The sequence below is a fragment of the Anas acuta genome, chromosome 18 (genome assembly GCF_963932015.1).
Source record: "Anas acuta chromosome 18, bAnaAcu1.1, whole genome shotgun sequence".
NCBI lineage: Eukaryota > Metazoa > Chordata > Aves > Anseriformes > Anatidae > Anas > Anas acuta.
In genome coordinates this window covers 633,983-861,131 of record NC_088996.1, presented here as the reverse complement: position 1 = coordinate 861,131, position 227,149 = coordinate 633,983, and the positions used below count along the sequence as shown (strand labels likewise).

Here is a 227,149-nt window from a genome sequence, read left to right as displayed (position 1 = left end):
GTGGAGAAGCAGGCCCTGATCACTCCCTTCAAGACATTTCTACATCTATAAATTTCTAAAGTGTTTCTCCTCAGGCCAAAAACTCCTGTTTGGCATACTACTATTTTGTCACCTCCCCATTTGCCTTCTTTTACACATTGTGAAGATGTTGAAAAATACAGACCTAGCACAAATATTTGTAGGATTCTATTACTGAACTGCTTCTTCTACTGGAATTTTTACCCATATGAAATATTCATTGCAACAACAACGCCTTCTGCTGCACCTCACTTTGCTGTTCTCACTGACCTAGATGATGCTACTCTTGTATCAATGCCATACTGCTGTATTGATGCCTTCCTTACTTTTTTTTTCACTCCAGAGTAGGACCGGTCATATTCCTACCAACAACATGGGTCTCAATGTATGATAGACCTCCTCCTCAGACTCTGGGATCTCTATCAGTTCATTACAGAAACCAGCGCTGACAGGCCAGGTCCATTGCATCAACTCATGATGGCAGCTCAGACATGAGTTTGTAAGCCCACTGACAGCAGCAGATATGGGACAGATACCACCTCAACACCATGGTGTGGTCCAAGCAGTGTGCAATGCTGTGGCATTTACACCAAACTTCCTCTGACCTGCCACAGGTCATATGTACACTTAACTCTGCCTAACAGACTTCCTAAAAGTAGGCACACCATAAAATTAAACACTGGGTAAAAAGTTCTCCCTCCCTTCATTTGCCTGCCCCACCTTGAAAACACCCTGAAAGTGTTGAGACTCTACACCCACATCAGCCAGTTACTGCCTTCTGTGTAACAGAGGTAATCTGATAGATAGTCTAATGTCCTCTGAAGAGACCATTTCAGTGTTATGATGCCATGCCTATTACAAAGCCACGGCATTGCTGCAGCCAAGACTTACAATGGCAGTAAGGAAAAACACCTCTGGTCTGGTCAAACATTTCCAGCAACAAGTATAATATACAAACAGTAAATACATGTAGCTTGTATTCCAGCTAAAACCATTCACTTAAAGCCATCATACCTCAGCTGAGTCTGAAGGAAAAGTATTAGTTCCTACACACACTTCTGCAGATAGAAGAAAATAAGGCATCGATCTCTTTCAGCCATGATACTGTCTCTGCCTTGCTGACATCTGCTGAACATCTTCAAATGTGAGGCTACAGCTATTTTTCTTCCCCATCTGGCACCATGGGCTTCACAGACTGGAATCAAAGGAAGATCTGATCCCATTCCTGGTATAGGTAACACCAAAAACATCTTGGAGCAGGACAATCAGGAATTAAAACAAAAACATCCTGAAAGGTGTGTGTGTGTGCTTCTTAAGACCTCCCTTCTACCTTCTATTTCAGATACCAACTTATTCCCCCAGAGAAAGCTGAACTAGCATGTAAACAACATGAGTGGCCTGTGTTAGGTTATGTGATAATACCTTGTCTGCACACCCACAAAGGAGTACAGAGAGACAATGGCAGAATGTGGAAAATAAATGGCCCTGTCCAGCCACTCGCAGGCCCATCAGCCCATCAAAGGCACTCCTTCACCAGCTCAGAGGAACACAGGTGGTAGATGGGAACCTGAGTCAAGGACCCTGAGGGTTGAATACTTACCCTGGGTCCTTCCAGGGCCATTCCAGAATAGGCTCAGCCCTAGTGTCTAGACATGAAATCTACTGCCACAAGTTACCAGGAGCAGCTTTCCAGAACATCTTTTGGATTGTCTAGGGTGTGGGACATGTGCAATGCAGAGCAAGAGCAGTTTGGGGGCAGACAGGATTTAGGGGATGAGGAGAGGACTCAGAAGTGGGGAAAAGGAGGGTTTTGAGCATGAAAAATGTAGGAAAATATATAAGTAAAAAAGGGCCAAATAAGTATAAATAGTGTATAAATAAATATGTAAAAGTGTATACAGTAAACTGTCAGTATGCTCATCTGTCTATGCCCTGTGACTGGTCAGCACAGACTGTCCTGTCTTCCAGCATCTGGGTACAAGAGTGCCTGCCTATCCAGGGCAGCTACAGAGCAGACTGAGTGTGCCTAGGTGCTGCAGGAAACCACCTTGTACATACATATCCTGAGCTGCATCAAAAGCAGAGTGGCCAGAAAATCGAGGGAGGTGATTCTCTGCTCTACTCTGCTCTCACGAGACCCCACCTTGAGTACTGTGTTCAGTTCTAGGGCTCCCAATGTAAGAAGGGAAGAAACTGATCCTTTTGCAAATGTGTCTTATCTGCTAGAAATATTTACCAAACTTTTGGAATGTTGAGAGGGAAACTCCTCGGCTAACTAGGGTGATGAATTGAGAACACAATAGTATGTATGAGAAGACTGGTATGTGAATTGACTTTTGTGAATACAGTTGGTTTCTCTTGAAAAAAATGGCAGCCCACCACAAATTGAGACCTAACTATTGACCATGAAGCAGGTAGAGACTGGAAAACTAAGGCCAGGTTTTCTGCAAACTGCCTGTTGGAAGTTGAGTTTCAAAGAGGTATTACCAACTGCAGAAGGATGTCCTCAATTTACAGTTTCTAACTTTACCAAATCTGGTACCAGGGCCCCAGTAAAGGAACACTATAGCCCTTTGGAAGGGATAAAAGGCATGAATGTCAGCCTTGCCTTCCTTCCTTTCTTTTAAGTATTTTGTGCTTTTTACCCATTCCCTACCTCCCTTTAAATTCTTTCTCTGAAATGGAATTTGTTGCAGTAAGTACTGTAAACTTGGGTAAGTACATGTGTAAATATTGCCAATAATGCGCACAGTCATGTTCAGTGTGAACTATCATGGCTAGGAACAATGCAGTTAAGTGCAATTTGTTACAGCAACAGGTACACAGGTTCTTTGCAGTGACGGTGATAAATTCACTGTCTGCAAAAAAAAAGTTAGCATGCATGAAATACACATGTGCCGCCTGGCTATTAATGTGTTAAAAGGCACAAAGGCTCTAGAGATTTCTCAGTTTCCATGGAGATACCTGGTATAACCACGTGTTCAAATCTTACCCCATGGCATCCCAATGGGGGGGGGGGAGGGAGGAGGAGGGAGAAGACAGGGAATTTATTGCCATCAATCTGTTATAAATGAAGTCTCAACTCAAACTGAATTTTGTAATATTTATAAAAGGTATAAAAGGCAAGTAAACAGTGCTGGGTATGCAGGGAGTCTACGGTTCACCAACACGCACACACAAACATCAAACTTTCCCAACATACAGAACATTGCTTTTACATACTAAACCCAAGTACACCTATACATATGTATAATCAGGAAAGGCAACAAACAATCCTTTAAGTTCCATGACTTACTAAATTCGAGTACACCTATACATATTGTGAGAAACACTCTGTAGCCAATGACTTAGGCTCAGGCAAGGATCTCAGTGAAGTAGTAATTTATTCACGATTGCAATGGCAGGCGCCCCACAAGCAGGAGAGCGCCTCTACTAGTTCCAAAACACAGTTTATATACTTTTTGATGACAGGACCCTCCCCTGTTTCCCCACTGAGTGGGTAATCCAGGTTCACAATCTATCTGATGCTTCACAAACAATGCATGGCCTTCAGTAGCCAGCCTGTTAAATTTCAATTTCCTTTTGCCATTTTTACTGTTTGAAGTGGTAATGTTTCTTCACTTATCTGACTTATCACACCACGATTTTCACCTAATTGTCCTAAGGAGTCTGGTTGTCTGCATTTTACAAGGTCACCTGCTTAAGCTTTCTTATCACTGTAAGCATATCTCAATACCACATTCCTTCCTTCTAAACATAACTCTGCAAAAACAACATTTCTATTCCTACAATATGTGCAATCAGAAAAGGCAACAAAGAATCCTTTAAGTTCCATGACTTAACAGTCTCCATTTTCCATTCCTTTCTTGATTACTAACAAGTCTCCATTTTCCATCCCTTTTGAACAAAATGTCTTGCTTTAAGCTGTCAAGCAACTTGGTCTTCGGGCCTTATGCATCCTAATCTTCCCAGATCAAAGAAAAGCATATCCATCTCCTTTTCAAGGCCAATACAGCCTGGGTAAAAAGGCACGTCCAGGTCACCAGGGGGCGGAACAGCAAAGGGCTGCCATGGCTGTAGCAGCAGAGGGGCCCATGGCGTAGTAGTCAGATCAGTGAACGAGCCCTCAGCTTCCTCACTATCTGGCAAACCACATGCTTCTGACTGTGGTCCCACATGGCTCTTTAAGGCCTCAGAGACTGCTCACCAGGTGCCGAGCAATCCTACTGCAACCTTGCCATTTTTAGCAGCAGAGTCCCACACCTTGACCTCAGTTTGGTCCCATATTTCAGGCTCATAAACTGTCTGATTGTTAATAAGGAGAATAAGCAGTAAGGTTACCAGGACAGTCTTTGTTCCTAAGGATGTATGATTCCCCATAATGCGCAACTGCTTACCAGCGAGAGGCAGCTGTGTGCACAGGTCCACTTCTCTCAGCTTGAGCTTCTTTCCAGCTCCGGTGCACCTATTTCCAGCAACTTTCAGTACGAGCTTCTTTGGGCGGTTTGCTGAGTTTAGCCAAACGTATCTTCATGAGTTTGTTATAAATGAGGTCTCAACTCAATCTGAATTTTGTAATATTTATAAAACAAATATTTCTATTAGGTATAAAAGGTATAAAAGGCAAGTAAACAGCGCTGGGTGTGCGGGGAGTCTACGCTCCACCAACACGCACACACAAACATCAAACATTTTAAATATACAGAACATTGCTTTACATAATATACCCAAGTATTCCTATACATACGTACAATCAGGAAAGGTAACAAACAATCCTTTAAGTTCCATGACTTACTAAATTTGAGTACACCTATACATAAAAGGTAGCAAACAATCCGTTAAGTTCCATGACTTAACAGTCTCCATTTTCCATTCCTTTTCTTGATTACTAACAAGTCTCCATTTTCCATCCCTTTTGAACAAAATGTCTCACTTTAAGTTGTCAAGCAACTCGGTCTTCAGGCCTTATGTATCCCATTCTTCCCAGATCGAAGAAAAACATATCCATCTCCTTTTCAAGGCCAATACAGCCTGGGTAAAAAGGCACGTCCAGGTCACCAGGGGGCGGAACAGCAAAGGGCTGCCATGGCTGTAGCAGCAGAGGGGCCCATGGCGTAGTAGTCAGATCAGTAAAGGAGCCCGCAGGTTCCTCACTATCTGGCAAACCACATGCTTCTGACTGTGGTCCCACATAGCTCTTTAAGGCCTCAGAGACTGCTCACCAGGTGCCGAGCAATCCTACTGCAACCTTGCCATTTTTAGTAGCAGAGTCCCACACCTTGACCTCAGTTTGGTCCCATATTTCAGGCTCATAAACTGTCTGATTGTTAATGAGGAGAATAAGCTGTAAGGTTTCCAGGACAGTCTTTGTTCCTAAGGATGTATGATTCCCCATAATGCGCAACTGCTTACCTGCGAGAGGCAGTTGTGTGCACAGGTCCGCTTCTCTCAGCTCGAGCTTCTCTCCAGCTCCTGTGCACCTATTTCCAGCAACTTTCTGTACAAGCTTCTCTGAGCAGTTTGCTAGGTCTGACCGAACTGATCTTCATGAGGCAATCAAAATGCCTGTTCCCGTCCTGGTCTCCATTCTGGCAGCCTGTTTCTCTTCACTTCTTTTTCCTGCTTCTTTATTAATGTAACTTCATCGTATTGCCTTTTTTTATCTTGAGGGCAGGCTCCCCTCTTATACCCTTCTTTCCACAGCAGTTCTTTTCAAAACAACTTTTCATTGGTCAAACAACTTTGAATGTAACAACAACAGCAAACACCCAGAAACATCCATGCCTTAAGGGCTGGAGAACAAGAAAACCATCTGGAGAACAAGAAACTGGAGACTGCATGGAGTCTCCTAAATCACCTTTCTTTGTTCCCTCTAAACTCTTTTATATTCCTGATGGCCTCGTTGTTAAGAGTCTGATGTTATCTCAGTCATGGGGCTTTCCAACCCCCATGGCCACATTCCCAAATCTCCCCCTTCTTTATTAATATTAACCATTTTCTCGACACGAATTACCGCTCCATATATAACAAATCCAAAGAGCCTGTGTACCTGTTGCTGTAACAAATTGAACTTAACTGCTTTGTTCCTGGCCATTATAGTTCTCACTGAACGCAATTAGAGTAGGGGCATGCTATGTTATCGGTGAATCTGTTACCGTGATAGTCCAGTACCCTGAATCTGACTGGACTCATTTCAGTTAATGCGTTATTGGTAAATCTGTGACTGTGATAGTTCAGTACCCCGAATACAACCAGACCCATATTTTTCGGGGTCCAACAGAATGGCAAAGATAAGGTCAGAGTGTTCATTAGAGAGCCATTGAATTGTTAATACTCACCAAGCAGAGTGGCTCACTGCCCTCTGCTGGGATAGGAGTTTTTTTGCCAAGCTTCTGACTCGTCAGTTAGGCTCATGATTTAAAGATCGAAGCTGAAATTTCCTCAAGTGGTTTATTCTTTATTGCAGCACTTGATGCACGGGGAATCTTTCCACCATGTTTGAAGTGACAAACTATCTCATATTTATACAGAGAAACAATGAATATTCTATTAATGCCTATACATATTCATTACCTAACCCCGCCTGCTCTCGCTTCGTATGCTAATTAGCTTATCAGTCCTTGTGCTTGCACAAAGCCTTCCAAGAATTGTGGGCCGGGGTCTTCAAGATGTGGGCAGTGGTCTTTGGGAGGTCTTCCTTGTGATGCACTTTTCATCTTTTGCTTAATCAGTTGTTTTCCAAGCTGTAAAAATGCTGAGTTGGCTTTCGGCCTAACTGAGGGTCGTCAGATAACAGGATGTCTCAGTTAACAAGACATAACAGACGGTTGACTCAAGTTATCTCAAGTCTCAGCCTAACTGAGGGTTGATAGATAACGGGATGTTTTCAAATAACAAGATGCTTCAACATAACAGAAGGTCAACAGATAACAAGATGTCATTTACTTTGTTCTCATTAATTTTTTAACCACGAGATTTATTCTATTTTAAAGCGAGTCTATACAATATCACTCAGTGCAGAAGGTGTAGTTTCCTTATAGGTTGGGAGTTTTTCAGTTACGCAATTCTCTCCAGCTGGAATAATTTTCTTACCCAGAGACTGGCTTAATGTATGGAGGTCCTTCATAGAGGCACTACACAAGATTGGTAAGGGTGCGCCCAAAGCTAGGGCCTTAAGCCACAACTCACCCTGTTCCTTATTAGGTTTGAACCTCTCTTTGAGTTTGGGGTATCTGGATTTTTGAGTATGTGTTTGGCAAACTCGCCAGGACTGGACGAGTCTGGGGACTTAGTACTGGATGAACTAATCCAGCCCATTCAGTATCCATACTTATCTATGTCTTGTTCAAAATCACTCCAGGTGGGAATGGGGGAGTACAGATTTTGTCTACGACCACAGTCACCGTCTCTATGAGCAGCTTGTATGCAATCCTGGGTATTTGCTACAAATATCTTAAGACTGTCAATGAGTCCACAGATGAGTAGGGTTAATCAAGCTGGGTCAATAGGAGCTAACACTGAGGATTTCCTGAATTCATCTCTTTCATATATAGCCTGAATGCAGGCTTCTTTCTCTACTGCTACAGCCAGGTCAGAATAGCTTGTGGCTCTAATTTCCAGTCATTCTTCTCTCTCCTGGGGATCTATGCCACCTGCCCAGCATGCAGCTTGTGCAGTTATAGAGTAATTATGGTCTCCTGGTGTGGTGGTTAAAAATACTTATGGTTCCCAGAAGCCTTTTGCTTCTTCCTCACTCAGCATAATTCAATCTCCTCCTTCAAGAGAAATTCAACACACTCAATTTCCAATTTTCCTGACCACCTTGAGAATTTCTCCTGCATTTTAACCAGCTCTGCTGATGACCATAGAATCGTTCACACAGTAGTACGGATCTCATCTTCATCATCAACAGTAGTTTCAGTTTTAACCTAAGTTCTCAAGGAAATCAATTAATGTTCAGAATCAGCAATCTCTTTGACCAAATCATCACTGTCAAACCAAATATCACCATACCAGCTTTCAGGGTCTGCACTATACTTTAGGCAATTGCTTCACAATCTTTCCTGTCAAATATGGAATAAAAGGCCCATAAAGAGCTTTGTCCTTTTTAATAACTAGAGGAATACAGTTTATTTGACAAATGCCACTATTTCCTATACCCATCCTCCAAGATATTTTCATAGGAAGGAGAGTAGCTTGACAGGGCTGGATGTCTGGCCAGGTAGTTCTGAACGACCACCAGAAGAGCAGAGCCCTGGGATTTGCCCAGTGACCTGTGCACCTCTTCAGCTGAATACTGTCAAGGTCAGAGGAGAAAAGTGAGGCATGTATGGGCAATACAAAGACAACAGAGAAAAGCAGTCTTGTGTTTGTGGGCTGTCAGAATGTCACTTCTCCGATATGTCTTTACTGCTTACTTTGAATAGAAAACATCTCAAGGAAAGCACAGCGTTAATGTCCCAGACATAAAAGATTTTTACAAAAGCAGTGGAGTCAGCACTAGGCAAGATACTTCTGACACTCTTCTATCACTTCTGAGTCACTTGGACATTTACAAATAATATCATGAGCTGCAAGGAACCCACAAGGATCACTGAGTCTAATTCCTGGCTCCACATAGGACCATCCAAAAAAATCAACTCCTCTGTCTGAAAGCATTGTTCAAATCCTTCTTCAACTCTGGCAGGCTCAAAGTACTGTGACCACTGCCCTGGAGAGCCTGTTACAGTGACTGGCCACCCTCTTGGTGAAGAACCTTTTCTTAACACCATGCATGACCCTCCTCTGATAGAGTTTCATGCTGTTCCATCGGGTCTTATCACTGCTTACCAGAAAGAGGAGATCAGCGCCTGCCCCTCTGCAGTGCATTAATGTCTTAAAATAATGATAGCTGTTTCATAATCTAGCAGGCTCTGCAGGAAATGATAGCAAGGGTATATGGGACATAACTTAGGAGTGGTGTGAAGTTATATAAGGAGTGTGAAGCCACAAGGCCTGTTGAGATAGTATGGGAGGATTGTTCTGGGCTGTAATGCAGCCTTATCCATACAGCCTATAAATAGAGCTGCTACAGTGATCTTTCCCCCAAGCTGTTCCTGGGATTTCCTTCAGATCAAGCCACTTTGGACACTCAGAGACCATGCTCAGGGACTATCATGTATCTTCAGCGATGATTACCTAGCTATCCTCTTCCAGGGTCACTTCTCAGAACGATCTTATATAACAACACACACACATTTACCTCCATTAAGAAAAAATATATACTATCTCACACAGCTTTTAACTATTCATTAAGAAAATACCAGCTGCTTCTCCCCCATACATGTATTTTTAATTCTCCGCTACATTGGTGGGATATGACTTTCCATCACAAAAGCCTTTTTTCTTGGTATGTATTTCTGGAACAGGTCATCTTGAATGCAATCACACAATGTGTGCGGGACAGCCAGGGGATCAGGCCCAGTCAGCATGGGTTCATGAATGGCAAGTCCTGCCTGACCAATCTCATCCCCTTCTATGACCGGGTGACCTGCCTGGTGGATGAGGGAAACATTGTTGATGTAGTCTACATAGACTTCAGCAAGACTTTTGACACAGTCTCCCACAGTATTCTCCTGGAGAATCTGGCAGCCCAGGGATTAGACAGGTATGCTCTTTGCTGGGTTAAAAAATGGCTTGATGGCCAGGCCCAGAGAGTGGTGGTGAACAGAGTGAAATCCAGATGGACATTGGTCACCAGTGCTGTTCCCCAGGGAGCGTTGGGGCTCATCCTCTTAATATCTTTATTGATGATTTGGATGAGGGAACTGACTGCATCCTCAGTAAGATTGCAGATGACACCAAGTTGGGGGGAAGTGTCGATTTGCTGGAGGGTAGGAAGGCCCTGCAGAGAGACATGGACAAGATGGGTAGAGGCCAGTGGGATGAGGTTCAGCATGGCTAAATGCCAGGTCCTGCACTTTGGCCACAACAATCCCATGCAATGCTACAGGCTTGGGGAGAGAGTAGCTGGAAAGCTATGTGGAGGAAAAGGATGTTGGGGGTGCTGATTGATGCTTGCCTGAACATGAGCCAGCAGTGTGCCCAGGTGGCCAAGAAGGCCAATGACATCCTGGCTTGTATCAGGAATAGTGTAGCCAGCAGGACCAGGGAGGTGGTTGTTCCCCTATACTCTGCTCTGGTGAGGCAACACCTTGAATACTGTGTACAGTTTGGGGCCCCGTACCACAAGAAGGAAATCAAGACCCTGAAACACATTCAGAGAAAAGCTACAAAGCTGGTGAAGGGCCTGGAACACAAGTCCTACGAGGAGCGGCTGAGGGAACTGAGGTTGTTTGGTCTGGAGAAGAGGAGGCTCAGGGGAGACCTCATTGCCCTCTACAGCTCCCTGAAAGGAAGTTGTTGGGAACTGGGGATCAGTCTCTTCTTGTAGGTAACTAGTGATAGGACTACAGAGAATGACCTCAGGTTGTGCCAGGGGAGTTTCAGGTTGGAAATTAGGAGACATTTCTTTTCCAAAAGACTATTCAGGCATTGGGACAGGCTGCCAGGGAAGTGGTGGCATTGCCATCCCTGGGGGTGTTCAAGGAAAGGTTGGACCTGGTGTTTAGGGACATGGTTTAGTGGCCAACATTTGTAGTAGGGTGATGGTTGAATAATCTTGAAGGTCTTTTTCAATCTTAATTATTCAATGATTTCTATGATTTCCAAGTATGTCCTCAAATTATATTCATTATTAGCTCCTACTGTTTTCCCAGTGCAACCACCAGGTTTACTGAACCAACTTTCCTTGAAATGCTTTTTTAAAACTGTCATTCTACTAGAAAATTTCTATACTTCCAATAACAATGTAGATTTAGTAAAAGCTCACACATCACAGTCAACAGATCAGCTGTTTCATCCCATCTGGTCTTGGTCACTTGTTACTATTCATTTCGTCTATTTGGCAACATGCAGAATGTACAATCACCATCATTTTATTAGCTTAACAATTCTGGCACGGAAACCAAGCCAGTTCTTCCCAACACCATTTTGATTCTCTGCTGCTACTAGATAACATTCCAAGTTAGCAATATGAACTGGTCTTGTACACAGAGACAGTAGAAATATGAGGACAGTTGTAACTGGGAGCAAGCCAAGTGTGTTGTTCAAATTTCTTCTGCCTTTGCTTCTGCTTTTGTTGCCAGAAAGAAGGAAGAAGGTAGTTTGTTGCCCTCAAAATGCCAAGGTATAAACGATAGTCTAGTAATGAAGTGCTTTCTAATTATGCTGCCTCAGGAAAGGCAGAAGGTGAAATAAGGTATTCAAGGTGTAATAGCCCCATAGTCCAACAGGTGATAAGCAATTCCTGTCAGTAATTTACACAAAATATGGATTGCTGCCAACCTCACAACTGTTGAAAAAATCTGAAGGTATGTATTACTGCTTTATGATGGAAAAAGTGATAAATTTAGGATAGAGATCACCTTTCACCCCAAATAATATATATCATTGACTATTTTGCAGTGCTCCACTGTTAGTTGAAAGACATCCGCAGTGCCTATCCTCTGTTATTAAAACAGAATCATTAAAGTATCATACAGTTTTCACAAGTTTAGATTAATATTCTTTTCTCTTTACGTAAATTAACTTTCAACATTTATTTAAAAACTGTCATTTAAAGTCATGCCGACTCATTTCCAAACCTCAATACATGCGTTTCTCTTAAGTGCAGAAACACTTGCTGAGTTCAGAAACATATAAGATGCATCTTTGCATGAATATGCATGTATTCTGTCACCATTTTTCATTTGAGCCTAAAAATAAATGCCCAATATGTAAAAAATCTGAGAAAAGCTATGGAGGAATCTTCACTCTTTTGCCCATGGAATAGGAGACAATTGGCTAAAAGGCTTCAATGAACAGGACATTATGAAATGAAACTGGTGGGTTACCGTGGCTTTAAATTACAGTAAGAATCACAGCCAGGTTTTGCTCGTGCTGGGCTTTAGCCTTTCTGATTTTCTCCCTGCATATGCTAGCAACTTCCTTGAGCTCTCACTGAGTTGCCTGTCCCTTCTTCCACTGGACATAAACTCTTCTCCTGGAGACTCACCAAAACTTCCCTGTTCAGCCATGCCTGTCTTCTTCCCCAACAACTCAACTTACGGCAGACTGGGACAGCCTGCTCCTCCACCTTGAAGGCTTCCTTCCTGAGCAGCATCCAGCCTTCCTGGACCCCTCTGCCCTTGAGGACTGACTCACAAGGGACCCTCCCAACCAGTGTCCTGAACAGTTCAATGTCTGCCCTCAGGAAGTCCAAGGTCTCAGTTTTATTGAGCCCCCTCCTGACTTCACCAAAAATAGAGAACTCTACCATTTTGTGGAACACAAGTCCTATGAGGAGCAGCTGAGGGAACTGAGGTTGTTTAGTCTGGAGAAGAGGAAAGGGGAAACCTCATTGCTCTCTACAACTCCCTGAACGGAAGGTGTGGGAAGCTGGGGGCCAGCCTCTTCTCACAGTTAACTAGTGATAGGTCTAGAAGGAATTGCCTCAAGTGGCACCAGGGGAGTTTCAAGTTGGAAATTAGGAGACATTTCTTCTCAGAAAGAGTGGTTAGGCACTCCTAGGGTTGCCCAGGGAATTGATAGAGTCACCGTCCCTGGGAGTGTTTAAAGAAAGGTTGGATGTACTTAGGAACATGGTTTAGTGGGTAATATTGGTGGTTGGGGGATGATTGGACTAGATGATCTTGAAGGTCTTTCCCAACCTTAATGATTTTATGATTCTATTCTGTGGAAGCTACTCTTGCTTTTCTCCAGCACCAGTCCCACATAACTTTGCAACATGATTTACAGCACAGGGAACAGGGTTTATCCCCTAATGAACAACTACGGGATAAACTCTCTTCCCCCTTCATTCTTCCAGGTGTACTGCAATAACATTGACAGAATAATAACCTGTTAAGATGCAGTGATAAAAAGTCAGAAAGGTAGATGATAACATTGCATGATGAACAAATATGTATCTGCAGATATAGCAAACTAACTTTCAACTAACTGTGGAGCACTGAGAATAGCTACACTGGATGAGACCAAAAATGTCCATCCAACCAATTGGTGTCAGTTACAGATATACCAGGTTATCAACTGTTTGGGGGACTTAGCATGGGCAGGTTTACTTCACAGGACAACTTGTTCTAGGAAAAGTATCTTTTAATGAAAATCTGGTGGAAAAGATACTGGGTAAGTGTAATATGATCAAATGTATTTAGTTCTGTGAACAGGTGTGTTGCAACTTGAACTAACTGCAGTTAACTGAGGAGTCTTGCTGGGAGCACATGAATAGAGAACACTCCTATCCATAAAGAGCAAAAAAAATCTAAGATAACAAAATGCACAAGTTGTACAGGTTGTGGTTTGCATATCTAACCTTTCAACTACCAAGACAGGCCTGCAGTTACAGTTTACATATTGCTTAACAAAGCCAGAATTATGAGAACTCATGAAAATGCTGTTTCCTTGATGGATTTATCAACCACTTGTAAACAGAAGAATTTTACAGAAACCATTCAGATGAATCAACATGTGTTCAAGAACTGGCACAATAAATGTGTAACATTTTTCTTGACAGATAAATTGCTGTAAAAGACTCCAGCCATACTTATCCTTTGGATAAATTCATATCTGTATATAACACGTGAAAATAAGTAATATGAACCACAACCCATCAAGCAAGATGGACAATAGATTAATCACATCAATATCACACCTATACCTGCATAGATATATGAAGTGTTTATAGAATGTACCTGGTATTTTTACCTGAATTGTCTTAAAATGTTATTTCAACTAATCTTCCTGGTACGTTATTCTTTTCAAGTCTCTACATACAATGGTTTGTCTAACTGGTTTTTGAACCTAAGTAAGCTTTGAAGGTTCAGCATATCTGATTAAAGATGGAATTTTTTGCTTAGCCACAAAAATGTCTTCTATATCTCATTAGTTTAATGGAAACATTATTCCCCTACTCATACAATAGGAAGCAAGGTAGACATCTATACTCCTGAATTATTTAGCTCCTTGGTGCCTTACTGGGATGCCTCAAAAAGTCGTCATGCTCAAAGCACAGACATGCAACCTTTCCATGTCTTCATATACTCTTGTTCCTTCAGTGTAATGGCTCCACAGTTGCCTGTTTGACAGTTATCGACAGGGGACACTCTCTTTTGTAAATAACACTGGTATCAGCATATAACCAGGAGATGGAGAACCCTCTTAAAGAACAACTTTGTGCTCTGTAAAACAAAAAGAAGAAGCAGTTATGGCATATGCACCATGCTGTTCCTTTGCTGAATAAATGGTGTACAGGGGTATACAGGGCTGTCATATATTCACACTCTGTGAAGAAAAGTAAATGAATGAATGTTAAAACCCAAGAGGTTCTAGTTAAAAGGTCCTTTTATCTACTGGCAGCAAGCACAAATCTAGGACTGCCATCACCTATAAAGCTAGTTCCTTTTGGCTGTATTACATATGCACAGCCCAGGACATGGTTTGCTAGTCTTTCTGAAGCTCATCATCTACATGTCTTGCATACCCTTGTTTTTCATGAACCCAGACTAATAACTTACGAATTCCTAGCCATGGTGGAGGATGATCTTTATCACTTCTCTTTCATTCTAGATGTGTGCTTTTGAGGTAATCATTGCTATTGACTCTTGGAGTAAGCTACCCTGCACAGGTGGCATCCACTATGACCTGTGGCAATTAATTAATCACATCTCTTTTGTTTTTAATTATCATTCTGCTACATTCTTGTGTTGGTTTATAGTTATTGCATTAAAAAGACATTGAATGTTATGACACTCAGGGTTTTTCAGACCTCTTTTTTACCTTCTGCAATTAATCATTTTTGAACTGGAGAATCCAAGTCTACTTAGACATTCCTCAAGTGGAGGTTTTTCCATAACAGCTGTTCTCTTCTTTCTTTCTACACACTTCTAAAAAAGTAACTTGTTCTGACAATCTGACAAGAAGGTATTTTATTTCAAATGCATCATTAATAATCATTGAGATACTAGGGAACATCCAGAGGGCAGCTAGTAGCTTAAAATTAAATCAATATTATAAACGTTTGTAAACACCTATTGTAAATAGCAGTCTAATCAAACTGATATAGATTTGAGGCAAACTTTGAAATACTTGATATGCTAAACTTGATACACTTACTGTCATTTGTACTATCTTTTTCAGATAGCCTTAACTGTGTTGAAGTTTATAAGGCTATACACTTTCTTGTTAAAAGTAACGATTCTAAGAGTACACAGATTTTTTACTGGCTTTCATTTCTTTGTAGTGTTTTGATAAGCTAGAACACCATAAAATCATCACAGCATACACTATGCATATTGAAAATTGCTTGACTGACAGGTCTTAAAATGGTTCCATATGTGTAGAGTCACCAATAGATGGGCGTACCTTCAGAAAGGATTGGTTCTTCACCATATAACATCACTTAGTCCCTTTTAATTAAAAAGTATATTATGTATATATATGTAAGAATAAAGATATACATGTATAAAGTGCCTATCACCATATTGATAAAGACCCTTTGGAACCACTCTGATGGCAGGGGTAAGAACAGGAGTTGGCCTGCTAGTATCTCAGCACTTCTGTTTCCAAACAACTTTAAATTTTAAAAAAAAAAAAAAAAAAAAAAAAAGCCACAAGACTTTACTTAGTTAAAAAGTGACCAAGGAGAAAATGATTTAAAAAATAAATAGTCTCTGACAGAGAACAATCTTCAATCTATTATCCCTATATCCATATCCCTATATCCAAGGCAGGGCACACAGGGAAGACACTGAAGCTTGTCCAGCTTGACTAGGGAGCAGTGGTATCCACCCAGCAGATGGCCATGGCCTCACAGAGCTCAGCCCCCACCACAACAAATGCAGCCTCCCAGACAGACCTCTAGAGAGAACATGCTGCCACCCAGGTGTGTCAGGCTGCCAGGTGTGCACTAGTCTTAGGCCAACACAGGATGGCAGGAGTGAGCACAGCTGTGGGAGGTGTGCCCACATTGAAGAACTGCTTCACCTGGTGACAGGGCTTCAGGAGGAGATGGGCAGGCTGAGGAGTATCAGGGAGTCAGAGAAGGAGATCTGGTGTGGTAGAGCTCAGCCATCCATGAGACAGGCTCCTCAGCCAGCTAGTACACATGAAATAAAGGTTCCCCTACCCCCTCACCACCAGGCAGAGGGAGGGGACCTAAGAGACAGGGTGAAGTGGAAGCAGGTTCCCGTTCAGTGCAGCAGGTGAACCTCCCCACTGTCTACCTCACCTTTCCAGGTGCTGCTACAAAACAGGTATGAGGTTCTGAAACTTGATGGGCAAGCAGAAGACAATGTGGACAAAGGTCCATCCCCATTGGGGGCATTGCTGGAGGCAAGTCAGCCTACCCCCCACAACACAACAACCTCCAACAAGAAGAAGGGTTGTTGTCATCGGGGACTCCCTTCTGAAGGGAACAGAGGGGGGGATATTGATCCCTCCACTTTTCCAGTAGCAGGGATCAATACTGAAAGGAACAGGCAGACCCAGCAGATCAATACATGGCTCTGAGGCTAGCAATGTAATTTTGTGTTTCTTGATTGTGATAAGGTCTACATGACACAAGGCATACTGGCTCCCCATGGAGAGCATCTTTCTCATAAGGGGGAAAAGGATTTTTGCCCAGGAGTTAGCAGGGCTGATCGATAAGGCTTTAAACTAGATTTGAAGGGGAAAAGAGACAAAACAAACAGCCAATGAGAACCATGTAAATACACCAAAGATGTTCCCTAGCCAACCTGAAACAATGAAAACAATGCATCTGAAAATACGTCTCTTTCAGAATAGGAATCTGAGCAAATACTGTGAAAACATAACAATACTTCATGGTCTCTTAAGTTAAAATCCTTTTCTGACTTTTTTTTTCTTGCTTTTAAAATAAAGAGGAGATGAAGTAATGATAACACTTTTTCACCCCTCATCTCCAGTACAAAATAATCTAAAGGTAAGAGAATTTACCCAAGCTATGAGAGACATCAAATCAACAAATCAACTTCTACTGCCACTTCAGAAATTCAGATCCCAAGTTCTCATTTCCATAGGTATATACATGTAGCTTTCAGTAAGCTCTCAGTGTGTGCATGTACCTATGTGGGAATGGAACTTTCCTTCCAAAGTTCTATTCTTGCTGGTGGGTGGGGTGGTGACCAGTAGGAATGATTGGGACACTTCAGATCCCAAGTTCTCATTTCCATAGGTATATATATGTAGCTTTCAGTAAGCTCCCAGTGTGTGCATGTACCTATGTGGGAATGGAACTTTCCTTACAAAGTTCTATTCTCGCTGGTGGGTGGGGTGGGGTGGTGACCAGTAGGAATGATTGGGACACAGAGAGAAAAGTAGGGATTTCTACCTAACCTGATGCTTAAGAAATTCATCTGTGGAGGAAATGTCTACATGCTAAACTTTATTGTAGGTCTCTTTGTATATACTGCCAGCTAGGAATCACAGAATTTGATGAAATCCTTCTCACTGGTTATCCTACAGAGTTGTGGTTAACTGTCTCTCCCTTGTTTGTTCTAATTTAGGATTTTTTTCTTTATAGTAGAAGAGTCTGAAGAGAAAAGCTGGCAAATTTCATTCTTTGCTTTCCTCACTGCAACTATATTGTAACTGAGTGATAAAGGTGCAGATGAAATTAATGTTGATAACAATATATAATAATCAACATCCATGGAAAAAAAATAATCCCACGTTTACAAACAAAAAACAGGTTCTTTAACAATAAGATGAATGTCACCACTAAAAAGAGGTCACTGAGATTTTGCTATTTCTCTGAATACATCAGCTTCTGTGATTCGTAATGGTTCAGAAAGGGATTTATTTATTGGGATGCAGGGGAGAGAGATGTTATTAGGATATGAATAGAGCACAAAGAGAAACTATTACATGATTGTATAAACACATGATGCACCCACAACTTCCAGTTCTAACTACGTGTAACCCAAAAAGAAGTGAATGAATGGAAAAAGACTCAGAGAAGGACAACAACAGTGATCAAAGCAGTAACCATTTCTGAGTTAGGAATTGTTGTATAAAAACATATGGGTAGAAAAAGAGAGTAAAAAGGAAATAATGCTTCACTGCAGATGATGCAAATTCATTTTTCAGATGAATGACTCAGAACAAATGAAAGGGGTTGCCTTGCAAGCATGCAATTAATTTATTGACACAGGATGTTGTAAATGCTAAATGCTTACAAGAGTACAAAAATGACAGAATAAACACATTGAAGAAATCCATCAAAAACTATTTAATACAAAGGCATATTATCAGGATCAGGGATTCCTTGAACCTTTAGCTTTTGCAGGCTGGGAGAGCACTCTGAGTAAGCAACACTAAATTATATTTATTCCTGTATGTCTGTCTTGGCCATAGCGGGGGCCAGAAAAATTGGCTTGATGGACACAATATGGCTGTTCTGCTGTTTTCGTGTGAAGGTTTTATTCATTGAAGTGTCCCATGTAAGAGGAAGGAATTATATTTATGTTCGCTACTGGAGGAGGTGAGAAGAAGGAAGCAATTGATTTTAGAAGTTTTCAGTCACACCTGGTTAAGTTAATTTTGCGCTCATATAAGGAGACAAAGGAATATGAAAACAGAAAATATGGGATGCAATTTATCTAAATTGCTCATTGAGAGGGTTTTAAACTGGGTAAGAGGGGGGACAGGGCTGAAACAAGTCTTATTGGAGACGTGCCAGGGGAACAATGGCTAGGCCAGAGGAGAAGGCAATGGCCCAACTGAAGTGCATCTACACTAATGTATGCAGCATGGGTAACAAACAGGAAGAGCTGGAAGCCATTGTGCAGCAGGCAAGCTTGGTTGCCATCATGGAAATGTGGTGGGGCCACTCTCATGACTGGAGTGCTGCAATGTCTTGCTATAGGCTCTTCAGAATGGACAGGCAGCATGGAAGAGGTGGTGGTGTGCCTTTCTATATCAGAGAGTGTTTTGATGTCATGGAACTTGAGGCTGGGAATGACAAGGCTGAGTCCCTTTGGGATAGGATCGGCAGGTAGGCCAAGGCAAGCATCCTTGTGGGGGTCTGTTATAGACCGCCAAGACGGATGAGGAATTCTAAAGGCAGCTGACAGAAGTTGCAAAATCGTCAGCACTTGTTCTCGTGGGGGACTTCAACTTCCCTGACGTATCCTGGAAGCACAACACAGCCTAGAGAAAGCAGTCTAGGAGGTTTCTGGAGAGCGTGGAAGATAACTTCCTGACGCAGCTTATTAGTGAGCCTACCCAGGGAGGTGCCCTGCTAGACATGCTCTTCACAAACAGAGAAGGACTGGTGGGAGATGTGGTGGTCAGGAGCTGTCTTGGGCAGAGTGACCACAAGATGGTAGAGTTCTCTATTCTTGGCAAAGTCAGGAGGGGGATCAGTAAAACCACAGTCTTCGACTTCTGGAGGGCATGCTTGGAGCTGTTCAGGACACTGGTTAGCAGAGTCCCTTGGGAGGTGGTTCTGAAGGGCAGAGGAGTCCAGGAAGGCTGGGCACTCTTCAAGAAGGAAATCTTAATGGCTCAGGAGTGGTCTGTCCCCACATGCCTAAAGATGAGCTGGCGCGGAAGAAGACTGGCCTGACTGAACAGAGAGTTGTGGCTTGAGCTTACGAGAAAAAACAGGGTTTATAATCTTTGGAAAAAAGGGCGGGCCACTGAGGAGGACTATAAGGATGTTGCAAGGCTGTGCAGGGACAAAATTAGAAAGGCCAAAGCTCATCTGGAGCTCAAACTGACTACTTCCGTTAAAGATAACAAAAATGTTTTTATAAATACATCAACACAACTAAGGAGAATCTCCAGCCTTTACTGGATGCGGGGGGAAACTTTGTTACAAAAGATGAGGAAAAGGCGGAGGTGCTTAATGACTTCTTTGCCTCAGTCTTTAGCAGCAAGAGCAGTTGTTCTCTGGATACCCAGCACCCTGAGCTGGCGGAAGGGGATGGGGAGCAGAATGTAGCCCTCACTATCCACGAAGAAATGGTTGGCGACCTGCTACGGCACTTGGATGTGCGCAAGTCGATGGGGCCAGATGGGATCCACCCGAGGGTATTGAGAGAACTGGCGGAGGAGCTGGCCAAGCTGCTTTCCATCATTTATCAGCAGTCCTGGCTATCAGGGGATGTCCCAGTTGACTGGCGGTTAGCAAACGTGACGCCCATCTACAAGAAGGGCCAGAGGGTAGACCCAGGGAACTATAGGCCGGTCGATTTGACCTCAGTGCCAGGGAAGCTCATGGAGCAGATTATCTTGAGAGTCATCACATGGCATTTGCAGGGCAACCAGGCATGGATTTATGAAAGGCAGGTCCTGCTTGACGAACCTGATCTCCTTCTATGATAAAGTAACGCACTGGGTAGATGAGGAAAAACTTCTTTACCGAAAGGGTTGTGAAGCATTGGAATGGGCTGCCCAGGGAAGTGGTTGAGTCGCCATCCCTGGAAGTCTTCAAAAGACGTTTAGATGGGGTGCTTAGTGATATGGTTTAGTGGAGGACAAGTTAGTGTTAGGTCAGAGGTTGAACTAGGGGATCTTGAAGGTCTCTTCCAACCAAGACGACGATTCTGTGATTCTTGCTCTGTATCAGCTGGAAAACGCTCCAAGAGTATGTACTGACACTTTTTTTAGTGAAGAATTTTTTTCTCATACCCACACATTTTTTCTTGCACATAGCGTTCTCATTTGAAGATAACTCTTTAAATAAAAAGACATGGGAAATATGCCAGTAGTTACCCATGGAAATCTGTATTCATTCTTTGTCAAGGATTTCGGGACGAAGGAAAGTGCAAGTTTTACTCTAAAAACATTTACCCATGGAAATATCATTTCTAAGCAAAAGAGTAAAGTTCAGGCTTATTCACTTCTCATCCACTCATGGCCACTCTGCAGAGAATCTTAACAATGGAATCAGTTTGTACAGGCTTGAATGAGCTTTCAGGAAGCTGTTCTTCATATTCTACTTCCTCTCATAGGTACAAGGTGCTTAATGCCAGTGCTATCCCAGAGGGACAATTCATTGATAGCAAGAAGGCTTCTGAGAAGCTCCTCGGATCTATTGATGTGGATCACACCCAATACAAATTTGGTCACACCAAGGTATAAATACTTATTGACTTAAATAGTGTGTATCTGTACTTTGCAGTACCTGACAATTATGTGCTGCGACCATTTCCTTTCTCAAGGTGTTCTTCAAAGCTGGGCTGCTGGGACTGCTGGAGGAGATGAGGGATGAGAAGCTGGCACAGCTCATCACTCGCACACAGGCTAGGTGCAGAGGCTTCCTGATGAGAGTGGAGTTCCAGAAAATGATGGAGAGGAGGTAGATACATACAGTTATTTGGCTTGCTGGGCCAATCCTCCTAACATACCAATGGTGTGAACAGAACTGAAAATGAGCTCCTTCTCAATGAAACTCATTTATTTGTTATTAGTTCATTTTACCACTATGAATGGAGACAAAAAAAAAAAAAAAAAAAAAAAAAAAGGAAAAAAAAAAAAGAAAGAAGAAGAAGAAGAAAAGACCTTCTTTAAATTATGTCACTCTTTGTAGTAATTTTTGCTATTTTCTATAAGTGGCTAAATTCTGTAGATGTCCAGAATTCAGATATATAGGCCATGTAAGCTGGTCATGTCCAAAATCTGGACTTCAAAACTGTCCATATAGGTTGGCCATCACTACATCACAATAGGATATTTGCTTCCTATATACATAAAATATAATATATATATATGCCTGTATGTACGTAATTCATTATATAGAGGATTGTCACTATAAAGTATTACATATAGAACAGTCACTACATATTATACATATTTGTATATATAAGTTAATTCTGTAATATACATTCAAAAGTATAAAACATACTTTCTTTACCTTTCAGGGACTCTATATTCTGTATCCAGTACAATGTACGTGCATTCATGAATGTCAAACACTGGCCCTGGATGAAGCTGTTCTTCAAGATCAAGCCCTTGCTGAAGAGTGCAGAATCTGAGAAGGAGATGGCAAACATGAAGGAAGAGTTTGAGAAAACCAAGGAAGAGCTTGCAAAGTCTGAGGCAAAGAGAAAGGAGCTGGAGGAGAAAATGGTTTCCCTGCTTCAGGAGAAAAATGATCTACAGCTCCAAGTGCAGGCAGTGAGTGTTGCTAATGCTTTTGGCTCATAATGCCCCATGTAAAATAATCCCTATATCTTGGTAAGAGACACATTATTCCAAACCAGTATTATTTTGAACAACATATAAAGAATAAAATAGGAAGGAAAAACATAGAAAAGCTAAGCTGGAATAAATAAACATTAAGAAATTTTCAAGTCGTTATTGCAGCTTGTTCCATGCACTTTTAAATCAAGAGAGAGCTAATCCATTTCCAGTTAGTAAACCTTACTGCTTATAGTATATTGTTTTAAATCATATATGACAACTTAGAGCAGCAATTATTATGTCTTTATGTAACCTTATTTACTATATAATTTTGATATGTTATCATCTGATGAATGAAGTTAGTCTGGATGTCCAACTGATACCCTGATTTGGGGAATTACAAATGGATTCTATTGGAGTAAGTAAGAGGAGCTGGAGCGGAAGGTATTTCTACAGCATTTCTCACTCCTGCCTCTTCACCAAAAACAGTGATGAAAGTGGGGAAAGCTAATACTTTCTCCATGGAAAGGCAGGGAGAAGAAAGTAGTGAAAATCAACTGCATCTTGATTTTCTCAATTACAGGAAGTTACATGTCAGATAAATAAATCTAGGTGAGATAAAACCCAGACTAGCCATCTTGCTGAGCCATAGGAAGCCTTCTGCCTGGATGGCATCTCTGCTCTTTGTTAGAACCATAAGGAAAAGAACATGGAGTACAAAGAAAATAAAGGTTACTTCTCCAAGGACTTCAAAGTTTCCATGTTAGAATGCCGGCAAATTAGGGCAATTTGTACTGGCTAAACACCAGTCTCCTTTCCAAACTGTTCTTCCTGACCACAACGGCTACACATATGTCTGATGCAGTTGATGCCTTTGGAACAGTGATCTTAACACAAAATTTTCCCCAAACTAAAAAATTTGTATTAAAGATGAATTTATGCTAAGTAAATTATTTTGTGAGATTTATAATAAGCATTTCTCAGCAGAATGCTGGAGTGCTTAGCATTTGAGTTTTAAATGCCGGATGATGAGAAATCTGCCTACATGATACTCTAATGATTTCAGAACTCTATTCCATTCATAGATCCAGTGCAATGTAACACTAATAAAATTTATATATATACATATATATATATCCTTAGCACCTATTACTATACTATACTATTCATATTTCATCTTTTATTTTTATATACTATTCATCTTTTATTACTATACTATTACATAGCACCTGTCTTCAGGGCTGGAGGCATTCCAAAATAAATGGTATAAAAAATAATAAATCAAAAAATAAAATAATTAAACTCTTATGATAAGGAGTTCTAACTTGAAACATCATTATGAAACCGCTTTGAAAATAAAAATACCTTCCTTTAAAAAAAAAAAGAGAAAAAATAATGGCTGACATACAAACAGAATTTTGAAAAATATTATACACATTTATATATATAATTCTGTAATATACATTCAAAAGTATAAAACATACTTTCTTTAACTTTCAGGGACTATATATTCTGTATCCAGTACAATGTACAAATCATCTTCATAGCCCTCCTCTGAGCTCATTCTGATACTTCTATGTCCCTCTGGTACTGGGTAGCTCTGAACTGGGCACAGTACTCCACGTCTGGCCTCACCAGGGCTGAGCAGAGGGGGAAGATCACCTCCCTTAACCTGCTGGCAACACTCTTCCAAATGCACCCCAGGATACCATTGGCCTTCTTGGCCACAAGGGCACATTGCTGACTCGTGGTCAGCCTGCTGGTCCCTCTCTGCAGAGCTGCTCTCCAGCAGGTCATTCCCAGTCGGTACTGGTGCTTGGGGTTATTGATCCCTAGGTGCAGGACCCTGTACTTGCTCTTGTTGAACTTCATGAGGTTCCTCTAGGCCCAACTCTCCAGATCGCTCTGAATGGTGCACAGCCCCCTGGGGTATCAGCCTCTCCTCTGGGCTTTGGGTTGTCAGCAAACTTGCTGAGGGTGCACTCTGTTCCATTGTCCATGTTGTTGATGAATAAGTTGGCACTGGACATTGAACACTGGACACAGTACTGACCCTTGGGGGACACTGCTAGCTACAGACCTCCAACTAGACTTTGCACTACTTAGCACAACCCTCTGAATGGTCATACAGGCCAGGACTTCAAATCCTTCTTGTGATCTATAAACAGACAGTTGCCTTATCCAAGCTTTATGTTAACCTTAGACTTGTCAGCACCCTGTAGAATGATATAAGCAAACATAATGAGGGAAAAATTCAGTCTCACTAGGTCTTTCTCCTTCTCTATCAGTATGTGCAGATAGACAGATGGGATCCATTAAAAACATGGGTTGTAAAGAAATAATTGGGCACAATTAGGAAAAAAAAAAGTCTTTTTAAAGCTCCTGAAATCAAGAGCCAAGGGTTGCCTTATTTGGCATTATTAGAGTTGTCTTTGGGTCCCTCAATCTTCTATCGTGGCACAGCAGAGCATGAAAGAAAAAAAAAAAAAAAGGTCAGTGCAGCTGACTCCATACAACCTTGAATCAATCCTGTCTCTAAGTAATTAGGAGACAGATCACAGCTTCAACACATTTGCAACTAACGAGCAAATTATTATTGACCAAAAATAGAGCACTTGAATGCTGTGTGGGCAGAAGGTTACTTATAAAGAGCTACAGCTGAAAGCAATCTTATTCTTTGTTACTTCAGCATCTCACGGTAAGTCCAATTTGCTTGATTCAACATCTAGGGGCATGTTCTTCTCAATCCACACTTCTAACATTCTTGTTCGTGTTTTGCACGCGATGCTAAGGTTAAATGACCCAATCCAGTTCAGTGTAGTAGCAGAAGTAGTAGAGCCATACTGTAGGGCCCTCTACAAATTTTGCTCCCTTCAAGCCCTATGAAAGGCACAGAGAACTAACTCTGAAAGCAACTGAAATTTATTGGGTTAATAATGTAGCACATCCTTTCCTGGATGACATATATTTTTTTTCCAGCAGATCACAGCAATGTGGGGAGGAACACAAGATTTTCTGTGGGATTTGACTCTAGTTTAAGAGTTGTAAGGCTCTGTGTACAGTTCATCTACTAGGAAAGACTACTCAAAGAATGTGTGCATGTTTAATAGAGCATATGCTCAAGGCATATGTAGTGAGAGCTAACCAAGGCAATGAATTCTTCTTGATTTAACTCTCTCTGTCCTTTCTTTAACCGTTCCCCACAGATACTGAAAGCAGATTTCCTCCTGGGCTCTCTGAAGGTAAGGGTTTAACAAATAAGGTTGTTCTGTTGTTTGATCCTGAGCCGTAAGTGTAGCTCACCTAGACAATGGTAGGGGGAGGTGGCAAAGGATTATGTTGTAGAACTCGGTTAACTGCAAAGGATATGTTTTAATCAGTAGGAGCACATCCATAGATCTTGGTAGGAAATACTCCAGTTATGGGGAAAGAAAAGTTACTGATACTCAAGCTTAGCCAAGAAGGCACGAATCACAGAGATGGTAATGTCTTTTTTGTCATGTAAACCGGTATTCTGGGACTTGTAGACAATTACAATTCATCCCCTACCATCTGTACAACTGCTGGAAATCTGAAACTGAGGGCTGTGCTCAGAGAGGATGCTCACAGTACGATTTAGGAAGGGTTCGACTTTATCCTGCCTTTAGTTTCCTCTGGGGTAAGGTCTCAAGCATTGTATGCTGGCTTATCCATGAGGTCCTGAATACAGAACAAAGTTCAATATGGTCTTGTCTCCTATCTGATAGACAGAACTGTTCATGAATAAAGAGACACCTTTATAAAGAACTTATATATGAATGATTCTCTTCTAAGTTTTCTAGGGAAGGTTAGTGACTGGAAGAGCTCACAAGAGTAACAAAAGGAGCCATCCACACCTGTGGATACCTAATACCACAAAAGGTTCACTGATAGTGTTGAGGTGCTGAAATGGGTAGAAATGCAAACTGTCCATTCAGAGAATGCCTTTCTGTCTTTTCATGAAGGCATAAATCAAAGATGATTCAGTAGTATAACAGACCGTGCCTCTCAAGAAAGTTTTGAACAACCTATCAGCATTTTCTGATGCTCTACTTAGCCTTTTCATGGCTACAGTGAGATAGTTTCTCTCTTTCTTTCATGTTGCTTCACTTGAGCCATTCAGAGGAAGGATCGTATAGGTTTAAAAAAAAAAAAAAAAAAGTTGGGCTCTATATACACAGAATAATAATTTCAAAGTATGTTAATGGTTCTAGATTTTGTGCTTTGAAGTTCATGGCTGTTAAAGTCTCTTGAGAGATGCAGCCTCTCAAAGTCCTGCGAGGTACAGATTCTATTGCAGATAGGTTTTGTTGAGAGTTCAGCACTTCTACATCAATGCGTCCAAAATCAAAACATTGCAAATGCATTCTAATTGTTTTCATTTACTTCTTGGCACCACATAAAAACACTCTGTGTTGATTACTTCAGTACCTTACTTTAATGCTAGCTTGCAGAACTTTCTGTTTGTTAGTTGCTGCCTACATTATTTCTACCTGTGTTGTTTCCAGATAGTCTTGAATTATCCACATCAGTCCTTTCAACTGTAGCAACCAATAACATCTATCTGTATTAAAGAATTTTTACTAGATGTTGCTGAAAATGTAAAATAAAACTGAACACAAAAACCTTTCTATGAAATTTTTCTACTAGAAGAATCCCTAACTGAATGTCTGGTATGTATTGGTACTTACAAACCGTCTTTTAATGATTTGTAACTGATGTCACCCTACATAATATAATCAAGCTAAAAGGTACTTCGACACTGATGTTTTTTGAAAGGTAATATCAAGTACTTACATATCTGGGTAACACTATGCTTTGAATTATTTCCTTTACTACATGTTATATTCCTTTATTGCTAATTTTGTCAGTGGTATGTAAATACATTTTATATTTCATAGGTAGGATAAATGGGTTTAGCTATAGATGGATGATGATTGTTGCTTACAATTAGTTTCTGTGCTTGATACAGAAAGAAACTATTTGAACTTGCCCTGTTTGTCATTAAAACATAGAAAACAGAAATGCATGAAGAATGCCTCCACTTACAAATTATGTATGAGAACAAATCTTAACTCACTAATCTGTGAGAGTCTTGAAGACTCCTGTCTACAAGAAACTTTCTTTATTAAAATTTCTTCAGTGAATACATAAAATTGACATGGAGGACAGGTGCCTGAGGTTGATTAGTCCTCTTCTTCATTTTAGTCATTGAGTATGATCAATGGATATGATCTGGATAAATATAAATAACAAATGCACAAGATATCTGAAACTCTTCTAAATTCCCCCAGAATAACTCCAGTCATGACATCAGATGCAGAGATGGCAATCTTTGGAGAAGCTGCTCCCTATTTACGGAAATCTGAGAAGGAGCGAATTGAAGACCAGAATCGCCCATTTGATGCTAAGACAGCCTGTTTTGTAGTGGATGAAAAGCAAATGTATGTGAAAGGTACCATACAGAGTAGAGAAGGTGGTAAAGTCACAGTTAAAACATGTGATGATATAGTAAGTGCCATTAACCGTTACTCGTCATACATAACTCATCCAGTTCTAAAAGTTCCCTGGCTAATATTTCTTCTCCTTTTGTTTCTCTCTGGTTTTGTCAGACTGTAACAGTAAAGGATGATGAAGTCTTTCCCATGAACCCTCCCAAATTTGATAAAATTGAGGACATGGCTATGATGACCCACCTCCACGAACCTGCAGTGCTGTATAACCTCAAAGAGCGTTATGCAGTCTGGATGATCTATGTAAGTACAAGCAGAAGGAGATTTGTGCTTTTGAGGGGTTGAAGACACTTTTCAATCTCTGAAGATATTCCTGACTTTTCACCTCCTTTCCTCATTTCTGTTTTTTTTCTCTCTTGCATGTGTTCTCCGTTTGTACTCTATGTATCGTTGCTCTTCTTCCTTCTTTCCTTGTCATATGGTAAATTTCATCCATTCTGTGATAGGTCATTCCTCCAATTTCATTTCTTCCACTGCCCTGGTCTTTGCAGAGTTTTGTTGACCTCTGCCTTCTGAGTTCTCCGCAGCAGTCTTCCTCGGGGTAGCTGGAAGGCCTGCTGTTCAAGGCTGAGCAGAAGCCAACATTCCTGTTTTCTTCCTTGCAGACCTACTCGGGTCTCTTCTGTGTCACTGTCAACCCCTACAAGTGGCTGCCCGTGTACAGCCCCAAGGTGGTGTCTGGCTACCGAGGCAAAAAGCGCCAGGAGGCCCCTCCGCACATCTTCTCTATCTCTGATAATGCCTATCAGTTCATGCTGACTGGTGAGTCATTTGGCAAGAACATAAGCTGGCTGCTTGGTCAAGGAACACTTAACAGTTCAGGCATCTTGCATCCTTTTGTACTCAGGGCATGATGGAAATAGCTCCCATAGTCCTTTGGCAAAATTCAAGTTAAACTGACTATGGCATCTTAAAGAACCCTGTAGCATTGGATAATGAAAGAAAGGCAGTAGCTAGCTCTTTGGCATTGTGCCAAAGTAAGGAATTTGAAGAAACAATATAGAATGATCATAGCAGAGAATCTGACTCCAAATAAACAATACTCAATCCAAGATCTGTACGTAACCAAAAGCAATTAATAAGTGGGGAAGCCTTATAAACAACCACTGCTTAACATTATAGTTTGGACAGCTCCATATAGCTGGGAGTGCAAAAATCCACTTACAGACTAATGCAGAATTCACCTTACCTGGTTACAAAGTGGTGCAGTTTCAATATTCTTTCCCTTGAAGTCAGTTAGCTACCTCTGAGGAATAAAAGCCCTCCACATCTCATTTGAAGAGCTCTTTCTGTGGCTTTGTTTTCAGATCATGATAATCAGTCGATCCTTATCACGTGAGTATATTTTGATATGTGTGACAACACTGACCAAAGTAAAAACGTGTCCTATTTCCTATAACAGTATTTTCATTCTAACAGTGGAGAATCTGGTGCAGGGAAGACTGTGAACACAAAGCGTGTCATCCAGTACTTTGCAACAATTGCAGTTACTGGTGAGAAGAAGAAAGACCATCAACCTGGTAAAATGCAGGTATGTGATAGGCACACTCTTTCAGTGTTTTGCTGAGAAAGTTTCTGCTCTGCAGACAAAATCAATACATATTTCTGCATTGCAATACCATTAAAAGAAAGTGTAATGTCTCTGAGATGACAAGCAGGATACACAGTCTGAGCACACCTATGCTCTGCTACCCCTACTAACCAACTCCCATCCCTCTTATAAATACTGAAAGTCCACCTAAAAAAGTCAGAATCATAGCATGGCTTGGGTTGGAAGGGACACTGAAGATCATCTAGTTCCAACACTCTTGCCATGGGCAGGGACACCAGGTTACTCAAAGCCCCACCAAATCTGGCCTTAAACACTTCCAGGGATGGGGCATCCGCAACTTCTCTGGGCAACCTGTTCTACTGCCTCATCACTCTCATAATAATTTCTTCCTAATATCTAATCTAAATGTACCCCCTTTTAGTTTAAAAACATTGCTCCTTGCCCTATTATTACACTCCCTAACAAAGAGTCCTTCTCCAGCTTTCCTATAGTCCCCCTTTAGGCCACTATCAGGTCTCCCTGGAGCTCTCTTTTCTCCAGGCTGAACAACCCCAGCTCTCTCAGCCTGTCTTCACAGGAGAGGTTCTCCAGCCCCTCGATCATCTTTGTGGACTCATTCTGCTATGTCCATATCCTTCTTGTGCTGGGGACCCCAGAGCTGGGTGTAGTGCTCCAGGTGGGGTCTCACAAGAGCAGAATAGAGGAAAAGAATCACCTCCCTCAGCCTGCTGGCCACACTTCTTTTAATGCAGCTCAGGATACAATTGGTTTTCTGGGCTGCAATTGCACACATTGATGGCTCTTATACAGTTTTTCATCCACCTGTATCCCAAAGTCCATTTCCATAAGGCCGTTCTTTATCCACTCATCACCAAGCCTATATTCATATTTGGGGTTGCCCCAGCCCATATGCAGGACCTTGCATTTGATCTTGTTGAACTGCATGAGGTTTGCACAGACCCACGTCTCAAGTCTGTCACTCCAGCGTGCTAACTGCACCACACAGCTTGGTGTCAACCTCAAACTTTCTGAGGGTGCATTCAATCCTACTGTCCATATCACCAACAATGATGTTAAATAATGCCAGTCCCAACACAAACCCCTGAGCGACATCACTTGTTACTGGTCTCTTCCTGAAAATCCAGCTGCTGACCATGCCTCTGAGTGAGACCATCCAGCTAATTCCACATCCACCAAGTGGTCCACATGTCAAAGCCATGTCTCTCCAATTTGAAGACAAGAATGTTGTGTGAGACAGTATCAAAAGCTTTGCACAAGTCCAGGTAGATGACATCTGTTGCTTTTCCTTTATCCACCAACACTGTAGCCCCATCATAGAAGGCCACCAAATTGGCCAGGCATGATTTGTCCTTAATGAAGTGGTGTTGGCTTCCCAGTCACCTCTCTATTTTCTATGTGCATAGTTTCCAGGAGGATCTGCTCCATGATTGTGATCTCTTTGCCAGGCACAGATGTGAGACTGGCTGGCCTGCAGTTCCTCAGGTCTCCCTCTCTTTCCCTTTTTAAAATCAGGGTTATGTTTCCCCTTTTCTGGTCACTGGGAACTTTACCTCACTGCCATGGCTTCTCAAATACGATGGATGATGGCTTAGAAACTTCATCTGCTACTTGCTTCAGGACCCTTGGATGCAGCTCATCAGGTCCCATGGACTTGTGCACATTCAAGTTCCTTAGATGGTCTCTACCCTGATCTTTTCTTGCGGTGGATGGTACCTCATTCTCCTAGTCTTTGCCTTTGGATTCTGTGAGTTGGGAGGTGTGGCTAGAGCACTTATTGGGGAAGACAAAAGAGGCAAAAAAGTCATTGAGTGTCTCAGTTTTCTCCATATCCCAGGTAACCAGGTCTCCCATTTCCTTCAGCAGTGGGCCACAGTCTTCACCACTCTTTCTTTTATCACTGGTGTCCCTGTAGAAGCTCTTGATGTCCCTGGTGAGATTCAATTGTCTCAGCCTTAGCTTTCCTATCCTGATCCCTAGATGTTTGGACAATGTCTCTGTATCCCTCCAACATTACCTGTCTTTGCATCCATCCTCAGGAGGCTTCCTTTTTGTGTTTGAGTTTGGCCAGGAACTCCTTGTTCATTTATGCAGGCCTCCTGGCATTTTTGCTTGACTTCTGTTTGTTAGGATGCATTGATACCGAGCATGGAGGAGGTGATCCTTGAATATTAAACAACATTCCTGGACCCACTTTCCCCTCCAGGGCTTTATCCCATGGTACTCTACCAAGTAGATCCTTGAAGACGACATCTTTTTAATGTAGGAAAGCCCCAAGTTTCAGTTCCTCTCCAGTCCAGTGTAAATGATTACACAAGGGAAGGTTTGACCAGAGGAAAATAATATAAGACAGCAGAAGTTCTCTCTGTGATGGATGCCTACGTGTCTGTGTACCTGAGATCTGCTATCTCCACCCAGGTGCCTGAAAGAGACCAGTTGGTTCCCACTGGCATGTGATTGTGTTACAACTCCCTGTTTCATTCCTATTGACAAGGGAATTACAGTAACTTTGGACTCCAGAGAGGCTGCACTGAAGCTAAAGTTCTTCTGTGTGATGCAATTGAAATAACAAGCCAGTAGAAATTACTGCCTGTGGTCTATGTAACAGCCCTGAGGGACAGTGTGAAAAAAGTGTCAGACCTGGGACAGCTGGGACCACTTGCCAGACGATTAGAAAGTAACCTCAGAACAGATCCTTCCAGGGAGGAAAGTACAAGCACAGCTGCTGCAATCTGAGCCCACTAGTGCATTTGCAAGGCATGGGCTAGCACAGAGCAAGCAACAGACATCCTTGTGGCACAAGTGTGTCATCACAGTATGTGAGAAGGTATGTGCATCAAAGAGGGTGATGCCTGTCAGTGCGTTATTTGAGTACCCAAGGGCACAGAAGAATCTAAGGAGATTCCAAGGCTGAATATTCTTTTCTCGCTCAGAGGCAGGTGTCTGTGATTGATGGGTTGTTATGGCAAAGACAAGTTCATTACAAGCTCTCTTTCCATTAGCACCATTTCTGTGTATCTTGGGCTCAACTTTCACCAGCTGCTCACTATGCTGGGACTGATCTCACAAAAACATTGAGACAGCTGAGATGTACTGGCTGTGTTTGATATAAGAAAACTCACCAGGTTCTCAGATGGGCAACAAGCTGTTCTGGTCTCTTCTTGAGTTTATTCACAGAATACTCTATTTCTTTGGTGTTCACAATCTCTAAGAAGTATCTTTCTATTCATAAGACCACAAAATAAAACACCATTAAATTATGTCTCTCCCAGCATCCCATCTAAGACACAGACTGAAATCAGATGCCAGCTAAGCGCATAAAATAAGGGAAGTATGTAACATTTCCCAAGACTGCTTTCTCAGCTCAAGCAATTTGTAACCCAGACTGTACTCCAGATTGAATTTGTGTAAAGAATTGCCAGATATTCTATGCTGTTCTCCATTCACCGTGCACTCTTGTCTGTTCATGGCTCACAGCTGTGCAATAGAGTTTTTTTGTTTGTGTTTTTTGTTGTTTTGTTTTGTGGTGAAGTCAGCAGCACTGACACAAATGTCTTTAAAAGGAGGAAGTTTATTTAGGAAGCTGTATGTGAGAGGACATTAGTCTATATATTCGAGATTTTTTTTATTAAAAATATGTGAGTATATTTAGAGAGAGAGTTATGCTACTGCGTTGCCTTAGTTCTGCAAGGTGTAGCTTCGTGTTCAAACTAACTTAAATCCTTTGCGCCACCTTCAGACCGTATTGGGGATGGCGCTGCCTCTCCACTGCAAGATCTTGAAGGCTGCACGCACCATTGTACACCAAGTAGTATGCAGCAACTTGAGCTCTGCCACTGATCTTTCATGTGAATAAAACCATCCCTGCAAACAATTATTTCCTAACTACTTAAGGATCAATCATGAGTTCGGTAGGAGCCTTGAGAAAAGCTTTGCCCTGTGATTCCGAAACAGCACTCCGTGACACTGCCTTGCACAGAAGAGACATAATGCCATGGAAGCTTCTTTCCTCCCATTTTTATTTTTTTTTTCAGTTAGCAGGAGTGATACAATGCAGAATTGAAACTGTATGTTTGCTTGATGATCTTCTTTTCTACTGTAGCCATGTACAAAAAGAAAAGAAAAAATGGGAGGGGGGGGGAACAACCATCACAGCATCCAAGAGGTACTTTGTTTTTGTTTTTTGCTTTGTATTGTTTTACATTTGGCATTTGAGTATCACTTTTCACCCATGTCCTACTTGTCTTTTCAAAGCATCTATGGAGATTTTTTTCTGCATTCTGAAAGGTTACTGGTTGTTTGAACATAACTACAAAACTTTACATTATCCCTTTTTAGGTGCTTCCTACCTTCAGCTTTGAGGCTGTACCACTCCCTCTGTCTTGTGCTTGAGTAAACTCAAGAAAAGAATCCCAGATTTTTCACGTTTTCTTTAGCTGTTATAGCCTTTGTGAGCAGTGAATGGGAATGCAGAAGTGCCTCTCTCATACAGATTTCAAACATTCTGAGCTCCACCGAAATTACCCTGTATATTCTATACGATATATGATAGCATGGACAAAAAGAAAATGAAGTACAAATCAGTTTTTCAGCACTCTTCCCTGTGAAACCAATTCATTAGTGATGGCTGATGAGTGCTTAAAACATTTGCTAACTAAAAGTTAAAATCATGTGTGAGATGTAATAATGACCTGTTTGTGATGTATCCTTTTCCGTATTTGTTATTAAATAGCAGTGAGTTTTGCTAAGAACCTTTTTTTCCATGTAACTAGGGAACCCTGGAGGATCAGATCATCCAGGCCAACCCACTGCTGGAGGCCTTTGGAAATGCTAAGACTGTCAGGAATGATAATTCCTCACGTTTTGTGAGTTTACTTCTTTTTTGTTGGAATGCAGATTTCTGCTATATATGTCTCATTCACTGATCACTCTAACCAACTGTTTGATCTCTACTACTCAACAGGGAAAATTCATCCGTATTCACTTTGGAACAAATGGCAAGCTGGCCTCTGCAGATATCGAAACCTGTGAGTTGGAGCTAGTCAGCACATGCAGAATTTGTGCATTTGTGATCTCAAGTTTCCCAGGAGACCAGTGGCATCTCTCTTTTTCTTAGATCTTTTGGAGAAATCCAGAGTGACTTTCCAGCTACCCAGTGAAAGGAGCTATCATATTTTTTACCAGATAATGTCCAATAAGAAGCCAGAGCTCATTGGTGAGTGTCAGCATTTCTGGGTTTGGTTCAGTGCGTACTCTTTGCACTTTTTCCCCATACCGTCAAAGGTGTACTGTATGCCTGCAGATCTCCTCCTTATCTCAACCAATCCCTACGACTTTGCCTATGTGAGCCAAGGAGAAATCACTGTTGCCAGCATTGATGACAGTGAGGAGCTGCTGGCAACGGATGTGAGTATGGCAATGGATATGAGTATAGCAATGGCACTCCTTGTCAGAGCCAGGCTCTGCTCTGGGTGCAGAGGTGGCCTCTATCATTCTGCAGCAGCCACAGCCACTCCCAGCCGCTGTTGCATGCACTTGGCGCTGGGCAGGCATGCAGGCAGAAGCAGAAGCCCCTACTTGTGTTTTTCTGACCTTTTGCAACTTGTCTATTCCCTCTGGAGAGTGCCGTGGACATCCTGGGCTTCAGCCCTGATGAGAAGGTGGGGATATACAAGCTGACAGGGGCTGTTATGCACTATGGGAACATGAAGTTCAAGCAGAAGCAGCGGGAGGAGCAGGCAGAGCCAGACAGCACAGAAGGTAGGGGTTGACTGCAGACTTCATTTGTGAATTGCACTAGGAGGCAAGAGAGGAACCTCATCCAATAAAGTACCCATCAGTTCAAGACTGTTTCTGCCCTTCTAGAAAGTAAATTTTACAAACTTGTGCAAGTGCCACAAAGTCACTGATTTAATTTATGCACCACGTGGAAACTGATTCATAGATGAAGCGCTGCTACAGCTCCCCAGGCATGAAACAGGAGCGTGGTGCAGCTGAGACAAGCTTCCCTTGACAACAGGCACATCTGAGTATCTGAGTAGTGTCTGAAGTAGGCTCCTTGTAACAGAAATATTCTAGAGGACTATGACATCTTTGTCTATGTTGAACTCCTTTGCTGTATCTCTTCCTAGTTGCTGACAAAGCTGGCTACCTGATGGGTCTGAATTCTGCTGATTTGCTCAAGGCTTTATGCTATCCCAGGGTGAAAGTTGGGAATGAATACGTGACTAAAGGACAAAATGTCCAACAGGTATCTAGAGAGCTGGTTGGTTTTCATTTTGTTCAGACAATTATTTCAACTAATGCTAATCTAACTTTCTTTACTGCTGTGGCTGTTTCTTACAGGTATACAATTCAGTGGGGGCTCTGGCTAAATCAGTCTATGAGAAGATGTTTTTATGGATGGTTACTCGAATCAACCAGCAACTCGATACAAAGCAGCCCAGACAACATTTCATTGGTGTCCTGGACATTGCTGGCTTTGAGATTTTTGATGTGAGTTACAGTTAGTATGTTTGCCAATTGATTATTTTTCCAAACTAACCGGCGTTATTATATTTGAATTTGCAGTTCAACAGCCTGGAGCAGCTGTGCATCAATTTCACCAATGAGAAACTACAGCAGTTCTTCAACCACCACATGTTTGTGCTGGAGCAGGAGGAGTACAAAAAGGAAGGAATTGACTGGGAGTTCATTGACTTCGGAATGGACCTGGCTGCCTGCATTGAACTCATTGAAAAGGTAGAGGAAATCTAATTTTAGAAAAGCACATTTATTTTCTGATAATTTTAGTCCTTATGTTCTTTATAAATTGAATAATTACTGTTGAATGATTCTCCCATCAGAAGAAGCAGTTTATAAAATCAAACATTTTGACATTTTGGAGAGGTACACTGCCTCTCCGCAAAAAAAAAAAAAAAAAAAAAAAAAAAAAAAAAAAAAAAAAAAAAAATCTGGACAACGTGGCTGCGATGGAAGGGAGAGAAGCACAATGTTAATTTTGCTTTCAACAGTAGACAGTAAGGTGAAACTTCAAGTCTTAGTCCTTGTAGTAGTTGACAGAATTCAGAGTTCCTGGTTGTAGCAATCTTCTTCTTTCTGGCTCCTTTGTCACTGCCCACTGCCACTGCGCTGGTAGTCTTAATGTGAATTAACCCCCAACTACAGCATTAGGAGTAAGTGTCCAGTGGTTACTTGTGCACAGCACTTAAATATTATGTGCAAATCCACTGTACACACACCCAAATATCTTCCTTCATATATTCATACTTCTCCCAGCCCATGGGCATCTTCTCCATCCTGGAAGAGGAGTGCATGTTCCCCAAGGCAACTGACACCTCTTTCAAGAACAAGCTCTATGACCAGCATCTGGGCAAGTCCAACAACTTCCAGAAGCCCAAGCCTGCCAAAGGCAAGGCTGAGGCCCATTTTTCACTTGTGCACTATGCTGGCACAGTGGACTACAACATCTCTGGCTGGCTTGAGAAGAACAAGGATCCCCTGAATGAAACTGTTGTTGGGCTGTACCAGAAATCATCTTTGAAGCTCCTGTCCTTCCTTTACTCTAACTATGCTGGTGCAGAAACAAGTAAGTGCGTTTTTTAGTGATGATTGATAAGGCAAGAAAAAAAAGTTAAGTCTGTCTCCTCCTTGTTGTATTCTCTAGCCTCTCATCATCCCTAATCTCATCCTATTCACATGCACAGATATGCCAAACTAAGATACCATCATGAATAACTGCAGAAAGCACCATGTTTATGTGGTGTGGTGCACAGAAGCAATGCTCAGCAAGTTCAAAACAAAATGATAGGAGTTGGATGTTTCCTGGCTTACTGAGCTGTGAATCATATGCATGGTCAGCCATCATCCAGACAGGTGCCAAATATACATGTATGTGCAAAGTGTAAGCACTTTATAGTCTTAGGAGACAGAGTTTTATTTCTTTAGGTGAACAGGAAGAGCTAAAAGTAATGGAGAGGTTCACAGCTTTACATCTTCAAGGAGATCACAGAACTATTTCATATCCAGCTGAGCAGCCCTGGTGCAACAGGGGAAAAAAAAAAAAGAGAGACAAATTAATTTAGAAGTTCTTTAAGGGCATCAGAGAGCAGTTCAACCTCTTGCCTTTTTTTTGTGACTTAAGGCTGTCAAGTAGGACAGTCAATGGGTCTGTTTTACCAAAAATAACCATACGATTGCTACAAAAAAAAAAAAAAGGAAACTCGGATGCTAGGCATAAAGTGTTAGTATAGAGTAACATGTCAACACGCATGTGGGCAGCTGGGTTTGAGGCTCAAGAGGGTACCACACACTCCTAGAAAACAGTAGGGATGAAGCAGTTGTGGTCCTTACTAGTATCATCAATACAAGGAAGGTGAGAAGAGAAGACTCCATTTAGTTCTCCATTTAAATGACTTCAACAATACAGCAATTCTGAAAAGCTACTGAGCTTTTTGGGTTTGTATTCCTGAGGCTATATTTCATTTATTGCCTTGGGGATGCTGTAACTCAGAATAGGTCCCTATTCTTCAACTGCAACATTAGAACAAATTTTTCCTAAAGGCTTCACTGCACTCATGAACAAATGTCCACCGCTGAACCATTCATGTGGCCTTTCACCACATTACAACAAAATAAAAATAATTTGAGAGTATATCTTTAAGTAAAACCAATTTCCAGTGGTACACAGTAAACTGCTATGGAGCTTATGTCAGACCGTAGTGTTACATACTACCACAGCCACATCACATTATGACGCAACTTAAGTTGTGCATCTGAGACCAAAATATACCAAACACTGATTAATATATAACCAGCTGACAGCAGTTCACATAAAACTCCCATGCAGCGCTGAATCACTTTCACATCAAAATATAATGTTTATATTAGTCCATAACACACTGCCTACTCTAACCATTCAACTCTTATGTATCTCAACTCTTCCAAGGTGATAGTAGTGGTGGCAAGAAAGGTGCTAAGAAGAAGGGGGGCTCTTTCCAGACAGTGTCTGCTGTGTTCAGGGTATGTGAATTTCCTCTTAAAACTGAGCCACAGCTCTTCGACATCTGAATAAAAATGCAAAAGCTTTGTAGCTCAGAGCTCAAACCCCATGTTTTGTTCTATTCACAGGAAAATCTAAACAAGCTGATGACTAACCTGAGAAGCACCCATCCTCACTTTGTGCGTTGCTTGATTCCTAATGAGACCAAGACACCTGGTAAGTGTTATTATACACTAGACTGACCAGAATTGTGCTGCTAAGCTTCCACACCAACTTCTTCCAGAACAGCTCCCCATGCATGTAAAATTCCTGTGGGGGGTGGCCTATGGAACAGTGCTCAAGTAAGCCTTCTTGTATTTTTTCATGACTGTAAAATTTTGAGCCTTATATGGTCCACCACACTTAGTCATCTTTGCTTAATGTATGCACAGAGCTGATGATAAAGATGGCATGTATTAGAGCTGATGAAATTGCATGTCACAAGTAACAACAGTAGCAAATTTCTAATAAATGCATATTTTTAAGGACCACTATGTCATTCAATACTGTTGAGTTCAGTTCAAGACAATTTAACAACTCAAAATATTTCATGTTAGAAACTGATTCACTGAGTTGGAGGACTGACAAAAGAATCATGCATCCTTTGTAGAATTCCCTGTATAGGCTGCTGGGTACTCTTTGCACCTGAAGGGCATTTTGATATAAAATTATTTTTGTTCATTTATTGAATTAAATATTTAACTCACGCAGAGTTTAGTCTCAAAGAACAGTCAAGTTTGGGGGGTATTTCATGTGGCCGTTAAGTACCTGGGGAGAGTTGCTTGTGTGGGTTTTAGGAGTCTAATCTATAGGAGGTGTGATACAGGTGGAATAAGAAGGTGTAATGGATGTAATAAGAATACAAGGAAACAGGAGTTCAGCACCTATTTAATCTGCTCCAGAATTTCAAAGCATTTACCTTACTTGTTCATGTCTCTTTGTATAACCCTGAAGACCACAAGCGTGGTTTCAGCAGCACACATATGTATGACACTCAGATTTCAGCTATTCACCTAAATTTATATATTCAATGGAGAGAAGCTGGCATTTTAAGGTATGACTCATTTGGCTGCTTTTATATGTCTTAGGATGAGATGAATCACATCCTAGAAAAAAATGCTTCTGCTTCACTCCACTGACTATAAATGAAGCCCATATGGAATGTCCCACACTTCATATCCGTAAAGTGAAGAGAAAGGAATCCCACTGGGATCTTGACAGGAATAGAAGATGTAAGGGAATTAAGGAAATCTACTGAAATATACATGAATGAATGATTTTGCCAAATATGACTGTCATTTTAATATTCAGAGATGACTCAGAGGAAATTAGACTTTTGCCTTCTAAGAAAAAGAAAAGTAGTAATGTGTGAACAAAATTAAGGATTGTAAAGTGAAGAGAAACTGGTCGTTTTCTGATTTTAGTTGTTTTTAGGCTGCTTATGCTTGATTTTTCTAACCACTTCTTTGGGTACACCTTTATTGATTACACTGAAAAGGTAAGGGTTAGCAATATGTACCATTCTGCATTAATTAATGCCTCTAGGAGCTGAGAAATTTCTTCATGACGAAGTGATTCCAAGAATATTTTATTCAATTGTACTTTGTTTGCAATACTTTGAATAAGATTAAGAAATATAGTTGATTGTTATACCTGATAGATGTTATAGAAGAAGGATAATTATTCCAATTTATTATTCCAGCTGTCCTTTACAGGCAGTTAAAGGGACTGATAAAAACTTTAAGCATCTTCCTTATCCTCTACTGTGTAGGAATCTATCTATCAAATCTAATCAAGGTTAAGTATAGTCAATACTTCTACAGAAAATCCAAGGTAAAATCTTACATAACATGAAGAGCTGATTATCCAGATTGTATTACATTCTACATGCCACTTCTACCTGCATCCAGTGAGTGATGATATTTTTCACTTCTATGAATTGAAAACATGTTCTGTCTTCATTTCCTCCATCCTTAACCAAGAACGGGTTGAATTTTAGCAAAAGGAGAAGTTGCACTGTCATGCTAGTAAATATGGAGACTCCTGGGGGGGGCGGGGGGGGGAAGAGGGGGAAGGAAATAAAAAATAGAAACAGTCATGATATATGTATCTTGTTTAAGGTGAAATGGACCATTACTTGGTGATGCATCAGCTGCGGTGCAATGGGGTTCTAGAAGGCATCCGAATTTGCAGGAAGGGGTTTCCAAGCAGAATCCTTTATGCAGACTTTAAGCAACGGTAGGTCTTCAGTTATTAGTTTGTTAATTTAAGGATTCAGTAAACCCAAAACTCAGGTGCCAAATCTGGTGATATCATGGAGACACATCCTCTGAAACAGACTACTTCAGTGGAATTTGAGGGAATGTCATCATAAATACTCTCTTAGGTCTCTCCAGTCTTCTCCCTCTTTGATCAGAGATTTGTTGATTCATCAGAACCCATATTGTTTCTGAACTGTAGTCATTGCCTGGTGATTCAAAAAGATGCAAAATGTTTTTAGGGCAATGAATTAAATGGCATAATAGATTGCTCTTTGTAAGTCTCCTATAGGCTTACAAAACACTACAAGAATAATAAATGTCAGCACAGTCTCCTTAGAGTGTGGTACCTAAGCATTCCAAACTCCAAGGCTTTGTTGGTGCTCAGTCAGTTGCCTGCATCCTGTGTCTTGCTTTCTCTTCTTTAAAATTGAGATAATGAAACTGGCTCAAGTGAGTTCAATTGCTATAAAGTGCTGAATCTGAATTGGTTGTTATTATTAATAAATGTATCAGTAGCATCTTACATGCTGACCTGGTGTAAAAAGCTCTTCCCCTCAAGAGGACATAGCTTGTCTGTTTCTCCCCACTGTTCCCCTTCTTTCCCCTTCCCTTCCTTCCCCTTTCCCAAGAAATCAATATTATTTTTTAATCTTTTTGCGACAAGAGTATTCAGACTTTGAGGAAAAGCAGTCTAGGATTCAGGACCTCTCTGAATATGTGCTGCAACCCGCTGTTTAATTCACTATGGCATTAGCTGGTCTCAACTGTCAAATCATAATTTGAAGTGACAAGGTGAAGGGATCTCTCCATAATGGCCATGGTCCAGAACCAAAAAGTGCTATACAGTACAAAAGAAACATGCTGAAGTTTAGGAAGAACTACAACAGAAGATTAAAATACAGAATAAAGTTCTTGTGCCACTTTCACTATCTTGATTTTATATATTTTCTTTCAAGATAAACTTGAGAAGAAGAAGTGAGCCAGAGTGCAGTCACCTGTCCTCATTCCTGTATATGAGGAAAACACTTTAGAAGAGTGAGGTGATCCTGTCCATGACACAGGATTACCTTAATCATTAAGCTACCTTACAAAACACTAAGACTTCTGTTAGCTAAAAAATAATATTGTGCCATTTTTAGCCCAAACTCAAGGCTTCGTTGTTAGATTTTATACAGACAGTGACTTCTGCAAGATCTGTATTCCTTTTGGAATATAGATTTTTTTTTTGTCAGCAGTTTTAATTTACCTTCTACTTTAATTTAAATAGCCTTTTTCTGGTCAATGAAACAAGATGGGAAGAGAAGGTTGACATGTTCTCACTATGTTCTTCCTAATTCCTGGACCTGCAAACACTGTTAAGTATGCACATTAATTTTGTATGTAACAGCATACTATGTTGTTACACAGCCAGCAGATTCCTTTGAAAAGCAGACATATTCTCTTGTCATCATGTTCTGTTCAGCCAAGACTGGTCTAAATTTCAGATAGCATATTCAGCTGCTTTCAGACAGCTCAGTTTCCAATCACATTATCTTATGATGTATGATGACTCCTATTCTCCTCACAGTTTGCAACCAGTGCCTTGCAACTTGTCTTACCACAGGTACAAGATTCTTAATGCCTCAGCCATTCCAGAAGGCCAATTCATTGACAGCAAAAGTGCTTCGGAAAAGCTTCTTTCTTCTATTGATGTGGACCACAACCAATACAGATTTGGCCATACCAAGGTAAAGTCCTTGTGGAAGAGTGGGTACAATCAGTGGCAAAAAAAAAAATATACCATTTGTTTAAAGAATTTCTTCCAGATCAAATCAGCCTTCATGATGACTAGGAAACAAAGTACAGTACAAGCAAGAAGGAGCACACAAAACTTGTCTGGTTCTTGGGGTATGTGTTAGGATAGGCCTGTCAGTCCAGGCAACACCATGCTACCAGAATGACCCTGCATGGCTGTAACTAGAACTAGTGCTGCCCCTTTCTCCTGCCAGATGAACTCCCTGACATCAGTGCACATTAGGCAAGCTAAGATAAGTTTAGGAAGACAGACTTTTCAGGGGATTTAGGCACACACATGTCTCTCTTCCATATCCAAAGCAGCGTTAGGTGGTACACTGATTCTCTGACCAACACAATCAAAGCAGTACTATCTCTGGACACAAACCCAACTGTATATACTATTATATGGACATCATCGTGTATGGCTCTCAAGCCATCTGTATGTCAGTTTACAGAGCCTGACCACTAAGATACAGAAGGATACAGTGAAGCGACAGGATAAGATATCATACTAAGTTGCAAGTTAACTCTGTTTTAATAACTATTGATGAGCTAAATCTTCCACAACCTACTCTAGAGTGTGCCTCAAATAACATTGCAATAGTGTGATTAGTTCACATATAACGTGACTTGTCATCAATCACAGAAACACTGAGGATATGAACCCCAAATTTCTCTAGCTGTTCAATGTCTACTCTGCAGGTGTTCTTCCAAAACTTCTTTAAACTATACTGCATCAGCTTCCAATGGTTGTGTATCTGCCTAGCCCTCAAACTATTCAAACCTCTTTTATATTTTAGGTGTTCTTCAAAGCGGGTCTCTTAGGACTCCTAGAAGAGATGAGAGATGAGAAGCTTGTGAGCCTCATCACTCATACACAAGCTATGTGCAGAGGGTACCTCATGAGAACTGAATTTAAAAAGATGAATGAAAGAAGGTAATACAAGGACACACTAAGTAACTTATTGTGACAGACCAAAAGTCTGGCAATGCACTACCCTCTCTCAGGAAAAAATCTGTCCCCGGTGAAGACCCTTAGAAAGACCAGGGGAAACAGAAAAAGCAGAAACTAATACTTTCCTTGTTATAGCCTTCCAAATCCTTGCAATGGCTGTTTAGCAATTGGACTGTGCATCTGGACCATGATATTTAATATTTAACAGTGAACCTTTCCTCCAGGAATGCACTAACTTTTAGAACCATTTTCAACCTCTCCCTGTGATGGAGACAGACAAACCTTTCCATTTGTTCAGTAGGCTGTTTGGCTTGTGCTGTCTGATAATTTTATTGAATCTCATTAGTCCAGTTTTGTAAGGAAAGGAACAAAATCACATTCTGCTCTCCTTCTCTTCAATTTTCTTTCATGACTTCATCATCTAAGATAAAGAATTCTAGCTTGTACAGAGAATACTTTTCTCTATACTGTATATAATACTCTATACTTTTGACCTTCCCACATACCCTTCCAAATTATATTCTGTCCCTTTAAGGTGGAATGAGTCATGCAACATTTAGAATGTAGGGATGGCAGCAGCCAAGCAAACTGTCTCAAATATTGTTGACAAGTGAAAGCTTTAGGGAAAGCTAGGATCACTAGGAAGCTCTTTGCTAACCAGTTGCTTTTATCTATAATATTCTACAGCATATATTTAGTTCAGTGACTTCCTGACCCAGGCACAGTTTCTAAGAATTCAATAACTCTTATTGGATTTCTCTACAATGAACTGTTGAAGGTCCCCTTGAACTATGGGCATAGACAAAAATCCTTTGGCATTCAGTACCATAAAAAAGATTTAATTTCTGTTTTTATGTTCTGTCTTAATAATTTCTATAGTTGCTATTTTTTGTGATCCAAAAGCATCAAGATACTGATTCCATGATTTACAGTAACTCCCATATTTATAATCTCAACAGCAATAGTTCATGGAAATCAGTTTTCATTCTGGTCTTTACCAGAGCACTTGCACTTTCTTTGAGATTTGGGAAAGTCTCAGAGATTTCCAGGCAACATTCCAGAGAAGTTTGTCTGTTTTTAAGTATTTCTTTCCATGTCCATACATAGCTATTGTTCATGCTACTGAACTAGTCATGCAGCAATCCAGGGCCTAGAAATGACTTTTAATAGAAAGAAGCAAGGTGAGATAAAAAGTTTCACACAAAACTGCCCTGAGCAGAATGCTGATGCTGTGTGACCAATAACCAGAGTCTGTTTCTAACACAAGTCTCACTAGTCTGATAATCTGTATCATTTTCATGTGTTTTCAGAGAATCCATTTACATCATTCAATACAATGTTAGAGCATTCATGAATGTTAAACACTGGCCCTGGATGAAGCTGTTCTTCAAGATCAAGCCCTTGCTGAAGAGTGCAGAATCTGAGAAGGAGATGGCAAATATGAAGGAAGAGTTTGAGAAAATCAAGGAAGAGCTTGCAAAGTCTGAGGCAAAGAGGAAGGAGCTGGAGGAGAAAATGGTGTACCTGTTGCAAGAGAAAAATGACCTGCAGCTGCAGGTTCAGTCTGTGAGTAGCCTCCATTTTCAGATTCACCCTACCGCCTCTTCAATTCTCTTTTCTGTTGTCCTACATAAACAGACAGGTAACAGGGCCAGATTTTTCAGTGCTTTAGATGTTACACTGTATACACAATGTGCACTACCTGTGGTCTCCAAATCTGGATTAAATACAGACTATTTCCTCATTTACTGACCACTAAAATGTGGAGCCAGGGATGGGGCTGTTTTTCTGTCAGAGACAGGACTGAAACTGTGGAACAAAGACATGCTTTTCAGCTACAACAGTGCTGAGCAGAGACTGAAATTGCACAAGGCAAGAAGGTATTGAAATATAATAAAGATTCTCTGTGGCCAAGGGCAGTCTGGTGCAAGTGGACCTGTCACTTGATTCTATGTGCTCCCAAACCAGCCGTCTTTGGACAGTCCTGTATTGTTTTAGGCCCCAAGGATGTAACCATGCATGTTGAAAACAAGATTCCTTACCGGAATCCTCCTTCAGCACTTCAGTTTAACATATTTTTCTGATTTTTTTTGTACCCTTTTTGGTACTTAATGCCCTGTCCTCCAGAGCCAACCTAGTCTATAAGCATTTCAGGCTTCACTTCATGTATGGTAATCCAAAAAAGGCAAGAAGACCATATTTAGCTAACTAACTTCAACGTTAGGATACCATTTGAAGCATTCAATAGTTCCAAATGTATGGGCATAAAAGAAGTCCTAAGGTATGATCATTGCCCTCAGAGTGTTGTCTGGTTCTTTCTTGAATCACAGTTTCTTACTGTTTCAGCACTAGAACAGCCCTTCCTGTCTGCTCTTTAAGTCCCATTGCTGTGTGAATTTCAATCAACTCTGCTTGAAGGGTTCTTCAAGAGCCATCTTGTCCATGTTTGTTATCAGAAAATGCACACTTGATAACCATGATTTTCAGTGCCCCATGAGTTTCAGTAGGAATCTGAGAGAGAATTATACACAACATACTACATTACTGCAGTGATGTCTTTTGGCCACAACTCTTATGGGAAGCAACATATACCTTTTCTGGTATTCTGCCTAGAATACCTCACAGTAGCATTAATTTGGGTAACATTTTATCTGTCAGTCATGTTGCTCAAAATGACAGATAAGTTGCAGGCTAAAATTTAGGTTGAGCAATCCTGTTTAGCCATGAGCCTGAGCCTGTCTTGGCTGAGAGAGAGTTTAGAGAATGATGGGAGGAAGGAAGTATCATGTGAATTAAGTGACAGAAGTTGGGGGAGAGACTATCAGACTTGTGTCATTAATTGGAAGAGCTTATTACAGACAGAATCATCCCCAACACTCTGAAAGATGACTATGAAATACTGTGTTTTATAAATCCACATCTAAGCTCACGCTTCCATGACATCCAGTTTGCTGACCCACCTATTTATATTGCTGATACCATAGGCTCCTTGTTATGACACAAACCGATCAGTTTTTATGGCGTGTTATTACAGTCAAAATATCTGACCAGATGAAAGGAAGCATCTATGATTCTATGATCTCTGTTGTGGGATTATGCTTCACTTTCCTAAGCCATGACAAAGCAGTTCAATCTCCCCATGATTAGATCTTGTGCATTACTGTGGTTTGCATGTGAACTTTTGCCCTGACTTATACAATTCATTTCCTGGAGGTGGTGTTTGAGCAACATGTTACCTTTCATAATTTTTATGAAAATATAACATGCCTTCAATATGTTCTAACAGGATAGTGAAAATCTAGCTGATGCTGAAGAGAGATGTGAAGGTCTCATCAAAAGTAAAATTCAGCTGGAAGCTAAAATTAAAGAACTTAGTGAAAGAATGGAGGATGAAGAGGAAACGAACGCTGAACTGACAGCAAAGAAGAGGAAACTGGAGGATGAGTGCTCTGAGCTGAAGAAAGATATTGATGACCTTGAACAGACTCTGGCCAGAATGGAAAAGGAGAAGCATGCAACAGAGAATAAGGTGACAGGGATCATGAAATTATTCTTCCCCAGAATGTTTTCAGTTCTGTGGCAAGTTACAGAATTTCCTAAGTGGTTTGAATGGAAGTGATATGTTCCCAAAGTATAGGAAAGGTAACACCTAAGTGCCTGTGGCATAAAAGGTTTTGCTAAAATTATAACTTCCTCTTAGGAAAAAAAATATTATTATTTTCCTATTGCAGTTCAAATGAGTTAACTTTTTTTAGGTGTTAAGGTGTTTGATGGAGAACTTCTATCTTCCACTGTTTTTACATATAAGGAGCCAGTATATTTGTGTCTCTTGTGGATGGAGAACTAGTATGCTTGTGGGTGGCTCAGTACAAAATGGCTGTTTTGAGCCTTTCCCATGTGCATCAAAGCGAACTGATCTTGCAGATGCCAAACGTTTTCTTATATTTCTCTTCGTTGTGGTTTAACCTGGCCGGCAGCTAAACACCACACAGCTGTTCACTCACTTACTGTGTTCCGTAATAACTTAATAAACCTCATTTTCTGAGAAATTACATCTGTGTGCCTAGCAAATGTATTGTATTTAGGAAATGCATTTTTTGTGCAGGAACAACCCAGAGTCCTTTAGTAAATCCCAATAAAGTAAAGCTTGCAGAGGCTGTGAAAATCTAGCACACATTCCACTACTAAAACTAGCAGGATAGAACTGGTAGTCAAGACCAACTCAAGCAGGAATTCTTACCATTGCAGGGTCAGACAGGTGTGCCAGCCATGATGCTGGTTACTCCCATCATTAATAGTATATACCTTAGTGGAGAGCACTTTGACGTAACCCATACAATATTTTGCAAGGCTACACTCACTGCTCTTTCTTAGTCTGTCATTTCCCATGGCACCCCCTCATAGTATGGATGCTTGCTGCCTAACAGGTAAAGAATCTAACTGAAGAGATGACAGCTCTGGATGAAAATATTTCCAAACTCACCAAGGAGAAAAAGGCCTTACAGGAGGTACACCAGCAGACACTGGATGACCTGCAAGCTGAGGAAGACAAAGTCAGCACACTCACCAAAACAAAGACCAAACTGGAGCAGCAAGTAGATGTTGTAAGAAAAATAATAATAATAATAATAATAATAATAATAATAATAATAATAATAATAATAATAATAATAATAATAATAATAATAAATGGAGTTTTGTAGGTGGATGCTCTGACAGATTAGGAGAGGGTAGAAATCTGCAGCTAGGTGTGTAAACAATATCTAAAGCAGCCAAGCCAGCTCTAGTAATTTCACTTAATAACTCATGGGCAGTTGAGAGGGTATTGTGGAAACCAGTGTTTCTTCCATATTTCCTTGCCTGCTTAATCTATGTTTATAAGTGGATATTCCAGTATTGTAGGCCTTTGTGCCCCATTTTAACCAATTAGCTACAGCAGTGTATCTGTGACATTCTGAAGCTTGCTGTGAACTTATAAAATTTATGTATATACACCATGACACTGCGGACACTGGGAATTTGTCAATGTTTTGCAGTCTGCATGCTAAGAACTGCACTAACTGAAAAAAAATAATTTGGGTATTTTTCAAAAACTTTCATTTCAACTGTGAATGGCCAAGTTGTGGCCAGCTTAATATCTGAAGATAAACCCTGACTCTGTAGTGAGCGTATCAAAAGTAGAGATGAGAAGCATTTACAGTATGATTGTTTTCTCTAGTTTTCAATATTCAATTTAAGTAAAGATTTTTAAATCAGGAATATTTACCATTGAGGTATGTTTTATGTGTTTCAAACTATGTCTTATGTATTTTAGCTTGAAGGGTCTCTGGAACAAGAGAAGAAATTGAAAATGGACCTTGAGAGAGCAAAGAGAAAACTGGAAGGGGATCTGAAAATGTCTCAGGTTTCCATCATGGATCTGGAAAATGATAAGAAACAGATGGATGACAGGCTAAAAAAGTATTGCACTGACATTTGAATTCTAGAATTCATATTTTATCTTAACCATATTGAATTTGCATTTTTGTTCTTTAACAGAAAAGACTTTGAAATTAACCAGCTCCAAAGTAAAATTGAGGATGAGCAGGCTCAAAGTTCTCAGCTGCAAAAGAAAATCAAGGAGCTTCAGGTAAAGTCTAAGGGATATTGATATATTTATTAGCTGAGTACAGCTTTGTATTTGGTTTATATGGCAAGGTTTTGGTAGCGGGGGGCTGCAGGGGTGGCCTGAGAAGAGTTCAGAAGCTGCCCCATATTAGATAAAGGCCAGCTTCAGCTGGCTCCAAAAGGGACCTGCCACTGCCCAGAACTGAGTAGTGGGAAATGGGAAATTACACAGAATCACACAGAATTTCTAGGTTGGAAGAGACCTCAAGATCATCGAGTCCAATCTCTAACCTAACACAGTCCCCACTAAACCATATCCCTAAGCTCTACATCTAAACGTCTTTTAAAGACTTCCAGGGATGGTGACTCCACCACTTCCCTGGGTAGCCTGTTCCAGTGTCTAACAACCCTTTCAGTAAAGAAGTTCTTCCTAACATCTAACCTAAAACTCCCTTGGCGCAACTTTAGCCCATTCCCCTTCGTCCTGTCACCAGGCACATGGGAGAACAGGCCAACCCCCACCTCACTACAGCCTCCTTTAAGGTATCTGTAGAGAGCGATAAGGTCGCCCTTGAGCCTCCTTTTCTCCAGGCTGAACAAGCCCAGCTCCCTCAGCTGCTCCTCGTAGGACTTGTTCTCCAGGCCCCTCACCAGCTTCGTCACCCTTCTCTGGACCCACTCAAGCACCTCGATGTCCTTCCTGTAGCGAGGGGCCCAAAACTGAACACAGTACTCGAGGTGTGGCCTCACCAGAGCCAAGTACAGGGGGACAATCACCTCCCTAGCCCTGCTGGTCACACTGGTTCTGATACAAGCCAGGATGCCGTTGGCCTTCTTGGCCACCTGAGCACACTGCTGGCTCATATTCAGCCAACTATCCACCATCACTCCCAGGTCCTTCTCTGCCTGGCAGCTTTCCAACCACTCATCTCCCAGCCTGTAGCTCTGCTTGGGGTTATTGCACCCCAGGTGCAGGACCCGGCAATTGGCCTTGTTGAAATTCACGCAGTTGACCTCAGCCCATCGGTGCAGCCTATCCAGATCCTCCTGCAGAGCCTTCCTACCCTCAAGCAGATCGACACACGCACCTAGCTTGGTGTCATCTGCAAACTTACTGAGGGTGAAGTTTGCAGATGACACCAAGCTAGGTGCGTGTGTCGAGCGATTAAGCAATATCGGTTGTGCCTCTGGGAGAACATATTTAAGAAAGGGAAAATAAGATATCCACACTGCAGCCCATAGTGGAGCAGGTGGATCTGCCCTGAAGGAGTCTGTAGCCTATAGAGAGCCCCTGCAGGAGCAGGCCCCGAGCCAGAGCTGCCACCTGTGGAGAGGAGCCCATGCAGGAGCAGCGGGCCTGAGTGGAGCTACTGCCCTTGGGGGACCCATGCTGGAGCAGTTTGCTCCTGGGGTATGTACCCCATGGTACTGAGTCATATGGTCCGTATGGGAGCAGTTCTTGAAGAGCTGCAGCCTGTGGGCAGCCCCACAGGATCAGTTTGTGAAGGAGGGCATCCCGTGGGAGGGACCCTACATGGAGCAGAGGCAGAGTGACTGAGGAGTGGTGGAGATGAAGCATTAGGGACTGAGCACAACACCCATTTCACTGTGCCTCTTGGAAGGAAGGAGGTGGAAGAGGATGGATGGGGGAAAGGTGTTTGTAGTTTGTTTTTAGTTTCTCACTGCTCTAGCTTGTTAGTAAAAGGTAATAAATTTCATTAATCTCGCTATGTTGAGTCTGTTTTGCCTGTGACAATTACTGTTGAGTGATCTCCCTGTCCTTATTTCAACCCTGAGCCTTTCTCATCATATTTTTTCCCCTTTCCCTTTGAGGAGGGACAGTGAGAGAGCAGTTGTGGTGGAAATTGGCTGCCCAGCAAACTAAAACCACCACAAGGTTCATTAGAATTAATATTTGATAATCAATTAAGAATTTATGTTTTCTTAGACTGTTCTACAAAAATATTTATCTACACATGAATAAAACAATGAACATGGGTGCTATTCCAATCTCAGGGCACTTTTACAGAGGCTCTGGTCTATACTCATAGCTGACTATATAAGAAATCACTTAAGCGAACCTTGTGGCAGACTTCAAAAATGGATCCAATGCTGACTTGTAATAGTAGTGAAGCTACTGAGAATTACCTTTCAGAGAAAACAAAGACTGATATTTTCTCATCATCAGGGCAGAAATCACCTTCCAAATGGAGACACAGGAAGACAACTCCTTTAAGTGACATTATCCCATGGTTGCTCATCCCAAGGTTCCTTCTATCTTGTTTGCTGCTGGAGATGGCCTGCCTGACCTTCTGCAAATTTATAAGAAATTCATATTATTTTATATTTGTCGGTGGCACATCCCTCATGCCTTTAAAAAAGTACAGTACTAGGTCTGTCATTACATAATGAATCCATTCTAAAATACAACATAAAATGAAGTATCAGATTTTACATTCACTGCTGCTCCAAAACTGAGTATTTTAAGTCCTAGGACACAGTTCAGTGAAATTTCTAGTGGTGTTTCACTATCTATGCTGATATAAATGGAAGTGAATGTACGTTCTTTGTTCCTTAAAGGTAATTTCATGTACTTCTATTCAGAAATCTTCATTTAACCAATTAATTTTCATAGGCTCGAATCGAGGAATTGGAGGAGGAAGTTGAAGCTGAACGTGCAGTCTATGCAAAGACTGAAAAGCAGCGAGCTGAACTTTCCAGGGAGCTGGAAGAAATCAGCGAGCACCTGGAAGAAGCAGGAGGAGCTACAGCAGCTCAGATTGAGATGAACAAGAAGCGTGAGGCAGAATTTCAGAAGATGCGCCGTGACCTCGAAGAGGCCACGCTGCAGCACGAAGCCACAGCTGCTGCCCTGCGGAAGAAGCACGCAGACAGCACAGCTGAGCTTGGGGAGCAGATCGACAACCTGCAACGAGTCAAGCAGAAGCTGGAGAAGGAGAAGAGTGAGCTGAAGATGGAGATAGATGACTTGACCAGTAACATGGAGTCCGTCTCTAAAGCCAAGGTTGCTGCATAGGAAAAAACATTTCTCATTGCTATTATTGTTCTTCTAAACAATGGGATGAGCTGACAGATGTGCTTTCTATTTCTTAACAGAGCAATTTGGAAAAGATGTGCAGAGCTCTTGAAGACCAGTTTAGTGAAGTCAGAACCAAAGATGATGAACATATGTGGCTAATTAATGACCTGAACACACAGAAAACATGTCTACAGACTAAGAATGGTGTGTCCCTAGACAAAATATAATTGTCCTGTGCCAAGCACTTAAATATGTTGCCTGAATGCCTGTGTATTTTCTTATATGTTCATCACTGAGTGATCTGAGCAAAACTCAGACTAGAATTTCCTCCTTGTGGCCGTCATGGATACTCCACCCAAAGAAACAAAGATAACCCAAAAGAACCAAAACCAGTGTGTGTTTTTTGCAGTCAGCTCATCCCCTTTCTTTTGATGCTTAGCATAGCGTTCATCTTTGATAGCTTTTTTCTACCTGGTGGAAATTAAATTGTTACTCTCCCTTCTTTTTACCACATTGTATCTTGTAATCTCTTTCCATATAATCTCTTTCCTCATTCATGTGAATTTTATATGTCTGTCTGTTCATATTCTTCCATCTAAAAAAAAAGTGTTTTCTCATTAGATGAACTAACGCAGCAACTACAGGAGAAGGAGTCATTGATTTCTCAGTTGACTAGAAGCAAACAGTCTTTCACGCAGCAGACAGAAGAGCTAAAGAGGCAACTAGAGGAAGAAAATAAGGTGAGTTGTTTTAATTTGGCCCAGAAAACTGTAAAATAAAGGCAGAGACATGAGAACAGTTAAACTTTTGAGCTTTGCCTTGGAATATAATACACAGAAGTGACATAGAAATTAAATAAGACAGTTTAAGCCCTTCTTGCCATGCTTTCTGAAGTTCAAAAACATGAAAGAAGTGAATAAAAATAGCTCTGTGTACATACCTTACTCCTACAGGAAATCATTCAGGCAAAGGGTACAGCAGCAGTGAAAAAAAGACAGTAGTGGAGTACCCAGGTAGTACCGGGAGTACCCAGGACTAGAAATGGCAATACAGTTTAAAGTCTCTTCCACCTTCAGATAAACACTAAATTTTACCTAAAAAGCTTACAGGGAAACATCTTCTGGAGCAATTATTCACACATTTCCTGTTGCTGAATTTATTGCATCTTTGCCTGAAGCACTTCGTGCTGATGTGCTTAAGAGGCGGTATCCCAGACAAATTGGGCAAAAAGAACTGATCCTGGTTAACAATGTCGAGTCTGAAATACAGAGTTCCAAATGCTATTCACTTTTCTCCTCCAGTTACTCTAGCAACTGCTGTACGTAGGCTGTGAGATGTGGATTTTTTTTTTATTTTTTTTTTTTTTTTTTATCAAAATGTAGTAAAAATGTCCAGTCACAAATGGTTAGTGTTCTGACAATTTGTATCATTCTAACTACACAGGCCAAGAATGCCCTAGCCCATGCCTTGCAGTCTGCTTGCCATGACTGTGACTTGCTCCGGGAACAATACGAACAGGAGCAGGAAGCCAAGGGAGAGCTGCAGCGTGCCCTGTCCAAAGCCAACAGCAAAGTGGCCCAGTGGAGAACCAAATATGAGACACATGCTATTCAGCGCATGGAAGAGCTGGAAGAAGCAAAGTATGTGGAGGGATGATCTTGAACAAGTAGAAGGATATTTATGTAAAAATGTGAGAAGGAACTGGAGGAAACCAGAATATGTTTGTAGTGGGAATATGCAGAGCAATATACTTTGTAATGTGTTGGGACTGAAAACGGGAGGGAGTAAAGGTTTAAAGGAGGAGAGGTGGAGGTTTGTTAAAGTTTCTACAGAATGGACAATTCCTGTGTATTAACTATAGAGTTAAACATAGTAGTTGAAAAATTGCACTCTTGACACTGATGATACTGAAAGTGTGTTTCTGGTTCCTCTCCACATTGGTGTAGGCTACCCCTTGGATACTCTTGTTTCTTCACTGGTTCCATCTCATATTTCACCTCTCTCCCAGATTTCTAGGGAGTCCCCCTTCCAAGTTATGATCACACACATGTCCATATCTCCTCTGTGTATTCTCCCAGCCTACACACCACTCCAAGCATTCTTTGTTATCCTAGGCTCCTATTGATGTTATCTGATCACACTATCACAGCTTTGTATGTTGCTCTCTCTTCTTCTTTCTCCTATGCCACACTTCTTTCCTGTCCATTTTCTCAGAACGTCAGAATTTTCCTTCTCTCAGTACTGATTGTCTTGTCCTGCAGAAAGAAGCTTGCTCAGCGGCTGCAGGATTCAGAGGAGCAGACTGAGGCTGTCAATTCAAAGTGTGCTTCACTGGAGAAGACAAAGCAGAGGCTGCAGGGGGAAGTGGATGACCTCATGATTGACATGGAGAGGTTGAACGCAGCCTGTGCAGCATTTGATAAAAAGCAGAAGAATTTTGACAAGGTTCATTCAGAAAGCCTACCAGATACGAATATCATAAAAATCTGATAGGCCAGGCCAAATTCTGAAAGCATGAAAGTTCTGCACTCACAATAAAATAAATTATATTTTATCCAAAGCAAAACTGGGGGTAAGGAGCACCAAACAGGACATGTAGTAATAATAATGTCACAGTGTGAATAATCTAAGGTAACCACATCATATAATAACATAGATTTCTGATAGTTTTAAAAAGCATGAAGCTTTCACAAGGGAGAATGGGAAGATCTGTATCAAATCTTTGATCAAGTAGACTGAAAGTTTTCATATAAATTCTAACAAGCCCCTACTTTTGGCTGGTGCTAGTCTTCCGGCCTTTTATTTAGATTAGGCATAGCTTCAACCTCCTTAATCAGTTCCAACCTTCACTGCCTTTAATAACATTACTAAAAGGCTCAACACTGTTTGCCCAAGTGATGTTGCATAGCCCTGTGTATGTGGTTGAAATGGGTAGATGAGCTAAAGAACATGGCCTGCAGGGCTGTGCAGAAGACAATAGGAGAAAATAGCACGATCTTTGTTGGTGAGCTGAGTGCAAGAGCACTGGGTCCTGAAATAATAAACAGGCTCACACAGCCTCATTCAGACTAACCACGTTGTGTCCAAGTTGCTGTGAAACCAAACACCTACCTGTGAGCTTGGGGGCATACACTCCTATTGTCTGAAGAGGATAACATAAGTAGCTGCCCTTGTAACAGACAAAGTATGTATCCCAGTGAATTGATTGTCACAGGCAGTGAATGTGCAACAAAGAAGATTTTGTGACCCGATGCCATGCCTCTGAGGCTCTTGTTACATATACGTACAGGGACAGGAGTGTTGAAGAACGGGCCATTCTTATGCTCTGATGGTTTCTGTCACTCCAGGTTGTGGCTGAGTGGAAGCAGAAGTACCAGGAGAGTCAGGCTGACCTGGAAGCTGCCCAGAAGGAGTCTTGCTCCCTTAGCACTGAGATATTCCGGATGAAGAATGCCTATGAAGAAATTCTTGACCAGGCAGAGACTGTCAGACGGGAGAATAAGAACCTCCAGCGTAAGTTCTCAGATCTCTGTCAGCTGGGACCCATCATGCTAAGATGCTTCCGTGTTTCTGGGGTACATGAACTCTGCCTCTTCCCAAGCTTTTGTTTCTTATGGTTTTCCCACAAAACTCAGGTTAGGTGACTTTCCTTCCTGTTCAGCTCATCACAAGGTCACCTATAAGCACATGAGTACAGCTTATGATAATATCCTACTTCCTCATGGTTTCTAACACCATCATTATATTTCTCCTCCTTCACACCATCATAATCCCCTTGATGGAAAGGGAACACATTAACCGAACAGACAGAAATGTTGATGAAAACAGATACTAATGTTTTTCAGACAGCTTCAGTCATTACCATTAGAAAAGACCTGGTGGGCTGTTGTCTGCCTTCTGGTTGGAGCACCATGCAGATGTGGCACAACAGATTGTCATTTAATCAGCCAACTAATTGTGTAAAGGAATTCAATTCTCTTTTGTGAAGTTTAGTGATCCCTGGGGAGGGAGAATTTGGGAATGAATTTGGGATTTTGGGAATCAAACAGAACTGTCTCTGGAGATACGATATCACTATCCAGAGGTAGCTGATACTACTCTCTGAGCTCCCTCCAGTTGGTCCCCCTCATTTTTAAACTTGCACATTGAACTGGAAATAGCAGGTAATCCAAAATAAATATTGCACGTGAGACAGGATCTGTTATTTTCTCTCACTGCCATTTCATAATACACCATTATCTCTTCTGTCACTCCCACTGCCAAACAGCAATTGCAGGTGCCATTGGCAACAAGATGAGCTAAATGTGTATTTTCTGTGTTACAGAGGAAATTTCTGATCTTACTGAACAGATTGCTGAAGCTGGAAAAACTAATCATGGACTGGAGAAAGCAAAGAAGCAAACTGAACAAGAAAAATGTGACATTCAGGCAGCATTAGAAGAAGCAGAGGCAAGTGTCCTCAATAAGGGGTCTTGTTTTGGGAGAGACCATAAATGGAGAAAGCAGAACAAATAACATAGAGACTGCCCCTCACCTAATGTAGCATAGCTTGTTGTGCCACCTTGCACACACACACACACACACACACAAAAAAAAAAAAAAAAAATCAGTCCCAGGCTAAAACTAAGCTCATTTTGCACCACCAGTTTGATTTTGCTCCTCTGAAAGGCTACAGAAAGGTCATTTGTTTCAAAACTCTGACGGTTTTTGTTCCCTAGTCAAAATACATTACGTTACGCAGAGCCTATTCTAATTGTTTTTGTAATTTTCAAGGATGGAGATTTCATAGTATTGCTGGACAACCTTTACCCTTGCTGCTTCGTTCTTGTGGGGGAATATTTTTATGCTTAGTTCAGTCAGGATTTCCATAGTATCAACTTTTTTCTGTTGCCTTTTGCGATGTCCACTTCCATGAAGAGCTTCATTTCATTTTCACCATAACTCTCCTTAGATAGAATAAAATGGAATAAAAACAATTGACATATCTGATCTTGAGATCACACTAGATGGGACAGCAGTAGGAACAAGAATTATAGTGGCCATGATAATCCATCTGGTCCAATTTCTGTATCTAAATGTCAGAAGTCTAATCCTGAATTAGTCACCACAGGCTCTTTGTAGAACCAAGAAGGAGAACTAGGTATCTCTGGAGGGTCTGTTCTAAAAAGGAATGCCAGGGCTACATCAAATGCTTAATCCTCTGGATGTGCTTATTTCTGTCCACTTGTTCTGAAGACCCAGCCTCAAACTCTAATTTCTAAACATTGTAAGCTAGATGATATGAATATCACAGGGAAAAGGCTGTATGGAAGGGGGGAATGCTCACACAGTTGTTGGGGCTTCGCACCTTGGGAGGGACTATGTGCAGAGTCTCTAAACAGAATTCAGCATTGAGACACAAATGACAGCAAGCTTCTTCTCAGTATGAGGCTTGGCTTTCCTGTAAATTTAATGTTTTCATGTGTTTTGTTATCTCTGCAGTGTCAACATAGCTCTCAGTGCCCAGAATTTGTGATATTGGAGTCACTGTTCTAAGAAATCTTATTATTAAATTATTGATTACTATCCCACTAAGGTATAATAATTCCTGTGTATGGGAAAAGCAGTCTGCATTTGCAGAGTTAGGCCTTTTCTAAAGGTCCACAGTAATGCAAATACATCTGTGTTACTGACTGTGAAGTGTCAAAATTCTGCATGGGCATTTCCTAGAATAGACACTACATGGACAAATAATATTGTTTCAACACTTTTAGGGCTCTTTAGAACACAAAGAAGTAAAAATCTTGCATGTTCAGCTGGAGCTGAACCAAGTGAAGTCAGATGTTGATAGAAGGAATGCAGAGAAAGATGAGGAAATCCAACAGCTGAAGAGGAATCACCAGATGGCATTAGATTCTATGCAAACTGCGTTGGATGCTGAGATTAGAAGCAGAAACAATGCTTTGAGGCTGAAAAAGAAGATGGAGGGAGATCTATATGACATGGAGATACAGCTGAGCCATGCCAACTGTCAGGTGGCAGAGACACAGAAGCACATCAAAGGCATGCAAGGGCAACTCCAGGTAGAGATCAGAAGGGCAGCTGTCCTATAAAGACTTTGACACTCTGCTTGCCTCTGAATCTCATGGTGCTTTCAATTTCAAAGGATTCCCAGCTCCATTTGGATGATGCTTTGAGAGAGAATAATAACCTGAAGGAGCAGCTTGCTATGGTAGAGCGTAGGAACAACCTGATGACAACAGAACTTGAGGAGATGAGAGCTGCCCTGGAGCAGACAGAGCGAGTCCGGAAAGTTTCTGAGCAGGAGCTGATAGATGCCAGTGAGCGAGTGCAGATTCTCCACTCTCAGGTATTTGGTATCTCCTTTGTAACAGGCATGTTAGTCTGGCATGAAATGGTATGGAAATGAGCTGTCTTTGGACTGTCCCAACAGAACACAAGCCTCCTCAACACCAAGAAGAGACTGGAAGCAGACATTACTTATTTACAGAATGAAGTTGAACAGATCATTCAGGAAGCCAGAAATGCAGAGGAGAAAGCAAAAAAAGCAATCATAGATGTGAGTTCTCCTGCTTGCCTCTCTTCCATTTTATACTACTCCAGTCACATTTATACTTTAGAAAGATAGCCATTAGGTGGGGGAGAATTGATTATTCAACTTAGGAACAGAAAATATCAGTGACGCACAATCCCTCCTACTTGGGCCTTGCACAGCCTCTGCTCTACTGCTTGTCATGGAAGAACCATTCAGTCTAGGTCATCTACTCATGTTCTGTTACCAGTCTGTTTTGACAAAGAACCCTGTCTCCTCTTTTTAATACCTACTTTGTGGGTACTCACTTTGACTTCCAGGGTAGATAGAAAGCAAAAAACAAATGATGGCAAAATTGAAATGGGAAGAATAGCCCAAACCCAGTCCTATTTAGATACAGCAGAAAACAGGAACTGAGACTAAAATCATATGTCTCTATGCAAGAGATACAGAAAATAAAAAGGGAAAATAGAAATGTTTTATTTAAACAAGGAAATTGTTCGACAGTATCAGAAGAAACAAATGTTAGAACTATCCAGAAAGGGTGTATGAAGATGAAACAGAAAATTGTTACACTACTGCAACACATCACGACTCACTTGGGTCTGAAGTACTGTGTTTAGTTCTGGTTCCCCCTCAGCAGCCATGCTGCAGGTTCCCCTATGGCTTCTCTGTCCTTTTTATGAAACCGTGGTGATAGCTATTCAGGATTCTGAAGAGTTCAACGGGCACAAGCTTTTCATTGTTATTAGGAGACATTCAGGGTCATTTAATTGGTAAACACTGCTAAGGAGTCTGACTCTGAAACTTAAGCACCAAACAACCAGATATTTAAAATCATTTAGTTTAGCAGAGATGCTTTTAAACTTTGGATCCTGAGTCATTTGGATGTTGTTCTTGTTGTCATCAACCCTGCCCATACTCCAAGGCAGAGTACCTGTAGAAATACCAACAAATGGTGATCATTCTTATATGACAGACCCTTAGCACAGCCATAGGCACCGACTGAGAATGTAGAGATCCAAACACCAATATGAAGCTGGTCATTGTTCATTGCTCCCAACAGGAGCACGGAACTGCTAGTGATGTGAAGATATAACTCTGTACTATAACCAGGCAGCCATGATGGCAGAAGAGCTGAAGAAGGAGCAGGACACCAGCGCCCACCTGGAGAGGATGAAGAAGAATCTGGAACAAATGGTGAAGGACCTGCAGCACCATCTGGATGAGGCTGAGCAGCTGGCACTGAAGAGTGGAAAGAAGCAACTTCAGAAACTAGAGGCAAAGGTATGGGAGAAACTGGGGTACACTAAGGTCAGGGTCCTGAGTTGATCTTTGGCTGCTGGAATCTCTTGGGAAGGTTACAGTAGGGATTTCCAGCAGGTTTGATGAGGTACATTGAATAGTCAAATGCTGCACTGCATGTAAGGAACTTGAGAACAACCTCATAAAACCTGAATAAGTGGGCAAAGATGGTGGCAGATGAACACCGGTGTAGGCATACTCCTAGGGAAAAATAATTTAAAACATACTTACATGGGGACAAGTTTGGAACTGGCAGTTACAGTAAGAAGAGATTTCAATCCATGACAGGTCTCAGAAACTGCTCAATGTGCAGTAGAAGCAAAAAGCCAAAAAAAAAAAAAATAGTTAGCCTTTATTAGGAAGGGCACTGAGACCAGAGAGAGAGAGAGAGAGAGAGCATTACTTGCCACTATATTATATGTACTACATGTAGTTTGGTCTCTGCATCTCAAGAAGAACCCACCAGTTAGAGAACCTTCCAGGAAATGGCAGATGAGGGGGTGAAGCTTTATGATGAGGGACAAACAAGGCTAGGACTCTTCAGTTTGGAGCAGAGATGGATGAGAAGGATGTGATCAAAGTTTACAGAATCATGAAAGTAGTAAACTAGATGCATTCATGATGGTTAGTCATCAAAATGCACAATATTAGAAGGACAGATCATACAGAGAAGATCTTTGCCTGGAGGTCACTTTAAAGCAGATACAAGAAAGTACTATACAGACTGGGCAGTGAAATTCTGGAAACTGCTGTCACAGAAAACTGTAGAGGCAGTGGTAGAAGGTTCAAAAAGGGATTAGGAATCAGCTGTTTGTAAACAGACACTTAAGGGAACAGGCACAGATATGTCAACTGAAACTCCTAATCTAATGACAGTGGAAGCTAAACAAGTGTGAGGGAAGTAGACAGTGGCCAGGTTTCCATGCCATCCCTAAATAGCATCTGCTATTGCCACTCCCAGAGACAGAGCACTAGGCTAGATGGAACATTTGCCTGATTCACTTACTGCACTCAATCTATTCCTGTTCCAAGATATAGCACAATTGACTGGGAGTTAGGTGCTTTTGGTCATGGAAGGAAATACCCACCGAAAAAAGAAAACAATTGGTGTCCAAATTTGACTTGCATATACTGCAGAACAACCCTCCCTTCACTGTTTCAGTTTCTTCCTCCCTGACAGATTTAAGCCTGATTTTTGTTAAAGTTGCCCCAGCTACACACAGCAAAGTTCTTTGTTTAAGTAACTGTGGAGTCACACACCATGTCACTACTAATGTAGCATGGTGAATGGGTTTTAGCTAGTCCAAGAAGGAGCTGCAGGAAGCTGCTCTGCAGCCCTTAGTCTGCAAAACCCTGGATCCTACAATGATGTCAGCAGCCCTTCTTGGCAGCTTGCTGTCTTTATCATGATACTCTGTTTCAGATTCATGAGCTAGAAAATGAGCTTGACATTGAGCAGAAACGAGGAATAGAGTCAGTGAAAGTTGCTTGCAAGTATGAACGAAGACTGAAGGAGCTCACTTACCAGGTATTTCAAATCCTCTGCTCTATTCTGTATCTTTCTTGTATTCTAAGTGCATCACATTGGTCCATCTTTCCAGGATGACTTTATTTTCACTTCTCACAGTCTGAAGAGGATAAGAAAAATATTTCTCAGCTTCAGGAACTGGTGGACAAGCTGCAGTTAAAAGTGAAAGTATACAAGAAACAGGCTGAGGAAGCTGTGAGTGCAGGACTCTTTAAATCTTTGTGGGTCCTGGGTGGATATTTCTGAAAAGTCTGGTCTCCCAGGTTCATTAAAATAAGTGAATACTCAGTTTGATGGGACAGTGGTGGCCATTATCTTTGAATATTCCCTATATTTTAAAGAGTTTTGGCTTACAACAGAGCAGGCACAGTTGTAATTATCGTGGAGTTGTTACACTTTTGGAGTCACACCAGCCAGTTTTCCCAGTACTCATGTTCCTGTAAGTAGTACAAATGCACTGAGTTCTGGCACTGCAAGGATAGAGCTGTGAGGCTAACTGTACTAGGTTACATTACTATGGAGCAGGTGCAGGGTGTTAAGTGGAACAGGGTGATGACAGATTGTGTGCATGTCACTGATGGCACCATGATTTCAGGAAGCACAGGCAAACACTAATCTCTGTCGATGCCGCAAGACCCAGCACAAGTTGGAAGAGGCTGAAGAACGAGCTGATATTGCTGAAATTCTAGTTAACAAACTGCGAGCCAAAAGCCGTGATATTGGAAGACAGGTGAGTTCAAGGGCTGCAGAGAAGGACCCTTCTTATTCAACAAGTGCCACAAAGATCTCTGCTCAAAGACCTGGCAGCAGTCTTTTCCCACTTTTGCACTGGATTGTCATCATGAAGGAAGGACAGAGTTGGCACTTATTCAAAATCAGTGTTTTTTGAAAATCCTGTTGGTGCCTCCCAAGATACATGTATATACCACATATAATCTACTGTAAGAATCCAGGTCTTTCAGCAGAATTGGAAGATAATACTTCTTTGCCAGTAATATGGCATAACATGTGCAATAGCCACAGACCTGTAACAACCCCACATATAATTCAATTACCCCTGATAACCTGCATATTTATTTATTTATTTAACATTTAGAAATCAGAAGAATGAGGTCCATGACCAGAGCTGCTGCAGGCTCCCTGACACTAGAGACTTCTATGCATACAACAAATATTCATTACCTGCTTCTAATCAGTAGGTATGCATGTAACCGCTGTTTGGCCTCTACATTCTTAGTCAACCCTAAGTAGATGTGAGAAATAAAAACAAACCTGCATGGCACACTGGTGACTGTAAGGGCTATCTCATTTGTAATGAGATTGAGTGTAAATGCTTACAGCAAGTAGGGCAGCAGTTACCCAAGTATGGATTACATCCAATGCAGGGAAAAGAATTCCCAAGGTAATGGGCACAGACATGTCATTTGTCCTCCATGTTTTCAACTTACATGTTTAGATAACAATTAAACAGGAGAACAGAAGAAAAAAGAACGGGGGGGGGGGGGGGGGGGGGGGGAGGGAGGAGGGAGGGAAGTCAGCAAACATCTCTCCATAAGCTTGGAAAAATATCAGCATGTTATCAATCTGAATTTAGTAATATTTAAAGGGCAAGTAAACAGAATCACAGAATTTCTAGGTTGGAAGAGACCTCAAGATCCAAGATCATCGAGTCCAATCTCTAACCTAACACAAACAGTCCCCACTAAACCATATCCCTAAGCTCTACATCTAAACGTCTTTTAAAGACTTCCAGGGATGGTGACTCCACCACCTCCCTGGGCAGCCTGTTCCAATGCCTAACAACCCTTTCAGTAAAGAAGTTCTTCCTAACATCTAACCTAAAACTCCCCTGGCGCAACTTTAGCCCATTCCCCCTTGTCCTGTCACCAGGCACGTGGGAGAACAGGCCAACCCCCACATCACTACAGCCTCCTTTAAGGTATCTGTAAAGAGCAATAAGGTCGCCCCTGAGCCTCCTCTTCTCCAGGCTGAACAAGCCCAGCTCCCTCAGCCGCTCCTCGTAGGACTTGTTCTAGTAGTGAGTGGCTCAAAAACTGAACACAGTACTCGAGGTGCGGCCTCACCAGAGCCAAGTACAGGGGGACGATCACCTCCCTAGCCCTGCAGGTGTGAGAAACACTCCGTAGCCAATAACTTAGGCTCAGACGAGGATCTCAGTGAAGTAGTAATTTATTCGCAATTGCAATGGCAGGTGCCCCACAAGCAGGAGAGAGCGCATCTACTAGTTCCAAAACACAGTTTATATACCTTTTGATGGCAGGACCCTCCCCTGTTTCCCCACTGAGTGGGTAATCCAGGTTCACAATCTATTTGATGCTTCACAAACAATGCATGGCCTTCAGTTGCCGGCCTGCTAAATTTCAAATTTCTTTTGACATTTTTACTGCTTGAAGTGGTAATGTTTCTTCACTTATCTGACTTGACTTGACACCGTGATTTTCACCTAATTGTCCTAAGGAGTCTGGTTGTCTGCATTTTACTAGGTCGCCTGCTAAACTTTCTTATCACTGTAAGCATATCTCAGTACCACATTCCCTCCTTCTAAACAATGTAACTGCAAAAACAACATTTCTATTCCCACAATTCCCCCCTTTTCTTTTTTTTTATAAACAGTTGATTTTTGCAAAACCTTTCTCTAAGGTGTAATTTGATAGACTTCTTCTTCTTTGCTTTCTTTGCTTTCCATCTCCTCATTATCTCCTTATCTGAGTAAGGTGGTAGCTCCATGGTCATTTGTTTCAATAGTGCGGTTTCAGTTAACCACTGTACTAGTCCTCTTACACAGAGGATAATGCAGCAACCAATGGCTGTCAAAACTCCTACAACTACGATCAATGTTGCAAATATGCCTATTTTTTTTTTATTTTTTTCTGCCAATTCACTGGCAAGGGTGGTAAGCCCTTGCAATGCTGTTGTTACTGAGCCATCTGGGACACTATTGTTGGGTATAAGAGTGCAACAATGGTTGCTCAGTATTACACACACAAACACACCTCCTTCCTCTGCGAGCATCATATCTAATGCTATCCTGTTTTCCCAAGCCATTTTGCTGATGGCATCTAGTTGTTCAGCGATTCCTCTCATCGCATCCTTGGTATAATTGATGAATCTCTGCTGATTATAATAGAAATAATTAATCCAATCCGCATTTTTATTGATTGTTACCCACCAGAACAGTGACTCAAACCCTGCAGGAATTTGATTTCTGGCTTTATGTTCATCTGCAACTCCTCTAGGTACCCCCATAGAATCTATGTATACTCTATCATCAAATGATATTCCTAAGCCTCTTTTACTTCCTCTGGGTATTTGTGATGTTTCTCTTTCAAATGCCAGGGTGAAGGGTATAGCTAATTGAACAAGTGCACAAGTGCCTTCCCAATTAGATGGTAGGGTGGACCGTAAGATCTTCCCTCCACCGTACCACCAGAGATCTGCCCTGGGGATCTCTAGTCTTGAGCAGTTTCCCATCAAGTCCTTGGTAGCACAAGGCAAATTCTCCCAGATGCCAGGTAGCACTCACACCCTGCCGTGACAGGCAAGCTGTATGGCTATCTATAGCTGTAGAGAATGCAGGGGGAACCGTGATACTGTTATCATGCAAGAAACAGCAAAGAGAGACTTACAGGCCTCATTTCCCCAGGCAGTCTTTTCTTGGTACAATGCAATCATACATCGCATCCCTTGGGAGTCTTTGGTCCACCACCATGGGAAGGGCACTATCTGGGCAATCGGTCATCCCGAGGCACAAGCATTGCAGTAGCTACGGTTGAGACTCTGGACGGTATATTTGACCCATTCTATCCAGGCATTCACATCCCCATACCTTGTTTGAACTGACACATTTCAGAGGGCTTCCTGTTTTCTCTCCTGTTTTCTCCTTGAGTTTCTCCCTTTCTCTGATGGCAATAGAGGATTGTTTCCATACAGCTATTCTCAATCTGGCTGTTGGGTCTCTCCCAGTTATTTGTTCTCTCTGCTCAATTGTCGTTGGGCATTTAAATCTCCACAAGCTAACACCTCACAAACATCAAACGTGACAGATTGTGGTACATAAACCTCTGTCACAGTCACCCATATTTTGATGGGGTATCCCGTTTTTGCTATTATCTGGTCATGCCTTTTCCAAGTTGCCAATTGACCAAGGCCTTCTCTGAGGCCTAGAATCACTAAAAACAAAATCAGTAATCAATTTTTCCCTGTCATTATTTTTAAACCTTAGGTTTCCAAATAATTATCGATGCAAAAAAATAAGATGTACACTACTACTATAACAACCCCCCCTTGGGAGCACTGCAATTCGCTATAGGTCTGTTCTTTCTCTCAATCACAAGTCACAGTCGTTATTTACCTGTGAAAATAAAAGGTTAGTTTACAATTGTAAGCTCTTATCCTGCTCAGAGTCCACTATGAGATTTTTCTCTTCAATTTCAACTTCCAACAAGTCTTCTGTAGGAACAGCTTCCCAGGTACTAGCGTCGACGGATGCCTTCACTCGAGTATAGTGAGTCCAACTTTTTTCCACAGTTCTTACGGCTGTTTCAGTGGTTAGTAATTGTCTTTCCCATTCAGGCCGGAGTTGACTCTTTCCAGGTCCAAATCAGGACCCGATTTCCTGGGTGATGGTGGTGAATGGGGAATTCCAAAGGTGGGGTTTGAGCCAACAACCCACAGGTCCTGAGAAATGACAAAGAAGAGGACAACCCCAGAATACAGTTCTTAAGAAAACTCTCTTGTTTTGAATTCTGGTATCTCATTCCTTCTGCCCAGATAGGGCAATCTAAACAGCATCTCATATGGTAAAATTCCTATATCATTTTTTTGGTGCTGTTTAAACCTGTAGGAGTAAGCATTTTACCCAAGGAAGTTGGGTTTCTAACACTAGTTTAGTTAATTGCTTCTTTAATGTCTGATTCATTCGCTCCACCTTCCCAGAAGAGGAGGGGTGCCAGGGGCTGTGAAAATCCCACTCAATCTCTAAGGCCTGCTTTAACCCTTGCAGTAAAGCTTACACCCATCTAGTCACATGGTCAATTAGGACAAACAAGTAACTCAGTAAAGTCTACCTGTATACTTTGGAAAGGTCAAATCCCTGGCTCCCGTCCTTCTCTAGATGGGTTACAGAAGAACTTTTATTTACCTTTTGACATATGGTACATCCTCTGCATATGTGCTTCCCTTAAAGTGTATATTCCTACACAGACATACTTTCTTATCACATATTGCTTGCACCTCCCAATGACTCTTATGATGTAAAACAGTTAATATTTGCCTCATTATCACTTTATTCAGCATTTCTCTCCCATCAGGGAGAATCCATTTTCCTTCAGACTTCATGGCTCCTGATTCCTTAAAAAAAATCTTTCTTTTAAATCTTTTTAGTTCTTTCTTAATTTTCAACAATTCCCTGAATCCTCTCTGCATTTATTCTGTTTTCCTTCAGACATTAGATGCCTTAAATACCTGATTTCTCTTTCTCCATATTGTACTTTATTATTATTATTATTTTTTTTTAATACTCCCAAGCCCTGCTTTCCCAGAAAGTTGAATAGCTTGTTAGTAGCTTTCTTCACAACTCTTTTCTCCTGTCCTGACAATAGAAAATGATCCACATATTTGTTAACATTAATACCTCCTTGGGAGGTTATAATTGCTCCAATATATATATATATATATATATATATATATATATATATATTATTTTTTTTTTAGAACTTACCCAAATAGATAGGTGGCCCTGTAAACCCCTGAGGTAAAATTGTCCACCTATATTGTTGCTTCCGCCCCCATTTCAGGGTCTTTCCAGTAAGAGGTGCATATACATGTATGTTTGCTCTCAGGGCCTGCGAGCACTCCATTAATAACGCTGTTATTCCAGTCTAACAATTTACTATTTGAATGCCCAATTTAATCATCAAATCCCTTCCCAACAAGTTAGTCCCTGCCTTGGGTACATACAATAATTACCCAGTGATCATTTTATCCCCTGGTCTCAGCTTGGTATCCCCCAAAAGTGGCACTGTTATCCCAGCCCCTTCTGCCCCCATCACTTTTTAGGGTTTCATTAGTTAATTTAATCCCTGATACTTTACAAGTCAGTAATGACCTAGCTGTTCCCCAGTGTATTGGGTTTGATGGCAAGGTTCGGGGGGTGTGAGAGGTGTGGGGGTGGGAAACTGCAGTGGCAGCCCCCGTGAGAAAAACCCAGAAGCCTCCCCGTGGCAGGTAAGGGACAATTTCGTCCGGCCCCAAAGGGACCCACTGCTGCCCAGAGCCAAGCCATGAGCAATACAGTCCGTGCCTCTGTGAGAGCACAGCCACGAAAACAAACAAACAAAGAAACAAACAAAAACCTGCTGCTCAACAGCAGTTGGGAGAGCGAGAAACCCCCCCGCAGACACCAAAGTCAGTGCAGAAGGAGGGGGAGGAGGCGCTCCAGGTGCTGGAGCCGAAACCCCCCTGCGGCCGCTGGAGAGGCCCCTGGTGAAGCAGGCTGTTCCCCCCTCCCCGATGCTTGGGAAACTGAACAAACACCACAGCAAATATACCAAAACTTCTAGACTGTTACTTAGATAATGCCTACATCACCTTTCCCTGCTCATTCAACTTCAAACAGCTCTGTTAAATACTACATGCCACACCTTTAACACCTTCAGCAACCCTTTTAACACTTCCTTTATCTTTCTCCAGCCTGTACTTTTCTAATACCAGCACCAAAGGCTCAGTCAGGGTCCAACTTAATTCCATACCTTTTCCCTCCAAGATAAACAACATATTAATATAGCGTATTTCATCCAATTTTCCTTCTTTCTTCCTTCTTCCACTCCAGATATTCCTATTGGAAGTGGCCAGCCTGGCCACACTTAAAACATCTTATCAAAGCCTGTCCCTGCTAGGACTCAGGCCACAACACAGGCAGCCTTCTTTGCCTGCCATTCCTTCATCTCTCTTCCTCTCCTTTCCATCCTGGCCCTGACTCCCCCTGAAGATTTTCTTCCTCTTTCTCCAACGCTCTGCCTCACTACCCGCTGCACTGTCAATACCATTAGTTTCGCTCTCTTTTTTTTTTTTTTTTTTTTTTTTCCTTCTTATCTCCCCTCCGGACACACACCTCCAGGGCCTCCCGCAGGAGTTCACTACATCCCCCCACCTTCTGAAGCATTTTCTGCATATTTTGCCAGGCTTTAATCACACAATGAACTTTCAAGAGCCCTTGGGATACCAGGTCCTCGGGACTCATCCCCGAGTACTTTCTCATTCTGACCCCAAGTTTCTCATATGATTTCTGTGTTGCACACTTATTATTCCAGCCAGGATTGGCAAGTGGGTATTTCTGCCCTGCCGGTATTACCCCTAGTCCTGGAGGATGAGCTCTTTCCCATTCTTGTATAGCAGCTCTCCTCCTGATCATTCCCATTTCTTTCCCTGTAAACAACATACTTATAGACATAATTCCCTTCCCCAAGAGTATAAATCAGGTCATAGGAACTGGTCTAATTGTTCAACTAGGCTGTTGGGGTCCTCAAATAAAGACTTCCTCTCCTTCTTAAAAGTCCTAACCTCTCTGCTGGTAAGGAGGAGGGGGTAGTTCACCTAAGAGGATACACAGTTAGTGTTAGTACTGTTAGTATCAGGGAAGGCAAAATTCTCAATATCTCTTCTACCTTGTTCTAATTCTTGCCGGAGCCTAGGGTACGATACTTTTTTAGGGACAGTGTTAATTACAGTCCCTGTCTCCCTTCCTGGAGTGACTGCTGCTGCCACGGGTACAATATTAGGATTATAGGGAGCATAACTTGGCTCCTTCTCTGAAAAAGGAATCTTCTTGTTTACACATAAATTTAAAGCCTGAATTTTCATCAGACCCATATTTTGGCCAAAATACTGCTGTTTCCTTAATTGGTTCTTTTGTCCAGGCTGATACACAATATTTATTTTTTTTTTTATTATTATTTTTCTTTTACAATCCCTCTAATTTTGGGATTATGTTTCCAATTTCTTATCATTCTTAAGGAAGAACTATTGGTAGGCACTCCCCCAGGGATATCTCCCTGTTCTCCGGAACTCATATTTCCCATTTTTCCTAGCCCTCGTCAGTATGTTGCTACAGAAATTTCCCTTCTGCAGTGTACCACACACTAACGTTCCGATTCTGGAAAATGGGGGTGTACTGCCAAGCACTTCCCCGTGCAAAGGTTACCGCACACCTATGAGTTTACCAGATTTCCCTGGTGTACTTCCAAGCACTTCCCTGTGCAAGGATTACTGTACACCAAATTTCCCTGGTGTAGTGCCAGCACTTCCCCGTGCAAGGGCTTACCATACACCAGACTTCCCGAGACTCTCCACAGAGTCTCACCCGACCCCCAAGGCAATACTTAATGTTTCTTACCTTGGTCTGTGCACAGAGTTACCGGATCGATTCTTAAAAACCCGGAGTGCCTACCTTCTTCCTTTCCCCACTACTTCACGGATCCTGCCTCTTTAACCAGTCTCGGGCCCTCTGTCAGCTTTCTGCAGAACCGCCACCGTCGATGCACAGGACCGCTGAAATCAGCAGGGCATGCCTTCCTGCTGCTGCGGCGGTGGAGCTCCCCAGTAGGTGACTGGATCCCGGACAAGCCCCCAAATTGTGAGAAACACTCCGTAGCCAATAACTTAGGCTCAGGCGAGGATCTCAGTGAAGTAGTAATTTATTCGCGATTGCAATGGCAGGCGCCCCACAAGCAGAAGAGAGTGCATCTACTAGTTCCAAAACACAGTTTATATACTTTTTGATGACAGGACCCTCCCCTGTTTCCCCACTGAGTGGGTAATCCAGGTTCACAATCTATCTGATGCTTCACAAACAATGCATGGCCTTCAGTTGCCGGCCTGTTAAATATCAATTTTCTTTTGCCATTTTTACTGTTTGAAGTGGTAATGTTTCTTCACTTATCTGACTTATCACACCGTGATTTTCACCTAATTGTCCTAAGGAGTCTGGTTGTCTGCGTTTTACAAGGTCGCCTGCTAAGCTTTCTTATCACTGTAAGCATATTTCAGTACCACGTTCCCTCCTTCTAAACAATGTAACTCTGCAAAAACAACATTTATATTCCCACACAGGTCACACTGGTTCTGATACAAGCCAGGATGCCGTTGGCCTTCTTGGCCACCTGAGCACACTGCTGGCTCATATTCAGCCAACTATCCAACATCACTCTGTGATGGGTGCTGGGTGCGCAGGGAGTCTACACTCTACCAACATGCATACACTAACATCGAACTTTCTAAATATATATATCATTGCTTTTACATATTAAACCCAAGTTCTGATTGTACATATGTACAATCAGAAAAGGTATCAATTGAAATATAAACATGGCAAAGTTTTAAAAGGCAAGTGTTTAACAAACAATCCTTTAATTCTATTACTATTAATGTCTATGACTGGGGGAGCATAGTTGGAGTTGGAATTCCTGGTTGAAGTGCTCCCATATCTTCCATGATTTCATTAATTTCTCTCAGATCATATAGCAGTCTCCATTTTCCATTCCTTTTCTTGATTACAAACACTGGAGAATTCCAGGGCTAGTCATGGGAACAATATGTCTCACTTTAAGTTGTTAAGCAACTCGGCCTTCAAGTCTTATGTATCCTATTCTTTCCGGATTGAAGGGAAACATATCCATCTCCTTTTCAAGGCCTGGGTAAAAAGGCACATCCAGGTCACCAGGGGGCATAACAGCAAAGGCCTGTGATGGCAGTAGTGGCGGGGGGGTGGGGGGAGGGGGGTTGGGGGGGGGGCGATGGTGTAGAAGGATGGGTGGATGAGCCCACAGCTCCCTCGCTATCTGGCAAACCCCACGTTTCTGACTGTGGTCCTACATGGCTCTTTAAGGCCTCAGAGACTGCTCACCAGGTGCCAAGCAATCCCACTGCAACCTTGTCATTTTTAGTAGCAGAGTCCCACGCCTTGACCTCAATTTGGTCCCATGTTTCACGATCATAAACTGTCTGATTGTTAATAAAGGGAATAAGCTGTAAGGTTACCAGGACAGTCTTTGTTTCTAAGGACATATGATTCTCCATAATGCGTAACTGCTTACCAATAAGGGGCAGTTGTGTGCGCAGGTTCGCTTCTCTCAGTTTGAGCTTCTTTCCAGCTCCGGTGCGCCTATTTCCAGCGACTTTCTATACAAGCTTCTTTGAGCGGTGATTCAAAGATCGAAGCCGAAATTCCTTTAAGTGGTATATTCTTTATTGCAGCGCTGGATGCACGGGGGATCTCTCCACCTATCGTGCATACCCAAAGGGGAAAGCAGTCTTGAATTTATACAATCAATCTATCAATATTCTACAAGCGCCTATACATATGCATTACCTATCCCCGCCTTCCCTCGCTTCTCATGCTAATTAGCCTTTTGGCACCTTGCGCCTGCGTAGAGCCTCCCAAGAATTGTGGGCAGGGGTCTTTGGGACGTGGGCAGGGGTCTTTGGGAGGAAGACCCCGAGTCTTCCTCACAGTGTACTTTTCACCTTTGGTCAGGAATCTGCTGAATTGGCACGTTTCTTAATTGCGAGAGCTGGTTGTTGCCAATTCTTCCGTTTGTTGTATCTTTATAATGAATTCCAATGTCCAATTTTGAGATTTATAGTCCTTACATTTGTTTCTCTGTCCGTCTGCCGCTTCCTTATCATGAGTTCCAGTGTCTTGTTTCGAGATATACAGTCCATGTCTGGGGATTGTCCTTGCCTCCCCAATGCCTCCCCAATACCTCCTTAATCAGCGGTTTGCTGAGTTTGGCTGAACTTATCTTAATTAGGTGATCAGTTCCTGTCCTGGTCCCTGTCCTGTTAGCCTGTCGCTATCCTGACATGCGGAAAACTCCACAACCATAGGGTTGTAAAGTAGGTATACTTTATTGTGGTGCACCGGGCACACTGGGAATAGCTTCCCTCAAAAAGGTGCACGCCTGCCTGGTCGTCTCTCACAACTTTATACATGAATACTGTTACATATTACATGAGCTGTAATGCATATTCATTATTTCCCCCGAAAAGGCAGACCTCTTCCAAGTACTCATTTCTATACTCCCCGCCCTTAGCTCCTCCTGGTTGCGCCTGCGCAATGTAGCCTGGTGGTTGTGGGCAGGAGTCTTTCAGGATGAAGGCAACGAGGAAGAGGAGGTTAAACTTTTTACGTTTCTGGACGTTGACCTTCTGTTGGACAGTATTTAGAAGTTTTTTGTTTATCTTTGCCTTGTTTCCTGCCAACAAGTTGTTCATCCTTCCCTAATGAGTTGTTCGTCCTTCCCTAATCCGTTGGTCTTGAACGATAGCTTCCTTTTTACATATGCTTCTCACAAGGTTCTCATCTACATCCCAGATAATTAGGATATTTTACCATATATGTAGGTAAATATTAATTCAGATAAGTTTTAGCATCTTCCCCATCTCAATTCGTTCCTTTTTTTCTATTTCTTTATTGATGACATAACTTCATTATATCGTGTTGCCTTTTCATCTTGAGGACAGGCTCTCCTCTTTTACCTTTTGCCCCGCAGCACTCCTTTTCAAAGCAACTTCTCATTGGTCAAACAACTTTGCCCGGCAACTAGCAAACACCCAGCAACTTCCATGCCTTAACAGCTGGAGAATAGCAACCTGAGACTGCATGGAGTCTCCTGAATCACCCTTCTTTGTTCCCTCTGAACTCTACATTCCTGATGGCCTCATCGTTAAGAGTCTGATGTTATCATCAACCGTGGGGCTTGTCGACCCCCATGGCCACACTCCCACATCTCCCCCTTCTTTAATAATATCAACCATCTTCTTAGCACAAATTATAACTCCATATATCACTAGCACTTATGAACTGCTCCATTCTTCTGTCTGCCTTAGCAGTCCCTGACACAGTCCTGTAGGAAAGGGTAGAGCCTCTGCTCCATTACAGTGCATGTGTGAGGATCTGCGGTGTCTAAGGGATGTGTGGCGATTTGCTGCATACGCTGTTTCCTGTGGTGTAGAGACCTGCTTGTGGAAGAAAGAGAAAATAAGGCGGCCTGCTCCATGCTGCCTGCGTGGGGCAGGAAGGCCGTGCTGTGAGCGTCCAAGGAGGGAGGGGGGGGGGGGGATACGTCGCACGGAGCGCCGTGGGGGCAGGAAGCCGCATGGCTGGCGCAGCTTCCACGAGAACCCCGCCGAGCCCACCCACCCAGACCGCGGAGCGGGGTAGCCCGGCGCCAGCGCTCTCCCGCAGCGCTGGGAAGCCCCGGCGCGCCGTGGGGCCGCAGCAGGGGCTCCCGGGAGGCCAGGGTCGGGGGGGCCGTGCCGCCGCCCGGTCGCGGAAACCCAGCCTGCGGGGGCCGGCGGCGCCTGCAGAGGGCGCTTCCCCGCCGCGCCGGGGCCGGTGGCGGGTGGGGGCCGTCCCACCCTGTTCACTGCTGTGTCGGAACCGCCGGGCGACTGCCCGGGCCGGGACGGAGGCCTTGCGGCAGGGAACGTTCCTTCTCTTTCCGCCCTTAGGGGGAGAAGTGCTTTCACCGTACGCAGTGTCGCAGCTTCTCAGCCCTGGTTTCTCTTCCAAAGACGAGCAAGCTCGTGTGTCCCGAGGTGCAGGCCCAGAGCCTGAGGGGCGTCACCCAGTGAACTCTAGTCTCCAAGGTTTGGAAACATCAGCCAGAAACCTCTTCCGAGGGTGGTGCTGGAGCAGGGCCACATCTGAGTTCTCAGCCTGACCTAGGAGCCTTCCAAGGTAGCCCCATCCCTTGCCACGGTCTCGGTTTCCCTCCACCAATTTCATGCTTCTGTAACATGCTGGGATTGTACTCTCACCTCAAAGTGCCACTCTGATACACTGTGTTTCGGCACCCTCTGTGGTGAGTACGGTCCACACATTGAAAAAAGAAAGGGCCGTTCCAGGCCTCCATTGCCCAGGTCTTTATCAAGCTGCTTGTCATTTTCTAAGGATCAGACCTAAGTGAAAAATAAAAATAAAAATTAAAAAAAAAAAAAGATCATTTAATAGAATTATATAATTTCTCAAAAGCAAAGATAAGGGGCCAATTAATTGGCTGTAGCTTCAAATTTTTCATTTTAAAATGTCTCTGTGTTTCATGTCAATAGGAGCCATGTGGGGTAATCATGTTCAGCCAGGTGGTTCTGAGTGTCAGAAGCTCTGATCATTATTTTGTTTAATTTTTGTATTTGGACACAGGTGCCATTAACGTACATCAGCTGGTCACACCTGTCAGGTTTCCTGCCTCCCCTCATTTACATTCAGTACTTAGTGGTGCACTATTCTTATCTCCTTTATCTCATTCCTTGTTCCTTCCATCTCATTCCTTTCTCATTTGGAGAATTCAAAAATTGTTTTGGGAAACAATTGTGGCAGTTGTTCTTGTATGTTGCATTCAGTTTGGGCTTCTGTCATCCTTCCGTGTTTTGTACCCTGTCATCACTGCTGGCTGTAACCCATTTGCCTCCTGACTGGTCATCATCCTACTTGTATTCAGGGTTCTTTGTGCCAGTCATAGCTCTCTGGTGTTTTGTCTACTAATGCCCCATCACATGATGGTCTGTGATCACTGCCTGTCAAGCTGGTCAAAATCATCTTATTGTTTCTCTTCTTTTGCTCCATGGCTACCTGCTGTGATTGGCTCTAGCTTGTACGTTCCTCAGCATGGCATTTTCAATTGTTAGAGATATGTATGGTTAGCAACGTCACAAACACAGAAGTCTGACTTGAATTGTCATTGTGTCCAACCCCCTCTAAACTGGCAAGTCCTGCCCACACTCACATGACATGATACGGTTTTCATTGGACAGCTGTGCACATTAGGACCACAGTGGTCTGCCTCAGCCAACAAACCGTGCTGCGGTAAGCACAATGCTAGCACATAAAGTAGATTAGCAGGGTTTATCCTTTTGTTAAGTACAAACCAGTTCTTATAATTTTATTTGTATATAAAGGAAGAAATATGCAAAGAGGAGAAATAACATCTGCATTGAAGTTTTGTTCTGCAGGAGTGTTTTTTAACACCATTTTTCTTTAACATGATGAAAGCTAAAAGCACATTTATAAAGCTGAAAGCAAAGCCTTCGTCTGAAAATTTCTTTGAACTCCCAGAAGTTTCTAGATGTGCATGATAGCTGTCATAAGGTGAGATGTCATGTAGAACCCTCTGTGTCCTTTGCTTTGTCGCAGTATACCAGGAAAGGAGAGGTAATGGAATGAGCAGACACATGTATTACCGATGAGCCAGCACTGGCTTATTCTGGGCATGCCAGTCAGCAGTAAGAAGGATCATTCTGTGTGATCAGCTGTTTCTCTGCAGCTGTATTTCAGTAAATCAGCCTGTTAGGTGTTCAGGTCATACGTTAGCATCAGCAGTTAAAAGAGCTTCAGTGGCTTCCTTTCATGACCTCTGATCATGTCACCATGCTCATTTAAGACAGTTTTGGGAGAGACATAGAAGGGACAAGGTAAATGTAAAAGACTTAGTCCAACTCTATACTACTCGTCACCACTGTACAGAGGCAGAGTGCACTGTCCAAGCTGATGGTGGGCACAGTGCTCAGGCCAAAGGCTTGAACTGCTCTTAAGTTGAGGGAAAAATAAATAAATAAACAAATAAATAAATAAATAAATAACAGGCCACACCTTTAAATTAGCTATAAATGTCAAAATAAAAGCAAAAATTCGTGTTACCTGTTCTTCAGAAATTGCACACTGTTCAACCAAGTATTTTCACACAGAGGTGAAATGTGAGAAGACAGGACAGTGGCACTGAGCCTCCATAGACTGGGAAGAATGTGAACACAGGTCTGTGCCTAGCAATTCCAGGAAGCAGCTCTAAGCTCTGACCAGCTTTGGAGTTTTTTGTATTTCTTTATTTCTGTATCCCTGTACTTAGCTTTTGCTTCTGAATGTATAAGAACTGCAGGTGTATTAGCATTAGCATTCTGAACAGAAGCAGACAGTTTCTAGAAAACAGGACAGGGAGTAAAGTGGACAAAACCAACCAAACAGAAAGCTGGAAGAAAACTGAAACAGGACAGCTGCTAGGGTTTCTAAATAAATTTTGTTTATTTCTTTAAGACCAAGAAACATACTACTGTTCATTTAGTTGACCTATGAGTATTTTAAGTTATACCGGGGAAATAAAAAGGACATACTCTTTATTTTATGACAGTAACAAATAAGCTTAATAGGAGAGCTGGAGCTTTGTCATACCTCAAGGTGTACTAAGAATGTACTGGAATGTTAGTATACGTCACGGTGTATTAAGAACTCCTAGTAGTTTGCCTATCTGTGAAGTCAGAAGGAGGATTAAAATGCTGATTTAAAAGCATACCATGCACACACAAAGTTTATCCTTTCTAGGCATGGTGCCTGCTGCTCCTTTGAGGTCCTGGGGGAACAGATGGAAGTGGGATTCATTCCAGGGGCCTGCAAGATTCACTTTCAAGCCTGCAGGGCCTTTTGTGAGAAAAAGGGTAAATTGTGCTGAGAGTTACAGGCCATTTGCGTATGTCTGTGACCAACATTGGACCTTGTGCAGCTCTAAAAATATTTTGCAGAAAATTAGGATTTCTCAGGGATGAAACCTTGCTCCTGTATGTCACCATTGCCCATCACATATATTACCAGACAAAGCACAAGAAGACTGAGGTACCTTTTCAACTGGTAAATTTTGGTCTAATTGACCTCATATGTTTGTTCTAATTCTATGAAATAATAAATCCTTTTATATTTTCTACCTGGGATAGAACAACTCCCTGCATCAGTGCAGACTAGGAATTGACTGGTTAGGGTGCAGCTCTGCAGAAAAGACTTAGGGATCCCCATGGAAAACAAGCTAAACATAGGTCAGCAATGCACTCCTGTAGTGATAATACTAACCAGTCATTGGATTGCATTGCATTAGTAAGTAGCTAGTAATGGACCCAGCACACAGGGGGATGTAATTATTCACTTTATTTGACACTGATGAGACTGCTTCTGTAATACTTTGTACAGTTCTCTGCCATGCCCCACACACCCTGCGCCCCGATTATATTAGAGGTGTCGACATACTGGAGAGAATCCAGCAAAAGCCCCTAGTATTACTGGTCAGCTGTAACATGCCATATGACGATGCAAAGAGAATTAGATTTGTTTGGCCTGGAGAAGAGGAGGCTTAGGGACTATGTAACTAAAACTAACACAGCTGAAAAGGGGGTATGCAAATTAGATGCATCCAGGCTTTTCCTGCAAGTGCAAAGTGGAAGGCCAAAAGGCAATGGTCTCATGTTGCAAACCAGAAAGATGTTTTTTGACAAATACATTGTTTGCCATGAGAGTGGTGATGCCCTGTGACATGCTGACCAGAGACTCTGCAGAGAATCTGTGTCCTTAGGGATTTACAGAATTCCCATGAGCAAGGCCTTGAGCAACTTTATCTAGCTTTTAAGTTAGGTCTGCTTGGAGTAGAAAACTGTACTGAAGACCTCCAATAGCCCTTCCAAGCCACATTTTTCAGTGATTCAGTGAACCCACCTAGCAGTGGCTTTCTTCTGGTTGAAGACTGATCAGTTCAGTGAAAAGGCTGGAGAACACAAAACTAATACCAGCCACAGGAGAGTCAGAAGGATGCAGCTAACAGGAAGGGTGGTGGCTGAGGAAGGATGGCATGGATGGTCTCTCAGACACCATCCAAGTGAGCTACCCAATCACTTCCTTAGGTGCCCAAAGTGATGACTCCAGGTATAAAGTGCAATATCTTTTTCCCATTATATAGCATAGGATTTTAATCTCCATCATTGAAGATATTTAAAAGCCATCTGGACATAGTCCTGGGCAAGCAGACCTAGGTGGCCCTGCTTGTGGACTAGATCACCTCCAGAGATCACTTCCAGCCTCAAACATTCTGTGATTCAGTTATTGTCATTTAATATGTTGATCTTAACATCTGGTCTAACTCCAGCCACCCAGTTTCACTCATGCCCACAGGAGCATGTTTCCTTTCATGTATCAGTATCTCTAACCCTTATTTATCACCCAAAATATTAGAGAACATTTAAAATCTAAGATTAAAATTTCCAATTAAAAATCTAAACTAACTGTAAATCTGAATTTATCATGTGCATGTTTCCTGGGTATGATCTACTTATTTAGAGTACATTACATAATTAGGATATGTGACTGTTTATTTCAAACCTTCTTAATCATCTTAGTTACCTCTCTGGGGCAATGGAGACCATGAAAACCCTGTAACTTTTTATTTCCACTGTGTCTGACAACATGACCCAAAACAGAAACTTCCCCACTAGCCAGAGAAGCTCGCTTGATTTTCAGATCTTCTTCTTTCTGTACCCTTTCTGGCCACAGGAGACTTTCTAAGAAAATCTTCTGGGTATTTCCTTTCTTTCAATTATTTCCTAAGTACCCAAATCTCATTGGATATGTGAAATTAAGGCTATTGTTATTAGAATCATAGAATAGTTTGGGTTGGAAGAGATATTGAAGATCATCTAGTTCCAGCCCCCTGCCATGGACAGGGATACTTTCCTGTCCTGGTTTCAGTTAGAACAGAGTTAATTTTCTTCCTAGTAGCTGGTAGAATGCTATGTTTTGGCTTAGGATGAGAAGAGTGCTGATAACACCCCGATGTTTTAATTGTTGCAGAGCAGTGCTTATATTAAGCCAAGGACGAGCTTCTTGCTCTGTCCTGCCAACAGGCAGGCTGGGGGTGCAGCAAGAGCTGGGAGGGGACAGACCCAGGACAGGTGACCCAAACTAGCCAAAGGGGTATTCCATCCCATCTGACGTCATGCTAAACAATATATAGGGGTGGCTAGCCGGGGGGAGGGGGCTGGACTGCTCGGGGTTAGGCTGGGCATCAGTCAGCGGGTGGTGAGCAATTGCTTTGTGCATCACTTGTTTGTACACATTATTATTAGTACTATTATCATCATTGTACTATTATTATTATTGTTATTATTATTATTGTTATTATTATTTTCCTGCCTTATTAATCTGTCTTTATCTCAACTCACAGGCTTCACTTTCCATTTCTCTCCCCCGTCCCAGAGAGGGAGGGGGAGCGAATGGCTGTGTGGTATTTAGCTGCCAGCCGGGTTAAACCACGACATTTCCACTAGACCAGGTTGCCCAAAGCTCCATCCAACCTGGCCTTCAACACTTCTAGGGATCAAGCATCCACAGTGTATCTGGGCAACCTGGTCCAGTGCCTCACCACCTTCATTATGAAGAATTTCTTCCTTATATCTAGCCTAGACATACCTTTTTTAGTTTAAAATTGTTAAACCTTGTCCTATCACTACATTTCCTGATAAAAAGTCTCTCCCCATCTTTCTTTGTAGGCCCACTATAAGTTCTCACTAGAGCCTTCTCTTCTCTAAGCTAAATAAATTCAGCTTTCTCAGCCTTTCTTCACAGAACCGGTGCTCCAGCCCTCCTCTGGACTCATTGTAAAATGTCCATGTCCTACTTGTGTTGGGGGCTCCAGAGCTGAATGCAGTGCTCCAGGTGGGGTCTTACAAGAGCAGAGCAGAAGGAGATAATCACCTTCCTTGCTTTGCTGGTCACACTTCTTTTGATGCAGCCCAGGATACAGTTGACTTTGTGGTCTGGAAGAGCGCATTGCTAACTCATGTTGAGTTTTTCATCCACCACTACCCCCAGGTCCTTCTCTGCAGGACTGTTTTCTATCCACTCATTATCAAGCCTATATTCATGTTTGGGATTGCCCTGACTCAGGTGCAAGACCTTTGCTCTTGATCTTATTATTTGATACCAGTATGGATCACTGTCTCAGTTAATATGGCCAACTTCATAATCTTTTGGTCAGCTCCAGGTCTAGGTATAGCTTGTTGGACACAAGGAGCAGTGACCCTAACTTTTTCCAACTCTCCCACTGCAATTTGCAGAGCCGCAGAGTAGTTTGGAAATGAAAGAGCCTGAGAGAGTCATCTGCGAGGGCTGAGAAAGAGTTGGGGAATTATTTTTAGTAGATCCCCACTGGAAAATGGAATGAGGAAAAGGCTGGTCACAGTAAGCAGTGCTGTAACTGGATCTTTGTTAGAAAGTTCCAAGAGGAGGACAAGCAGTGGACTTCAAGTGCCAGTTTGCAGACAGCTTACTGCCAACCTGTTGTTTGTAAGTTTGTGCCAGCAACAGCAGATTTTAAAGATTAAAACTGTCAAGGGAAAACTAATGCTGAGTTTCCAGAGAGCTTGTGGGACTGAATCCTCATCTTCAGTAATAGAGATGAACATAGTTTTTGCCTAATTCTTAGAGACTTTCCTGTATGACTCATTGTTCATGAGATAATAGCAGCTTTATACACAGATGGTTGCAGAACAGAGACACCATTGAGAGGAAAACACTAAGACATCTATGTTCTGCAGATACAGGCACACACATATACACAGATCAACGACTTTATCCACAGAAAGCAGACAGTCAGTCCTGCTCAGTGTGCTCATGCAGAATCTCTGCTCTTTCATGACATAAGAAATCCCTGATGGCATTCAAGTAATGAGCAGTTCATGATGAAGAGCAAAGTTTAGTATCAGTGAAATATTAATGTCCAAATGAGCACACCCAGGGGAAGTTTGGCTGGAGGACTACCTAGCTGGATTGCTCTTTTTAGCTGGCTAAAAGTCTAATTCTCCGTGGGATCAAAAGTTCAGATGCTCTGGGACCCAGCAACCTGTTGTAGATGATCTGGCAAGACCAAATCACACCACTGAGACTGATGCTAAACCAGAGAGAAAAATATTTGAAGGAAGGTTTATGGGCTTTTGTCAGAGACATCTTGGGATATTTTCCTGCTTTTCCAATGCCTCTTCATTTGATCTTGGACAAATTCCTTAAGATGCTTAAAGTAGGTGATTCATGTATGTGCACGTCCACGTCTTTACATGCAAGTAACTTTCAGTTCAACCATTCAAGTTTGGGCATCAGTGCAGCTATAACACAAAGGTCAGTGTAGGTGAATTGTGCTTATGACAGTGGGCCAACATTGCCTCATACAAAACAGGCAAGAGGCAAGTTCCAAAATACAGTGCCTGAACTGGAAAACCTGGCTACAGGATCTTATGGATACCAAAAGTTTTCATGGGCTCAAAAAATAACTGCCCAAAATAATGGAAATGAGCTCTTCTAAATACAAGATACCGTTTCTCACTGGGGAGGATCTGAGCTATCATTAGCAGGAAATCCAGAGGATATTCTTCAGAAATAAGTCTCTGCACCTGTCCTTTTCCCTAGACTTCTGCTGTTAAACATGGCTGGCAAGAGGCTAATAAACCAGACAGACCTGTGTTCTAACCCAGAGCTATTTATATATAATTCACCCTAGAGCTATTAGCTCTACAGGTGAATTATCCTGGCGGGCAAATCCAGTTTAGTCTCAGATGAATCACCACAAGCTGTTCGTTCATGTCATATCACTGTCCCTTTACAGACAGAGACTGTGTTTGTTTAAGTCTGGCTCTAAAACAGTAGGTACAATTCTGGATATTGGCAGATGACACAGGTACAGATGACTAAACCTGCCCTAGAACATCACTAAGTTTTACAGTGGCCACAGTCAGGCAATGAACTGAACATCTGATCTGATCTTATTTTCATAATGGACCTTGTACAAGGAGAGTTCCAATGTCAGCAGAGCCACCTGAACAGGGCTCTGAAACAGGCAGAAATCAAAGGTAAATCTATTCTCTATCATCAAATGCATTGTTGTATTGTGTTTGAAACACATATTTGGTCATATGAACATGAGTCATAATTCTGAGTCCTCTCCCTGGAATGTTTGAATTCCTAGACGCTTAAATTTCCAAGTGTGATACTCCAGAATATCTAGTTTAGGAAGTTACTAAACTGCAGTTTGGTTGACGATGGGATAATATTCAAGGGAAAAACTTCTATATGTTTTCTTGTTCTTTCACTCTACCCCATGCATTCTCTTTGAGTTGCTGTAGTCTAGATTAAGTTTTGTTCTGAGCTTCTGTATCTGTTCTTATGTTTTGGCTGTTCAAAGCATTGGAAATAGTCCTTTCCCATCAAAAACTATAGCATTTAAACATTTTAAAAACTGGTAATATCTTTTATGTACAGGCTTAGAATATTTCCTCTCCAACAACAGAACTAATTTATTCTAGGCAGTTAGACTGCAAAGATCATTTAAAGATCTACTACTACATGTGGTTTCTTTTTAGTCTCTTTCTTGGCTAATTCTTGGCCTCATGATATCTGGTGTTGCTGTGTCTTGCAAATTGGTATGGCCAATCAATTTTTCAAGTGAACCTACAGCAGTCTGTCATAACTAAAAAAAGCTCTCCCATGCACCTATGTTAGCTCCTCTTTTGGAGATCTGCAGGATCTTTTTTTTTTTATTTTATTTTATTTATTTATTTATTTTTGCCATGGGCTAAAGAGATTGTTAGGTGTTGCATTAAATATGGACCATGCTGTTTCTACTGCTGTCAGATGCGGACTTTTGATTACTCCTATAATGTTCTTAGGCCCCTCTTCAGGGAATCTCCACATCTGTACAGGACTTAAGTGGTGTCACTTTAAGCTCCAGATACAATCTGTAAAATCAAGCCAAGAAGGATTAATTCACCTCTGACTAGATGACTATAACTGAGGCTCTCTGCAGCATTATATGAAGTTGGCTTTTTCCCATTCACAGACACCATTTTAGTGACACTAAGGTTTGCTTAAAAGTTTGATATCTAAGACTAAGGTCTTCATCCTAGACTTTTTGGCAGCAGACAGAGAAAAAGGTCCTCTCAAGTTGAGATTCATCTAATTTTAATACAGAATGTGTTCATGTGACACTAATTCTAGAATGGGCTTTTCACTGCTAATTGGAATACTCTCACAGATCAGATGACAGAATATAACAGTTTTGATGGCTCAGGAAATGAATCTGTAGTGATCTTACAGCCAGAGGGATTGTTCTGAGCATCAGTCAGACCTGCTGAGTACTAGCCAGAGAATACCTGCATCCCAACAAGATGCTTTAGGTGAGCTGGAACAGATGATAGAAAAAAAGACTGAAACTAAAAGCTGAACAATTCATTCCAATGCTCTGTACCATTGCTGTTGCAAACATTCATACTTCTAAGATGGCTTCTTTATCTTCCATCCAGTGTCTCTGGTTCTCATATCTTATGCTATATGAAAATGATTTCTATGACCAGAAATCCTCTTTCTTATAATGAACAAGTCATTTCCACAATAATATCCTTTACAATAAAGAGAAGACATGATGCAGAAGCAAGCATTTGTATAAGCCTTTGGTGAGAGAGCTGCTCTCTGTGCAAGTAAAGCCATTCTTCAAGTTGAGAAGTAGGACCAGGCATATCTAAAGAAAATCTGACCACGTAATTATCTGAACAGTGGAATGAGGATTGCTTTGGGGACCTGTTCAAGAAATATACTTCGAGTGACTGAAAGTGATTTATAGTGACTCTGTTATGTACAAAGCCTTTCTGTCGTCAGGTCTGATGTTTGTACACAACCGAAGTGAAATTGTAGTAACAGACTTAGAAAGTAAAATATGTATGAAGGTAGTGTTTACATTTGGACCTGTCTGCTAGTAGATGTAAAGTCCTGAAAAGCTGAAGTTTGTAATTGTTTCAGGAAATGGACAATCCCAGGACTAAAAACCTGCTGAAGGATTTTTCACTGAGAAAGTTTACCTACAGAACATAAGCCACTACAAATATCAGAAAGGTAGATGGGAAAGCAGAACAAGCTAGAAGAATAAAAATAGCAGAGGAAAAAATGTCAGAAACTAACAAAAAAAAAATTAACACTAAACATTAGAAAGAAAAGAAAAATTTGAATAAAATTCATTGTTGTACATGAAAGCTCTGTATTTGTATCTGTGTTCCAACAGGGACATAGATTGGATTGTATTTTCTGAAAAGAAAAGAAAAAAAAAAAAAAAGAAAAAAAAAGTGTTGTTTTTTTTTGGTTCAAATCTAGTTCTTCCCATCTAGCAATGGCACTGTCAGAGAAAACTGCTGAAAGCTGTACATGTATGTATGCCATCATAATCAGGTCAGTTGCTTTTTGTCAGACAAGGCACAGCTGTTGTGATAACACATAATGGTTGTGAGATAAAGTGCGTGTGTGTATGTGTGTGTATCATCAAGGTCTCTCAAACACATGTACAATGAGTTCAGTGCTCACACACTTGCACATAACTAAGATTCTAAGAGAGCAAACTCCCATTTGCCATTCAGATAACCTCTCCAGGGAGGTGTGTTGTCTTTCTGGAGTGTGTGTCAAAGACATTAGGAAGTCTCTGTCGCAACTCATTAAACCAGAGGGCTACTATCCTCTTACCGTCATTGTCCTGGTTTCAGTTAGGATAGGGTTAATTTTCCTCCTAGTAGCTGGTAGGGTGCTACATTTTGGATTAGGATAAGAAGAGTGTTGATAACACCATGATGTTTTAATTGTTGCAGAGCAGTGCTTACACCAAGCCAAGGATGTCTCAGCTTCTTGCTTTGTCCTGCCAGTGGGCAGGCTGGGGGTGCAGCAGGAGCTGGGAGGGGACAGACCCAGGACAGCTGACCCAAACCGGCCAAAGGGGTATTCCATATCATCTGGGGTCATGATAAACAATATATAGGGGTGGCTAGCTGGTGTGGGGTGGCTGGCTGCTCAGGGATAGGCTGGGCATCAGTCAGCGGGTGGTGAGCAATTGCATTGTGCATCACTTGTTTCATACACATTATTATTAGTAGTAGTACTATTACTATTGTTGTTGTTATTTTCCTGTCTTAATAAACTGTCTTTATCTCAACTCACATGCTTCACTTTCCCATTTCTCTCCCTCATCCCAGAGAGGGAGTGGGGAGGGTAAGCAAATAGCTGTGTGGTGTTTAACTGCCAGCCAGGTTAAACCACAACAGTCATTCAGGCTGGGTCCCGGGAAGCTGCAACAAGGAAAATGAGTAATATTAAAAAAGACTTTGCATCCCTGGGAAGGATGTTGAAGGGATCGGGGGTGCAGGTAGTGTTCTCCTCTATCCTCCTGATGGGTGACCAGGACCCTGAAAGAAGGAAGAGAATGAGACAGGTAAATGACTGGCTGAGAGGGCGGTGTCCAGACCAAGGCTTGGGTATTTTGATCTTGGGCAGGCCTTTGAGAAGCAGGGTATGTGGGCTGCTGACAGACTCTGACTCAGCAGGTGGGGCACAAGTGTATTGGGGAGCAAGCTCTCTGGACTGATTACCAGGGCTTTAAACTAGGTTCAGTGGGGGAAGAGAGGGGAGTTAGATGTGACTGAAGAGGGCTGGGGGATGTTGTCTCTGCTGTCACTGTTGAAGACAGCAGGGAAAAACCTCTGAGTTGTCCCATAGGATCATCTGAGTGTTCCTCAAAGAAGGCAATGCTCCTGATAGCCCTTTGGGAATCTTCTTGCATCCCTCTAGAGGTAACTGTACCTGCTGCTTCCCTAAAGTGCCTGTGTAATACACAATGAATGTTTGTTCATTGTCTTTTGTGTTATAAAAACAAGGAGTTCCGTTTGAGGAGCGGGAGTTGTGAAAGCTCCCTGCTGAAGTAAGGAGCTGTATAATACTTGGCTAGACACGATGAAAATTCTTTTGCTTAATGTAACAAAAAAGAGAACCCCCTCCCCTTCTCTCCTTCTGCATCTCAGTTGCCTCTTTTGTTCAAAGACACTGCTGCAAAGCTCATGTAACCATCTCCTGATAAGTTGCTAAAGTGGTGTATCAACATCCTGCCTTCTTGTCTCACGCTGGGCCAACATGACCAAATAAAAACAGAAGTTGAACCACATCGCTGAGGAAGACTACAGCCTTCATCTTCACGACCACCAGAGGGACAGAGACGACCCCCTAGCAACAGTGCGCGCAGTCGCAGAATATACCAGGATGTGCTGCGTAATCCCGGAATTACCAAGATATAAAAAGGGACCCTGGCGGGGGTGAGGTGCACGCCGTTGGCGGAGCTGAGACTCCCCGGCCGCCCAGCGCTGTTTTGCTTGCTGTTGGCTTACTCAATAAATTCCTTTCTATTATTAATGCAATGCTCTCTGAAAATTAATTAAGGGGGCAACTTATAACACCTGTATACCAATGTGTGAAGCATGTGAAATAAACAGGATGAGCTGGAGATGTGTGTATGGTCACGGGGCCATGATCTCATTGCGGCCACAGAGACATGGTGGGGCAGCTCACATGACTGGAACGCTGTCATGGAGGGCTATGTCCTCTTTAGGAAATGCAGGCTGGGGAAACAAAGGGGGGAGTTGCCGTCTATGTGAGAGAGCTCTTAAAGTGTACCCAGCTCCACCTGGGGGAGGAAGAAGAATGAGTGGAGAGCTTATGGGCGAGAATTAAGGGGCAGGCTGGTATGAGTGACACTGTTGTGGGGTTGTACTGCAGGTCACCATATCACATGGAGGAGGTGGATGAGGCCTTTACAAGCAGCTGGAATCATAGAATCATAGAATATCCTGAGTTGGAAGGGATCCTTAAGGATCATCAAGTCCAACTCTTGACACCGCACAGGTCTACCCAAAAGTTCAGACCATGTGACTAAGTGCACAGTCCAATCTCTTCTTAAATTCAGACAGGCTCGGTTCAGTGACCACTTCCCTGGGGAGCCTGTTCCAGTGTGCAACCACCCTCTCTGTGAAGAACCCCCTCCTGATGTCAAGCCTAAATTTCCCCTGCCTCAGCTTAACCCCGTTCCCGCGGGTCCTGTCGCTGGTGTTAATGGAGAAAAGGTCTCCTGCCTCTCGACACCCCCTTACGAGGAAGTTGTAGACTGCGATGAGGTCTCCCCTCAGCCTCCTCTTCTCCAGGCTGAACAGGCCCAGTGCCCTCAGCCATTCCTCGTACGTCTTCCCCTCCAGGCCTTTCACCATCTTCATAGCCCTCCTCTGGACACTCTCCAACAGTTTCATGTCCTTTTTATACTGTGGTGCCCAGAACTGCACACAGTACTCGAGGTGAGGCCTCACCAGCGCAGAGTAGAGCGGGACAATCACCTCCCTTGACCTACTAGCGATGCCGTGCTTGATGCACCCCAGGACACGGTTGGCCCTCCTGGCTGCCAGGGCACACTGCTGGCTCATATTCAACTTGCTGTCTACCACGACCCCCAGATCCCTCTCCTCTAGGCTGCTCTCCAGCGTCTCATCGCCCAGTCTGTACGTGCAGCCAGGGTTTCCCCATCCCAGGTGCAGGACCCGGCACTTGCTCTTATTGAACTTCATGCGGTTGGTGATCGCCCAGCTCTCCAACCTATCCAGATCCCTCTGCAAGGCCTTTCCACCCTCATTCGAGTCCACAACTCCTCCAAGTTTTGGGTGTCATTGGCAAACTTGCTCAAAATACCTTCTATTCCTACATCCAGATCGTTTATAAAAATATTGAAAAGTACCGGCCCTAAAATGGAGCCTTGAGGGACCCCACTGGTGACCGCCCGCCAGCCTGACGCAGCCCCATTTACCATAACCCTTTGGGCCCTGCCCGTTAGCCAATTGCTCACCCATCGTATGATGTTTTTATTTAGCTGTATGGTGGACATGTTGTCCAGTAGGATCCTATGGGAAACCGTGTCAAAAGCCTTGCTGAAGTCCAAAAAAATTACATCAGCTGGTTTCCCTTGGTCCACCATACGGGTGATCTTATCATAAAAGGAAATCAGGTTAGTTAGGCAGGACCTACCCTTCACAAACCCATGCTGGCTGGGACCAATGACTGCTTTGTCCCCCAGGTGCGCCTCAATAAGTTCGAGAACCATCTTCTCCATGATTTTACCAGGCACTGGCATGAGACTGACAGGCCTGTAATTGCTAGGGTCTTCTTTCTGACCCTTCTTGAAAATCGGCACAACATTTGCCAGCTTCCAGTCTACCGGGACCTCTCCAGATTCCCAGGATCGTTGAAAAATAATTGAGAGAGGTTCCGCGATGACGTCCGCCAGCTCTTTCAGCACCCGGGGATGAATCCCATCCGGACCCATGGACTTGTAGGGATCCAGCTGGAAGTTGCCTCAGGATCCTGGATGCTGGTTCTCATTGGGGATTTTAATCATCCAGACATCTGTTGGGTAAGCAACTCGGACAGGCACACAGAGTCCAAACGGTTCCTACAATGACTAAAGATAATTTTCTGATGCAAGTGGTAGAGGAGCTGACGAGGTGGGGGGTGCTTCTGGACCTTGTCCTTACCAATGGGGATGGTCTTGTTAGGGATGTGAAAGTTGGGATGAGCTTGGGATGCAGTGACCATGAGATGGTGGAGTTCAAGATGGAATTTGGTAGAAGTAAGGCAAGAAGAAGAATTGCTACCCCCACCCCCCCAACTTCGATCTCTTCTGGGATCTACTTGGGGGTATCTCATGGGCTAATTTGCTAGAAAGCAAAGGTGCTTCTGAGAGCTGGGCAACATTTAAACAGCACTTCTTCCAAGCTCAGGATCAGTGCATCCCTAAGAGGAGGAAATCGGGGAAGGGGGCAGGAGACCTGCATGGATGAACAAAGAGCTCATCGACAAGATCAAAAGAGAGATGGTCTATAAAATGTGGAAAAAGGGCCTGTGTCCTTGGGAGGAGTATAGGAGTGTTGTCAGGGCCTGCAGGGATGTGACAAGAAAGGCTAAAGCCCTCTGGGAGATGAACCTGGCAAAGTAGTTAAAGAATAATAAGAAAGGTTTATTTAAGGATGTAAACAGTAAAAGGAAGACTAGGGATAATGTGGGTCTCCTGATGAATAAGGGGGGTGTCCTGGTAACAGGGAACTCTGAGAAGGTGGAGATACTGAATACCTTCTTTGCTTCAGTCTTTGCTTCAAACACTCCCCCCCAGGACTCCTGGACTCTGGACTGAGGAGAAAGAGTCTGGGAAATTGAGAGCTCTGCTCTGGTTGAGGAGGGAATGGTTTGGGAGTGTCTGAGTGGGATCAATGCACACAAATCCATGGGCCCTGATGGGATGTATTCATGTGTGCTGAGGGAGCTGCAAGAGGTGATCGCCAAACCACTCTCTTATCATCTTTGACAGGTCTTGGAGAACAGGAGAGGTGCCTGAAGACTGGAGATAACCAATGTCACTCTGGTCTTCAAAAGGGGCAAGAAGGAGGATCCGGAAAACTACAGGCCAGTCAGTCTCACCTCTGTCGCTGGAAAAGTGTTGGAACAGCTTGTTCTAGAAGCCATCTCCAAGCAATTGGAAGAGAAGAATGTTATGAGTAGTCAGCATGGATTCACCAAGGGGAAGTCCTGCTCAACCAACATCGTTGCCTTCTATGATGGCATCACCAGCTGGATAGATTAGGGGAGAGCAGTGTATGTCATCTACCTTGTCTTTAGCAAGGCTTTTGATACTGTCTCCCATGACATCCTGATAGCAAAGCTGATAAAGTGTGGGATAGAGGAGTAGACAGTAAGGTGGGTTGAGAACTGGCTGACTGGCCAAGCTCAGAGGGTGGTGATCGGTGGCACAGAGTCCAGTTGGAGACCTGTGACAAGTGGTGTTCCCCAAGGGTCGGTGCTGGGTCTGGTCTTGTTCAACATCTTCATCGACGACCTTGATGAGGGAATCCTAAACAACTATGACGACAATACAAAGCTGGGAGGAGTGGCCAACATGCCAGAAGGCCATGTTGCCATTCAACAAGACCTGGATAGGCTGGAGAGCTGGGCAGGAAGAAACCAAATGAAGTTTAACAAAAGCAAGTGGAGAGTCCTGCACCTGGGAAGGAACAACCACATGCATCAGATACAGGCTGGGGGATGACCTGCTGGAGAGGAGCTCTGTGGAGGAGGACCTGGGGATCCTGGTGGACAACACGTTGGTCATGAGCTAGCAGTGTACCCTGGTGGCCATGAAGGCCAATGGGATCCTGGCGTGTATTAAAAGGAGTGTGACCAGCAGGTGAGGGAGGTGATCCTCCCCCTCTACTCTGCCCTGGCCAGGCCTCCCCTGGAGTACTGTATCCAGTTCTGGGCTCCCTGGTACAAAAAAGACAAGGATCTCCTGGAAAGAGTCCAGCGTGGGAATATAAATGTTGTTTTTGCAGAGTTACATTGTTTAGAAGGAGGGAACGTGGTACTGAAATATGCTTACAGTGATAAGAAAGCTTAGCAGGCGACCTTGTAAAACGCAGACAACCAGACTCCTTAGGACAATTAGGTGAAAATCACGGTGTGATAAGTCAGATAAGTGAAGAAACATTACCACTTCAAACAGTAAAAATGGCAAAAGAAAATTGATATTTAACAGGCCGGCAACTGAAGGCCATGCATTGTTTGTGAAGCATCAGATAGATTGTGAACCTGGATTACCCACTCAGTGGGGAAACAGGGGAGGGTCCTGTCATCAAAAAGTATATAAACTGTGTTTTGGAACTAGTAGATGCACTCTCTTCTGCTTGTGGGGCGCCTGCCATTGCAATCGCGAATAAATTACTACTTCACTGAGATCCTCGCCTGAGCCTAAGTTATTGGCTACGGAGTGTTTCTCACAATTTGGGGGCTTGTCCGGGATCCAGTCACCTACTGGGGAGCTCCACCGCCGCAGCAGCAGGAAGGCATGCCCTGCTGATTTCAGCGGTCCTGTGCATCGACGGTGGCGGTTCTGCAGAAAGCTGACAGAGGGCCCGAGACTGGTTAAAGAGGCAGGATCCGTGAAGTAGTGGGGAAAGGAAGAAGGTAGGCACTCCGGGTTTTTAAGAATCGATCCGGTAACTCTGTGCACAGACCAAGGTAAGAAACATTAAGTATTGCCTTGGGGGTCGGGTGAGACTCTGTGGAGAGTCTCGGGAAGTCTGGTGTATGGTAAGCCCTTGCACGGGGAAGTGCTGGCACTACACCAGGGAAATTTGGTGTACAGTAATCCTTGCACAGGGAAGTGCTTGGAAGTACACCAGGGAAATCTGGTAAACTCATAGGTGTGCGGTAACCTTTGCACGGGGAAGTGCTTGGCAGTACACCCCCATTTTCCAGAATCGGAACGTTAGTGTGTGGTACACTGCAGAAGGGAAATTTCTGTAGCAACATACTGACGAGGGCTAGGAAAAATGGGAAATATGAGTTCCGGAGAACAGGGAGATATCCCTGGGGGAGTGCCTACCAATAGTTCTTCCTTAAGAATGATAAGAAATTGGAAACATAATCCCAAAATTAGAGGGATTGTAAAAGAAAAATAATAATAAAAAAAAAAATAAATATTGTGTATCAGCCTGGACAAAAGAACCAATTAAGGAAACAGCAGTATTTTGGCCAAAATATGGGTCTGATGAAAATTCAGGCTTTAAATTTATGTGTAAACAAGAAGATTCCTTTTTCAGAGAAGGAGCCAAGTTATGCTCCCTATAATCCTAATATTGTACCCGTGGCAGCAGCAGTCACTCCAGGAAGGGAGACAGGGACTGTAATTAACACTGTCCCTAAAGAAGGATCATACTCTAGGCTCTGGCAAGAATTAGAACAAGGTAGAAGATATATTGAGAATTTTGCCTTCCCTGATACTAACAGTACTAACACTAACTGTGTATCCTCTTAGGTGAACTACCCCCTCCTTACCAGCAGAGAGGTTAGGACTTTTAAGAAGGAGAGGAAGTCTTTATTCAAGGACCCCAACAACCTAGCTGAACAATTAGACCAGTTTCTACGACCTGACATACTCTTGGGGAAGGGAATTATGTCTATAAGTATGTTGTTTACAGGGAAAGAAATGGGAATGATCAGGAGGAGAGCTGCTATACAAGAATGGGAAAGAGCTCATCCTCCAGGACCAGGGGTAATACCGGCAGGGCAGAAATACCCACTTGCCAATCCTGGCTGGAATAATAAGTGTGCAACACAGAAATCATATGAGAAACTTGGGGTCAGAATGAGAAAGTACTCGGGGATGAGTCCCGAGGACCTGGTATCCCAAGGGCTCTTGAAAGTTCATTGTGCAATTAAAGCCTGGCAAGATACGCAGAAAATGCTTCAGAAGGTGGGGGGATGTAGTGAACAGTCACTGGGGGACCCTCCTGCGGGAGGGAGGCCCTGGAGGTGTGTGTCTGGAGAAAAAAAACAACAACAACAACAACAACAACAACAACAACAAAAAGTGAAGAGAGTGAAACTAATGGTATTGACAGTGCAGTGGATAGTGAGGCAGAGGGTTGGAGAAAGAGGAAGAAAATCTTCAGGGGGAGTCAGGGCCAGGACGGAAAGGAGAGGAAGAGAGATGAAGGAATGGCAGGCAAAGAAGGCTGCCTGTGTTGTGGCCTGAATCCTAGCAGGGACAGGCTTTGATAAGGTGTTTTAAGTGTGACTAGGCTGGCCACTTCGAATAGGAATATCCGCAGTGGAAGAAGGAGGAAAGAAGGAAAATGGGATGAAATATGGTATACTGATATGTTGTTTCAGTATCTTGGAAAGAAAAGGTATGGAATTAAGTTGGACCCTGACTGAGCCTTTGGTGCTGGTATTGGAAAAGTACAGGCTGGAGAAAGATAAAGGAAGTGTTAAAAGGGTTGCTGAAGGTGTTAAAGGTGTGGTATGTAGCATTTGACAGAGCTGTTTGAAGTTGCATGAGCAGGGAAAGGGGATGTAGGCATTGTCTAAATAACAGTCCAGAAGTTTTGGTATATGTGCTGTGGTGTTTGGTCAGTTTCCCAAGTATTGGGAAGGGGAGGGACAGGGGGACAGCCTGCTCCACCAGGAGCCACAGGCTGCAGGGGGGTTTCGGCTCCAGCACCTGGAGCGCCTCCTCCCTCTCCTTCTGCACTGACCTTGATGTCTGCGGGGAGTTTTTTTCGCTCCTTGCTCTCCCAGATGCTGTTGAGCAGCAGGTTTTTGTTTGTTTCTTTGTTTATTTGTTTTTGTGGATATGCTCTCACAGAGGCACGGACTGTGTTGCTCATGGCTTGGCTCTGGGCAGCAGTGGGTCCCTTTGGGGGCAGATGAAATTGTCCCTTACCTGCCATGGGGAGGCTTCTGGGTTTTTCTCACGGGGGCTGCCACTGCAGTTTCCCACCCCCACACCCCTCACACCCCCCGAACCCTGCCATCAAACCCAATACACTGGGGCAGCTAGGTCATTACTGACTTGTAAAGTATCAGGGATTCATGTGATGGGGGTAGAAGGGGCTGGGATAACAGTGCCGCTTTTGGGGGATACCAAGCTGAGACTAGGGGATAAAATGATCACTGAGTAATTATTGTATGTACCCAAGGCAGGGACTAACTTGTTGGGAAGGGATTTGATGATTAAATTGGGCATTCAAATAGTAAATTGTTAGACTGGAATAACAGTGTTATTAATGGAGTGCTCTTAGGCCCTGAGAGCAAACGTATATTCACCTCTTACTGGAAAGACCCTGAAATGGGGGCGGAAGCAACAATATAGGTGGACAATTTTACCTCAGGGGTTTACAGGGCCACCTATCTATTTGGGTAAGTTCTAAAAAAAGATTTTGGAGCAATTACAACCTCCCAAGGATGTATTAATGTTACAAATATGTGGATCATTTTCTATTGTCAGGACAGGAGAAAAGAGTTGTGAAGAAAGCTACTAACAAGCTATTCAACTTTTTGGGAAAGCAGGGCTTGGGAGTATTGAAAAATAAATTACAATATGGAGAAAAAGAAGTCAGGTATTTAAGTCATCTAATGTCTGAAGGAAAACAAAGAATAAATGCAGAGAGGATTCAGGGAATTGTTGAAAATTAAGAAAGAACTAAAAAGATTTAAAAGAAAGATTTTTTTTAAGGAATCAAGAGCCATGAAGTCTGAAGGAAAATGGATACTCCCTGATGGGAGAGAAATGCTGAATAAAGTGATAATGAAGCAAATATTAACTGTTTTACATCAAAAGAGTCATTGGGAGGTGCAAGCAATGTGTGATGTTGTGCTAAGAAAGTATGTCTGTGTAGGAATATGCACTTTAGGGAAGCACATATGCAGAGGATGTACCATATGTCAAAAGGTAAATAAAAGGTCTTCTGTAACCCATCTAGAGAAGGACGGGAGCCAGGGATTTGACCTTTCCAAAGTATACAGGTAGACTTTACTGAGTTACTTGTTTGTCCTAATTGACCATGTGACTAGATGGGTGTAAGCTTTACTGCAAGGGTTAAAGCAGGCCTTAGAGATTGAGTGGGATTTTCACAGCCCCTGGCACCCCTCCTCTTCTGGGAAGGTGGAGCGAATGAATCAGACATTAAAGAAGCAATTAACTAAACTAGTGTTAGAAACCCAACTTCCTTGGGTAAAATGCTTACTCCTACAGGTTTAAACGGCACCAAGAAAGGATATAGGAATTTCACCATATGAGATGCTGTTCAGATTGCCCTATCTGGGCAGAAGGGATTCTGCCCACCATTGCAATCGCGAATAAATTCACTGAGATCCTCGCCTGAGCCTAAGTTATTGGCTACGGAGTGTTTCTCACACCAGCAGAGAGTCACAAAGATGATCCAGGTTTTGAAGCATCTTCCTTATGAGGAAAGACTAAGAGACCTGGGTCTGTTCAGCCTGGAGAAAAGAAGACCGAGGGGGATCTTATCAATGTCTGTAAATACATGCAGTGTGGGAATCAAAGGGATATGGCCAACCTGTTTTCAGTGGTTTTTGGGGACAGGACAAGGACCAGTGGCCACAAAACGGAGCATGGGAAGTTCTGCACCGATATGAGAAAGACCTTCTTTCACAGTGGGGTGACGGAGCACTGGAACAGGCTGCCCATGGAGGTTGTGGAGCCTTTCTCTGGAGATATTCAAGACCCATCTGGACGCCTACCTGTGCAACCTGCTCTAGGGAACCTGCTTTGGTAGGGGGTTGGAGACCTGATGACCTCTGCAAGTCCCTTTCAACCCCTACAATTCTGTGATTCTCACAAGTGTACTAGAAGTAGATACATGTATACCTGCTCACCCATGAACACACAGTGTGGGAGGCAATCAACAGAGTGCGCATCAAAGGAGATGTGGACATGTGAGCTGGACATGTCCAGACCTGCCCATGGGGAGAAGGACCCAAGGGCTCCTGGTGTCTCACCTTACAGGCTTCCAAATGCAGCAGGTTTGTGTCCTACCTCCTCTCCACTAACTACAAAAGGATGCTGGGTAGCAGGCTTAGATATGGCTGTGGGATGTCTGTAAGGCAGATCCAACTGATTTTGCCTCATTCCTTCCACACATTCATGCTTTCATGACTCTTGCACATGCAGAAGTGTGCCTCTCCCTCTCATCCACATGCCACATGTTCTACAGACGCAATCCTACAGGCACAGATTGTGGGTTGCACAAACACGGATGAGGGCCTCATACATGGAGCTGTACACAAACACAGTGGTGCACACTGCAGCAAGTCTGGTACACAACACACACACACAAACGGGACTCACCCATGCAGTGACATACGGCATGCTTACACACACACAGGCATACAGATGTGGTTGGGTCTCATATGATTATTTCGTAAACACACACACAGGTCAGACTTATGTATAAGTGATTTTTGCACATTCCGGGTGAACCACATACACAAACACACAAAGCTCAGCCTAAGAGTTACATAAACGCCAGTCAGTAACAGTCAGCAACAGTCTCTCGCACACAGGTGTAACAGCAAAAGTGTATGTCTTCATGCAAGGCTAAGTTTTGCACACGTAGCTGTGGGATTCTCATACATGAAAGTGTGTCCCGTAAACACAACACACAACAATAGTACAATCACTCAGGTGTGCATATCTTGTGTCTCAGGTACACCCCCACACACAAGGAGATCTCATGTATGATACAGGCATCTCACACAAGCCCATCTCTCCCCTCCCCCCCCAAAGCACGTGGGCAGGCAGCACACCCTTCACTAGGTTGCACATACCTGTTTGCATAGTCTTCATATACACATCCCTGTCAGTGTCCATACATGTAGAGGCATGTGTGCATTATGTATGAGTCACATGTAATACAATGAGTCAGGTGTGCATTTCTGCACAGAGCCACACACACAGGTTCATACACACCTGGCTGCACAAAGACATCGTCTTACACACGAGAGGCACAGATGTGCTGCAGAGTGAGCCTAGCATACCCACCCAGAGCAGGTTGTGCACACGGAATGGGTGATCATAACCAAAATACAGACACGTGGTGGTGTTTCACATACAGACACATAATACAGGAGCGTCACACATACGGGGGTGTCACCCATATGGTGTACCTCACTTCATGTACATATACAAGTGTCCCACACATGGGATTCATGCACAATGGGCATCAGAAGCACACACAAAGTGAGTTGTGCACTCAGCTGAGTTGCACAGACACACCAACACTTGGGAATGTATGTCACACACACTTGTACATTTCATATATCCTTGGGTGTCACATGGCATCCCTGGCAAGATGGAAGTCACACATGGATGGTGTCTCCCACACATGCATGGCCTCTCTCCCAGGTGTCACATACATCTCTCAGACAGTGTCTGTCATATATGGATATCACATTTCTAATGCATGTAGTATCTTGCACACACACACAGGGTCTCTCCTAGAGACAGGGTCACACACACAGTGTCTCTTACAGACGCGCTCGGCGTCACAGGGTCCCAGACACCCACGCGGTGTTTCTGACTGACACACACACACGGCATCTGTCACGCGGTCTCTCACCCACGGTGTCCCGCTGGCACTCGCGTCACGCGGAGTGGGTTGCGCTCCCTGGGGCCCTCTCCTCCTTCTCCTCCCCCGTCCCCTTTCCCCTCCTCCGCCTCTTCCCTCCCCCTTCTCTCCACCTCATCCCGCTCTCCTCTCCCTTCCCCCTTTTAGCCTCCTCCTCCCCCTTTCGCCCCTCTCCTCCCCCCCCCCCCCCCCCACGCCTCTCCCCCTCCGCGTCCTGCAAGCCGGTAGCGCCCGGGGGCGTCCAGCACCGTGGCTGCCCCAACCTCGCCCGCGCTCGGCGGCCGCCGCGCCCTGGGAGCGGAACGGGGCGGGAGAGGGGCGCGGCCAGCGCGGGCCCTCCCTCAGCCCTGCGCGCCGTGGGGCGGGCGGCGGCGTCCCGGGCGGGCGCTGAGTGGCAGCCGGGGCCGGGGCCGGGGCCGGGGCCGGGGCCGCGCGGCGGGCGGCGGACTGCGGGCTGCGGGCTGCAGCGGGACGCGGCCGCCTGCCTGGCAGTATGTCGGGGTCGCGCTGCCAGACGCTGTACCCCTTCTCCGGGGAGCGGCACCGGCAAGGGCTCCGCTTCGCCGCGGGGGAGCTGATCACGGTGCTGCAGGTGCCGGACGGCGGCTGGTGGGAAGGGCAGAAGGAGGACGGGCTGCGCGGCTGGTTCCCGGCCAGCTACGTGCAGCTCCTGGAGGTAGGAGCAGGGCCGCGAGCTGCGCCGAGAGGGCGGCGGCGGGGGGGGGGGGGCGCGAGCAGAGGAGGGGGGTGTGCCGGCGGCCGGGCGGGAGCCGTTCGGCGGGCAGGGCCGGGCCGGGCGGTCCGGGGCCGGGAGCGGTCCTGCGGCGGTGCCATCGCCGCTCCGCACTCTGCGCGCCGGGCACTGCCCGGGGCTGAGCCGCTGGGAGGCAGCGAGGGCGCCCCGAACACCAGCTCGGCTCACAGGAGGGTGCCAGCAGTGCACGGGGACAGACGCACGGCAGCACACCGGCGCTTTCGTCGGGGACCCACCTCGGCATCAGCCCTGTGCCCAGGGAAGGAAAAGTGCCCTGGCCACCCAAGAGCAGAGTGTGCCTTTGGTACCCGCAGTTGTAGCCACAGAGTGGCAGAGTTCAGGCTGAACGTTGAGCTGCAGGCTCTTCTGGACACTTCATTCACAATTGCTAAACAGCAGCAGAATTCAGTGGTAGAGGTGATGCAGCTCCTGTCAGTCATGCAGGGTGGACCAAATGCTGAGCAAGTTGCTCTTCCCCCTCCCTCTCCTTTTTATGTCCTTCCCCTAAACATATCTTGGGTTTATGGTGTGGAAGATTCAGATGTGTCCCTTCTGTTGCCACAGCTCCGCAGTTGGCTGGCAATACCTTGCTGTCAATATGTGTGGCATTGCCTCAGAGATCCTCACTCAAAAGTCATGATCTTTCCATCAGGATGCTGAGCAGCTCATTTACTGTCTGTGCTCTTCAGGGCCATGATGTCTAGGGCACCAGCTGTATTCCCACAGAACTGCTTGCTTCTGATTTTGTTTATTGCTTTATTTCCTTTGGAAACAAGACACAATTTGGGTGTAAAATACACGTCCACAAAGAGTGCCTTCACAGTCTTGCATTTCTGAAAGCGAATTTTGAAACAACTTGTACCAAAGCAAGAATCTGCTATGAGCCCATCAGCCCTTCCCTTGATGACCATGCCTTGGTTGCCCAGGGAAGTGGTTGAGTCACCATCCCTGGAGGTCTTCAAAAGATGTTTAGATGTAGAGCTGAGTGATATGGTTTAGTGGAGACTGGTTAGTGTTAGGTCAGAGGTTGGACTTGGTGATCTTGGAGGTCTCTTGAAACCCAGATGATTCTGTGTGGTGTAATTTGGAACTTAACCTAGGATGTGAGTATGAGTTCCTGCAATGACAGTGCTGATGTGGTTAGCAGTGCAGGGCTTTGCAAGTCAGCCTCTGTCTTCCAGATTTCTAAGGAGAAATATATAATTTGCAGGATAGCCTGCTTTGCTTATATGCAAGGAAGACACTATCTGTCCAAGGCTTTTCATGCTCACCCTCTGGGAAATCCAGAGTGGCAGGACACAGCCCTCAGCAGAACCAGGCCCACCGAGGTGCATGTTTTGCGAGCAGAAGGTTCTTTGTGGTAGGACAATATTTTGCCTGCAAATTTGCAATTGCCTTTCAGATTCTCTGGTCCAAATGAATAAAATATCCCTGGTATTTCAATGAAGTTTCTGTTTCTCATTCTTACCTGGAAAGACAGAAAAGGGGATGCAAAATTTCCACCCTCAATGCTGGAAGAGTGAGGCCAGAGACTATTCAGTGCCACTGAAGCATTTGGGATTTTTTTTGCTATAGTTTAGGAGTGTGGGAGTCCTTTTGTCAGTTTTGCCACCTACAAGATCATTTACTGAGATATGTGAATGTTAGTGGTCTTTTACATTGCCAAATATTTACAGATCTAACCAGGAATTTAGACATTGTTTGAGGCAAAGTGAGATGAGACAAACTTTGCTCAACAAAAGCAGTGGGAAGTCATACACAATGATTGGTTTTATATCACCTCCCTCTTTCAAACTCCTCTCTTCCCACTTAATTCTGAGTGTGTTATGCTGTGCTCAGTGGTGCTTAGAGCCCCCAGTTGTGCCTTTCTGACCCTAGGTTCATGTATGGCTGAAAACTTTGTTACTGCCTGATGGTCCATGCAGCCCAGACTCCTGTCTCTTGAATAAACCTTCAGAAGGAAGATAAGAAGGACGACAAGTGCTGAGAGGTGTTTACTCTGGCATGTTTTCTTTTCCTCCAGAGGTTGTTCCTAATAAGATCTATGAACCAGTGTTATTATGTAAAGAATTCATAGAATCATAGAATCATTAGGGTTGGAAAAGACCTCCAAGATCACATGGTCCAACCTTCCCCCTACCACCAATATCACCAACTAAACCATGGCCCTAAGCACCACATCCAACCTTTCCTTGAATACCCCCAGGGACAGTGACACCACCACTTCCCTGGGCAACCCGTTCCAATGCCTGACAACTCTTTCTGAGAAGAAATGTCACCTAATTTCCAACGTAAACCTCCCCTGGCGCAACTTGAGGCCATTCCCTCTAGTTCTGTTACCAGTTATCTATGAGAAGATAACTACCTTTCAGGTAGTTGTAGAGAGCAATAAGGTCTCCCCTGAGTCTCCTCTTCTGCAGACTAAACAACCCCAGTTCCCTCAGCTGCTCCTCACAGGACTTGTGTTCAAGGCCCTTCACCAGCTTCGTAGCCTTTCTCTGGACACGTTCCACAGCCCCAATGTCCTTCTTGTACTGAGGGGCAAGAGCTAATTAACTAAATTTATGGGACCACAGGTAGCTAGCACCCATCGCAGTTAAGTGGATGTGTGAGAATGAAAAAGATCTGTTAGTGTGTCTCTCTCATGGCTCTGTGCAAGTAGCCTTTCCCTGGTGTTTAGGTGCATGGTTAGCTTGCTCAGGGACCTGATCTAACTGAAATCCTCTGATCCAATATGCCACTCAACCACACAGACACTGGAACTGGCACCAGGGAGGTGAGGAAAACACACAGCTGGATGGAGCCATGAACATGATTCTCCTTTCAGTACCAACCTGCACTCATGTTGTCTTTGAGTGCTCCAGCCCTGCAGCTTTTGGTAAGGTTCAGCACTATGTTGTGAGGTAAATTGTTTAGCTACATACTTCTGTTGAAAGAGGAAGAAACAATCTTCTCTTGGCTCTGCCCTCATTTCCCCATTCCTTGTTGTTCACTCTAGTGGGTACCTCTCTTTGTAGACCCATAACTCATTACCCTTAAGGACAACAGGCTGAGTATTCTTTCACAGCACAAACACGGCTCGTGGCATTGTCCAAGGTGTGCCAGGGATGGCAGGGTTTGCCCTGTATGGCACATACTGCTTCTCCTTGCAGCAAAGTCTGTCAGGTGGCTGGCTGCTACCCAAAGGGGATGTTCTTTTTCTGAAGCCTTTGTAACTTTAAGGTTGTCACTGTACACAGATGGGTAGGCTGGATTTTCTTATTCACACTACTTCACATTTACCAACAGGGAAATTTCCCTTAAAGTTTGCTGTTTGTTTTGTTCCTGAGCTGAAAGAGGAAAGTGAGAAAGGAATGAAGGACAGCAGCTGAAAGGGGAGTTTCTTCTAGCATTGAGTGGTTAGTTTAGCATCCAGACTGCAGCATGCAGGTTCATTCTGGACAAATGAGGACTAAGGACTGTTCCCAGTGTTAACTCTGACTTGGGAGGAACTGTACTGCACCAGCAGCACCTGTCTTTTCTTAGGCAGCAGAGCTGTGAAGCTGCCAGTGTTGATCACAAGGAGTATCTGCATGCTTCTGCATTGCTCTGGCCATCTTACCCAGGATTTGAGGATAGGTCATGCACCTCCTCTTTGTATGCTTACTCACACTGAATGGTAGCACTAGACTCTTGCAATGAAAAATGGGTATCTGTGCCTGGTTGTTAACCAGGACTGGTTTTAATGGCAAATGTGGAGTTGGACAGCTCTGAGAAAACCATGAAGGTGGCCTGTGGGAAACAAACTCCAGTGCTAGAGATGGACATTCCTGAGGAATGCCTTTGACTCATGGGTTCTCCTAATGGCAAAAATGTATTTTCAATTCATTCGTCACAGGAGATCAAGGAAAGGACCAAAACTGTAGTAAATGTAGCACAAGAGAGGCAAAGGGAGGTCAAGAGGTTTGGCAGTCTTCGGTGCCTACTACCATGGTCGCTGCATGCCCGCAGTGGTGGATTAGAGGGAAGTGATGTCCGGGAGGTCCCTGTTATGGCAATGATAGAACCAATGAGAGCTGGAGGATGGGTGGAATGTGTGCAGGGAATAATTAGGAAAAAAGATGTCTATAATCTCTGGAGAGGATACAGATGTAATAGATCAAAAGATGCTCCAATGACAGATGGAAGCAATGACAGATGCTCCAATCCCTTAAACATCACTGTGGCCCTTTGCTGGAGTCTTTCCAGTATGTCCCTGTCTTTCTTGTACTGGAAAGCCAAGTACTGTTTCTTGAACTGCTGTACTCTTGGAGATACTAGGTTAATGGAGAAAGAGGACCCAGCTTTTTTTTCTCAACAAGAGAAAATCAGTTGACACCAGAGAAGTCTGAAAAGGTGATGCTAAATTCATATGGATTAGCTCTGACTGAGCCTGATTTGTGTTCAAGTAACATCCTTCTGCATACTAGAGAGGTTGGGAAAGAGGGATATTGTTGTCTGTGATTCATATCTGATGGAGTAGATATGCCATCAGCTCCATCAGCTCCAATCTTCACCCTGCCTTTGGTGATTTATAGCTATGATAGCAATGAAACTTGACAGTCCGGGGACTCTGTCACTTACTTCTTCTGGCTATTTCCTCAGTCTTGTGTACTCATTTTTTTTTTCTTTTTTTTTTTTTTGGTTTAACCTTTTGACCATTTGAGCAGAACCATGCAGAAACTGTATCAGACTGCTGCACTGTCCTGGTTTCAGCTAGGATAGGGTTAATTATCCTCCTAGTAGCTGGTAGGGTGCTATATTTTGGATTAGAATAAGAAGAGTGTTGATAACACCCTGATGTTTTAATTGTTGCAGAGCAGTGCTTACACCAAGCCAAGGACGTCTCAGCTTCTTGCTTTGTCCTGCCAGTGGGCAGGCTGGGGGTGCAGCAGGAACTGGGAGGGGACAGACCCAGGACAGCTGACCAAAACTGGCCAAAGGGGTATTCCATCCCATCACGTCATGCTAAACAATATATAGGGGTGGCTAGCTGGGGTGGGGGGCCGGACTGCTCGGGGTTAGGCTGGGCATCAGTCAGCGGGTGGTGAGCAATTGCATTGTAGTACTATTATCATTATTACTATTATTACTATTATTTTCCTTTTCTGACCTAATAAAATGCCTCTATCTCAAACCAAAGGCTTGATTTTCCTGTTTCTCTCCCTCATCCCAGAGAGGGAGAGGGGAGGGTGAGTGAATGGCTGTCTGGTCCTTAGCTGCCAGCTGGGTTAAACTACAACATGTACTCATGCGGTGAACAATTTTCCTTACCGTGCTGATACAAAGAGGAATCTGTGCAGCTACAGGCCTTGAGTAGTGCTTCAGATCAGCTCCATCACAGCAAACACAGGTGCAGTGCAGGTGGAATGTGGTGCATGATACAGTGAATGACAATTCCAGCATTCCTTAACAGCTGAAAGAAACAATATATTTCCTAAACAGAGGCTCCTCGCCCCATTTGCATCAGGGATGCTTAGCATGATGATACGTGTAGACAGGTCTCCGCACAGTTCCAGACCTGAGAGCTATTTAGGACAAGCTTCAAGTGTGTCCCAGTTTGTCATAGCTTGTGTTGGTGCAGGATACCATAAACGTCAAGAGGGAGAAGGTGAGGTTAGAGCTCTGGAGCATGTACTAAAGAAGGTGTTTTGCACTCAGGCCCTCTGGGGAGATGCTGGCTGTTGCATCTGCCTTTTCTAGAGATGTGACTTTTAGAGAGGTGGGGACACGTGTCATTCAGTCATATTTGCAAGTGGTTTGTTTTAAAATCTATTTTGGGTGTTGCTTTTTGTGTTTGTGGTTGGCTAGAAATCACTTATATAAGCAGCAGCAGTAGCAACATATGCAAATTTGCTGATAACTGTCAGCAGTTTTTATAGCTTCAGCCATCCCACAGACGTAAGTCTTTGTGTGAAGCACAGTTTGTGCTTCCAGCATGGATGGAGGTGGCTCTGGAATCTAACTGAGCTAGCTGGACTGAGTAGGACTGAGAGCTACCATTGATCTTGTCTGCACTTTCACACTTTACTGGAACCATGATACATTTTGGAAGTAAAGAATCACGTGTTGCACCATGCATCCACAGGCATCGGAGAGTATTATGCATTACTTCCACTGCTGTGCAATATTCAGGGGGAAACTCATCTCCCCTGTGACACACAAACATGGAAAAGTGCAAACAGTTGAGACAGGAGGTTGTGGCACCTTTATCTGCAGGAAGCATGGCATGGCAGGAACTGCTTTATTCGTTGTACCCAGGTATTCATGGAAAATAAGGATGAAAGGAGTTAATAGGAACGATAATGCTTGTAATTTATTTTATAATGGCAGAGAAATTGTAGAGAATTTCCATGCCAAGATATATCTTGCTGTAAGCTGATATCATCCAAGGAGACAGTGTGCTTAAGGAGAAATGAGAATCTGATTAGCACAGAAAATTCTACTTTATGACAAAATGCAACTTTGAAACATTCTTGTGAAACAGAATTTTGATGAAATCTTTATGTTTAGAGAGAAAAGATTGTTTTTTATTTCTCTTTTTTCAGTTTGATGTTGAAGTGCATTTTGAACAAAAACACCCCAAAACATTTTGTCAGAAGGTTTCCCTCCAGTGCTAGGAATGAGCATTGCTGTAGCCAGTGCTGCAGTGTGGTGGCTGTGCTGCATGTTGCCACAGCAAGGGCTGGTATAGCAGCTGCAGGTGCTGCTCTCTGCTGCAGTGAGAGTTACATAATGTGTGTGATACAGCTAAAAGAGAGAAATTGGCAGCTTTTGCAGTAGAGCTTTTACTTGATGACCATACAAATAAAGGTGAGGCTGCGTATGCAAAGTACCTGTCTGTCTCTGAGTATCTGAGGCCTGGGCTTTTTATATGTCTGCTTTGATAGGGGCGTTGGACCTGATGATCTTTCGAGTTCCCTTCCAACCCCTTCAATTCTGTGATTCTGTGATATGTAGCGTCTATACTTCCTGCATGCAACAGGATGGTGCTTTGTTTTCTTAGCAGGTGTTTCTATGTCCTTTGGCTTAGTTACCTGACATTCCCTCATTCCTCCATCTCTCCCCTCAAAAGCTCAACATAAAAAGTCGCAGCGAGCAACAAGGACATAGGGCGATATGTGATGATCTTGGGTAAAATGTGGCTGCTATCACTGCTTTTTTCAGAGGGTACTCTGTGGAATAAGTAGTAGTTCTCTTACATAGTCCTGTGTGATGGGAGAGGAAGCTGACCTTTAATTTAGGGTGATAAGGGTGTGAGTGCTGAACCATTCTGTGGTTATCTAGTGGCTAGCAAGTGAGCATGGCATCATGCTCAAAAAATCTACACGGCGTTTTGCTTCTGTTGCTTCACACTTAACCATTAAGTTCCTTGGCTGAGCAACTGCCAGGCTGGAATTGGTTACTCTTGTCTCCTGCTGGCTCCGTCCAGGGATGCCTGTGGTACCTGCTTGTGCTTTCTGACTGCCCTGCTGCCACTGAGTGATGGTGCTGGGGAGAGGCAGTAAGCATGGCTGAAGAGGGGTTGACATTTCCCCATGTCTAACTCCTCCAGGCAAAGAAGGATAATTTTGGTTCTTCCAGAGCAGGGATGATTCAATTAGCCATCATGTTTCTGTAGTCAGTGATATGTGCAGCTCTGACCACACAGGCATTTTAGTTTCAAAGTGTCATTTCTGATTTCTGACATCTGTGACTTTCTGTGGCTGTAACTTTTCAGACTTGAAACTTCTGGTCATCGGACCAAAACCTGTGAAAGGAAGGGTCTTATTGATAGGTGTGGGATTTTTGTGAGCTCTTTTGCCCTCTGTGCAAGGGGATCATGTAGAAGCTGAACTCATGGATGCTGTGCCTATAGCATGTGAGAACAATCAAATCTCTTGCCTTGCAGAAATTATACAGAACAGAAGTTTTAAAAATGGTTTTCTTTAACCTTTTCTAGAAGATGGAAACAAGTCACAGGAGGCTTATTCCGCTCATGTCTTCCACCCACAGATTACAAAGGGTGTCTAAAACCTCTCACTGCTGATATCTGCCTGGCAGATGTTGAAGATGAAATGAGTTGCCATTTACCTGCATTGTAGGGGTGGGTATAGAGTGAAGATGAAAAACATAGATCATTTTAAGACTCAATTAAAGGCTGCTTAGTTCACTGAAGAATTCCCTGTTCGTACTGTGCTCTGGGACACACATCTCGTGGAAAACTAAGAGATTTCTGTAGTGATAGTCTAGTTTTCTGGCGTGGATGCAAAATGCGTGTTTGATGTCCTGAGAGTTGCACTGTAAACAGCATCCACTGAATATATGATATGGTATGTTACACTGAATACTTTTTAAAGGAATAATGGGAATATGTTGGATACTCACTATTTTCTAAAAAGAACTTTATTTTGATCTCCAAATTAGTAAATTCAGCCCTGAAACCAAGACCAGAAGATTCTTGCAGATTTGGATTTTTTCTGCTCATTTCACTTTTGCATGTGTGGTGACTGGGTAGAATTAACTGGTCTTTTTAATAACCGAGGGTTTATCCATGGTTGCTTATGTTCCATGGAGCACGTTCTTATCATCAATACATCTTGTTTCTGTGTTTCCAGAGCCTTAAATGTCTGAGTATGTACTTGGGATTTACTTTCATTCTTTCACTGAATACTGACCCTATGTAAAACCACAAAGATAGGACATTCTTCTGTTTTGGTGAAGTCCAGTAATAATAGTAACAAACAAGTATGTGATTCTGCAGCATTTCATATAGTGTCTGCCTTTGGAAGTGTTTGGGACTTTTGCAGATGTTTTCACCATGACCACATTATAACTCGGAGCAGCAAGGGTGATACTTCTAATATTCCATATGTTCATCCAGTTTGTGCCATCAGTAGAGCATGGGGAGCCAGCCTGATGAGCGTAGCAGGCAAGCAGCACTGCTAACTTGTGTCTTAGAATACTTGACATAAGGCACCGATATTTTTGTCCTCGATTTCTGGCACTTCCAGGGAACACTTGTTCTGTGAATCTTTTTCAGAATCCAACATTTATGCGATGTGTCTCACTGTGCGTACATGGTAGATTTGCCAGAAGCCTCCCAAAACCTTGGGTCTTATTGCGGTGGCTGATCCCTACTGTGCACATTTCCAGTAATGGTTCAAGGCTCTGCATCTGGGCAGAATTCACAGACAGAGAAGGAGTACCTGTTGGGGAAATCTGAAAAAAGCATAATGGACTTGGTGGTCCCCATACTGTGCTCTGCACATTGTCATCAGCTTATATCAATTTAAAATGTCTTTGGCCATATGTAATTACAAATTGCACTCCCTTGTGTTGGTATGATCCACTTATGATCTAGTGCAGAACAGTGTAAAATCAAGGCCAACACTTTCACCAGTTAGTTTTTCAAGAGCTGTGTGCTTCTGCAAGTGACCCTATTGAAAAATTAAAAAAAAAAATAGTTTAGCTGGAATTTTTATTTCATGCCACTGTGTAAACCATTACTTATTAAGAGGACCTCTTGTAAAGGACTGGTGTGTGGCAGGAAACCTGGGCCATCAGCTGTGTAGATCTGCACTGTATGTGCAGTGTAGGGAGGCAGGCCAAGCCCATGTAGCATGCAGCTGCAGGCAGAGCAGGGGTTTTAGGCATGGGAGTGCACCTCTACAGTGAGAGCCCTTACATACATGCCATACCAGCAAAAGTGCACTTCTGACTGGTAAAATTTATTATGGCTTGGAGGCAGGGCAGGCTGTACACCAGGGGCTACAGATTTGACACTGTATGCTGTCTGCCAGAGGACTTTGTGCACACTGTGGTAACCATTTGGGGGAAGCACTCCTTGCTCCTGCTAGTAATCCAGTTTTCCACATCATTCTATCCAAATAGCTTTTGTATTAGTCTAGTACATTTGTGGTTAGCCTTTTTGCTGGTAAATTCTTAAAGGAGGATGCCATGGGTTACTCAAGAACTATCACTCTGCATTTTGTAGAACACGTACAGCAGTGGAACAGGCTGGTACCTTTTAACATATGCCTTTCTTAATGCTTGGGAACAGTCTGTGTTGCTGGTATGGGCCCCTTTGCAATGAATTCAGGCTGACTGATGGGTGGAGATCTTTGAACTCCTAGGCAGGTGCAGACCCAAAGGTCAAAAATATTTCCTTGGCATTTTTGAACAGCAGTCAGGCACTTTGTCCTGTATTTGGTAAGAGCAGATTCTTCCTGAGCCACAGATACGTGCACTGTAATGCTGACAGCAAAAGCAATGTAGTCTTCCTGTGTTGGTCTGAGCACCAAAGTTCTTTACTGCACATATCTCCCAGGGCTTTCCTAGCTCAATGACAACTTTAAATAGCCATTTGCACCTTTGCTACTGGAGTTTCCAGGGTGTCTGGTGGAAACAAAATACATACATTATTTTTTGTCTTGTATCACTATGTGTACACCTATTGATCAGTTCCATACCTTTCTCTTTTGCTCTGTATTATCTTTTTCCACGGGGAAAAAGAAAGCTCAATGAAAGGTAATTAAAACTTTAAAAGTTTGTGAAGACCTGTGATAGCCAAGATCTGGAAGGAAGATGTGAGTGAGCTTTGCATGGCAGTACCACAAAGTGCTTGCTCCCAGGTAAGGAAAACATGCAGCTGATCTGAAAGGTGCAAGGGAACTTCCTGGCCCAGCTTCAACCTCACTTGCCTCTCCTACATCAAATGCAGAGCTAGACAGCATGCTAGTAGAGTGCTGCTAGAAGATGGGTGATGCTGCAAGGCACATTACATATAAAAATGTGGAAGCTGCCTCTGGGCTGTACACCTCACATGCAATTGTTAAGTTATCCCATTAGCACTGCATCTTAGCCTTGGAATTGTCCTCTCACACTCAGTGAGTCCAGGAATGGATAAAAGGGAGAAAAACTTGAGAGCGAGGAGGGAGGCACATCACAACACAATTAAGAGTCCCAAGCTGGTTTTACTTTTTCCCATATTTGTCCCCATCCTTTATTTAAAACTCTTGTAAATATTCCTTACATTTCAGACACGTCTATTAGCTCAGAATTAAATTTCATCTCTTACTAAGCCTAGCTTGTGCTTTCTGGCATTTCAGCATCGCTCATTGCCTCTGTTAGCCTTCCTACACTGATTCTGTCAGAGACATGGTCAAGCAGTGCTGGAACTGTTAAGGAAAAAGCAGTTACTGAATGGAAAGCAAGAATGTTGTTAAAATGAGTCTTCTACTCTCACATGAGAGCAAATGGTGCTGCCAAAGGACCAGCTTCTGTGGAAGACGGAAGCAAGGATCTCTGAGCTGGTCGTCACTGTTTGGGACATGAATGATATGTGCAGGACTCCAGTTATTACTCCGGTATATAATACTCAGCATTTCTCACTAGTGTAGTTTGCTTGCTATAATGTTACTTCTTTATTGTATTGTAAATCAAAGTTCTTCAGGCTTTTGACTGGATTAGCTTCATGTATCACTTGCAAATATTTACAATACACTTCTCACTCTCCTTTTTTTGAATTAGTTGAGAAATTAGCTGCATCACCTTTGTGGTTGCATTGCTAGACTTTTGGGTTAAGAAGACTAACTTCTTTTTTTCCTGCTCCTTGCTCTCTGGCTTATCAATTTTTTGATTTTACACAGTAGTTTTCTTGCTCTTTGACTGCTTCTTTTCTTCTGAAAGTTTCACGGAAGGAATTAATTTTCGCAAGCATACTTCTGATAGGTGGTCCAACAGAAGATGCCGGCTCTCCCAAGAGTACCTAACAGATAGGCTTATGCCATCATGCTATAACATTACTATTAAGCATATTCTTTCATTCTGCTTTTTTTATTCTGATAATCTATAGGCACTTTCAGAATGTTCTTTTAAATTGATTGCTTGGATCTGCTTTGTCTTCCTGATCCTTTCTAATTCACTTATTTAGCACTTCATTCAGGTTTCCAAAACAAAATTCTGCAGTTGCTGTGTGCTCGTGTGCTCCTCCTTGAGCCAAATACCACAAAGCCACAAAGCAGATCTACAGTGATAATCTGATGTATGACAGAAGTAGTTGCAAAGGAAACTTCCTTCAGTTGCTGCAGAGGTGAGACTTGGCTGTAGAATAGGAAGAGTCACAAGCTGTCAAGGTTCTGGTAGTGGGGGTGAAGGAATAATTAGCATGGAAGAATTTGGGAGAAAGAATGGAGATGCAGAGTAACAGAGATTGCAGGGGGTGACAAAGAATGAAGGATTAAAACAGTTTGAATTTGATAACGGTATGGCAAAGTGCCTTGCTGAAATTGCACAGAAGATGAATTATATTTCCAAGGGGTGGGCAAATGCTTAACTTGGAAAACAATTGCTAGAAACTGGATTGATGAATGTAGTGTATTCTGCAATCCCAGAGAAATCTGTGTCCTGTCTGCAGAATTCTGTTTAAAAATCCTGCTGAGGGCTGTGTATGTAGCACATGACTGAGAAGTTCCAGCACTGCCCTTGTAATGAGCTGCCTGAGCAGCAGATTTGCTTCTCCTGTGCCAGCTGCTATATAATAGGGCTAATTTATTACTCAAGGCCAAGTAATAACTCTCAATAGCAAGATTTAAAGGAGTGCCTATGACTTATCTCATTGTGCTGTGAGCTGATGATAATCATAATGATAACTGGCACCAAATGAAGACTGGAGTTGAACTGCAGTGTGTTACAGCATGAAGAATGGAACTTAAGGTATTTCCAAAATGAAATCATATTTAAATGATTTATGGGTCCTTTTTGGAATATCGTTTTGAAATGAAACTGAGTTTGTGTGTCGGCTCCCATCTCAGCTGCATTGCCCCAGGGTTTGCTGGATTCCTGCACTCCTGCTTCCTCCTCTGTCCCTAACCACCAGGATTTACCAAGTCTGAAAATGGATCATTGGTGAGGTACGAAGCCCTCCCTCAGTGCTGGCCAGAGACATATTATGGTCTCTACCTCAGCAAACTGGGTTCTTCTGATGTATGTCTTCCTGTCTGTGCTAGAAGGGGCAGCTAGTGAAAATCACCATTCCCATCTTCCCGAGATTGCTGTAGCTGGTCGTCTGTGCTGTCCAGTGTGTACGAAGCAGGATGCTGCACTCCTTGTCACTGGAGGAGGCAGGAGACAACATGGCATCTTCCAACATTTCTCTCATTTGACCACCTGTTCTGGCATCTTCTCAGCGGTGGGACCTGGCATGTCTCTGATGTGGGAAACTCTGCTGGAGCATGACAGGAGATCTTCTGACTGTATTGGAGCTCTATACACAGGAAATGCACAGCTAAAGACAACCTACTGACTGCAAGCAGTCTGTGAAGAAGCTGAGGGCTCAGCTGCTACACTCACTGTGACTCAGGAAAATCATAGAATCATAGAATCATAGAATATACTGAGTTGGAAGGGACCCTTAAGGATCATCAAGTCCAACTCTTGACACCGCACAGGTCTACCCAAAAGTTCAGACCATGTGACTAAGTGCACAGTCCAATCTCTTCTTAAATTCAGACAGGCTCGGTGCAGTGACCACTTTCCTGGGGAGCCTGTTCCAGTGTGCAACCACCCTCTCTGTGAAGAACCCCCTCCTGATGTCAAGCCTAAATTTCCCCTGCCTCAGCTTAACCCCGTTCCCGCGGGTCCTGTCGCTGGTGTTAATGGAGAAAAGGTCTCCTGCCTCTCGACACCCCCTTACGAGGAAGTTGTAGACTGCGATGAGGTCTCCCCTCAGCCTCCTCTTCTCCAGGCTGAATTCAATTTATGTGAAGTATGTGCTCACTGAAAGCTACAATTTTTGCAGTACTTTTTCCTCTAGTAGGCTGGAGAATTTGATCACAGAGGTCCATTCAGTGATGCCCAGCAAACTTCTTCATATCAGAGCCTCATAGGCTTGCACCTGTGTGCTGCTCCTACTGGGTGTCCAAGTGAGTACCACTCCAGTATGACCAGTATGAGCATGGGAACTGCCACCTTCCATGTGGCCATGACCCAGTGTTGCCCAGGCTCCCTTCTCCAGGCAAAGAGCTGCTCCACACATATGTTCTGGGCTGAGAGAGTGTTAGTTTACAGCCCCATGTCGATCATTTCAGATACTCAGATCACCTTGTTAGATCATTCCAATGGGTGTCATATGGGAAGCTGCCCCCATCTTGCCAGTTTTGTCCTGCTGGTTGTCGATTTGCCAGCAGACAGGTTATGTGGAGAGCTGGGCTGGCTCAGGCAGCAGGTGGATTCTGCCATAGCCTGAACTGTACAGAGCTCTTCTCGGGAAAGGTTGTTCTTCCCCGTTTTCTTTTATTTTGGTTGACCTCAGTGGACTCTGCATGAGTCTCGGAGTCTCTGAAGCCAATGTATCTTTCTTGTTTCTGAGAGGTAAATATGAATAGGATTGTTCTTGCTGTCTTTCAGTTTTCTGCAGTACTGGAGGAGGTGCTGGTGCTGACATGAACAGGTGATCAGGGAGGGCCAGCTGAGGGCCATGCACTGGGTCTTGTGCAAAGCAGCAGTTCCTCAGCCATATGCTTGCATCTGAAAAAATGTTGATTTTTGGAACATAAGTAATGCAGCTGGCTGTATTAAATGGAGTGGCTTTTCATTGGCCAAGTTACGGATCTCTGGAAATTGCTCTTTTGGGACTTTAGGATCAGAAGTTCTAGTTGCTTTGCTTGAAGTGGTGGAGGATCCAGTGTTTGCTTGTTGTAATAAACGACTGAGTCCCAAATAGGATTGCAATTAAAGTTTACAACTTATTAAATGAATAGAGGCAAGCAAACAGCGCTGGGTGCGCCAGGGGTCTCTGCTCCACCAAGACGCACACCAGTTATATCAGGTGGCTGGTTTTTATGCTCCTAGGCAAATACATATTCATCACCACTTTTGGAAAAGGCAGGGTTATTATAATTAGTTTCCTGGGATCCAAACCATCCCACGGATGCATGCGTATCAGTCTCCAGTGGTCCCTCTGGAGGGTCGCTCATACTGAAGGCTCATAGTCTTCCTCCCAGGTTTTGTCCTTTGGTCGTTCTTCAGCTTCCCCCCTCTCATTTGGTAATCTCTTAGCAGGATATCAGAAACCCGTGCAGCTCCCCACGCAATAGTTAGCAGTTATTTTGAAACCCCTTTGTTCTCTTACCCCCTAGACCCGAGTCTTAAGGTTTACCCTTCAAACCCTAGACCCGAGTCTCAAGGTTTACCCTTCAAACCCTAGACCTGAGTCTCAAGGTTTACCCTTCAAACCCTCTATTGACACGAACTGCTAGACCATTCCTTTGCAAGATGCAAGAACTACATACATTAACCACTCTGTTTCTCTTAGACTTGTGGTTATACAAAGGTATGTAAGACAGAAGGTTGCATTTCATCATGCGGCCCTAGCATTGTTCCATATTGACACAAATCTGATGAACATATTTCACAGTTGTGATTGGAGTGGAGAGAGTTTAAAAGTCTCTTTTCCCCTCCTGATGGAAGGGAAATGCTTTGGGGAAGTTGATTTGAATTGCTGTGCCCAGGCTGGGATGGAAGGTTTCCTCCTTACCTATCCTAACATAATCTTCTGCTGGTTTTGTTTGTTTATTTGTTTGTTTGTTTTTTCTCCTCTTAAAACTTCATGCTTTACCCTCCATGCAACTTGTCCTCTAGCACTGAGAAAACTTAAGGAAAGGGCTGTAGCACCTTCATCATTACCCAAAAGCTGTTGTGCACTAAAAAAGAAAAAAAGTACTACAGCTGTACTGGGTACTCAGATGCCAGCTTTCCAGCTACATCCCACCAGGAGTACTAACTCATAGGCTCTGCCAGCAGTGTTTTCAACGCTGTCTTTATGCCTTCTTTGTTGCGTAGGTGAGCCAACTGGAGAGCAAGGTCAGATAGGAAGTGCAGGTGATATCAACAGCCAGCCTCATTTTCCACCATTTAGGGGCCAGTGAATAATAAAGAATGTGTGTCTGAGGTCAGGGCATCTATCTCATGGGAGGGTATATTTTTGCATAGGAATTTTAATCTGCCAAACCTGCCCCGTTCCCACACACCAACACAGAGCTAGATGTGCTGTGTCTGCTTTGCTGCCTGCCCTGGACTGACGGGGTTTTTGTTTGCTGCTTTTGGGTGTTTGAGAGTAAACAAATTGCAAGTCCTGTGTCAGTGCAAATGTTCCAGCAGCAGCACTGCATCTGTCCCCTGGTCCTTTTAGAACCCTGATAATCCAAACTATTGTCTATCTTGTGTGTTATCTGAATAGGAAAGTTATCACCCATTGTCTTCAGTGGCTTGTTGACCATGGGGCTGGTCACATCCCATGCTACTCTTTAGAGCTACTGGTAGAAAAGTTTAACCGAGGAGATTTGCAATCCAAACAGTTTCTTCAGTTTCATTGTGCAGAGACAAATGTATAATTTTATTTCTATGATAGTGTGTCATTGTCCTAGGTTATAACACTGTGCCTGGGTAGCCTCACCCCACCCCATACTCCATATAACTCTGCATTTCTTTTCCACATCAGCAGGAGGAAATTGCTGTACAAGAGTGGCTGCAATGGAGAGACTGGCCCTGGGAGGATTTGCAGCTGCCATGCATGCATGTGTTATAAATGAGGTCTGAATTCAATCTGAATTTTGTAATATTTATAAAATAAATATTTCTAAAAGGTATAAAAAGCAAGTAAACAGTGCTGGGAGTGCGGGGAGTCTACACTCCACCAACACGCACACACGAACATCAAACATTCTAAGAACATCGCTTTTACATATACATACTAAACCCGAGTATGCCTATACATACATACAATCAGGAAAGATAACAAACAGTCCTTTAAGTTCCATAACATAACAGTCTCCATTTACCATTCCTTTTGAACAATACGTCTCGCTTTAAGTTGTCAAGCAACTCGGTCTTCAGGCCTTACGTATCTCGTTCTTCCCAGATCGAAGAAAAACATATCCATCTCCTTTTCAAGGCCAACGAGGCCTGGGTCAAAAGGCACGTCCAGGTCACCAGGGGGCGGAACAGCAAAAGCCTTCGATGGCTGTAGCAGCAGAGGGGCCCATGGCGTAGCAGTCAGATCAGTAAAGGAGCCCGCACCTTCCTCACTATCTGGCAAACCACATGCTTCTGACTGTGGTCCCACATGGCTCTTTAAGGCCTCAGAGACTGCTCACCAGGTGCCGAGCAATCCCACTGCAACCTTGCCATTTTTAGTAGCAGAGTCCCACACCTTGACCTCAATTTGGTCCCATATTTCAGGCTCATAAACTGTCCGATTGTAAATTAGGAGAATAAGCTGTAAGGTTACCAGGACAGTCTTTGTTCCTAAGGACGTATGATGTAAGACAGAAGGTTGCATTTCATCATGCGGCCCTAGCATTGTTCCATATTGACACAAATCTGATGAACATATTTCACAGTTGTGATTGTGCGCAACTAATATTGCGCACATAATGCTCAACTGCTTACCAGCGAGAGGCAGCTGCGTGCACAGGTCTGCTTCTCTCAGCTCGAGCTTCTTTCCAGCTCCAGTGTGCCCATTTCCAGCGACTTTCAGTACGAGCTTCTTTGAGCGGTTTGCTGAGTCTGGCCAAACTTATCTTCATGAGGCAATCAAAATGTCTGTTCCCGTCCTGGTCTCCATTCTGCCAGCCTGTTCCTCTTCATTCCTTCTTTCTGCTTCTTTATTGATCCTAACTCCATCGTGTTGCCTTTTTTTTTATCACACAGAATCACAGAATTTCTAGGTTGGAAGAGACCTCAAGATCATCGAGTCCAACCTCTGACCTAACGCTAACAGTCCCCACTAAACCATATCCCTAAGATGTTGAGGGCAGGCTCCTCTCTTATACTCTTCTCTCCACAGCAGTTCTTTTCAAAACAACTTTTCATTGGTCAAACAATTTTGAATATAACAACAACAGCAAACACCCAGAAACATCCATGCCTTAAGGGTTGGAGAACAAGAGAACCAGCTGGGGAACAAGAAACCCTGAGACTGCATGGAGTCTCCTGAATCACCCTTCTTTGTTCCCTCTAAACTCTTTTATATTCCTGATGGCCTCGTCCTTAAGAGTCTGATGTTATCTCAGTCATGGAGTTTTCCAACCCCCATGGCCACATTCCTAAATCTCCCCCTTCTTTATTAATATCAACCATTTTCTCGACATGAATTACCACTCCATATATAACACACGCAGCAGACAACTACCTAAGTTTTAGCAGAGTTTGGGGCAAGTTTTCTCCAGATGCCTGTGCTTGGAGAGGGGGCTATGACTATGCACAGGCCTTTCTGCATTACCCCACAGCTTTTGCAGTGGGATCTTTCATCAGAGGTCCAGTCTGTTCTCTCGGTAACTGGAATTAAAATTGTGCAGTCACATGGCCACACCTGCAAGCAGTGAGACCAGTATTGCAGGACATGGTTATGCTCACCACTGCTGGAGCCTTGCCATTCTGTTAGGATTCCATAAACGAACCTCTCTCTCTCTCAAAAAAAGCCAATCTTGTCTGTGTTGATTTAGCCTGTGTTGAAGATACCTACTACAGAGGTGCTGAGACAAGAGCCACTTTCAAAAAATGAGCATGGAGACCAAAGCCAAGAGTTTTTGAATGACTGGTAATCTCTGGTACCTTGCTATTGTGTGCTCATTGAGTCCTTCTCTTGTGTCCCCAGCATTCAAGACCTTTCAATCGCTCTGAGACACACATCGTGTATAGCAGAACCAAAGTCAGAGTCATTAGACATCTGTTTTGAAAATAAAAGTGATGCTGGCCTGTAACCTTTGCCTTGCTCTGTGTGGTGGAGGGCTTTTGTGTTCCCATGTTGCTTATTTAACTGCAGCTATCAGCAGCTATTGGTGCTGTCTGACTGGGTGTCTGACATCTGTATCCCAGTGGAGAAAGGCAACATGAGTATTGTCAGGACTGTTTGGCTTCGATGCAACAGACAGCTGTCATGAACAGTTCTACCTGCCATGCAGAGAACATAGCAAATGGTCATGGTTTATCATTGTCATCTACCCTTTTTTCAGATGGTATACAGCCTGAAGGGCAGCTTCTTATGGCTTGAGAAAGCAATGAATTTTAAACCCTTATAAATACTTCCTTTTATTTTAACAAATAATACTACAGCTTAGGCTCTAATAGAGCCTGTACACCCAAGCAGTGTTAACGCTGCTCTGCAAGGAGCAGCAATTGTTTCTTCTTGTCATGTAACATATGACTGCCTCAATTGTCTTATCAGAATATTTCCAAGGAATTAGTTGATCATTACAACACAGGACACATTTTTTCCTCTGTTGTAAGATTTTTCCTTTATTTATAATGTTAAATTCTTTGGCAATTTCTACATTTTATTCTCAAGGTGAGAAATTAATTTATAAATTTGTAAGCCTTCCTTTTTCTTTGGTATTGTTTTTTTTTTTTTTTTTTTTTTTTTTTTTTCTCTGCTTGACATCAGCTCCAGAAGTAGGAAGGCAGCTTTATTTCTTCAGTTGAAAGAAATAAATATATCACTCCAGGAAAGAGCAAGCCAGATCTGAAAGCAGTTCCTGTAAAACTAATTTTGATCTCAGCCCTGCTTCCTGTCTAAAGACAGTGGAGACCATGAAATGTCACATTAATTATATTTGTTCAGAGCATGCTGAGAACATCTTTCAGCTCTAAAGACTCCCTCTTAGGAGCATGTTCTAAGGGGTGAGAACCACAAGTTAGAGCGAAGTTGCAGTTCTCTGTATTTTTAAGCAATATTATTCTGATGAACAGCGATATTGAGTGTGCTGCTACGGTGTAGTAGGCTGTGATTAATTAGACACAGATTCAATATCATTATGTGTGCAAAACTACTAGAGTGAGGCCAAAACCAGGATACCCTCCCAAGTTTCTCTCAGATAATGCAGGCTTTGTTTTTCTTTGCATGGTGAGATCCTACAGCAGTGCAGGATTCACAAGGGAAATTCCATCTGTAATCAGACCAACTATTCTCTCTTAATCCAGTCAATTACAGAAATTTGGGATGGACCACATAAAGGTTCTGTGGCAAGAGCACCACTGCACCAGTGAAGGTGGGTAGAGACAAATTTATGAGGTCTGTAGGAAGGTAGCATGTATACAGTTGTACACAGACACACAGATCCTGCTGATCTTGGGTTGTCCATAAGCTCTCAGTGTTTTGGTTCAGCAACAGGCCCTGCAATATTTAGTCCTATGTGAGGGATGTTTAGGCTCAGACCGTCAGCATTCAGTTGACTTCAGGTGCTTTAGCCTGGGTGGCTTAGCAAGGGTGGAGAGCTGGCCTAGACTGGCCTCCCCTTCAGTCCTCTTCTGCCTCTTTAATCCTGGCCTGAGGTCTGTGCTACCTCCCTCTGAGCTAGTCCAGGTCTTTCAGCAGAAGGTGCGAGGGAGTTTTCGCAGGGTTGCTTTTTAGCTGGGTGAGCTCACAGGACCACTGAGCACCAGAGCCCATTCAAAGTAAATGTCAAGAGTGGGGATGGGAGCAGAGCAGGACACAGCTGTCAGGACAGCTCACTGCTCCCTGGTACTTTACCTTGTGGTTTCAGATGCTGGGTTTTCAGGGTTGCTGAGATCCCTTCCTTTTCTCTCTGCGACTGGAGTGATTGGGGGTGAATCAGTTTGAGCACACAAACTGTAAAGGGTTACAGATGTTACCAGAGCCAGATGTCCACCTGATCACTAGCAAGTAAGTGTGGTGCTCAAGCACGTTAAACTCAATCATGTAAGGGAGGCATACAGCCTTTGTGTGCAGATGATGCAAGACATGCTGGCTTCTCCAAAGGGGTTTGAGTGTTGATTTATGCTTAGCACAAAGCTGCCCAAAATTCACCAGTGGGAAAAGACAAGTCCTGGGGCTGGTGTGTGCTAGAGCTCCTCCTACCAGCTGTGGTGTCTGATGTGAGGGTGTGCAAGAGGGCCATAATGCATTTGATGTCCATTGCTGAGGGGGCCTCATGGCTTGTTAAAAGTTGCAGGGAGAAGAGACATGAACAACCACCTCTTGCAGCATGAGAACAGCTTGTGTGCAGGAAGTGGAAGATGTGGCTTCTCTTATTCAGAGTGGGTTCAAGCTTGCACTTCTCAGTTCCTTGAGGAGCATGTTAGCTGCCGGGCTGTGCCGTGAACATCCTCCTGCCTGCTGGGGAAGGCTGGCTGAGTGCAGTCAGCAGGCAGGAGCCCAGGTGACACAAGCAGAGTGAGCATGGGGAACTTGGAGGGATGGCAGGTTTCTTATAATATGAGCCAGCAGTGTGCCCTGGCAGCCAGGAAGGCCAACCATATCCTGGGATGCATCAAGCACGGCATCGCTAGTTGGTCGAGGGAGGTGATTGTCCCGCTCTATTCAGTGCTGGTCCGGCCTCACCTCGAGTACTGTGTGCAGTTCTGAGCACCACAGCAGGAAAAGGACATTAAACTGTTGGAGAGTGTCCAGAGGAGGCCGACGAAGATGGTGAAGGGTCTAGAGGGGAAGATGTATAAGGAGTGGCTGAAGGCACTGGGCCTGTTCAGCCTGGAGAAGAGGAGGCTGAGGGGGGACCTCATTGTGGTCTACAACTTCCTTGCGAGGGGGAGTGGAGAGGCAGGTGACCTATTCTCTGTAATCACCAGTGATAGGACCCGTGGGAATGGTGTTAAGCTGAGGCAGGGGAAGTTTAGGCTGGACATCAGGAAGAGGTTCTTCACCGAGAGGGCGGTCGCACACTGGAACAGGCTCCCCAGTGAAGTATTCACTGCACTAAGCCCGTCTGAATTTAAAAAGAGATTGGACTGTGCACTTAGTCACATGGTCTAAACTTTTGGGCAAACCTGTGCAGTGCCAGGAGTTGGACTTGATGATCCTTAAGGGTCCCTTCCAACTCGGGATATTCTATGATTCTATGATAAGCTTAGAGAGTTGTTTCTGCTGTCATGGTCCATTGTAAGTGGACCCGTGAGTGGTCCCAGAGGAGAAGCTTCTCGGTTGGGAAACTTCTTAGTAACATGTAGACTGTGAAGAACATCTTTTCTTGAAAAAGACAAAATAGAGTTACTCAGAGTTCTTAGTAGCCAACTGATAAAGAGATACTTCTGGGGTTGTGCTTTTTCAAACAGCCTGTCTGGAAGGAGCTTGGTCCTCCATTTCTCCTCAGTGATCACAGGAGCACAGCTGTAGGCACCTACATTCACTCAGATAAACTTTACAGTGCTGAACTCAGGCAGGAAGTTTCACCAGCTCTGAGTATTGAACTCCCTGTGCTCAGAACAGGCTCTATGACTCTATCTATGAGAATCTACACTGAAATGTAATTTTCTTGTCTTGCCAAACTGTTCTTCCTATTGCTAACTCAGAGTGCAGGAGCCTGGAGGAGTTACCAATCTGTGGTTTGAATTCAGCATCTGTTCCGTGTTGCCATGCTTCTTTCCTAAGCATGAGGTCAACGCTGGTGTTTGTTGTCCAGGAGGTTGTGGGACCTGCCTGTACATGCAAGGCTTTGCTAAGGCTTCCAGTTCCTTTCTTCATAGACATGACTATTAACAGCAGTGCATGAAAATGCATTTTATTATTATTATTTTTTACAGAGCAGAAAATGTCTCTCAGGTATGAATTGTAGCACTTTTTTTTTTGAACCTAAGTGCTTTCTATTCCTGTCTGTGTCTTCCTGAACCCAACACAAGTATTCAGGTGGCTGGGTGCAGTACCACAGATGTCACAAAGGGGTTGGCCCATGGACTTCACAGAATAGAATAGTTCAGTTGTGAAGGGACATACAAAGATTATCAAGTGCAACTTCCTGACCAATTCAGAGGTAATCAAAAGTTAAAGCATGTTATTGAGGGCATTACCCAAATGTTTCTTGAACACTGACAGGCATGGGGCATCAACCACCTCTCCAGGAATCCCGTGCCTGTGTCTGACCACCTTCACAGTAAAGACATTTTTCCTAATATTGAGTCTGAACCTCCCCTGGCACTGCTTTGTGCCATTCCCACATATCCTATCAGAGAGAAGAGACTGGCACCTTTATCTCCATCTCTCCTCCTTAGGGAGTTGTAGAGGTCACCTACTTAGCCCCCTGTTCTCCAGACTAGACAAACCAAGTGTCCACAGCCTCTCATCATAGGACATTCCTTCCAACCCAACCCTTTTACCAGCTTTGTTTCCCTCCTCTGGACACTCCCAAGGATCTTAACATCACTTCTATATTGTGGAACCCAGAACTGTACAGAATATTCAAGGTGAGACCACAACAATGTACCTTCATGCAGGGCTTCAGGAGTGAAGTGGTGCAGATGGCAAGGCATACTGTCATGGGCAAGCTGCTGGCAGAGGTGATGTCCCAGAAGCTTGCTTTTTTTGTGTTTCCAGGAGGGCGTTTCCATTGCTCCTAGATTAGCTGTATCAAAAACTATACTACAATACTTTTTTCTTTTCCTGCTTTCCACAGGGTAGTAGCTTGACAACAGGAAACTTTTGGCCCTGTATGTCACATTGATTCTAAGTTCAAAATAGAGTATTTTTCACTGAAACACATGATTCCAGGCCTTAAGAATCCCATCTGAAGCAGTGAGATATAATTGCAAGACTCATTAAATCTTTCTTGCTTTGTCTAGATTAAGTTTTTTGCAATCCCCAGTTTCAAGCTTCCTGAACTGCAAATATGACTGTGGTTCATGTGCAAAAGTTACTAGCAGTTAATGTGAAAAGGGTTGATAGTCTAGGAATTATTACTCGTCGAGGTAATTTTGTCCAGGTTACATGAGAGCAAAGGTGGTGCTGAGAAAAGGTTAAGATGATGTGACAGTAAGGCTGGAGGATGGGTGCCTTGCTGGGGTGCTGCGCTGGACAAGGAAACAGGCAGCTGTGTATTTCAGCCTCGTACAGAAACCCTCAGATGTTGTAAGCATGTATGTGCTGTGCTGCCTAAGGGCTTTGGCAGAGACCACTTTGTACAAATCCAAGGCCATTGATCTGCAAAATCCTTTAAATAATACAGCACAGGCTTGGATGTGGGATCATACCAACCTCAATCTGAATTTTTACCATGTCTCTTTAAACAAGGGCCTTGTATTTCTGTCACTCAAGTACATTCATTGTTACTGACATTTTTAAATGCCATTAATTAAGTGGGGTGGGGAAGGTCTACTGGATCACTCCAGAAGCTTTTCTGCTTCATGATTCAGACTGGATTGAAGAAATCCTCTCACATTTGGCTTGTGGTTGCAGAATTGACTGAATGCAAATGAAAAATGACTCTACATGCTGAACCTGCAATTTGAATTCATTTTTATCATACTTCAGAGGAAAATAAACCATTATTTTTCTTTTTTTTTTCAGCAGCTTTGTGACATATCTGAGACACTCCACTCTTGCTTGTTCCTTCTCTATATTAAACATCTTTTGCTCTTCCTTTCAGGTCATTTTTTCCAGATCTCTGTTTTACACTCTTTCTGGACTACCCAGTTTGTTCATATCTTAAAGAGTAAAGCTCGAGACTTGGCACATAATCCAGTTTACCAGGTTCATGTCTGTAAAGCTGCTGTTTTCTCTTCCATCCCAATAAGATGTTCGTCTTTCAAGTGGAGCGTACCACTGCTGGCACCTCTGCAGTCTCACTTTTACCTAGTGTTCACACAGATAATCAGATTGGTTTAACAGATCTATCTTTGACAAAGTGGTGTAGGCTTTTAATTATATCCTTTTTCCTTTCTCAGAGCTCTTTAAAATTGTTAAATAATTTATTCCATTTTTTGTTCTAGAAATTGGAATTAGACTGGCTGTTCCATGACTCCATCTCCTTTTCCAATTTCTTCAAGTGAGACACGCTGTTTTGCTTTTTCTGTGTTGCCAGAACTTTCCCTCCCCACAAATTCTCAGAGATGATTAGCAAAGGCTCTCATACTTATGAGCCAGTTTTTTAAAAGTCTTAGGATGAATTATTCAGTATCAGTACTCTGTGTCTTCCTTCCCTGTTGCAGGCAAAGATTTTAACGTTTTATTGCTAGTATTAACTGTGACAACTTCTTGATCACAGATGATTCTTTCATTAGCAGATGACTTTTTTTTATTGAAGATACTGAACACGATCATCCATGGGTAGCTTTTGTTCTCTGCTGCACAGCAAGTAGTTCCTTTACTTGGTCTTCCTCTTAATACTACTGCATTTTTAGAACATTTCCTGTTACTGTTCATACTTTTTTTTTTCTTTTTTCTGATTTTATCTAATATTACACCCACATTTCTGTAGTTGTTGTAAGAGTAACTGTCAGCTTATTTTCCATCTAAAAGCAATCTCAGAGGTTCCTTTCCTTACGTGCATAGCACCAAGCACAAAGGGTTCCCAGTCCCAATGACTTCTGGTGCTACCATATAATAACCAGTAAATACCAGTGCTGCAGTAAAATGCACGGTGGACAAAAGAGGAAGATGTATATTGAAATCCTGAAATCCTTAAACAAGAATAACGTGCTGGATGTAGAACAACCAAGTAGATAGATTTGCTTTGCCTGCGTTGCAAGACAGTGAGGCTTGGTGATAAATCTTGAGTAAGCAACGCATTGTAGTATCTGGACATTGTGGAAATGCATCCTTGCTGAAGGATAGTCCTGGGGGTAAGAGGCCAGCCTTCTTCCAGATGCGTACATTCAGTTCATGATTCTGCAGTGAGCTTTATGTGCAATGGCAATTGTCAGCCATTTTTTTCTAACAAGTTCCTCTATCGTTTTTGCTGCATAAATTAGATTGAGGTGAAGCAAAAATGCATTCTCATAGACATCTGATTGGAGGCTTGAAGTATGGAAAAGTCCAGAAGGGAATGTGGTGTCTAGAGGAAAATATGGCAATTTTAAAATGAGGAGATAATTAATTTCCTCTAAATCAGCATTAGAATTAAAAAAGGAATGATTAGATTCTGATTAGAATCAGAAAGGGAATGACCGAGCGAAGGGAGGGTGGGAGGGAGGTGGTTCAGTGTTGCTCATGATGTTCTTCTGAGGACGTTCTCAGTTACAGGGTGGGGCAAATTACAATCATCAATGACTTTTTCCAGGGATTTCCCTCCCACTGGTTCTTTTATGGACTGTTTTCTTGTACTTGCATTTTTCGAAGCTGAATATCATCTTGTTATTTCCTGTCCATATTGCTGCCTGCTCCACTTTTCTGTGTGTGTCTGTTCTGGCTGCAGCTGATCACCTCTGATTGATGTCTCTCACTGTTCTGGACTTGCTTGGCTGCAGCAGCCTCCTGGTGTTTTTTTTTAGGTCTGCCTTTGTCATCCTTGGTATCTACAGCCCTTCCCCCCGTCTACAGTGTGCTTTTTTAAATTTTATTCTCATAAATGAGCCATCCCAGGGCTAAATGAGTTTTTACAAGTGTGGTGACCCAGGTATTCTTCTCAGATGAAATGCTTGTACAGTGCAGTTTCATTAAAAAGAGGTCTGAGCTCCCTTTGGTGTGCAAACAGATGGGAGCAGTAGCTCTGAGGACAAGAAACTCTGTGGTTTCTCAAATGCTTCAAGGTATGCTGCTAACTAGAAAGTAAACACGAACAGACCCTTTCATGTCAGCATTAGTGATATGTCAGAGATAAGAGGCATCCATGTTGTCAAAGGCTGCCCAGTCTATTAAGATGGTGGCTCACTTTATAGCCCTGGGTATGTGGCATGTGGGAGAGACCAAGTTGTCCTCTTCCAAATCAGAAAGGCCAATCTCTACACAGGAGAGACAGAGGGAGACAGCAGCCACAGAGCACACTGCACTGCTGAGGTCTCTGTGCACCAGCCCAGTCTTTGCTAGAGCTTCAGAGGCCAAGTCTATGTGGTAGGGGTGGGGGAGATGTGTGGCTCTTGCCCAGCAGCCAGACCCTGTGCTGCTTTATGTGTAAAGGGACATCTTCAGAGGCAGCTGATGCTGCTATGTTACTTGCACATCGCATTTGCACTTCTTCCAATATGCGTATTGGGAAAGAAGCTTTTAGGTGAATATAACATCCTCTTGTGCCAGTCGGCCTCTCCACCTGTGCTGGTGTGTCCAGACTGCCCCATGGGAAGTGGAAAGGCAGCCAAGCAGAGGTGTCTGTGGTCATGCTCAGCACATCCTGTCATGAGCACCCTCTGGTGTTACTGAGACTGGTGGGGAAGGAAGGCTTTGCTCTGGTGACATTTTTGTTCTCCCCTGGGGTAGGAAGTCTCATACTTCCCTCTCTTAGAGAAGGATCTCCTTAAAAAAACACTGGGAATGCTGCAAAGGCACATGCCACCAGGGCTGTCCCTGCAGGAAGTGCCTGCTGAGTCTGGCAGGACACCCTTATCTCAGCTGTAAGGGCAGCAGGTGTTGTCTACCTCACCATGATGCCCCAAAGCCCCAGCCCTCCCCTTACTGCCCTTGTACCCTGGCATGTGGCCACCACAGGCCCCTCACACCAGCCCTGCGCCCAGCCAGCTCCCACCCAGACTGGCACAGCTCCATGCGGTGTCTACCCTCCTAAGTGGCCTCTGGCTGGGTGCAGTGGCTTGGTGGCAGGCAGGACACGGGGACATGGCAGAACCATGGCTCTGACTGGGGGCACTGGCTGGGGCTGCTGCAGCCTGGGTTAGCCTTGGCAAGTGCTGGGAATGGCCTTCTTTTCTTGCTTTTTGTTTGTTTGCTCATTTATGAAGAATTATACCATTTGATAGCAGCAAAAAATAACAGCTAAATGTCATGTCTGTCTTCATATGCTTTACTGCAGAGTTACTGGCAACAATAGTTACATTCCCTTTGCCTGAGAGGGATGATGAGGGAGTGCACAGGAATGTGCATCTGGCAGCACTGTGTATCTTGTCTATTCAATTGCTTTTTCTGCATCTGAGTTTCCCTAAGTTTTGGTTATGGAAGGTCATCTAATGCAGGGAATAGCAGGTAGGAACTGCATAAGAGATTTCCTCTGCAAGGAAGCACCATTCAAAAGAAGTTAAGAACAATTGTAAATAAAAAGGCCGTCCAGGCTGCATGCAAAAGTAGCTGGGGTCTTGTTTGGGGATCCTGACCTACCACACCACCAGGAAGAAGCAAATTTCATTTTAAAGCGCAGGAAAATGTAGCAGCAAGATGCCCAAGTCTTAAGAGCTGTGCTTTAAGGCCTGGGGCCAGGAACAGAATCTGAATTAACTATTCCAATTTTGTTTTAATTGCATAGATTTTGAGATAATATTTATATGAAAAATATCTTATTAGACATGCAGATCAGCATAAGGTTCTCTGGGACCTGGTCCCAACATTCTTCGTAACAGTGGGAGGGTTTTTAAAGTCTTTTAAAACGTAATTAAAGAAAAATATCAAAAACTAACCCACATTATCCTTTGGACAATCTCAGAATATTCTCTCATTAACTTATTTTGAGAAGGAGAATGCACCAACTCTCAGCAGAAACTCTATTATGTTGCTTTTACTTCCTTTTCTATCTTGCAGATAGGTTATTCATGTGTTCCAGAGTATTTTTGTAAATATCCATTCCTGGCAAATGACAGCAGCAGAGGTGGATGGTGCCATGCCTTAGCTTTGCTGTGTGTGCATGTGTGCACATGGAAGAGCATCTAGCTCTTGCATATAATTTTAGAGAGGATCCATTCCTAAAAGAACAGGCACTGGTTCTTAGTTGTTATGAAGTTTATTTTGTCTGGGAAACTGCAGAGCACAGCAGTAGAGTCATGCTTGTTAAAAACAAACAAACAAAAAAACAGTGTTGTCTGAGAAATGAAGCACATAAAGCCATGCCCTGACACAACCCTTTTGTAAGTGGTGTATGTTTGTCACGTTACGTTATATAAGTACATTCTACCCTTGAGTGAACAAATCTCTTGCACAGTGATTTGTAGATTTTTCATGGATTTTTCATTATTATTTTATTTTTACTCATAATTTTTTCTTTTTGCACCTTGTGCATTGCTGGAGTGGAAGAGTTCCAGCTTCTGTACAATCCACAAAAAGCACACAAAAGCAAGCGACTTTTCATTACTAATAGCTACTGTGGTGGCACCACATTCATGTTGTACTGTGAGATGCTGGAAGCCTGTAATCTGACTTGGAGAGGGAATATTTTGCTGCTGGGGGCAGTTTTTTTATTGTGTTACTGAAGTAGCTGATGCTGGGTTTTGTTCACCTGACTGCTGTGCTCAGGGTCAGATGGAATGCTGCAGGAGGAGGGGATGCTTACAATTCCTAGGATCTGTGGAGCTGTAACAGAGCTGATGGACAGGTCAGCAACCAGCTGGGCAGCCCACAGGGAACTGGCGGGAGGCAGGGGCTGCCCTCCTGCTTGGGCCTCAAGATGGGGGGTTTCTAGGTGGCATGCAGAAAGTCAGGTGCGGGTGGTGGAGGTTTCTCTACCACATCTTATTTCTGTTTTTGTTTCTGTTCAAGTTTTTTTTTTTTTTCCTACTTAAACAGTTACTTCTTCTCATTTGTCTTCAGATAAAACATGGCATCTGTTTTCAAAAGTAGTGCAGCACTGTTTGGGGACAGTCATAGGAGGTAGTATGGCACATCCTTACCAAGGCCGTGGTGGCTTGGGGCTGCCTTCTAGTTCTAAGTGCATGCATTTTGCAGTTCATCTTGTGAAATATCTGACTATGAAACTGCATCTAATCTGAACTCGTCCATGGTTTTTGGCTCTGATTGGACAGACTGGGCATATCACTGCATGCAAGCAAGCGTGGGAGACTCAGAGCTTCGTTCTGGGCTGACGAGAGTGTGTTCTGTCAGTGCACATGGAAGAGAGAGCTTAGCCAGACTGAACTTCCCTGCAGCGTAAGGACTGCAGGTCCTGTATAAAAACATTTGGCATCATTCCCAGACATTTTTTCAAAACCAGATGTACTCACAGGATCCTAGGAGCACAGAAAGCAGTTGTGCTGCCCTGTCCTTTGCTGGTGCTCAAGCCTGTTGTGGGTACTTCTCTGTCTGCCTTTTCTGTGCTGTAGAATTAGGGCACAGGGCATTGCTGATACCAGAGCTCTGCAGGGCTGTGAGAATCATGGGCACACTGAGGTAAGCAGTGCAGGGAGAGGGGACAGACTGTAAATTTAGATCATTCTTGGAAGTTTATTTTTTTAACTGCTTCTAGTCTCCATCCCCAGTGTAGAGCACCTGGAGCATGCAGTGTTTAGCTGCCTCTTGAGCGTCGGATTGTCTTCCTGGTATGGCATGCTCTGCAGTTACTCAGAGGGGGATCTGTCATTTCCAACTGTAGACAAGCAACAACACTGCAGCTGGCCTGACCTGGCCTTGTGACTGTCTAGGCATATGTGGGGTGACTCTTACAGTACAAGGTTTGCCCAACAATGGGCCTGTTATCCCTGGCTGCCCAGGACAACAAAGTCCTTCAGAGCACTTGGCACCGGTGCTCTGCCTTGTACCAAATGCTTATGTAAGGGATGGAGCTGGAGTATCCCTCTGGAGCACAGCGAGTGGAGGAGGGTGCCATGTGCTAAGCCATGCTGGGCTTCAGGCTCCTCCTGGGCTGCCCATGTCATGTCCAGACCTGAGCTCATGAAATGCTGGCAATGCCTTAGCCCCAGGCTTTCATCTTTTCCTACCCATTCCCACACTGAAAGCTGTGGTGCAATAACCCTTTCCTGGGGAAGTCTTAGGATCTAGGCAAGCCAGCTCATGCCAGCCTGTGGCGGAGCTCTGTCTCAATTCGTATTGAGATAATAGGCCTGCATTTTGGTAAGCTCATGTCAAAGTTTGTAAGCCAATTGTATGTGGGAGCATGCAGAGCTTTGGCACAGAGATGTGACCCTGTCAGCTACCATCAGCTCTGTATCTCTTGAGAGATCAGCTTTGTCCCAGCTGGGTACATCCTCTTACTTTGACAGCATGGTGGGAAGACATCATGGCTTAATTTCCTAATAACAGAAAGGTAGCAATACAGAGCGCTCAATATGCTGCATGTTGGTGACCCAAGCTTGCTGTGTACTAACATATAAGCTGTTTACAGACCTCCATAGCCTGTATTGGCTCTGATAGCTAGCAAATTAGATGCCAGGTATTAACTCTGAACAGCAAAAAACAATAAAACAGCAAACAAAAACAAAACAAAAAAATAAATCAGCAAATAAAAACAGCAAAAAAACAATGGGTTTATGAAAGGCAAGTCCTGCTTGACGAACCTGATCTCCTTCTATGACAAAGTGACGTGCTGGGGGGATGAGGGAAAGGCTGTGGATGTGGTCTACCTTGACTTCAGTAAGGCTTTTGACACCGTCTCCCACAACATTCTCCTCAAGAAACTGGCTGCTGATGGCTTGGGCTGACTTACGCTTCGTTGGGTTAGAAACTGGCTGGATAGCCAGGCCCAAAGAGTTGTGGTGAATGGAGTCAAATCCAGTTGGAGGCCAGTCACTAGTGGCGTCCCCCAGGGCTCAGTACTAGGGTCAGTCCTCTTTAATATCTTTATCGATGATCTGGACAAGGGCATTGAGTGCACCCTCAGTAAGTTCGCAGATGACACCAAGCTAGGCGCGTGTGTCGATCTGCTTGAGGGTAGGAAGGCTCTGCAGGAGGACCTGGATAGGCTGCACCGATGGGCTGAGGTCAACTGCATGAAGTTCAACAAGGCCAAGTGCTGGGTCCTGCACCTGGGGCGCAACAACCCCAAGCAGAGCTACAGGCTGGGAGATGAGTGGTTGGAAAGCTGCCAGGCAGAGAAGGACCTGGGAGTGATGGTTGATAGTTGGCTGAATATGAGCCAGCAGTGTGCTCAGGTGGCCAAGAAGGCCAACAGCATCCTGGCTTGTATCAGAAACAGTGTGGCCAGCAGGGCTAGGGAAGTGATTGTCCCTCTGTACTCGGCTCTGGTGAGGCCGCACCTCGAGTACTGTGTTCACTTTTGGGCCCCTCGCTACAAGAAGAACATGGAGGTGCTTGAGCGAGTCCAGAGAAGGGTGACGAAGCTGGTGAGGGGCCTGGAGAACAAGTCCTACGAGGAGCGGCTGAGGGAGCTGGGGGGTCTTTCAGCCTGGAGAAGAGGAGGCTCAGGGGTGACCTTATCGCTCTCTACAGGTACCTCAAAGGAGGCTGTAGCGAGGTGGGGATTGGTCTGTTCTCCCACGTGCCTGGTGACAGGACGAGGGGGAATGGGCTTAAGTCGCGCCAGGGGAGTTTTAGGTTAGATGTTAGGAAAAACTTCTTTACTGAAAGGGATGTTATACATTGGAACAGGCTGCCCAGGGAAGTGGTGGAGTCACCATCCCTGGAGGTCTTTAAAAGACGTTTAGATGTAGAGCTTAGGGATATGGTTTAGTGGAGGACTTGTTAGTGTTAGGTCAGAGGTTGGACTCGATGATCTTGAGGTCTCTTCCAACCTAGAAATTCTGTGATTCTGTGATTCTGTAATACTGCTGAAAACAAGGGGAGTGGGAGAGTACTAACTTATTTATTTCTATTTTGGAAGAAGAAAAAGGAGTAGAGATGTTTCAGATAAACTCCTTGACTGTTATGGGGAAACAGACTGCTGAGACGGATTGCTTCACATTTGAGGGAGGTAGTTTGACACAGCTGTGTTTGGGAGTGAGTGAGAGGTACCACCTCAGTCCTTCCTGCCATTTTTGCTCTTGCCTTTTAATTTCTGCATGGCATGTATGTGTATTGACTTCCTGTGGAGCCTCATGGGGATGCAGAGATCACTGTTTTCTCTTCAGAACCCGGTGCCTTTGAATGGACATGGTGTGTGAAGTCTTTTCATAAACTTGTTGCTGCAGAGCTAGGCTTCTGCAGGATGGAATGAATGCAAGGTGATGCCCCATTGTCACTCTGTTGCTGTTCCTCTCTGCCCCCTTGTGTGTGTAAATGAACCCTATATCACAACAGTCTGCCTGGTAGACACCTTGGCCATTTGTGTGTTCAGCCTCCCCAGGCCACACCACCCAGGAGTGCCAACTCTTGCCGCTGCCTGTGGTGACCACCCACAACTTCTTTCCCATTCTGCTTCATTGTGGCCATCACCTTCTCATGCACAGCTCAGCTTGATAACACTAACTAGAAGGAAGTGCTCAAAGAGAACGGGACATATTTGTCCATTAAATGAATTTTCATCCATTAGCACAAGAAAGAAAAACAGTAGACCATTTATTTTCCTACAGGTGATTTTTGAGCTCATTGTGGGTATATTCATTATAGCTGTAGGAATACATGAACAACTGTAGCTGTGGTTACAATGCTTTGGACAGGCTTTCTCATTCAATGTAGATACCATTCCTCTCTGGCTATTCAGTGCCTGCCATGAGGGTGGTACTTCATTTCCCCTTTCTTGGTTGCTAATTCAGTACCAGGACTCTACAACTTTGTCAAATAGTGCTAAATACTGCCACAGAGTGGTGCTCACAGTGGCTGTGAGCACACTGAAAAGGAAGCATAGGAAAGTGATGAACTTGCTTGGGAGTGTGCTGATAGCTCAGGCAGAGCAGCCAGCATCCAGGCTGTCATCCTCTGCAAACTGTGCTCAACCTGCTGCCACACCTGCTGTTCTCCAGATCAGAAGCCATCACAAACCTTTTATACTCTTCTGTGCTAGCTACCCTCCTTAAATCTGGGCTTCACTCCCATGCTCTTTTCCCACACTGAATCTCCCCCATGCCCAATCTTTCTTATCCTTCCTACTTCTTACACCTACCCAGGGAGGTTCAGGTTGGAAATTAGGAGAAATTTCTTCTCAGTAAGGGTAGTCAAGCATTGGAACAGGTTGCCCAAGGAGGTGGTGGAGTCACTGTCCCTGGAAGTGTTTAAGGAATGGTTGGATTTGGTACTTAGGGACGTGGTTTAATGGGTGACATTGGTGGTAGGGGAATGGTTGGACCAGATGATCTTGGATGTCTTTTCCAACCTTAATAATTCTAATCTTAATGATACCCAGCTTCATTCTCCTCAGCCAGCAAATTTATAGTTGTTGCCAAGTACCTTCTTGAACTGCTGCTTTGCAGGGGAGTGACCCCTGTGTGCAGCAGGATCTGGACCAGACTTGGTGCCATGGGTCTCATGAGAGAGGCTCAGCTTCAGCTCACTGCTGTGGCTTCTTCTGGTTTGGCCTCTTATGTGACTTTGTGCACCAGATGCACGTTAAGAAGGAAGGGAGAGGACTGAGCTGCACTGGAGTGACTTGGCTTGATCAACTCTGGCTTGACAGCCCCTGTTTTGAAGGTGTCGAGGAGGGGTTCATGGACCATAGCATTTCATTTCCCACCTGTCTCTCACATAGCTCCAAGCCACAAAACATCATGCAGCCTATGTGCCCAGGTCATATATCCTTCAGAAACAGCTTGCTTTTCTCAAGTGTAGGGTGCTGGCAGAGGTGAGTATACCAGTCCCAAGCGTAGTACTCTTCAGTGGATCTTAGCTTAAAACAGAGTTCTGGGCACAACTGTACCACATCCAGGGCCCTGCGTGGGAGAGGAGAGGAATTCTGGCAGCTGTGTGTCTGGCTGGGAGAGCAAGCCTACAGTGAGGAAGATAGTGCTGGACTTCAGAGCCAAATGGGAAATGGGTATGCAAAGCTTTAGGAGAGTTCACCCCAGAGCGGACAGCTGTCCACAGGAACTCACTCCATGGTCCTCCAGTGGAGTTGTCACAGCTGTATGGGGTTGGTGGGAAGGTGATGAAAAGCTCATCTGAGGAAACAGCAGCTGCACAGAGATGCTGATGTTATTTAGGAGGACAAGGGATGAAGAAGAGTTTAGGGTGACATGGAGGAGAGTTATCAGGGCAAGGGATTTTTTTGAGAAGAGAAAAATGAAAGCTGTCCTGTTAGACTGGCATGTGGGATGTGTGCATGGCTCCAATCTGCTGACACAAGAAACACTGAGATGCCTTAGCACTTGGTACAGGCAAAAGGACTTTTTCTCTTCAAAAGTGGGCGGTGTTACAGAAGGTGACCAAGGATGAGGCATGGTACCCAAAGAAGAAGACCATCAGCTGGGCTGCAGGGATGGGGAAGGAGGGGGGAGGGGAGGCAGTGGCCGTGTCTGCATTGCAGTCTCTCTTGAGTTTCTGCTGCAGAAACAGTGTCTGCAGAACCACCCAAGGGAGGGCAACTTATCCCCAGTAGCCCTTGCTGTTAGATTCAGCTGAACTAGGAGTTGTGTTGGTTGCCATAACAACTGGGAGAGCTCATATGACCCCTTCCACTTTCTAAATATAAATCTGTTTCACACAATGTACGTGACACCATGGAAACCAAATGTTGAGCAAGAAAGATTGCATAAAAATGAGCAAAACATGGGATGACTCAACACACTAGAGAGAGAGAGTGTGGGTAATGCTGGAGGGATTCAGAGGTGCACCGGGTAGTTTCCTTTACCGGGGCATGAGTTAGTGTGTCTGTGCCTGTGCCAAGCCTGAGGAGGCTGTATGGGGTAATTCCAGTGCTGGGATCTTCATGTCAAACTCAGAGTAGATACGGATCTCAGTGTAAGCATTGCTGCTGCTGAATGTTTTCTGTGGACTTCTCACACTAGCAGTCCTGTTTACAGCATCAGTTGCCTTCACACACAGACCCTAGCTCTTTGGCTTCACCATATCAACCTTATTTCTGCTTCATACCCTCGAGTAGACACATACATTTGCCAAGTTTGGTATTTATGTAAACTGCAGTTAGACAGAAAGATCTGCTCACTAGTGTCATTACAGGGCAAGCTTTTCCCCCCAAGAGGACAGGGGACTGTTGTGATGCAGGCTTATGCTGTGGCAGCTTTTCTCTGCTGTGTACCTGCATTGCTTCTTGCAGTTTCCACTGCATATTTTTTTGGTCTATTTCTGTTACAAGTGATCCTCCAACACCAGGCAGGACATTGCAGAGGGACTGCATAACAAGGCTTTGGAGCTTTTCTTTGTACTTTGACACTACAGCAGACGTGCAGTGTGACTCCAAGCAAGTGGTGACAGCAGGTAACACTGCATTTAATTCTTACCTTTCTCAAAGCTAGAGTCATCCTCTTGATTTGCTCAGAGGCTGGGTGCTCTGTTGTAATAAGACCATAAAATCATCTAATTTAAATTGAAAGGAACTTTTGGAGGCCTTTGGTCCAGCCCTTTTGGAGGTCTTTGATCAGATTGCTCAGGGCCTGCATTTGTGGTTTTGGGATTGTTTTGTCTTACCTTGGGTTGTGTGTTTGGGAGAACCACTGGGCTGTACTCTGCCATAGTGCAAACACATCTCCAGAGAACTCAGGCTTTTAAGTGCACAGATGTTTCCTCCCTTGGATCCGTCTTTGAAGGGGAAAGGGGATTTCCTGCAGTTTGAAAATGGGAAGTGATTTTCCTCTGTTGAGCAAGGCTGAACTCAGGGGGTCACTCAGCATAGGATGGACTAATGTGGGGGGCTCTTCATTCTCTGTTTCCTCTCTTAGCTGCATAAAACCCCTCTTCATTTTCTTCTTCTCCACTGCTTGGAGTGGATCACATTGCCACATGGTCTGCAAAGGAACAGGGTGAGTTGTGCTGCTGCTAACTTGATCAAAAAGAGAAAGAAAAGTGAAACAAAGCAGTCAGAAAGTCAGTAGAGTTCGGCAGAGGAGGCATTGACACTGCCAGTGTATCATTGCCTCCCTGCTGGACCTGCATGCTCTCTTCTGAGTTGGCTGATCTAAACAGCAAATAGACAGGGCTTCCATGTGCAGCCCATGACTGGTGGTCATTTTTGTGTAGAGCCTCTGGGATGTCTAACCCACTTCTCATTCTCTTCAGGAATGCTTCTAAGCAATATGTGTGTAACAGCAGAGAAAGCCATAAAAAAGTGTGTTTCATGCTCAAGACTGCAGCTTCTGAGTAGGTTGTGATGCTCTGGGGTGGCTGCCCTGACATCCCTCATCCAATGCCTGTGAATGCTGGTGGAATGGGTAGTGGACAGATTCATGTGCTGTGCCTTAAAAAGCACATCCTTCTGCCTCTTTGTCAGTGCTGTAGTCCTGGGTTAGGTGGGTTGACCCAATAGATCTGCTCTTATTTCTTATGCTCACCTTGGCTAGCTCTATGGTACATGCTTTGGTGCTGAATAGCTCCAGTGCCCACTCTGCTTTGGGCTTCCTTTTGTATTTGCTGCAAATTTCTAGTTCCTCTTTGTTGTGCATACATCAGAAGACTCCTGTCCCTGTGCTTCTGCAGACAACAAATGAAAACCATTGCTTCCATTGTTTGTCATGAGGCCTAGGCAGATGGCTCTTGTCTACCATTGCATGTATCCCTGCTGTATGGACTTCTGATTCTAGAAAATCTTGTAGGAGGGAAGTGCTTGTGTTCTTGATTTGTAATGTTTTGAGAGATACTGGATTTCTTTTCTAGGCTCCAAATACAGATGCAGAAAGATTTTACTGGGTTCACACACTCCCCTCTCTACTCACATTGTTCACTTTTCCTGTTTCCTCTATGGTGTGTTGCAGACATCATTTTCAGGTCCAAATCTGCCTGTTCACCACCATGTAGAGGCTTGGTGACACTCCCAGAAATGACACTGAGGGGAGTGGCCTAAGTGTTTCTCTTAGTTCAAATGCATTGTGGGAATTGCAAGATTTGAAAGCCAAAAGGGATTGCTGGTCCACTCAGCTGGAGCTTCTGCACAGCCACCTCAAGGGGATTCAGGGTTCCATCTTTTTTCTCTGATTGGAATAGGGCAGATCTAGACAGAAGCACTAAATCTTGATGGAGGAACAACAAGAAGTGAACAGCCTCCCGGTAAGCCATTCCTGTTGACAAATATCATCATGACTGAAAGATTCTTTTCAATCTGAGCCTGTCTATTTTCAAGTTCCAGTAATTATCAACAGTTCTGTCTTTGCCTGCAGGTTCATAATGCTCTCTGCTAAAAATGAAACCTCTTCTCTGTGTAGATTGTCCTCTATTGTGATTTACAGTTCTCTTAAACTACCATGGCAATAATTCTCCTAAAAATAGTAACAAGAGATCAAAGTAATAGCACAGTCCTGCCAAGCTGTTCAAGGAAGAGGCAGGCAAGCAGATGTGCCTCTCTTCTTGTGATATGTGGAAAGGGCACAGGGTGTGTTCTGGTATAAGCTGGGCTTGGGGAGGTTTGAAGTGTGTCTGTGCTGTGCATTGCCAGCTTTGAAGTTGGGCTCTTGAACGCTATCTGCTGGTCACCTTCTGTTTCTGTGCTGCCTTGTGGCCTTGCCTGTCTGGTCTCCTCGGACTGGAGCAGGATTGCCTCTCATTACATACAGGTTAGTCTGAACTCCTCCCATGTGTGTGTGTAAATATGGTCCAAATTTAGCTGTGCTGATGCTGGAAAAGGCAATGCAGAGGGTCTGGATAGGACAGGATTGTGTCTGCCAAGCAAAACAGAGTGAGAAACTCTACTGTGACACTGATCTCTTTTGGCAGAGCAGGGACAGTGTGGTGCCCCCATGGCCTCCACAGCACTCTTATTTCTAAAAGGAGTGTGCCAAAACTATAAACTGTTATGCATTTTATAGCCCAGCCTCATGTGCCACAGCCCCACACAATGTATCCCAGATCTCTCCTAGAGTGTAGGGTGGTGAGGAGTAGAGGATGAAACTGAGTTTTGTTTCTTCATTCCTTCCTTGTGCCATTTTCAGTTCCTTTTTACTCCATAGAGTATCACATTGGAGCAGAACCACCACAGGAAGGGGATTGTGTGCAGGAGAGGACTGCACCAGGAGGAGTTAGGGACTCTAATACAGAAATGGTCCATGTATCCCGAGATTCTTCTGCAGTCCCTATGGTGGGGTAGAATACTGCACAATAGTGAGGTACTGTTTGGAATCATATTGCTCCCTAAAACAAACGAGAGAGATACACATATCCGTACTTCAGATGCATCCAAGCAGACCAGTGTTCCATTGTTTACTAGAACTGCTGCATTTGGCAGTGCTGGAGTTTTCCTAATATTCAGTCCACTTGACCATCATTCACAGGGACTATTGTGCCCTCAGCACTTAAGCATTTGCAGAATCAGAAGCAATGGTAGAGACAGTAATTCCAAAATAGTAACTGTGAAACATAATGCTTGTGTGCTTTTTTGGTATAACTTTATCTTCTAGGCCAGAGATCTGTACAGTGAATCTAAGGGTCCCAAACTGCTGTCAAATTCTTTAGGAGATGGTATACTCCTGCACTGTGGAATTTGTATTTTATTCAGTATGCTTTTTTAAACAACTGTGGTGGTTTTACCATGCTGGGCAGCTAAACCCCACAACCGCTCTCTCACTCCCCCTCCTTTAGATGAGGAGGGGGAGAAGTAAAGCAAAGAACTCACGGGTTGAGATAAGGATAATTTAATTAAAGGGAAATAATTATAATAATTAAATAAAGACTACCATGAACTAAACAATTTAACTAAGGGGAAATAAAAAGGGAAAGGGGAAAAGGGAGGGGAAAAGGGAAAATAAAAAGAAGGGAGGAAAACAAACAAACAAAATAAATGAAAGCTATATGGAAGTGCAGAGGAAAGAAATTAGTCTCTACTTCCCACAAATGAGCGATGATTGACCACGTCCTTGAAGCAAGGCCTCAACGCACGCAGCCAGTGTTCGAGAGGAGGACCGATGTCTTCTCAAGGAGAGCCCAGCCCTCCCCTCTTCTTCCTGTTTCCACCTTTTATTGCTGAGTGTGACATCACATGGTATGGAATATCCCTTGGATTGGTTTAGGCCAGCTGCCCTAGTGATGTTTCTCTCCTCCCTTTTTGCCCACCCCCTAGGAGGGTTAGAGAAAGGCCCAATACTGTGCCACTGCTGCTCAGCAGTAGACACAACACTGGTGTGATAACACTGCTGTTCCAGCTACAAGTACAGAGTACGGCACTGTATGGGCTGCTGCCGGGAAAGTTAACATTCCAGCCAGACCCAGTACAACAACAATGGGGGTCATTAATCTTGTGATGGAGAGAGTTCAGGAGCTGCCCCTGGAGCATTACTCTGTTCTATCCCTTGGAATGTGTGGGGTGAGAGAGGTTTTGTGGTTCAAAAAAATAGTCAGGAACTATCTTTCTTTCCCTTCTCTTTGACCTTCCCTGCATATGTTTATTGACCTTGAACCTCTGAAAGTTCTTCAGTCCTGACTTTCTTACCAAACCTACCCATGCTTTCAATAAGGACTGTGTATGGGTAAGGTGCAAGTACAGCCCCTCAGGAGGTAGTCCTGGAGACAGAAATCAGCCAGATGTCTTCTTAGACATTAATACAGTTACTACACTGGTAAGACACTCTCTTTCCGAGAGTCCTTTTTAATTCCCAATGTTTCCGTTAGATAAGGCTGTGCAAAGGGATATCTGAGAGAGACATGAGATGAAAAAGCTCCTCTATATGGCAGGAAAGAGCACACAAACTGAGAAGGACCCAAAGTCAGCTTGCACAAAAATACTTCTATTTGTAAGATTTGTGTGAGAAGAGTATGTGGTCGGTGCAGCCACTGGTCTGCATCAGCTGCGTGAGCAGTGGGATGCTTCCAGAGACATTGTGCCTGGGGAACCTGCAATGAATTATTTTCAGTCTTGAGAATTAAATCAAATGAAAGATGTTGCTGGACGTTGAGTCCATACTGCAGGTGCTGTAACTGTGTGAGCAAGTCATTTTGGTGGTGCCAGTAAGGTGGCTGTAAGGAACTGGAAATAAGTATGTGTTCATTGGAATTGTTACAAGTCTCATTCCTTAGTGAAAAAGACAATTCTGTAAGCACCCACCATGTTGGAGAAGAACTCAAGATAACTCAGAGATAAAACAGGCATATCAATTTTTCTGTTATATCCATGAACTTTAGTGTTTTCATTAACAGGATTTAGAGCTTTCATAGAAAGCTTTACCAAACACTGAAGTGTTTCCATGGGATGTATGGAGGGATCCAGTCCCTGTGGTCGCAGAAGAATAGGCATGCCTGTGCTAGTTTCATTACGATGGGAATTTCATTTAGTACATTTCTAGGCAATAGGATAACAACAATAAAAACATGTGCCTTTGGATTGGCTAATATGTGAGAGGTTTTTCCCTTGCATCCTAAGCTGGGATCAGCAAAAACTAAATATCAAACAGCAAAAAAGTAACTATCAAATAGCAACATAAGCTGTGAAAGCTTCTGCTTTCTCACATATAAAGCAGGGTGATAACAGATACAGATACAGAGCTGTAAGTTGATTTAATTGAACCTCAGAGAGCAGAAGAGCAGGAGATAGGATTAGATGCAAAGATCTTACTGATTACCACTGTGCTAGCCATAGGTACGCAAAACAGACATGTGAGTCATACACCTTATAGAGTCCCTTAGTATCTGCCTAGCTAACTTGTCAAATTCATGTTGGGTCAGCTGAGTCTCCCAGGCTGTATCTCTGCTTAGGAGAGGAGCTAAAATCTGAATCAACATAGGCACAATCTATGCTGCAGTGTGGAGGTAATGGTTGTCTCGCACTGGACTTGGGTCCATACAGCTGCCTTGCAGCCTGTGACCTGCCTGTGCAAGAATGCCTGATGAGGCATAAACAGAAAATCATTCTTTAGTTCGCTGCTCCTTCAGAGCCATTGTATTCAGTTTTCTCAAACTGCAAAGAAACAGGAAATAGACATTTGGCTCCAAAACCATTAAAAGTCCTGTTTATTCTGGGTTGGAGCAGATTTGGAATTTCACTCAGAAAATGAATTTGTAGAAGGACATAGCATGTTTTTCTTTTTGTTTTTGTTTTGTTTGTTTGTTTGACAGTAATATTAATATGTCTGTCAATGTTTGAATGTTGTGTGCAGATGCTGAAGGTCTGCCTGCCCTCTGGATGTGGCTGCTTGTGTGAGTTTAGTGCAGTCATTTCTGACTATTCCTCCACAATATCAGAAGGCATATCCTGGAAGGAGAATTGCCTCCATGGAATAAATGATTGCATTTCACACATTTTTCCTTGCTTTCTTATATTTCTTCCTTTGAGGGCAATACAAATAAACAAACAAACAAAATCAGTATATGCCTGGTTTGCCTTAAAGATTAGGGAAAGACAGAGTGAAGCTCTCTACATATGAGCCAGGAGGAAGCTGTTGGGTTCATAGCTGCAGCCCTACGAGGCTGCAGCTGGCAGTCTTTGACCATGTATCTTATTTTCCCAGCTTGGCCTTATTTAGTGTCCCTGGTTGAAAGGACCAGACAGGGCTTCAAGCCATCTTTGTGATGAAACCTTCATTGCTTTTTTCACAGCTGCTGTAACTCCCTAGCTTCCAAGGAACCACTGAAGCCGCTTGGAAGAAGTGATATCACCAGGTGATGCAATGTGGTGCAGTTACTTGCACTTCAGCTTCACCTCTTTCTTTTCCTTGCAGCCTGAACCCCAGCACACTGAGGCTTGGAACTTGAATTGGTGAAGAGATGTACAGCTGAGGTGGCACTTGAACCCTCATAGCAGTTCTGTTTGTGCCTGGAGAGCAGGTGACAGCATGATGCTTATCTCCTGCTGTTCCTAATGGTTTGGATCACTCATGGTGATCTGGATCCTAACAATCAGGATGATAGTCACTGGATGATGTGGATCCGGAGTACATCTGGATCAGTAATGTATGCACTGATAATTACATCCATTATTGGTATATAATCATCATACTGATAAATGTACTTAAGCATGTTGTTCCTATAGGCAACAGGCATCTGTGCAGTGTTTCATCTTCACAATGTCTGAAGGTGATGATGCCCCTGTAAATTAAATTGGGACAGCACCTTTATGACCAGCACTTTGACCTGCCAGTATGTCTACATGAAATGAATGAGAGTGCCACATGCATGTCTTTCTTTCTCAGGCACTTGATTATTCTCTGCTTCAAGTTTTATTGTTTAATGAGAATGCTTCTCTTGGACAGGTCTGGGTGCTCATGGAACATCAAATACAGAGGGGTTTCATTTCTCTCCCAAAGGATGGTCTGTGTACCCAGTGCTCCAAGGGAAGATTTCTAGGGTATAAATCATGTTCTGGATGAAACTAGGACAGATAAGGAGAGAAATGGACTGAAAGTCTTTGGGTGTTTTGCAGTCTTTAGAATGCTAAACCATATGATCTCTTTCCAGATGTGTGTCTGGTTAGACTTTAAATTATCTAGATATCGACTTAAAAGATCGTGTTTCTTTTTCTGTTTTTTTTTTTTTTTTTTTTTTTTTTTTTTTTTTTTGGTCCTCGGCAGAAACCCAGAAAGGCAACTACTCAGCCAGGAGAAGATACCTTGAATGGCCATCTTCCCCCAGGCTGGCAGAGCTATATGTCTCCCCAGGGCCGCAGGTACTATGTGAACACCTTCACAAATGGTAAGTGGAGGCTCCAGTAGATGTGTCACTAGCAGCAGAGATCTGCTGCAGGAAGTTGTCTCTCAAGTTAATTTTGATGGCTAGCTACACCTAGTGAGTCAAAAAAATGAATATATGACCCTGCCACCATATGAAGGAAAATAATGTAACTAGATCTAGTGTTCTGGTCCTCTCTCATATTAATTCTGACTATTAGAATATATCTGAAGCTTTTTTAAAAGACAGGTAATGTAAAATAGAAACAACTCTGCCATAAATGATTCAGAATACAAAATACTGTAATGATTTAATTTGTATCACATTCTTTATTTCTTTTTCCTTCAGCTGCAGATATGTGTATCTATATATGTACATATATGTAGAGTAATAGAATATCACATATCATCTTTAAAGTAAAACATAAATAGTTAATTGACAATTTGCTCAAGTCAGAGGCTTGGAGATAAAAGAAAAGGCTGTGCAATGGGATATCAAAGATAAACTTTTCAGTCTGTATTTCAGTCTTTAATTCACTGTCTTGCTAGTAGAGTAACAGACTTAACTCAAAATCGTATAAACTGCTCAAGAACTGTTAGACTTGTAGCACTTTTGGCTTACACTGTCTACCTGCTCTGGTCATGAGCTTATAACAGCATTGCAAAACAGGGACTTGTGACCAGCAGAACCAGATTTCTGCAGCAGAAAGAATGACAGGGTAGGAGAGGACAGCAAGAGTTCGCTGTGTTCATAACATAGTCAAATCCATCAGGAATTACCATTGGTGTTCCTTTCTGACTCGCTGTGAGGGCAAGGAAGAGCCATGGGCTGTCACAGTGAGCCTCATGGTCCATGTGGTGACTGATCTATTTAGCTGAAGAAGCCTTTGGCTTGCAAGTCTGCCAAGTCATTATTTACCTTGGTTTTATGCACTGACATCTCACAGGACCCTGCAGAAGTCACATTACCATTAAACACTCCCTTCACCTTCACTTTGAAGCATGGTGTGCTTTGGTTCATTGACAACATCCCCTGCATGGCTGGGGAGATCAGTAGGAGTTAGATACCCCGTCCCCATTGCAATTCAGAGGTGGATAAGGTGGTGATTAAGCTCAGTCCTGAGCCAGCATGGCAATGGACCCTTACTCACATGCATTGGCTTGAGGTCGGAAAAAGCAGTAAGAAGCAGAACCTGGTTTTCATGCAATAAACACTCTTGCCACAGTAGCCCTATCCCAGAAAAGGGGATAGCCTGAAATGTTTCCACATAATCTCAGACAGCTTTTTACTATCTTCACAAAATTTACAGATGATATAGGAAGAGACAATAGCCACAGCCTGCTTCAGAAGTCAAGGGAAGGTTGGAAATCAAGTTTTCACTAAGAAGTTGTGGTTTAACCCAGCCAGCAGCTAAACACCACACAGCTGTTTGCTCACCCTCTCCCCTCCCTCTCTGGGATGGGGGAGAGAAATGGAAAGTGAAGCCTGTGAGTTGAGATAAAGACAGTTTATTAAGACAGGAAAATAATAATAACAACAATAATAATAACAATAGTGATGATAATAGTACTACTAATACTGTGTACAAAACAAGTGATGCACAATGCAATTGCTTACCGCCTGCTGACCGATGCCCAGCCTAACTCTGAGCAGCCGGCCCCCCCCACCCCAGCTAGCCACCCCTATATATTGTTTAGCATGACGTCAGATGGTATGGAATACCCCTTTGGCTAGTTTGGGTCAGCTGTCCTGGGTCTGTCCCTCCGAGCTCTTGCTGCACCCCCAGCCTGCTCGCTGGCAGGACAGAGTGAGAATCTGAAACATCCTTGGCTTGGTGTAAGCACTGCTCTGCAGCAATTAAAACATTGGTGTGCTATCAGCACTCTTCTCATCCTAATCCAAAACATGGCACGCTACTAGGAAGAAAATTAACTCTGTTCTAACTGAAACCAGAACACAGGGCAGGGTAGCCCTGGCAGAAGCAGACCAAGGAGGTGGTAGAATCTTCGTCCTTTGATGTTTTTAGATGGCTAGATAAAGTTGCGGCTGACATTTTCTGTTGTTGGCAGTGATACTGCTCAGAGTGAACAGCTGGGCTAGAGACTTCTCACTTCCAACCTGTCCTGCTATTTGCAAATTCTTGTCTCACCTACTGCAATGGGATTGCTAGGCAGCAAGGAATATGACTTTCAGAGTAACAGAATAGAAGAGAGGATAGATGGGTGTACATGCCCTATGGCATGTACAGGGGCACTGTGACCCTTCCATCACTCCAGTTTAGCTGGTGTTCTTGGCCAGCTCAGTTCCTTTCAGTTTGCTCAGTTAGAATATGCTGCTGCCTGAAAGTTGTCTGTCTGTGTGGATGTTAATGTTTGCTAGTTTTGGCAGTTTTATGATTTTGCTTGGGAGGTTTTTTTTGCTTTAGCTAGGCTCTATTGCATTATCAGATTCACGCTGACAGTGTCTGTGCTTCCTCAAGGTGAATTAGTTGCCAAGAAAGTGTCCCGTCGTGTCATTTAGGCCTCAGACAAAGCAGAAGATGGATGTTCTCTAGAACTTCCTGTTGAAGCATGTGATGAAGTCTCATCCAGCCCTGGATTAAGCAGCTGTCAGTACAGTGTTTTGAGTAAATCTGACTAATCGGCTCTGACCTTTGTCCCTCCAAAACTGGTAGTGCAGGACCATCTGTAGATCGTACAGTCTCATGTTGTATATGCACTTTCTTCCTTGACTGTGCTGCAGAGTTGGAGCTGCTGAGCCATGTAGTCAACACAAAGTCACATTTGGCTTGTGAGGCTTGTTTAACAGTGGGATTGTACCTTAACACTCGGGAAGTATTCTTTGGCTTTAAGCGAAAGCATAAGTAAAAGACAATGTGCTATAAAACTGCAGTCCCCATCTTTGCTGTGTGGCACATCTGTATTGGCATAGTTAATGTTTATAACAAGTTTCAAAGACTGGACATCTCACTGACTACACCTTCTCATTTGTCTTAACTGCTTATTTGTCCTGTAACTGCTGCAGCTGCTGCTGGCAGTATCCAGATAAAGACTGACAATATTTGTAATGGGGACATGGTGCCAGCATACATCTCTCTCACAGTTTCATGTACCGCCTTCCTGTTTTGCCTTCCTGGCACCATTGTTTCAGCAGTAGGATCTAGGTCTCTTTTCCATCAAGCTCTTTTCTTTTGTGTAGATGCACTCCTAAATTGGTCTCCCTTTATTGTAGCTATTACCAAATGATGAATGTATGCTGGAGTGTCTGAGAGAGACATCACTGTTAAGTTTCACAAGTACAGTAACTCAGAGGCCAGTAGCTATATTTCTAGGAAGTAGACATGTTCCTGGTTGGCTTTCAGTTTCATCCATATGGTTAAAGGTGCTTTTCTCACCATTACCAACAATGGCAGCAGATGCAAAACACTTGGCTAGTGAAGTTGTAACCATTTTTCAGATCTCCCAGGAACCAGTTCTCTTTTTATTAAGATGAACAATAAGAAAGTGTTTCAAGACCTCTTCAAAATTCTTCACAAATTCTCTCTCTTTTTTTTTTCATTCTAACATGTGCAGTGGCTTCCACATAACAACTCACAAAGTGGCTGGCTGACTGCTTGTTGTAAAAACAATCTGTAATACCACTATAGGGGTGACAACCACTGTTAGAATATACATTTGGACTCAGCTGAAAGAGAAGGAACATTGTTAATTCCCAATCAGGAAATACTGTAGACCTTATGTGCATTGCTTTCACAGAGTCTTTCTCCTCTAATTCCGCAGCTGAGATGATCTGCAGGAGACAGTGAGGGGTCAGGGAATAAAACTTCACGTGTTGATGGCAGTAATGTCTCCTAGGTAGTGTACGAGCACTCCTTTTGCTAGAATGTGCATGCACACTGCACATCTTGACAAACAGTACTGATAACTTGTCCTTGCTGGACAGAGGTCCATCTTCAACAGGTGTGATGAAACGGAAGCTGTTTAGGATATAGCATAGCATGGGAAATAGCAGGTCTGTCCATGAAGACCAGCAGAATATGGATGATGAATGTGACTACAAGAGACAGATTTTAGAGATTACACACCCAACTATTGTTGTTTCTGGTCTCAGCCAGTGCCAGCAATGGTCTATTTATATTAACCTCCTCTGGATGGGTGCAACAAGGCACTGTCGTTAACATACAGACTGTTACAAAATACAAGATTCTGTGTTAAGACAAATTTCATAGTTAAACATGGCAATGAGTCACTAGAAGGAAGAGCAGGGAACTTCTTGTGGCAACGAAGTGTTAAATAATCAGCTAAACAGAGTGGTTCTCACCTATCTGAGGAATAAATAATTGAACGTCAAAGGGAGTGAGGCAGTCTCTATTTAATGAAGACAAAAGCTATCTCCTGGACAAGGAAGGAGTACTGTGAGATTTTGATGCAGGCTTTCTTGTGAAGGGATCTCCTTAGTAGATACAGCAAAGTAAAAGGTATGCTTAGGAAGCTGTGTACTACCCTGCCAGGAGAGGACAGTATTCCAGAGTGATAAGGGAATGAGAGAGAAATTTCTGGGTTATTTTTACTCTAAGTGGTTTAATTGTGGTTTTCCTTTCTTTTTTACTTCTGTCTTTCACAGGCATCTGTAACTGCTTTGCAGAAATTAGATGTTGTGAATAAAGTATAACATTAGAATTGTATGGTAACATAGCTGCACTGGAAGGTAAGTTTTAGACAAATTGATGACACCAAGGCATTGTTCATTGAAGGTTACAGTAGATGTTTCAGTCAGGGGAATCTCAGCTAGTACACTTTCTACTCAGTCCTCTCAGCTTTCTGCTATGTGGTAAAGAGCTGGCACCAAAGGCATGGATCCTCTGACATGCAGCAAAACACTATGACATATACTTGGATTATAAAGGTTTATAGGGGCCTTGTTACACTGCGGTGTACTGAAAAATGAGTTCTTTTTCTCCTCTATTTGTAGCCTTCTGTCAGAGAGGACTTCAGTTTTCAGTCCCGGTGAAGGCTCTGACTTCAGAGCAGTGTAGGTGTATGTCTCATGTCTCCTGTTACCAGGTTTCACAAAGCTTCCTGTTCAACAGGAAGAAACATGAAATTGTCCTGGGAAGGCCTCTGCAGTCGCTGTGATGCACCAAAGGTTCACTCCCTAGCTCCTCTGAAATGTCCTGTGGAGTTTCTTTCAAGTATAGAATTTGGATCAGGATCAGAATCACCCTGTCACATCAAGGGTGTCTTCTCCAGGTGCTGAAGCACCAAAATTGTCTAAGGAGACTGTACAACATTAGCCTTGTTATAGTGGGTTACACTTCATGTAGACATTTCTTTTTAGTTTCTTTAATCTTTAAATCCACAAAGGGATTTCTGTATCTCAACCCTAGTCTGAACTCCACTTGGTGAGAGAGTAAATGATTTCAGAAAATATGACAGGGTGTTCTCCTAGCTTACAGCAGGTGTCTCTGGCTACTGTGAAAACTGAAGTTTATGTTTTCTCTTAATTAGTTTATAATATCCCTCCTACCACAGGTTCTGTGTTATTTCTCTGTGCCTTTCCTACCCACTGAGGTTGAGCTAGGCAGTGAAGCTGAAACAGAGGGACGAGGTTGTCTACTTCAGCTCAGTCATGCAGAAATTTGAAAGGAGAAACTGATAATAACTAGAAAAAGCAAACAGCTGCTCAGTGGACAGAGTGGAAGATGCTTTCACAGGTAGTAATATCAAGGAAAAGCAGCCAGAAACTGAGTGGAAGGATGGACAGGCTCATCCCCATGACACAGAGCATCCAGGAACATCCTCAGCTCTCCTCAGCTGGAGACTCCTGCTCACAGTTTGAGTATTGCCCATGTTCCATACACACCCTGGGGAGCCTGTGCAGCCAATTGCATCCAAGGATGCAGCTGCTTGGCCTCTGGCTACAGCATACTGATGCAGGAGCTATCTTTATTCCCACCTCTGCCAGAGTCCAGAGATACCCAGACTTGGCCTACAACAAAACTCAGCCAAATGCTAGTGTTACACAGTGGCTTTTTGTTTGTTTGTTTGTTTTATTTTCTTCAAAGCTTATGTTAGGTAAAAAATGTTAACGTTGCATTTTTGGTTGAAAGGCACTCTGCTGGTTCTCCTGTAGCCTGATGCCCATAAAGAGCCCAAAGCTTCTACTTTGTTTATATACATATCCCTTTTGCATTCGTATCATTCACACTCCCTCTTTTTATCCTTTCCATTATATTGTCTCCCATGCATGAGGTAGAATACAGTCACTTAACTCAGCCATATGCTAACCATATGTGGAAGCTCCAGGCACTGAGTTCACTGTCTATTCATTTAAATATTTTATTTGGACATTCCCTGAGTGGCATGTCCTTCTCTACAGCACTCCAGCTGTCCTATGTGCTTAACCAGTTGCCCAGTGAGTTACTAGGAGGCATATCTGAAAGTGGAGTAGGTTGGGACTATTCATGAAATTCAGAGCTGTGGCTGAACCCTGGGATGGGTAAGAGCACAACATAACTTCCACGACACATGCTGTGTTGAGGAGTTGCAGGGGGAATCATCACCTTACAGACTGTGAGTACTGGCAAAAGCAGGCTTTCTTGGCAAAGTTACAGCAGTTTTAGCACTTCCATCATCAACAAGAAGTGATCCGATGAGGTATGCACCCTCTCAGTTGGATTGGGGGATTGTGGCTAAACATTTCTGCATCCTCAAGGCAGGGCAGGGCTGTGAGCAAAGACTCCATTTGCAGCAGGGCTGCTTTTTTACAGAGAATCTTAAAAATAGCAAAGGCAAATTGGAAGCTGGCTAGAGGGAAAGCAAATTAAGGGGAAAGGGATCATAAATAACTATGAAGACAGTGCAGAACTGCTTGGTAGATCATACTCAAAAGGGGTTCTCAATGGTCCCTTGTCAAAGGGAAGTTTGCACGGAAGGAAATCCTGCAGGGAATTCCCTAGGCTTCTCTCTAGTCAGTAATTCCAGAAATGAATGGCATGTTGACATTGAGAGTATTTATTCAAATGTTAACTTTAAATGAAGCTGGGAAAGAACATTGTGTTCTGCACAGAACAAGCTCAGAATTCAGAATCATCCTGCAACTGAGGACACATGCTGAAAGTGTAAGAAGCTGTTTGGTAAAGATGTGCATAAGATTGGAGATTTCATCAGAAATAAGTGACAAAGGCTGGCAATGGAGCAGCTCACAAAGATGTAGGAGCTCTTGAGGATCTGAAATCGAATCAGCAGGGTTGTGCTATTACAAAAGCAGTCAGCATTTTCCATTGTATAAAACAGGGGTGTTGTTTGTGAGGCATGAAAGTATTCCTTCAACTTTACTAGGAAATCATGAAGCCTCAGCTGGAATATTTTATCTTGTTTGAGCTCCACACTTCAGGAAAAATGTAAGCCAATTGGAAGAGTTCTGGACTCTTTGTCCAGAAAAGAGTTTTGAGAATGATGAGAGATGTGGAAAACATGGCATGTGCACACATGTGAAGAGATTGGGTCTATTTGCCCTAAGAAAGTGAAGATATGAATGGGGACATGGAAGTAGGCTGTTTGCAATGCTTGTGGTGACTAGAGGATACAGTAACGTGTCAGCTGCAATTCTGACAACATTAACTCTTCCTGGCTGTCTAAGCTAGTGGAGTGTGGGAGCAGGGAGTTGCCTGGGATTCAGTGTCACTGCAGATCTGTAAAAGTAGGTGGCACAAAACTGTGAAAAGTCATGTTGGCCTTTGTTTGGAGTACAGCAGGGACCAAATGACCTCTTAAAATCCCTGTCACGCCTGTTTTTTCAGTCTGTAAAGCCTAACCTATATGAAAATATTAATGTAGAGGATGGCAAATGCCTGGTACTCACATGAGAGTTGTTTTTTATTCAATATTGTTGGTTTCCAATTTTTTTAAATGCATCATATATAACTACACTATTGGCATACAACTGCTGTTTTGCTTTTCCTGTCCCTCTAAGTCAGAAAGAACCTTAATATAAGTTGAGGATAACATTTGCTGTGCTTCACGTCATGTGTCCTTACGTGTACATGTGCTGAATATTCCCACTATGGTTCCTCATCCTCCCTGGACAGTCCTGCCCTCCTGCTCCCTTAAAGAAGGCAGGATTATTCAGTGGTCCTGCATCCAGGACAGCAGCACCGGATGGGCTCCATGCCTTGCAGTTGATCTGCTTGGATGGGTGTACAGACAGAATCCTGGAGGGAGCATAGGCTTTGAAGAAGGTCAGGGAGTAAAAGCTATATAAATTTTGGTACAATGAGGTTCTATGCTGCTCCTTACCCTGAATCCTTTGTGTAGTTCTGCTCCTTCCTCCTGATGATAGGAAGTATTGGATGGCCAGTCCAGTTTGACAAATGCCTTTCCAAACATGACCAACACTGCACCACCCCTGCTGCTCCAACTAGCTGTCACCATTTGTGTCCTTCCTCACAAAATGCAGAGGCCTTTGTTAGATTAAATAGGCTTTTTGCTCTCGGTGCTTGCTATTCAGACAAGGGAACTCAAGATATGCAGTCCCAAACCTGGGGACCAATGGGATTTTTGGGGGAAGTAACATGATGATTCTTACAAGACTTCAAAATACAGCAGAACCTGCCACCATTATTCTGTCAGCTGCTTGCAACATTTAGTGCCTTTCTACATTGTGATTATTGGTCTTGTATCTTATCTGACCATACTAGCATTTCCACTGAGAGTGATCTGATTTTCATTGTCTTTACATGATAAACACAAGGAAATTGGTACTTAAATGGAAAAAAAACAGAATTTATGAGACAGTGTCCTTACCCATAAAAATAATATGTTAGAAAAAAACTGTAATGAAAGATGTGGGGCAACTCTTTATTGAACAAACAGATCTGCACAGGTAAACGAGCCAGCCAACAGACAGCATGTTCTTGTGTATCTCCACCTGCTGGCCAAATCAGATGAACATTCCATGTTTATTCTCTGAAGCTGATTGGACTCAAATCCTGAAGCCATTCTAAAAGCTTCCAACCTGTAAAGGTCTGCATAATGAAAAAAATTGTTTTCACAATATGGCCTGTTATAGGAAGGTTGAATACATTACATTCGGAATGCTGGGCTTCTATTTTGTGCAACGTCTATAGCCATCATAGCTTGTAATGTCAAAACGTAAGGAAAAGTATAGAGATGACTAACCACTCTAAAACTCCTGGAAAGCCTTTATCTATAGCTGTGATGGTCCTTATTTTGCAGACTTTGCATCATTCCTGTGGGGAATCATGCTGTCTGGAAGTATGATAAAGATATCTTTACTCGGATTTGGGGGGTTAAGTACCAGCTTTCTGTTTAGAATTTGACACAACCAAGCAGGGATGATAAACTCAAGGAAGTGTGTATAAAGGACACTCATCAAAGTCCACAGCACTGACTGGGCTCGAGGAGAGCTTACTGTAGTGTCCTTAGATACATGTAAGTTTCACCATCCCCATCACTGTCTGAGTAGGGCAGGATTTGATTCACCTGTCTGAAGGTACTGTGTGAAGGTACTGTGCATGGGTGAACATCACCATTTGAACTGGATCTTCTAGTCTCACTGTTTATCAATGAAAAGAAATAATTACCTTCACCTCTCAGTTATCTTCCTGTTGGAGGCATCTAAAATAGCTAACGTGACCTACACCCTAAAAATGACTGGAAGGCCAGACAAGCACCTCTGCAGATCAGACTGGGGAAAACATTTATAAGGGAGCAAGAAGTCTTACGGGTTTAGGGAATTAAAGTAGCAGAAATATCTGAAATGTGACCTCTCAGGGTAGCAATGATTAAGAAAAAAAAATATGTCTGCAGAAACTTTCATTGCATTAAGTAGTAAGAAGAATCTAGAAGGTCACATGGAGGCTGGAAGGAAGTTAGTGGAAAGGCAATGGAGACTTTATAAGTACAACTTCAGAGATTATCTCTGGGAGGAGAACACCTTCCCTGTAGCACACTTTGCCTCATTCAGCTTAGCCACAACATACAGTTTATAGCAGGACAGAGAAACAGTTTAGTGTTCCTCTGAAGAGCTGTAAGCCCTGCTGAAAGCTTTTCTGTGTACTAGTATCTGTGTGTGCAGTAATCAAAGGTTTGATGCAGCAGATGGAAGGGAAAAGATTTTTTTCTGCTGATGGATCAATGAATGGGAGAGAAATGGTTACTCTGAGAAATAACTGTCTAAAGATGAGAAGGTCCACCCCAGGCCTGCAGCATTGGATGTTCTTCGACACTATGTCCCCTGTGCCCTTGCATAGGGGACATATTCTGCTTTGGATTTTTTTACCCATCAAGTTTTAGACTTTAAAATCTCCCGTGTTTGGCTATCCCCATGCTTACAGTCTTCAACCTTAGCCTTACTACTCACAGCCACACAGTCGCTTGCACCTTCTGTAAGCCCTCTATGACATGCACTCAATTCATTGTTGTCCTACATTCACCACACATTCCAAGGTAAGAGGAAATGGCTATTAGAAGCCACTTGATTGTAAGCAGCCCCAGACCCTCATCCCCCTGTCTTGAAGCCCCTGCTGCCCTGTAGGGAAAATTTGGGCAGGGGTATTGGTGCTTGTGACTCTGGATGGAAAGTGCAGGGTGTGCAACCCACCCTTTGCTGGCCTGGTCCTTCTCAGCATTAGGGAAGGGGCTGTCAGGATATCTGCTTCTGCTTTCTGGGGATGTAGGAGGGTGTTGGCAGCTAGAGGTGAGGGCAGTTAAGTGGGAAGGGAGTCTTCACAGCCCACATGGGTGGGTTTAGGAGTCCTCTTTGCAGACAAGGGAAGAAAAAAGGTAGGAGGAGTGGAGACAGTGGCAATCACCCTTGTACTCAACTCCCAGATTTCTGAACCAACCAGATACCCCTCAGCACTCCAATTCCCTTATTTGCTTTAGAAGAAAATTAGAACATGGGAGTTCTTGTTATTTCTTCCTCATCAGAACTGTACTGCTCTTTTCATTGTTTTTACCTCACCAAACAGTGGTGGTCTCCATCCCTGGGGAGTAAGCTCTCCATCTGCACTCCTGTTGGGCTCAAAGTTCAGCTCCCATGTTGACCTGTTGGGAGAAACATGAAATAAGGCCTCCAGAAACTGCCAGTTATCTTATGGCCTTCATATTTCAAGTGAACTGGTTCAAGTCCTGGCTTGATAAACATTCCATTGCTCCATGCAGGCTCTTCTATCTTTGCCTGTGACTAAGATGAGGAGCTATTATTGTGCATGATCTTAATGAATGAGGAACTGCTATTGTGTGTTATCTTACCGAAGAGAAGCCACGAAGTGTTTAAGTGAAGCGCTCTAGACCCCTATTGGGTCCTCAGGACCTGTGTCCGTTTTCTCAGTTCAGCTGAGATTGCTATTTGCTCCTGTGTACAGGGATGTCCCATCTGTTCCCTTCCCAAGACAGGTACCATTGCAGCAACTCAGCTAGAAGCTCTGTTGTGCTGGAATTACAGGAAATAAATGTTTCCAGGCTGGTCCGGGTTGCAAAATCACAGTGTATGAAGCTTTCAAAACTTTTCATGTATATGAGCTGATGGGAGGACTGTGAATAGGAAGATATCCTGTCTGAGACAGAGTGCAAAATAGACAGGGTTCTGATGCTTACATTCAATGTTGAGCACTTCTGAACAACCTGTGGGTAATTTGGAGGCAGGTGTAGGTAAGGTGAAAAGATTTCTGCCCTGAATATCTCCTACCTGAAAGTCCCCATCAAAGAACTGCATTTATTTACATGTTGCTATTTCACAGAGTTGGCAGGTGGCTTCTAGCTGGCATTTTTCACAGCCCAAAGCAAGAAAACTAGCACTGTGGCTTTTTGGCTGCATTTCTACACAGTGCTTCAAATTTAGTTCAGGCAGTGTTAGAACTGCTTTTACCTTCATGCAGTTTTATTAGGGCTGACCCTCTCCCCTGTAGCCTTAGGGCTACACTGCCATCATCTGAAAGAAATGCGTATTTATATAGTAATTCCCTAGTATGACATTTTCTTATCAATAATAATTGCAGTTTTGTGTTGTGATTTCAAATAAGAGAAGATGTGAGTCCATGCAGAGGGAGACGTGATGGGGAAGGACAGGAAAGCAAAGGAGTCAAGAAGCTAAGCAGCAGTTAGGGTAGGAGGGTAGAGGTGCTATCTGATTTCTGAAAGGTGTAAGGAATTGCATAGCTGCTTAAAATCATCTTTTTTGCATAGATAATATTTATCCATCTTTAAAAAAAGTGGAGAGAACAATCTCCTTTGCTTTAACATTCAGTTAATCCTCTTTTTGATATGAGAGTGTAGTAAGGCATTGGCTGAATGGTGCTGGCAGAGCAGATGAGACTGCATATAACCTGGATTGTAACAGAATGTGGAGAAATTTCTAGGCTGCATGGCATGGGTGGTCTTGGAGTGTTTTTTGAATGGAGAGCCTTAGAATTAGATTGCCATGTCAAGTTTGAATGCACTGTGTGCCCGGAGTGCACAGTTACTATGTCATTAGCCATATGGTTGCTCACTGTCTTTGGGAGTGGTTTACTACTGTGTGTGGGTGGTAGATTCAGCTGGAAAATATTTGACTATGCAGAAGAAATTCTCAGATGTACTGCAGCTGTGATACCTCTTGCATTAGTCAAACAATTGTACTCCATCTACGTTGTCCATCACATTAAAGATGACACATACTTATGACACAAGTGTTTGTGTGGCTTGCTGTTGTCTTGCTTTCTCAGCTGAGGTCAGCCTTACATGGTGTGTTCTTATTTCCAGGCTTTTCTTGTCTACAATGTTATGTTCTTCCCATTTACTGAACAGCTTTTTTCTTCATGGAAAGCAAGAAGTCTGCTTTCATATTATCTTGATCCTGATTAAGGCCCATTTATTCTCATCATCACAAGAATCACCACTAAAATGCCACCTGCAAAACCAAGTTTTAGGACATGGACTTTCAAGCAGTCTGAAAGGTGTAGCGGCAAGTAGTTATTTCCTTGAAAGGAATCTTGAGAAGTCTAACGCTTCAGAGGCTCAGGAAAGTTTTCTCTGTCTGCCTGAAAAAATAGATACTACCTAGTATTCTTCTGGTACCACCAGCCATCTTTTACCACTGACTTGACTAACCCACCTTGGAATCTGCAGCTGGAATGTCCATGGCTCTTTGCCCTTCTTGCACCTTGTCCATGGGCCATTGTCATGAATGGTGCCTGGCATAACATATAAAGATAAGAGATGGTAACAGTGTTTGCGGTCATGTTTTATGCAGTACCATTGCCATTAGGACACTTGTTTGGTCAGAGAATACCCACAGAAACTCAAAGGGGCTTTTGCATGTCTTGAGGTTCTCCATCCTAAAATATATAATTCACTACATCTATGTCTCCTAGCTTCTGTGCAATGCCAGAGCTGAGAGCACTGTAACATTAGGATGTCACAAGCTCAACTATCCTTTTCTAAGACACATAATTTTAAAGGATTGTAAGCACACTAAAAGGAAGCCTCCCTGCTACACTATAATAAGCTAGACCTTAATCAAGAACATGAAAGCAATTTTAATAATGCTGCATTTCATTGGGTAATTGGAGTGTGACAACAGACTAAGCAGGAGACATTTCTGACCTGCTATCATACAATGATGTTTGCATTTTCACTGATTTTGTTGTGAGAGAGGGAGAAAAGTGGGTCCGTACAGACAGTGACCATTCTCCAGAGGAAGTGCATGCGAGATCTATGCTGACAGCCTGAGCACAGCCTGGAAAGAAACCAGCTAAGGGTGACTCTAAAGCTGGTTGGTCATTTTGTAACTTCCAACCTTTACCAAATCTTGAACTCTTTATTTTGACAGAGTAAACAAGAATTATTTTATCTTTGCTTGGTTAGAAAGCAACTGCAAAGCAAGGTGAAAACATGTTGTTTCTTTGAGGGAGATGGCCCTGAAGTTCCCTTAGACAGGCATATTCCTGGAGCTTCTGCCTAGCACACCTTGTCATGTACCTGAGCACATCAGCCTGAAACTCAATGAAGTCAGGTGCAATTCATTATAGGGACTCTTTCCTGTAAGACAACAAGTTCTACAACACCGGAAAACAGTGAGGATGTTTGCCATTTACAGACAAATTTTAGTTCTTCTCAGTTGCTGGTTGCCAGACCTGAAGTAAGAGATCAGTGGATGGAAGGAACATAACCACATCATTCTCTAGTATTTCCTCTGCCTACATATTTTTCTAGCTCTCTGAGAGAGTTAGGGAGTTTGGATGGATTTAGTCTGTGGGCTGGGCTTTTTGTTTTGTATCTCACCAGCCATAGTCAATACCTACTCCAACTAAACTTAAGAACTGCAGCTAAGACAGTAAGTCCTCTATGGAGATGACTAAGAGATGTCAAGCATTTCTACTATGTCTTTTCTCTTACAGATAAAACCTCCTAGTGACTGTTCCCCTGTGATACAGAATGCCCTAGCTAAAGGGTGGTGTAGTAACCTTACCTTGGTAAAGTGGCCTAAAACCTAGAAAAGCAAAGTGTGTCTCAGTAAATGCTGGAAACAGCATTATTATCACTACCACACTTGCAACATAGGGTCACTTTTGTCTGGCATATTGTTTGCAAAAGGAAGTGCATGGTACTCAGTGCTCATTTTAAAAGATATTTTGAAAGACGAAATAAGGACTGTTGTCAGCAGCTTCTCCCATGCTGCTGGAATAGTAACAAACACCTCTTCTGTCAACACATAGACATAAAATTTCAAGAACTCTTCCATAATCGTGTCTCCATGGCAACATTTAAGGCTGGAAAATAAAAACTATATTGCAGCCTCAGTATCTTTGGAGGCTGCAGGGTAGGATGGAGCTGGATTTCAGTTCTGACATGGCAACTCCTGCTGAAATAGTTCATGTACTACAGAGTACTCTGCTTTAAGCACTTAAGAGATTGAATCTCATGTTTCATGCAGATGCAGGGAGATTTGCATCTGTCAGTTCTGCATGCTTTTCCTGTCTCTAATTTAAAATAAGTATGAGGATGGAAGTAAAGATCAGGGCCTTGGGAGGCCCCTGGGCTAATGTTACTTTGCAGTGCAATGAGAAGACACCATGTTGTTGACAAACTCATACACAGACTGGCTGGTTGGGCCTTTTAAGCTGATGTTACCATAGCCCTATGGCGTTCAGTACTGCAGGGCTCACTGGGCCAAAATGGTGGAGCACAAGAGAAGAAGCAGCTGCTGTGATAAATCAGGAGGTTCTTTATGCTGTAGTCTGCAGGAGGTCAGCAAGGGAGAGACAGGATGAATTGATGCAAAGGTCAGACCTTCATGTTTAAACTAAACAAAATCTCCTTGTGCTATGTGCCCTGTATGTAACCAGAGGAAAATATTTTCACTGTACTCTCAATTCACCCGTTCCTTCTGCTTCTACAGTTTTGAATGTTTTGCTCCAGTCTCAGGGCATTGTGAGTGATTTCCTCTCCTCACACGCACAAGCCTACCAATTCCTCCTGCCTTAGGTCTGTTTTCCCCCACAATATCAAGGAATGAAGTGCCATTAAACTGTTTCTGATTCATCACAAATGTGGGAAAGATTTTAGCAAGAAAGGGGAGGTAAGAAATAAAAGCACTGCCATCGGTTTGTTTCTTTCTGCCTAGGTGAGGTGTGCTTCCAGAAAGCCAGATAGAGTGTGTGTCGTGGTTCCGCTCGAGTGGGCAGCCAAGCTCCACCACAGCCTCTCTCTCACTCCCCCTCCTCAAAGAGGAATGGGGAGAAAATATGATGAAAAGGGCTAAAAGGTTGAGATAAGGACGAGAAGATCACTCAGTAATTATTGTAACGGGCAAAACAGACTCAGCATAGGGAGATAGTAAGATTTATTGCTTATTACTAACAAGCTAGAGAAGTGAGAAACAAAGGAAAGAAAGGAAAAGCACCTTTCCCCCCCCCCATCCACCCTCTTCCACCTCCTCCCCCTGAGTGGCGCAGGGGAACGGGAGAATGGGGGTTATGGTCAGTCTACAGCGCTTCTTCTCTGTTGCTCCTTCTCGGTCACTCTTGTCCCCTGTGCTGTGGGGTCCCACCCACGGGATACAGTCCTTGATGAACTGATCCGGCATGGGCTTCCCACAGGCAGCAGCTCTTCCAGAACTGCTCCAGATATGGGTCCATACCACGGGGTCCAACCGTCAGGAGCAAACTGCTCCAACCTGGATCCCCCACGGGCAGCAGCTTGTGCCAGGTCACCTGCTCCTGCGTGGTCTCCTCTTCACGGGCTACAGGTCCGGCCCGGAATCTGCTCTGGCAGGGGTCTTCCACAGGCGGCAGCCTCCGTCGGTGCAGGGCCACCTGCTCCACCGTGATCTCCTCCACGGGCTGCAGCATGGAACCCTGCTCCACCGTGGTACTCCATGGGCTGCAGGGGGACAGCCTGCTTCACCACGGTCCTCACCACAGGCTGCAGGGGACTTCTGCTCCGGCGCCTGGAGCACCTCTCCCCCTCCTTCTACACCGACCTTGGCACCTGCAAGGCTGTTCCTCACTCCCTTCACTCTCCCAGCTGCTGTGTGACGCAGCGTTTTTTTCCCTGTCTTAAATATGCTCTCACAGAGGCGCAAAACAACATCGCTTATTGGCTCGGCTCTGGTCAGCAGTGGGGCCCTTACCAAACATGGGGCAGCTTCTAGATCCTTCTCACAGAAACCACCCCTATGGCCCCCTGTTACCAAAACCTTGCCACATAAACCCACTACAGTGTGTCAGCTTCAAGCAGCCTGGAGGTTTGGACAGTGGAGAGCATTATTATGCAGTTAAAGGAAAGCTGTTTACAAAGTAAGCCTGTTCGCACTCCTTTTGACTCCTGGGTCCAACCAAGTTTTGCACTTTGGGGAGCCACAGACAGGCAGCAAACCTTGCAGAAAGCCTGTAAATATGCAAGGAAAGAATAGGAGGTCTGCAAACTGTCTACACAGACAGGTGATTCCTACATGCCACCAATGAGTGCAAAGTGAGTGCAAAAAAGACGGGGTAAGACTGGGCAGGCTGTTTTACCTTACCACAAATATCACTTCTAATTTTGCATCTTATCAGGAACAGTGTGAGAAGCTTGCAGGGTTTCTTCTTGTGGCATTGAGGAGTGACAGGAGAAAATTTAATTTGCTGTTCTTCATCTACGTCAGAGTGACATGTGCATCTTATCACAGAATCATAGAATAGCTTGGGCTGAAAGGGCATTAAAGATCATCTAGTTCCAAACCCTCTGCCATGGGCAGGGACACCTCCCACCAGGCCAGGTTACTCAAAGCCCCATCCAACCTGGCATTGAGCATTTCCAGGGATGGGGCATCCGCAGCTTCTCTGGGCAATCTGTTCCAGTGTCTCACCACCCTCAGAGTACAGAATTTCCTCCTTATATTTAATGCAAACCTACCCTCGTTTAGTTTAAAGCCATTACCCATTGTCCTATCACTACACTACCTGTCAAAGAATCCCTCCCCAGCTTTCCTGTAGGCGAGATCCTGCACAGCTTTACAATATTTGATCCAGACACTGTATTTGGAGCTGCTCAACATTACAGTTTTCTTGCTGTTAAAACTAGAACAAACTCAAAACCTATCTATAAAGATGTGAGATAGCACCAGCAGTTGGGTGACACCTAGTCACCCAACTTAAGACACCTTAAGACAAGGGAAAGTTTCTGTACAGTAAACAGACCCAGGGATCCTCTAGCTGACTCTGTCCCATTCTCACAGTTTGGCCAATGAAACTATGGAGCATGTAGCTCCTAAAATGGCACTACAACATAACACCATGCAGCGATACTAAACCTATTCCTGAAAGAAATATGAATACACTCAGGGAGTATTATGCAAACTTAAGGCTTATGATTAATGTTTGGCTTATGCTGCATTTTCAAACTGTAAATCAGCTAATCAGCTGCTTTGACCTCAGAGGATTAATGGAGAAGGGACATAAAATGTCCTCTTCAGCTGTTACACGTTGATCCAAAAATCACCCACACTGGTGCCTCTTCAGAAGTTCTGTTTCCTGACTAACATAGAGACACAGAGCATGTGTCTCTTTGAAGGCCTGACACATCATGCCATTTCTCGTTCTGCCAAAAATATGCAAATTGAGCTTTTTTTTTTTTTTTTTTCCAAAAAACAGGTTTCTGCTTTCATTTGGGAGAAAATGCTTAACCACATTCGTGAAAAACATCTTTTGTTCTGTTGTCATGCATACGTTGGGTCTTGGAACTATTTTTGCTCTTGCTATATCATTTCTGTGTAGACACAGCTTATGTGTCAGGATTGAATGGAGGGCAGGGACAGGTGATGTAGTGGGGGCCACCTGACCAGGAAGACCGAGAGGATGATAACCTCTACTGATAGATAGGAGCAGCCTCATGTGCACAAGCTATGGTCCTCATGGGGGAATTCAATCAACTGATTATCTACTGGGGGGACAGCACAGCAGGGCATAAGCAATCCAGGAGATTCCTGGATTGCACTGTTGATAACTTTCTTCTCCAAGTGATAGAGGAACCAATAAAGGAGAGGTGCTATGCTGGACCATGTTCTCACCGGGGGGAATGTAAATCTCAAGGGCAGCCTTGGCTACAGTGACCATGAAAAGGTGAAGTTCCAGATCCTTAGGGCAGTGAGTAGGGTGCACAGCAAAATCATTATCCTGGACGTCAGGAGAGCAGACTTTGGCCTGTTCAGGGTTCTGCTTGTTGAGTACCATGGGGGGAAGAGGGTCCCAAAAAAGCTGGTTGATGTTTGAAGGTCAGCTCATCCAAGCTCAAGAGTGATGTGTCCCAGCAAAGAGGAGCTCAGGCAAAAATGCCAGGAGGCCTGCATGGATGAACAAGAAGCTCCTGGACGAAGTCAAACACAGAAAGGAAGCCTACAGATGGTGTAATCAAGGACAGGTAACCTTGGATGAATAGAGATGTTCGAGCAACTAGTGATCATGTTTGGAAAGCTAAAGCCTTGATAGAATTAAATCTGGCCAGGGACATAAAGGGCAACAAGAAAGACTTCTACTAAGTATGCAGTGATGAAAGGAAGACTAGGGAAAATGAGGGCCCACTCCAGAAGGAAATGGAAGACCTGGTCACCCAGGATATGGAGAAGGTTTAGGTGACTTTTTTGTCTTCACCAGCAAGTGCTCTAGCCACACTACCCAAGTTGCAGGGACTGGGAGAATGAAGAACTGCCCACTGTAGGAAAAGAACAGGTCTGAAACAGTCCAAGGAACCTAAATGTGCACAAGTCCATTGGACCTGATGCGATGCATCCGAGGCTCCTAAGAAAACTAGTAGATGAAGTTGCTAAGCCACCATCCATCGTAATTGAAAAGTTGTGGCAGTCTGTTGATGTTCCCAGTGACTGGAAAAGTCACTGGGAACATAACCCCCATTTTTAAAAACAGAAAAAAGGAAGGTCTGGGGAACTACAGGCCAGTTGTCTCACATCTGTTCCTGGCAAGATCATGGAGCAGATCCTCCTGGAAACCATGCTAATTCACACGGAAAACAGAGAGGTGAGTGATGACAGCCAGTATGACTTCACTAAGGACAAATCATGCCTGACAAATTTGGTGGCTTTCTATGATGGAGTTAGAGCTTATGTGGATAGGGAAAGAGCAGCTAATGTCATCTACTTGGATGTGTGCAAAGCATTTGACACTGACCCGCATTACATCCTTATTTGTAAATTGAAGAGACATAGATTTGATGTATGGACCATTGAGTGCATAAAGAACTGTCTGGATGGTTATACTCAAAAGAGTTGCGGTCAGCAGCTCAATGTCCAGGTGAAGACTGGTGACAAGTGGTGTTCTCAGGGGTCAGTTAGGACTGGCATGATTTAACATCTTGGTGACAGGGACAGTGGGATTGAATGCACCCTCAGCAAGTTTGCCAATGACACCAAGCCGTGTGGTGTGGTCAACACACCTAGAGGGAAGGGATGCCATCCAGAGGGACCTGGACAAGCTTGAGAGTTGGGCATACATGAATCTTATGCAGTTCAACAAGGCCAAGCTCAAGGTCCTGCACTGGGTTGGGGCAATCCCAAGCACAAATACAGGCTGGGTGGAGAATGGATTGAGAGCAGCTGAGGAAAAGGACTTGGGGGTGTTGGCTGACAAGAAGCTTGTCATGAGTTCTGAGGCTTGGGAAGAAGAGGAGAGAGTGCAAAGCAAGAAGCAGGGTGTGTGTCTTCAAGGATGTGAGCATGATAGGTTTGGGAGGATGGCACCTTCCCCCATCTGGGATCTGGAGTTCCTAAAGTAAGGACTTTGGGATCTTTCCTGAAATTAAGAACCTGAAGCAACCCTTGAATACATCTGCATGTGTATGTATGTGAATGAATGTATATATGAAGAGAGAGGAAATGGTTCTTCTTTACCCAGTAGCCCTGTTATAGTTCTTGTTGCCATCTTTTTTGTTGCTCAAATAAGCATTTATTTAGGATAGGGAGCCTTATGTGCCACCCATACAAGTGTTGACTGACAGCCCCTATGCTGTTACAAACAAAGGCTCTCTCAGTGTCTCCTGTCCTGTTGCCACTTGCCCATTTCCATCCAGAATATTGAGAGATGTAGGATTTCAGGCTTTGGCAGGATTGGCTGTTGGTTGGATTCTGAGAATCACAGTTTGAAATGAAGTGGTTGATGCAGTTCTTTGACTTGATTACACTAACTTGCTTATTTTCTTAGTTAATTGATAGGCAGTAGTATTTATTTTTGTTTGATGCCAATATATATATTTATTTTCTAAAGGAATGTTGCTGTCTTGGGCTTTTGAGCTAGACTTTTAAAGAAGTTGCTGTTCTAACTCCACTATGCCATTTGCAACTTCTGTGAAATTTTGCAATTAAATACTCTATGCTTTGCATGTGGCCAAAGATAATTTTGCATTTGATGAGAAAATTAGCGGAATGGTTAAACTAGAGGAGAATAAGAAGAAAAAAGCAGCAGCAGTAGTCTTTCGAGTATTAAAAGTGGTGTGACATAGAAACAAGCAGAAAAAGAAAATTTTGCAAGGGAAATAGCTTTTTTGAGGGGAAAAAAAGTGCTGTGGTCTGTGTTTGCATCACTAAAACTATGTCTTTGAGTTGCATTCCATGCGAAGAACAGGTCGAAAGGCAATGCCACTGTTTGGTCTTTGTTCCCAGGATAAGAGGCATAGCTGGCTGTGCTGCAGTTGCTGTGGGTGGGCAGGTCTCCTTGTGTGCACGGGGCTGCAGACAGGGTCCTGGGTTTGATTTAACTACACTTGGAAATGCTTTCTGCATAGATTGTGATCTCTGCATGCAGCTGTAGCTTGCTATCTTGCTGAGTGTGGCCCTGGAGTACACCTGCACTGGAAGAACTGGTGATGCTACTCTGAATCTATTTCCACTGATCCTAGCAGGCTGCCAAGTGAGTGGGGGCTGGGAAGCAAGGCAGGAAGATAAGGGAAGAGATGGCGAGTGCAGAGAGGTGCAAACACCTTACTCATGGGGTACCTGGATCAGAGAACACTTAGAATAAGACCCATTTGTATATGTCATAAACATGTAACTCTGCTGGGTGTACTAGGCCTCCATCATCCTTACATTGCTGTTTCCCTTCAACAGAAACAACCTGGGAGCGGCCGAGCAGCATGCCTGGGACTCCAAAGAGCCCTGTGACACAGAAGAATACTGCAGGTACTGTTTGTTGCTGTGCCTGACCACTGCCTTGGGTGAATCTCTTTCTCTACAAGTTAGCAAAGCAACTGAAAATGCTGTGATTGAATGGGATTTATATTTAATGTACACAATTGTGTGGCAGAGCAAATGTGGTGAGGCTTTCCCTTCTGATACATCTCACCTGCTGTTTCCTAACTGACGCATCTTCTGGCCTGTCTGAAGTGCCTGCTCAGACCTGAGGTGGCTCCTTCCTTGGAGCAGTGAGGCAGTTGGTGGCCTAGCAAGGCACTGGAGCTGCAGGCTTCAGGAGAGGAGGACAGACTGCCTTTCCCAGTCCTGCTTTCTGCAGGCTCTCGAGGGAACATGGGCACAAGGAAGTCTTGCAGCATGTGACAGCTACATTGCTGTCAGCTGATAGTAATGCAGTCCAAAGGAACGTTTTTTGCCAAAATTTTTCAAACTGATGCCTGTCTTTACTGGCTGAGCCAAGTGGGAAGCATGCTTTAAGGATGCACATTTTGTTGTAACCAAAGGATTTGTAACATAGCTGTGTATCTTCATTTAAGCCTACTATGAACGTTATTCTTTACTCACTATTTTCCAAAAGTAAAGCACCCTACAGCTGTGTACGTAAATCATAAACATCTTACAAAGCTTGCTTTCTTGAAATTAACAGTCCGTCTTCATTAAACCAGTGCTTTTACATAGACTAATTCTTCAAACACATCATTTTACCAGACTTGGCTATGGGAACTGTTTGAGTTTTGGTCCATTGATGGTGGTCCGTCCATCATTCAGTGGTTAAGAAATTGGCTGGATGGTCACACTCAAAAGAGTTGCGGCCAACAGCTCAATGTCCAAGTGGAGATCAATAACAAGTAGTGTTCCTCAGTGGTCAACGTTGGGACCGGCACTGTTTAACATTTTTGTGGGTGACATGGACAGTGGGATTGAGTGCATCCTCAGCAAGTTTGCCAATGACACCAACCTGCTCAGTGGAGCTGACATGCTCTGGCGGGAAGGGATTCCATCCAGTGTGACCAGGACAGACTTGAGAGTTGGGCCTGTGCAAATCTCATGCAGTTCAGCAAGGCCAAATGCAAGGTCCTGTACCTAGGCCAAGGCAATCTCAAGCACAAATACAGGTTGGGTGGAAAACGTATTAAGAGCAGCCCTGAGAAGGACTTGCAGATGTTGATTGATGAGAAGCTTGCCATGAGCTGGCAGTGCGTGCTTGCAACCCAGAAAGGCAACTGTATCCTGGCCTACATCAAAAGAAGCATGGCCAGCAGGGTAAGGAAGGTGATTTTCCCCTTCTACTCTACTAAGATCCCACATCGAGCCCTGCATTCAGCTCTGGGACCCCTAGCACCAGAAGGACATGGAATTATCAGGAGAGTCCAGAGGAAGGCCACAAAGATGATCAAGGGGCTAGAGAACCTCTCCTACAAAGACAGGCTGAGGGAGTTGGGGCTGTTCAGCCTGGAAAATAAATGGCTCCAGGGAGACCCTATAGCTACTTTCCAATACCTAGAGGGAGCCTACAGGAAGGCTTTGGAGGAACTCTTTGTCAGGGAGTCAGGGCGTATAGTGAAAGGACAATAAATAATAACTTTAAACTAAAAGAGGGTAGGTTTACATTAGATATAAGGAGGAAATTCTTTACTCTGAGGGTGGTGAAGCACTGGTACAGGTTGCTCCGAGATATTGTGGCTGCGCCATCCCTGGCAGTGCCCAAGGCCAGGCTTGATGGGGCTTTGAGTAACCTGGCCTGGTGGGAGGTGTTCCTGTCCATGGTAGGGGTTTGGAACTAGATGATCTTTAATGCCCCTTTCAGCCCAAACCAGTCTATGCTCCTATGACTTGGGGCCTCTTTTCCTTGACTCTTCCAACTCAGTTAACTCCTGTCATAACTGCTGATAAAAGCCTACTGCAAGATGCTGAGAGGAGATTCTGTGTGCTGATCTTCAGTAGAGTACATGCATTTATATTCAATTACATGATTAGTTTTTAAAATGTGTAGCTACGCATTTGCTACCTACAGCAAGCCTGCTCACTCTTCATGTTCTTACAGTGAATGGCTACCACATTTCTGGGACGCCAGTACACCAACTAGACTCTGGTCATAGGAGCCTTCGGAAAGCCAGTGGGGAACCCCAGGTAAGTTTGGGGGAAAAAATCCAAGCAGTGGTACAAAGTCATATGTGGGTGTCTGCTTAAGTAGTTTAGGAGTCTGTCAGAGTAGGATATTTAAAGGCATTTTCTTTAAAAAAACCTGTCATATTCATTACATCTAGAAAAGTCAGTCTTTGTGTCTAACTGGCAAAACAATGCAAAATGCCAAAATACTTTGAATTTTTGTGCCCTATCACTTCTTTCTGAAAAATCCCTCAGGCCACTTCAGTCACTGTTAACAACCCTCCAAAATTTCCTGCCCTTCTAGCCTAAAACGTGGGCCTACCTCTAGATGTGCAGATCTGTCCATGTCTTTCTCATTGTATTTTCTTGCAGCTCGTGGTGGTTTTACCAGGGTGGGCAGCCAAGTTCCACCACAGCTGCTCTCTCATTCGCCCTCCTCAAAGAGGAAGGGGAAGAAAATATGATGCAAAAGGGCTCAAGGGCTGAAATTAGGATGGGGAGATCGCCCAGTAATTATGATGGGCAAAACAGTCTCAGCATAGGGAGACAGTTAGATTTATTGCCTATTACTAACAAGCTAGAGAAGTGAGAAACAAAGGAAAGAAACTAAAAACGCCTTTCCCCAATCAGCCCTCTTCCACCTCCTCCCCCTGAGCAATGCAGGGGAACGGGGGAATGGGGGCTGTGGTGAGTCTATAGTGCTTTGTCTCCGCCGCTCCTTCTCGGTCACTCTGATCCCCTGCGCTGTGGGGTCCCTCCCGTGGGATGCAGTCCTTGCCGAACTGATCTGGCGTGGGCTTCCCACAGGCAGCAGCTCTTGAAGAACTGCTCCAGATATGGGTCTGTACCATGGGATCCTCCACGGGCAGCAGCTCCTGCCAGGTCACCTGCTCCTGTGTGGGCACCTCTCCATGGGCTGCAGGTCTGACCCAGAATCTGCTCTTGTGGGGGTCCTCCACAGGCCGCAGCCTCCATCAGTGCAAGTCCACCTGCTCCACTGTGGTCTCCTCCACAGGCTGCAGCATGGAACCCTGCGCCACTGTGGCACTCCATGGGCTGCAGGGGGACAGCCTGCTCCACAGTGGTCCTCACCTCAGGCCGCAGGGGACTTTCTGCTCTGGAGCCTGGAGCACCTCTCCCCCTCCTTCTTCACTGACCTTGGTGCCTGCAAGACTGTTTTCTCACTCCTCTCACTCTCCCAGCTGCTGTGAAGCAGCATTTTTTTGTGCCTCTGTTTGTGCAGAGGCACAAACAACATCGCTTATTGGTTCGGCTCTGGTCAGCAGCAGGGCCTTTACCTAACATGGGGCAGCTTCTAGATTCTTCTCACAGAAGCCACCCTTATGGTCCCCTGCTACCAAAACCTTGGCACATAAACCCACTACATAGCTCCAGCCTTCCCTCCCAAAGACATTATTCACAAAGAATTCATCTGAAATGGTTTTCTCAGTTACTTCATCCATTTCTGTGTGTCCTTTCACAGGCCCTCCTCTGCAACTTACATAGCCTGTGCAACACCCATCTCATCACCTCAGGCTAGTGTTCAAGATGCTGACTCAACAGCCACTCTCCTCTGCCTGTTTGTCTCATCTTTTACTAAATATCCTTGCACTTTTGATTGCACCACCTCTTGTCTCCAGGAGAGTATTCCCTGCATTTCATCATATGCCACAGGGCCCTCTTCCAGCTCCAGCACTGAAACTTCATTCTCTGCCAAAACTGCAACAGTTGAATAGGTACTAGGTAGCACTTCTGTACTTCCCTGCCTGCTGGCTCTTTTCCCCTGGTAGTACAGGACCTGAGTTCTCTTTTTCATTTCTCTGTTAACTGCTAGGTTCTCCTGTAGTGCAACTATTTAAATACTGACAGTGGAATGCACGTTTTGTGTGCAGTTACCATGCTGAACTGGATTGCCTGTTGCTCTTAGTGTCCCTTTGTTTTCTTGATCTAAATTTTGTGTTGTCTGCTCACTGTCCCCCTTTGCCTTCACCCTATTTCTTGTCCATGGCCTTTACTGTTGCCCCATAACATCAGGGGTGCTCTTTCAGCTGAGCCAGTATTTCTGGTTTTACTTTCCCGGTGGATTCATGACATCTCCTGTGATACAATCCGTCATTGCAGGTTCCCTGTTCTTTCCACATTCATTACAAACATTTCACATTTAATTTTTACACTGCTTCTTCTCTGAGGATTTTACACAGACTAGAGGCAGAGCACATGGACACCTAACCTAGCTCAATGGTTTTGACACCTACCTCAAAACCATTTTAAAAGCTGACATAGTGCATTACTGTACAACCCTGTCCACACGTCTGCTGTGTCTCCCTCAGAGAACCCAAATAAATTTGCAAGGTGTGACTTCTCTTTTAAAAAAGCAGTATTAATCATTGTGCAACAAATCTAATTTCTCAAGATACCTGCTATACATGTATCTTGGTACATAGGTCAGATTAACTGACTTCCCCCAAACCTTATTTCTAACATTTGCCTCTTTTAGGGTGCTGAGTCTCACTCAAGTTCACCTGTTGCCTAAAGTCATTGTTTTGCTCAGATTCACATTTGAGATACACATGGAGTCTATTTTCATGCACTGCTTTGCTTAGCTGACTCAACCATCACACTGACAAAAATCCTTTTCATTCTTTCTTTCATTCACTTTGGCAGCCTCCATGATACTTTATTTACATTGTTCTTACATTACCAGCTTTCCCAAACTGAAGTCCTCGCCTCATTCGTGTTTTGAACTTTGAACTAGTTTTGCATCTGTAACTAGCTGCTGGTTGCATTAATACTAATAGAAGCTTATGTCCACACCCATGTGGGAGCGTGCTGTTCCTGGGAGCTGTGGATGCTTTTGCAGAAGAGTCCTCAGTAAAGAAAACATCTGACCATATTGTTGGTTGCAAGAAGGTGTTTTTCTAGTGCTGCTCTCTAGGCCTTCAGACTCTTCTACAGATTGGCCTGTTCCTCCCCTACCTCTGTCTTGGGCCATCCCAAGCTGCTCTGCCTTGACTGCCTCCTTGCCTGTTCTTGGCACAGGCTTTCTGCTGGAGAGCAGCTTCCAGACATTCTCCAGGACGCGTAGACCTGGGCATCAGCCATCATGCAAACAAATGCTGGCAAGATCCCTTGGGCAAGCTCAGCCACATTTCTTGGAAACAGCTCAAGGGGGAAAAAGCCACAACTGAGAACAAAACAGAACTGTACTGTGCTGGGCACAGGGCCAAGCCTCACTTACAGCTTCCTAGAGAGCAGCTAAAAACTGAATGCTGCTGGTTCAGGTTGTCACAACCAGCACAAGTGGAGCAGCAGAACTGCCTGCTGGTGTGTTGCAGGCCAGCAGCAGGCCAGTGTGAAACCTCACATGTTCAGCCCTGGTCACTTCACTGTTGATGTGACTTTAGCTTGACATTGAATTTCAAGTTGTAGCTCAAAGGAAATGCTATGTTCAGGGGCTCCAGCAGAGCCCTGGCCCAGGCTAGCTCAGATACATTCCCCCCTACCCCACCAAGGGTATCCCCAGTGGTCCCCATAGTCTTCATAGCGGGTGGCAATCCCCAGAACACAGGAGCAAGGGGAGGGAGCCAGAGCAGTGTGGGGGCCACAGCACACGACCACGACGGTGGTGGCAGCTCACGTGTGCTCGCACGCAGTGGAAGCGATTCCTGCCGCCTCCGAGCAGACAGGCCGGCTGTGACACACACTCTCCTGCTGTCACGCCCAGGCGGCGGGGCTGCGCGCACGGCCGGGGCAGGCGTGCACCGCGCTGGGCGCGCCCGCGTTACGGCCGCAGCGCCGACTCTGTCCCCGGCCGCTCCCTGCAGAGCGGCACGGCGGAGGCGAGAGGCGGAGCGCCGGAACTGTGTCTCCCCGAGGGCTTGGGCGAGAGGCGGCGGGGCCGGCGGCCCGCCTCGGTGGCTGGCAGCGGGCTCCGCCGCCCGGCCCGGCCCGGCCCGGCCCACCATTGGCCGCGGCGAAGGGGCGCGGCCCTGCCGGACGGCAGTGCCGCCTCCAGCTCCCGTGCTGTGCCGTGCCGTGCCATGGAGGCGGCCTAGCGCCCACCCCGCACGGCTCGCGCCCGCCATGCTAGGCTCCGAGAGCGCCCTTGACGATGCGCCCCACTTTTCTCCACAGACCCCGGGTTCCCCGGCGGCGCCGCGGAGGCAGAGCAAGGAAAGCAGCCTGACGGTGAGTGCCGCCGCGCCGATGTGGGCTACCGGCCCCCTGGGGTGGCTGCGAGTCGCCTTCCTGAGAGCTCGGAGGCGGACAGGGCCGAGGGGTCTGCAGCGCCACCCCGTCGGGGTGAAGGGGGGGGGGGGTCGGTGGCGGCCGTCTCGTCAGCCACAGCCAGAGCGCTTGGGGCTGATCCCGGGGACCGATCTCGGGGCAACGCGGCAGGAACGCCTCTGAGGGCACCTGCGCCTGGCGCCGTGCCCGGCTTTGCCTTTCCACCCCACGGGTGCTAGGCGCTCCGGGGTCGTGGCCGTAGGGCGAGTGCAGCCGGTAGCGGAGGCGAAGAGCCAGGCTGCCGGAGGTGCCCGGTGGAAGGACGGGTGGTGTTGCAGGGAGGAAGTTCCGGATGGACTACAGGAGCAGATTTTTCACCACGAGTACTTTTGCAGTGTTTAAATACTAAGTCGGTGCCATGAGAAGCTTGGGATTTCCACCAAAAGGGTGGAACTCCGTCTAGAATGATCCTTGTGCGTCCCTTACAATTCAGGAAGTTCTGTTCAGTTCTGCTCATCCTTGGAGATTTTCAGAGTGCAAATTCCTGTGTGATTTTTGCCTTCAATTCTAGTGATTCTGTGGTAACCAGGAGGTAAGAAAATAACTGAAAAAGGGAACAGGCATTCTCTAAGGATTCTGGCTGTTAATCTGGTGTCCTGAGAAAATTTACTATGCTTTTAACTGTTCTTCTGCACTCCCAGAAATAGCCTGAATAGTTGAAGAAGCACTGAAAGGATAGAAAAATGCAGGAGATGGGTCATTGCCCTGCTAGAGAACAATTTTTGGCGTTTCAAAGGCATCAAAGGTATTTTTTTGTGCCAGAGCAACTGAAGATTTCTGATACAGCCTAAGATTTTAGGTATCAGCATGAAGTTATTGATACATTACTTTTCATAATAATAATTAAATATAGTTGGTTCAGTTAAGATGTTCTCACTATCGGGTTTATAAATCTTAATATATTTTGTATGAGTGATTATCTCATCTGGAACAAAGTGTGAAATTCTGGACTCCTCAGTACATGACAGATGTTTAAAAACTGCAAGTATATCAAAAGAAACTACTGGAAGTGGCTGGAAGTACAATGGTTTATTTAAAAGGAAATAATAAAGATAAATAAGAAAGTAATTGAGTTGCTGCGAGAAAGGAGAGGGAATAAGCATGCTTGTAGTTGTGAGCATTGCCAAGGTATAAAATACAAGACAACAAAAGGAATGTTATAATTTTAATGTTTGATTTTATATATTATGGTTAGCTGTTACTACAGGAAGGAGGCTGTTGTCTGCATTGTTACATACAGCTTGTTGATTTGTCCCTCGGTGAATATGATTCCCAGGGTTTCTGGTGACAGGAGCAAGGGTTTGGAAGGAGCATGTTCAGGTTTCCCCTTATAAGTGCAGTGCAGGTCAGTCATTGCCACATAGCAACATTTTTCAGGAAAAAAACAGATACACTGTTGAGGATTCTTTTTATCAAAATCAGCTGTTTACTCTAAGCCATTGCCTGCATCAAGGAAGCATTGTTAAAAACAGCATTCTCATATGGACTGTAAAGCAATGTAAATTACCTCTCCCCTCCATGGAGGTTATGTTTGTTCTGCCCTGCTCCAGCTAACTTTGGGATACTCTTGTTAGCAGAGTTTCAGGGCATGTCCTTGACTTGTTGAATGTTTTTTTCTTGGTCTGTAGCAGTGCTCAGGCAGAACCTCTTCCTGCAAAGAGGAGTTTGATCATTAACTTTGGAGTTCTCAGTCTAGCAAACTCCACCTAAACACAAATCCTGTCATAGGTAAATTGCAAACATCAGGTAATGACACTTGATCAGCAACTGTAGCCTCGCAGAGGAGTGGGACTTAGCTTCTGACTTTTTAGAAGTGCAAGTGCCTTCTCTACAGAGTGCAGTTTGGGAGTGTGACTTGCTCTTGCTTCTGGAAATCCTGAAGACAGTTGTGGTCTGGAGTATTTCAACAAGATGAAGGATATGGTGATTTTGGTAAACAAATATTACCAATGATAAGAGTCTGTTTTCTCTGGAAAGGAAGCCCCTGATGGGTTGTATCATAGACTGTTATGAAACTGACATTTGCACAAATTGTTGATGCTCACTTAGAAAGCAGAAGTGCAGGTCTGTGGTTTGCATTGATTTTGCAGTGACTTTCAAAGTTCAGTCATTAGTTTTAGCCTGGATGGTTTGCTGTCTGCCTTCTGAAGAGATAATCCTCTGGACAAGAATTACCTGTGAAAGCTGAGGTTTGTGTAGCGGAAGTGAGGGAGAGTTAAATGGAAAAGGTAGAATGGGATACCATGTCCTGGGAGAATAGAGTTGTGTTTCATTTGAAGAAACTTTCTGAGTATAACTGATGATACAGTGATTTAGCATTAGGCAAAAGACCATCAATGGGACTGAGCTGGTAAATGAGTGTTTTTTTCATCTATCTTTCCTTTTAGAAACAAGGAAAGGAATATTTCAGAGAAAGGTTTGTGAGGGGAATGAAATGGGATGAGAGCTCATGGCCTTGTCCTGCTCAATGCCTGCCCAGTCATCCCTGTCCTGCTGAGATACATTGTGAAGTTTTAGAAATGTTTGGAAATTTAAGTCCAAGACTTGTTTAAGTCTAGGAAAATCTGGCGATGAAAGGAAAGAAAGAGTCATAAGATTTCCTAGACAATTGTGTATTGTTTTAGTAATATTTCTAGATTTTTGAAAATTGTCATGCTTGCTCAGGGACTCAGTGTAGGAAACCGTAAGTTAACTTTACTGCACAAATAATCTTTTTTCTTTGCTTTTTTTTTTTTTTTTAGGATTTCAAAAGCTTCTGCATCGTACTTCTTAAATTCTGACACCAGTTTCCTTTTGGATGTGGTACTAAATGTACCTGATGTTTTCCAGCCAATTTCGATATAGTTAAGTTAATATTCCAGCATCATTTCGATATAGTTGAGCATAAACTTCTGAGCAGTGGAGAATGTTTAATTTATTAAGAAAACTTTGAATCGGAGAATGCTTTTTGAGAAAGACACTAATTTAACCCTACTTTCATCACCTGTTGATCTGTACTCACTATTTCTCTTCCTGCTGTGTACATGGAAGTAGTGCGGTGCATTCAGTCCATCTCAGTGGGACACCTTCACCTCTCCAAGTGTGGGAATTTCTGGTGATTTTATTTATTTATTCACATATCAGTGACATAACAGTCTTAGTAAATAGCTTCCAAATGACACAGGTTTAATTTTTGTCAGGGATGTGACATTTTTAGCAGGAAATACATATTTCCATTGCAGTTTCCTTTCTCAACTAGTGTTGTATATGCTTCTTGCCATCTGTCACATCTGTGTCTTGATGTGCACAGAGGGGTGATGCCCATTCTTCTGGTGAAGGATGCAAAATAAAATTAGGAGATGCATTCCACACTGCTCCTTTTCATCTGTTGTGACAATGTTGTGCCTTAGAAATCTGCCTTGAAAGCATTATTGTCTTGATGGCAAGCATTGGTCCTTTGCCAGTTGAAATAAATGATCTTGGTCCACACAAAACTTCACTCAGTAGCGTATTTCCATGGGGGACATTCCTTGACATTCTCTGCAACTCCACCAGTAAGAGGATAATCTGGGAGATTGAAACCGGAATAGCTTCTTTCACCATTGCAGTATTGATGCTCATGACTGGAGATGTGATTTGTTGCCAGTGTCTCTAAAACCTCCAGACAATCTTTTCACCTCTTTTGCTTTCTCCTGCTGCCTATTTTTAACTTGAGGCACAACCTAAGTAACTGTAGCATGGCAACTGCTCTTAGCAGGTGGTACCTTGTCCTGGAGTCCCACGAGGAGTGTTGTGTAAGCACATGCTGTAGCTGTGCGCAGGGCAGTGTTTCATGCACACTGTGTTTGTCACCAAAGTTTTATTCAGTGAGTGTGAGATGCAGTATCAAAGCCAGAGAGTATTTAAACCTGTGCCTCCCATCCCATTCCTCAACATGGTTACATATAACATTTTTGTTGCTAGCAATATTTTACATTCTCTATCTTTGCTACCGGATGACCTACTGTTTTTCATACTTACACCAAGCAGTTCATCTCTATAACTGAGAGCAGTTGTGTGTAGGTTTTGAGGTCATTTTATGTTTTAAGGCAAAATACATCATTTTATTTGAGAAATGGTCATCAGGGAGGTATGCTAAGGTACAAGAGCAGCTTGTGATTAGCGATATCATGGAACTTGGCAATCTGTGAAGTCAAGCAGAGACTTACTGTTGTCTGCAAAGTATTTTGTCGTTGTGTATCTTTTTGGTACTGATCCAGGTGGGTGCTTGTTAGACACTGTCTCGAACTAGTGATTTGCTTAGGGTCTTTGGCTGTTATTTTTAAGACCTTTGTACTGATCTGTCTGAACTTCCTGATGGGGTGAGGGTTGCTGACCTCTCCTTGCAGGGTGTTGAACTAGTATACGCTGGCAGCCCCTTGCACCTGAACTTTCCAGTGCCCAAGATCTTCTCAGCAAACCTCTGCTTGGGCTGGCCACACACAGAGGAGAGTTGTAGGCTCCTCTCTGTGGCTGGGCTATTTCCAGGGAACAGTGGACTCTGCTTGCAGGCTTTTAGAACTGGTCCCTGAATGGAGAAGGGAAGGTAACTCAACCTACCTAACCAAAAAAACAGGACAAGATAGGCTTGCAGTGCTGTCTTGAGATGACTGAACTGACAAGGAACAGGAAAATGTTAGCTGAGGCAGAAGGTTTATTCAGTAAAACATTCCTCAGAGGTAGGCTTAGTGCTGGAGGCTATGTGGTGACAGAGATCGGCATGCAGGTGCCTTTCACTGCACCATTCACTCTGAACTGAGCCAGAGTTTTATGATCTGTGACGCTTTGGATGACGGAGTGTGAAAGCTTTGGATGACAGAGTGTGAAAGAACTGAGTGTTTTCACCTGCTCCTATTGTCTAGGGTAGATGGATGTTGTGGAACATGTGGCCTGGGTCCTGAGCCTGCTTTGAAACAAGAATTAGTATGCTCTTTAAAGAATGAGTGACCCTTCTGAAGAAGGAGGTTGGAGAAAGATGCTGGATTGTGTACAGGACAGCCACTGACACTTCGGTGGAGGCAAACAGTGGCAGAGTCAACGTGGATTTGCAGGAACAGTTTTGTATCAGCTAAAGGCATTGCTGCATTGATATGGTATGGTGGATTTATACAGTCAGCTCTTCATAACAGGGTGCTGTGTCCTTTTTGATCACCTTTGAATAGTCCAAAGGCAGATTCAAGACCTACAAGCATTAGGTTTAGGTCTGCCTGCCCAAAATCCTATCTTGGTTTTCCCTTGAATATTAAGTAATTCCCCTCCCACCCCCCAAAAAAACAAACAAACAAACAAAACACACACACATACACAAAAAAAACACAACACCCACAGCAAACAACAGACAGTTACATTTGTGATACTTTTCCATCCCTAATTTTGGTTAATTCTTCGATTAATATACAAGTATCCTTAGTGTCCAGTGAACCTGATGGTACAGTAAGAGGTCCCAGCAGGAGTTTTACAGGAGCATTGTGTACTGACAATGAGACCTGACTCTTGCTGGTGCTTCACTTGAAAAGGGCTTAGTTGCATCCAGAGTTTTCTGCAGCGTGTTCTGCCCTAACTTTCACGTTCTTTGCTTACACTGTGCTTTTATCAGGCTACATTTTCTGCTGTGATAACTTAATGAGCACTTTTACATTTTTGTGCCTTTGTTTGATGTCTGCATGATGGGTTCTGTCTCAAAAATTGCTGTGTGCTTCTCTGCACTGAAGCTTAACTGATTTAAAAGTTTCTATTCCTTTCTCCAGGAGCACCACTTTTATCTGTAAAGGTTTCTGATACAGATTGAAGGGCTATGTGATGAAAAAATAACACCTTTTTTGTACTCCCATAGGAAACTAACATAACCAAAATTGCTGATGAGATTCCACCAGGGAGGTGGTGGAGTCACAGTCCGTGGGGGTGTTTAAGGGATGGTTGGACATGGTACTCAGGGATGTGATTTTGTGGCTGATATTGGTGATAGGGAAATGGTTGGATCAGATGATCTTGGAGGTTTTTACTAACCTTAATAATTTCATGATTAGGCTATGCCAGTAGCAGTGCCTTCAGTACTCTTCATTGTTTATGTTATTTCTTTTGTTCAGAGCATGTTCAGGGTGTTTCGCATCAGGTATTTTTCCACAGCTTTGTAAGAGATCTAGGAGAACTTTCTGTATGGCACTTCTGAATCAGGAAGGTTTTCCTCTTACGAAACAAGTAGTTTGTCCTTTGAGCCAACGCTACTGCTTGCTCACAGGAGCTTTCTGGGAATACTTAGCTGCTGTTTCCATGCAACAACCAATTTTTCTTCACTGATATGTTCAGTGTAGTTTTTTTGATTGGTGTGCATGTATATAATCTTTCATTTGCATATTTCTCATCAGCTAAATTTTATTACCTTCTAACTCTCTTCTGCTTTCCTTTCTTACAGATAAACTGTGTGACTTTTCCCCACCCTGATGTAATGCCAGAGCAGCAGTTGCTGAAACCTTCTGAGTGGAGCTACTGTGATTATTTCTGGGTAAGTGGGCAGCCAGCTACATGCCATTTTGTCATTCTTGAGCTTCAGAAAAAGTGGAACAAATAGCTTGATTTGTGGTACAACGTGAAGGAGAATTTGGGCTGAACTGCAGCATGCTAGGGCAGTGCAAGGGAGACTGAAGAAGCCAGTGAAGATCACATAGAAGCCATCTAACCAGACTCAGCCATGTGGACAGTTATTTGAAGAGTGTCCAGAAAGGCAGCATGAGCTGTCAGGAGATAGTTTTGGTCAGGAAATGGGTAGTATGTACGACAAACCTACACATCTCAAAATACCTCAGCCAAAAGAGTTGCGCAGCGGGGGGGGTATGACAGACAGGGAATATTATTTCATTGTTGTTAGAGCACAACAGCAATGAATGTACATGGAGGCTAGAGGTATCCCATTTACAAATTTTATGCAAAATTTTGAAGCTCCCTCTAACAGGATGTTGTTAAGGCAGATGATAAATTATTTTTTTTAAAGGATGAGATGTGTTGGGTTTATGTGCCAAGGTTTTGGTAGTGGGGGGGGACTGCAGGGCTGGCTTTTGTGAGAAGAGAGTAGAAGCTGCCCCCATGTTAGGTAAGAGCCAGTTCATGAACTTTTGTATGAATTTTGCATGTGTTTTCAGTTGTCAGTTACTGTAGTGTTTCCATTGTTTAAAAAAATCAGTTTCAATTTTAAAACAGTGTAGTTACAACTGCAGCAACATTCCCCTTGTAAGTGCTCAGTGTTGTGTGAGGCATGCACAGCAGATTATGACTAACAGCAACAACTTGCTAAAATACACTAACGTGCTTTACAAATGGTCATGTAACCAAATCATTAAGTGCTTTTTCAGTTTCTTCCAGTCTTCTGATCCCAATAAGCAACAAAATTAGAAATGACTTATAGGCTTATTTTTGTGTGTCTTTCAGAAGACACCACCCTGCTTGGTTCTTTCCATTTAAGTTTGATAACTGCTTCGTTGCTTGGTTTGGTTCAAATCCTGCCCTCAGTGGAACTTGAGTGAAAGTTGTCTTTCTTTTTTATCCTCCCATAGATCTGCTCCCAAGTCTTTCTTTTCAATCAGCCTTGTGATTCATGATCTGGCCATGACTTGCCTTCGTTCAGTCTACTCCACTCTTCCAGTCTCAGGCTTGTAACACCCTGTTGCCCAGTGCCTGGTGTTGTGGCCATACATCCTAAAGTCTCACACTTTGATTAATGTGGATTTTTTCTTGGTGCAAATATACAGTGCCAAAAGGTATTGGAGCAAAAAATGTAATCCTCGCAGAAGTGTTCTAGGAGTCTGTTAGAAGAGGGTGGAAATGAAATTCTGAAATATGGAAAAACAGAGATAGGAGACAGTTAGTCCTTGCAGCAGTGCTGAAGTTGGTGGAGCAAGGAATTAAAAGGGCCATGTATGGGGAAAAAAAAAAACGGTGAAAGATGGGATGGACTGTGGTAAGCTATTGAACAAGTTAATGTTTTGCCTTGCTTTACAGCAAATCTGTGCAGACTCGTTGTTTTTTTGTGTTTTGAGTGCAAATTGGCATAGAATTTTACAGTCTATTATAGGTAACTTAAGACTGCATTACCCCTGAATTGGGCAGCAGAGTCCTCCCCTTTTCTGTGTCAGTTCCCTTCTACTGGCTCCAGAACCCATTTTTAATTTGCAGGGTGTTGAGTTGTCAGGGCTTATACTTGTCAGAGCCAGCCCAGGAGAGTTAACAGGTATGAAAGGCCATGGGCAGAAGGGAAGGCACTGTGCTTTGGCCACAACAGCTTTAAAAACATTTTTATTTTTTTTAAGGGGAAATAAGAGGAGAGGGAAGGGGAAAGTATCGGAATATTCCTCTGAGAGGGACTGGGGTGTTCAGATGAGAATTTTTGTCACAGAAGCTCCTTTCTGCAAAAGGCTCTTCAGACACCACTGCTGCGTGCTCATACTCCTCAGAGAGAAATCACACTGCTACTGGGAACTGTGTGTCTGTGCTTTTGATCCCCATATCTTTTGTTTGAACTTCCTTTTTCCTTCCAGGCTGATAAGAAGGATTCACAAGGGAACAATACAGTGTCAGGATTTGAAATTCTTCTCCAAAAACAACTTAAAGGGAAACAAACACAGAAAGAAATGGCAGAGTTCGTTCGAGAAAGGTAATTAGCACTTTGTCATCAAAGTGACTATTTCTGGCAATATTTTTTTTCATAATGTGGGTATTCTTTATATATGTCAATCACAGAGCTTAAACTGGTAAAACTGTAAAAGTTGTGCTATCGATTCATAAAGCACATAAAATGCTTCTCTAATATCTATCAACAAATTTATGGGCTGAGGCCAACTGTAAGAAGTTCAACAAGGCCAAGTGCCAGGTCCTGCACTTGGGACACAACAACCCCAAGCAGTGCTACAGGCTGGGAGATGAGTAGTTAGAAAGCTGCCTGGCAGAGAAGGACCTGGGAGGATTGGTCGATAGTCGGCTGAATATGAGCCAGCAGCGTGCTCAGGTGAGTCCAGAGAAGGGCAACAAAGCTGGTGAAAGGTCTTGAGAACAAGTCATATGAGGAGCGGCCGAGGGAGCTGGGGGGTTGTTCAGCCTGGAGAATAGGAGGCTCACAGGTGACCTTATCACTCTCTATAGGTACCTTTTAAGGAGGCTGTAGTGAGGTGGGGGTTGGTCTATTCTCCCATGTGCCTGGTGATAGGATGAGGAGAAATGGGCTAAAGTTGTGCCAGGGGAGGTTTAGGTTGTATATTAGGAAAAACTTATTTACCGAAAGGGTTGTTAGGCATTGGAATGGGCTGCCCAGGGAAGTGGTTGAGTCACTATCCCTGGAGGTCTTTAAAAGACGTTTAGATGTAGTGCTTAGTGATATGGTTTAGTGGAGGACTGGTTAGTGTTAGGTCAGAGGTTGGACTAGGTGATCTTGAAGATCTCTTCCAACCTAGGTGATTCTGTGGTTCTGTGAACACTCTGTGGTCTTCCCCAGCCCTCACTTGTGTCTCAGCTGTCTATGTCATACTGCATATAGTCCTTCCGTTTAGATGGAAGGAAACAAGAAAATTAAAGCTACTGAGTTGAGAGAAAACCAGGATATGGGAAAAACAGAGTAGAGGGAGTAGAGGTGATATTTAGAAATAAAATATTTTGTCTAAAAAATAGAGAAGCACCAGTGATGAGTGGTGTTCCCCGGGGTCAGTACTGGGCACCGTTTAGCATCTTTGTAGGTGACATAACCAACAGGAATAAGTGCACCCTCAGCATGTTTACCAATGACACCAATCTGTGTGGTACAGTCAACATCCTAGAGAGAAGGGTTGCCCTCCAGAAGGACCTGGACAAGCTTGAGAGTTGGGCTTACACTAACTTCATGCAGTTCAACAAGGCCAAGTGCAAGATCCGGCACCTGGGTTGGGGCAATTCCAAGCACAAATACAGGCTGGGCGGAGAATGGACTGAGAGCAGCCCTGGGGAGAAGGATCTGGGGGTGTTGATGGATGAGAAGCTCAACGTGAGCTGGCAACGTGCTCTTGCAGCCCAGAAAGTCAACTATGTTCTGGGCTGCATAAAAAGCAGCATGGCCAGCAGGTCAAGGGAGATGATTTTGCCCCTCTACTCTGCTCTTGTAAGAGCCTACCTGGAGTACTGCATTCAGCTCTGGGGCTCCCAACATAAGAACATGAAGGTGTTGGATCAAGTCTAGAGGAAGGCCATGAAGATCAGGAGGAAGCCAGATAACCTCTCCTGTGAAGAGAGGCTGAGGGAGTTTGAGCTGTTTAGCCTGGAAAAGAAATGGCTTCAGGGAGACCTACAAGAAAGCTGGGGAGGGACTCTGTCAGGGAGAGTAGTGATAGGAGAAGGGGCAATGGCCTTAAACTGTAAGGGGAAAGATTGAGTTTAGACGTTAGGAAGAAATTTTTGCTATGAGGGTGGTGAGGCACTGGAACAGGTTGCCCAGAGAAGCTGTGGATGTGCCATCCCTGGAAGTGCTCAAGGCCAGGCTGGATGGGACTTTGAGCAACCTGGCCTGGTGGAAGGTGTCCCTGTCCATGGCAGAGGGATTGGAACTATGTGATCTTTAAGGTTCCTTTCAACCCAAACAATTCTGCCAATTTGTTGACAGTGGAGCATAGACGCAGTTTTCTAGAAGATGTAAAGAAAACATCACTTGGAATTCAAGCTTGTTGTGGAGCTAAATTACGTATACAGATATTTAGAGTGAACCCAGAATCATAACATTAGATGTTACTAACAGAAAATGCCAGAATGTTATTAATGGTCCATTGCTCTGCTGACATAAATGCACTCAGCACCAAACAAATAGTTGATAGATGCACAGTTCTGCCAGGTACTGGAGATAATATGACATCATTAGTTACAAGTAATGTCACTGACATTTGAAATAGCTTGTCATGTGTCCAGGCTAGTATAAATCATCTGTGGATGACTCTCAGAACGCAAGAACAGCCCACAGGGAAGAAATGGTGCTGAATCCCAAGAGAAGGGCAGAGCACATTAGTCTTGGAGGCAGTTACACCAGTTGAAGGGGCTGCCGTCCTCAGCTACTGATTCTCCACTGGTGCTTACTGCTGAGCTGGCATGGCTTTCCTGCTCTACTGCTGCAGTCACAGCATGGCTGTGCTGATGTAAATAGTGGTGGAAGCAATGAACAAGCCAAGAAACACATCCACATAATAGGGAAAAAAAAAGGTGGTTTTTTTTTTGTTTGTTTGTTTTTTTTTTTAGTAATAGTTTGGTGGCTATACAAAATATAGCACAGGCAATAAAGACAGTCTGATATAGGAGGTGCAGAGTGCCCAGAATCTATGCTTGGTTCCTAATGTCTTTGTAAGACAGTTGCCTGTATAACCCCTGGAAAAAATGTGAGCAGTGGAAGCAGGTAGAAGGAAGGATCAGCTGTCAAAGGAACATAGACTTGCAAAGCTAGAAGATGGAAGAAAAAAAAAAAAACGAACAAGCAGAATCGTGATAGGAATGGACAGGGAAAATTGGAGAAAAGGTGCTCTGAAGAAAGAAATATATAATGAAATTTGTTTTTGTCCACTTGCACTTTTTGAGCTGAGGTGTGTTTATAAAGTGTAAAATACATAGCAGATTATTTAGCCACATGAAAAGAAACACAAGCATAATGTCTATACTGAGTCTGATAATGGTCTGCGTAGTCCAGAGACGTTACTCTGTGCATGTACTCACTGGTTAGCAGGAAAAGAACATCAGAGTCTTTATCCTTCCAACTTCTGATAACCAAAAGTTTGGGGATTTCCACAGCCAGAGTTAACATCAGGTCTGCCTTGTTCACTATGTATTTGTAAACCTATCTTCCACTGTTTGTCCAATCCTTTTGAGTCCTGTTTTTGACCATGGTAATGTTTTATACCAAAGACTTTTGTAATGCATTTATATGCAAGAAAGAAATTCTGTTTTCTGATAATTTCATTGTTGCCTCACAATCTTGAGAAATAGGGTAAAAAGACTCATAGTCACTTTGTTCACACAAATGACAGTTGTTTAGATGTCTGTCAGGTATCCTCTTCTTTGTGTTCTCCATGTTGTCATAATCTATTTAGTTTTTTTCTTACGGTAGTCTCATCAGATCATCTTGGCCTCTCTTTGTAGCTCTCTAGATTTTCTTCATCCACTATAGAATAGAATGTCTGGAACTCCAGCAATGTGTGTGTGAGCATACAATGTACTTAAAAAAAAAAAAAAAAAGTGCAACTGGAACTAATAAAGTTAAGACAATACGGATCAAAATGCACTTAGAAACTGATGCTTCTGACTACACAGGAGTGAAATTCTAAAAGTTTTTGAATAAGATTGTGGAAACAAGAAACTTCATTTTTTTTCTGTGTGAAGCTAGAATAATTCATAGCAACCCTGGGACTTTCCAGAGACAGGATCACGATGTTCAAGACTCCCTGTATATCTGTTGTGTTGGTGTTTCACAGTAATCACAATGCAGTGTTTCGAAGGTAGGCATTTTGGCCAAGTTCAGGAAGCATTTTTTTCCCTTTTTGAGGTATACTTTTGACTTGTTTTTATCTTCCGCTGAAGCTAAGTTGCTCAAGGTGTTTTTGCTACAAAAGGTGAAGGGACACCAGGCTGAGGGTCACTTTTGTCTGAGGTTGTTGAACAGTAGCCTTTTTACTGTAATTTGAAGAACTATTGACTCCTACAACTTGTTCCTTCCTGCTTGTCAAGGCAGCCTGTCCTCTTAGTAGTGCCAAATGACAAATTTGTTTATGCCCTGAGACTTCAGTCCTTCATTTAGTTTAGTCACACAGTTAAGCCTTTTTTTTTTCCCCATAAATAAAATGTTGGTTGTGCTTGGGAGCATATTAAATAATCTACATCTTGGGAGAATATTAAATAATCTACACTGCAGGTAGTTTATGTGCTTGTTGAGGATTTCTCATGCTCATGTGTCAGTACTAAGTAATTCCCTGAAGATTCAGAAGGTGCTTCTCAGTTTGCCCCAGAGTGAGATTGATGGGACTTCTGGAGGCTTTTGCTTCCCTTAGTAATGGGCTGATGCCCCTTCCAGGCTCCACAGGGAGTGTTTCTTAGAAAGTGCCCACTTTTGCAGGGAGCTAGATGTCCTTCATCTCTTGTAGCTTTCCTCTGGCACATTGCAACTGTATTTATTGGTGTTGGTACAACAGATGCAGGAAGCAGCATTGGTGGGGTGGGGTGAGGGAGAGCTGCAGGCTGGAACAGGGCAGCTTGGGATCAGGCTCGGCAATCAACCAACTTGGAAACAAGGTCATGCATAGGGGTTCTTTCAGTACCTAAAGGGTAGTACAAGAAAGCTGGAGAAGGACTGCTTACCAGGGAGTGTAGTGATATAGGACAACAACAATGGATTTAAACTAAAAGAGGGTAGATTTACATTAGATATTAGGAAGAAATTTTTTACAATGAGGGTGGTAAGGCACTGGAACAGGTTGCCCAGAGAAGCTGTGGATGCCACTTCCTTGGAAGTATATAAGGCCAGGTTGGATGGGGCTTTGAACAACCTAGTGTAGTGGAAGGTGTCCCTGCCTGTGGTTGCTGGGTTTGGAGCTTGATGATCTTCAGGGTCCCTTACAACCATTGTATGTTTTGATGCAAAATTAGTGGATTTAGTTAGCTTGTTTGTTTGGTTTTTAAATGGATGTTTTCTTTTGTTAGGTGTTCTAAATGAATGTGAGAAAAGTACTGGCAGATAGTCATGTGGGTGAGGGGAGACAAGCAGTGTTGAGACTTGGTTAGTGTGTTGCTGCTGGCAGACCTGACTGGTTCTGCTAGTTCTTCAGCCAGACCAAAGACCCATGGATGTTGACCAAGATTTGGGCAGTCAGTCATGGACAGAGACCATGAACTTCTGAGTGACAGAGGCAATTTCTGAGTCATGTTCTTGTAGATTTGGCCTTGAGCTGCTGGTTGGTTTTGTTCTCACAGGATGTGGAGTAAAAGACTCAGTGTGCTGGGTGAGGTCAGTAGTTCTGCTGTGCTGTAATGCTGCAGAGAGCAGGGAAATACCTTGGGCCTCAGCCAGCTGCATCTTGGGGTGACATTCAGACCATATTTTCATCATCCCAGAATATCAGACACATCTTAGCTGGCCAGAGGGACCCTTCTTGTCTGGAATGTATTATGCGTAGCAGTGTTTGTTCAACTAGCTACTGCAGAATGGTATGCCAGAAATATCCCACCTTCTGTCTCCCTTTTCCTCTGTCTATTTGTAGCTCAGCACAGAATCAAGAACTGCTCCTGATTGGTTGTCACACTGCTCACTGTCAGAGATGCTAAACAGAGCAAACTTGTTTGAAAATCAGAAAAGCAGTTCTCGCTAGTTAGGAGAACCTTGCATATGTTTGACTCAGCAAAAATGTCAAGAGAGCTTGAAATGGGTTTCAAGCAAGGTGCACATCACCTCTGAACCAGTGGCTGTTCTTCCCCTCCTTGCTGTGCAATAAGCATTTACCCCCATTACCTCACTCAACATCTACTCTTATTCTTCTCCCTGCAGCCAATCCCGTAACGGTCATGTGCCAACAGCTACTGTCTTTGTCACCCCCACTGCTGGCAAGCTCAGCTCCTCTTACTGGAATGATGATGCTGAGTGAATGCAGAGAAGGACCAGGATCCTGATGCAGCTACAGTTGGGATAGTTAAAGGGCAGGGGCTGCAATCCTGCACGTAGTATGCAGAAGCCTCTGCCACGTCTTCACCAGCTTTGTCATCTGAAACAGGGAGAAGGAAACATTCTGTGTTTTAGGGAAGGTGCAGCACCCCAGATTCAAGGATTATGGGAAACATGGAGTAGCCATTTATGTGCTGAATACTTGATGCCATGTGTTTGCTTCGTTTCCTTCTCTTTAATCAGGTAGAGTTGATCTCTATCCTTTCTGCTGGTGAATTTCTAAACATTTGTTCATCCTTACTCGCCCTAGGTCACATCTTTATTCTTGTGGGAGACCAGCCTCCTTGAGGGAGCTGGGCTTGTTCAGCCTGGAGAAGAGAAGGCTCAGGGGTGACCTTATTGCTCTTTACAGATACCTTAAAGGAGGCTGTAGCGAGGTGGGGGTTGGTCTATTCTCCCACGTGCCTGGTGACAGGACGAGAGGGAATGGGCTTAAGTTGCGCCAGGGGAGTTTTAGGTTGGATGTTAGGAAGAACTTCTTTACCGAAAGGGTTGTCAGACATTGGAACAGGCTGCCCAGGGAAGTGGTAGAGTCACCATCCCTGGAAGTCCTTAAAAGACGTTTAGATGTAGAGCTTAGGGATATGGTTTAGTGGGGACTGTTAGCGTTCGGTCAGAGGTTGGACTCGATGATCTTGAGGTCTCTTCCAACCTAGAAATTCTGTCTGTGATTCTGTCTGTCTGTGATTCTGATTGAGTCAAGCCTGATTATCAGTGATGTGGCATTGCTCACATAAATTTTTTTTGTGTAGCTGCGTTCCCTCACCTTTGCTTCAGTGATGTGTAGCCTCATGTTTAGCAGCTCACTGAAACACATGCTTTGCAAGTGAGCCCAGTTTTGCAGACAGTCCATGTTATGCGACGGAAAAACTTTCTCCTTGTGATTTGCACTCCAGAACTGTAGATTTTTCTCTTTTCATCATGTATGCTGTCCTGCATATATCTGCTCTTGCTGCTGTATATTTAGCATATGAAAGGGGGGAGAGAGGGATCCTGAGACTAGTGCTGAAGACTGCAAGGAAAATTCCTGTTACAAGATTCCTTGAAATGCAGAGATTTTTCTTAAATTATGTGTGGCAGTTTCTGTATTAATGCTTGCTTACTGCTGTCTTTGTATTTTCTTTCTCTCTGTGTAGGATAAAAATTGAGGAGGAATATGCTAAAAATCTGTCCAAACTGTCTCAGAACTCCTTGGCTGCTCAGGAAGAAGGGTAAGTTTGTCTCTGTGACTTTTGTAGAAGATGAGAATTTCTAACATAAGTCATTCCTCCCACACAGGAACATGGATTTTTCCTGAACTCTCTTATTCAGTAGAGGTTTATCTAGCTTAGCATCCCAGTTGTGTTGGGGAAGACAGAATTGCTTTGGAGTATTTTTCTTTTGAAGATATTCATGGCAAATTTTTAGGAATACCTATATAGAACCTTACATTTCCACTGGTGTGTTTAATGCTATCCATGTTTAAACCAGCAGTAGTTCCTCTAGGTATTAGCATGTATACATGCTAAATTAATTTGAATATGGAGGAATATATGTAATATATAAACATATATATACTGCTGAAAGCATGTTCACTGCAGAAAACGGAAGGATCAAAGAGGCCTTGGTGAGAAATACAGTGGGGTTTCTCTGGCACCAGTGCTTCCTTCAGTAGCAAAGGCTGCAGAACAAACCACAGTATAACTTTGGAAGTTATAGATAGATAAAAGACAATGCACTTAGGCTGGATTGCAATTCTTTGGTAATAATGAAAAAAAGATAGTACTCTTGAAAGATTAAAATAGTTAGCTGTGTCTATTCCAATGTAAGCCCTCTAAGTACTGAAAGCCAAGGCTGGAAATAACTATGCTCACCCTAGTTCAGACACAGTGTGTTTCTTCTAGGAGTGAGGCTTCATGGCTTGTTTGCACTACTTCCAATAGCCAAGGACAAAAAAGCACCGACCATGGCACTGACAATGGTTTCTGTTCTTTCTCTTTTAGGGGCAGGTGTCAACCGGCTCCTAACAAAGCTAACACTGCTTTCTTCCACATCCTCCTTGTACTATCTACTACCCTCAACAGGAGAGAGGTGGAAGGCAAGAGAAAGCAGGAGAAGGGGAAGAAGAAGCAGGAGACAGGAGATGAAAAGAGAGAGGGAATGAGAACTGAAGTTTAAAAATGTTAAAGTAGGGAATTGAAGGGGGTGAGGAACAGAGCACCCCTGGCAGTGCTCAAAGCTCCCTTTAGGGAGCCAGGAACACTGCTTGGTGGTGCTTTACCTGGAAGGGTGGCAAGATGAGGGAACGGAAACAAGTCCTCCTGGAATTTCTTCTCTTGGTGCTGTGCTGGCCATCATGGTTAGGTCTAGAAAGAGAAGATCCTGGGAACTGGTGAGAAACAGAAAGGGGAAAATTTCCATTTTATAAAGTGAGGGAGGAATACCAGCAAACAAGAGGACTTGAAGGAGTGAAACATGGGATTTAAACCCAGCATTCTCAAAATACACATTCATCAGGGTCTCCCTCTCATTCTTGAAAAGGTGTGAGTCAGGGGACCTCATGAACTACTCTGTGAACATAACAGTTTCTGCTGCTGTAATACTCCACAGAGCATTTTTTACCTTTGCTGTCCAGCCGTCTATGGAATTAACTTAAAATATGGGCTCTATTCCAGGATCCTCTACCCTCCTCTGGTGGTAATAGCTCCCACCATCTTTTGTGAATGGGATGTGAGGGTGAGGAGTAGCGTTAATCTGTGTTGGTGTGATCATTCTGGCCAAGCTGCTGTGAGTATAGTGCAGTTGCATAGGCACATAAAGTAATAAAATCCACAGTCATTTAACTCATTGTAGTTGGTTAAGAGATACAGAAGATGCTTAGATGCTGAAATGCCTTCTTTATTTTAATAGATCAACTACCATTATGCAGCTCAAATACCTAATGCCAGTAACAAATAGACAATGGGAGGGGACTTGGGGTTTAACTAGGGAAGGAGAAGAGTTGGGTGCACTTACGTAAGTGAAGCATTCTCAGTGTTCAGCTGCAGTGGGCACCATGCTTGACTCAACTTAGAGGAGCAATGACAGAGATTACAGATCGTTAATTTGAAATTGCTGATGAAACATTTTTTTAGGCTACCAAGAAGAGGCAAATATGACTGTCTCTGGAAAGAGGTTTATGGGATAGAGAGGAGATGGGAGATTGTAGATCAGTTGGCTTTATATAACCTCAAGAAAATGATTGAATAAGCAGTCAAGCACTTAGACTTAGACTTAGCACTTAGAAGCACTTAATGGAAAACAAAATGATGAGCAGTTATTTTGGGTGGATACAGAAGAAACTGTGCCAAACCAACCGAAGTCCCTGCAGTGACAGAATAACAGGCCATGTGGAAGAAGGAGTCAGCATCATAGCTCTTAATTTACTGTAGCTTTTGACGAGAGATTCTTGTAGGCAGGCAATTAAAATGTGGGCTAAATAAAGGCTGAGGTGCAAAACTAGGTATGAAATCCTATTCGCTACTTACAAACAGAAAGTAGCTGTGGAGTGACAGTCCACAGGGTTTGTCCCAAGCCCAGATTCTTTTTTCCATATTTTCGTTAATGACCTATCATAGAAGAAAGAATGGGTTTATTGAAATCAGAGATGATGAGACAAAGCTACGAGGGATGATGTAAAATTTGAAGAAAAGATTGTAGTTCAGAGTAATTTTGGAAAATTAGAGAAATTAACTGAGAGAAACTGAGATGCATTTCAGTAAGGACAAAGTACCAAGTTTTTATACTTTCACATAATGTGGAAGATACAGTTACATAACAGTTTGTGGGAGAAGGATCTGGTTATAGTGAATCACAAGCTTATTCATCAAGAACTTCATGCTGTTGTCTGAAAAAGCAATCGTACTGAGATATGCAAAAGAAAGAGTGTCTGATAGAAAATATTCAAAATATTCTATTACCAATTTAGTGATTGGAAGACCTCTGCTGGAAGTCAATGTATTTTTTGTTACGACACATTAAGAGGAATCTAGGCTGCTGGAGATGGTCTAGAGGACCATCGTCTGGAAAATAACTTGTCTAAAGGATAAAGAAGGTGGAGAGAGAGACCCAGTAGTTTTCAAATACTTCTCCACAGAGAAGTGATATAACCAATTCATCAAATCTAAGATATAAAACAGAAGAGGCAATGGAAAAACTTCATTAGTGAAGATCTTAGGTCTTTTCCAACCTTAGTGATTCTATATTTCTATGTTAAGTATTAAAAAAGAAATCTTGTTATGGGAAGGATAAGATAGTGGAGTATCTTGCTTAAAGAGACTGGCATGTCTGCAAATCATCATTATGAATACCGTTTTCAGAGATCTTTCACATACAGTCCAAATACAATTCTTCCTTGGTCACAAAGATCAGTTATCTTTTCAGATTTCTGCTTTCACTTTTCCATGATTTTGCAGAGCATGATATGCTACAAAGCTTTGGTATGTCATATGAAGCTGTATGATTAATTTTGCTGTGAGGATATGCAGAAAACAGGACACTGATCATTGTTGCACTGTGTTTTTTTTCAGCACACTGGGAGAGGCTTGGGCTCAGCTAAAGAAGAGTCTTGCTGATGAAGCAGAGGTTCATCTCAAATTTTCTTCTAAGGTAAATTATTAGTTCTTCCTTTTGCAAAAATATTTGCCCTGTAATTGATGAGTGTCCCCTTCAGTGTGTGTATCTCTAGTAGGGAAAATACTTAATGCATATGGTACAAATTCTGAAGAACTAAAAAGCTGGTGAATGAGCTTTTTGAAACCGTCCATTTTTTCCTGCCAAAATCATAGCTCATTTAATCCACCTGATAAGTAAGCTAAAACACTTCTAGCCTTAGTTTTTCATTAAAAAAAAAAAAAAAAGATTCTAAAGGTTATTCAATTAGTTATCAAAGTTCCAGCCTGTTTAAGTAAAATTTCCTAGAGCTTGTACAGATTACTTCTGTAGAGGGAGAAATTTAAAAAAAAAAAAAAAGGTTTCTCACAAGAATCTATTGCATCTGTCTGCAAGGAAGAAAAACAGGATTCTGACCTCTTCATGTTATTAGTGTTTCTTAAAAATGTGGCGAGAATTTAAACTTAGTGTTATTTTTAGATCTTCTTTCAAATGATGCCCAGGGAGGTTTCTCGTACAAATAACTGTATTTCATCTGTTTTTTTCCTACCATGTGACATATTCTTGCATCCTGTTACATTATGTTAACCTCTGTGGGTGATCATGTTCAATATAGATGCAGATATCTAAGCACGACAGCCATGTTCTAGAGGAAAATTATAGCTCTGCAGTGTTTGTAAGTGATTATGCAGATGTTACTCAGGCAACCAGCTGCTGCCTTAGTAATCCACTGCTCTGCTTCAAACTTCAACTTCAAGGTTGTAATTTGTGAAATACTTTTTGCTCCCTGTTGGCCTACTGAATTTATTTCCAATGGGAAGAAGTGTACCCTGGGTGGTGTGTGCGTGTTACTGCTTAAGTCTCTCCCTTGGTGGTGCAGTATCTGCCCTATACCTGATAACTTCTTTTAGCAAACGTTTTGAGATTTCAAGTTCTTTGTAGCATCTTACCCATTTAGTGATAGGTGTCAGTTTTGTCTATATACAGTAATGCTTTAATTCTCATCATCTTAGGAAACTAGTTCATGTTTTTTTTTTTTGGTTGGTTTTCATCCACTGCATGCATTATAAAGTCTTTTAGCAAGATATTCTAACAAAAAAGAAAAAATATGGTAAACTATAATGCAACACCTAAAAGCCTCAGTCAATCTGTGTGATAGCTTGTGCTATGGCTTTGCAAGATGGAAGTTCAAGTAGGACAATTAAGATGCTAGAAGGAAGATGACAACCATCACTGAAAAGCCTCTGTGACTTCCTGCACACAAAAATGGAGAAAGCTGATTTGTTCACATTTTGGGCCTCTTGGTCATGCATTTCCTTTTTTTTAAGGATCTCAAAATTTCCAGTCCCATTATAAAATGCATAAAATAAACAAATGTCTTTACTTTTTGTTGGGCAAGGAGAACTACCACTGAAATGTACTCCTGTTTGGTGTCTCTAACTCTGGGCAGTTTTATGAGGGTCTTTACAGCAATGCCTGCTTAGGTCAGACAAGTCAAGCTGCCATCTCTCTTACTGAGGATAATTGACTCATCTTGGGGTTGTTTACCCAGGTTAATCCATTTATTGATGGGGGAATCTGAAGGGCTCTCAGAGAGCTTAGCTTGTTTGAAAACAGGCATCTCTGTCAATTGTGATACATTGCCTCTGGAGTTCACAGAAGCTATTCTGAACTTCTCTCTGTGCCATTTCTTATTTTCATTGAGCACTGGGAATGCTTCTGGCACAGCTATAGGTTTGTACCTCGATATTGAGAGAGCCTCTCACAACTTTGTGGTTCAGCATGGTTGTACAGATCTCTATAAGCTTGTCTGGGGTCATCCTGAGGAGAGTGTCATAAAAATAGCATCTAGAGTTTTCTAGTCCAGCTTCCCAGTGAGAGCTGGCCTGTCACCCGTAGTGGATCAAGTCAGCTACATCTTTGTCTAGCAATGTCTTGAATATCCCTAAGGACAGAAATTTCAAAACATCTCTGTTCAGCCTGTTCCAGTGCCCCACTACCATTCTTGTGATATTTTTCTTGAGTGATATTCAACCTCAACCTTCCTAAGATCGATTTATGGCCATTGTTAGTTGTGACGTTGCCTGGCCCTAAAAAGAATAATTTGTCTTTTACCTTTGCAGCTGAACTTTGTGTAGTTGTAGGCGATACTGTATCACCTTGGTGCTGGTCTCCACCTGCGTTATCAGGCCTAGCTTAACTAACTTCTCCAGGATGTGCTGTGAGGCTTTGGCTGTCTTTGTAGAATCTCCCCACTGAAAGGCTTTACTGAGCTTGAATGAAGGAAGTTTCCTTCTCCATTAAAATAGCACTGCAGAAAGGCTAAAAATACTTGGTTTCGGGGACTGTTTAATACTGCGCCACTGTGGGCCATGTGAGGTGATTATAGACTCACTTGTGTTGAAAGAGCCCAGCATCTACATTGAAGGGACAATAGAAAAAAGTAGTGGGTTGCTTCTGAAATATCTTTGTCCCTTCAGAGTGCATTTCCAAGAAGTCAAAGAGCAGTGGGATACAGACTCTGTCAGAGTTGAGTATTACTGACTACAAAGTCCTGATTGTAAGAGATAAGTAATTGTAGTCACATAGGAAGTCTTCCTGAGTCCATTTCACAGTGATTTCTTGCCATTATTTAGAGGAGTTTAGCTAGGCTCCCTTATATTTAGCATAAATAAATAAAATATATCTTTAATGCATCTGTTTAAATTGTACAAGAAATGCAGGTGTGTAACTTCAATGTGTTGAGTAACCTTACTGCAGTCAGGTTTAGCAAGTTTTACTTGTGTACTTTCTGGGAGGTAAGTTGCATCAGTTAGGTCAGAATTGGAGCACCTCAGTACTGTGATAATCGTCTGAAGTTTGATCTTACCTCTAAGAAGAGAGATTTAACAGGGGCGGAAGACAAAACTTCAACCTTTCTGCTTCCTTCAGTAAATATTCATTTAGCAGAGGTGTCTTGTGAGGAGCTGATGTTTGCAGTAGCATCACTCCAAGTTGTCTTGGGTACAAGAAGTGTTGCAGTAGAACGCTGCCTGTGTCTGCAGCATTTGTATTGTTCACTCTGTCCTGAGCTCTTCTCAGCAGAAGAGCCAGGAATTACTGCCCAGCTCCTCATTACCACCATTTCTTCCTTGTGTTTTCTTTTTCAGCTTCAGAGTGAGGTAGAGAAACCCCTGCTCAACTTCAGAGAGAACTTTAAGAAAGACATGAAGAAGTGTGACCACCATATTGCAGACTTAAGGAAGCAACTGGCCAGCCGCTATGCAGCAGTTGAAAAGGTGGGAATAGAAACTGGAAAGTTTATAAGATAATGCTGTCTGGGACAGAAAAACAACTGCAAGTGGAAAGTTTCTGTTTCACTATGAGAAACCACAGATTTCTGCTGAGTGCTTTCTGCAGTTGTTTATTCTTTGTTGGGTTGCAAGCATAGTTTGGTGTTTTGGGAAAGTGGGTGCTGCAGACAGTGCTGTTGTGTTACTGCCAAAGTAACTTTTTCTTGCATCATCTCCTTTCCAATTTGGGATAATATATTTCTAATACATTTGATGAAAATACTCTTGGCTCATGTGCATCAAGAAGTTACATGTATTGCCCACAAAATCTTAAAGGCATTGCACTAGAACAGCTAGAACAGGGTCAGGCTAAAAGCTTACATGGCTCAATATCCTCTTGTACAATGGCCAGAAGCAGATGGCCAAGGAAGGGTAGCCTTAAACCTGGCACAATAATTTGCAAACCTTCTCCTAGTTCCAGTTTTATGTGCCTCACAGCAAACAGCAGCACCCTGGTTTCAGGGACTATTTTAATATGACCATCCAGTAGTAGCTGAGGTCATGATTAATAGAAAGTTTTGTCTACAAATAGTTCTGTCTTTTTGGTAGCTGGCAGGAAACAGATAACTGTGGCTCAGCTGCCAAGACACTTACCCCAAATGGTGTGACTGTTTGTTACAGTATCCTCAACCAGTATACTGTTGGGTATGACCTGGAGAGGAAAATGTCTCTCTCTGTTAATCCAGGAGGTTGTTTGGATTTCCATTAAGGACCAGAGTGCACATGAGAAAGTTTGCTCAGGGGCAGAAATGTGGCAGGATATACAAGATTATTAGACTATTTATGCACGGAATGCATTTTTCTGTAAAATTCTTAGTTACTTACCATCACATCTGCATAGAAACACAATCCTTGGTAGGATATTGAAAAGAATGAATCAGAAACAGAAGTCTTGAGAGGGAAAAAAAAAAAAGAGAAAAAGCTGTGTATGCTTTTTGCCTGAAGCACACAGCTTCCCACCATATTACTTTCCTGCAGCTCCACCTTTCGACCTACCGAGCTAAGAACACTGTCTATAAGTGAATTGAAAAATTCAAGTAACACCTCAAAAGCATTGTAAGTTACAGGAAAACTCCGTGGTGCTAACAACATATAATTATCCAAATTTAGTTTTAGATGCTGGAGAAAGAATAAGACCTATTTTATAACAAGTGAAATAGTCTGGACAAAGCTTTTTTTTATTATTATTATTTTATTTTTAAATATATTTAGGCAGCCTCACCAAATGGGGTGACAGCATGCATATATGGTAATTATAATTCAGACACTTCACTAATTTGCCTGTATAATTTCAGTAATTATACCGATAAATCAGGTTTTAAAAGCCTGAAGAACTTTAAAGTAAGGTAATTTAAATTATCAGTTGTAAACAGGTCTCAGGTTATTGATTTCTGTGTTATGAACTGCTGTAGTCATGAGCCTGAACTAGTTTTTCTAAAATAAGTCTAAGATTACATATTGTTAAAGTTTCTGATAAATATATATTGAAACCAGAGGGTAGTTGACAATAAATTCTACAGTGTACTTGAAATTCTTTCAACAAGTCAGATCCTAAGGAGAGAAGTAAGTGGAAGAAGTATCTTGGTGATACTGGTTAACAAAGTTGGAGGAAGCTACAGCTCCCTTTTGTTCCAGAAATAATGAGAAAGTTACTAAAGAACATGACTGTCTGATGATGCTTTTTGTACAGTAAGGCAGATAGGCAGAAACCTATGGAGAGTCCAGACAGTCAGTGAAAAATTCTAATAAGGCACTTCTTTGAACACCACATGGTGTCCTGGGAACTTGAATCCTTGTACTTGAAAAACTGGGTTAGAAACCTGACTTCTTACTGACACATTTGTATGAAAAAGTCATAGATGTCTGAAAGCAGCTAGAAGCTCTTTTCCTGTAAAAACATGTGATCTTCTTTAATTAATCCAAGGCCCGGAAGGCCTTGACAGAAAGACAGAAGGATCTGGAAGCAAAAACACAGCAGCTGGAGGTGAAGCTCAGCAACAAGACAGAAGAGGAAATTAAAAAGGCAAGGCGGAAGTCCACTCAGGCAGGTAAGTACCTGTGACTGTGAGCCATCAGGAGGTAAGTGCTGCACCAGGAAAGCCACCAAGAAGCTTGTGGCAGGAAAAATTGGGACAGAACTGCCTGTCCATCTGCATTCTTTTTTTTTTTTAAGATTGCAGCTATGAAGTCAATGTGAAGCATGGTACAGATATGTTTGGTTTTAAATCCTCTGAAGAGGAGAATTCTCTTCAAAGAAAAAACTAAGCTAGGTTTTTCTAAGTCAGACATCAGAAAATGATGGCTGATTACAGTAACTGGCCAAAAAGAAGAGTGAATTATACTTGTTTTCTAAAGGTGTGCTAGGATAACAAAAACTTGAAAAGTCAGATCCGAAGAAATTTGTAGTAGCCTGAAGTGATTTTGAAATGCAATTAGGGTCCAGTAAACTTATTTAACCTGCATATATGCTTCAGATTTCAGACAGATACATCTGTATTGTGGCTTGATGTTGATGTTGCTGAGACAGCGAGATGCCTGTCTCGTACCTGAGGTCTCTGTTTTTAAATTCCTTAGGGTTTTCCTGACATGCTTGTAACTTACTCAGGTTGTATTTAGTTCAGTTGAAAATCTGCCAGAGGAGGACCTCTTGCCATTCAGGTAGCAGACAGGTGCTTGTCCAGAATGCAGCAGACCTGTTTAGGCTCTCTCAAGTCAGGGATATAAACATATAGTTGCCCATCCACAAGGAAGCGTAAGCAAACTATGGGGTGTTCTGGGATAAGATAGATTGCTCTGCATCACTTTTGTTGAGGCTGAGTTAGTGTGCAATCATGAAGGCAAGTTTTATGGGCCCAGAGGGAGCAAGCAAGAAGGAGTCTGAATCTTCTTATCAGCTTGGGGATCCAGATGGCAAGCAAGGAGTTCGGGGCTTTTCTTGGTGTGATTGTGGATCTGCAAATTCACACTTTCAGGTATGTTCAAATACCTTACCAAAGCACTTTTAGCCCCAGGAGCTCTCAGAGGGGCAGGCAAACTACAGGCTTCCTCTCCACATATCACGTACAGGGTATGGAGGTAGTGTGGCCCACCCTGTATCCTGAGTTCTTCTGAACTTCTGGCTGAAACATAGCACTGCTTACAGTTCAAGCTAAGTACAATCTTAACTTTTAAACTTACTGTTAATTTTTCATGGCTCAGTGCCATTTATTACTGCAATGAAAGAGAACTAGGTGGTACCAGCCTCTGTTCTCTCACAGAAAGGACCTTAGCCTTTTCTGATTCATATGCAGCTCAAGTTCTGGAGGTTTGTCTTCCAAGTGGTGTCTACACGTGGTTCTTGTTTCTCTAATGGGACAAACCTTATCAGTCTTTGCTACTATCTTCATAGATTTTCCTTCTCTTTTGAAGTTCTTCAGGTAACCATTGCATACACCACAAGTACTGGCAAAATTAAGGCCCATATGACCAATCCTATTTACAGTTGTTTGGGGGACAGCATTTGATTTTTTCACTTGTCTGAAGTTCGTGCCAAAGGTAGTTACAGATTTTTGCTCAACTGAGGATGTTTCTTCCTTAAATTGTAGTTCCTTCCTTGGTTATTCCCTAAGTCACAGTCACCCACAGCCATGTGGATGCCTGTTACACTGCCTTTTTCATTGAAAGTGAACTTTTTGTCTATTTTTCCTGTTACTCAGTGATTAAAATGATTTAAGGAATACTGAGAATATTGTAGCATGTGTTATACTGTAGTGAAGACAAAACTACTCGATGTGATTTGTACATGTGTTTTATAGAGTCAAATCGCTTTCATGGGATCCATGTGCATCCCGGTTCGTGCCTTTGATAAAAATATGTTTTAACTAGGGCTTCTGTGGTTCATCCTTTCATAGGTCTATCCCTTGGTAGAGTGGTCCTTAACAGTTTTAAGACTCTAAGGCTTTTCTTGGCTTGTCTGGGTTCTGAGGACGCTGGTGAGAGTCATTTGCAGTTTGACTGTGTGTGTAGGCAGCCATCTGAGGAGAAACAAATGCTGTGTTAGTGACAGGAGACTCCTTGATAAATGTTCTTTTTCTGTCTCTCTGCAAATTCACAACCACTCTGTTCACTTGGGTCTTCAGAAATTGTTTGTAATAGTTATTTACCAAACAAGCAAAGGAGAGATGAACACAAGGAGGGAGTAACCAAGAGTTTGGGCTTGAGTTCCCCCATCACTCTCCCAGACCGTGCCACTGTTACAGTGTGTGGAAGGGGGAGGACTGGCCTTATCCGCACAGTTATTGCTACCCAGCAGCCTTTCTGGGGTGCTTGGGATGTACGTGTATGCAGCAGCAGCATTAATGATATAGCTTTGAAATTAGGCCTGCTGCACTAGGACTAGAGACTTCTAGATACTACTTCAAACCATACCCTTTCTATAATCACACCACTTACTGATAAGTGATGTTGCTTTTTCCATGTCATATGTTCTACGACTTTCATGTTTCTGGCTGTATAGTGACTCAGATTCATGCAGGTGGGTGGAGAATATCTGGAGTCTGATACCTACAGAGTCTTCTGGAGTGTGGGAGCTGCTAGGTCACAGTTTTCATGTCAGCCTAGGCGTCCCCTGTCTGGGCAGATAAGTATATTGCCAAACTTCAAGCCCTGAATCCTATGTGGCTGGTTTGTTCATTTGTTTTTATAGACTTTGGTTTCCACAGCAACTTTTAAGTCCATAAGGCTCAAATTTTCAGATGCATTTACTTCTTTGACACTTTTCTGGTCTGTGTAGTCCTGTTCTTAAAGCTCAGTTCTTCCCTGGTTTCTGTATAAAAATCTTTTTATTCCTAAAAGAACTGTATGAATTTGAACTGTGGACCAAGACATTACAACGATTAGTGGAGGAATAACAGCCTCATTTAAAGAAGAAAGATATTACACTAGTCAGAAAATGGTAATCTCAAACATGCCACCCACTTTACCCTCTTTGTCAGAGCAGAGCTCTACAGTGGAGAAAATTTCAAGTAACACAAAAAGGTGTGATTATTGACCTGAACAAGAGAGGAAGCCAGAGACAGATTGCAATTATGCATCTTCAGAAGAAGAATATGAGAGCGTGTAGCTCAGTTGAGGTTGCTGCAAAAAAGCTTCCCTTGATCTCAGAAAGCTTGAGCCTGATGCTTCTCTCCTATTTTAAACCTGTTTTAGAATGCAGTCTGAACTACAGAGTTGCTATCCTGCAGCAGCTCCCTAACTCAATATTATGATTTCCCATTTTAATTTTTTTTATATATATAGCTTTCTATTACCAGCTTTAATTTAACTGAAGTAGCTATCTTTCATAGTTCTGGTCATTATATAAAATATTGCTTAGTGTTCATATTTTCATTTTAAAATCTTCTCTTTCTCCTTCACGGTTTCTCACCCCAATCACCTGATCTTTAAACAGACATCAATTACATACGTTTTGTTCAAATTGTTTTTATTGTGCTTAACAAATACCAACTAACAATTGTGTTCAGCTCTGCCAGGACTGACCGTCAAAACATTTTGATCTGTATACAATACATGAATTACAACTTTCTTTTAAGCTTCATAATACTGGCTAGAGAGGACTAAAGTGCTGCTGTTGTGAACTTTTTCAGGAGATGATCTGATGCGTTGTGTGGATCTTTATAACCAAGCACAGTCCAAGTGGTTTGAGGAAATGGTGACCACCACTCTGGTATGTAACTCTGTGTAGTATCTTAAGTTTATATAGCATTGCAAAGTTGCAATAGCTTTTAATAACTTGCAACATTGATTACTTAGCTAGTTACAGGGAAAAGCATTGTGAGAATTAGGTGATAAATCTCCTGTGGTATCTTGTGTTCTCAGTTCTAAGAAAAACATGTCATTTGAGGTAAGGGAAAATAAATTGTTTCATTGCAGAAGACTCTAAACCGGTTCAGAGCTGCTTATGGGTGGGAATGCTGGAATTGTCCCCAGGAAGGATGAAGTAATGAGCAAGGAATAAATGGAAAGACACACATTAAATCACTGAATCCATTTATAAATTAACGAATTTTTGTTTCTATGATTTTAAACTCTCTTCATAAGTATTGCTGGCTCAGTAGAGATATCGTTTAATTTCTTACTTTTCTTATTCTCTGATGCTAACACGGCTCACAGTATTCACCCTAAAGGCATATGCCTTCAGGGTTAGTCACTAGCACAGAAAGATACTCTTCTAGCTTTGATGTGCTGTATTCCTTGAAATATGGATACGTTGGCTTTAGGGCTCCTCCCTCATGCCATTCCTTAGAGCCCTTCTGAATGACAGCCAGTTACTTTCAAAAGTGGGAAATGAAAATATCTTCTGTGGGTATTTTCCTCACTGGACAAACACAAAACTTCAAACTCCTCCTAATAAGAAGCAGAGTCAATTTCTCAGCATTTAGACGTGTGTCAGTACAGTATTGAATGTGCACTAAATAAATAAAGGCAGATGGGGCATGGAAATCCAGGAGGCAGATATATTCTCAAAAGCAGAACAAGAGAGGAAAAATTGGCAGTTCCTGTATGTAATGGATCTGATCCTCCTCTTATCTGCACTGGTGTTTTCTCACTGATAAGTGCCAGAGGTGTGGCCATATGTAAGTTGCATGTTTGTTTCAGGGGAATCAGTACAACTCAAGTGCTTTTGTCATAGTCTATAGCCTGCACAGTAGGTTGGTTTGTTGTGAAATGGAAGCTGAGAAACATTTGAATATATGTCTCAGTATAATCGATGTAAGATCTAAATTCAAAAACAATCTGCATCCGATCCGTTCATATACAACACAAAGTCAAGAGAGTCAGAGTTTGAAGATTTGTGTTTCCTTGTGTGCCTTCTTTCAGGAAGTTTGTGTTACACATACAATGCACATTCTTTGTATCACATGCTCATCAGCATTAGGACAATGGGTTCTGTTTCTTGGTCCCACGTAACATGTGCCCTCAGTAAGGGAGTCTGAGTTCAAACTGGCCCACTTTTTTCCATAAGCTCAGTACGTCAGCCAGCAACAGCAATAGATCAGTTTTTCAGTCCTGTGCATACCATGAGCTTCTTTGCTCTTCTTATTCCCCAGGCAGATAGTGAGCCATCTGAGATTTTCGTGCTATAATCAGGGATTTGTTTCCCACAAGACATCTAATAAATAGCAGTAAGCACAGTGAAGGCAATGAAGCAGCCTGCCTGCTTCTATATGCTGAGGTTGCACTCACCATGGTGCCCAAAAAGCAGACATCAGAAATGCTCTCTGAATGCAATTTTGGTTTAAAGATTTACCTCACTGATGTCCCTGTGGATGCAGAACTTTCTAGTAATACATCAGAGGGGAGTGTTAAGCCCATTTCAGTTTGTATCCTTAGAGATAAACTTCTGTGACATGCTGGTTCTACTACTCCCACTCAGATGGCCAAGGAAAGGACTAAATGCAGATTTTGATACACAGAACAGTATCAGAATCCAGGAGGCATACTGCCCTCCCTAGTCCTAGCTGTCCTTCAGAGAAGAGGGAGGCAGAAAAAAAAAATCAACAGGAAAGTTAGAAATCACCCGTCTTTTCAACTAAAGCATTGCTGGGCTTACAAGAGCAAGTGCTAGGTCCTGCACCAGGGACAGGGTAACCCTGGCTATACATACAGACTCAGCGACGAGACACTGGAGAGCAGCCCCACCAAGAGGGATCTGGGGGTTGTGGTTGACAGCAAGTTGAATATGAGCCAGCAATGTGCTCTGGCAGCCAGCAGAGCCAACCATATCCTGGGGTGCATCAAGCACAGCATCGCTAGTTGGTCAGGGGAAGTGATTGTCCCGCTCTGCTCTGTGCTGGTGCGGCCTCACCTCGAGTACTGTGTGCAGTTCTGGGTACCACAGTACAGAAAGGATGTAAAACTGTTGGAGTGTCCAGAGGAGGGTGACTAAGATGGTGAAGGGCCTAGAGGGGAGGGCATGTACGAGGAGCAACTGAGATCACTTGGAGTGTTCAGCCTGGAGATGAGAAGGCTGAGGGGAGACCTCATCGTGGTCTACAACTTCCTCATGAGGAGGAGTGGAGGGGCAGGTGCCGATCTTTTCTCCTTAATAACCAGTGATAGGACTGGCGGGAATGGTGTCAAGCTGAGGCAGGGGAGGTTTACGCTAGACATCAGGAAGATGTTCTTCATTGAGAGGGTTGTTGGACACTGGAACAGGCTCCCCAGTGAAGTAGTCACTGCACCAAGCCCATCTGAATTTAAGAAGCATTTGGACTGTGCACTTAGTCACATGGTCTAAACTTTTGGGTAGACCTGTGTGGTGCCAGGAGTTGGACCCATCCTTATGGGTTCCTTCCAACTCAGGGTGTTCTATGATTCTTGCTGTCAGCTGGTCAAGGTGGAGATTTGTCCTAACCCATCATCTAGTGAACAGATCTATCAGGTGTCTGGTTAGAAAGAAGATAGGCCCTCTGAGTCATATACCTTGACAGAGTCTCCTGGTTCCCCAAGGAATCACCAAAGCTAACTTCAACAAACATGCAAAGCTTCTTGCAGGAAACAGATTCCCTCTTGGCTTGCGGTATCCCTGAAAACAGTACAATGCAAGGTTTTACACTTCTTTTCTGTCCTTTGGCTAAGGCCGAAGTGACTTCTGTTGCTTGCTGTCTCTTCTTTGCAATTCAGGGGCAACCTCAGAATTCAGTTCCCAAGCATGACCCTGGGGCTGTATTGCACTGACTGGCAACCTTTTGTATGTCATCAGTTGGGAGGACGGGCCTTCCAGATCAGCTTCCAAGAAAAATGTGGACTTGATTTTTTTTTTTCCTCTTCAGGAGCTTGAGAGACTAGAAGTTGAAAGGGTGGAGATGATTCGGCAGCATCTTTGTCAGTATACACAGCTGCGGCATGAGACAGACATGTTCAACCAAAGTGTAAGTCTGCTTTTTGTTTAATCCCTTTGGTCTTTACAGCATTTCATCTGAGCTGAATGGTCCCTATCCTGATCTGACTAACTTGATACCAAAAGGAGATGTGGAAGTAGTGTATGTTGTCAGATTAAGTTTGCAGCAGTACTATAGTGCAACCCTCTAGTCCTGTTCCCCAAGACTTCCTGATCCTGCTTACATTTCATACTACTGGATCACAGCTTTTAGCTGGGGTATTGAATTTCATTTGACCAGCATGAGCTGTTACCAGCTCTCCCAGCAACATATGCTATACCTCAAGGTCGTTTTTTTGTTTTTTTTTTTCAATGAAAGATGGTAAATAGACGGTTTCACTGTTGGGAGAGGGAGTATATTTTTCATTTTAAAAAGGTCTAGTTTTCAAATATTTAAATACAGAGAATGTATGCTTACCTGCACTACATGGTTGTGTTTATTGTAAGGTATATCTTGCAGATCTAGATTCAAGAGTCTGACTGGATGGTGCCTGGTGTAGGAAGCTTGTCTCTGCCTGACACTGCAGGCCTGCCTCTTTTCTGCTTCATTTTACAAGGCTTCCCATTCTGGCTGTTGTCCCCTGGCCTCAAGTACATGCAGTACTTAGTTGTCAGCAAATGCCACGCAGGCATGCCCAAAGCAGTTCTGCACTTCAGAGCAATGACTGTATCCACTTGAAATGTACCATTGACATTTTGATTCTTGTTTTGTTTATTTCAGACAGTAGAGCTCGTGGATCAGTTGCTTCGGAAAGTGGATCCTGCCAAAGACAGGGAATTGTGGGTAAAAGAACACAAAACTGGAGATATCCGACCTGTGGACATGGAAATATAGACTGTTCTTATAGTTGTATGTGGTGAATTAACCAGGGTAATGTTTTTGGGGTCAGAAGAGCATATGGAAAAGGTTGTTCCACTACCAGATACCTTGTAATTTATGCCTGTACTGGCTATCTCTGTTACATTTAGTCATTAAAATGGTCTTCATTGTGCTAACTAAGCCTTAAACACCAAACATTCCAAGGTGAAGAAAACAGGTGTGCATTTCCCACCAAAGGTTCTCAATTGCACGCAGCTTCCAGAAGAAATCTGCTTTCTGGTACAGAGAGAACTCTGTTCTTAAGTGACTTTGTGCTATATCCCTTGCATGACTATCGTATATACTATGTTAGAACAACAATGCAGTGTCTCCTCTGGCCAGCAAGTAGGTAAAAGAACATGATGCAGGAGGCAAGGAAGCCCTAATCATGAACCCCAGGTCTGTTACTGACTGCTTTCATGACCACAGGCAAGTCAATTAACTTTCTGGCTTCCCCATCTGTAAGACTTGCATATCTTGCAGCAACGTTGTGCAAATACATTTCATATAACACAGTTTCCCACCATGGCCCTTTTCCCCCATATCTATAGAGAGGACTCTTGTTCTTCCTGTTTTATACTCCCTCTCAGGGATACATAAACCCATTATTGTCATTGTTTCTGTTCTAGGCCAATTGATAAAGTTGAAAGTGTTATTTACCAGGAAAGACTTTATTGTGTTGTACCTACCTCATTAGCTCAATGACAGAAAGAAGTTATATACCAAGAAATAAATGAGATGCTCTAAATCTTCCCTGCATATGCAAGATGTTTTCTTACGGTATCTTTTGAAAGACAACTCTCTAATATTTTGTTTGGGATTCAAGTTTAAATTGCCCTCTGTTGGTTCCTTCAGTTGAATATCAGAGACATAGCTATATTTAATTAACAAGTTCATGTAGCTAAATTATACTTATCTTTTTAGTTCCTGATTTTCAAAGGTACCATGTATCTGTGATTCTAGACTGCATTAAGTGTAGCTGTAGATGCCCAGCACTTCTGCATCATCATATATTTAAACACAGTTTTTTCCTTACCAAAAATTCAACACAGCTCTTGGCACAGTGGTTGGTAGTTTAGAGACTGTTTTTTAAAAGGTGTTCATTTTCTTCTTCCACTGTTATTTCTGACTGATTGATCAGTGTTGCTGTTAATATATTAGAGGGCCCAAAAGTGGAGGGGCAAGTGCTGATCTATTCTCCTTAATCACCAGTGATAGGACTGGCGGGAATGGTGTCAAGCTGAGGCAGGGGAGGTTTACGCTAGACATCAGGAAGATGTTCTTCATTGAGAGGGTTGTTGGACACTGGAACAGGCTCCCCAGTGAAGTAGTCACTGCACCAAGCCCATCTGAATTTAAGAAGCATTTGGACTGTGCACTTAGTCACATGGTCTAAACTTTTGGGTAGACCTGTGTGGTGCCAGGAGTTGGACTTGATGATCCTTATGGGTCCCTTCCAACTCAGGATATTCTATGATTCTATTATTTCAGCATTTTATACTCAAGATTCTTACTTTCATATCCAGCAGAAACTGGTTGAACTATTTGCCCAGAGAGGTTCTGGAGTCTCCCTCCTTGGAGATCTTCAAAAGCCACCTGGATACGGTCCTGGACAACCTGCTGTTGCTGGCCCTGCTTTGAGCATGTTAGTTGTACCAGATGACCTTCAGAGATCCCTGCTAGCCTTAACCATTCTGTGTTTCTGTGAAACCTTGATTTTCACCACTATAGCCTTTCCTTATTGTGTATTGTGTATTGTGGTATTAGCTACAGTATCCCAAACTATACTTTCTCGTTTGATCCACGGTTTTGCTCTACTGTATCTCATTATTAACATCCCTTTTCCCCCATACCAAAATTGTGTCTTCCATTTGGCTGTTATTTTAAGCTTCTGTTCACCAGTCTCAGAGTATTTAAATTACTCTGCTGTGATTAGATCACTGATAATCAATCTTCCCCTTTACAAACACAAGCTGAGATGCAGAGAAGTCTTATCTGAAATACTTTTTAAAATATTGCTGCAAGTGATTATTTTTCTGGCTTGTCATTTCAAACTGAATTCTGCTGCATTCTCACAGAGTAGCTTTTTCTTTTTTTCAACCACCTCTTTACCTGTATAGATTCATAGAAAAATAATGAATCGCCTTTTATTCACCTTAAAAAATCGGATATTACAAATCATTCCCATCTTCAATAGTAAATGTCTCTTCAACACCCTTCCCTGTTGTGTTTTTAGCCTTTATAAACCTTTGCACATTGGCAGGTGCGATTTTGTGACTGCTGCATTCCCTGGATCTCTCTTCCTGTTGTTGCTGATTGTTAGACCTGACACCTACCATACTGGCCTTCAGTTACACACTTCATAATCTGCATTTACAATTTTATTCTCGGTGTTGGAAGCATCCAGCATGCTGATGCCTGAACCATAGCTTGCCTAAGTGTCACTCTGTCTTTGAACTGTTAGACTACACACATTTTACTTCAACTCTTCTTAGTCTTCTTGGACAGGGAGGTTTTGTGCTGATAGGGCTTTTTCAGTCTTCCTATTTATTCACACTGTTCTCAATATGATTCTTTTTGGCATATCAATTTGTACTTTTCCTATTTCTACCATGCACTTTGGAGGACGGGCACTTTTTTTTTTTTTTAAACCACAAATTCAAACCACTTTCAAAACTTCAGTGGCCAAAATTTACTGGTGCACTTGAGAGCTGCGTCTAAAGTCAACCCCTGTATTCTAAGCCATACTGCAAGTTAAAATGAGCAGTCTTGATGATATCTCATCACGTTTTGATTGCAAAACCAAACAAGCTAGTTGTACACTTTAAATGCTATTCTTGATAAATACCTGAAATACTCTGTTACCAATTATAGTTAATTTTTCCTCCTTTTTTCACAGTTTATTATTTTATCTGCTTTGAACTGGAAATACTGTCCATTAGCACATGTTTCTCTGAGGGCTGAAATGTATTTTGGTTCCACTTCTAAACTTTTATCAATTCGCAGTTGCAGTTCCTGATTACTTATTTTTTGTCATTGTTTTTTTTTTTTTTTAATTATTTCCAGGCAGTTTTCCTACTTCTACTTGTTGGTCTGTTTGAAATGTTGCAGGAAAGTGTGAGCTGCATAGAATGATAATTCTTTTGTTGGGGGCTGTATTTTTGTTTTTCTTGCATAATATGAGGTGTGCACTTGCGTCTGGCTGTTGTTTATTTGATGGCCCAGCAAACCCAGCATGGAACTGCTCTGTACTCAGTGAAATATTTCCTATATAGTAGGAATTTTATCTTTTTATTGATGGAAGCATTAGGGAAGTTTTGCTGTTGCTTGAAAACAATTTGAATGTTCTTTTTTACGAATGATATTACATTGTGGTACCACATTGCAGAGTGGAATCAGTGATATTTGGTCCATTACCTTGTCTGGCTGATGGATCTTGAACAGTGTGACACCTTACAAATCAGGGATTGATGGAGATCCTATGCTTCTGAACAGCCTATATCTTTAAAGTAGTAGTGGCATGTTTGAAAGGAAGTATGGTTGCCTGCCCTCATGTTTCTTAACAAGATAACTCTGGGAGTTTCAGCATTGCTCTATTCATTATCGAGTTGCAAAAAAAGTCTCTTGTCATCAGAGGTCCTGAGCTCTGGTGTGATCTTGTTTTTCTGGCAGATGGGTCAACACATGTCATACAGGTTTTTACTGTTCTAGTTGCTATAGGTACCAGACTGTTTTTTATTGTTTGATGCTGTCTTGCATCTTCATATGGTTCCCTGTTCACAGAGCAGAAGGTGGGTGTTTGATTAGGATTGATTGCTTTTACCTAAAGAAGCACAATTAGCAGGAATTTGCCTCTGATTCTCACCTGGTAGCTCCACTTGCTCTGTTGTTTTTTGTTTTTTTTTTTGAAGCTGCCTGTGTTTTGAAGTCCTTCCCCTCCTGCGTAGCTCCCTCTCTATGATTAAGCGATGTTGTCACATACGTACTTGTATCATTCTGCCAAGCTTCTGGTTCCCTAGTGATCTCCAGTTCAAGCAGAGCTTTTGAGTTCTGTCTGAGCTAGAGGGCTCTATGATCTCTGGTGGCTTTGAATCCCATGGGTGTCCTGACTCAGGTGCTAGAACAGGTGAGGTGTTCTGCAACTGTAATTTCAGCTACTGTACAGAATGCCTACATTTTATTCATTGTCTATACTAGTCTGCCTGTATATTCTAAGGTATATTCTTCTGGTACAGTTAACTCAATAGAAAGTCTTTGTAAGTCTTTCTCTGAGGTATTCTTTTAACTTTTTTCATAACAGAATTGATTCTGGATCTAATGCTGTTAGCTGATTTCTGTTTGAGTTAATGAGCTGAAAGTAATGAGTCATTTGCAACATTGGCCAAGTGCACTCTCTCCATCACTGGCAGGATTCCAGTTGCTTTCATAGAGCAAGATTCAAAAAGGCCTAATTCTCAGATTTCCAACCTGCTCCAGATTCACGCACATCCGTAACTCTTGTTTGCTAGTCACTTCTATATGTTGAACTTGTGCTGTAAGTCATCAGTTGTTCTCTTGTAGGAAAGCTATTTCACTGGTAGGCTACTCTCCGTCATCTTTGAAAGGTCATGGAGAACAAGAGAGGTGTCTGAGGACTGGAAGAAAACCAATCATAGTATCATTAAGGTTGGAAAAGACATCTGAGATCATCTGGTGCAACCATCCCCCAACCACTGATATTATTCACTAGACCATGACCCTAAGTATAACATCCAGCCTTTCCTTAAACACCCTCAGGGATGGTGACTCCACCACCTCCCTGGGCAACCCCTTCCAATGCCTGACCACTCTTCCTGACAAGAAATGTCTCCTAATTTCCAACCTGAACCTCCCCTAGCGCAACTTGATGCCATTCCCTCTTGTCCTATCACTAGTTATCTGCAAGAAGAAACTGACCCGTAGCTCCCCACAATTTCCTTTCAGGTAGTTGGAGAGAACAACAAGTTCTCCCTTAAGCCTCCTTTTCTCCTGACTAAACAGCCCCAGTTTCCTCAGCTGCTAATCACAGGACTTGTGTTGCATGCCCTTCACCAGCTTTGTTGCCCTTCTCTGGACATGCTCCAGGGCCTTGATGTCCTTCTTGTAGTGAGGGGCCCAAAACTGAACACTGTACCTGAGGTGCAGCCTCACCAGAGCAGGGTACAGTGGGACGATTACCAGTGTGAGCTACACTATTCCTGATACAAGCCAGTATGTCATTGGCTTTCTTGACCACCTGGGCACACTGCCTTATCACGTTCAGGTGAGCATCAACCAACGCCCCCAGGTCCTTTTCCTCTGGAAGTTTTCCAGCCATTCTGCCCCAAGCAGTCAATGTCACTCCAGTCTTGAAGAAGGGCAAGAAGGAGGACACAGGAAACTACAGGCCAGTCAGCCTCACCTCCATCCTAGGAAAGGTAATGGAACAGATAGGGGCAATCATGCTTAACCAATCTGAAAGCCTTCTATGATAGAATGGCTGGGTAGATGAGGGGTGAGTAGTGGATGTTGTCTACCTTGACTTCAACAAGGCTTTCAACGCTGTCTCCCATAACATCCTCATAGGTAAGCTCAGGAAGTGTGGGATGAATGAGTGGACAGTGAGGTGAATTGAGAACTGGCTGGATGGCAGAGCTCAGAGGATTGTGATCAGCGGTACAGAGTCTACTTAGATGCCTGTAAGCTAGTAGTGTTCCCCCAGGGTCTGTACTGGGTCCAGTCTTGCTGGATTTATTCATCAATGACCTGGATGATGGAATAGAATGCACCCTCAGGAAGATTAGTGATGACACAAAACTGGGAGGAGGAGCTGATATACCAGAGGGCTGTGCTGCCATTCAGAGGGACCTGGACAGGCTGGAGAGTTGCATTGTTGGTAACCTCATGAAGTTCAACAGGGGGGCTGTTAAACTAACAGATAAAGTGATCTCTGGAGGTCCCTTTCAACCTCAGCCATTCTGTAATTACTTGATACGGAGATCTTTAGAGATGGCTTTAATTTTTATTTTTTTTTTTTAATGTTAAAAGATCATAATAGCATTGAAAGACATACAGAAATCCTTCTTATCTTCTTCTTATGTTCTTGGAACTCTTTTTTCCCTCTACAGTCCTACTTGAGCTGCTGTGGGGTAGCTGTATTTATTCCATATTGCACAGTAACAGTATATATTGAAATCATTCGTTCTTTCATGCATAGCAGGTGATGTGCAAACTTGTTCTCTGTTTCTCTTTAAACGTTATGTATCTTCAGTTTCTTGTTGCAGAATTAACTGCTTTTTGTTAATTTTGCAACCCCATAGAATCATACCCCATGATGCAATGCAAGCCAGTGTAGCTGTTTTGGGACAGTCACCTGCCTGCAAGTCACTTTATTTTCTTGTATTTTATTCTCTGAACAAGAATTTTCTTTAAAGCATTCACAGGAAGCTTTTACATGGTGGTAGCAGTCATAATTACTCATACATTCTCAGAACATCTTTAAACTTGTACCTTTTTTTACATCATTCTTTAAATGTTTGCTGGAAGTGAGCCTCTGTAGTCCTTATGCAGAAATGTACACTCTTTTGACCTGCTCTTTGGAAGTATTTAGCTGGCAGAGGTTTCTAGGAAGTCAGCAGGGCACACAGAGGTGATACCAGAGACTTTGAAAATAAGGGTATTGAATAGAAATTCACAAGCTTCCTTTTTTTTTTTTTTTTTCTCCTCAGTCTCTCAATGAGGTAAACATTAAGAAATGAGTATCTCAAATACTTCATGTATGAGACCTAGCTGCTCTATGCAGTTCCCAACAGCTCTGTGTGTAATAAGCTATTGTAGGAGCATGGCTCTAGAGCTTACCGCTCTCCTGTTACTGCTCTAACGATTCTATTCCCAAAATAAGTGATAATGTGGCTCTGACCATCTGTTTGTTTTATCACAGAGAGAGAGAGAGAAAGAGCATTGCTTATCCAGGTGGGTCCTTCACTATGAAGCACCTTAGAAATCCAAACCAGCACTTTGAAGGAGCCCCTGAAGTGCGTAGATGTGGCTTCTTGGTGTGATCAACTGATTGCTTCATTCTGAATAGAAAAAATATTTGCTATTTTGTAATAGCCAGTGTGCTGTTTTGCACTAGTGCAGCCTGCTGGGCCTATTCCTAGAGATGGGAGTCAAGAGTTTGATGTCCTGGAAGCAGTCCTGGTCACTCTTTATATTTCCACTTTGCAAGAACAATGTCTTTTTTCCTGATCACTGAGCCTTATGTAAAGTCTGTAAGTGTTTTGCTATCCAGCACATGTTCAAACAGAAGAATCAGGTCCTAGACATAGTGGTTTCTGAAGCATTGCTGTGAATAATTCTTCCTGTATGGGCATTCCCCCTGTACAATATTCAGGAGCAGCTGACTGGTATCCTTCTGTGCATGGTGGAGGCATCTGACGTTTTACAGAGGAACCTGTAGGTCCCTCTTAACCAGGTGAGCGATAGTCACAGGCAGATTCAAAGTAAAAAGTGTACACATAAGATAGTAAAATATTTAATTGCCCCAATGAAATTTGACTTGATGCTAGGCAGTCATCACCCTCAGAACCCTGATGGATCCCGTAGAAGGCTCATACTGACTTTTGCTTAGCATATGAAAATCAGTAACAAAATGTTGCCTTGTATCTCTTCCTTGATACAGGGCTCTCTGACTAGCATATGATTGTACAAGCAGCAGACTGGTATGTGGCAATACCACACTGATGACTGCAGAATGTTTTTTGGATTTGGCAGTAGTATGATGTCCTGTGCCACGGCACTGAACTGGCTGTAAGTCAGGCAGAAATGTGTCAAGCCTGGTTTGCAGGTATTCTCCAGGAGCTTGGAGAACAGTCTTTCTTTTACATAATAACGATGTCATCTTTCACATCAGCAAGTCCTTGTCTTCCTGAGAAGAACTGTTGTATAAATATTATTCATTACATTGTCTCATAGTAGATCTTATGTGAGAGGGCATCTGTCAGTTTTTCAACTTCAACTTTATTGTTACTGCATCCACTCCTTCATTACTGACATACACCAGTTTTCAAGATCTTCTTTGATTTTGAATGTTCATAGAACATTTCTTTTGCTTTTATATGCTGACCAAACTTCACACTTCTGGATATTTTCCAAGGCTGGTAAGTGCTTGCTTTTTGGAGATGTTGTTTTGGGTTTTGTTTTGGAGTTCTCTAAACAGCCACTAGGATTGGAAGTGCAATGACTCCTTTTTGTGCAAGTCACAGTTTATTTTTTCTCCCTGGAGATTTTTTTTGAAGGGACCAACACATAGCACAATTTAACTTAAATTTCTAATCCCATGTGTTCTCAAACAGAAACCTTTTGTGCCTAATGAAACATCTGATTCTAGCAATTGTACATGGACAAAATCTTTTAGAGACCAATAAAATTTGTCTTACAGTAATAGCATTCTAATTACATAAAAATATATATAAATTTGAAACACTCAAATTTAACTCCCTCAACTTACATTAAGTTGAACTGTTTCAGGTGTACTGTAAGAGACAAACTCAGTGGATATTAAGAACAAATACTTTTCAGCTGCTATATTCAGGTTCAGTGAGTGGACGAGACTATAGTTTTGAATATATATAGTCTTTCAGAGCTACTGTTTTCATAAATAACTGAATAATGGCTTGTATCACAACCCTACTAAAATTCAACTAGTTGTTCCTCTTGAAGTGCCTCTTTAAATTATACATGCTACAACCATATAAAATACACAGATTGACCCTAAAAATTTTCAGAACTTAGGAGCAGCCAGTATGTACAGATCTGTGCAGGAATTTCAACCCTTCCTCCTTGTTCTGGACTGTTCACTCTTTTAGGGCATTCACATTTACATATTCCTGCCTTTATATCACTGATCATTTACAGTCTAACACAGGCATCATAAAGTCATAGTGCTGAAAATGGAGAAGAAAATGTTAGCCATGTTAGACTTAACTGCATTGAAAGACAGTTTTAACTTAATCTTCTGACACAATGGTATAATGGTTTCAGTATAGGGGTCTCAGTAGGGAATAAACAGGGAATTCTGCATAAAATATAGTTGACTCAAGTAGCATTTGGGGCTTAAGTAATGCTATTTTTAAAAAACAAACCTTTACTCTTCTTTAAAGCAGTTGCTTGGAACATTTTTTCTGGTACTGGAAGTCCAAAGCTGAACAGCGATTTCAGGGATCTCACATCTGCATGATGTGACAGTCTTAGTCATTTGAATTTGGGAATGCTTGACCTGAAATCCCTTGTTCCTTTGGAAGTGTTTTGATGGGATGACTGATTTTCAAAACAACATAAGGAATTTTGATACCCATTTACCACTCTGTTACTACAGTATGACAAAATCTCTCTTAGGGACAGAAACCTCTATTCATTAAAATGAAATTTAAAAACAAACAAAACACAAACAACAAAAATAACACAACAGGTTCTATTATTGGGCAAATGCTTTCTTCTCTTTAATTTCCATTCTTCCAGCAGCCCAAGACAAGTGAAAAATCTAACAAACGGTTTTGCAGACATTCTGGCAGCAAGGATTCAAGGGTAGGCCAGATTACCAGTCATACAGTAAAACAGAGTTTTCTGCTAAAATATGGTTGCTTGTTTGGTCCTTTTTGTGTAATTTGCTAAATACATTCTAAAATTTTAGAAAAGATGTCTCTCGCCACTACTAATTTCTTTTTAAAGATGTTTAACCAGAGTTTTGTAACGTTCCATAAATTTTGGCTGACTAGACCTCTTAAAATAGTTTATGGATCCTGCAGTCTCTGTCTAGGTAATCAGTAAATCTTGCATCATTGTGCAAATTATAGGATGAGGTTTGTTCCATAAAGGTACATGAAAGAATCACCAACCTGAAGAAGTTCAATGCAGAAAGCATTTAAGGGGCAGATCTTCAGCTTGGGTAAACTGGCAGAGTTTGGTGGAAGCTACTTTATGTTAGTATGGATCATGCCCTTCAATATCGAAGGCATTTCCACTACATAATGTTTGTCTTACTGTAAAACTATTTCATATGGTTAAACTGTATTTTCCTATATTGTTCTGCAAGTTTATATGCACCACAGTGCTCATCTCATCTCCTGTAAAATAAACTGTACAGAGACACACTGAGCATGGAATTGTATATACCAGACTGTTTTTTCTTCTACCGAAGTCACACGCCTTTTGAATGCAGTATCATCAAAGTACACCTGGGGTGTCACATGCACATTTACTGCTTTGTTGATGCTAGTGTAACATAGCTATAATTTGCAATCACATCAATCGGGTGTAGTGTACTTTACATAAAAGGGTTAGGGTTACATAAAGAGACTTTATGTAGGGTTACATAAAGAGACAAAAACCCCCATATCCTTTTCAGACCTTTGCATGATATTCAGATGAGTACAATTGTTAAAATTTCATTTTTATATAGAAAACTATTTAAAAAGCAGTAGTTAAGTGGGTTTGATTCATGAACAGGCATGAAAGCAGCTGCCATGAAATGGGTGTGGTTTAAGTGCTCTGTCAGTGTTCTACACAGTCCTTTACCTGCAAGTCCCATGTTTACCTTGAAGTTTAGATGAAGAGAAAGCACTGTTGCAAAATGTTCTTAATAAATTGTTCTACTTTGAATGGTTGAGTTAACATGCATGCCGGCAGGTCTTCTAGCAAAGTCAAAGTCAGCCTTACCAAAATTCTATGTAGTCCAACAACTGTCTCCAAAGTGAGATACTGCTGGAAAAGCAGAGCACAGAACAAGCATGTGTCGCAGTTCTGCAGAACATGAGCTCACTCTCCCAGCAGCATGTGATACACTGACTTTGAAGGTAAAGGCATTATCCACACATCTCATAATCCTCACTGGAGCTTCTTCCTAAGAATTTTTCCAGTTTTGATCTCATGTAAAAATTTATTTTCTTCACCCACCTGCAGAATAGTCCTATACTTGCATGATGTGTTTTTAAAGATAAAGGAATACAGGAGTTGCTAGTAAAGGAAATTCCTAATGCATTGATGTGGTAAGTAGTTGCAGAATTGTGCTTACTCTTCACAGGAAAGGAGTAAGACACTGCAAAAGTTCTAGGTTGAAGCTTGGTTTTCAAAGCTGTACATTTGCACTTTGCCCAAAGTAGCCTAAATCTGCTAAAAAAAATATCTCAGAATGCTGTTTCAGATGTTGGTGCATGGTGTAGACCATCTTGGGGAATGCTTAGCAATTCTTAACATACTGTGGTAACACTTCATTGCACCTTATCAGCAAACATCATTTTTAAGTGCGGAGGACAATACAACTCTGAAACTGCAGATAAGGAGATACTTTACAACTCGTGACATTTGCTATGCTGGTGGGGTGGCTCTTAACTGTTATAGGCAAGGACCAGAGTGGATGATTGGGCTGTCAACCTCACAGTCTATGACATTTGGATATAAAGGGCAGAAGATTTTACTTCATTTTGCACACAAACACCTGTGCTAGTCTTTTGCAAACAATAATTACTCAAAAAATTACTCAAAATAATTACTCAAAAAAAATAATTACTTAAAAAAAAAGCTTGGATTTCACAGTATAAGTAAGCTTTTGACCCTCTCACATTCCTCAGAAGTAGAAAAAAAGGTGGAAGGGTATCAGTGAAGTGATTTGATTTCAGATTTCTTTCATGACTAATAAGTAGACATGCTTTATTCCTCAAGCCCTCATGTAATGCTTCTGACATTCCTGTTACTTATAAATAAAATCCTGTCAATTCTATCTGCATCTTCTGATGTTTCCTAATCAGCAACTTGATTTGGAAATCTCTGGATAAGTCCGTACAAGTTAAAAATATTAAATGGACATTGGAAGTGATTTGAATCAGGTCCAATATGTTCTAGGTGCTGTTCTTCACCACCTTCATTGTTTTTGTGCAAGGTTCCTTCACAAAAGAACTGTCTTCAGGGGTGGAATAAATTAGTCTTGTTGAAGGTAGAATTTTGGAGCAATTCAATTATTAAGTGACCTGAGAACAAAATGCTTCCTGTGTTGCTGTTTTTGGACATGTACCACAGGCAGGATGCATAAAGCCCATTTGCAAGTCTCTTCAAAGGAAGATTCTGATCTAATGGCCCTACTGACAGATCTAATGGGAGACCTGCTAGTCAAAGAAAAATGTTTTAATCAGAATAGATTTTGTTCTGACAGTCCCAAAAACTGCAGGGAATGCAAATTGCACTGTGCCAAATAGCACCTGACAGGCTGTCGGCAGAAGTCTAGCCTGCAGGAGATCATTTCTTAACCTGGCTGTGTATAGACCAGTTGGAGGAGATTTGGGGGAGTTCCCCAATGATGTGCTTCCAGTGGCCTGCTGCCACAGAGACATCTGAACTCAGAGATCATATGACTTAACACAATCAGTAAGTAATGAATGATGGCTTTTACTTGGCTCTACTTTGCACAGAATATTTCAGGATTAAGCCTCACTGTTGGCTACATATACTGTCCAGTATGCATCCTGTGCTGTTGAATGTAAGCATCAGCTTTTGATGTTATATACTGTATTTCCATTATTGATTTTGGACAGTCATGCAACTTGCAGAAAAATGTAGCATTTCAGATATTCCTGTTTCAGGGCTCTGACTGTGCAGTGACCTTCCTATGTGATAAAGGCCCTGTTAATTGATTTGAGAAAAATATTTTTGATTTATTTGTTATTTCAGACAGGACCTTCCCACAATGATAATACATTGTAGATGAATATTGAATACAGCCAGTAAGCCTGGAAAGCAGAGTTAGCATTTTTATCATCAGGAACAGCTGACCCTTATGTCACAGAAACAATACATTGTCACCTAAATGAAATGTTTATGTAGATCTACATTTTAAAATGTTATTTCTACATTTTCTTTCCCATATGCCTACTCATACCATCCACAACTTCCAAACAGCCAAATCTTGGGAGTGTCTAGAGCCCCAGCAATGCTTCTGCAGATAAAAGCAAAGTTAATCTTTTATCAATATAATCCCACTCTACCAAATGGTCAGACAAAAAGCATTGTACCATGGTGCTTACTTACTTATATTGGTCTGGACTCTGAAGAATGTTCAGTAATTATTTCCTGCTTTGAAGTAAGTGTTCTCAAGTCCTTCATGAGGTGTACTTATTTTTGACTCGTGTGATAAAAAATGAGTAGTCAGTAGGTTAGTAGAACTGAACAGCAACCAAGGTAAATTTCACTAACTGTGTTGTATTTGTGAGACATCAACCTTGTACTAGTTGCATGCTGTAGAAATAAACAACTCTTTTCATATGCACGTTTTGGGGTTTTGCACCATAGTTTGTAGCCTAGAAGCTAAAGGCTTAATTTAAATGCCCACTACTAACTCAGCTGAAGGGATGTGTAGCCTTCCTCTCAAGAGCTCTTCATGTCTCTTCCCAGCCTGTATTAGTTTTCAAATGTATCTGTATTTCCCCTCTCTTTTTTTGTGCCCTGCAGTTGTGGGTTTCCCTCCTTCACGCAAAGTCTAAACAAGTCAGGAAGGCTTGTCTTACCCCCAAATCCTTCCTGCTAGAGGCATTTAAGTTAACTAACAGATCAAGTGAAAGGTGGTAATTCCTCTCAGGCTGCACAGTCAAATTGCAAATCCTTATGCGTCAGAATGATGTCAGAAGTTTGCACTGCTCTGAAACAGATCTAGTTGCTGTGAGAAAGATCTTACTCCAAGCATTGCTTAATACAGAGATTCAGCCCCTGGTCATAGAAGGTCCTACAGCTATATGGACCAAGGCAGGAGTCTGAAGGAAGCACCACCAGGTACATGCTTGTGCACCCTTCCCCTGGCTATATAAGGATTGCTATCACTGACAACAGAGCAGAAAGAAGTAGAAATTGTGAGTTTCAGTAATGTGGCAAAACTCATAGCCTCAGTTTTGCTTGGATTTTTTTGTTAAAACATGATGTGCCCCAGCAAAACCCTTCCACCCATCGCTTCTGCCCCATAGGTGAATGTAGCAGAGTCTTGTTCTGTGTATGTGCATTTACACCTGATCTGTGCTGATCTGTTTTACATATGAGATCTGAAAAGTTCAGATTGAGAGGCACGGGCTCTGTTTTTGTTAGACAAGAAACACCCCAGGTGCTTGACTAATTAAAAGAATAGTGATAGAGACAAACAGAGAAACAAACAATCTACTTAGGATTAAGTTTAAATCTATTTAGCATAATAAATATATCTAAGAATATCATGGAAAATGATCCTGCTATTTCTCATGAACATAAGGAAAACTGCTGCTAGGTGTTTATTTTTAAAATACAGGAGGTGGAGTTATGTCTGGCATAGGTTTTCCATAGACTATTTCCCTTCATGCAATTTACTACCTGAGGAAGAACCCCAGAATTATTTGTTAGGGCCCTTTTGCTTTCCCTCACAGTTCAATGCCATTTCTGCCTTTAGAGTGCAGATTTTGTTTTTTTTTTTTTTGGAGTGCATGTTTCTGTCTTACACAAGATGTCAGTGTGTCTCTCTTTTTGCCTTACAGGGTTTCAGATTTGAGTGTACTTAGAAAACTGCAACTGCATTGAATATTACCAGGTCTGCTGTCAGGACTGGTGATGGAGCATGTGCAGACACAGGCCTGGCAGAATAAAAAGCTGTTATGTCTTGCCCACAAATGTGTCAGCTGATTGCTTTCTAATACCTGGCTTCGTTGTTGTATTAACTCATGCTTGCAATGTATCCTGATTTGGAATGGAAAAAGGAAAGAGGTGACAGATGTGACATATTTCTAACTGGTTCCTTTTCTTTGCATATGACCTTGATGTCAAGTATAGTCATCAGAGGACAACACCACACTTGCAGCCACATTACATACCACACTTCCAGCATTAAGTCAACCCAAATCTGCAATCCTTGACAGGACTGTATTTTTCCAGGCAAAGGAAGTTTGTTGGACTTAAAACCTTCCAGGGCAGGGCAGTGGTGGATCTGCAAAAGATTCTTTGCTTAAGGGGTAGGGTATAACCTGCAGCTAAGGAGAAGTAGTAATGAACTTTTATACCATGGGAAACTACAATCGTGGGAGCATGAAAGCACTCAGTACCTCTGCCTGCCAGTTGGAGGACAGGATGCCAGGTTTGGAAAGGGACCACACAATCCCCTGCTGTGTAGTCATTTTCCTTGGTGTCACCCTAATGGAGTTGCTTCTTACATCTTCTAATGTTTCACATATACTCATCACAAATAGTCATGTTTCCCAATGAAATATGAAAAATATGCTCAGCAGTGGTGTCAAGAAGCAGGAAGAGCAGGGCTACTCCATGAGTGTGAAACAAACCAGGAGCAAAGTGACCATAGAATCATAGAACGGCTCAGGTTGCAAAGGACCTTAAAGATCACCTAGTTCCAACCCCCCTGCCATAGACAAAGACACTACCCACTAGATAGGTTGCTCACCTATTCTTGAAGACCTCCATGGATGAGGCGTCCATAACCTCTCTGGACAACCTGTTGCAGTACCTCACCACCTTCTGAGATAAGAATTTCCTTCTAACCTCCCCTGGACCTGCTCTAACCTCCCCACCTGCTCTAACCTCCCCTCCCCTGGACCTGCTCTAACAGCCCCAAACCCTTCTTGTGCTGGCCCCAGATCACAGCACAGGCAGAGCCCTCAGTGAGCACAGCTGTCACCAGGGCACAGCTCTGAAAAGCTTGAAAGAAGTAGGGTGCTGGTAATGTGGTGCATCAACACCCTAAGGCAAGATGAGTTCATGAATCAGGACCAAGGCCCACCCAAGGACTTTGGTCAAGTGTGATAGGAGATGAGCTTAGGCACAGGACTAGGATATGAGGCTACAACATGGGTCTGAGGTCCATTCAAGAGACAAAGCTGGAGACAGGTCTGGAAACAGCTGCACCTATAGCATAGGTCAGACACCTAAAACATAGCTCAGCCTTGAACTTAAATGGTACTCCTTGAACTGTGGACAGAGGACGTCCATGTCAGGCTGGTCAGGGCAGTTAAGTCCTATTGGTGCACTTAGGGGGCCTGACAGGCAATGATCTGTTGGACCTGTCTGCATCCATCTATGTTGGTCACTGCATGTAACACAGGAAGAGACAACTGTGCTCTGCGAGGCTTACAATGGACAGAGAAAAAAATCTGTTTGAAGAAGGTCAGAGGTTCTCATGGTGATTTGCACTGCTCATGGAGGAATTCAGACAAGACCATTGAATAGGAGCAGTCTACCAGTGTGACTCAAACAAAGGTTAAACTTCTATAACCAAAATTGGCTAAAAGTTTTTGTGAACTCTCACAGCTTATAGTGACACATGCCTTTTGTGAGGCCCTTCTTAAGGGGCAAAACCATGTGCCAAATTGATGCAAATGGTTTCATGTTTTTTTAGCTCTAGTAACATTTCCTGGTGTGCTACACAGCTACCAACTACCATTTCTAATAGTTCTATTAAAAACAATGGCAGTTTCAGATCTGAAAGTCAAGCCAAGCCCAAGGAAGGCTGTTTGTATGCCTTACAGTGAATCTGACCTCATACATGAGTGAAGTTTTGGCAGTCAGGTTCTTCTATCTTGAGACAAACCACAGAAATACTAATGTCACATTTCTTACTCAAAAATTCTTCCTTGTCTAAATTACTGTCTCAGTCCTTTATACAAATTAAAGAAGAAATTACAAACATGCACCAGTGAAGTATTTATTGTAGGGATAAACAGTCTAGCTTCATTGGTTAATGTGGTATGGTCTGTTTGCACTGTTTTTTTTACAAGTCCCTGAAAGTACATGATGAAAACTTCTAGCTCCAATTTTATTTTGACTTGCTGTTTTATAAAGCCAAGAAGTGAACACTCTGTCTCCCGGAGCTATAGCATAAATTATAGTCATTTCATTTACAGTTCTATGATTTTTTGTAGGCCTAGCATATACTTTAAGACTGTGTCATTTGGCTCTGTTTGCTGGAAGAGAGTAGAACTCTCTTTTTGCATCAACTGCTTACATGTATTTAAAGTTTGCAGTGTGGCAACAATGACCATTCTCTGCTCACAGGAACACAGTTCAGAAGCTCTCCCTAAATGCCTTTTCAGATTCTGGTAAGCATATTTAAAGGGGAGAAAGGTTACTGGATGTTTCTTCAGTTAAGGTGAAAAAATGTCAGCGTTGGGTCAGGACAACTCTCTAGCACTGCTCACATTTCCCAGTAATGTTTCATGTTCACATTATCATTAAAATGCCTACAGATTTTAGCAAATACTTGTTCCAGATGTATAATTAACTGCTTAGTTACTGTGGTGCTTACATGGAAGGACATACGTAGTCAATTCCTTTTTTTAGTTCTTTCAGCTCTTTGTTTTTTCCCACTGTTCCCTATTGCTGAAACAAATTACAAATAACTTACCTCTCAAGTCTTTGAAGAGTAAACATTTGCATTAGGCCAAAATTTCCATGTAGCCCAGTATCTTGGCTTGGACGGTGACCAGGAAATACTGGTTTCTCAGGTGGGATATATTAGATGAAAGCTTTATATTGAAATACATTGTGATACTTTCCCAGATTACACTGTGAGCCCCAGTGATCTCTGTTTAGGGACTCTCTTTCCCAGTTGTGCAGTTTTGCATTTAAACAGCCTTTGGCAGACTTTTTTCTTCCATGATTTTACTTCTGATTTTTATAAACTTCCCATAACATTACGAAGAAAACAGCTGCAAAGCACAATGATGTAATCTGCACCTCACCAAGTTAGTTTATTATCTTAGTTCTTGTATGGAAGAGACAGCTACTTGCCTTCTGTAGTCCACATGATCTGATATCTCACCATCATATTCCTTTCCTCTTGCCCCAGCCATTTTTTCCTCAAGGTGAGCAGTTCTGGTCCCCAGACTCTTCTGTTTTCTGCCTGACCTAGTTCTGATGTATCCTCTCCAATTGGGAAGACCAGAAAAGGACAAGGTATTAAGGTGTAGGTGCACTGAGGTTAACATAATGCTGTATACTTCTTTTCCAATAATTCCTAGCACATTATTTAGGTTGCTTTTTCTCCTGATGGTTCCTGTGGTCTGCAGTTCCTTACCTGAAGTGTCAGATGGGAATGCCTGAGTAGAGAGGCAAGTAAGAACTGCTATGGTAGACACAAACTGACATTAGCCCAGTAGACAGCTGGTGAACTGAGGACACCAGAAGTACCTAAATGCAGCTCTTGTCATCAGGTTGCCAATGCCAGTAAACAGACTTTGACTTGCCAGTACTACCAAATGCTGGTGCTGAAGGGAATCAGAGAAATGGACTAAGAGACAATAGGTTGTAAAGCACAGTGTAGTCAAGCTGGAAGTGATCTGATCTGCCATGCAGATGAACATGACATCAAGCCTGAGGTGAGGGGATGATGCCCTGGCAGTTGTGGACTATGACCTACTGAAGATGCGTGCCATGTTTGGTGTTTCTCGTACTGCTGTTGTACCGCTTGTCACACATCTTCAATTTCCACCAAAGTCTAAACACTCATGAAGATCAAGACTGCTAAGGATGGCACATGCCTTTTGGTAGGGCTTTTCTTCTTCCAGTTCTGGTATTAGGCACAGCTATATAGAATGTTCACAGGGACACAGAAGTACAACATCACCATTTTGTTCTCCTGCACTTGAAGCTGGAGATATAGGGATATCAATTTGCCACTGTTGCATAGTCTGATTAGTAGCTAAGATAGACCATTCTCCTCCTATTCCAACTTCAGTGTCCTGTTGGGAAGAGGGCTGTAAACAATCATAACTGTAGTTATGTAGTTATGACAGGTTGTCATAGCATACTTTATCTTTTTTATTAAATTTGTCTTTTATCTCTTTAAAAAAATAGTGGTTGTTATATTGACTCGTGTTTGCACTGGAACAAAACAGTAGCACTGTAGTGTCTCACAGAATCCAGACCTCTGCAAATTGGCTTTTTTTTTTTTTTTCATAGAATGTAATGAGGTGTTGCATGTGGGACTTAGTTTTACTTCACTTTTATTTGGTGCCTTGGGAAGTGAGGACATCAAGCATGACAGAACAGTGGTGGTTTTACCTTGCTGGGCAGCTAACTCCACCATAGCCAGTCTCTCACTTCCCTTCCTTAAAAGAAAAGGGCCAAATACAGTAGAAAAGTGCTCAAGGGATAAGGACAGGGAAATCACTCACCAATTGCCATCACAGGCAAGACAGACTCAATAAGGGAGATTAATATAATTTATTGCCCATCACTAACAGATTAGAGCAGTGAGAAACTACCTACAAACTACAAACACCTTCCCCCAGTCCACCCTCTTCTACCTTCTCCCCCTCGAGAGGCATGGGGTTATGGGCAATTGGGCCTACAGTCAGTCCCCAGCACTTCGTCTCCACCACTCCTCCATGGTCACTCTCTGCCCCAGCTATGTCAGGACCCTCCCATGGGATTCCATCCTTCCCAAACTGATCCTACATGGACTTCCCACAGGCAGCAGCTCTTCAAGAACTGCTCCAACATGGGTCCCCCATGAGTGGCAGCTCTCCCTAGGTCCCCTGATGCGTGGGATGTCCACAGGCTGCAGCTCCGGCCCGGGGCCTGCTCCTGCGAGGGCTCTCCATGGGCCGCAGCCTCATCCAGGCCACATCCACCTGCTCCACCAGGGGCTCCTCCATGGGTTGCAGTGTGGAGAACTTCTCTGCCAGGCAGAGAAGGACCTGGGAGTGATGGTGGACAGTTGGCTGAATATGAGCCAGCAGTGTGCTCAGGTGGCCAAGAAGGCCAACGGCATCCTGGCTTGTATCAGAAACAGTGTGACCAGCAGTGCTAGGGAGGTGATCGTCCCCCTGTACTTGGCTCTGGTGAGGCCGCACCTCGAGTACTGTGTTCAGTTTTGGGCCCCTCGCTACAAGAAGGACATCGAGGTGCTTGAGCGGGTCCAGAGAAGGGCGACCAAGCTGGTGAAGGGCCTGGAGAACAAGTCCTACGAGGACTGAAGGAGCTGGGCTTGTTCAGCCTGGAGAAGAGGAGGCTCAGGGGCGACCTCATTGCTCTCTACAGATACCTTAAAGGAGGCTGTAGTGAGGTGGGGGTTGGCCTGTTCTCCCACGTGCCTGGTGACAGGATGAGGGGGAATGGGCTAAAGTTGTGCCAGGGGAGTTTTAGGTTAGATGTTAGGAAGAACTTCTTTACTGAAAGGGTTGTTAGACACTGGAACAGGCTGCCCAGGGAAGTGGTGGAGTCACCATCCCTGGAAGTCTTTAAAAGACGTTTAGATGTAGAGCTTAGGGATATGGTTTAGTGGGGACTGTTAGTGTTAGGTTAGAGGTTGGACTCGATGATCTTGAGGTCTCTTCCAACCTAGAAATTCTGTGATTCTGTAACTGCTCCATGTGGGACCCATGGGCCACAGGGGGACAGCCAGCTCCATCATGGTCTTCTCCACAGGCCACAGGGAAACTTCAGCTCTGGCACCTGGAGCACCTTCTGCCCTCCTTCTTCACTGACCTTGGTATCTGCAGGGCTGTTTCTCATTCCTCACTCTCCCAGGTGCTGTTGCGCAGCACATTATTTTCCCTTTCTTAAATACACTTTCAGAGAGGCACAACTAATGTTGCATCTTGCCTCAGCTCTAGCCTGTAGCAGGTCCCTTTTGGAGCCGTCTGGAACTGGCTTGATCTGACATGAGGCAACTTCTGGACTCTTCTCACAGAGGCCACACCTGCAGGCCCCTGCTACCTAAACCTTGTCAAGTAAACCCAATACACCGGTACATCTCTTTTAATCTGCCAGATTTATTCTCTATTTCAAAAATCCAATCCCGTGTTACTGATTTCAAGGCACAAATGGCAAATAACAAGGGTGTTCTAGACTGGGGTCTTTGTGCTTTACTGTATGAACCTTTGAAAAACAGATCCTGATATGCAGAAGTAATATACTTAAACAAAGAACCTGAGTGCACATTTATAATTAGCACATAGTTGACATCTCAGGCCATAGAAGGAGCCATTGTGTCTGGAAGATTGTATTTTATCTGTAGTAAAACATATTAAAAAAAAAAAAAAAAAAACACAAACAAACGCATTTCTCACAAGAGATTGTTAAGACTACTGTCCTGGTTTCAGTTAGAACAGAGTTAATTTTCTTCCTAGTAGCTGGAAGAATGCTATGTTTTGGCTTAGGATGAGAAGAGTGCTGATAACACCCCGACGTTTTAATTGTTGCAGAGCAGTGCTTATACTGAGCCAAGGACATCTCAGCTTCTTGCTCTGTCCTGCCAACGGGCAGGCTGGGGGTGCAGCAAGAGCTGGGAGGGGACAGACCCAGGACAGGTGACCCAAACTAGCCAAAGGGGTATTCCATCCCATCTGACGTCATGCTAAACAATATATAGGGGTGGCTAGCTGGGAGAGGGGGGCTGGACTGCTCGGGGTTAGGCTGGGCATCAGTCAGCGGGTGGTGAGCAATTGCATTGTGCATCACTTGTTTGTACACATTATTAGTAGTAGTACTATTATCATCATTGTATTATTATTATTATTGTTATTATTATTTTCCTGTCTTATTAAACTGTCTTTATCTCAACTCATGGGCTTCACGTTTCATTTCTCTCCCCCGTCCCAGAGAGGGAGGGAGGAGAATGAGCGAACGTCTGTGTGGTGTTTAGCTGCCGGCCGGGTTAAACCACGACAACTACATAAACCTTATTCATATGAACCAGATCAGTTACCACAATACATCTAGTGGGAGAGCTCTGATGAACCCCACAGGCAAATCTGGGCTTGAGATTCTGTTTTATTTATTTATTCTTTTTCACAGAATCACAGAATTTCTAGGTTGGAAGAGACCTCAAGATCATTGAGTCCAACCTCTGACCTAACACTAACAAATCCTCCACCATATCACTAAGCTTTACATCTAAATGTCTTTTAAAGACCTCCAGGGATAGTGACTCAACCACTTCCCTGGGAAGCCCGTTCCAATGCCTAATAACACTTTCAGTAAAGTTCTTCCTAACATCTAACCTAAAACTCCCCTGGCACAACTTTAGCCCATTCTCCCTCGTCCTGTCACCAGGCAAGTGGGAGAACAGACCAACCCCCACCTCGCTACAGCCTCCTTTAAGGTACCTGTAGAGAGCGATACGGTCGCCCCTGAGCCTCCTCTTCTCCAGGCTGAACAAGCCCAGCTCCTTCAGCCGCTCCTCGTAGGACTTGTTCTCCAGGCCCTTCACCAGCTTGGTCGCCCTTCTCTGGACTCGCTCGAGCACCTCGATGTCCTTCTTGTAGCGAGGGGCCCAAAAGTGAACACAGTACTCGAGGTGTGGCCTCACCAGAGCCGAGTACAGAGGGACAATCACTTCCCTAGCCCTGCTGGCCACACTGTTTCTGATACAAGCCAGGATGCTGTTGGCCTTCTTGGCCACCTGAGCACACTGCTGGCTCATATTCAGCCAACTGTCCACCATCACTCCCAGGTCCTTCTCTGCCTGGCAGCTTTCCAACCACTCATCTCCCAGCCTGTAGCTCTGCTTGGGGTTGTTGCGCCCCAGGTGCAGGACCCGGCACTTGGCCTTGTTGAACTTCATGCAGTTGACCTCAGCCCATTGGTCCAGCCTACCCAGATCCTCCTGCAGAGCCTTCCTGCCCTCAAGCAGATCGACACATGCGCCTAGCTTGGTGTCATCTGCGAACTTACTGAGGGTGCACTCAATGCCCTTGTCCAGATCATCAATAAAGATATTAAAGAGGACTGACCCTAGTACTGAGCCCTGGGGGACGCCACTAGTGACCGGCCTCCAACTGGATTTGACTCCATTCACCACAACTCTTTGGGCCCGGCTATCCAGCCAGTTTCTAACCCAACGAAGCGTAAGCCAGCCCAAGCCATGAGCAGCCAGTTTCTTGAGGAGAATGTTGTGGGAAACGGTGTCAAAAGCCTTACTGAAGTCAAGGTAGACCACATCCACAGCCTTTCCCTCATTCACCAAGCGCGTCACTTTGTCATAGAAGATCAGGTTTGTCAAGCAGGACCTGCCTTTCATAAACCCATGCTGACTGGGCCTGATCCACAAGTTTTGATGGAAAACAAAATCCTTGTATAAGACAACTTCCAAATTGTGGGAGTCAGGCTTTGTCATTGGTTGTCTCTATGTCCTGACCATGAATATTCCAATTGCTTTACTTGACTTTACTTTACTGACACAGCAGAGACCACACTCAGCAGGACAATAGGAGGATGGCCTCTCTCACCAAGGAGGAAGAAGTCTTTAGCTCACATCTGTCTTTCTGGTAAGATGAAGACAATAGTAACCTGGAGAGTAAAGGTGGATTTAATAAGAGAAAAACCCTATTACTAGGTCTGCCCAAACATAAATTTCTGGATGATCACTATGTTACCTTATAATTAACCTATGTGCAAATGAAATAATTTACACAAAATATTAATCACAAAGAAACACTAATTCATATCGATCTATCTCCTGCACCTCTTTTTTCATCAGCGCAAGATCACATTTCTTGTCCTTTATCCCAAGGCATTTCTAAACAGTTTTCTGTGTCTCCAATCTGTCTGCTTGTAGGAAGCCTGGCTAGTTGTCTGGCTTTTGTCTCCCACCCAAAGGGTCTGGTACAGCTCCTTTTGCCACCTTCTCTGGCTGCAGCATCCCTCTGGCAGCCTCAGAACTCCACAAGGGATGGGAGATGGATTCCAGGCAGGACCTAGCTGCAGAGCTTCTCAGACAGAATCACAGAATCACAGAATTTCTAGGTTGGAAGAGACCTCAAGATCATCGAGTCCAACCTCTGACCTAACACTAACAGTCCTCACTAAACCATATTCCTAAACTTTACATCTAAACCTAAGAGGAAAGCAGCTGACTCTTTTAAAATGTTGAAAATTTCCAGTCTGTTGCTGTCTTCTAAACTGCTTGATGTTTTGTTTAAAATTGAGGCGCTTGTAATATTTCTGTAAAGATACATCATGTGTGTGGCCATCCATATTTAACAACTTTTATACTTTACTGATACAATAAATAAAGCTATATTTTTGATGATGAAACTTGTTAATTTATATACTTAAAAACATGTTTTCTGAAGGAACTCACATGAAGATGGTTTTTACTTGGCCTCCAGGGCCTACATATGCAAAAATAGTTGATTTTTATAAACTAAAAAAGGCAAAAAGATCATGCACATAATCATAGAATCATGGAATGGCTCTGGTTGGAAGGGACTTTAAAGAGGTCCAACCCCCCTGCCAATAGAGACAAGGATGCTAGGTTGGCAAAGGCTCCATCCAACCTGGCCTTGAACACCTCTAGGGATGGGGCATCCACTTCTCTTGGCAATCTGTTCCAGTGTCTCACTATCCTTACATTGAATTTCCTCCTAAAGTCTAATCTAAATCTAGCCTCTTTTAAAGACCATTCCCCCTTGTCCTATAGTTATCTACCCTAGTAAAGAGTCCTTCTCCATCAAGGGAGAGGAGAAAACACAACTCACCAGAGCCTGCTGTTGAGAGCATAGAAAACTGTTTGTTAGTTTTGACCACAAAAATGCTTTAAAATAAAAGGTATTTTGCTGAGAGATAACAAAGTTCTTACAATTTTTACATTATTAGCTCCCAAGTAAAATGTATCCTAAAGCACTTAAAGCTTTTAAATATCTTAATGTCTCTGGGAGAAATCAGTCATTTTTAAATTGGAAAAGGCATCAGAAGATATGTAGTGTCTGGTGCTTGTGATCCATTGCAATAAAATGTTATATAAACAAAGTGGATGTTCTAGTAAAAAGCTTTAAAAACTAAATATATATTTTCAAAACGTTTTAATATTTACTTTTAATTAATATTTTATCTAAACATACAGCCTTGTATTGATTAAAGAGGCTAAATTCTTAACACTGATAAAAATGTAAAAGAAATGCTTTTCTAAAAGTACCAGAAATATTTTTGTTAAAACATAGTCTTGATCTAGTGTTAGTCAATGAATTTATATGGTCTCTGCAAGAAAGTAGAATGTCACAGATGGTAATATTTACAGGTCTGAACACCTGCAGACTGACAAATACTTCAAAAAGCATTACTAAGTTACATAAGCTTCATAAACTGAGTCTGCTCAAACAACACATCAAAGTCATAGGCGGCTTATCTCAGAAAAATGCCATTTGTAAAGCTGTCAGTGGAGATCTAAGGACAAAGCTGCACCATGGGGAGATGCAGACACAGGAAAAGCTAGGGCAGCTACATTGTTGGCACCTGGTGGAAAGAAGGAGTGGTGGGAGAATGGAGTCCATGAGCAGCCCTGAAAAATTTTTAGGTGATATTTGATGTTTTCGTATAATCATAGAATCATTAAGACTGTAAAAGATCATCTGTTTTTATGACATATGCTAGCACTTAGAGCGTTTGCCAGTAAAGCACAGGAAATAATCATAACAAATGCTATGTAACTAGATGTGAGCTAGGTAATTACATGTGTTTGTGCCTGGGGTATGCACTTATATTGTAGGTAAATATTGTCTGCTGATCTTTATTTTGCCTTTTCCTTTTCTTCTTTCAGTATGTCA

General features: G+C 43.1%; 2 protein-coding genes and 2 long non-coding RNA genes across 16 annotated transcripts; 3 read left to right on the top strand and 1 right to left on the bottom strand.

The window, feature by feature from the left end:
• Nucleotides 1-16,342: 16,342 nt before the first annotated feature.
• On the top strand, nt 16,343-22,279 carry LOC137841867 (uncharacterized). Its single transcript, XR_011088806.1, has 4 exons — nt 16,343-16,367; nt 21,093-21,216; nt 21,303-21,439; nt 22,002-22,279. It is a non-coding gene; the product is annotated as an uncharacterized lncRNA (long non-coding RNA).
• A 2,701-nt stretch (nt 22,280-24,980) lies between these two features.
• On the top strand, nt 24,981-62,459 carry LOC137841832 (myosin-13-like). Of its 3 annotated transcripts, XM_068655214.1 has the most exons (40): nt 25,097-25,356; nt 25,470-25,505; nt 27,576-27,792; nt 27,894-28,037; nt 28,400-28,556; nt 29,102-29,129; nt 29,214-29,325; nt 34,137-34,229; nt 34,328-34,391; nt 34,481-34,579; nt 34,667-34,770; nt 34,986-35,124; nt 35,496-35,614; nt 35,710-35,859; nt 35,935-36,105; nt 36,643-36,952; nt 38,312-38,385; nt 38,494-38,581; nt 40,525-40,642; nt 42,269-42,392; nt 43,242-43,378; nt 44,707-44,962; nt 46,683-46,925; nt 47,824-48,000; nt 48,711-48,856; nt 48,935-49,025; nt 51,639-52,028; nt 52,121-52,247; nt 52,665-52,783; nt 53,487-53,683; nt 54,305-54,488; nt 55,391-55,556; nt 56,368-56,492; nt 57,797-58,105; nt 58,189-58,392; nt 58,477-58,602; nt 59,692-59,862; nt 61,304-61,408; nt 61,508-61,603; nt 62,004-62,459. In XM_068655214.1, the coding sequence occupies exons 3-40, from the start codon at nt 27,589-27,591 to the stop codon at nt 62,295-62,297; spliced, it is 5,961 nt and encodes a 1,986-aa protein (XP_068511315.1). In that variant the 5' UTR covers nt 25,097-25,356; nt 25,470-25,505; nt 27,576-27,588; the 3' UTR covers nt 62,298-62,459. The 3 variants fall into 3 exon arrangements, with proteins under 3 accessions (XP_068511312.1, XP_068511315.1, XP_068511313.1); XM_068655211.1 differs by lacking the exons at nt 25,097-25,356; nt 57,797-58,105; nt 58,189-58,392; ... (3 more) ...; nt 61,508-61,603; nt 62,004-62,459 and adding an exon at nt 24,981-25,055 and having other exon boundaries at nt 56,368-56,573; XM_068655212.1 differs by lacking the exons at nt 57,797-58,105; nt 58,189-58,392; nt 58,477-58,602; ... (2 more) ...; nt 61,508-61,603; nt 62,004-62,459 and having other exon boundaries at nt 25,102-25,307; nt 56,368-56,573.
• Nucleotides 38,602-72,199, bottom strand: LOC137841843 (uncharacterized). 3 transcript variants are annotated; one of them, XR_011088781.1, is made up of 5 exons: nt 71,521-72,199; nt 61,406-61,558; nt 55,155-55,720; nt 47,880-47,935; nt 38,602-40,871 (listed from the first exon to the last, which is right to left on the bottom strand). It is a non-coding gene; the product is annotated as an uncharacterized lncRNA (long non-coding RNA). The 3 variants fall into 3 exon arrangements; XR_011088783.1 differs by having other exon boundaries at nt 61,406-61,508; XR_011088782.1 differs by lacking the exon at nt 47,880-47,935.
• Nucleotides 72,200-97,475: 25,276 nt separating this feature from the next.
• GAS7 (growth arrest specific 7) lies at nt 97,476-211,748 on the top strand. Of its 9 annotated transcripts, none has more exons than XM_068655220.1 (15): nt 97,675-97,778; nt 139,999-140,061; nt 140,970-141,090; nt 162,664-162,735; nt 164,792-164,877; nt 168,991-169,044; nt 175,574-175,663; nt 177,690-177,805; nt 184,993-185,067; nt 188,404-188,482; nt 191,635-191,763; nt 193,742-193,865; nt 197,442-197,521; nt 200,631-200,729; nt 201,459-211,748. In XM_068655220.1, the coding sequence occupies exons 3-15, from the start codon at nt 141,045-141,047 to the stop codon at nt 201,570-201,572; spliced, it is 1,164 nt and encodes a 387-aa protein (XP_068511321.1). In that variant the 5' UTR covers nt 97,675-97,778; nt 139,999-140,061; nt 140,970-141,044; the 3' UTR covers nt 201,573-211,748. The 9 variants fall into 9 exon arrangements, with proteins under 9 accessions (XP_068511318.1, XP_068511317.1, XP_068511325.1 ...); XM_068655219.1 differs by lacking the exons at nt 97,675-97,778; nt 139,999-140,061 and adding exons at nt 135,410-135,528; nt 140,121-140,226; XM_068655216.1 differs by lacking the exon at nt 139,999-140,061 and having other exon boundaries at nt 97,477-97,778.
• Nucleotides 211,749-227,149: the final 15,401 nt, after the last annotated feature.

Bases quoted from the DNA above. Each gene is read 5' to 3' on its own strand.
- LOC137841832 (XM_068655214.1), top strand. From the start codon at position 27,589: ATGACATCAGATGCAGAGATGGCAATCTTTGGAGAAGCTGCTCCCTAT. The intron at 58,106-58,188 runs GTAGAGATCAGA...TCAATTTCAAAG, and splicing joins GCATGCAAGGGCAACTCCAG to GATTCCCAGCTCCATTTGGA. The intron at 59,863-61,303 runs GTATGGGAGAAA...ACTCTGTTTCAG, and splicing joins TTCAGAAACTAGAGGCAAAG to ATTCATGAGCTAGAAAATGA.
- GAS7 (XM_068655216.1), top strand. From the start codon at position 97,596: ATGTCGGGGTCGCGCTGCCAGACGCTGTACCCCTTCTCCGGGGAGCGG. The intron at 97,779-140,969 runs GTAGGAGCAGGG...GGTCCTCGGCAG, and splicing joins GCTACGTGCAGCTCCTGGAG to AAACCCAGAAAGGCAACTAC. The intron at 164,878-168,990 runs GTAAGTTTGGGG...TTTTCTCCACAG, and splicing joins AAGCCAGTGGGGAACCCCAG to ACCCCGGGTTCCCCGGCGGC.